We start from the raw sequence: 288,358 nt of genomic DNA, 5'->3' as shown, positions 1-288,358 counted from the left end.
AAATATATAAGAAGAGGGGCCAGCCAGGCCTGGGGTAGGGATGGAAGTGGGGTGTGTGTTTGGGGTGGGTGTCCCACACAGACACCCCTTCCACACAGACACCCCTTCCACACAGACACCCCTCCCACACAGACACCCCTCCCACACAGACACCTCTCATCCCCCCATCTCACCCCCATCTCCCCCCACACACACACAAACCTTACCCCATGAGCAGCCTCTCTGACTCCATGTCATTGTCTTGACCCGCTCCAGCCCGTCACGCTTGCCCGGAAAACTGAAGAAAAAAGGCGCCCCAAAGAAATCCAAACACAAAAGTCAAAAACAAAAACAATACGGAAGGGTAAGAGAGGAGGGAGGGAGGGAGGGAGGGAGGGAGGGGGAAGGGGGAGATGAGGGGAAGGGGGGAGGGGAGGGGGGGAGTGTCTGGTCTGCTGGTGGTGCTTCATCGAGTGAGTCTCCCTGAGCCCATTCCTCTTTTTTCTTCTTTTAAGGGTCTTTTTCACCTCGTCTGATTCAGGGCTGTTGGACTCTAAAGGCCCTCAGAGGCTTTGCGCTGTCTTGCGCCAAGGAATCGCCAGGCGAACCAAGAGAGATAGATAGACAGATAGATAGATAGATATCTAGATAGATAGATAGATAGATAGATAGGTATAGACTGGTCAATACATGCATACTATGCATACTCGTGCCATATATACATACATCTATACAAAGACAAAGAGAGAGAGAGAGAGGCATAGATAAGCAAACAAGAGAGGGCAGTAAAGAAAATCAAAGATATGGAGAGACTGAATCAATAACTGAATACATGAATTACTATCACCCGCTGACTAGACCACTGTCAGCAGTGGCCAGGTATCAGGAGACTCTCGTCAGCAGTGGCAAGGCGTCAGAAGGCCCCCGTCAGTGGTGGTCAAGTGTCAGCCACGAGGAAAACCTGTTCAGCTGACCTTTGACCTGCTATCTTGGGGCTCGGGCAGGATTGTGGCCCAGTCACGGGTAACAAAGGCAAGCGAGGGAGCTTACAGCAAGCTGGAGAAGACTGAAGACAACAGGAGAAGACTGAAGACAACAGGAGAAGACTGAAGACAACAGGAGAAGGCTGGAGACAACAGGAGAAGGTTGAAGACAACAGGAGAAGACTGAAGACAACAGGAGAAGACTGAAGACAACAGGAGAAGGCTGGAGACAACAGGAGAAGGTTGAAGACAACAGGAGAAGGTTGAAGACAACAGGAGAAGGTTGAAGACAACAGGAGAAGATTGAAGACAACAGGAGAAGGTTGGAGACAACAGGAGAAGGTTGAAGACAACAGGAGAAGGTAGAAGACAACAGGAAAAGGTTGAAGACAACAGGAGAAGGTTGAAGACAACAGGAGAAGGTAGAAGACAACAGGAGAAGGTAGAAGACAACAGGAGAAGGTTGAAGACAACAGGAGAAGATTGAAGACAACAGGAGAAGATTGAAGACAACAGGAGAAGGTAGAAGACAACAGGAGAAGGTTGAAGACAACAGGAGAAGGTTGAAGACAACAGGAGAAGGTAGAAGACAACAGGAGAAGGTAGAAGACAACAGGAGAAGGTTGAAGACAACAGGAGAAGGTAGAAGACAACAGGAGAAGGTTGAAGACAACAGGAGAAGATTGAAAACAACAGGAGAAGGTAGAAGACAACAGGAGAAGGTTGAAGACAACAGGAGAAGGTAGAAGACAACAGGAGAAGGTTGAAGACAACAGGAGAAGATTGAAGACAACAGGAGAAGGTTGAAGACAACGGGAGAGGACAAGACAACAGGAGAAGGTTGAAGACAACAGGAGAAGGTTGAAGACAACAGGAGAAGGTTGAAGACGCAGGAAGGGAAACGTTTGAGACAGTCAGTGGGGCAAGGCTACACACAAGAACAGAAGGCATTAAAACTAGGACGTCTCAAGACAACAGAGAAAGCTTCAAACACAACGCGGGTACAGCCTTCAAATTACCGAGGGTACAGCCTTCAAATTACCGAGGGTACAGCCTTCAAATTACCGAGGGTACAGCCTTCAAATTACCGAGGGTACAGCCTTCAAATTACCGAGGGTACAGCCTTCAAAGTACCGAGGGTATAACCCTCAAAATGACGAGGGTATAACCTTCAAAATAACGAGGGTATAACCTTCAAAATAACGAGGGTATAACCTTAACAGTAACAGGGTTATAACCTTCAAATTAACGAGGGTATAGCCGTCAAAACAACAAAGGTAGAGCCGCCAAAATAACGAGAGTAGAGCCGCCAAAATAATGAGGGTAGAGCCGCTAAGATAACGAGGGTAGAGACGCCAAAATAACGAGAGTAGAGCCGCCACAATAACAAGGGAAGAGCTGCCAAAATAACGAGAGTAGTGCCGCCAAAATAATGAGAGCAGAGCCGCTAAAATAACGAGAGCAGAGCCACTAAAATAACGAGAGTAGAGCCGCCAAAATAACGAGGATAGGGCCGCCAAAATAACGAGGGTAGAGCCGCCAAAATAACGAAGGTAGAGCCGCGAAAAAGACGTACACACAAAACCTAAAAGAGAAAAAGAAAAAACGAAATAAATGAAAACAGAAATAACAAAAGAACGAAAAAGATCAACGAAAGAGAAAATTGAACAAATTCGAAATCAAATAAAGTGAGATAGAATTGAAAATAAAGAATTGGAATTTACTAAAAATATTAAATTTTTACGAACACAAGTGTGTGTGTGTGTGTGTGTGTGTGTGTGTGTGTGTGTGTACCATGAAAATTTGGCGCCCCCCTTCCAACCTAGCTTATTGTTATTCTTGGCCAACATCAATATCATAGCGAGGCATGACGAAGCTCTTCAGCACACTCAAAACTCTCTACCTCGGAGCCTGGTCGACACACCCTCACCTGTCCAGTCAAATATTATCATACATTTTTAGGCTAATTACTTGTACCAGGTTGTGCAGTAGCATGCTTTTGTATGTGTGTTTGTCTATCTGTCTGTCTGTCTGTCTGTCTGTCTGTCTGTCAGTGGATCTATGCATATATATATATATATATATATATATATATATATATATATATATATATATATATATATATATATATATATATATATATATATATATATATATATATCAACTGACTGTTATATTTTTTCTTGCATCTCCCCTGATGATGTGATTAGCACACGAAATTGCACTTGGGAACTTATAGTTTTCATTTCCCAGTGGAAATCATATATATATATATATATATATATATATATATATATATATATATATATATATATATATATATATATATATATATATATATATATATATATATATACACTGGGTTCTAATTTACCGGAGCAGTAAGTTAAGTGAAACTATACAAAGGAAATGATTAGGATCTGAGTTCATTAGAGGAGTATGACGACATGCAGTGTTACCAGTTCATGGGAAGACTATGACGTCATCTAATGTAGAAGGTCACGGCAAGTCTGTGACGTCATCTAATGTACAAGGTCATGGCAAGGTTATGACGTCATCTGATACGAGTTCATGACCAGGACTATTAACACCATCTGAGATGGTTCATGGCAAGACTCTTTCACCATGTCATATTGATTTACCCTTTTTTTTTTATTCTTCCTCTAAAGAAAGATGATGAGGGGAAAACTCTCTCTCTCTCTCTCTCTCTCTCTCTCTCTCTCTCTCTCTCTCTCTCTCTCTCTCTCTCTCTCTCTCTCTCTCTTACTCTCTCTCTCACTCTCTCAGGTCAATGAAGAACTTAACCCCACCTGTGTGTGTGTCTCTCTCTCCCCTTCTCCAGCAGCTTCGACGGCACCAAGTCTACCAAGGGCGCGTCCAAGATGCGGCGGGACATGATCAACGCCGAGATCTGCCAGCTGAGGGACCTGCTGCCCCTGCCTCCCTCCACACGACAGAGGCTCTCCCAGCTCCAGCTGATGGCCCTCGTGTGTGTCTACGTCAGGAAGAGCAACTACTTCCAGCAGGGTGAGTGAGTGAGTCTCTCTCTCTCTCTCTCTCTCTCTCTCTCTCTCTCTCTCTCTCTCTCTCTCTCTCTCTCTCTCTCTCTCTCTCTCTCTCTGGTAGCTGCTGGTTAAGCAGCCAGGCAGCCACCGACCAGGGAGGTATTCCACCCACACTACCACCAGGCCTGGGGTATATATCGGGAGGGTGAGTGACGTCCGCTCCAGTGAGCCAAGCTCTACAGTGGCTGTCAAGTGTCACTCCTACCTCCGGCCCCAGGTTGCTGTCTTATCTCTCCGCCTCACCCACACATGAGCTGTTGGCTTTCAGTCCCCCAATCATACCATCTCTCCATCTCACACTTATGTCTCGTAACCCTAGATTTCCTGTGGTAAGCGCTACGCGCTAGCCTTGGCCCTGCCTTCTTGGCTTAACACTTTCATGCTCTTCCCTCGCCCAGACGTCATTAGAGTCGAGAACCTCACATCACACACACACTGGTCTTAAAATCTCCAATCAATAAAGACATCAAATCATAAACAGTTAAGCTTATATCCCCACACAAATGTAGTGGGCGATCGCCCACTTTGTTTGGTGAGTTCAGCACCATCTTACCCCCACTCGCCTCATATCTTCCCTGACATAATAAGTGTAATTAACTTGGTTAATCAAACGTGCAAGAGCTGCGTGACTGTGTGTGTGTGTGTGTGTGTGTGTGTGTGTGTGTGTGTGTGTGTGTGTGAAGAGTGTGGTGGAAGGGAGGGTGTGCCAAGTGCGTAAAGAATATTCTCAATTTCTCAAGGATTTCGTGCGTATGTGCGTATATGCGTGTATTCGTATGTAAACATTTGTATAAAGCATTGGTCTCCTAAATGTTAGGTTTGATAACGCTAGTGCACGGGGTAACCCCTTAATTACGACCAACCTCCCTTAAATTCGGTCGGCCCTATGAATACGACCAGCCCTGTAAACATGAACCTTCATGATGATAGGCAGTCCCTAACATTTTACTACCAAGGTCAAGCCAAAAGCTCTGTTTCCTTTTGCAACAGACTCTTGCCATTCCACACACACACATATATACATATATAGGTCAAAGCCTAAATACCGTCCCTTGGCGACATTTAAAGGGCGTCCCCTTAAAGTTAAGGGAACACAACTCTTATCTTGTTCCTTGATGTGGGAGCAAAGTTGAACCATGGTTTCCTTCGAGCGTTTGTGTGTTGAGATACTGTTTCTATTTCAAGCGTTCCAACACTGTTTCTTTGTGTTTCAAGTGTTCTAATACTGTTTCTTTGTGTTTTAAGTGTTCTAATACTGTTTCTTTGTGTTTCAATTGTTCTGATACAGTTTCTTTGTGTTTCAAGTGTTCCAATACTGTTTCTTTGTGTTTCAAGTGTTCTAATACTGTTTCTTTGTGTTTCAAATGTCCTAATATTTTTCTCTTGTGTTTCAAGTGTTCTAATACTGTTTCTTTGTGTTTCAAATGTTCTAATAGTTTCTTTGTGTTTCAAGTGTTCCAATATTGTTTCGTTAAGTGTTCTAACGATGTTCCCTTTGTTGTTGTGGTGTTCTCACTGTGTGTTGTTGTTTGTGTTCCAGTGTTCAAGCAGCAGGAGCAGACGCTCAGCCCGACGCCCAATATAGGCTTCTCAAAGGTGAGTTCCTCCCTCCACCGCTGTTCAACATCCTCACCTTACTTCTCACACGCTGTATCAACTCTCACTTGTATCAACTCTCACTTGTATCAACTCTCACTTGTATCAACTCTCACTTGCATCAACCCTCACTTGTATCAACTCTCACTTGCATCAACCCTCACTTGTATCAACTCTCACTTGCATCAACTCTCACTTGTATCAACTCTCACTTGTATCAACTCTCACTTGCATCAACTCTCACTTGGTGTCATGATCAACTTCCAACCGAGTGTAACTATTACCTCTAGACACCTGCTGTACATTATGTAACCTTAGAAACTACTTGGTATGGAAAACAGATTCATTTTAGCTCATTCTGGTCCATCTATACTGTGTGCAACCATATATTGAAAAATATTTTTCTATGTTTTCTCCCATAACAGTTTCCGCTGACTAATTCTAAATATGTTTCTGTACCTTTCACCGTTACAATTTCATAACACATTGACCCCCTTTCAGTATTGGATTTTCTGGTCTATCACGTAGACTATGGACTATAATATTGTATTTCATTCTGAAAGAATCCTTTTTTTTTTTTGAGATCAAAGAAAGAAAAAGTAAGAAGAGAGAAAGTATCTTATTAGAAAATAATAAAACATCTCACAAGTTAAGTGAGACGAACAATGAAGTTAAAGTGTTACGTTTTCTGGCAATTATGGCGGACTTTCAAGTCCTCAAGTATTCGATTTCATTCCTTTCACAGACTCCCTCCGCGAGCCTACAGACGTAGTGGTTCCCACGGTTTAATGACTGAATAACTCAGCCTCACAGGAATTCCTGGTACTAGTGGTTCCTTGCATAAATTTGTTGGGCGTTCTGCCTCTTCCCTGTTACGACCATGTTGGGCGACCGAGCTAGATCAGGCTTACGGAAGGGAGGTTGTTATCTCATTTATATCTTCCTTAATTAGGTTTTTATGTCCGCGTGATGTTGGTTATTGGATTAATTATGAATATCAAGAGTTATGGCTTATGGTCCATACCCTATTTAGTATTCAACATAAGACTATATATTTATACTTTATTTCTTATATAATAATTATCAAAGTTTATCGTAACTTCGACGGTAATTGTTCGTTTTGATGTTGATGCGGAAAGGCTTTCCTAGATCATGAGCAACATAGGGTGTCGATCTCGCCAGCAGAGCGAAAAACAAGGTAAATGGAAAAGACTTTTGCAGTTATAACAGACACCTACACGGCGAGAGGAGTAAATATTGGGTACGAGAAATGGAAAGTGGTCATTCCGTTACTCTGTCCGCGCTTCTTGCCTGAATATCCTTGGCAAACTTCATGTCTGACACTCTGTTGCACTTTTATATTTTCATCCTGTAAAAGGCAATGAATAACTTACTCGCCAGTTCTGTGCACACGTACAATAACATCGTTTGTGTCCATCGGAACATAAGAAGAAAAAAAAAATGTTCATACCGGCGCCCTGGCAGCTGCAGTTATGCAAATACACTAATTGGTTGACCATAACAAATGAGGGAATTAACACCGAGGAAACCATAAAAAAATATTGCCGAAGCACGACATGGCCGATGGGAGTAGCACGCATGCGCGGCCTCCAGTGCTCACAATAAAACTTATCGTTCTTAGATCGAGTCTGTCCATTCACAAGGCCTAATTTCTTTTATACCCCACCTGGCCATTGCACGCTGGCTATATCTAGAGAATCCTAGCTGGATACATACTGGACTAGACCACATCCCATGCTGGTTATATAGGCTAGACGATGATGTGTGTGGAGCCGGGTGGACCAGCCAGGCTCAGAGCCCTGCAACCTCGCCTCCTTGTGTCTCTTATCGGCGCCATGTGTCGGGTTGACCGTTCATTAGCGCGCGAACCATCGGGACTTGCCCAAGTTTATGGCCCTTGAGAACCACAACTCGTAATACAATGTTCTTGTATTTCTCTCTTTGTTGAATTTCTGCGCGTATTGTTATGGAATTCCATTCTGCAGCTTGTAATACATTTCAAGTCTTTGTATTTATACTACATTCATCATACGTATCTCAATTATTTCACTAGTCATTGATTTCCTTAGTCATAGATCTATATGTTCATCTGTCGTTTTTATAATGCAAACTTCTGACTCGACACTCCTGTTAGCTCGTTACAAGCCGCCGCCTTAACGTTACAACCCTACCTCACACTGTTATAAGACTTCCTAACGTCACAAACCTCCCTCGTAACGTTACAAACCTCCCTCGTAACGTTACAAACCGCCCTTGTAACGTTACAAACCTCCCTCGTAACGTTACAAACCTCCCTCGTAAAGTTACACACCTCCCTCGTAACGTCACAAGACCTTCCTCGCAGCGTTACAAGACCTTCATCATAACGTCAGTAAACGCATGACCTGACCCGAGGTCATGCATTGAAAATAAGTGTTTCCTGTTTACCAGAGAAACTGAATATTTTGTTACATAGAAAACTTGCATCCATGACATTATGATCCTAATTATTTTCTGGTAATAAGTTGTATATAATACTTTTATTTATTTGTTCATTTTTTTTTTTTTTTAACTTTCATGTCAGTACCATCGCGAGACGAAATCAGATGATGATATTTTTCTAAGAGAAGGAAATAAAAAAATTTCCCGTGACAGATATTTTTGTAAGAGATGGAAATGAAAAAATTTTCCCATGACAAATAGATATTTGAAAAGGATAATCTATCGCCCGACGAAGACTTCTTGATGGCCCGATGAACAGGCCAACTGCTCACAACCACGAGGTATCTTGAGACTTAATATATACGATAATGCAGGAAGCCATGACGGTTGGCAAGAAAAAAAGACGAGACCATTGCTAGAATGAAGACAAAGTCGGCCATGTTTTCCATGGAAAGAACAGGTCAGGTCAGCTGTCAATGAGAGCGAGAGTGAGGCAGGTCAGAGGTCACCAGGCACCTCACCAGCGGCTGGCTGCGGTACTGTAATTCAAAATTCACCTCCTCCTCCTCCTCCTCCTTCTCCCGACCTCGAATAACTCCTCCCGTGCTTCGCCATCCCTGGGAACTCCTGTGCTAGACCCTCCCATCTGTTGTGTTTGTTCAAGACAAACTTCTCCCATACACACCATGGGCTTCCGTGGTTCGAATCCTGGGCGTTGCAATGTGCCCAGACCCTCCCTAAGTGTTCATCCTGCCCCATGGGGGAAGGTCGATTAATGGGTATCTGGCTTAAACTGGGGTGTTTGTGTATACACACATTAGGAGTGGAGACACAGTACGTATATACAGGGTTAAAAGGTGGGGGGAGCATGAGTGTAAAACTATCCACCTTTCGCACACAAATGGCAGTCACAAACGCATAGGAGAATGCCCAACACGCAAGACATAAAGATCCCCGCCAGTGCCAGACTCCTTCCTTGCCTCCTGCCTCAAACGCCTCTTCACTGAAGAAGCCACTAGATCTTTTTTTTCCTTTATTTCACCCACCACATCGCCACCATCTGCCCCGGGACTCTCCCACCTTGACACCACGTGACCTTAGCCTATCCTTCCTGCACCAACATCCCCCGGAGTTCATAGTGGAATTTAAAAAGTCCCCCAGAGACTACCACACCACCTCAAGGTAAAGCGGTCTACTGTACCATTGACTTTACTGTGGAACTGTACGATCAGTTGTATCCTTGCGCTAGCCCACTGAACCTCCGCCCACCTGTCTTCCGTCATCGTTTCTCTTCGTCAGTCAAAACTGACCTGCCGGTGAGAAGACTTCGTATCTCACGTTGCTCCCAAAATATTTCATTTACAGCCCGGCATCATCTACCCTGAACCCCCAGCTACCAAGAAGAGGTTCGATAGATGATGGCAGGCGAAAACCCCAATAGATGATGGCAGGCGAAAACCCTGTGTCAGTCCTTTTTTTTTACACCACCTGTCTAGGGGGGTGGGCGCTCACCACGCACACTGGGTCCCCCTGACTCTCATTGGACAAATTTGGGGGAGGAAGCTCCCGCACCAGCCCCGCCACCGTCACTTCCTGCCTCCTCCTCGTCCCCAGGTTGCAGATGAGCACCAAAAACCCCATCGACCTCATCCTTGCCCGCACACACACACACACTCTTGCCACAAGAACACCTCAGACCCAACCGTTGTAAACATTGTAAAAGACGTTTTTACGATTGTGGAAAAGAGCTTCTGTTCGACACTCCTCTGTGAATGTTTACAGCTCTTATCTGCATAATCTCTAAAATGAACCGTAAGTATTAATGATCATAATGATGATATCATCATTATCATTACCCGCACACACACACACACACACACACACACACACACACACACACACACACACACAAACACACTCACGGGGATGAGCAAGACAACACTAGTCACAAGGAAAAACTGGTCCTCCTTCTAGCGTGTGTGTGTGTGTGTGCGCGGTGGTGGGGGCCGGGGGGGGGAGGGGGAGGGGGTGGCTTATACTAGGTTACACGGCCGATAGAGTAGTCACCACCCCCCCCCCACCCCCCTCCCCCTCCCCCAGGCTATACAGTCTGAGCATGCACGGTCCTCATTCACCATCTATGGGAGGGGACACGTACCACCCAGTCCACTATCTGGTGAGGGGAGGGGACACACACACACACACACACACACACACACACACACACACACACACCCTAGTCCACGATCTGGGGAACACACACTTCCTAGTCTACTACTATCTGGGGGGAACACGCAATCTCCAGTCTACTACCTGGGGGGGGAACACGCATCCCACAGTCCACTATCTGGGGGAACGCGCATTCCCCAGTCCACTATCTGGGGGTCGGGTTGGGGGGGGGGGTGGTCATGGCAGCTAATTTGCATCCGGCTGGCATTGAAGTATTGCTATAAATGGAAACCACATCAACTCTCGTTTTCCTATTTACGCAGGATTGGAGTTGGCAACATTGTCATACGTGTGTGTGTGTGTGTGTGTCTGTGTCTGTGTGTGTGTGTGTGTGTGTGTCTGTGTGTGTGTCTGTGTGTGTGTGTCTATGGAAAATATGCCTGACTGAGTAGGTAGGGGGAAGAAAAGATGTTCAGAGTTATCACTTGAGATGAAAGTCGTCTCTGAAAGCAGGGATGAAAGGCTAATCGTTCCTCTGCTAAGGCTAATTACGCGGCAGAAGCTTTCAACTTTTTTTTTCCCGAGCACCAGGAGGAGGTAGGGAGAAATACTGGACAAAGGAGATGTATTCCGTATTTAATGGCGTTTACGTGACGTGAAATTTGACTAAGATGACGTCAGTGGATTTTTACGTGCTGACCACTTTCGTACTGATTGAAATCCTTTTCGCAATTACTGTTGTTTAGTGTTGGTTTCCGTGACGTCATGACCGCTTCGTCACGTCATTACCGCTAATAGTGACATCATGGCTGTTTATAGCCCTACCTCACGGTCGCTCGCAGACCCGTGTTGACGTCAGACGGAAGGAACAGATACGGAATAGGAGTAAGGGAACAGCTCATCAACTGAAATGACTGGTGGAAAGGCAGAAAGGAGGAACAAAACAGGGAATGAAAGTGGAATCGCTAGACCAATGGACGGAGGTGGAACAGAAAACGAGGAAGAGACAAGAGATATTAATCTGAGGTAAACAGACAGACTTAAAAAAATGAGAGAGGTTTTTCTGTCAGACTGTCACCTCGACAGACAGACAGACAAGGGGCTGTCGGCCACACGCTGTCAGTGATCATAAGGCCATCTCACAACCAACCCCCTCCCCCACTACCACCACCCCCTACCCAAGCAACCTGTCTAACAACTTCACCTTTTAATAAATATCTTCGACCTTCACAGCTCTCCACTCTCACCTCTCCCTCCCTCTCCCCCAAGCCACCAACACACCACCTCCGCCTCTCTCACTACTCTCCAATAACTTCTCACCGCTAGCTCTCCCACACTCCACTCGCGCCTCTCTCTCACCCTGCGCCTCTCACCGCTGACTCTCCCTCGTCTGTACTCCCACACTCCACTAACCTCTCACCCTGCGCCTCTCACCGCTGACTCTCCCTCTTTTGTACTCCCACACTCCACTAACCTCTCACCCTGCGCCTCTCACCGCTGACTCTCCATTGTCTGCTCTCCCCCACACTCCACTCACCTCTCACCCTGCGCCTCTCACTGCTAACTCTCCCTTGTCTGCTCTCCCACAGGCCATGAACGGGTTCATCATGATGCTGACCCAGGGTGGCAAGCTGCTGTATATCTCGGACAACGCTGCTGAATACCTGGGACACTCCATGGTAAGTGTAGTTTCGAACGGGAAGCCTCGTGTTCCACCATCGTGTCCACGAACCACTGTGCCACCACCGGGGGTGGGAACCTCATTCATCTCCCTCCCCCCCCCACACACACACCATAAACAAAAACAAAAACAACAAAAATGCTTTAAAGCTCATATTGTACAAACTCTTTTCCTTTAATCGACTTTGTGGATCACGCACACACACACACACACACACACACACACACACACACACACACACACACACACACACACGCACACACACACGCACAATGGTGCCATAAATCATAGCTGATGGCAACAATGGCTGGGGGGATCTCGGGAGGTAACTTGGTTCACAGATTGAAAGACTCAGGAAGGTGGGGGAGAGAGACACAGAGAGAGAAGCGCTGTGCCCCGTCGTCGTCAGCGTCCGGAGTGAACCTTGTTGCACAGATTACCTCCTCTCGGTCTGTGCCACGACCTCACACGCCACACAACATTGTGCAACATTATGCAACGGGCGATGGATGCACAGCCCTCAGAGATGTATAAACCTTTGTTGTGAATAATAGGAGTGGGAGACGTGCAATTATATAGACTTTATCTGGGCTAAGATAATTTGACAGAACTTGCAGACATAGATACACATAAGCACAAGCATATATATATATATATATATATATATATATATATATATATATATATATATATATATATATATATATATATATATATATATATATATATATATATATATATATAAGCAAAACCTAAGCAAAATTCATTCAACACAGCTGATGACCTACCTTTCACTCCCGCTGACACATGTCGTGCATGTAAAACCTGGAGGAAGTTCCCTGCAGCAAGCCCAGACAGAGCATCATCAGACTTCCAAATAAGATACTTTGGCCTCACTTGCCATCCAAGCTTTTCCAGATGCCTTCAGTCACTCCTGGTAACAAAATAAGATCCCAGATGTGTGGAAACTTTCCCACACAATACCCGTCCTGAATTCCGGCAGTCCACCCAACTTCCATATCTCCTACTTCCCAATACCACTGTCGTGTTCAGTATCCAAATTCCTTGGGGAAAGAAATATCTACAGAACCGACACTGGAATATCCCACAGTCACGTACGCTACATGGTTTTAGAGACCCAGTCACTCCACCACCACACTACACACAAACTTCACACACACCCTTTGATGGCTTCCTCCGTTCACAGGCACCTTACTGCACAACAATAGAGGCGACAGATATTAACAAAACACTCGGCAACGTCGCCTGACATCCTCACACAAAACATTCTTAACACCACCCACGCAACAGTGACTGAAAATGATGGTTAGCTAACCACATGGTTGGTTGCCAAGAACAGTCGCTGACAAAAGCTTTAGCCCAATAATCGTCAAGCTCTACAGTGGAGTTCCCCAAGGAGCCATTCTTTCTCCTACCATCCTCACTCTTCTTCCGTGACCTTCCATCACCTTCTGCAGATTATGGTAAGAAGGTCTTAACATATGCAGATGACCGCACAGATTCCTCACGTCACCTTAACACTAATCAGTCAGTAACAAACATACAACACTGTACAACACATTAAGAACGCCGTCTTACTCAGAATAGAATGTATGCATAACTACAGAAGTCTTTTTGTTACCCTACCCCTTGACAGACATGTGAACAACCTGCACTCTCCTGTCAACCTGACTGCTCAACAAAATTCTCACCACACTGGCCATCACGATATGCACATGTCATTCACTCCCCACACCACAAACATCGATACAACGGCCATAAACATGTGCGTTTGCTTACATTGTGTCATCAGTGACACACACACCCATTAAACACACAAGATACCCCACGAGTATGTTGCATGTGTTGCAGGAAGACCTGTTGATCCAAAGGGACATTGTATGTGTTGCAGGAAGACCTGCTGATCCACGGGGATATTGTATGTGTTGCAGGAAGACCTGCTGATCCACGGGGACATTGTATGTGCTGCAGGAAGACCTGTTGATCCACGGGGACATTGTGTGTGTTGCAGGAAGACCTGTTGATCCACGGAGACATTTTATTTGTTGCAGGAAGACTTGTTGATCCACGGGGACAGCGTGTATGACATTATAGACAAGCAGGACCACGCAGCTGTGCAGGCCGAGCTGGTGAGAGGCGTCCAGACTCCCCAGCTGCCCGAGGAGGAACGCCTCTTCCTGTGTCGCATGAACGTCTCCAGGAACGCCAGAAGACAGATGAGGTTCGGCGATCAGAAGGTGAGACAGCATTCCCAAGTACGTTTTTTTATTGAATGTTGAGATAGGTGAATTCTGATATGTTTTTCTCTCTGCTTAGACATTGCCACATAAGGCGTTTCAACAACATAATTTCATAACCCTTCTTCCATCATAACCAGCCTATAAGGCAAGCAAGTTTAGTTCCTAGAGTGATGCGTCTCTTCAAAATCTTCATCCCCTTAGTCGTAACTTGATAGCTGGCTGTGGTACATGTGGCAATGAGGAACACAGCGTAATGGACCATGAAACTCTCCCTCCTGATCCTCACCGTCCCTTCGTGTTTACTCGGAATTTTTGCAGAGCTGCGGTCCACAGAATCGAGACCACTTTCACAAAGAGCTCTATTGACTTGACCTCTTCTCCAACTTAATCTTTCAGGTCCTTAACAAAAAGACATTTCCAATAGCTTCTGCAACTCGACTTCTTCTCTCAAGCACCATAGTTTACTCTGACTCTGCTTCGGATAATTTGTTCTCCACGCACTTCCTACTGAACTTATATACCTACCTACTCCTATGTCTTCCTCGGGTAAGGTCCTTCGAGTTCTCATCCCCCAGCATTATGTGAGCAGGGTGTAACGCCCGGATAGTTTAACATTTTTACGTCTTAAAGGAGTTTCTCCAGGCTATCTCCGATTCTTGCCCGCCTACTTCTGTCCAAAGGTTAACTTAGCTGTGAACATTACGTGCCGTCAGCGAGGACGTTGTGGAACAGCTGTTCTTGTCTGATGCAAACTCGGGAAGCAGTTGTATGTTACGCTTGTTTAACAACGTGGTGGCTATGTGTAAATCGTGTGTTAACCCCTTGTCTCCTACCACACAGGTGGTACTGGTCGCTGGCCACTACCTCTCGTATCTCCCGTTATGCTCGAGGAACGAGCCGGTCTTCCTGGCCCACTGTACACCCGTGGCCATGCCAGAGACCCGGGAGAGCGTCGTCCAAGGTGCCACCAACGTCTTCACCTCCGTCCACACCCTCGACATGAAGTTCCTCAACCTCGACAGAAAGTGAGTACCACCACCACCATCTCTCTCTCTCTCTCTCTCTCTCTCTCTCTCTCTCTCTCTCTCTCTCTCTCTCTCTCTCTCTCTCTCTCTCCGGACAGTACCACCTGACACCAGTAGAGCCACCTGACACTCTACAGAGTCGCTCGGCACATCGTAGCGCTACCTGACACCAAGCATAATTACATGGCCCCAAGCAAAGCCACCTTGCACCCAGCGGAACCATTTGTCACCCAGCAGAGCCACCTGACACCTATCAGAGTCGCCTGACACCCAGCAGATCTACCTGACACCCAGCTGAGCCACTTGGCACCCAGCTGAGCCACTTGGCACCCACCAGACGCTGGCGAAGTCCCTCTACGCGGGAAGCCAAACGTTATGATTTATGGTAACGAACGACCCAACTCGCGTTTTCCACTTCAATGTGGATATGGAGCTCTTATGCAAATGTGCGCTTTGTCCTGTAAATGACTCGCGACCTTTGACCCTGGGTGCGGGGGTGAGGCGGCCGTGGCTGGCTGGGTGGTGTTGGGGGGGGGGGGGGGGAATGAGTCCTAAAGGAGCGGGAGGCGGGTGAGAAAGGATAAGATAATTTTCTGAACGACACAGCAACGGTAGCAACATTACGTTCCCAGTCTCCACTTTGTTATTATTCTTAGTTTACTGCCTCTGTTCCTCTTGTCCTGCTTCATCCACTTTTACCACTACTTTTCCTCTTATTCCTCCTCCTCCTCCTCTGTCGTATCTTAAGGCCCTCAGTTTTTCAGTAACTTTCGGACTCGTCTTCCATACCACCCTTCACTCTCATGAGATAGCATCTTCTTCCACCCGCAGCATTAACATAAGAGTAGTAAATCCTTATATCCTCGGTTCTCACTATCATCTCGCTGTAATATGACCATATCTTGACCTCTAATGATATCCCTGATACCGCTGGGGCTACATGGCTGGCTTCCAGGGTCACATCAGCTGATTATGATAAACAAACATGGCTGACACGGCCACATCAGCTGATAAATGTAAACAAACATGGCTGACGCGGCCATATCAGCTGAATATGATAAACAAACATGGCCGCCAAGGGTATCTCAGCTGATCATGATAAACAAACATGGCTGACACGACCACATCAGCTGGAAATCGTAAATAAACATGGCTACCGAGTCTGTCTCATCTGATCCCATGCACACCAGCTGATGACCTTAAACAAACACTGTTCCACATCTCTGGCTGTAATCGTAGATAAAGCGTAATACTTTCTGTACCTTAGCTAACAACGTAAATTATTTAGTGGTGGTTACGTCAGCACCCCCCTGGAAAGGGGAACCGTATATGGCCGCTACATCTGTGGTAGTCATGTATATATGACCTCAGTGGTGCAACAACGTCTAACGCATGTCTACCACGTTTACGCTATGTAATCACCCCTTTCCCCCTAACTTCACCCTACGCTACTACAACTGAGTGATCCATCAACGCAGCAGCTAGTAACACGACAGATGTTCACACATCAGAGGGAATGTCTATATGATATACTCATGCATCACTTTATACCGAAGATAAAGGAATTCAAACCATCTCTTATCAGAATCCTCGTAAATATTCTTGCTTTTATGGTTCGGTTATTTAATTACTTAAACGCTCCTCTCCGGAAGCGATTATACAGTGGCGAAATTCAGGGAGTGAAGGTGGCAAACAGGAACAGGAGAGTGTATAAGAGATGGATATCCTGTAACATCTTTTGTTGCCTGCAGGGAGAGACGACTGATTTGTGACACAGAAACGTAGAAATACACGTATGGGGGACAAGAAGGCACAAGCAGAGCAAGATGCAACACATCCCCCGACTACAACCTGACCCCAGCCCCCCCAGCAGGAGCACCTCGCCCTACGGCCATAACTTCACGACAACAAAGTGCTTCATGCAAATTTGGCCGCGTTCTCCCAGCGTCTGTATGTTATTATCCTCCCCCCACAGTGTGGAGGCCAGACAGTCGAGGAGCCCAGTCTTAAACCTAACCACTCTCGCCTTTCATTATCGCCAGGAATCGTCCCTTAAAGTCTGGCCCGTATATCTCTCTCTAGTATTCGACCCTAAGAGACCAAGAGGAATCATACTTTCAGGGTCTGACCTCTATGTAGAACCAGATAATGTCGAGATATGTCTTACCTTATCAAACGTCCCAGGTCATCTACCCAGCAAACATCTCCCACGTATACATCCCCAGGAGCCTGACGCCTTAAATATCTCCATCGTTCGTCTACACAGGCCTAATAAATCCCATCGCTAGCTTTAGTCCCCCAGGGGCCCCTGACCCACGAGAAGGTCGTAACCCTTATATACACATATTACCAACATGTAATATTCACTCCCGGGGGATCTCTTGCAGATCTGGCCTTATAACGATCACCTGAACTCGAGCGGGTTTTAAAGTCATGTTGCTGGCTATATTTAATGGGCGACTCGTGAAATTTAGGAGCTCGCCATCCATGTCGATTTTTAGAATTTTTCTTCCACAAAGATCAGACACTCGTAGGTCGGCCATGGGAACTTCGTTATATTTTTCTTTTTTTCAAATGATATTAGACCAAGTGAACCATACATTTTGACACGCTTACTTGACACTTGTTATAACTCAAGGGATATGGGTGCATCCATCGCTCAGTGTGAGACAGATATGTTACGAATATGACAAACATACCTCAGTGTGACGTAAATAGCATAGATATCCACAGACTGACAGTGACAAACTATCCAGTAGGTAAAAACCTCTTCAGTATGACTTATACATACTCCCAGTATGACAGGATATATGCAGAGTAAACGAAGAAAAGTGATAAACATATTTACATACATTTGTCTTTCAGCACGAATGTAGCTACAGTATGACTTCTGTATTTATGAAAGACAGATATTCCCGGAACACGATACATAAATGTCCATGTACGACACATACATACTTGCAGCATGACATCACTGTTGCCCATATATATATATATATATATATATATATATATATATATATATATATATATATATATATATATATATATATATATATATATATGTATGTGTGTGTGTTTGTGTGTGTGTGTGTGTACGTGTGTATGTGTATGTGTGTGTGTGTGTGTGTGTGTGTGTGTGTGTGTGTGTGTGTGTGTGTGTTGTGTGTGTGTGTGTGTGTGTGTGTGTGTGTGTGTGTGTGTGTGTGTGTGTGTTTGTGTGTGTGTGTGTGTGTGTGTGTAGAACCATGATACCCTCTGGAAGAATCTGCAAGACTTGCAGTGATGACAGATGAGGCAGGGAGAAGAAACGGACCCCCTCACTCCACCAGACACATCCCATCAGAAGTGTGGAAGCGGTTACGTACACCAGATGGGATATCAGGAGGTCAAGGAACGAGAACTGACTAGAGGAGAGCCTCCTCTGGAGTCCGTTTTCTATAGACCACCTTGCCATACCCCTGTATCCACCTACATTAGATATAGATTAGATATGTAGATAGACAGAGCTTCAGCCATCCATGAAGTATCGAGTATAACACCTCTGCCCGCTGTGGCCACGTCTCCCCCGATCCTCTTCAGAAAGCTTCATCCCTTACCAGAACTTCAGAACACCCCGGGCCAACAAAAGATATCACTCATCAAGCTGTTTTCAGAAGTATAGAAGGTGCAATCATCCTCCTCGCTGACGTTCCAATACTTGGCAAATTGCTCTGGAGATTCACGACACAGCGCGGATCTTCGCGCCATTCATACACAAATGCTAGTATCAAGCGGTACAATGGCGTCCCCGAGGGCTCTCCCCAGCTCTGCTGGGTCCCGCACGGGTTGGGAATATGTAAATATAGGATGCGATAAGATCTCTTCTCCCAGATGGTATCGGCCCGCCGCAATGATCATCATTTGCTCCATCATAATTCATGGAGGAGTTAAGAGCTCTAGTAACTAAGAAACAATAACTATGCTAATTCTCCGGATAACTGAAGTAGGCAAATAGGTAAATAGATACTAGGTGAGAGAGAGAGAGAGAGAGAGAGAGAGAGAGAGAGAGAGAGAGAGAGAGAGAGAGAGAGAGAGAGAGAGAAGGGAGCCATTGTGTGCTGGCTCTCGCTGCCCCTCGGAGATTGCATCTTCGGATCGTTCCCTGGCCGAGTTCTCACGCTGTGTGGGTGGGTGTCTATATATATATATATATATATATATATATATATGCGTGTGTGTGTGTGTGTGCGTGCGTGTGCGTAATATCCATAAATGCATGTGAGTTCGTATGTGCGTATGTAGTTGTTAGGAGGTGATTTACGTGAGTATGTGTGTGCGTGCGTTATGTGTTTCAGTGTTTGCAGGTGTAGCTCTTGCGTTAGTGTATTTGTTGGATGAATATGTTTGTTGTATGTGCCCACATATGGACACATACATAAGGTGAGGTCCCTGTGACTTTGGGCTTTGAGCTGGGAATATCTTTCTTGACTGTGGAGGAGGAGGAGGAAGAAGAGGAGGAAGAGGGAAGGGATTTAGGAGGGGAAGAATTTCGTGGGGATATTGTTGGAGGGTCCGCTGGGAGTGTTGGGGAAGAGAAGGGGATGAACAGAGAAGAAGAGGAGGAGGAGGTTAAGACCTGGGCTCAACACAGGTGCTCCATTGTTGACGAAGTAATATATGCAAGTTGTATAGAGCGAGTACAGGTGGAGATGAAGAGAGGATAGCATAAGGGGGTAGCAAACATACGAGAGACGAATATATACATATATATATATATATATATATATATATATATATATATATATATATATATAGAGAGAGAGAGAGAGAGAGAGAGAGAGAGAGAGAGAGAGAGAGAGAGGGTTGTGTTCATCTATGCAGGCAGGTATTTGGTGTATATGGGGTGATACTGAAATGTTTTATCTATCTATCTATATATATATATATATATATATATATATATATATATATATATATATATATATATATATATATATATATATATATATATATATATATATATATATATATATATATATATATATATATATATATATATATATATATATATATATATGTATATTATTCTCATATGTGTAAAGTACGTAGATTCGTTAGTTCCATCCCTTATAAATAAAAGATAAATCCACATACGTGTAAGTGTATGTATATATATCCGTCCAGCTCCCCCAGCTGAGCCTTATATATACTGAGGCTAACATAATGAATCACCCTGGGTAATGCCAAGGCTGATGAACACCCCATAAAGAACGCTCGCCCCACCGTTGAACCCTGAACCCTCCGCACATAACTTTAAACGTATCGCCTGGTCTGGGAACTTCGTTGGGCCGGGCGTCGCGGCCTGCCCCGGGGATTAAGACAATAAGATGTTAGATAAATAAAGACATCTCCCCAACAGCCAATAACCCAAAAGCCGCTCTCCGGCCATTGTCTACGACTATCCTTCAATACTAAAAATTATGCATAATGGCCAGTAATCACCACCAGGGCCCATCTTTGCAATTTTCAGCCTCACGAGAGGAACGCATAGGGCTAGATATGCTCTTGCGTGTCCGACTGTCTTGCAGTGTTTGAGAGGAGGAAAACAGACCTTAAACCCATGCGACACAGGAGCAAAATTTGCTCAGGGAATATCCAGTGCATTGACACGCTGGCGGCACGGTACAATATGACCTATATGTCAGTGACATAAGGCCAAGTATAGCATTTCCATCTGGCATTTCTCCCATTTTAAAGGAATACATGATAAAGGTGTATGTAAGGCTACGATAAGGAGCACGAATGTATACGTGGACATCGAGTAATCGGAGCCAGATCAGCTAACACGAGGACGATGTTGTGAGGTGTGGGTGATGCAGGGGTGGAGCAGAGGCATGGGTGGACTCGCCCGCTTCTCCAGCCTCCCGACGATTATGATTTTTGACTCAGGCAGACAGTAGTGTTCACATGTTTATATTTGACGTCTCACCTTTGGCAGGAATTAGATCAGGCGAGATACATGCCTCCTGCACTTCAGTCTTACGACTTTTTCGTCTTCGGTCTCCACATTTCTTCCATATATGACCTTCGGGATCAGAAGGGCCGTTAATGTCTTATTTTCCACCATTCACTTCGGTAGCTACGTGCAGCGCCTAGACTAAGTAGTGTAGACCTAGAGTGTCCGGTTTCAATTTGCTCAATATGTACTCATGCCATCATGCGGTGAAGAGTGTGTGGAAGGCGAGAACGTTATCTCGGAAAGCAAAAATGGGTATGTTTGAAGGAATAGCGGTTCCAACAATGTTATATGGTTGCAAGGCGTGGGCTATAGATGGGGCTGTAATGAGGAGGGTGGATGTGTTGGAAATGAATGTGTGAAGCGGTTTGATCGAGTGTGTGGTGTGTGGTGATAAAAAGAGTGTGGTTGAGAGGGCAGAAGAAGGTGTGTTGAAATGGTTTGGTCACATGGAGAGAATGAGTGAGGAAAGGTTAACAAAGAAGATATATGTGTCAGAGGTGGAAGGAACAAGGAGAAGTGGGAGACCAAATTGGAGGTGGAAGAATGGACTGAAAAAGATTTTGAGTGATCGGGACCTGAACATGCAGGAGGGTGAAAGGCATGCAGGGAATAGAGGGAATTGAAACGACGTGGTATACCAGGATCGACGTGCTGTCAGTGGGTTGAACTAGGGCATGTGAAGCGTCCGGGGTAAACCATGGAAAGGTCTGTGGGGCCTGGATGTGGATAAAAAGCTATGGTTTCGGTGCAGTACACACGACAGTTAGAGAACGCGTGTGAGAGCGGATGTGGTCTTTTTCTCGTCTGTTTCCTGGCGCTACCTCGCTGACGCGGGGGGTGGCGATGCTGCTTCCTGTAGAGGGATGGCGCCGGGAATGGGTGAAGGTAAGCAAGTACGAATACGTTTATGCCTGTGTACGTGTATGTATATGTATGTATATGTGTGTATTAATCACTTGCGTTATCCGTTATGAGAGTTTTAAATTCATGTTGCCCCGCTTCATATCTGCTTACGTCCCATGTTTTTATTATGTTATACGTTTACACACACACATGTCCCATATATATATATATATATATATATATATATATATATATATATATATATATATATATATATATATATATATATATATATATATATATATATATATATAATTATTTTTCTTATCCTGCTTATATATGTGTGTACTTATGAGTATATGTGGGTCGTTTTTTTTTTATAATACTTTAACTTGTTTCGAATCTCGCTTATAATCATGGAAAGGTATACAAGTATTCAAAAGTGAATATGTGTATGTGAATGTATTTGAACAGTATAAAAAGCCAGTCCGTGTACCGAGAATATGACACCATCATTTTTAAAGTTTATCTCATCCCTAATTTCACCAGATGATGGAGTACTTCACACGACCCCAAAGCAAAAGGGGCATTATCTGCATCATCTTAACTGTAAAACTTGTCTCACTTTCTCTATCTCTACCTCCATGACATCAAGCTCAAATCCCCACTTTGTTAATAGTTCATATTTTTAAATTCTGACTCAACCTAAATGCAAGATACGTTCGTGAATTATTATTATTTTTTTTCCCCTTCCTTCTCCTGTCATTACGTAACACACGTATCACAGTTATTCTTAACAAGCAGGGACGGGTTTTTGTTAGATCCATCTTTAGCTTAGCGGACATGAGATGGTATCTTATATCAGTGTGTTCAGCCTCACTCCAGCAGCAGACACTTTCTCTTACTTCTCTTTGAAACGCACACATCAGAATGTAAGGTGAATGTATATATATATATATATATATATATATATATATATATATATATATATATATATATATATATATATATATATATATATATATATATATATATATATTGTGTGTGTGTGTGTGTACAAAAATTATCGATATCAATATAGATGATCTTTGAAGTAGAAAGGATATGCATCATAAAATAGATTTGATAAAATAAATGAGTGCTATTGTGCTGAAATAGACATTAGGGTTAAAGAAATAATCTTTTATTTCATTCAGATAGAAAAAAATATTAAAATAATCTTCATTAATCAAAAAGCCCCAAAAAAAATCAAAGAACTTTATATCATATTTTACATATCTTCACTTGATATGATTTCACATTATTTCCCCATTGTTGCCCTTTTTTCTACAGATATTTACGCATTTTCTTGCATATTGATGATCAGTTTTTAGGATTACATGTGTACTAAAATCAGTCTTTTTTGTTTACCAGCGGCGAATTTTACCTCGGGTACAATCGTTCGTCGCTGGCTGGCGTGTCTTGGTACCATCTCATCCACCCAGAGAACATGCGCGAGGCCCAGACCAAACACCGCCTTAGTGAGTAACCCACTGTCTTGTATCTGGCCTGGCCTGGTTTGGCCAAGCGCCTTAGTGAGTAACCCTCTGACCTGTATCTGGCCTGGCCTGGCTTGGCCCGTGTCTTCCTGACTTATACTTTCTTAATTCATGAATGCTTTCAGTCCCCGTACTTACAGTATGCACCTTCCGAGACCTCACTGTACATCCCTAAGCTGCATATTCTCGGTTTGTACATTCCTCACCTGCTTCTTCATGACCTGCATCCTCACGGCCTGTAGCTCCCTGTTCAGACACGCTCGATCTTCTTGATCTAGTGTTATTATATTCATCATACAGGTGAGATTACTGTGATTATTGTGAGTGTGTCTCATTCGCGCTGTTTCCCATTTGACGCTGTTGCCTGACTGTGAATGTTTGCCCCTCAACAGTCACCACCAGCGAGCAGGACCGCTCCTGTATATTACTGCTGAGACTACAGGCCGCTGGAGGCACCTGGCGCTGGGTCCACTGCGTCCTGCAGGTGAAGGACGCCGCAGATCCCAACCAGCAAGGGTCGCAGGGCAGCGGCAGCGGTACCAGCAGCAGCAGCACCAACAGTAGCAGCACCAGCAGCAGTAGCGGCACCAGCAGTAGCAGCAGTAACGGCAGTTCCCAGCAGCAGCAGCAGCAACAGCAGCAGCAGACGCAGCCGGTGATCGTGGCCACCAACCAGGTGTTGGCAGAGAAGGAAGCGTCGGTGTTGAGGGCCAACTCTTGGCTCTACCATTACTACACCATGCAGTCCAAACTGCAGTACGGCCTGGCGTACGACGCCCACGCCCAGCGGGTCCACGCCTACTACCCTCAGGTCATGACCTACCAGGTACGTTGACAGGTCGCCTTCCTCACCTACCATGTACATAGCCAAGTAGCCATCCTAAACTACCAGGTAGGTAGTAGGTAGGTCATCTCCCTTTCCTAACAGATGGGTTGCCAGGTCACCATCCGGAACTACCAGATTTCGTAGCCAGTTCACTTCCATCACCTTCCAATGATGCCGCTGTACTGGCATGTCTCCAGCATGTAGGACTGTAGATCTGCAGCGTGTGTCTCTCATATCATGCGTCAGTGTCGCTTATCTATTCACTGCCTCACCCTCATCTTATCACTGCCTCACCTTCATCTTAGCACTGCCTCACCTTGGTCAAGTCAAGGCTTAGTAGAGGGGGAGGGGGAGCTTTACACTCTGGAACCTAAGGGGTGGAAGGTCTATGTTCCCCCATCTAATGTTGTTCTCCAGAACTACGTCAGACTTTCGTATAGTACAGGTAAGCTTACTGACACGTGGCTGCAGTTGATCCTCCCTCTGCTTCTTAAGCAGCTTTAGAGCATCATTCTTGGGTCCAGTCCGTTTCTAGTATTGCATCAGATCTTTTCTTAGCCAGGAATATTCTCCCTCACGTTGTTGTGAAGTCCAGTTCTTTCTCAGCAAAAACTTGTTAACTCGCAGTACTGGTTTGGAATGGAAGGGTCCTGAAGCACAGAAGGCTCTCGTGAAGAAGAAATTTATCATCGTAGTGGAAGGTTGGGAAATTAAATATTTTTTAAGTCATTAGACTGCTGACATCATGCTGCTTCTCGTCCTCCACGTCCCTGTTATTTTCACTACTTTCCATTTTCACCTGGGGGCCTCCAGTATTTATTGAACATTTTGTTAAATCATTTAATTTTTCTTATTAAATGTAGGTCTGAAGATAAGTCAAATATCATTGTCGTTTTCAGAATTTAGCATAATGATTTAACGTAAACTGTTTTGTTATGTAAAATCTCTAGGTGCTTCGAGGGTGTTTTAAAGAGTTTGGGTCAAGTCGAAGTATTTTCTCTTTTGGTTTGTACCCTCCAACTCCTGCAGTTTTTTTTTTTTTTTTTTGTCTGAGTCCAACTCAAGCTGTCATGCACCCTCGCTACCTGTGAGGAGCACCCTAATGGTCTTACCACAGGGTATGTTTTGACACGTCCTAACTTGGTTTACTTGGATAGGGGTGACTTCAGGATTTTGTATTCACGTACAGTGAAGTGGATCCACTACTGTGATATGAATAAGGTTCCCTACTTCTAAATGTATGCGAAGGTTCCCTGTGGTTGGGTGGTTGTTTGGGCTTCGAGTCTGTCAACTGCCAGGGTCATTAAACCCTTCAGTATCAGGCTACATTCACGAGCCGAAGAATATTTGAGATCTTCAGGCAATAAGGATAACTCTAAGGCCACATACGAGATCTCTCGCAGTGTCTGTGGCTACCCTGGGTTTGTATAGAAGAGTTTATGGCCCAGTATGGAGAGGCGTTGACTGAAATTGAAAACTTAGATTCAGTGCTGAGGATATAGTACAGTTATGTCGGTTACATGTGTGCAACATGTGTGCAACAGTAAGTGAAGATAAGTTTGACCTGACTCTCACGGTTCGAATCAAACGCACCTTCACTAAAGGCCAGTTGTATCGAGAGTGTAGTGAAGATGAGGTTATGGTAAGATTGGTCTTTGACTTCACTCTTACGGATCAGGTCAAAGGCCAGGTGTTAGTGAGCATAGAGTTAACTTCGAGTGAAGGTAGTCATTGACGGATCAGGTGAACGGTCGGTCGGTGATATCGAGTGTATAGTGAAAACAGAAGTGGATTGAAGATGCCCTTGACCTGATCTCTCTGTCTGTAGGTGTGTAGTGAAAGTGAGGGTATAGTGAGGATGAGGGAGAAATGAAGATGGCCTTTGACCAGACCTGTAAGTATGTAGTGAAGATGACTTACCTAATGAGCCTTATGGGTCAGGTGTAATGTGGTGAATATTAGGAGTAGAATCAAGATAAAGATATAGGGAGGCACAGGTTAGCTTCTGCTGTTGTTCATTTAGTTGTAAACACTGGAAACTGGACGATTTGATGACACTCTTTGTTTCTCCCTTCTACAGGCGGACCCGGCAGCCTCTTATGTAGCCCCGGCAACACTCAGCGGCGGCCACGCCCCCACACACGCCCCCGCCGCCCACCACACCCCGTATTCCCTGGCGGCGCCCTCAGCCTACGCCCACCTGCAGCACTACCACCATCACTACTCTGTTCGTCTCCAACATGGTCTGGACTACTCCCGTGACCCAGCCTGGACCTACTATGACCCAACCACGACCTCTGCTGACACCCAGGTTCCACTACACCCCCACACCGCCACCCACACGCCCACCACACACTCCCACAGATCAAGTAAAAAGATCTCCTCTCCCAAGTCTTCCCCACGAAGGTCACCAATGACTCCCATGTCAAGCCACGGGGTGTCTGAGGGAGGCGGGGTAGCGGTAGCCACACCAGTAGCGGTACGAGCGGCTCCCGTAGCGGCGGCAGCGCACAAGGGCACGTCATCCCCGGAGCTGGAGCAGCATATGGACGCTCCCTGGAAGGCCTCACCCACGCAGGAGGTGCCCGACTACCCTGAGTACTCCTCCTACATCACGCCGCCGTACTCGGCTGGTACACCCACCAAGCTTAATCTCTTCACCTTCGACCCGCTGGAGGCACGGGAGGTGAGCTTGGCGCGGGACCAGCGGGTGCCCTCGGTGGAGGTGGGCGAACGCCACCTCTGGGCTGCTGACACCAAGGTGACGTCACCGTGGCTCCCTTCCCTGGACGATACCGCCACCGTGCCGCTTCGGCCGCTGCACCACGCCGCCCTGTGAACCCCAGCCTCCCCATCTCCCTCTCCCCGTTCTTGGCAGTTAGCGGGTGGGGGGCATGTTGCACCAGGTGGCGTGACACTGCCAGCCCTCCACCAGGCTGGCTCCCAAGCCCTCACCCCTGAAGGAACCTGACAAATCCATAGAGTCAGCCCGACGTTGTTGCGACGGCTGCAAAGGTTATTAGCCTCCCAGTTGTGTACGTGAATTCTGTACTGTAGCGGCCTGAGGAATATAGACTGTAGATGCTGAAACCTATATAGAACGCGTGCTATATATGGAGTTCCTCGTCTGGAGTGGCATAGCCGATAGTGTAAGCCTCAGGCTGGGAGACCGTCAGCACCACATACGAATCTCTTTTCATGAGACATTCACTGACGAGGAAACATAGCCTCACTCAGCCAAATTATGCTATAGGTTCCTGGCCCCTATATGGCCATACTTACTGGTGTGTCTTCGTACATCAGAGTTATTTTTGCAACGCTACCTGGTCCCCAGGTGTGGTTAGGGAATATTAAATGAAATACATTCCAAGGGCAAGATAGCCTATCCGTCCGTAGTATGTGTACGTTCTGTACTTCTACCGTCCAGTGTAATTCACTGCGTATACCCGTGGTTGCGTACGAGATGTATAAGTATAGTCTGTATATATGTCTGGAGGTTTGGTTGGTTTAGTATGCGTGTGTGAGCAGTGTATGTGTAAGGTTCACAAACGCGAGAGAAAATCCTCCTCATCAATGTCTCCAACTGAAGATAACCTCTTTTGAATTATTGTAAGCATCATCACTATGTCCATATGCGTTCAGCATTTGTTTAAAAACAATCTGATGTCTTGTCAGTTAAGGTAAACATACACCGAATATGTGTAAATGTTGCCTAACTGATTAACCTGTATTATAATCTGTATATATACGGAGGTTATCATAAGCACACCAGTAACAACACCGAATAGTATATCTATATGTCAGTTCATGTGTTGTGGACCTGGTGTTGTCAGGTAGGCAAGGATGGTCAAGCTGGTAGAGACTAAGCTATTCCTACAGTATTGCCAACTGTCTGTGTTACACATTTGCCTCGCTTCGCCTCTCATAATTCTCGCATATATTTGTAACTGAATATGAAGTTACGGTTTAGAAATAAATTTGAAGTAGAGTTATTTCATTTTATGATAAATAACGACCAAAAAATGTATGATGTACAATTGATTGTTGGCAGTATTTTAAGGACTATGGGAGGAAATTCTGCCTGTGATGCAGTACATGCCTTTGAGAAATGTCCTGGAAAAAAATATAAGTTCCTTTGTGGACTGTCCGGTGTACAGCAATGACGGACTGTATATATATAAATATGATCTTTATAGTTTGTTTAAATGAATTTATATATATAGATAGTCGTTATAGAAATTTATGGATATCAGGGCACTTAGTGTCAGTCGTGCAATCTAGTTATATAGTTAACAAATGTCGATTAATACAAATAAATATAGATTACGTATATCATGATTGTCTTTTATTTGAGAGGATATCCTTTTCTAGTCTTATGATGAAAGTACGGTGACGCAAACTCTAACTTTGGGACTTTATATATATATATATATATATATATATATATATATATATATATATATATATATATTTATTTTTTTTTTTTTATTATACTTTGTCGCTGTCTCCCGCGTTTGCGAGGTAGCGCAAGGAAACAGACGAAAGAAATGGCCCAACTTCCCCCCATACACATGTATATACATACGTCCACACACGCAAATATACATACCTACACAGCTTTCCATGGTTTACCCCAGACGCTTCACATGCCTTGATTCAATCCACTGACAGCACGTCAACCCCGGTATACCACATCGCTCCAATTCACTCTATTCCTTGCCCTCCTTTCACCCTCCTGCATGTTCAGGCCCCGATCACACAAAATCTTTTTCACTCCATCTTTCCACCTCCAATTTGGTCTCCCTCTTCTCCTCGTTCCCTCCACCTCCGACACATATATCCTCTTGGTCAATCTTTCCTCACTCATTCTCTCCATGTGCCCAAACCACTTCAAAACACCCTCTTCTGCTCTCTCAACCACGCTCTTTTTATTTCCACACATCTCTCTTACCCTTACGTTACTCACTCGATCAAACCACCTCACACCACACATTGTCCTCAAACATCTCATTTCCAGCACATCCATCCTCCTGCGCACAACTCTATCCATAGCCCACGCCTCGCAACCATACAACATTGTTAGAACCACTATTCCTTCAAACATACCCATTTTTGCTTTCCGAGATAATGTTCTCGACTTCCACACATTCTTCAAGGCCCCCAGAATTTTCGCCCCCTCCCCCACCCTATGATCCACTTCCGCTTCCATGGTTCCATCCGCTGCCAGATCCACTCCCAGATATCTAAAACACTTCACTTCCTCCAGTTTTTCTCCATTCAAACTCACCTCCCAATTGACTTGACCCTCAACCCTACTGTACCTAATATATATATATATATATATATATATATATATATATATATATATATATATATATATATATATATATATATATATATATATACATGTATAAGCTCAGAGACCCACTCTCTGAAGCTGAAATATAAACACCAACACTAAAGACTGGAAGAAAAATATGCAACAAGATTTAAATGACCGTCCTTACGGAGTGATTTGTATTCATTTTATATAGAATGTTCCAGCGTGACTATTATACTGGCAGTCAACAGCTGATTCTGAGGTAAACAAACCAGCACAACGCATCTATAGGTGGAACACATCGCTCGCATCAGCCCATCAGAAACTATTTTATCTGGATTGATAGAGCTGTAATAGAAGACAATATAGATGTGAAATTACTTTCAGTAGCCGAAGCAAGTGTACGAAATGCTACAGTTGGTGTTCCTACACTAGGTAGTGGAATAATCCAATATTCATGTCAGTGATCGCACGCGTGACAACATGGTCACCTCTAAACAGTATTCAGTGACTGCAAAATACCAGTAAAGTCCCGCTACAGAAATGGCATCGGAACACGTGATTTTCCTTTACAGTGGTAGTACAATGTGTAATGAATAGTATACGATTGGTGGAGCTTGGTGCATTATGTCCTATTTAGGTAAATTAACAAGTCAGTAGTGAGAAAGGGGTGTGAAGAATAGGGAATACCGGCTTTAACGTAAAACTAAGTGAGATACTTGCAGGAATCGATAGAACAAATATAAATCTTATCCAGCTTTCCCCAGCAACCACGATTTGCCATATTTTTCAATGCTATTTGTTTAATCGACCAATGTCAGTTGCGTTTGTTGCGTCCCTCCCCATGGTGAAGAAAGAGAATGTTCGCTGAAAATTGTTACCTACGAATGGACGAGGTAAACACACCGAACTAAAACTAGAAAACTTGAAAAACTGAGACTAGAAAAATTAAATGTTTCAAACCATTAAAAAGAACGTAAATCTTGCCTCAAAAAAAAGTTCGGTGAGGTCTTCATACAGTCTGGATTATTAAAAGTGTGTCATCTAGTTTAACTCCGCATTTTCCCAGACCTTCATAGTCCACCCTTCCAATGACTTATTCATTAATATGTTACGCAAAAAAAGTCCGTCAAATAACATCCATTTTTGTTATATTATTTATACTACCATTGTAAACTAAATCGCTCATAAACCAAAGCTACTTCTGTGGTACCTTACCATAATGACTTAATGACTACAGTTGTGCAGTAAGGCAGGGGAAACGAAGACGAAGACACGAATGTTTTCCTACTCACATCCTAACAGTAAGAGAGCCAGTTGAACAGCTGAGTCGCTCCCGTGGACGTGCGGCCGAACTCCTGAATCTCGTTACTTGGACATATCGCTGCTGTGATCGACAATAACAGGTAAGTGAACCTCTCCACGACCTAAGTATATCCCGAATTCTACAAACTGTGGGTGTTGTAGTAAGTTATTAGTTGTACAGTGTGTCGGAGGTTGTTAGTTGGTTATTTGGGCTATGTTAAGGCTGTCGACTACCAAGGTCATTAAGGCAACAGAACTCTGAGACCAAACACACATTCATACATGGCCCTGACACTGGGTTTCCTAATTTTTTAGGTTTTACTTGTCTAAGTTCTAAAGTTCCGTCACCTTACGTACCTCACGCGTGACAGATAAGTCCAAAATAAATTTCGCGAAGATCAGAGCAAAATGTCACTCTTGTGTTGATGCTAAGAATAATACCAAGATTAAGACAAGATCTTAAAGAATGCTAATTTCTTTCAACACTTGGCCTTTTAAATTTTTATGAGATGAAATTCTTATGGTTTATCCTTACACCAGAGATGGCCATTGGGTTATATTTTTCCCGTGCCGTGTTAGTTTCGATAAAACAGAACACACACACACACACAAAAAAGGAATCTTCGCATCTCATGTGTGATGCATGTAAACAAAGAAATCAGAATAACAATGAACGAACGCATCTATGAAATGAACTATTATCATGTAAGAATGGCTGAACTGTAGCTGTTAGATTTAAAGCAAGATGTCTCACTGTGATATGAAAGGCCTGCAAAATAATTAGGAATTGTACTTCTTTATCTTGTGATGTGTCTTGTGTTTATTAAGGGCATTCGCTTCATTGTAATCCAGGAGTATATTGTCATAGCATAAAAGATCAAGTCAGTGAGGAGCAGAGGTCAGTAGCTGGGGAGTGGGGGGTTGAAAGGTCAGCAGGTGAGAGGGAGAGGTTAGTGGGTGGTAGTGAGTATGAGTGATCGTGATCAGCAGGACGACTCGCTGCTGATGGGGAAGCCAGCAGGGAGGCCACATCTTCCCGGTGTTCCAAGACGCGGCCGTCCATCAAAGGACGGGAGTTCCCACGAAGCAAGCACCACGGATGAACCAGAATATAACCGACCGTACACTGTATATGGAAACAAATGAATCAAGATTTTTTTTTCTCTCTTTTGTTTTGTATGGCCCCATGTGATTTGTTGCCAGATTCGGTGAAACTTGTTCGGCGGAAATGTGTCAGTTGGTACACGTTGATGTTTTAAGACTTATTTCAAACGAATTTCATAGTAGGATGTAAAGGGAATTCAGACAGATTGGCCGTTAACAAGAAAGCCGCGTGTGTGTGTGTGTGTGTGTAGTACCCACACGAGTGGTTTTGACGGTTGGTTGGACACAAGTGGGTTACACGAGCAGCGATCGACTTTTTATTTTCCAGATCTCTTCTACCATCCATCTTGATCATTCTGGTATTGGATGTAAACCACTGGTCTGGCAGGTGCCTCGTTCGTGCAGTTGTTAAGGATTGATCTCGTGAGTCAAGGACTGTTCGTTTTAAAATCGAGATTATTTCCAAATGTATTTCTAAACTTTCACAAATTGCAAGATAGATTCAGGTCATGTTAGGTTAAGGTTAAGTTACGGCTCAACGCAAAGTCTGTTAATACACTCTGTGTGTGTGTGTGTGTGTGTGTGTGTGTGTGTGTGTGTGTATGTGTGTGTGTGTGTGTGTGTGTGTGTGTGTGTTGTGTGTATGTGTGTGTGTTTGTGTGTATGTGTGTGTGTGTGTGTGTGTGTGTGTGTGTGTGTGTGTGTGTGTGTGTTATATTCTGTTTCAGTAACGTCAAACGTCTCGTGACTTGAGCTAACCTCAGGTTACGTTATGAACTAGATGCCATAAACTGTTGCATGGATATTTAGAACCAGGAATCGTTTGACTAACTAAAAAGTTTCATTGTAGCTGACCAGGTATCCGCGGGGCGTACCCCAAGCAGGAGCTAGGAAATGATGGACTCCTTTAGGTCATGTTGACCATTGATGATACACTGCCGGAGGCGACTTCTTGTAGACGGAGTCTGGTAACATTGGTTCTGCCTTTGTCAATATATCTATATATCTGTCTGTCTATCTATCTATCCATATATATATATATATATATATATATATATATATATATATATATATATATATATATATATATATATATATTGGAAAGGATCACAATTTTGCGCGTGATCAAGTATATTCCTAAGAGTCCACGGGGAAAACGAAACACAAGTTCCCAGGTGCACTTTCGTGTAATAATCACATCATCAGGGGAGACACTAGAGAGAAATAAAACAGTCAGTTGATATACAGCGAAAAGACGTAGCTAGGACGCCATTTGGTACGTCTCTTCGTTGTATATCAACTGTTATATTCTCTCTTGTGTCTCCCCTGATGATGTGATTATTACGCAAAAGTGCACTTGGGAACTTATCGTGTTTCATTTTCCCCGTAGACTCTTAGGAATATACATATATATATATATATATATATATATATATATATATATATATATATATATATATATATATATATATATATATATGTGTGTGTGTGTGTGTGTGTCTGTGTGTGTGTCTGTGTGTGTGTGTGTGTGCGTGTGTGTGTGTGTGTGTGTGTGTGAAGTGGTAAATAATCATCTTCGTTTGTCGATATCAGTCTGTTTATTTTCTATAGATATATCTATCTTTTGATATCAAGGTCGATTAGGAGTGAGAGATATTGATATGTTGGGCATAGATGATACACCATGCACGATTTACCCTCTAGTCATTTAATTGCTATCAGAGATAGCCATGTTGCTCTCATGGTAAAGAAATGACCATCGGATCTTTTAAGCAGTGCCTACAGCAACGAGAGTAGCTACAGGTACCGATTCCAATTATATTTTGACCAGCGAGTCGTGACGTTGGTTTATTAGATTACCACACTTGACGGCTGAATGAAGACCGTTACTCGTTTGATACAGATTAAAAAAAAAACGAAAAACTGTGGCCTTACGTAAAGTGGGCCAACTGTCCTTCACATCTACCTTTAAAAACAGCACATTTCGTCGGGTTGCATGCGTTTCCCATTTGCCCCCATAGGCCTAGAGAGGCATTCAAGACTCATCACGCGAGCAGGCTCTGAGCATCACGCAAGTAGGACGACAAAGGAATGAATATATGTATGTGGGCCGGCGAGCACGGCGGGCGACGTAGCACCACGGCGGGCGTGAGTTGTGATCGGTTACACTCGGAGGGTCGCCACCCCTCCCACCGATCGTAAACGCTCTCAATACTTTACTGAAACAGCTTTATGGCCGACCTTCTCTTCCACCTCGCTTATCCGACTTCCATTACCCCACAACCTTGACTAATTGATCAGAAATATAGGCGTGTGTAATACTTTCGTGATTTAGTAATGAGCCGTTTTGGGGGCGGGCGGTTGAAGATGGAAGAGTTTTTGCGTTAAATGGGAGGGATTTATGGAAGGAGCGAAGGCTCAGCGGCGTTGTTTCAATTAGCCGACCAACGAGGTCCGAACAGCAGTTGGTAGGGCTTAACGTAATCTGCTCAGGGGGGTTTTTATTGAGGTAAAGCAAACCCGTTCAGGGCCATTCCCTCAATCGTAATGTGTAATCGCCGAGGGGATTACATGGCATGGGGGATTACATGGCATGTGGGAGATGCTTATGGCCTTTGGCCAGGACGTAAATGATAGTACAGCGAGGGGGCTGTGATACAGATGATGATAGTGATGATACAGATGATGATAGTGATGATAGGAAGATAAGAGGGAGTGCGAATATGTGCTTACTATATTGATCAAGATAGAGAGGGTTTTGATACTGAACATCTGTGATGCATATGATAGATTTAGGTAGTGATGATACAGAAGAAGGAGGGGAGAGGGGGATACAGACGAATAGGCTACAGATGATAAGACATGTTACAGAATGTAATGGCATGATGGTGGTACAGAGATCGGAACGATGAGAGAAAGAATGTTGATGATACTGAAGCCCGATAATGCAAGTGATGGGAGGCGAATGATAACCGTGCAAATGTTAATGATAGAGATTATGTAATGATAGTAATATTATAGATAGTGATGTAAGAGACTGTGGTCATGAAATCGGTGACAACAGCGAAGAGACGCTGATGGAGGAAATGATATAGATTAACATTTCCACGATGTATTGGATGATGATCTTACTTATAAAGACGCTAGTGATGATCACAGGTTTAACGTACCTCCGTAAGATTGTCCTCCAATGCTTTAAGAATTACAGGTTAGAAAAGTAAAATGCACTTCTCCTTATTTTTCATTTAACAGCTCCAGACTTATTTAAAGTATAAGTGACATGATATCAGTCACAGACGCTGAAATGATTTATCTTAGTAATGGATGCAGGAAAGACCAAACCTGAACTGCTTTGTGTGGCTCTGTTAGGCTCTGTGAGTTGTTTTATTACCTGATTTGTACTGTAAGTGGAGGGAGTCCTACACTCGAAGGCCGGCTTCATCGCTTGAACTTTATATATACATTCAAGTAGATTCTTAAACTTATAAATATTTTCTGCATTCACTGTCTTATAATTGATTTTAATCCATTCATCCACTACTCTCGTGCTTTAAAAGTACTTCTTTACATCCTTTCTATTGTCTTCCTTCATTTTATGTAATGGCTTCAGGTGGTTCCATCGTTGCATCTTCCGAAGAACTGTTTACTATGTCGTCATCAAGGTGGTTTAAAAGCTTAAAGGTCGTGATCAGTCATGTTGCACTCCTCTGTTTTTAATTGTGGGTAAATTTAAGGCCTTTAGCCTTCCCCTGCTACTCATTTCACTTGATTGAGGTACCTTCTCGATGGCTTTCCCCTGGACTTTCTCTATTAGTTCTTTTTCTTTTTTTAGTTCAAAGACACTTGGGAATCGTATGCTAACATTAGCCATATACAGGATATGACAGTTAGCTGAAAGTTTCCATATCCATGTATTTCTTTGGTCTTCTCATATTTGCCTAGAGACAGTTTGTTTCCCAAACTATTCTCCTACGATGACCCTGTGGTGTATAGAGGATAAGGACAATGTCAAATTCCACGTTCCCTCCCACAAACAGATTCCTGCAGCTTATGTTTTGTTAGATCATTTTCATATGTCGACCGTGTTTTACTGTGTCTTATTTACTCGGGTTGAATTTCATCACCTGTGTATGAAACCAACTTTGAAGTTGTTGCCAACCTCTTCGCTTTACTCTTATCTTCCCTCATAGCCTTGGCATCGCCCGCCAACATACTCAGGTAGGAGCCGAATCCCGACGGCAAGTCGTTCACGTAGATCGAGAAAAACCGGTATTCGAAGAACCTAACCCTGCGGCACGCCACAACCTCAATCCATTTAGAGAAAGCTTCGCTGACTACTACGATAATAATCTATCCTCACTGATGATACAGCGTCTCTTCCCAGCTTCCTCTCTGGGATGGTGTCAAATGCTTTCTAACAGTCCAGACGTAAACAGTCTCTCAGTGCTTCTCTTCCGTCTTAAAAGTTCGCTCGCTCGCTCTCTCGTAGATGTCTTGAGTTGGTCGATTCGCGTAGCCTTCCCCAGAAACCGTGGGGCGTCTCTCGCGCAGGTCGCTTCTCCTCTGCAGGAAGTCAACCCTCTGCTTTCTAGTCATCCTTTCCTGTACTTTACAGACGACGCTCCTCACGAAGACTGTTATGTAGTTCAGCGTCTCCTTCCAGCCTTCCTCATCATAGGTTTGCCATCTGCTTCCGCTCCCTTGGCACTTTACCTCTGTCCACTGGCATCCTGGACAACATTTCAAGAAGATTGTCGAGTATATTCGCTTACATCTCTCGTATATGGAGAGAGTTTATCAGGACTATGAGCCTTTGCATGGGTTAGGACAATGCACTATTCTTTGTGTCGTCTTAAGTTATTTCAATCACTTTCCAAGACATCCTCACTCAGTTTCATCTCAGTGTTATTTGGGTTATAGTTTGGACACGGTGAAAACATTTGTAAACTCGTCCTTCAGTTCTTTGCCTCACATCATCTTTTATAACTCTTCCCACTGAATCTCATAGCTCGATCAGCTGCTCTTTGACTAACATATGATGAAGTTTTTAGGTAAGTTTGGGTTTATCCCACCCACTGCCTAGGGTATAATTTTCGAAGTTTGCCAGTTCCTCCTTTCCAATCCAATATACTCCTATCTTGTTCTCTGATGCCTTACGATGGCTGAAGCATTGCAGGTTTCTTTGTCACCGAACATCACGAAGCTCCTTCGCTTTTCGACATTTCTCAATGAACCACTTCTCCCCTCCCCCCCTCCCCCTCTCTCTCTCTCTCTTTCTCCCCCTTCTCTCCATATTTGAGGCTAACACTATCCCAAAATTTCTTACTCCTTCTTCTCTGTCAATTTTGCAGAACCTTCCCTCCACAGTGCCCTGACTTCCTGGCCGTTGAACTCCATTACCCACTTTATCTCACCACAGAAATCGTTGTTCAGTTCTGTGTCGTATCCACGATCCTTTACCACAAAGAGTCTGTGTCTCCTCTTCTCTTCTTCTTCTCGCTCATCATTCAACATCCTTTCTTGTCCTCGTAGCCAAACATGAGCATTACAGGATCACATTTCAAGTTGGTGTATCGTACGTGATATTCTCACTTCCATGCTACTCTGTCTGAAGATAAGGTGAAGATAACGTATCAGTAATTCTTATTCTCGTGTGTTCATTGACCTGCTGGTATAAGAAATATTCCCGTACATACTCTATGGACTTGGTCATCATGGCTCCCTCTTACCATGAGAATCCACTGGTGTATGTATCTCATCACCTGTGTTTGTATCCCACCTCTGGTGTCTGTGTGTGTGCCCCATCACCTGTGTTTGTATCCCGCCACTAGTGTATGTATCCCATCACCTGTGTTTGTATCCCGCCACTGGTGTATGTATCCCACCGGTGGATTATACGTCCTACCACTAGTGTTTGTATCCCACTACTTGTGTACGTCTGCTACCACTAGTGTGTGTATCCTACCAGTGGTGCATGTATCCCAGCAGTAATGTGTGTACCCCACCACTGATGAATGTATCCCAACACTAGTGAATGTATCCCACCATTGGTGTTTGTATCCCACCACTGGTGAATGCATCCCAACAGTGGTGTATGTATTCCACCACTGGTGAATGTATCCCAGCAGTGATGTGTATCCCATCACTGGTGAATGTATCCCAGCAGTGATGTGTATCCCACCACTGATGAATGTATTCCAGCAGTGGTGTATGTACCCCATCACTGATGAATGTATCCCAGTAGTGGTGTATGTACCCCACCTTTGATGAATGTATCCCAGTAGTGGTGTATGTATCCCACCACTGATGAATGTGTCCCAGCAGTGGTGTGTGTGTCCCACCAGTGGTGTATGTTACCCACCACTGGTGAATGTATCTCAGCACTTGTGTATGCATCCCACCACTGACCCAGCAGTAGTGTGTGTATCCCACCACTGGTAAATGTGTCCCAGCAGTGGTGTATGTATCCCACCACTGGTGAATGTGTGCCCACGGGGAGGGAGTCAGTGTGAGGTAGGTTGACCTGTGCTACATCTACCTTACTCATCCTCATCACCTGATCCATCTACCTTACTCATCTTCATCCCCTGATCCATCTACCTCACCACTCATCTTCATCCCCTGATCCATCTACCTCACCACTCATCTTCATCGCCTGATCCATCTACTTCAGCACTCATCCTCATCACCTGATCCATCTACCTCACCACTCATCTTCATCGCCTGATCCATCTACTTCAGCACTCATCCTCATCACCTGATCCATCTACCTCACCACTCATCTTCATCACCTGATCCATCTACCTCACCACTCATCTTCATCACCTGATCCATCTACCTCACCACTCATCTTCATCACCTGATCCATCTACCTCAGCACTCATCTTCATCACCTGATCCATCTACCTCACCACTCATCTTCATCACCTGATCCATCTACCTCACCACTCATCTTCATCACCTGATCCATCTACCTCACCACTCATCTTCATCACCTGATCCATCTACCTCACCACTCATCTTCATCACCTGATCCATCTACCTCACCACTCATCCTCAGATTCATCTACCTTACTCATCACCTGATTCTACGCCACATTACCTCAATATCGACGTAAGATTATCTAAATCAAGTTACACGACTTAGAACTCTTATGTTTTATTCATTGCGTGACGTTAAATTAGTTGTTATCGTATTTATAGATAATCTTTTTAATGGTAATAATACTTTGTATGGGTTAAATGCCTGTCAATAGCGGTTGCTGGCAACTGCGGCAGGAGGTGACGTCATGCCGCCAGCCAGCCAGGCAGCCCGCCAGTGTTTCACAGGAGGTCAAGGTGGCCTGACCTCTCGTACCCCAGCCAGTCTCTCGCTTCTCCTCCACGGACGCTCTTCTCTCTCTCTCTCTCTCTCTCTCTCTCTCTCTCTCTCTCTCTCTCTCTCTCTCTCTCTCTCTCTCTCTCTCTCTCTCTCTCTTCGTTCCCTGTTCTGCCAGTCAGTACTTTAAAATGAGACCTGTTGTTTTCTCTCTATATATATCACCCTTGTCTGTTTACGGAGCACCTGATTCCCATCTGTTCACACAACACCAGATGCACGTCTGCTCGTGTTAAGATCTGACACGCGTCTGTTCAAATGAACAATCATATATAACATTTAATACACTGTATTGGGTGTTTGCAACATCACGAAACAGTGTTATCTTTAAAATTTATATATATATATATATATATATATATATATATATATATATATATATATATATATATATATAAATATATATATATATATATATATATATATATATATATATATATATATATATATATATATATATATATATATATATATATATATATATATATAAGTGTTTATAAGAATAGTTGATATAGTAATCAAGTGGTGCGAGTAAGATATAGGAATATAAGACTCATTTATATAGTGATATAGATTGATTATAATGCAGTTATAGTGATATAGGTTAACCATGATTTGGTTATAGTGATATGGGTTAGTTATGATTTAATTATAGTGATAATAGATTGATTACAATGCATTTATAGTGATATAGGTTGATTATTTAGTTATAGTGATGTGGGTTAGCTATGATATAGTTCATAGTGATATAGGTTAATTATAATTTAGTTAATAGTGATACAGGTTGATTACAATTTAAGTTATAGTGAAAGTGAAGGGATGTCTAGCTCACAAGCACATCTGGTCATACATAATAACATGCTGCTCTGAGTCCCGGTGTTTAGTATGTACACCAGGGATGTGTGGAAGTGTTAGATTCTCCTGTTGCTACACTCGGACACCACTTTTACTCTCGTACCACTAAGTGTGATCCAGTGTATTTCAATCGTTAGGTTCGCGTTGTGTGGCGAAACGCCTCTCTCTCCCCCACTGAATATTCAGAAAGGGGGGGTGAAATGTTTGTCTATTTGATCACCTGCCAAGAGAGGTCTATGATCAGAATATGGAGTGTTAAGAGGTAGATGGATAGTGGTCTTTGATTAAAGATTGCTTGCTTGTAGGCACTAATTACAGGCTTGGGAGCAACCACCCACCGAAGATGGTAGAGACGTTGATTTAGATGTGGCCACGCCAGCCTTGGATAGACCAGTCAGTGATAGATATATATATATATATATATATATATATATGATAACGACTGGTATCAGGACTTGGACTGTGGACGGTGAGCAGTGTGTCCTCAGCGTTTCTGCTGTTTTCTTTGATCAATAATGAGGGACTTTAATGTCTCCTTTTTAGTGACCCTGATGTGAAAGTTTGAGACAAAGGTCTCGGTGGGGGGGATAAAAATAAGGTCAAGGAGCTTTGTATGGAAAATTCATGCCAGATTTTGTTGTGAAATGTAAAGAGCGAGTTTATGAAGCGTGTGTGGGGGGGATGCACCACACAAGAACAGAGTGAGTTTGTTCGGTTGTGGACATGGGATGATGAATGGGGTGTTCAGAGCTACAGGGAGAATGTAAGACTTGTATCGTCGGCAGACACACACACACACACACACACACACACACACACACACACATACACACATACAGAGCGTCACTTTCTGATAGGAAATAAGGGTCCTATTTATCTCCATTGGAAATCGAGGGACCCCAGGTTAGGGGCCCCTGGGGCACGCCATTAGACGCTCCCTGTAACACCTCCACATCAGAAAGAGAAAATGTGATCTCTAGCGTGGCAGACAAACGACTTCAGTACAGACCTTTGGAGGGAAAATATGCGGTATCGAATGCTATTCCTTATACCAAGGACGAGAGTTTGGGATCCCTTCTGTCATACAGTCGGTGGTTGATGTTTACGAAGGATAATCCCAGTGGATCCCATTCTCCTGCACCCATATTGGCATTCTCACAAGGCAGTGACTGGTTTAAAGACGCTGTGCATCAGGTGGAAGTAGAACTGTTCACCCAAGAGGAACAAAGATGGACACAGGTCGATCCTTTCATCTCCAGCCAAAAAAAAAGGGGGAACTTTTCAACCTAGATCATACAGAGGTTATTTGGCCACTCTTCCTCCGCTCAAGAAATGGTACCATTGTCTTTACGAGAGAGACTGGAGATATCTCGCTCAGAGATCTAGGTTCATGGAGAGGTTAAGGAGAGAGAGAGAGAGAGAGAGAGAGAGAGAGAGAGAGAGAGAGAGAGAGAGAGAGAGAGAGAGAGAGAGACTATACATGGGAGAGACTTAGGTGGGTGGGAAGGCCGGATGTACGTGGGATGGAGACTGCTGGTGGCTTCTGAGGTTGACGCTACGTGGCGCAGGGAGGTCATAAGTTAAAGGAAGGAAGGAAGGAAGTCGATCGTACATGACGCCGAAAATGTCACGCTAGGAATAGAGTACCTGGCATCCCAGTGGGGAGGGGGGGGGGGGTAGAGGGGGGTGTTGTTGGCATGGAGGGGGAAGGGAAGGGGTAAGAGGTAACCTATGTAAACCTGGCAGCTAACACCACGACCCCATGAACGACTCGTATGGTCAGTTGGGGTCGTACCCACACACACCTACAACGACCCAGACACACACACACACACACACACACACACACACACACACACACACACACACACACACACACACTCACACACCTCCTTTCCCCTCCCCCCTTTACACCCCATCTTCCCCCTTGTGTTACGGTGGCCAGAATGATAGGCGATTGGTCCTGCGGTGGGCTGACCTCCTCGCCCGACCGCAGTTGACCTCTGATGACCTCTCACGGGCCTTATAGAACGTCTGGTGTACCGCATTGCCTCCCTTGTGCGGCCCAGCTGATGCGGGACTTTCTCTCTCCGGGGCTCTGCACGGCTCCGGTCCCGGTGCACGGCGTCCGGTCCCGGTGTACGGCGTCCGGTCCCGGTGTACGGCGTCCGGCGTGTCAAGATAGCGAGAGTAAAACGCGGGACACGGGGGACATGTGTCCAATATGGGACAACATCTGGTGCTGACATGGGACACAGGCGTGTGTCCACCCACGCACGAGAGGGCACCTCTACCAGTAGGGGTTCGAGCGAGTGTCCTCCAGTTTGCTTAGCGAAGGCGACTCCCGGCGCAACCGTTAACAGTGGATGACACCTTCCCCAAACCCCCAGAGTTTTGTACTATAGGACTCTCTCTCTCTCTCTCTCTCTCTCTCTCTCTCTCTCTCTCTCTCTCTCTCTCTCTCTCTCTCTCTCTCTCTCTCTCTCTCTCACTAGGATGATAGGACCGGAAGACTAAAATAAAAAAGATGTAAACACCGTATTGGCAGAACCAGTGAAAGAAAACGACGGGAATATGTAAATTATAGAACCATTTATAATATGATGGTAATCCATGGCAACTGCTTGTAATGGCACAAGGGACTGCGTTCCCGTCTACCACGCAAAAGGTCCTGGGTTCGAATCCTGGCTGTTGGAGGGTATCATGTGATTACATATATATATATATATATATATATATATATATATATATATATATATATATATATATATATATATATATATATATATATATATAAATATCTCTCTCTCTCTCTCTCTCTCTCTCTCTCTCTCTCTCTCTCTCTCTCTCTCTCTCTCTCTCTCTCTCTCTCTCTCTCTCTCTCTCTCTATATATATATATATATATATATATATATATATATATATATATATATATATATATATATATAATATATATATATATATATATATATATATATATATATATATATATATATATATATATATATATATATATATATATATATAATATATATATATATATATATATATATATATATATATATATATATATATATATATATATATATATATATATATATATATATATCGCACCGCCTGCAAGACCTCACACCGCGAGTGAAAAGCCACCTTTGGAGTCCAAGAACTATCCACTCTGAAAACGTCCACATTTCCCTACCCTTAGATGTAGCGCGCCCTTGGGCCGCAGGAGCCTTCAGAAAAAGCTTTCCCGGGTAACACCGGGAGTCTGGCATAGAAATTGGTCCTGGGTTCATTACAGATACATATCGTATTAAGCTGGGCAGCCGAACGCTGTTCTCATGGCAACTTTACCCTTCATGGCAACTTTACCCTTCATGGCAACTGTAACTCACCAGTGTTCGACCACTTGGGTAATAATGGTCAGCGTATCTTTGCGAAATGTAGAAGCCGCGGTGTGCAGGTGGAGGCGAATGAGCTCTTAAGGGAAAACAGGTAACCTCAGTAAACAGAAAAGCTTGAATTAGTGCGGTAGATGGATAGAGGATATGATCTATCCGTACCAGCAGATAGAGGAAGGTATGAAAGTAGACATTACTGGCTAATGAAGCGTTGCATCACGGGAGAGATAAATGAGATGTATACAAGGATTCCGTGGAGTGTAGCAGAAGAACAAGCAAACAGAAATGATGAGGAACGCTGAGAGAGAGAGAGAGAGAGAGAGAGAGAGAGAGAGAGAGAGAGAGAGAGAGAGAGAGAGAGAGAGATGGCCTACCTACCTCGGTGTACCCACAGAGAGAGAGAGAGAGAGAGAGAGAGAGAGAGATGGCCTACCTACCTCGGTGTACCCACACAGAGAGAGAGAGAGAGAGAGAGAGAGAGAGAGAGAGAGAGAGAGAGAGAGAGAGAGAGAGAGAGAGAGAGGAGTGTATTTTGCCCAACGAAGGAAAGGGAGATACAGTGGGTGGGAACTGACTTACACAAGGGAGAGAAGGCAGCCGAACGTGTGTGGTTTAAAATCTGTTCCAGATAAACCCAGGAGAGACTTGTGTGTGTGTGTGTGTGTGTGTGTGTGTGTGTGTGTGTGTGTGTGTGTGTGTGTGTGTGTGTGGCGTTATAAATACAGCCGGTATTCAATACATTCCTTACCCGAGCGTCATCGCCACCTGTTCAAGGAGAACAACAGGTGATGTCATGCGTTGGGCCACGCTTGTTTCCACGGAGCTGAGCCTCCCCTCAGGTACTACTGTTTATAGACGCTGGAGTCAGCCAGCACCCACACACACAGTGAGAGAGAGAGAGAGAGAGAGAGAGAGAGAGAGAGAGAGAGAGAGAGAGAGAGAGAGAGAGAGAGAGATTACCTACCTACTTCGGGTGTACCCAGAGAGAGAGAGAGAGAGAGAGAGAGAGAGAGAGAGAGAGAGAGAGAGAGATTGCCTACCTACCTCGAGAAGAATTGCCGTGAGGCAGGGGCCAGCTCGGGTCCTGCTTGTTGTTCGACAGCGCTGTTCCTCTCTGCTGCCACACACACACACACACACACACACACACACATGGCCGACATTCCCGCCAGTTTCGGATCTCCGTCGTTGTCGAAAAAAGGGGGGCGCGACGCGCCCTCAGAAAACGGCCGATGAGGTCGTGGTGGTTCACTAGGCGTGTCGTTTCTACAGGGAGAGCGAGACTATTCCCGTGAAGAGTCGTGTATGATTTCAGGGCATCATCTGGAAACCTCAGGCGTTTGCCGAGTATAGAAAACGGGGACTTCCGTCAGGAGGTGGGAGGGAGGGATACGACTGCAGATCTATATGACCTTACGACACACGGTACGACCTTATGGGGGGTCGTACGGCACACCACTGGTGGTGATGGTGGTGGTGAACCACCCTTAGGGGGGGCGCGATCCCCCCCTAATACCCCCCCTCCCCCCTGCAGAACACGCTTCTTACACAATCGTTTCTTTAACCCACTTGGCTGCTGGCAGAATGCTGTAACCCAGTTTTATATATTTCAAGTGTTTTTACGAACGAGATTCGTGGGTATATCATCCACTATACTGTGTGTGTGTGTGTGTGTGTGTGTGTGTGTGTGTATGTGTGTGTGTGTATGTATGTATGTATGTATGTATGTATGTATGTATGTATTTGTGTGTGTATGTATGTATGTATGTATGTATGTATGTATTTGTGTGTGTATGTATGTATGTATGTATGTATGTATGTATTTGTGTGTGTATGTATGTATGTGTGTGTGTGTGTGTGTGTGTGTGTGTGAGTGTGTATGTGTATGTGTGTGTGTGTGTGTGTGTGTGTGTGTGTGTCCTCACCTATGTGTAATTGTGGCTGGAGCAGGACACGGAAATAGGACCCCGGAGAGTCACCGTGTTTTCCCTGGAACCCATTTCGCTGGGCCGGGCGTGTGGCCGAGGATGACAGGGATACGAACCTTGGCAACCCAAACCTCACGTGGGGTAAGGCTCTGCCTGCAAACCAAGATTTCCCTTTGAAAATAACAACGAGAGAGAGAGAGAGAGAGAGAGAGAGAGAGAGAGAGAGAGAGAGAGAGAGAGAGAGAGAGAGAGAGAGAGAGAGAGAGAGAGACTCTTGGCCCCAGGAATTAACAATAGGTTATGATAGATATAGGTTGTTGTGTCAGTTGTGAAGGGGAGTTGTACGTGACAAAAATCCACAACCAGAGTAAATTAAAGAAGACAAGAGTGTTGTGGGATGGGATCCCTCGATAACGTAACCCGGATCTCCGTGGGGAAGAACATATAAAACAGGGTCCAGACATTACACTAGTGTATGTGTTTGTTTGTTGCTGTGTGTGTTTGTTGTGTGTGTGTGTGTGTGTGTGTGTGTGTGTGTGTGTGTGTGTGTGTGATTACTATTTGTGTGTTACGAGGAGAGAGTTTTACACTCGTGTTGCCCCGTTTTTTAACCTTGTATATATATATATATATATATATATATATATATATATATATATATATATATATATATATATATATATATGTGTGTGTGTGTGTGTGTGTGTGTGTGTGTGTGTGTGTGTGTACCATATCTCTACTCCTATATGTACACACACACACACACACACACACACACACACACACACACACACACACCATCAACCTAAACTGCGTGTGTGTTTATGGATAGGGTTTCTGAATCTATAAACTTTGAGATAGAGGTGTGGTTGCCGGGGTTGAATTGAGTAGTTGAATGTGGAGGGAGGAGGGGGGATTCCCCTAGCAAGAGGTGAGGGAGTGAGGGAGGTAGTAATAATAAGGTGTGGAGCGACGTAGACATAAAGAAACAACACCAAAAAATATTCAAGATACTGAAAACTACAACGGGTTTTTTAAGGTCGTGTTGCCATATGGCGCATTGTTGCCGTCTATGTGGTCATCTGAATTTTGACTTCAGACCTCTCACATTACAGACGGTATTGAGAATAGGAGTAAATACATAACACATGATGATGCACACAAAGGGTTTCCGATCCTTTAAACAAGAGATGGAAAGACGTATAAATGTGTAATATGAACAAGGGAAAGATATAATTGTGACTTGCGAAGGAAGGAAGGAAGGAAGGAAAAAAAATTATAATTCAAATTGTTCATTTATAACTGCACGAAAGAGGTAACTCATGTCGGGAAATTTTCAGAAATAATACAAATTACATTTCCTTGGTGTTGGGCGAGGTGTTGAAATGCCCTGGGTGACGGGGTGTTCACGAGAACCCAGGGTTCGAAGAAATGTTGAGGGAAAAGTTAAGGTGTGGCAGTCTTGGTCGAAGGCCCACCTCCGGTACATTGGTCTGGTCCAGCCTCACTCTGAGGTCCACCTCCGGTACAGGGGTCTGGTCCAGCCTCACTCTGAGGTCCACCTTCGGTACAGGGGTCTGGTCCAGCCTCACTCTGAGGCCCACCTTTGGTACAAGGGTCTGGTCCAGCCTCACTCTGAGGTCCACCTCTACAGTGGCCTGGTCCAGCCCCAGTCTGAGGTCCACCTCCGGTACAGTGGTCTGGTCCAGCCTCACTCTGAGGCCCCCCTCCGGTACAGGGGTCTGGTCCAGCCTCACTCTGAGGTCCACCTTTGGTATAGTGGTCTGGTCCAGCCTCACTCTGAGGTCCACCTCCGGTACAGTGGTCTGGTCCAGCCTCACTCTGAGGTCCACCTTTGATACAGTGGTCTGGTCCAGCCCCACTCTGAGGTCCACCTCACTCTGAGTTCCACCTTTGGTATAGGGGTCTGGTCCAGCCTCACTCTGAGGTCCACCTCTACAGTGGCCTGGTCCAGCCCCACTGTGAAGTCTACCTCTTCAGTGGCCTGGTCCAGCCCACTCAAGAAAAAAGATACTCAAGTATCTGAAGATACTTTATAGATATTAACCATGGCAGAGAGGCCACTATAAGGTATAGAGAGGTAGGAGTATCTGTGACCTCATGACCTTTATATACGACCTTTAAGACAAGTGGTAATTATGATGACCTCTGGATGTCCAGGGGTCAGGGTCACTGAGTGACCTTTGACGTAGTGACTCGGGGGGAAGGGGGGCTGTAGTGTGAGTCATTACCTCAGGGGAATTCTAGGGAAAAAATCTTGACTTTAGGGGAATTCTTGTGGGAAAATCCTGAATTTAGGGGAATTCTTGTGAGAAAATCCCGACTTTAGGGGAATTCTAGGGGAAAAATCCTGACACAGCTGACCATATCACGGGAATTCTTGGGAAAACTCCTGACACAGCTGACCACCTCAGGGTAATTCTGGGGAAGAATTCTGACGCGTCTGACCACTTCAGGGAAATTCTCAAAAAAAGAAAAAAAAGGAAAGATCCTGACACATTACCACCTCATCCCCCAACAGCCTTGTGATCACCAGTGACGTCATGGTTTAAACAGCCACCTTCATCGATATATTTAATTACCAGTGACGTCATGGCTTAGCCACCTTCATCGATATATTTAATTAAGTGACGTCATCGGTTAGTGCTAGTGGGTGTCAGGTACAAGTAACACTGAAGAAAAGGTGTTACTTATGTACCAGGCTTATAACACACTAGTAACACTAGTAGTACACACTAGTAATACTAGTAGTAAACACAAGTAACACCGTTGGCCATGTAAGTATGTAAGTACTGTATCACCACACACAAGTAACTCTAGCGTACTTACAAGTAACATTACACTACCATCAGCATACGTATCGACTTCCCGTTTTCTAATAACTGTTAAACTAACAGAAATGTCAAGACAAAATTATATGTCATATAGTTATATAAGTGATATGATTATATAATTGATATAGTTATATTTCTAGCTTCGTCTCTTCGATGTATATCAACTGACTGTTATATTTCTCTCTTGTGTCTCCCCTGATGATGTGATTATTACACGAAAGTGCACTTGGGAACTTACCGTGTTTCATTATCCCCGTGGACTCATAGGAATAGTTATATAAGTAATATAGTTACATGAGTGCTATAGTTATATAAGTAATATAATCTCTGATTATATTAGGTGGCAGAAAATGCCGTAATGACTTAATTAAATGGTTGGCTATTGACTGACGAGTCAGGTTTACCATCCACGCAGCATCCGTGTGGAAGTGACGTCAGATGGGCTCATGACGTCATGACACGTCAGTGTCACACGCACACACACACACACACACACACACACACACACACACACACACACACACACACACACTAGTGATGACGTAAGGTCATAACGTTACTGTTTACGTAACACCGACCGAAACGTCACGTTGCGACTGCCTCACGCAACACAGCACTGACGTCACGACGATGACGTCATGATACTGATGGCGTAACACTTCTGTAGACGCCACCTGGTAGTAATGACGTCACACATTAGTGATTGCGTAACTCCAGTCCAAAAGGCCACACGGTTGTGATGGCGTCATACACCACTTTTTCAACATCCTCTAAGGTAGCCTCAATTATTAACCCAAAATATATATATATATATATATATTTATATATATATATATATATATATATATATATATATATATATATATATATATAGAGAGAGAGAGAGAGAGAGAGAGAGAGAGAGAGAGTCGCCCTTGCCCTGTCGTCCTCCTTGTGGTCGCTCTCGCTCTCCTGCGCGTCCTTGTGCTTGTGGTCGTCCTCCTTGAGTGTCGTCCTGGGCCGGAGTCGTGTACAGTGAAGATGGAGAGGTTACGTCCCTCCCTCTACCATGAGAGATACTTCCTCCCTCACTGGAGGAGCGCTGCTGGTCGCTGCTTCACTGGCGGGGGTCGTGAGAGCTTCACTTCAGGATGGTCGAGACTTCCTTCCCCTGACTCGTTCAGTTAACTCGACTCACTTCGAAGCTGGAGGAGGATCGACTCAGTTCGAAGCTGGAGGAGGATCGACTCGATCATCGAATCCTCTTTGAGACTCGCGTCCATTGATATATACACACTTATATATACTTATATATACACTAGCATATAAGCTATAAACACTCTTGATCAATTTGCATTGGGGTTTATGGTCTAGTTTGATGCAGCTTTGGGGTTCAAAGGAATCGTAGGTTGGTTTCAAGAGACGGTGGCCATCATAGAACCGGACGGTTCGTTCGCTACCCCCAGCGTTCGAAGCGTGGGTTCGACACATCACCTGGGAAAGGGGGAGGGTGAGGGCTTCTGAACCATCACGGTGAAAGTGTTCATCTCTGGGATCCTCTTCCTCCACCTCCTCTTCCTCCACCTCCTCTTCCTCCACCTCCTCTTCCTCCTCCTCCTCCTCCTCCTCCTCTTCCTCCTCTTCTTCTTCGTCAGTCAGCCCAGAGCCGAGCATTCGAAACTCTCTCTCTCTCTCTCTCTCTCTCTCTCTCTCTCTCTCTCTCTCTCTCTCTCTCTCTCTCTCTCTCTCTCTCTCTCTCTCTCTCTCCACCATCACCAGCCAGGGAAGGAGATGGGGCCAAGTCTGATCAAAATATAACACGAGTTTTTTTTTTTGTTTCCTTTTTTTTTTCCTACCTTATAGAGCGAGTTTAGCACTCCCCCCCTCCCCCACCCCCCTCCATAGAACCTGCTGTTTCTTCAGGTTGTGTGTGTGATCCACGCGCCGCCACCCCCCTCCCCCCCGCCCCCCCAGAACCCCACGCGCCACCCCCTTCCCGAACCCCACGCGCCACCCCCTCCCGAACCCCACGCCGGCCTTTCCCATCCCCTTTACCTACGGCGATAATCCATCGTGATGTGGGAAAGTTCCGGTGGTGTGTGCGGCGGCGGGAGAGGGAAGAGAGAGAGAGAGAGAGAGAGAGAGAGAGAGAGAGAGAGAGAGAGAGAGAGAGAGAGAGAGAGAGACTCCGAATGCCTCTTTTTTTCTTCTTCTTCTTCTTCATCTTCTTCATCTTTAAAGTGATGATCACTTTGCCTTGATGGCCGGCCATGCGACCTCTCTCTTCCCTACTCTCTGGCACATTATTTCTTTACATCTCGTTGTTGTGGTTGTTGTTGTTGTTGTTGTTGTTGTGGTTGTTGTTGTTGATTATGGATAGTTTGTGGCACCTTCCTGTGCCCCCCCCCCCCCCATCATCACCCTCCACAGTTCGCCTATCGTACACGTAGTGTGGTTTTATGCATCACAATGTCTCCCTCGTTTCTTGGTGGTCGTCTCGTACAACCAGGCGTAGTGTATCAATTTCTCCATTTTCAGCCATGGGGTTGGTAACACTGCTTCACTTTCTTGAGCGATGATTATTTTCCCTATTTCTCCTCAAGGTTGGTAATTGGTCATTATCCTATTCACGTAGTATTATTTTTGTTGTTTTTTTTAAAGTTCCACCTTCAGTTCTCGTAACTTTTGAAGTCCCACTGCTGCCACTGTTGCTGGTCCTCATTGTCTTATGTCTGTAATGTCTTATCCGTGTCATGTATTGACCACCGACTTGTGTTAGTGGTGCTGGTGATGGTGGTAGTGGTGGTTGGTGATGGTGGTAGTGGTGGGTGGTGGCTGGTGATGGTGGTAGTGGTGGGTGGTGGCTGGTGATGGTGGTAGTGGTGGGTGGTGCCTGGTGATGGTGGTAGTGGTGGGTGGTGGTTGGTGATGGTGGTAGTGGTGGGTGGTGGTTGGTGATGGTGGTAGTGGTGGGTGGTGGCTGGTGATGGTGGTAGTGGTGGGTGGTGGCTGGTGATGGTGGTAGTGGTGGGTGGTGGCTGGTGATGGTGGTAGTGGTGGGTGGTGGTTGGTGATGGTGGTAGTGGTGGGTGGTGGCTGGTGATGGTGGTAGTGGTGGGTGGTGGCTGGTGATGGTGGTAGTGGTGGGTGGTGGCTGGTGATGGTGGTAGTGGTGGGTGGTGGCTGGTGATGGTGGTAGTGGTGGGTGGTGGCTGGTGATGGTGGTGGTAGTGGGTGGTGGCTGGTGATGGTGGTAGTGGTGGGTGGTGCCTGGTGATGGTGGTAGTGGTGGGTGGTGGCTGGTGATGGTGGTAGTGGTGGGGTGGTGGTGGTAGGTGGTGGTGTGTGATGTGGTAGTGGTGGGTGGTGCCTGGTGATGGTGGTAGTGGTGGGTGGTGCCTGGTGATGGTGGTAGTGGGTGGTGATAGTAGTGGGTGGTGGTAGTGGGTGGTGATTGGATGTGGTAGTGTAGGTGGTAGGTTGGTGAGGTGGTAGTGGATGGCAGTGGTGACGGTTGTGGTGGTAGTGGGGTGGTGGTGGTAGAAGTGGTGGTAGTAGGTGGGTGGGTGGTGAGTGTGGTGGTGGTGGATATGATGGTAGTAGGGTTGGTGATGACTGTAATGTGTAGTGGTGGATCATGGTAGTGATGGTGGAGTGGTAGGTGGAGGTGTCAGTGGGTAGTAGTAGTGGTAGTGGTGGAGGTGGAGTCACTGGGTATTGGTGGTGGTGGTGGAGTCACTGGGTAGTGATGGTGGTAGTGGTGGTGGTGGTGGAGGTGGTGTCAGTGGGTAGTGGTAGTGGTGGGAGGTGGTGGTGGTGTCAGTGGGTAGTAGTAGAGGTGGTGGTGTCAGTGGGTAGTGATGGTGGTAGTGGTGGTGAAGGTGTCAGTGGGTAGTAGTAGTAGTGGTGGTGGTGTCAGTGGGTAGTGGTAGTAGTGGTGGGAGGTGGTGGTGGTGTCAGTGGGTAGTAGTAGTGGTGGTGGTGTCAGTGGGTGGTGGTGGTGGGAGGTGGTGGTGGTGTCAGTGGGTAGTGGTGGGAGGTGGTGGTGGTGTCAGTGGGTAGTGGTAGTGGTGGGTGGTGGTGGTGGTGTCAGTGGGTGGGTGGGTGGGTGAGTCCTCCCTCGCTGGGTGGGAGCGAAAGGTCCGGGAATGCTGTCCCAACAGACAGCCACGGTGGGGCTGGGGGGCCAGGCAGCACACACCCGGGGGCCTCCTGCCAAGGTGTGCCGGTTTTTGCTGCTGCAGAAGGTGGTGGGTGGTGGGTGGTGGAGAAGGTGGTGGAGAAGGTGGTGGAGAAGGTGGTGGTGATGGTGATGCCGTTAGTGAAGGGTAGCCAGCAGCAGGACCGGACATCTGTCGACCTTATCTCCGGATATCTCATCCATGGTGGGGGAGGAGGGAGCATCATTATCATCACGCTGTGGTGGTTACTGTTGAGGTTACTGTTGATGTTCCTGTTGATGTTCCTGTTGATGCTGTGGTGGTTCCTGTTTTCGTTCCTGTTGATGTTACTGTTGATGTTACTGTGGTGGTTCCTGTTGATGTTACTGTTGATGTTACTGTGGTGGTTCCTGTTGATGTTACTGTTGATGTTGTGGTGGTTCCTGTTGATGTTACTGTTGATGTTACTGTGGTGGTTCCTGTTGATGTTACTGTTGATGTTACTGTGGTGGTTCCTGTTGATGTTACTGTTGATGTTACTGTGGTGGTTCCTGTTGATGTTACTGTTGATGTTGTGGTGGTTCCTGTTGATGTTACTGTTGATGTTACTGTTGATGTTACTGTGGTGGTTCCTGTTGACGTTACTGTTGATGTTACTGTGGTGGTTCCTGTTGATGTTACTGTTGATGTTACTGTGGTGGTTCCTGTTGATGTTACTGTTGATGTTACTGTGGTGGTTACTGTTGATGTTACTGTTGATGTTACTGTGGTGGTTCCTGTTGATGTTACTGTTGATGTTACTGTGGTGGTTACTGTTGTTGTTGTTGTTGTTGCTACTGATGCTTGATGGTGTTCCTGCTGTTGTTGATGTTTTTGCTACTGTTGCTGTTGCTCCTGCCGTTGTTTCTTTTGTTGCTTTTGTTACTGTTGCTGTTGCCGTTGTTCCTGTTCCTGTGCAGTCTTCATCTTTACTCTCAAATTTTAATTCCTGTGTTTGTTGTCTTCCTTCGTATGATTATATATTTTTCACTTGTTTTATGTTGTCCTTGTGTTCATGATGTGTAGGGACACGTCCAGTGTGTGTGTGTGTGTGTGTATGTGTGTGTGTGTATGTGTGTGTGTGTGTGTGTGTGTGTGTGTGTGTGTGTGTGTGTGTGTGTGTGTGTGTGTATGTGTGTGTGTTTATCTGTGTGTGTGTGTGTGTGTGTGAGTGTGCGTCTGTCTATTTGTGTCTGTGTGTGTGTGTGTGTGTATGTATGTGTGTGTGTGTGTGTGTGTGTGTGTGTGTGTGTGTGGTTTTATTCCCATGTTTATCTTCATTACTATGTGGGTCAAGGGGTTTATCATAATAGTACGTTTTCTATTGACGTTATCTTTCCCAGGTGGGTCCGGGGCAGGTCATGGTAACCTCCACAACATGACTAAGTATGTGTGTGTGTGTGTGTGTTTGCCTGATCTTCCTGGGATAAAAAAGAAGAAAAAACAAAAACACGTTCAGAATATTACAAGTTGTGTACTACGTCCTTGTTTGTCTGTGGCTCAGGCTGTGTGGGACGCATCATGCCCTTGTTTGTCTGTGCTTGAACCTCAGCAGGACGCATCATGACCTTGCTGCTGTCTGTATTTCTTTTTTTTTTTGTTATATTACCTGAGAGGGCACGGGCAGCTCAGGCCCTAAACAAGGCCATCCCATTAACGCTATATATATATATATATATATATATATATATATATATATATATATATATATATATATATATATATGTATATATATATATATATATATATATATATATATATATATATATATATATATATATATATATATATATATATACCCTAGCCTGAGCCAGGTACTCATATTTTATCGACCAAACCCCTCGGGGTGGATGAACAGCTGGGTTGACTGTGGACCGACTGCCGTGTCCCGGATTCGAACCTATGCGCTCGACCCTGGGCGGCCCGTGAATGCATCACGGTCAGGAACGCTAGTAAATGTCCTTAAAAATCCTCGATTGATCGTTATTTCTACTGACCTCGCTTGTACCCTGCTTGTGTGCTTGTGACGTCATGCTTGTACCCTGCTTTTTGCTTGTGACGTCATGCTTGTACCCTGCTTGTGTGCTTGTGACGTCATGCTTGTACCCTGCTTGTGTGCTTGTGAGGCATGACGCCACCAGAACACTCCGCTGCTTTTTCACACTCATTCGTTTTGCTTGTTCGCTCGCCTGATTTTACATTCTTTTTTGTTTTCTTTTTTTTTTGTCTACTTACGTTTTGCATGAATGCCCATAATGCGGTGCCTTCGTGTATTTATTGGTTTTGTAATCGTCTTTGCTTCATTACGAAACTCGTTCTAATAGATTATATATATATATACATATATATATATATATATATATATATATATATATATATATATATATATATATATATATATATATATATATAGTGAATATATATATAGTGAATGTAGGTTTGCGGCAGGGGTGTGTGATGTCTCCATGGTTGTTTAATTTGTTTATGGATGGGGTTGTTAGGGAGGTAAATGCAAGAGTCCTGGAAAGAGGGGCAAGTATGAAGTCTGTTGGGGATGAGAGAGCTTGGGAAGTGAGTCAGTTGTTGTTCGCTGATGATACAGCGCTGGTGGCTGATTCATGTGAGAAACTGCAGAAGCTGGTGACTGAGTTTGGTAAAGTGTGTGGAAGAAGAAAGTTAAGAGTAAATGTGAATAAGAGCAAGGTTATTAGGTACAGTAGGGTTGAGGGTCAAGTCAATTGGGAGGTGAGTTTGAATGGAGAAAAACTGGAGGAAGTGAAGTGTTTTAGATATCTGGGAGTGGATCTGTCAGCGGATGGAACCATGGAAGCGGAAGTGGATCATAGGGTGGGGGAGGGGGCGAAAATTTTGGGAGCCTTGAAAAATGTGTGGAAGTCGAGAACATTATCTCGGAAAGCAAAAATGGGTATGTTTGAAGGAATAGTGGTTCCAACAATGTTGTATGGTTGCGAGGCGTGGGCTATGGATAGAGTTGTGCGCAGGAGGATGGATGTGCTGGAAATGAGATGTTTGAGGACAATGTGTGGTGTGAGGTGGTTTGATCGAGTAAGTAACGTAAGGGTAAGAGAGATGTGTGGAAATAAAAAGAGCGTGGTTGAGAGAGCAGAAGAGGGTGTTTTGAAATGGTTTGGGCACATGGAGAGAATGAGTGAGGAAAGATTGACCAAGAGGATATATGTGTCGGAGGTGGAGGGAACGAGGAGAAGAGGGAGACCAAATTGGAGGTGGAAAGATGGAGTGAAAAAGATTTTGTGTGATCGGGGCCTGAACATGCAGGAGGGTGAAAGGAGGGCAAGGAATAGAGTGAATTGGAGCGATGTGGTATACAGGGTTTGACGTGCTGTCAGTGGATTGAATCAAGGCATGTGAAGCGTCTGGGGTAAACCATGGAAAGCTGTGTAGGTATGTATATTTGCGTGTGTGGACGTGTGTATGTACATGTGTATGGGGGGGGGGGGCCATTTCTTTCGTCTGTTTCCTTGCGCTACCTCGCAAACGCGGGAGACAGCGACAAAGTATAAAAAAAAAAAAAAAAAATATATATATATATATATATATATATATATATGTGTGTGTGTGTGTGTGTGTGTGTGTGTGTGTTTGTGTGTATGAGTGGATGGGCCATTCTTCGTCTGTTTCCTGGCGCTACCTCGTTGATGCGGGAGAAAGCGATTATGTATGATAAGATTCTATGTGTGTGTGTGTGTGTGTGTGTGTGTGTGTGTGTATGTGTGTGTATAATTACCAATCAGTATGTATGGTCGAGGGTGGGTAGGGGGGTAGGAGGGAGGAGCCTGGTGTAAGCTAAACCATCATTTTTATCAAACCAGTTTTTTTTTAGAGTTGTGGCCTTCACCCCCCCCCCCTCCCCACTACCCCTGGCGGGTTCCGCTTCTCTCTCTCCTGTCTTACAACACGGGGGGTTGAGTTGGGGGGGGGGTTGGGTTATCATCTCCCCTTAGCCAATTTTACAACACGGTTGGAGTGGGGGGGAGGAGAGGGGAGGGGGGATATATTTCTTCCTTGGTCTAATCTTAAATCGGGAGAGGAGGGAGGAAGGGGGGGGGGGTCATGCTTGATGAGGGGGGGGTGTGCCATGCTTGATGAGGGGGGGTGTCATGCTTGATGAGGGGGGGGTGTCATGCTTGATGAGGGGGGTGTCATGCTTGATGAGGGGGGGTGTCATGCTTGATGAGGGGGGGGGTGTCATGCTTGATGAGGGGGGGGTGTCATGCTTGATGAGGGGGGGTGGTGTCATGCTTGATGAGGGGGAGGGGGTGTTGTTGAGGTTGGTTGATGAGGGGGGACAGTGTTGGAGAGGTGGCTGATCTCCATAACTCCAGTCTTCGTGTGGTTGATGGTGAGTTCGTCAGCGATGATTAGTCCTGGCGGTTGTTGTTAAGGCCGCTCTGGAGGGTTGTTTGGTCAAGGGACAGCCGTTGTCAACGCTGACACCAACGGCCGTTAGTCAACGCTGACACCAACGGCTGTTGTCAGCGCTGACACCAACGGCAGAGACGTTGACGTAGTTCCATCGAGCAAGAAACACAAGGGTCTCAGGTTCATGTCCTGTGGGACGCCACAGGTGAGGGACTGGAAGGTGGAGATGGCCCCTCGGTAGTGTACACCCTGTGAGACGCCGCAGGTGAGGGACTGGAAGGTGGAGATGGCCCCTCGGAAGCGTACAGCTTATTAACAACGCCCAGCGAGGAAGTCTGCAAGTCGTAAGGTAAGAGTTATTTGCACCTCATTCGTAATATGTGTGTGTGTGTGTGTGTGTGTGTGTGTGTGTGGTTACTTGTTTGTACCATACTGGGAGAGAGTTCCATACTCCTGGAGTTCCTTCTTTTGAACTTTTACGACTAGTACACAACTCTCTCAACTTTCATGTGCTGTCAGCAATCACAGTTTCACCACTTGGCTTATTCCAGTCATCCACTACTCTCATACTATAAAAAGTATGTCTCTATATCTTTTCAAACGAGTTTCTTGTTATGGCCTCTGGTTTTCTCTGTTTTTGCATCTCTCGAAGAACTGTTCATTGTTGACATCATCAAACTGGTTTAGAAACTTGAATGCTGCGAATAGATAACCTTTTACTCTTCCCTATCACATGATAGGTAGACATTTAGACCCTTATGTCTCACTGAAATTCAGCTTTTGTGAATTCTGGTTAGTTCTGAAATTCAGCTATTATAAATTCTGGTACCATCTTTTGTAACCATTTCACTGCACCTCCTGTATTAGTTCTTTGTGCTTCTCTAAGTGCGGTGACCAAATATGAGACACGTATTTAAGTTTTGGCCTAAGATGTGAGGTGAATAGTTTTCTAAACATTTCCTTGTCCAGGTATAAATGCTGATCGAAAATTTACCAGCAGACAGGTCGTCTCCTTTGCAGGTCGTCTGAGATGGGTCTCTGGTGACAGTACAGAACCAGTTCGTAAGTTCTTCTCACTCTCAGATTCCTGTAACTTATTTCCTTCTAGAATACATTCATATCGAGGTATTCTTTCACTGTATCCTACTCAAATTACTTTACATTTACGCATGTTGAATTTCACCAACCTCGTATCTAGACCGACTTTGGAGATTGTCAAGGTCCCCTCGTAAACTGATGCATTCCTCATTATTCCTTCCTTCCATGATTACCTTAGCAACATCCATCAACATATTCATTTATGAGTTAAATCCTCTCCAAAGATCATTTACATAGATCCAGATGAGGAATGGTCCAGGCCTGCAAGATGTGTCTAGTAACCCCAAGCTTTTTCGAGAAAGCACCCGTGACATACAATCAGTCTATGGAAGGAGTCTGCCCCATACTCCTTGCTGAGGATCCATTTTCTTTACCAACAACCCTTTATGTGGTAGAGTGTCGGACGCTTACTGACGGACGCTTACTGACAGCCAAGGAACGCGTAGTCCACCCAGCCCTCTCTTTTTATCTCTAATGGAGCTCAGTCTTTCACATAAGTCTGAGAGATTTATTTTGGATGACCTGTTTAACCTAAGATAGTTTCTCTTTGCAAATATTCATTTATTGTTTTATGTGTATGTTGTCCAGTGTTTAATGATAGAAACCACACTTGTCAGACAGATTGTTCTATAGTTCCCTACAATTTCTATGTCTCCTTTCTAAAAGATTTGCACGACAGTTGCCCTCTTCCACTCCTTTGGCATTGAACCTCTCTCAAAGAGACACATAGTGGACACGATCTGAAGTGGCCCTGTCAGGCGTATATGTACACTTAAGCACCTGTGGGGAGACCTTATCAAGACTATGTGCCGTATATGGGTCAAGGCAGCTTAGTAGTGTGTTTATGTCTCATGTAGCGGTATCACTGCTTTCCAGGACCTCCTCCCCATCCCATATCACTAGTGTTGGGGCTGTAGTGCCCCTCCACAGTCAAAACACCTTTCAGATTGTTAATCAAGTCCTCACATATCCTTACATCATCCTCCATAATCCTCCCTCCGAATCCTTTAGCCTGATGAGCTGTTCATTAGTCGACAGTTTACTCTTGGTGTGAGTCTCCAGCCTTGTCCACAATGTTGTTTTCAAAGTTTCTGTGTTACTTTTTCCTTATCTTTTGTCCTCCTTTCTTGCTCTCTCATACGTTTAACACTGGCTGGCCATAGTACTGTATATCCCCCAAAGTACATTCCCGTAGTTCATTTGCTTTTTGACATCTTGAATTGATCATATCTCTTTCTAACCTTCCTTTCCATCTACAGTTAAAGGTTAACATAAAACATGTCCTTAATTGGAGATTTCGCTGAGCCTCCCATCATGGATATAGAACTCCAATTGCAAGTTTATGTTGTTGAGAAAAGTTTTTATTCTCTGTTTAGTTTCCATGATTATATCTCTTATGTGAGTCGTGTTTCATCTTTGATCTTTATATCATATGTTTTCTGTGTTCATGTTATCACTTGTAAAGGTAAGACCTCATATTGATGGTGGCTCAGTCCCTCTCATTCTGGTGTACTCACTAAAGTGCTGATACCTTTCCCTATAGACACTGAGAGAACTTGTGTTTCCTTGACTCCCTCCTTGAGAATCCAAATCCCCGTAGCCTGTTTCGTTGTAAGTGAATTTCTTTTGTTTATTTATGCTTCATTAGAATTATTTGCGTAATGATTACGCTTCCCATTACATGATGTTAGAATCGGCCATCCACCAGTATTTCGCAGAATGTAACGTTGCCCCTTATGGTGACCAGTCTCCGTCTTCCTCTGTCTTTTCTCTCCCTTCTTGTGATTATGTATCATCCCTCTGGACAAATTAGGTCAGAGCGCACCTACTTCGTCAGTTTTCTCTCCACTGCTCCGACAATATTAGGTTTGTTTTCCCTAATTTGGTTCTTAAAGCTGATAAACAGAATTATTTTCAACAGTATAGGCTATATTCACATGTTGCTGCAGTACAAAACTCGTCTTTTGTACATGATTAATGGTCGAAATTAGATCCACGAACTGATTATGTCTCATTTCGTAAATCTTAACTCAGATTTTTTGGGTTGAACGCGCTGCTCCCAGATGGACAACGACCCCTGGAAAAGTAAACATGACCGGTTGACACATGTCTGGCTGTCAGTGTTGTGAAGAAAATGCGTGAAAATCCACAGCAGGGCCTTCATACCTTTCTTTAAGATAAGACAAGGTAAGATAAGCTTTAAAAGATGCTACAGTATTATCTCTTGACACTCAATGGCCATTTATGCCTAACATAGAGGACATATATGTTGGGTCTCTTAAAAGTACTGTATGGTAAATTCCTTCACAAAAAGCATACGAGCCTTCTATAATATAAGTATATCAAGCTCACTTCGTACTCTGTTAGCTATAATGTAGTTATTATGTGCTCACCAAAGTTATATGGCAGAAGTTAGTTGCACAATAGAGACGGTGTTGAAATATTAGGAAATCACATGCAGCCGTATTGATTCTTTTTTTATATTCTTATACTTTCGTTCCCTCATTTCTTGAATTTGTATTCACCTTAAAGAAGAAAAAGTTATTCCTTTTGTCGAGGTAAGTTGATATTTGTTGACAGAATTCGTAGGATTTCCACATGAAAAAATAAGACGAGTGGAGCATTGTTTACATAGAGCTCATAGCAGTGCCTTTGTTGGTTCCGTAATGTGCATTGTCTTAGTTCGTACAAGGGAGAACATATTTATTGTTTTTGCTGAGTTTCTTGTTCTCTTATTTGACTTTGTTTTTTTTTCCTCTACATTTATTTCCAGCAGTTAGCGCTTTAACCCTGGCCTTTGGCCTTATCTTTACGAATAATATCAAAGGCCAGTGGTGTTAAGGGCGTATTGCATATATTTAAGTCGAGGATGAATTTCTAGGTTTATCTAGGTTTATCAACAAGGGTGTTCTGAAGATGCACTTTTAAATGATGAAGCTATGTCTGTCGAGGATGAAGTGAATATAGTGTAAGAAGGAGTGAAGACGTGCTTTCAGGAGTGAAGATGGGTTTGTTGAAGAGAGACACAGCATTTGCTCACTTGTTCATCTTTCTAGTTGAATACAGTATCTTGATTTGGTCAGATGTGCACCTAGATAAGGGTGTTGGCATTGTGTATGTGGATATAGGAGATCGACAACCCTCCCCCCCCCCCAAACCTCCCTTAAGATAAAAGGTTAGGTAACGTTCTCTAAGTTTGATTATATTGTTTGGAGAACTTGTTGGTCATCAGTTTTCTTTTGTTTTTGTATTTTTACTTTCCTAACGAGGCTTATGGCTCAGATTAACTCATTTACTGGTATTTTTTTGTACCTAGAAGCTCATAATGTAGTTATTTTCATGCTAAGGGAAAATAGATTGAGGCAAAATGTAATGGAAAAGGGATTTATTTTTTCTGTTTACGTTTCCAATATGTGGTTATGTTTGTGATCTTTGGTGAGGTGGGGGCATCAGTCACCCAGTTATTAGTGACAATAACAGTCAGATAAACTTTACTGGACAGCAGGGCAAATGTAATATGTACATATTAGGTTAACCACAGACCACCAAACTGGAATTTGAATTTATAATTATAAAAGTAATTATGACAAGTATGGAATGATGTATGTTAGACATAGAGATGAAAGCTTTTACTTTTAGTTTGCTCCAGTAATCCTGTGGCAGTGTTAGTTAGGTTTACTTTATAATGATCCCATTACCAGCAGTTCAGTTTAGCAATATTTTTCTTAAGTACTTACTTGCCAATCAGCATGATCAACATGCTTAATGAGAAGCAAAGTTTCAGTCTAGAATGCATGGTATAAAGTAATCACTACTTTTGACCACTTAAGTAATGAGTCAGAGAGATATAGATAGAATTGGTTTTAACACAATCTCTTTTGAATTGAATTATGGCTTTACTAACATGTTTTAATCTTGCAGAACACCATTGGATCTCAAGTATCCTGTCAGAAGGCAACGCCAGTGAGGCGAGATGTGAGAGATAGATCAAGGTTAGTTGCTTATTGTTGATAAATTGAGTGTTGGTTAGGTTGGAGATTCACTATTGGGGTATTTACTGTATGATTGAAGTGATCACCCCCATGTTCCATGCAGTTGGTCAAGGTTCATCAAACACACGGGGCCTGACAGGAATTATCTTCAAGATGCTGTTTGATCATAGATATTCTTTATGATGAAATAAGAGTGTGGGTAGGCTATAGATAAGTTTAAAGTGCAATCTGAAGCATGAAAATTAAATATACCAGATTATGCAAAACGTTTAGATAAACTCCATAGCAGTAATTACATTCATACTGTTGATTGTCTCGCATTTAAGGTCTCTCAAGTCAAATCTCTTACAGTTGGACAAATAATGCATCTCACATTATTTGTATGAGTCTTTGATATGTTAGCCACATCTGAAAAGGTAATGATCATTTAAACTATAGGTATTATTGGTAGTATAATGATAATAACCATCCATCCAATGGAACATTATCAGCTATGATATATATATATATATATATATATATATATATATATATATATATATATATATATATATATATATGTGTGTGTGTGTGTGTGTGTGTGTGTGTGTATCGAACTCCGCTTCTTCGAGGTTACACTACAAGTGAAAAGTCACGTTGGCGAGGCATTATCTTTGGCAGTACAGTCTCTTCAGAGAATTTCTCACTCCAAAGGAGTCTTGCATTTCCGTGCTACTGGAAATTGTGCAGCCTTGGCTTGCAGGCGCCTGTACAAAGGTCCTGGGTAACGCCAAGACTCTTTCATATAAGTTGGTCTTGGAATTATTATAAATAGAATATATTCATAACTTCCCCAGAACCAGTTTTTTTTTTTTTTTTGTGAGTCTTTGTGTTACCCAGGACCTTTATTAAGACTGCGCTGCTTCCAGTAGCAGGGAAATGTACATTCCTTTGGAGTGAGAGTTCCTTTGACAAGACTGTCTGTACTCCTAGTGATAAAAGCTTCGCCAAAGGCTGCTAACTTTTCACTCGTGGTGCAACTTCCCAAAGTTTGTACTCGTAAATTCCCGCTTCTTTTTTTTCATGATGTTGCATAAAGTAACTTGATCGTCTTATGTAAGTGATCTGGTCATAACAGCACTGTTAGTGATACTCGAACATGTAATGATCGTTCGAATTCCTTTAGAGGATTTCACATTCATGGTTTTGCTGGGGTCGATTTTGTCATACCTTACACATCGGTCAGGATGTTTTGGGTCGGGCAGCATTTGGCTGGGAGGTAAGGTGCCGAATATTTCACACACACACACACACACACACACACACACACACACACACACACACGTCACAGTAACGCCGAGGCGTTTAAAGTAAAAGTGCGAAACGTTTACCGAGAATTTTCTCCCCGGCGAGCGTGTGTTACCCCACGGTGCACGCTTACTGTATATTATATTGATGAAGAGAGGAAGGGAAAAAAAAAAAGACGTACGATTTATAAGATACGAGTTATGTAAAGGCCAGCACTCACGGCTATTCTGCACCTTTTTCTTTTAGGGGGGGTTATGGTGGTGGTGGGGGAGGAGGAGGAGGAGAGAAGATGACTGCCTGAGCCGTCATTAGCCCATTACCAGGGTTCTGGTCTTGTATCTTGGCGGAGTCGTGAGTTCGCATCTCACACAAGCCATAATGTCGTATATAATTTACAAAATACTACAAGAGTCTGCACATCCATTGCGAAAGGTCGACTCGCTCACGAAGTAGTTGAACTACGCGTGTATTAAGAATATATTCAAACTCTCGTATTTCGTTATACATCCTGACCTGACTTAGCTTGACCCTTTTTTTTCTTTTGTGGTCACGGAGCCATTTCCCATCCTGGAAAAGGTTTTGACCGCTAATGATCGCTACTTGTTAAAGAGCTCGACCGTTAATTATGGGGGCAATACTCGAGGGGGGGGGGGGTTGTTCCAAGCCGTAAATATCATCAGTACTTGGTAATTAAGAAGCCGGAGGTGGACGCCACATCACGCGTTCATCAGCAGTATACAGCGACCGCTGCTGCTGTAGCCTGGGCCAAGGGAGGAGCAGCCCTGGAAGCTGCTGCTGACGAAGGTGTTGGTTCTGTATGGTGTGCGCCAGATGTTACTGCCCGGGTGTGTACACACACACATCAGACACCCCCCCAAAAAAAACGACGATTGTTAATTATTATACACAGATAGAGGACAAGCCTCTCAGCGCTCTTTCCGAGCTGTATAGAATCCTGGTTCAGAAGCGTAGAAGAAAAAATAGAAGGAATGAGTGCTGGAGATGATGGCTACAGCCTCGGACCCAACAAGACTCGATCGCTCGCTTGGAGTTTACTACGGAGGGTTGGGTTTCCGGCCGATGTTTTGAGAAATATATCCATTGCGATACGAGAAAACGACCACCGCATCCGGGTTCGTCGTTTTTATTTCTTCCGTTTTTGTTTCTTTACGGATTCATTGCGTCATCATCATCTTACATTTTAACGTTATGGCGGGGGCTTCTGATAAGAGCTGTTGATGGCGCTTTTGGTCTGTCTTCGGTTATGATACCGCGCATTCACGACTTTGACGGCTGTGGTGGGCGGTGATTCTAAGACCAGCCACCTACCCAGGTAACGCTGACCGTATTTCTTTTTTTTTTCCAGTGTTTGTCTCTCTGAGTGTGGGTTGGCCCCCTCCATGTCCCTGACCTTCACTCACGGAATGCTTCTTGTTCCTGTCTCCTCTGACTCGAGGGGTCTCTCTCTCTCTCTCTCTCTCTCTCTCTCTCTCTCTCTCTCTCTCTCTCTCTCTCTCTCTCTCTCTCTCTCTCTCTCTCTCTCTCTCTCTCTCTCTCTCTCTCTCTCTCTCTCTCTCTCTCTCTCTCTCTCTCTCTCTCTCTCTCTCTGTTTAGAGGTAAGCATTACCCTCCTCTTGGTCAGCCTCTCGGTGTTCCTCTCGCACTATGGTCTGACCCGTGAGTGCTCAGCATCATCTTCCTCCACCCTTGGTCTCCACCGACCGTAGTGCCGTGCCTTTCTCTCCCTTATATGGCCTATCTCTTCGGTGAACCTGTCACTCATCCTTGGTCTCCCTGTGGTATTGTCGTTGTCTTACTTTCTTGACCCTCTTGGTCACTGTACGTGTCTCGCTCTTGTTGCATAACCCGATGCTCTTGTCTCTCATGTGAGGTCATATTTACCAGCGTCTCCCAAGAGCTCTGGCGGAAGGAGCAGTCCATAAGTAACCTGTCAGCAGGGTGTGAGGGGGCCCCTGGGGGACATCTTCAACCTGTCAGCAGGGTGTGAGGGGGCCCCTGGGGGACATCTTCAACCTGTCAGCAGGGTGTGAGGGGGCCCCTGGGGGACATCTTCAACCTGTCAGCAGGGTGTGAGGGGGCCCCTGGGGGACATCTTCAACCTGTCAGCAGGGTGTGAGGGGGCCCCTGGGGGACATCTTCAACCTGTCAGCAGGGTGTGAGGGGGCCCCTGGGGGACATCTTCAACCTGTCAGCAGGGTGTGAGGGGGCCCCTGGGGGACATCTTCAACCTGTCAGCAGGGTGTGAGGGGGCCCCTGGGGGACATCTTCAACCTGTCAGCAGGGTGTGAGGGGGCCCCTGGGGGACATCTTCAACCTGTCAGCAGGGTGTGAGGGGGCCCCTGGGGGACATCTTCAACCTGTCAGCAGGGTGTGAGGGGGCCCCTGGGGGACATCTTCAACCTGTCAGCAGGGTGTGAGGGGGCCCCTGGGGGACATCTTCAACCTGTCAGCAGGGTGTGAGGGGGCCCCTGGGGGACATCTTCAACCTGTCAGCAGGGTGTGAGGGGGCCCCTGGGGGACATCTTCAACCTGTCAGCAGGGTGTGAGGGGGCCCCTGGGGGACATCTTCAACCTGTCAGCAGGGTGTGAGGGGGCCCCTGGGGGACATCTTCAACCTGTCAGCAGGGTGTGAGGGGGCCCCTGGGGGACATCTTCAACCTGTCAGCAGGGTGTGAGGGGGCCCCTGGGGGACATCTTCAACCTGTCAGCAGGGTGTGAGGGGGCCCCTGGGGGACATCTTCAACCTGTCAGCAGGGTGTGAGGGGGCCCCTGGGGGACATCTTCAACCTGTCAGCAGGGTGTGAGGGGGCCCCTGGGGGACATCTTCAACCTGTCAGCAGGGTGTGAGGGGGCCCCTGGGGGACATCTTCAACCTGTCAGCAGGGTGTGAGGGGGCCCCTGGGGGACATCTTCAACCTGTCAGCAGGGTGTGAGGGGGCCCCTGGGGGACATCTTCAACCTGTCAGCAGGGTGTGAGGGGGCCCCTGGGGGACATCTTCAACCTGTCAGCAGGGTGTGAGGGGGCCCCTGGGGGACATCTTCAACCTGTCAGCAGGGTGTGAGGGGGCCCCTGGGGGACATCTTCAACCTGTCAGCAGGGTGTGAGGGGGCCCCTGGGGGACATCTTCAACCTGTCAGCAGGGTGTGAGGGGGCCCCTGGGGGACATCTTCAACCTGTCAGCAGGGTGTGAGGGGGCCCCTGGGGGACATCTTCAACCTGTCAGCAGGGTGTGAGGGGGCCCCTGGGGGACATCTTCAACCTGTCAGCAGGGTGTGAGGGGGCCCCTGGGGGACATCTTCAACCTGTCAGCAGGGTGTGAGGGGGCCCCTGGGGGACATCTTCAACCTGTCAGCAGGGTGTGAGGGGGCCCCTGGGGGACATCTTCAACCTGTCAGCAGGGTGTGAGGGGGCCCCTGGGGGACATCTTCAACCTGTCAGCAGGGTGTGAGGGGGCCCCTGGGGGACATCTTCAACCTGTCAGCAGGGTGTGAGGGGGCCCCTGGGGGACATCTTCAACCTGTCAGCAGGGTGTGAGGGGGCCCCTGGGGGACATCTTCAACCTGTCAGCAGGGTGTGAGGGGGCCCCTGGGGGACATCTTCAACCTGTCAGCAGGGTGTGAGGGGGCCCCTGGGGGACATCTTCAACCTGTCAGCAGGGTGTGAGGGGGCCCCTGGGGGACATCTTCAACCTGTCAGCAGGGTGTGAGGGGGCCCCTGGGGGACATCTTCAACCTGTCAGCAGGGTGTGAGGGGGCCCCTGGGGGACATCTTCAACCTGTCAGCAGGGTGTGAGGGGGCCCCTGGGGGACATCTTCAACCTGTCAGCAGGGTGTGAGGGGGCCCCTGGGGGACATCTTCAACCTGTCAGCAGGGTGTGAGGGGGCCCCTGGGGGACATCTTCAACCTGTCAGCAGGGTGTGAGGGGGCCCCTGGGGGACATCTTCAACCTGTCAGCAGGGTGTGAGGGGGCCCCTGGGGGACATCTTCAACCTGTCAGCAGGGTGTGAGGGGGCCCCTGGGGGACATCTTCAACCTGTCAGCAGGGTGTGAGGGGGCCCCTGGGGGACATCTTCAACCTGTCAGCAGGGTGTGAGGGGGCCCCTGGGGGACATCTTCAACCTGTCAGCAGGGTGTGAGGGGGCCCCTGGGGGACATCTTCAACCTGTCAGCAGGGTGTGAGGGGGCCCCTGGGGGACATCTTCAACCTGTCAGCAGGGTGTGAGGGGGCCCCTGGGGGACATCTTCAACCTGTCAGCAGGGTGTGAGGGGGCCCCTGGGGGACATCTTCAACCTGTCAGCAGGGTGTGAGGGGGCCCCTGGGGGACATCTTCAACCTGTCAGCAGGGTGTGAGGGGGCCCCTGGGGGACATCTTCAACCTGTCAGCAGGGTGTGAGGGGGCCCCTGGGGGACATCTTCAACCTGTCAGCAGGGTGTGAGGGGGCCCCTGGGGGACATCTTCAACCTGTCAGCAGGGTGTGAGGGGGCCCCTGGGGGACATCTTCAACCTGTCAGCAGGGTGTGAGGGGGCCCCTGGGGGACATCTTCAACCTGTCAGCAGGGTGTGAGGGGGCCCCTGGGGGACATCTTCAACCTGTCAGCAGGGTGTGAGGGGGCCCCTGGGGGACATCTTCAACCTGTCAGCAGGGTGTGAGGGGGCCCCTGGGGGACATCTTCAACCTGTCAGCAGGGTGTGAGGGGGCCCCTGGGGGACATCTTCAACCTGTCAGCAGGGTGTGAGGGGGCCCCTGGGGGACATCTTCAACCTGTCAGCAGGGTGTGAGGGGGCCCCTGGGGGACATCTTCAACCTGTCAGCAGGGTGTGAGGGGGCCCCTGGGGGACATCTTCAACCTGTCAGCAGGGTGTGAGGGGGCCCCTGGGGGACATCTTCAACCTGTCAGCAGGGTGTGAGGGGGCCCCTGGGGGACATCTTCAACCTGTCAGCAGGGTGTGAGGGGGCCCCTGGGGGACATCTTCAACCTGTCAGCAGGGTGTGAGGGGGCCCCTGGGGGACATCTTCAACCTGTCAGCAGGGTGTGAGGGGGCCCCTGGGGGACATCTTCAACCTGTCAGCAGGGTGTGAGGGGGCCCCTGGGGGACATCTTCAACCTGTCAGCAGGGTGTGAGGGGGCCCCTGGGGGACATCTTCAACCTGTCAGCAGGGTGTGAGGGGGCCCCTGGGGGACATCTTCAACCTGTCAGCAGGGTGTGAGGGGGCCCCTGGGGGACATCTTCAACCTGTCAGCAGGGTGTGAGGGGGCCCCTGGGGGACATCTTCAACCTGTCAGCAGGGTGTGAGGGGGCCCCTGGGGGACATCTTCAACCTGTCAGCAGGGTGTGAGGGGGCCCCTGGGGGACATCTTCAACCTGTCAGCAGGGTGTGAGGGGGCCCCTGGGGGACATCTTCAACCTGTCAGCAGGGTGTGAGGGGGCCCCTGGGGGACATCTTCAACCTGTCAGCAGGGTGTGAGGGGGCCCCTGGGGGACATCTTCAACCTGTCAGCAGGGTGTGAGGGGGCCCCTGGGGGACATCTTCAACCTGTCAGCAGGGTGTGAGGGGGCCCCTGGGGGACATCTTCAACCTGTCAGCAGGGTGTGAGGGGGCCCCTGGGGGACATCTTCAACCTGTCAGCAGGGTGTGAGGGGGCCCCTGGGGGACATCTTCAACCTGTCAGCAGGGTGTGAGGGGGCCCCTGGGGGACATCTTCAACCTGTCAGCAGGGTGTGAGGGGGCCCCTGGGGGACATCTTCAACCTGTCAGCAGGGTGTGAGGGGGCCCCTGGGGGACATCTTCAACCTGTCAGCAGGGTGTGAGGGGGCCCCTGGGGGACATCTTCAACCTGTCAGCAGGGTGTGAGGGGGCCCCTGGGGGACATCTTCAACCTGTCAGCAGGGTGTGAGGGGGCCCCTGGGGGACATCTTCAACCTGTCAGCAGGGTGTGAGGGGGCCCCTGGGGGACATCTTCAACCTGTCAGCAGGGTGTGAGGGGGCCCCTGGGGGACATCTTCAACCTGTCAGCAGGGTGTGAGGGGGCCCCTGGGGGACATCTTCAACCTGTCAGCAGGGTGTGAGGGGGCCCCTGGGGGACATCTTCAACCTGTCAGCAGGGTGTGAGGGGGCCCCTGGGGGACATCTTCAACCTGTCAGCAGGGTGTGAGGGGGCCCCTGGGGGACATCTTCAACCTGTCAGCAGGGTGTGGGGGCCCCTGGGGGACATCTTCAACCTGTCAGCAGGGTGTGAGGGGGCCCCTGGGGGACATCTTCAACCTGTCAGCAGGGTGTGAGGGGGCCCCTGGGGGACATCTTCAACCTGTCAGCAGGGTGTGAGGGGGCCCCTGGGGGACATCTTCAACCTGTCAGCAGGGTGTGAGGGGGCCCCTGGGGGACATCTTCAACCTGTCAGCAGGGTGTGAGGGGGCCCCTGGGGGACATCTTCAACCTGTCAGCAGGGTGTGAGGGGGCCCCTGGGGGACATCTTCAACCTGTCAGCAGGGTGTGAGGGGGCCCCTGGGGGACATCTTCAACCTGTCAGCAGGGTGTGAGGGGGCCCCTGGGGGACATCTTCAACCTGTCAGCAGGGTGTGAGGGGGCCCCTGGGGGACATCTTCAACCTGTCAGCAGGGTGTGAGGGGGCCCCTGGGGGACATCTTCAACCTGTCAGCAGGGTGTGAGGGGGCCCCTGGGGGACATCTTCAACCTGTCAGCAGGGTGTGAGGGGGCCCCTGGGGGACATCTTCAACCTGTCAGCAGGGTGTGAGGGGGCCCCTGGGGGACATCTTCAACCTGTCAGCAGGGTGTGAGGGGGCCCCTGGGGGACATCTTCAACCTGTCAGCAGGGTGTGAGGGGGCCCCTGGGGGACATCTTCAACCTGTCAGCAGGGTGTGAGGGGGCCCCTGGGGGACATCTTCAACCTGTCAGCAGGGTGTGAGGGGGCCCCTGGGGGACATCTTCAACCTGTCAGCAGGGTGTGAGGGGGCCCCTGGGGGACATCTTCAACCTGTCAGCAGGGTGTGAGGGGGCCCCTGGGGGACATCTTCAACCTGTCAGCAGGGTGTGAGGGGGCCCCTGGGGGACATCTTCAACCTGTCAGCAGGGTGTGAGGGGGCCCCTGGGGGACATCTTCAACCTGTCAGCAGGGTGTGAGGGGGCCCCTGGGGGACATCTTCAACCTGTCAGCAGGGTGTGAGGGGGCCCCTGGGGGACATCTTCAACCTGTCAGCAGGGTGTGAGGGGGCCCCTGGGGGACATCTTCAACCTGTCAGCAGGGTGTGAGGGGGCCCCTGGGGGACATCTTCAACCTGTCAGCAGGGTGTGAGGGGGCCCCTGGGGGACATCTTCAACCTGTCAGCAGGGTGTGAGGGGGCCCCTGGGGGACATCTTCAACCTGTCAGCAGGGTGTGAGGGGGCCCCTGGGGGACATCTTCAACCTGTCAGCAGGGTGTGAGGGGGCCCCTGGGGGACATCTTCAACCTGTCAGCAGGGTGTGAGGGGGCCCCTGGGGGACATCTTCAACCTGTCAGCAGGGTGTGAGGGGGCCCCTGGGGGACATCTTCAACCTGTCAGCAGGGTGTGAGGGGGCCCCTGGGGGACATCTTCAACCTGTCAGCAGGGTGTGAGGGGGCCCCTGGGGGACATCTTCAACCTGTCAGCAGGGTGTGAGGGGGCCCCTGGGGGACATCTTCAACCTGTCAGCAGGGTGTGAGGGGGCCCCTGGGGGACATCTTCAACCTGTCAGCAGGGTGTGAGGGGGCCCCTGGGGGACATCTTCAACCTGTCAGCAGGGTGTGAGGGGGCCCCTGGGGGACATCTTCAACCTGTCAGCAGGGTGTGAGGGGGCCCCTGGGGGACATCTTCAACCTGTCAGCAGGGTGTGAGGGGGCCCCTGGGGGACATCTTCAACCTGTCAGCAGGGTGTGAGGGGGCCCCTGGGGGACATCTTCAACCTGTCAGCAGGGTGTGAGGGGGCCCCTGGGGGACATCTTCAACCTGTCAGCAGGGTGTGAGGGGGCCCCTGGGGGACATCTTCAACCTGTCAGCAGGGTGTGAGGGGGCCCCTGGGGGACATCTTCAACCTGTCAGCAGGGTGTGAGGGGGCCCCTGGGGGACATCTTCAACCTGTCAGCAGGGTGTGAGGGGGCCCCTGGGGGACATCTTCAACCTGTCAGCAGGGTGTGAGGGGGCCCCTGGGGGACATCTTCAACCTGTCAGCAGGGTGTGAGGGGGCCCCTGGGGGACATCTTCAACCTGTCAGCAGGGTGTGAGGGGGCCCCTGGGGGACATCTTCAACCTGTCAGCAGGGTGTGAGGGGGCCCCTGGGGGACATCTTCAACCTGTCAGCAGGGTGTGAGGGGGCCCCTGGGGGACATCTTCAACCTGTCAGCAGGGTGTGAGGGGGCCCCTGGGGGACATCTTCAACCTGTCAGCAGGGTGTGAGGGGGCCCCTGGGGGACATCTTCAACCTGTCAGCAGGGTGTGAGGGGGCCCCTGGGGGACATCTTCAACCTGTCAGCAGGGTGTGAGGGGGCCCCTGGGGGACATCTTCAACCTGTCAGCAGGGTGTGAGGGGGCCCCTGGGGGACATCTTCAACCTGTCAGCAGGGTGTGAGGGGGCCCCTGGGGGACATCTTCAACCTGTCAGCAGGGTGTGAGGGGGCCCCTGGGGGACATCTTCAACCTGTCAGCAGGGTGTGAGGGGGCCCCTGGGGGACATCTTCAACCTGTCAGCAGGGTGTGAGGGGGCCCCTGGGGGACATCTTCAACCTGTCAGCAGGGTGTGAGGGGGCCCCTGGGGGACATCTTCAACCTGTCAGCAGGGTGTGAGGGGGCCCCTGGGGGACATCTTCAACCTGTCAGCAGGGTGTGAGGGGGCCCCTGGGGGACATCTTCAACCTGTCAGCAGGGTGTGAGGGGGCCCCTGGGGGACATCTTCAACCTGTCAGCAGGGTGTGAGGGGGCCCCTGGGGGACATCTTCAACCTGTCAGCAGGGTGTGAGGGGGCCCCTGGGGGACATCTTCAACCTGTCAGCAGGGTGTGAGGGGGCCCCTGGGGGACAACTTCAACCTGTCAGCAGGGTGTGAGGGGGCCCCTGGGGGACATCTTCAACCTGTCAGCAGGGTGTGAGGGGGCCCCTGGGGGACATCTTCAACCTGTCAGCAGGGTGTGAGGGGGGGCCCCTGGGAGACATCTTCAACCTGTCAGCAGGGTGTGAGGGGGCCCCTGGGGGACAACTTTAAGCTGTTAGCAGGGTGTGAGGGGGCCCCTGGGGGACATCTTCAACCTGTCAGCAGGGTGTGGGGGCCCCTTGGGGGGAGGCAACCACAGACTGTCAGCAGGGGGTGCGGAGGCCCCTGGGAGACAGCCCCACATTCAGCAAGGTGTGGGGGGACCACTGTGGGAGAACCTGCCTTGTCAGTAAGTCGTAAGGGCCCCTGTCAGGCAATCCCCACACTGTCAGTAAGGTGTGGGAGGCCCATGTGGGACAACACCGCATTGTCAGCAGCGTTTGAGGGCCCGTGTACTGGAGCAACCCCACACTGTCAGCTGGGTATGAGAAGCCCCAGTAGGACAGCCCTCACACTGTCAGCTAGGTTCTAGAAGCCCCAGTAGGACAGCTCCCCACACTGTGAGCAGTGTGTCAGCGCCACTGTGAAGGTACACATGCTGATGTCAGCAACACCACCCTCCTCCCACAAACACCTTTTGCCTGGATGAGCCCACTGTGCCACAGCCTCCTGACGTGAGGTAAAGGATATTTCGTCCTAATGACGTGTAAAAAGTTTCCTCTGGATTGCTTTAGGTCATCAGTATGCTGGGGGAGTGACGTCAGGGGTGTGTGTGTGTGTGTGTGATGAGGCCTTGGCCAGCACTGAGAGGTATACCAGGAAATTGTGTACCCTTACCAAGGGGATGAAAACGGACTGGATACCCGAGGTGTGTGTTGTTCTTGTTGTTGGAACCTCTTGTGAAGACTTCGGGGTCTACTTATGAGGTTGATGGTTGGCCCACTTCAGGTCATCAGTGGGCCCACTGTATCTTGATTGACGTCGAATTCACAAATAAACTCAAGTTTATTTGTGTGTGTGTCAATTGATGATCATCTTGATTGACGTCGAATTCAAAAATAAACTCAGTTTTATTTGTGTGTGTGTGTGTGTGTGTGTGTGTGTGTTTGTGTGTCTGTATTTGTGGTTGTATTTCTATTCATGTGTTTTTTTTTTTTCTGAGTTTTACACTGAGTTTGTATATGTGTTTCCCTGTACATATGTGTGTGAGAATGAATGCTATACTTGAGTGTGTCTTGATGTATGGTGTTTGTCTGTGTAATTGCCCATTTGGAAAGTATGGGGGTGACCTCTCACACTCGTTGGGGGGGGGGGGGCTCCATCTCTTGACCTTACCTATGACGAGATTCCGATATTAAGCAGGGCTAGCGCGTATCGCTCACCGCAGGACGGTTGAGATGTGTGAGTTACCTGTTGTCGAGTGATATGTGTGAAATAAAGAGAGAGAGAGAGAGAGTGTGTGTGTGTGTGTCTTTTTGGGGCCTGAATGCCAGCGATCCACCTGTATTGGCGCAGAATGAAAAGACGGCAACCTGGGCCCAGGGAGGGGAAATTGACAGCCACTATAGAGCTGGCTCGCAGCGCCGTTCATTACTAACTCTTATGGTCAGTGGCTGTCTGCCACACACTACCAGTGTGTGTGTGTGTGTGTGTGTGTGTGTGTGTGTGTGTGTGTTTAACATGCATACATACACACACTCCAGCTTACTCCACGTACTCATTTATCGACCAGTTCCATAAGGGAGGATGAACAGCTAGGGTGACTTTGAGCCAGGGTTCCTCTCTTGGATTCGCACCCACTCCAGCTTACTCCAGGTACTCGTTTATCGACCAGTTCCATAAGGGAGGATGAACAACTAGGGGTGACTTTGAGCCAGGATACCTCTCTTGGATTCGGACCCGGACTCGCTTGAATTACGGGATGGTTAATTACCTAATTACCTGTTACCCTTTTGTATCATGCGTGGAGGGAGCTGTACTCGCGTGGGTTGGCTGGTTGGGTATGCCCGTTCATACGACCTGCATGTTCTTAAGCCCTCTAAGCTTCCTGGGCCTTCCCTAGGCCTTAAGCTAAGCTGGGAGGAACACGTCAGTAGCCAGCCACCATCAGCTCCTCTAGCTGTCGGTGTCTGTGTATTCCCAGCAGACACGAGACACTTGGACTTCCCCCGCTGCAGCTTTGTTGACATCAACACAACTTTCATACTTAACACACACACCCGTGCCTCCCGCCTCGGCTGGGTCTTCCTCCCCCTCCACACTCACACACACACACACACACACAGGAGCAGTGAGGAAAGATGCCGAAGATGGGATGTAGGATCATTCTCAGTGTGCCTCCTGCCCCTATCCATCAAGAGGTGTTCAACACACTGGCCCTCCCGCACCATACCCGCCACCGGCACCTGCTGCCATCAGTGATCCCTCGTCCCACAGTTGCAGTTCAGGACCACCACCGCATCGAGCCCGTCCCAGCTCGTGCAGACCACTACAACAACAGGCCAACCACTGTGAACATCGTCAGTAAACTGTCCCCTTACCGTCTGTGGAACAACTGTCCCTTTAACCATCCCCAGTTTTTTTTTTTCAGCCGTTTATATTGCATATTTTCGTAGCTGTGTTTGTATGATGTAATTTCTCTATATACATTTTTCAGTCTTTGACTGCAGTTGATCAGTGAAGCGGCTGTTATTCTTTTGTTTCACTATTATGTGTATTTGTTAGAGTAAGTGTTCCTGCACATGTGAAATTTGTACGTGTGTTTATGCATGTGTCTGTGTATACAATTGTGTTTTGCGTATACATGTGCACGAGTGTGTGTGTGTGTGTGTGTGTGTGTGTGTGTGTGTGTGTGTGTGTGTGTGAGGAGTTGTACATATGTGTTTTGTTTTTCATGTGTGTGTGTAAATATGTATATTTACTTTTTGCATAAGGGGAGGGAGCTGGACTCTCGTGGGCCCCCCATCACTCGAGCTTTGTCTGTTGTTATGCAACTTTACAATCTTAGTGAATAATGTCTATAATCACCATTGGCAGTTCCACTACTTTAGCCTATCTTCTTCATCAACTACTCTGATGCTATAGAAATACATTATATCTTTTCTAGCAGGTTTCTTATTCTCGTCTCTTTTTGCCATATCTTTCTCATGTTGCCATATCTTTCTCATGTTGCCATATCTTTCTCATGTTGCCATATCTTTCTCATGTTGCCATATCTTTCTCATGTTGCCATATCTTTCTCATGTTGTCATATCTTTCTCAAGTTGCCATATCTTTCTCATGTTGTCATATCTTTCTCATGTTGCCATATCTTTCTCATGTTGTCATATCTTTCTCATGTTGCCATATCTTTCTCATGTTGCCATATCTTTACATTTCTCGACGAACTGATGTTCAGTGTCCACAGGAACGGTGAGAGTGTGATCAAGTCTCCCCTTATTCTTCCATTTTCTATGGTAGGCCAATTTATGGCCTTTAGCCTTCCCCTGTAATTCAGCTTTCTAATTTAAGGCACCATCACTCTTGCCCAGTGCACCGGAGCCCACCAGTTACGGAGAGGCTCTTTGGCTGTGCCCCCACCACCCACCACTCCATGAGGGAGTTCCCCTAAGGAGGCGAGTGTCGGAGTTACAGATCGATAGATAGATCTTTCTCGACTTTCTCTGGATCTTCTCTCTTAGCTCTTTGTCCCTCCTTTTTTTTTTTTTTTCTTTTTTTGTAAAGTGCGGTGACCGACACCAGAGAGAAGCATATTCTGGTTTAGGTCAAGTGTAAGGCTAACATTGACGGCTCGGTAAACATCACCTTACCAGCTTGTGTGGTTCCGGGAACTGAGCAGCAGACGGATTTGTTTCGAATCGGGTTTGTGTTATGGCGACGCTATGGTTACAGCTGTCGAGCCCTAGGTCTGCTGCCCCTCTCCCCTCTTCATTACCCGTTGTGGGAGCTGGTCCACTCCTCTTTCATGTTGCTGGAGAGGTCGTCAGTCCGTAGTGTTCTCAGGACCTTAATGTCACTCACAAAACATACCCATGTATGAGGCCAGTCCATCTGGCAGTTCATATATACACCGTAGATCGTGAGGAACGTCTGGGATATGCCTTCGGGCAGAGAGCGCCTCACGTCACAGCCCAAAACATATATCCATAAGGCCTCACGTAACATACGTCCTTCTGTTCTCTGCCATTGAGATGATTTCCTTATCCAGTGGATACCTGAAAGTCCGGCTTGTTTACCATGTCCTGTTGAGCCATGGTTCCCCTTGGTTATACTCGATGGGGAGGAGGAAGCAGCCTTGACAAGCGCTTCTGCCCCACTCCTTCAGCACTAACGGAGAGACTACACCAGGACCACAAGCCTCTCGTGTATCTAGACCCTTCAGTAGTGAACTTCTTTTTCTCTTCTTACACTTTCATTGCTTTTCCAAGTTGAAAGCTCCTCCGTACTTCAGAACTTGTTGTTCCGTTCCTCACCACCTCCCGTTTGCAACAGGTCATCCCAGAGACCCTCATCACCTGGTGAGTGTTTTTATTCAGTCGACAGTTGTTGTATTCCTGATGGACTTGTGGAGTCGTTGTGGATGTGTGGTGGTGTGGTTACCTATTGATGCTGTACGGGGAGGGAGGTCTAGAACACTCTTGGGGACCCCATGTCTCCAACCTCCTCCACTACCATACGACTGATGTCTGCTGTCTACATGTACTATCACCTCGTTGTTCACTCTCTACCGTCCATCCAACATGGTCACTTGATGTCCTTTGGTTCTTCTGTTGCTACATCTTTCGAAGGACTGTCCACAGTCTGCGTCATTAGTTTGGTTTTAAAACGTAAATGTGATCAGGTCACCCCTCGCTCTTTTCTCCTCCATGGTAGGAATATCTAAGGCCTCTGGCCCTTCCCTGTAACTCAGCTCTCTTAATTTTGCTACCATTTTTATGCATCTGTCTTCCATACTTTCTCTTTTAACTCTGTGTGATTCTTTAAAGGCGGTGATCAAACTTCAGACATATTCTAGTTTTGTCCCGGTATAAGATGTCGACAGTTTGCTCGAATATATCCTTATCCATACAAATGGTATTCTAATTGTCAACATGTCGTTTGTCTCCACTTATTCTCCTACGGTGGAACTCTGACAACGGGTTATAGGGACGATGTCAACTCGTAAGTTCCTCCCACACACCCATTCCTGCAGCTCACATCCTGCCAGATAATGCCTTCTTTTGTTGTGACTTATCCTCATAACATTACATTTGCTCGGTGTGTATGTGTGTGTGTGTGTGTGTGTGTGTGTGTGTGACTAGTCTACCTGCGTGTGCATCAATGGCGGTGGACGTACAGTGATGGGTCGTCATCTCTCGACCATTACACAGTCTGTTGATACTTCGTAATGTTCTTCACCTTCACGACTTACCATGTTCCGCTCGCTCGCTAGTCTTTCACTGCTGAAGTTTTTATCAACGGTTGTTCTCAGTCATTTCTTGGGATATATATATATATATATATATATATATATATATATATATATATATATATATATATATATATATATATGATATGACCGGACTCCTCTTGCATATGATTACACGACAAGTGAAAAGAGACCTCGACGAAGTTGTCCCAGCATCGTCAGGGTACAAAAAGGAGCCCTTGTCTCCTCCAGGAACTCCTCACCTCCACAGGAATCCATATTATTTCCCTGCCTCTGATGGGAGCGCAGCCTTGAAGCTGCAGGAGCCCCATGAAAAGGGTCCTAGGATTGTGTGATTGAAATTTGTTTGCATAAATGGATGGAGAGGAAGTGCTCAAGTCACGAGTACTTGCTATGAGATTTTATGGAGAGGCAGGCCCAGCAGATAGCGTTTACCGCGAAAAAAAAGAATGATAATGAGTAGTGTGGGTAATATATTGTTTGTGATTTGAACAGATTGCATATTTGTGGACGGAAACCCAGGAGCGCTCGTGTGAGCGAAGCAGAAAGAAAAGACTGCTACCAGGACCAGACGAGTGACACTAGACAGCCACTGAAGTGGACTGGCTCACTGCGCAGCCGTCGCTAACCCTCCCGATGCCCAGGTCGGGTTGTACCGATGATCTACCTCCCTGGTCGATGGCTGCCGACCAGTGAGAGAGAGAGAGAGAGAGAGAGGGAGAAGAGAGAAAAAAAAAAGGCGGGTATATGGACGGCACCTACAGGGAAAGAGTGCAAGTGAATGAGAGGATTGCAAGAGAAAGTGGCAGGAGATCAAGAGAAAAAGAGCACAGAAGCTGAAAAGGGAGTAAAAGACTAGGTGAGAGAGTATGAAGGAAGTTGGGAGAGGACAAGAAAATGTTTTGGAAGGTGAAGAAGAGTGCGACGTAAGGGAGAGCGGACGGGGAAGTGGTAACAGGCAAAGATGTAAGGAGGAGATGCATTTAGTATTTTGAAAGACCGTTGAATGTGTCATCAAATGAGAAGGAGGGGGACATGGTGTGTCTGGGACGGGGTGGCATGCGGTGAGAGTCAGCATGGCTATTGCTATGGGAACAAGAGGAGGTCGTGAAAGCCTTGCAGTAGATATAGTGTAGCCAGACGACAACGAGTGGTTAGGATTACAGTTTAGTTTCTCAAGAAAGATGGTGACGGTGCTGTTGATTGGTTAGTCAAGCTGTTCGACATTTGTGTGGCTTAAGGTGAGATGTCATAGGACTGGCAAAAAGGATACATTGTGCCCATGCATAAGGGAAAGGGGGCATTATGAATGTTTTGAGTATACCTGATACGTTGTGTGCCAGAGTGAGCATGTGAGTGTAGAGGAGCAGCATGTCCTCCGCTGCGGTACAGGGTATGTGAGAAATACATCGATAGGGGCGGAAAAAAAAAAGGATCGTATGTGGCAGTTATGGGTCTATAAGAAGTGTGTGATTGAGCTGTGATAAGTCCCTTGTGGAAGATCCAACGCTTTTATGGTGTGAGAGGAAAGCCTATTAAATGTGCTGAGGAGGTTTTATTAGGAGAGTGAGGACTGTGGGAGAACAGGAGTGGGAGGAGGGTGAGTTGATCAGGGTGGAGGTGGGTGGGTCTGCATCATGGGTGTGTGATGTCACCATGGCTGTTTAGTCTGTTCATGGACGGGGTCGTGAGGCAGGTAAAACGAAGGTCTGGGAGTAGGAGGCGGGTCCACAGCTGGCAGTGGAGGAGGCTTGAAAGGTGAAAGGTGAGGCAATTGCTGTTTGCAGATAACACGGCTCTGGTGGCAGACTCCAGAGAGGAAGCGGAGTGTTACAGATATCTGAGAGTGGACGTGACAGGGGACGGAGCCATATGGAAGTCGTAAGGAAGAAGGACCTTGCTGTGGTCCTGGATGCACCAGGGAAAGTGTCAGAGGAGAGGTCATTCCCTGGAGAGACACAGAAGGATACCAGTGAAGATATTGTGGTCCGCGTGGCGCTGCATGATTGTGGATACTAGGCCCTGAATGCAAAGGAGAGGAAGAAGGTGGATGTGTCGGAAATGGAATGGCTGTGGACATATGATGTGAGGTGGGCTGATCGTGTCAGGACTGACAGCCAGGGAGAGAGAGAGAGAGAGAGAGAGAGAGAGAGAGAGAGAGAGAGAGAGAGAGAGAGAGAGTTGTGGGAGTATGAGCCGTCTGGTTGAGATGATCAGCTAGGGTGTGTTGAAATGAGTTGGTCATGTGGAGAGGATGAGTGAAGGTAGACTCATAATAAGGATCTATTTGTCAAAAGTAGATGGAGCAAGGTTTAAGGGGGAGGCTGAGGATATAAATGGATGGAGGCTTGAGGGTTACCATGGGCCAACTATTCAGGAGAACGAGAGGCGTGCATTATGTAAAATGAATGAGAGTGTTGTGCTATATGGGGGAGGGGGCGAATGACGTGCAGTCTCCGGGCTGAACCAGGGCAGATAAGGTGGTGAAGATACACTATAGAGTGGTATATGAGGATAGGTTGTGGTTGATGGACTGGATTTGATACAGTTTGTGCTACAGCGTTCCTGACCGTAGCGCAATCACGGGCCGCCCAGGAACGCGCGCTTAGGTTTGAATCCTGGTTGCGGTAGTCGATCCACAGTCAACCCAGCTGTTCATCCTCGGCCAGTACCGTCTCAGCTAATGTAATAAATATATATATATATATATATATATATATATATATATATATATATATATATATATATGTGTGTGTGTGTGTGTGTGTGAGTACGTATTTTGTGTTCTGTAAAATTTCGTATTTTTTGTAATCTTAGAAAGATATTGATTACAGATGAACTGGCTGTGGTATTATGTATCAACACCTGTTATGTATTTAGTGTTCATGCGGTATAAGCACAAGTGCGCAAATCAAAACGAAAAGTAATGGAGCGACGGATGGAAGTTTGAAAAAAAAAAAAAAAAAAAAAAATATCCATTATTATGACTCCATTTCCCACTTGGCGAGATGCCCGCTTCTGTGATCTGATTGGTGGGGATATTATCCCTGCTGAGCTGGCCATTGGTCCGCCGTTGCCGAGTGTAGTCGTGACTCCGCCTCTAGCACGATGCCATTTTAATCTAATTTCTAAAATGCCTTGTTAGACGCGGATATAAGATGTGCATTTTGAATTAGTTAATGTGAAGTACATTGCATCATTAACTATAAGATCATCATTCTATTCTAGTGATCTGCATTTCATACGTTGGTGTATAAGACCTAGAAGATTAACACGATATTAAACACCGGTAGATGATGCCTATGTCAATACCATACACCTTTTTTTAAGAATTCTTTTTAAGTTAACTTTTATCCATTTACTTTTTCAAACGGATGTAAGTTGCGCTTTATCACGTTACGGTGGAGAGGTTGAGTTACGTATCACGTATAATGATTGCGGAGAAATATGGATAAAATGGCAAATATAAACTCTGGATGGCATTGCATACGTAATTTTTATATGATTATTATTATTATCGTGCACAGTATTGTGCCTGTAAACGTTTTATAAAGCCACCATGAAAGTAAAGGAAGATGCTTACAACGTTTGCGCACACGTTGGTCGACGAGGTCAGTGGGAGTGTGGATAGCGAAGACCAGGTGAGCTTATACACTAGCCAGCAACTCTACGAGGGTAGTAGACTGAAACTTCTGTACACCGAAGAAGTTGAAGGAAGTCAATTCTTCGTCAGGGGCACAGTGGACTATTAGTCGTTGAGGTTGTTAGTCTGGTCGTCTGTGTCCGTCAGGCAGTTTTTGCGTAAAATTTGTTTGTAAACCATTTGAGGACTTACATACGCAGCCATGATGAGGACGTGAACCTGCAAATTATTACGAGAATTATATATATATATATATATATATATATATATATATATATATATATATATATATATATATATATATATATATATTGAAAATTTCAAGAATCTTGGTTTATGAATAGCAGGTTCACATACTCCTAGGTACATGTTACCGGACTCCTCCTGCATGAGGTTACACCGCCAGTGAAAAGTCGCCTTTAGCGAGGTTGATTCTTAAAATTTTCAATATATATATATATATATATATATATATATATATATATATATATATATATATATATATATATATATATATATATATATATAAGCTGTTTTAAGAGACAAGATAACGCCCAGCACACACTTTTTCATTTCACACCATTGAAAATTACTGTCTAGCATCACCACATAGATTAAACCTACCGTGAATTTTATATATCATTTATTATTATTATTGACATTACAGATGAAGAATGGTGAAATCGTATGAAGTGTTCTAGTGTTGGCTGCGTTGGGAGTCTTCTGTCACCTTGGTCAGCCAGACACCAAGCTGTGTGTTGACTCCACGTATATTGAGAAGCACCTTGTATTATGGAGGTAAGTTGGTCTGTGGTCAGTCCTTCCTTCGTAATTGGAAGCCTCGTGGTATTATCGAGGGCGGTTCTTATTTACAGCGGACCGTTTTTATTCACGAGTGTATCCAACGCATATTTGTAAAACTACTCACAGGATTGTATTATAATATCTTCTGTCACTCGTCGACAACCGATTGCAAACCGGATCTTGACCGAGTCTTTCCCTTATTTTCCTCAGTGATTTACGTAGTTTATGGCCGTTGATGTGAGCATGTTATTCAAGTCCTCGTATTTCCTGTGTTCAGTTCCTTCATCTCTTTGTATATTCCCAAAGTATCGTCCCTCGCTTACTCGCAGGCCCGATAGTGGTAGCAGGCTGGAGCAAGCCGGACTTTCTTACGTGAGGCCTAGTTATTATCGCCATGCTGCCGTCCCCGGGTAAGGTAGGGGATGTGGGCTGAGGGCGGCGACCGTCGGAACTTTTGCGACAAGACTCGATCGTAGCAGCGTCTGTCAAACGCTTCAACAGAGTCGTCAGTATTGTTCTGGAAGTCTTTACTGTTCGTGAGGCGGAGAATTTCGTCACGTGAAATGTAGTTTCTGGTTCTGGATAACACCAAGGGTGAGGCAGGACCACATCAGTGTCTCACCGTTGGATCCAGGCAGATGTTTGCACTATCGGTGTGTGGGTGATGCGAGATGACTTAACGTAGTTCCAGAGCAGCATCCATCTAGAAACTTTTCTAATGTCGTGAATACAGGATAAATTAGGTTACCAGTTGTAAGGGTGTAGAAAGTACTCCAAAAATCATTCGTAATAGGTAGGGGCGTTACATTATAAGTTACGAGAGCACAGAACTCCCAGACAAAACATAATCAGAGCAGCATCCGCGTCTTATACACAGTAGCTGTAAAAAACATTTAATGTCTCTAGAATAAGCTTATATAAACGTAACACAGATTTAATAACTATAAATCGAAATATTACGTCGTTCACTGGGAATTTGTGAGTCGACCACATACCAAGAAAACCAAACATTACTTTATATGACTAACGAGATGAATCTTGAGCTTAAAGGTACTGTACTGTCTCTGCTGCCAATACAGACAGCTTAGTACGGCATCAAAATTCATTTTCCTCGCTAGAGGCGCCTCCCCCACGGGTTGTCCCACACTCGCCAGGCGATCTTGACATAGTTCAACTCGAGACATTTTTCCCTCTTACTCTTGCTGGTGTAGTGCATGAGCGTCCCATCTGTGTACCATGTTGGGTGGGGTGTAAATGATAATACACAAGAGGAATATATTCGGGAACGAGATGTCGGGTTTCGACCGTTAACATGAAGTTGTGATGAAGGTTTTCGTCTTAGTTAAGTGGATCTCCTTTAGGTGTCCTAGTTCACCCACAATACATCATTTAACACGTTAATACAGTACTCCTGACGAAGTACTCTTGCCTTTTAATGCATCTCTTAAACTTCACGTATATCCACAGGACTGCTTAGATGGGTTTTGGATGACGCGACATGAGCATGGAAAACTTGACACTTGAAACAATCTTCAGGGTATGGGATCTGTCACATCTTAGCTCGATGTCTCGTCTTGAAACCTTTTCCTCTCTTTACGCCTTTTCTCTGGTATCATCATTGATATTGCTGTACCAAGGTAGACAGAACATGATTAATCTCATCGAAAAGTACATCCCAACTCCTTAAATGCTTGAGGATCTCATTTAGTCTTTATATTTTCTCATCCTCAACATCCGGTGTTTGATATCTTGCTTGCCGAACTACTTTTTTCAAGTTCAGTGCCGTGAGGACCTTCCAGGTAAATAATTCGCTTACATCTCAATACGGTTTGGATCCAATCAAATATCTTCTGTCAGATTTAAATCCTTCACAATTTCAATAGTCATTTTTGTCCCAGGAAGATAAACTAAATATATCAATGAGGAAGTCAGGATGTAGGTTTCCACTTTACTGTAGAAGATAGGTTTAAACTCCCGTAGTGTGTGTGTGTGTGTGTGTCTTTTTGTTGGCTGTGTGGGTTGGCTGGGCCAGGTTGTGTTATCATATAGGATAAATGGTCACAGGATAGTCTGTATAGTGGGTTCTGAGAGGTATTTCTGTGCAGTGCTGGTGAGTAGGACGCGATGATGCCCGGCGAGATCAGTTTATGCAGGTGATGGGTTAGGAGTCTGTCAGGCATAGGTTGAGGATGATGGGAGGGTATAGTTGGTTGACGAGTAGTTCACCTCAGGGATCATGGATGTATTTCGAGTCATGCAGGATGATGAGCATTGTCTCCACATACTAGATAGGTGTTCAGTTGGTTTGTATCTGTATCTGGGTGGCAGTGTAGCAGGAGGTGGTATGTAGGTGTTGTTGTAGTAAGTGCTGTGTAGTGTTGTTTGTTATTGATTGTACAGTGAGTGGCGTGGGTGATGTGGTGAACAAATGTTATGAGTTCTTGTCCTTGTCTGTCTTGTGATCTGTACTGTATGGGGAAGTAGTTTTGCACTCATGTCGCCTCATCTCTTGAACATTTTGTATCTTACTTCTTACATTTTTAAAAGCTCCCTGCATTAACCACGTCTTAATTTATTCTATTCCATTCATCCACCACACTTATGTAACTGAATGAGCAATAGCCTTGAAAAAAGATGGGTTCTTCAGCTGTCAGAAAGCATCTTTGATACAGTAACCCACAGAAGACTGGCAAAAATGAAATAAATGAAAGCCATAAGAGGAAGGCTTTTATTTATTGAAAATTGCCTCAATTGGGAGGAACTTAAAAGATCTTAGCTACCTTTTACAAACAAGGTAAAAGAAATTAGTTGTGTCCTGTAGGGCTTGGTTTTAGGGCCTTTGTTATTCTTAAACTCTGTGTGCCAGCACTCCATTGGTTGTCAGGTTGCACTCTTTGGACCCAGGTAGGTGTCTTTTCTTTCAGCCTTACCCACATGGACTGTGGCATTCTTTCCACAAACATTATCTTGTTACACACATACTTGACAACACAATACACATCACTCTTTCTACATAACTCTAAATTTTCTTGCAGTGAGGGCTATCCACTAGCCTTGCCTTTTAGCAAAATGGTAGGAAAATACAGTATAAACATTAAGTAGTAATAGTAGGTGGGAACATTTGGCAGGAGCTTTAAGTAGAAGTAGTTGGTTGGAACATTAGGGTAGACATATTAGGTAATAGTTGGTAAGAGCATTAGATAGGAGTCTCTAGAAACAGTGCACTAAGAGTTCACCAGTTATGGAGATTCTTGTACTGTGGCCGCCCCCTTGAGGGAGTCTCCTAAGAGAATAGGCATCAGAGATATAGACATATGCAGGTAGAACTCTTTGTATGACCCTATGCTTATAAGTGTGGGAGAAGCTTTAACTTGCATCAACTGTATGACTGATTCATCCCAATATATGCAGTTATATAGGTGGAGCATTTCTTAATGTGGCTGGAATATGGTTTCTAACAAAGAAAAAGTAATGCAGAATCAGTTGAAAGGTACTTGGTTATTGATGTAGTACCCAGTGTATCACCATAGAACCATATCAGAATAGGTATATGCATCACCAGTTTCATCTTAAGACATGATAGAGTCAAATGATGAGACAAACTGAACCAGGAGAGAGGGAACTGACCTAGTGTTTGTTTGCCTTTTGTATTAGTTTGATTCCAGTATTAACAGTGGCATAGATCATAGATAATATAAGTTATTTGCAGAGTAAGAATAAAACAAACAATATCACATACTTGTATAAAGATATACTTTGTACCCCTTAAGCAAGCAGATTCTTTACCTTTAAATGACATAAAAGACACTTCTTGTAAAACAATATAATTTATTGGTGTTTGCATATGAACTACTAAAAAAATATGATTCATCACTGCAGTTCTTTAATAATTCTTTTATACAAATCATACCTCTTGTGACAGCATCCATACAACACTGGGGAAAGCTTTGTGCCTCGTCTCACTTTTGGACAAGATGGGGTGAATTAAAGCTGCAACAGCTCATATTTTTTTCAGGTATTACTATGTACTAAAAACTGTACAGGTACCACAAAACCATATGGCTTCCAAACCATTGCAATTTATCAGATAATATTAGTTAGCTCTTCATTAATTATGCAAAGTTTTTCTTGTCACCCTAGTACTAGATGAACAGCACTGCATCAAGCCAGTCTGCTCAAAAGTGATCAAAATATATTCATCTGGTATAAGCAAGTATATAAGGAAAGTAGGGGGATCCTATGAATATTGAAAGCCTCTTAAAAGACATTTCTAAACCTGACAGGTATGCTGAAGGTAAAATGACGAGTATGGCAATACCAGGTACATGTATCAGTCACATGCCTTCAGCGTAAACTCTGAGTCCATCAGCATTTAAACAGTACAGGTTGGTATACCTTCTGCTACTGGCCATCAGAGTGCACTGGAACTGACTGCATTCCCACATCTTTCACTTTTGCCAAAGATTAAATTGCTTGGTGAAAACTACATAACCAAAGGAATCAAGAATAGTACAGGAATTATGCCTGTGTTCTTGTGTAAAGAAAAAGATTTTAAAAGCATGTACTTGACATTTGTATGGTGAAGGAAATTATTTTTATTCCTGCTGGATAGGATGACCAGAAGTGGAGGGGCTGTCACCCAAAGATTGGCTACTGCAACAAGGAAAATCATTGTGCCACATGCACATTACAAGAATTATGGTGGTTTGGAGACCATTATCAAACTGGATTTACCCTTGCCAAATAATACAGCCTAAAGAATTTTCTGGGCAAGTATCAGAATTGCTGTTTTCGTACTTCATGTTAAACCCCCTGTAAAAAACGGAAATCCTGGCCACTATACAACAAAGTCTTGAAGAACTCCAATTCAAGCTGAATTTCATCTTTTTTTTTGGCAAACAATGATCAAGGTCCACTGTTTTCAATAAGGGACTGTTCAACATAATCCATCAGGGTCTGGAAAAAAGAAAAGACATAAGTAATGGTTACAGTAATCTATTTATATCTGCATTCACTTTTGATAATGATCACACATGAAGATGAATATGTATTTACATTTCCAACATTTTGACTCGAGACTATAGTTTATTCAAAATGAAATTTTACTCTTTCTAATTGTAGTTGCATATATGAGTTCTACTTATTTACACATGGATTTTTGTGTCCAAATATTTGACTGCATCTTACCATACTATCTTATCAAAGTAGGCCATGGTTTACATATGAAAATATAGAACTTTTTACTTTACTATATATATTTTTTTTTTTTCTTTATACTTTGTCGCTGTCTCCCGCGTTTGCGAGGTAGCGCAATATATATATATATATATATATATATATATATTGATATACTTAGTCACTGTCTCCCACGTTAGCGAGGTAGGGCAAGGAAACAGATGAAAGAATGGCCCAAACCCACCCACATACACATGTATATACATAAATGCCCACACATGCACATATACGTACCTATACATTTCAACGTATGCATACATATAAACAGACATATACATATATACACCTGTACACATCCACACTTGCTGCCTTTATCTATAGTGGTGAAGTGAGAAGTTGGAGTGAGTATTTTGAAGGTTTGTTGAATGTGTCTGATGATAGAGTGGTAGATACAGGGTCTTTTGGTCAAGGTGGTGTGCAAAGTGAGGGGGTCAGGGAGAATGGTCTGGTAAACAAAGAAGACGCAGTGAAAGCTTTGCGGAAGATAAAAGCCAGCAAGGCGACGGGTTTGGATGGTATTGCAGTGGAATTTATTAAAAAAAGGGGTGACTTTATTGTTGAATGGTTGGTGAGGATATTCAATGTAAGTATGGTTCATGGTGAAGTGCCTGAGGATTGGCAGAATGCATGCATAGTGCCATTGTACAAAGGCAAAGGGAATAAAGGTGAGTGTTCAAATTACAGAGGTAATGTTTGTTGAGTATTCCTAGGAAATTATATGGGAGGGTATTGATTGAGAGGGTAAAGGCATGTACAGAGCATCAGATTGGGGAAGAGCAGTGTGGTTTCAGAAAAGGCAGAGGGTGTGTGGATCAGGTGTTTGCTTTGAAGAATGTATGTGAGAAATACTTTGAAAAACCAGATGAATTTGTATGTAGAATTTATGGATCTGGAGAAGGCATATGATAAGAGTTGGTAGAGATGCTTTGTGGAAGGTATTAAGCATATATGGCATTGGAGGTAAGTTGCTAGAAGCAATGAAAAGTTTTCATCGAGAATGTAAGGCATGTGTAAGAGTAGGAAGAGAGGAAAGTGATTGGTTCCCAGTGAATGTCTGTTAGCGGCAGGGGTACATGATGTCTCCATGGTTGTTTAATTTGTTTGTGGATGGGGTTGTTAGGGAGGTGAATGCAAGAGTTTTGGAGAGAGGGGCAAGGTATGCAGTCTGTTGTGGATGAGAGGGCTTGGGAAGTGAGTCAGTTGTTGTTCCCTGATGACACTGCGCTGGTGGCTGATTTGGGTGAGAAACTGCAGAAGTTGGTGACTGAGTTTGGTAAAGTGTGTGAAAGATGAAAGCTGAGAGTAAATGTGAATAAAGGACAAGTTAACTGGGAGGCATGTTTGAATGGAGAAAAACTGGAGGTAGTGAAGTGTTTTAGATATCTGGGAGTGGATTTGCCAGTGGATGGAAACATGGAAGCAGAAGTGAGTCACAGGGTGGGGGAGGGGGCAAAATTTCTGGGAGCGTTACAGAATGTGTGGAAGGCAAGAACATTATCTCGGAAAGTAAACATGGGTATGTTTGAAGGAATAGTGGTTCCAACAATGTTATATGATTGCGATGCATGGGCTATAGATATGGTTGTATGGAGGGTGGATGTGTTGGAAATGAGATGTTTGAGGACAATATGTGGTATGAGGTGGTTTGATCAAGTAAGTAATGAAAGGGTGAGAGAGATGTGTGGTAATAAAAAGAGTGTGGTTGATAGAGCAGAAGAGGGTGTATTGAAATGGTTTGGTCACATGGATAGCATAATTGAGTAAAGATTGACAAAGAGGATATATGTGTCAGAGGTGGAGGGAACAAGAAGTGGGAGGCCAAATTGGAGGTGGAAGGATGGAGTGAAAAAGTTTTTGAGCGATCGGGGCCTAAACATACAAGAGGGTGAAAGGCGTGCAAGGAATAGAGTGAATTAGCATGATGTGGTATACTGGGGTCGACATGCTGTCAATGGATTGAACCAGGGTATGTGAAGCGTTTGGGGTAAACCATGGAAAGTTTTGTGGGACCTGGATGTGGAAAGGGAGCTGTGGTTTCGGTGCATTACACATGACAGCTAGAGACTAAGAACGAATGTGGCCTTTGTTTTCTTTTCCTAGTGCTACCTCGCGTGCACGCGGGGGAAGGGGGAAGCCATTTCATGTGTGGCGGGGTGGCGACAGGAATGGATGAAGGCAGCATGTATGAATATGTACATGTGTATGTATGTATATGTATGTATACGTTTAAATGTATAGGTATGTATATGTGCATGTGTGGGCATTTATGTATATACATGTGTATGTGGGTGGGTTGGGCCATTCTTTCGTCTGTTTCCTTGCGCTACCTCGCTGGCACAGGAGACAGCGACAAAGTATAATAAATAAAAATAAATATACATAAATATTTTACCACAATTGCTTACTTAAGTTTTCTTTTCTCAAATTCACAGGAACATCAAGCACTGTATAAAGAGAGATCACGTAAGAGAACGACCATATGCAGTGATATCACACTGTACAAAATACTGTATTCTACTTTTGTAAAGAGGCCTCCTCCCAGGAATGAAGAATAAGTGGATCATAATATGACTAACTGGCTTTGTACATATTTTTATATTAATACCAACCCATCAACCATATCTTGTCCCTGGATTACATATGAAGGTTTTGATGGCAGTGACTGGTCACTGTTAGACCTGCACAATTGTAACCCACTGCAATCAAAGCCTTGGTCATGACTTACCTCTGCTGGTCCTGCATATTTTCCTCTTATCTTGCCCCTTGCTCTCCTTCAGACTAAATCATTCTTTACTGAGGACCACATTTCAATGCTGCCTTAAGTCAAATTATCAAATACTACAGAATTAGTGCATATGTCTGTTAGTGGTGGAAAGCACATATGCAAGCACTTATGATACCTCATGTAAACTTAGGTTTTTGAGCTACAATTTGTGTATGCGTGTTTATGGACTATTCCTCCATATTGAGATTTGTGCATTCACCAGCTTGACTGTATGGTGTCTTGATTCATATTTAGTTTTCATCACTTTTTGCAGAAGTTATAAATATGCATTAACTACTCACATTTCATTGAATTTTTTTGTACTCGTAAAGATTACCAGACTCCACTTGCATGAGGCTACACCTTGCGTGAAAAGTCACCTTTGGTGAGTCGGTATCATCAGAATAAAGTCTCATCACGAACTCACTCCAAATGAGTCTATCATTTCCCTGATATTGTAAATTACAGCCTTAGAGCTACAACAGCCCCTGGAAAGGTGATCCAAGAGTAATTCAAGAAAGTGGTCCTTGGGCAATCATAAATAATTAAAGATAACATTAATACGACTGCTTACTAAAAGATCACAATTTCCTTAAAAAAAAAAAAAAAACTGTAGTTATTTCATTTACCTTTGTACATATTTGCAATTCATGTGGGGGTTACCTGACCACCTGTGGGTTAAGAGTCACTTTGGCAAGGCTACTGACAGCTAGAGTGCAATATCACTGAGAAACTTCTCACTCCAAAGATGTTTAACATTTTCCTGATACTGAAATAGTGCAGCCTTAAAGGTGCATGAATGAGCCACTTCAGAAAAAGGCGGTCCTGGATTATTATAATAATTCACAGGTATATGTTGCTCAGGTGTCACCTTTAAACTAATTTTACTTGAGGGGTTCTTGAAAAACAGTTTGTGTTAACTGCAATGCATCAAAAACAAAATGCCTTAGTTTAGCTATTCTGACAAGTGTTCAAGATCACCTTAGCAATGAAACAGCTGTTCATCTTAGATCTTATCAATTTAGTGACAGTGACTTAAATTATATACTTCAACAACAGAATCCATATGGTGACTGTGATTATGACAAAAAGATTTAAAACAGCAAGACTGGGATTTAGAAAAAAATTTAAACCAGGGAATGATGATATAAGAAAGACATATACTATGAAAAACTCATAAGGAAGGTAAATTAGATGAAACCCTCTTAGAATGTCATGGTCATGTAAGAGTTATGGCAAATAACAGCCTAGCTAATAACTATGACAGTAAAGTTAAAAATAATTAGACTATGAGAGCTAAGAATAAATGTAGAGAAAATTTTCTGGATTACAGGTATTTCATAAAATAATTTTTTCTGTCTCCAAGTGCAATGGGGGCTTTTTGTATAAAATGGATGTGTGAATGGGGATGTTAGTCTTATATGTGTAAAACTGTAAAGATAAGAGGAATTTATAAAAAAAAAAAGCTGAAACTTTCATGTTACCACACAGGACATACACTGAATATGTAAATGAAACAAGAGGCTTTGTAAGAACCTGATTTCCACCCAAATAAATGGGAAAAAAGGCTGAATGAAAAGATTTTGTGATAATAATAATATATATATAATCTTTACCTTTCTTGAGAGAGTGTATATCCTTTGGCATATTTCCACAGCTGCATCTAGTCCCTCACAAAGATTATCTGCTGAGATCTGACCACACTGAACTAAAAGGGCAACTTGCCCATTGGCATAAGAAGGCATCATACCAATAGTTAGTTGACCTCCTTCACTAACTGTGCTGTGAACCTCACTACCCTCATTTTCTTCCTCGTCGTGTGTCGGATCAGCATACAGAATACCATCGTGCCACAACTGAAAAAGTAATCAAGCATACGATATAACCAATTTTAGAGTAAAGTAGAGGGCACATATTGGATCCAAACAAACAAGGATTCCAAAAAATACTTCTAATAGTAGGGCCATATCTACATTACATATTCAGTTCATGTGTATACTCTATGATCTTTGACATCTCTTTTATCTAGTTTATAATCTGCTGGAATTTTACCAAAACTGGAATGCAAAGACATTAGTTTCCATGATATATAATCTTATTTACCAGTGATGCTCCAATTAAAATATCATAGACATCAATATTGGCATGGCAGATGGCTAAACCTGCAGCAGTGATGCATGCAGCAAGCAGCCCTCCATCATCCTCAATGACAGTGACATACACATCGATCTGGGACTTTGGGAATTTGTCCTGTGGAAAAGAATGAGGAGACAATTAACAAAATAGGTTTCTCACAGCAACTTGAGGATCCTGATCTAATTAAAAACTACAGGTATTAATCCCACAATGACTAGAATATAACACTCATTCACATTCAGCTTGTTAAATGCAATGTTAGATATTTGATGACTAAATATCTAATTTAATTCCTAAAGTACCGACTAGTATTTTCAGAAGAATTCTTGGGAGGTGTTTAATCACAAGAAAGATGCATATCAATAGCTAAGACTTTGTTACCCAATGAACACAAGGATGTATTTTTATGCAATAAAAACTACAAATACCGTACTCTCTTAAGTTAGCTGAGACGGCACAGGCAGCTGAGGCCCTAATCAAGGCCATCCCTATAACACTACCCTGCCCCAGAGGAAACAGCATCGCTACCCCCCCTGCTTCAGTGAGGTAGCACCAGGAAAACAGACAAAAAAGGCCACAATCGTTCACACAGTCTCTGGCTGTCATATGTAATGCACCGAAACCACAGCTCCCTATCCACATCCAGGTCCCACAGACCTTTCCATGGTTTACCCCAGACATTTTGCATGCCCTGGTTCAGTCCACTGACAGTACATCAAGCCCGGTATACTACATCGTTCCAATTAACTATATTCCTTGCAAGCCTCTCACCCTCCTGTTGTTCAGGTCCCGATCACTCCATCCTTCCATCTCCAATTTGGTATCCCACTTCTCCTTGTTCCCTCCAACTCTGACACATATATCCTCTTCGTCAATCTTTCCTCACTCATTCTCTCCACATGTCCACACCATTTCAACACACCCTTTCCTGTTGTCACAACCACACTCTTATTTCCACACATCTCTCTTACCCTTTCATCACTTACTCGACCAAACCACCTCACACCACTTACTGTACTCAAACATTTCATTTCCAATACACCCACCCTCCTCAATACAACCCTATCTATAGCCCATACCTTGCAACCATACAGTATTGTTGGAACTACTATTCCTCCAAACATACCCATTTTGCTCTCCAAGATAATGTTCTCTCCTTCCACAGATTATTCATCACTCCCGAAACCCTTGCCCCCTCCCCCACCCTGTGGCTCACTTCCACTTTCATGATTCCATTCAATGCAAAGTCCACTCCAAGGTACCTAAAACACCTCACTGCCTTAGAACATACAAACCTCCAACAGCCAAGCTCAAACCCGGGATCCCTGCATGGCAGGCAGGAGTGCTTCCGCCTGCCACGTAGGGGTCCCGGGAGATGGCGATCAGGTATAAGAAATACAAACATGAAATACAGACATGATCAACTAAAAGTCAGGTGATGAAGACAAAGACAGTTCTGTAACAAATAGTTATACTACTAAAATAAGTATTTCTACACTAATTCCCACCCAGAACATAATAAGCACTCCAAAAAATTTTATGGCATGTCTTGAGTAAATGAGTAGCAGAAACTCTGCTTATAAGTTGCTGAAATCCTTACCAAATTTTTCATTTAGGAAATATAATCATGGATATATGCACAACCTTTACAGTAAAAAAATTGCCAAGGCACTGTTGTGCAAAAAGCAATGAAACAGAATGTAAAATCTTTTTTTTCAAGTCTCTAGTGATAATCTTAATTTCTTGAATGTGTTTTTCTCCTGGTACAGTAGCTGAAGAGTCAGAACATATGATTGATGTTATTTTTTCCCTGCAATACAAAGTAACCTTTCTATCTTTCTACAATTACATTATTCTATTCATCATTAAGAGAAGGGGCAATTCCAAAGATGAGAAAAAGAGCAAATGTTCCTATATTTAAAAAAAGGTGATCAAGAAACTGCACTGAACTACAGACCAGTCTCACTAACAAGTGTGGTTTCCAAAACATTGGAAATGATTATCAGAAAGCAAAACACGGGGAGATAATGCTTAACCAATCTAGGCTTCCCTAATATATCAATGAGAGGGATGGGTGGACTGATAATCTTGCACTGTTAGAAAGCCTTTGACAATGGTCCTCATCAGATGTTGATAAAAAAAAAAATCAATCTACAGGCAGGAATAATGGGGTGGGGTGGGCTCCTTCAACGGATGGAAGATTACCTGATTGGAAGGGAGTAAAGAACACAGGTAAGAGATGTAACCTTAATGTGGGCTGTGTGCTCTGTTTTGGGTGGATTTTTAAAGTCTTTTTCTTGCCCAAATCTGGTACCAGTTAATAAGCAAAAGGAATTTAATTTCTTTGCTGCTACTGTGTTGCTGTTTGGGTGTGTGGAATGAATGTCAAGTGTGTCCTACGTGATGCCCATACCAGCTGGTATACTTTTGAGTGGGAGCAATTGGCAATGCAAGCTGATGAGAGGCTGCTAGTTGGACACATGGCAGTCTTGGATAAAAGATGATTTCTGGAAATATGCAGAAATTCTGCTCTGGGTTTGCCAATTTTTCAAAGGTGAATTGTTGTATGTTTGTTGCTGCTTCTGTGGTTTCAGGATGCTGTAATATGACTGTAAGGTTATATACAGGTGAAAGGCCCTTCATGTTGTAGGCTGCAGGAAGTAAAGGGAAGTCATATAAGAAGATATATGCGGTGGCCATGATTAGGGCATTCAGTTGCCCATGCCATCTTGGCTACTATGAAAGAGAAGTCTAATCCATCCTCAGCTACTGACATCCACATTACAGTTCACCTGATTCCACTTTCAGACTACTGGCTCCGTAGCTAGTTCTGCACATCAGGTACTCACACCAAAAACCGTATTGGATTAAGATATGCAGTCCCATAATTAATGCTAAAACTCTCCTGACTTAACAATATCAAAGCTGTAGATAAAGTATTAACTGCAACCAAATAATTCCTGATTTAACTGTGACAGTCATCTTACTTTGATGGTCACATTACTGCTTGTTTTGCATGAGTCTGCACTTCTTGAAATGCCTTATATTAAGGTTGTTCCTTGTTACACGTCAAACAATCTAGTCATTTCAAGTTGTGGGAACTGAATGTTTGTACTGTAGTAAGTATGCCCATTATAAAAGCCACAATACAACAAAAAGCAATTATCCTTCAACTTTCAACATCAAAGAACCTAATGAGTGGTATCATTAAGGCTTCACTCACAAGAATAATCACAGTTTCCAAAGCATCCTTCAGCTGTCTGCTCATCTCTCTTTGCTGTTTGTCAGGCTGTGGTGATCGTCGCACAGGGCAGGAAAATGGAGCCATCTTAACTTCACATACAACCTGTGGGTAAAAATACCAATCAAAACTTTTGTAAGCAAATACAGTTGTATATTCCAGACATAGGTGTACATGCAAATGGGAAAATGAGCCAACTTAACCTCACAAAATTATTTCAATTCCAGGATCCCTTCAATGGGGTTCTTGCAGCTTCGAGGCAGTATAAAAATCAGTAGCAAACAAAGGATAGACTCTTTCCAAGTGAAAAGTTCCTCAATGAGACTGTACTCCTTTTTGTCTGCTGATGAAGATAAAACCTCACCAAAGTTGACTTTTCACTTGCAGTGTAAAAGTAGTTGAAGTACAGTAACACCACCCTCAGTATTTCTTTAAGCAAAGAGTAAATGTTGAACAAAAGTATACGCTCAAACAGGATAAAAATGCCATTTTAACCCTACACAAAAACTGGCATTGTAAGAATATTTGGTATCTAAAACTTATGTGAAAAAATAACTAGGGGATATGAAGCAGCTTCCATGGGAAACCACAGAAAGGACTGCAAGGCCTAGTTAAGGATAGGGTGGCTGTGGTTTTTAGAGCATTAAACATGACAGAGAATGATGTGAGTAAATGAGGCCTTTTCTTCATCTGTCCCAGGAACTAATCTGGAAAACAACAAACAAGAATGAAAGAAAGAAAAAACAAAGGAAGATTCTTATGTAATATTACAGTGAATCAAGAGGTTGATTTTACTGCTACTGTGATGAGATCTTTATAAAACACATACATATGGAAATGCTTAGAAAACACAACACACACATTAAAAACAGGTGACAAATTATGTTACAAAGAGATGAAGTAAATCCAAGGACCTATAGCTAAACACCTGTAAATACCTGCCCCTCTCTCTTTACATTCCCTGTTATTCTTGTAAGACAGGAAATGTAAGTTTCATAATATATTTCATGTCACAAGTTAATAAATTGATGCATATTCCTCTACCCATGTTCAACATCCAATATCATGCCTAATATCAGTACATGAAAATGTACCCAAGTGCATTTTAATAAAAGAGGTATTGGGAGCATTCACTGTAAAAGTCTTCAAGTAATTTTATTCATTTGTGATTAGTCTCCATTTCGACATAAAAGGGACTATAAGTGTACAAGTCAAGATTAACTCTATCTATCTATATCTCTGATGCCTGTTCCTTCCAGGAACTCCATCAAGGAGGCAGCTACAGCAAAAGGGCTGCCACTCATCCCCTGTCCATACATGCCTCTCTCATATATGTATCATGTGTCTATTGGCACTGGTTCCCTTCCCATTATCATAATGTACAGTAATATGTCTTCATGTTTTGTTTTTTGTTTTTTGAGGGAGGGAAGGAGAAACTGCCTGACACAAGGGACATTATCCTATAGTTGCACTACAGACCATGATAAAAGAGAAATCTCAGGTACACCCACCCCTTGCTTTTTGAAGGGGTTATGTTCTGCAAAAACCTCACACAAAGAGGAATCACATAAAGCTAACCAGTAGGCTTTCAGGTAAAAAATGGGAAGTTTCAGCACACTCTCTACTGCAAACACTTGCAGATGAGTGAATTTTGCCTACATACAAAAACGAACTGGTTCCTCACAAAATACCATAATTGCATACAGTGACCCCACATAAAGCAAGGGATGGGTTTATATTCTATCCTTCTGATGACCATGACCGTGAGAGATTATGGTAGGTCAGATTTATTCTCTTTCAACATATACTCTCACATATCCTAAATATTTAAATCCAGACTGACTTTCAGCTAACTGGCTGATAATATTACCAGTACTACCCATCTGGGTATTGGGAGAGTTAGCATTGGCAGCTCAGTGAACTGGCACTTCAGGGTTGTAAAGTTACACTCCTATGACCTGGATAGCTACCTTTACTTTCTACCCCACCTACAATCAGACTGTTGGTGTTCTGTCCACATACATACAATCTCTCCTTGTCACAAATGACACTTGACACCACTTAATGCACACAACTCATTCTTTGGAACTCTAGATTTTCCTGCGATGAGCACTTTAGCATTAGCCCAGAGCATTAGGTAGTAGCAGTAGGTTGTAACATTAGGCAGGAATATTAGATAGACACAGTAGGTAGTAGTAGTTGGTAGGAACATTAGACAGGAGACTGAAAACACTGTGCTACAGTTGCCCTCTGCCCCTGGTCTGTTAAGGGAGAGGCACTAAAGGCAAAGTAGCAGTACTGGAATTCAACAGCTATGAAGACTCTTTTGATGTGGCCACCTCCTTCAGGAAGTTTCCAGAGGGAATGGGCATCAGAAACATAGACAGACTGATAGCTAGACTAAGCGATATGTCTTTGAGACTGTATATTAATAGAGACTGTTTATTAATTTCTTTGCTTCCTAAGCTCCCAGATTATCATTTCTCATTCATTTCAAGAACTGACTTCCTAAATATTTATGGTTACTGGCAATTCAGTTTGATATTTAACCCATGATTAAGTTTTCAACTTCTGTCATATAAGTGAAATTATTCTAGCTACATACCTATTTCGCTACAGTAAGAGCCCATGATGATCCACAAGGGATTGTTCTTTTGACACTCAATTTTGTAACTAATCCATGAAAAATTTACCACAGGAAGAGTCTCACACCATCTAAAATCCCAACCAAATGCAAGTGACATGTCTTCCAAGAACACCTGTGCTGACTTGATACATGATTTAATTGACCTAATAATTACAAAAATCTTAATTTTCAGACTGCACTTCATGAGGGCCAGTATATTCAGCTTCCAGTAAATATTCTTTAGCAACTTGTATTTGAAATGCTGAGAATAACCCCAATATCATGGAGCATTTCCTCCTCTGAGGGAGAGAAATATTCTTGTCATTATCTCCTAGTGGGAACCCCAGGTATTTGTGGTTTGTTTGTTTGTTTTTTTTATTTTTGGAGCACATGCTACACAAAACAAGAATCAAAAGAGATCATAAATGTTTGAGTCAAAGGAAACCCAACCTGACATGACATCTTGAAGTCAGAACCTCTCTGTACATCCATAGGTCCATATACGCCACAACAAACTTTGGTGTTCCCAACTTCTAGATAAGATGATCCTTTTGCTTGACTTATCACTCCCAGACTCATAACTGAAAATCAATTAGTCAATTACTAATATGTCAGTACAAAGTGATTAAAAAAATGGTAGATATAAAGGAAAGCCTACAAATTAAGAAAAAAGTTACAGATTTAGGATTTTGTGAATAAATAAAATTTGTCCTATTTTTTCATACTTGCTCCATTATGTGATGTGGTGCAATTTATTTGAGTGTCATCACACAAGAAATGCTTGTATAAAATGAGTAAATTCAATAATCCTTATAAACACTTTCAAAGCACATCATACAAATTACATCTAAACAATCTTACTTCTTTTAGCAACTTTAGAGTCAAAAATGTTGTCTCCAAGATGTACACACTCACAGAGTTTTCGAGGATCAACGGCTGTGCGACCATCTCTTCGCATACGATCCTCTCCCAGAAAAGACTTCCTCTCATATTTTTGCAACAAGGAATATGGCAAACTCTTATCCGGTCCTGGGATGCGACGTGAGTCACGAGTTCCCATTTTGTCATGCAGTTCTCTAAAAATTTACATAAATTAGTATCATTTTACACAATAAAAACAATAGCATTTCTGGTGTAAAGTCCTGAGAAAAAGCCAAAACAAAGTTTGAGGAAGCTAGAGTAATTGAAGAAAGCTTCATGATAAAGAAATTAAATACTTAAGTGGCTTTGACAACGAGAATAATCAAATGAACGATTCTGAGTAAGATAACTCATTTAAGTGCATTAAACAAAGAGAAGATCCAGTGAAAGATGAAGTGAATTTACAGAAAAAAAAAAATATGATGAAAAGGCAGAGGAAAATAAATGAAAAGGCATAATTCTCTGATGAAGGAAATGGGAAAATAAACAGTTACAATGTGAGGAGAGAATTCATCATGGGTAAGCCATACATAAGGTAAGTTTGAATGGAGAAAAACTGGAGGAAGTAAAGTGTTTTAGATATCTGGAAGTGGATCTGGCAGTGGATGGAACCATGGAAGCGGAAGTGAATCATAGGGTGGGGGAGGGGGCAAAAACCCTGGGAGCCTTGAAGAATGTGTGGAAGTCGAGAACATTATCTCGGAAAGCAAAAATGGGTATGTTTGAAGTAATAGTGGTTCCAACAATGTTGTATGGTTGCGAGGCATGGGCTATGGATAGAGTTGTGCGCAGGAGGGTGGATGTGCTGGAAATGAGATGTTTGAAGACAATATGTGGTGTGAGGTGGTTTGATCGAGTTAGTAATGTAAGGGTAAGAGAGATGTGTGGAAATAAAAAGAGCGTGGTTGAGAGAGCAGAAGAGGGTCTTTTGAAATGGTTTGGGCACATGGAGAGAATGAGTGAGGAAAGATTGACCAAGAGGATATATGTGTCGGAGGTGGAGGGAACGAGGAGAAGTGGGAGACCAAATTGGAGGTGGAAAGATGGAGTGAAAAAGATTTTGAGTGATCGGGGCCTGAACATGCAGGAGGGTGAAAGGCGGGCAAGGAATAGAGTGAATTGGATCGATGTGGTATACCGGGGTCGCGTCCTGTCAATGGATTGAATCTGGGCATGTGAAGAGTCTGGGGTAAACCATGGAGAGTTCTGTGGGGCCCGGATGAGGAAAGGGAGCTGTGGTTTTGGGCATTATTGCATGACAGCTAGAGACTGAGTGTGAACGAATGGGGCCTTTGTTGTCTTTTCCTAGCACTACCTCGCACACATGAGGGGGGAGGGGGTTGTTATTCCATGTGTGGCGAGGTGGTGATGGGAATGAATAAAAGCAGACAGTGTGAATTGCGTGCATGTGTATATATGTATGTGTCTACGTGTGTATATATATGTGTACAGTGAGATGTATGGGTATGTATATTTGCGTGTGTGGACGTGTATGCATATACATGTGTATGGGGGTGGGTTGGGCCATTTCTTTCGTCTGTTTCCTTGCGCTACCTCGCAAACGCGGGAGACAGCGACAAAGCAAAATAAATAAATAAATAATATATATATATATATATATATATATATATATATATATATATACATATATATATTTATTTATTTATTTATTATACTTTGTCGCTGTCTCCCGCGTTTGCGAGGTAGCGCAAGGAAACAGACGAAAGAAATGGCCCAACCCCCCCCCATACACATGTATATACATACGTCCACACACGCAAATATACATACCTACACAGCTTTCCATGGTTTACCCCAGACGCTTCACATGCCCCGATTCAATCCACTGACAGCACGTCAACCCCGGTATACCACACCGCTCCAATTCACTCTATTCCTTGCCCTCCTTTCACCCTCCTGCATGTTCAGGCCCCGATCACACAAAATCCTTTTCACTCCATCCTTCCACCTCCAATTTGGTCTCCCTCTTCTCCTTGTTCCCTCCACCTCCGACACATATATCTTCTTGGTCAATCTCTCCTCACTCATCCTCTCCATGTGCCCAAACCACTTCAAAACACCCTCTTCTGCTCTCTCAACCACGCTCTTTTTATTACCACACATCTCTCTTACCCTTACGTTACTCACTCGATCAAACCACCTCACACCACACATTGTCCTCAAACATCTCATTTCCAGCACATCCATCCTCCTGCGCACAACTCTATCCATAGCCCACGCCTCGCAACCATACAACATTGTTGGAACCACTATTCCTTCAAACATACCCATTTTTGCTTTCCGAGATAATGTTCTCGACTTCCACACATTCTTCAAGGCCCCCAGGATTTTCACCCCCTCCCCCACCCTATGATCCACTTCCGCTTCCATGGTTCCATCCGCTGCCAGATCCACTCCCAGATATCTAAAACACTTCACTTCCTCCAGTTTTTCTCCATTCAAACTCACCTCCCAATTGACTTGACCCTCAACCCTACTGTACCTAATAACCTTGCTCTTATTCACATTTACTCTTAACTTTCTTCTTCCACACACTTTTCCAAACTCAGTCACCAGCTTCTGCAGTTTCTCACATGAATCAGCCACCAGCGCTGTATCATCAGCGAACAACAACTGACTCACTTCCCAAGCTCTCTCATCCCCAACAGACTTCATACTTGCCCCTCTTTCCAAAAGAGAGAGAGAGAGAGAGAGAGAGAGAGAGAGAGAGAGAGAGAGAGAGAGAGAGAGAGAGAGAGAGAGAGAGAGAGAGAGAGAGAGGGCCTATACAACATCAACTCAATGATTACAACAAAAACATGTACATCACTTTTTTTTTTTTTTTTTTTTTTTTTTTTTTTTTTTTTTATACTTTGTCGCTGTCTCCCGCGTTTGCGAGGTAGCGCAAGGAAACAGACGAAAGAAATGGCCCAACCCCCCCCCCATACACATGTACATACACACGTCCACACACGCAAATATACATACCTACACAGCTTTCCATGTTTACCCCGGACGCTTCACATGCCTTGATTCAATCCACTGACAGCACGTCAACCCCTGTATACCACATCGCTCCAATTCACTCTATTTCTTGCCCTCCTTTCACCCTCCTGCATGTTCAGGCCCCGATCACACAAAATCCTTTTCACTCCATCTTTCCACCTCCAATTTGGTCTCCCTCTTCTCCTCGTTCCCTCCACCTCCGACACATATATCCTCTTGGTCAATCTTTCCTCACTCATTCTCTCCATGTGCCCAAACCACTTCAAAACACCCTCTTCTGCTCTCTCAACCATGCTCTTTTTATTTCCACACATCTCTCTTACCCTTACGTTACTTACTCGATCAAACCACCTCACACCACACATTGTCCTCAAACATCTCATTTCCAGCACATCCATCCTCCTGCGCACAACTCTATCCATAGCCCACGCCTCGCAACCATACAACATTGTTGGAACCACTATTCCTTCAAACATACCCATTTTTGCTTTCCGGGATAATGTTCTCGACTTCCACACATTTTTCAAGGCTCCCAAAATTTTCGCCCCCTCCCCCACCCTATGATCCACTTCCGCTTCCATGGTTCCATCCGCTGACAGATCCACTCCCAGATATCTAAAACACTTCACTTCCTCCAGTTTTTCTCCATTCAAACTCACCTCCCAATTGACTTGACCCTCAACCCTACTGTACCTAATAACCTTGCTCTTATTCACATTTACTCTTAACTTTCTTCTTCCACACACTTTACCAAACTCCATCACCAGCTTCTGCAGTTTCTCACATGAATCAGCCACCAGCGCTGTATCATCAGCGAACAACAACTGACTCACTTCCCAAGCTCTCTCATCCCCAACAGACTTCATACTTGCCCCTCTTTCCAAAACTCTTGCATTTACCTCCCTAACAACCCCATCCATAAACAAATTAAACAACCATGGAGACATCACACACCCCTGCCGCAAACCTACATTCACTGAGAACCAATCACTTTCCTCTCTTCCTACACGTACACATGCCTTACATCCTTGACATCAGCAAATATTACTATCAATTCTCAGTTCACTACATAAAACAGAGAAGTATGAAAAATTTATGAAGAGAAAGAATCAGTAGTACAATCATCTTTATGTAGTTAACAAACAATACACAATCACTTTGATGAGATTCATATCTAACCTGACTTCCATTTCTGAACCAACTGTGCCACGAGCGTCAGGGAGTTATTAATCAACTGGAGTTTTGGACAGAGTCTCGTTCTTGGCAAAATATAATCCTGCAGTCATGTGTTAGGTGTAATAAACCAATTCACCATCCATGTCACAATGATTCCAGTATAGCTCTCTTAGCAATATTGTATTGATCCCAGTTGGCATCAAAACCATTTAAAACCCACAGTGGTGTGAGTGTAAAATCTTATTAACATATTGGTTTGTATACCCCATCAAATTCAAGCATATTAATATGACTTTCATAACCACAGTATCATGGGTCCAATAAAGGTTAAGATTTGGGTTACTGGGTGACCACAGTAGATGAGAAATATAATTTTTGTGGCTTGTTACTGCTAGACAGAAAACAGGTTACTGACTGCGTAATTGTTATATAGTATTTTGATACTTAACATTGACAAAGGATAGCAAAGCTTCCAAATTTCGGAAAGCAGGGATATAACCATACTGAAACATAAACAACCAAGTGTAGGTTCATAAAATATATCTAGAGTCTGAGACTGAATCATATGCATGTTTGAAAGACAGGGTATAATGTAAACATTTTTGAAAGCATGCAGGCTTGCAATTGCTTTCAAAAATGAGTAAAGTATGAGAGAGAGGTGACTCATTCTTGGAAGTAATACTGTTTGTATATGAGTGAGCAACAATTACCTAAACCTTGTTAGTTAGAAGTTTAGCTTAGGATGATGTGTGTGAGCAAACAACAACCTAAAACTAGTCAGTTAGATGTTTAGCTCAGGATAACAAAATCATATTTACTTAATCTATTTCAAGACTGAGTTACACTGCTCTAGCTCCCAAACAATTTAGGTTAAAAACACAATGGCCTATGTTAGAGTAGAATGATAATTTTCATTTCTTTAATCCTACACTTTCCTACATTACCCCAATCCTGCACTCCTTACCGAGTTTAATTTCTACAAAAGAGCTATCAATTATATCAATCATTACAAGAAATTATTTCCATCATATCAAGAGCTTTAATACCCACAGACAATATAGTACAGAAAGTATTTAACCAAACCATTTATTAAGTGCTGTAATCTAAAAAGATTAAAAGTTAAATAAGAGCAAATTTGGAATTTAATCCTACCACCTTCTTAAGTGCAGAGTTCATTGGCATATTTATGTAACGGTAACATTCATGGTGGAGCATAAATCAAGCGCAATTGGGATTCTTATCTTAATCCTACAATAAATGTCAATAGTAGGAAGGGCTACGAATATCAGGGAAAATGTGGGGTTAAGTAAAGTGAAATTGAAAACACTTCTAGAAACCACAGCTACAATATCTCGCCTAACTTCCCCTGAGAGCCAAGATTTACCAAATTTTTCAGTACAAAATAAAAATAAATAAAACTGTTGTCTGCTGCATCCCATTAAAAGAACTAAGTATTGGAAGTAATTCATGCAATGATGAAGTCTGTGTGCAAATAAACACATACATTGCCCAAAAACTAAACACAAAACCATAGAAATCATATATCAAATTCATAACACAGAAAATATATCTCTTGGCTTTTAGGGTAAGTTGGTTAAAGGCATTCTTATGGTCTGTTGGTTCATGCATGTCTACATTACTCTACCCCACATCCCCCCTCTCTTCATCAAGACATGACAACATAAGCAATCATGTTCCGAAGGTCTTGTTTTACTTTCCATAATAAATCCTCCCATTCCATAGTAGTTTTTAATAGGTTCCACTGTTAAAAGGCGATAGCATTAAACTATAATCTTAACCAGACAAGACTCATGACTCATTAGATAAGGTTAAACTATTCCATGAATATATCTAACCCAATGTAACGTATTCGTTACACTGAGGTGTCACTATCCTTACCCTAAATAGTGATAACAATCATGGAAAATCTCGAAGTAAACACTTGCCCCCAATGGCAACAACAAATTACCTCATGTCCAAATAAAAAAATATCCTCCTCCTTTGAGGTATACATGACATGAGCAGTTGTATATGAATACAACTTTTCCATATAAGACAACTCATGATATACTAGTGTGTGTTGGAAACAGGTTGTGCCAATATCTTGAAGCATTCATTTCTCTCTTGCAACATATGTTTCCTTCATCTTCCAACTCTTGCCTTACTCTATCGAGAACTTAACTATGATATGCTAAGAATGAGAGAAAAATAAACCTGTCATTTCTACATAGAGAAACATGCCACAAAAATTTCCGTTCATTTCAGCATGACAACACCCAAACCTTTTACCAGTTCTTTCACAATATTGACATCAGCTGGGAGGACAAAATCTTTAGGAAAGCGGTCAAAGGTGTTTATGGAAAGAGGTCTAAAGTGACAGTGTCAAATGGCCCTAAATATGAAGTATGTAGACGTGGACGACTAAGAGATGCCTCTGGTCCTCCGGCACCCCAGGTCTCCACAACACACACCCACACCCTCGCCTCCAATCCTCCCCCAGAACCACAGATTCCTCCCAACCATATGCAGTAAATAAATAACTAACTTCTAACTCCCATGGGTTTAAAATTTCCCCAATTTCTCAACAGAATAATAGCCATGAACACCACAAACAGCATTTGCATGAATGATTGATTTTTCCAACCAATCGCTAATGTCGCCGACAAGTTCCAATACCATTAGCCACATCTTTTACATTACCCTCGCTTAGTATGAGGCTAAGAAATACAAGTTTGTATCACGATTATACCAAGTTGATAAGAGTTAGACAATAATCGGAAAAAAATAAAGAGGAAAGTAGGCATATAAAGTGTAAATTAGTGATCCCACTCATCTTACCGCGTGGGTTTGTTTATGTCCCTCCAGCCTGGTTCTTCACGTGGTCCCAAATTCAAATCTTCTCGTAAATGATCATTACCCCCAACATATTTTCTTCATAAATTTCACGGTAAATTAGGGTAAATTATAGTTCATGGCATTGTTGACGAGACAAACATTCTATTGCTATCGGGAATTCGGATTGTACAACTCTGGCGAGGAAGTTTCTCTTCCATGGCATAGGAAATTATCAGTGAATAAAACTAATTGAGAGTGAAATTATCATTAAATAAAACTAATTAAGAGTTTTGTTGAGACGTCATGAGGATTCTTAATGGACAACTCAAATCAGGGCATTCGCTCAAAAAGAATTCCAATTGACCTCATGTAAAGAAGATCCTGTAGTTATAAATTTTCGTATTGAATAGTACTGGGTCGAAATAATAAAGTAGCTTTGATGTTTTTTTTAATGGAGATACTAAAAGAATTTTGGGATGCATGTACCCCACCGATAATACAGAGCGATACAACAATACACAAAATCATCAGAATGATTTTTGACCTCATACGAAACTCTTAACTAATTTCAGAAAGTAAAAGTTAGTCGATAATTGTCCTCCAAATAGCTTTAGCACAGAAGACCTAACTTTTCCTGTAACGTAACATGTTACAATGTAACAACTCGACACCACAACCCCATCGGATCCTTGTAATGTAATAAATACTTGTAATTACCTACTTAAATGGTGTGGGGAGTCATACACTTGCTGAGTCTCATTTTTCAAACTTCCTTTACGTCTGACAGAATATTGCCATGAAACAACGACCTACGCGTAGCATACAAAGAATTCAATTTAGAAAGTACAGTAGTTGAGTTACACATTATTTTATGCACGTTGGAGAGTGTGTTTGCCGTCTGAATGCTACCAATCAATATGAGGAAGAAAAAGACAGTAACCTGGGCCAGGGAAGGTAACTTGACAGCCACTGTTGTGGTGGCTTGTTGTGCCGCCATGAGTAACCTTTCCAACGAGGACTGGGTTTTAATACCTCCCTGGTCGATGTTTGCCTTAAACTTTCTACATACCTGTGCAAAAGGGGGGAACTCGACAGCCAATGTAGTACTGACTCGGTCGCTGCCACTTAACTCACCCGATGCTCAGGCAGTAGTTCCTCCCTGGTCCGTGGTTGCTTGCCACAAATTACCTACTGCAGTAAAGTAGAACTTGACAGCTACTGGGGTGCTGATTCATTACAAAGCCGTCACTAACCCTATCGATACCCTAAGATAGTTAGCTCACTGATTAGTGGTTACCTGCCACCTACAACCTACCTGGGGAGGAACTAGACAGCCACCGTAGTAATGGCTCATTTTCCTGTCTTCAGTCTTCACTAATACAAGTACCTCCTTGGGGTGGTTGCCTGCCGTCTAGTGGCTGTTAACATGTTTTAACGGTATATGTTTTACTTTTTTATTTACTTTTGTTAATAATATATAATAGGGTAATGTTGTTTTGATGTAATATTAAAAAAAAAAGGTAAAAGTCAAAAATTCTTTTACAGTAATAAAGGATAAATTAGGCATTTAAAAAGATGGCAAAATATCCCCTACCTTTCATTTCATTCGGATGAAGGTGTATCCATAACCACTTATAGCTTTACTAACCAACATCAGGGCATTATATTTTGTTGAATGTGGGGATAAAATTGTCCCCTTCCTTCCAGTGCACCTGTTTTTCAGTTATGCCATTTTGCAAGCCAAATGAGGATAAAGGGGTATCCAGTGCCCTTACACCTGGGAAAGCTTTTATTAACCTACTTACTTTCACAATTATGCAGGCTACAGTACTACATACAGCAACGGATGCCAATCTACATCATCCAGACAATATTATGTCTCACATACACCATCTTTTCTTTCCATTTTATTCATGTTTTCCCATATGGTACTTTGAGATGCTAGTCTTGGGCATATATATATGATTCATCTTCAATGGTTTCCATCCTTGGTCTTCCAAAAGTGCCATTTTTGAAACAAGAGAAATACCCCCGGGAAGATGTGGGGAAAGATTCCCAGACAACTCTTCACATCTTTCTTACGAATTAAATCACAAGTCTAGCCTACAAACACTGTTACAGCTTCAAGGTCAGAAGAGAGATGTGTGGTAATGAAAAGTGTGGTTGAGAGAGCAGAAGAGGGTGTTGAAATGTTATGGACATGAAGGGAAAGAGTGAAGGAAGGTTGACAAAGAGGACATATGTGTCAGAAGAGGAGGGAACAAGGAGAGCAGACCACATTGGAGGTGGAAGAATGTAGTGAACAAGATTTTGAGTGATCAGAGCCTGAACAAGCAGGAAAGTGAAGGGCAACCATAGAACAGAGTCAATTGGAATGATGTGGTATACTGGGGTCAACGTGCCATCAATGGACTGAACCACACAGGGTATGTGAATGTAAACCATGGAAAGGTATGTGGGGCCTGGATGGGGACAGGGAGCTGTGGTTTCAAAAAGCTGGAAAGGCGTATAACTACCACTCTTCTTGTAAGCAGCTGTTTCATATCTACATCCATATCCATGTATTAAGGTGGTTCTTCATTTACCTCTCTTATTATTATCAGTGGACCCAAAAGCCCTGTTTCAAAATTTTCCCCATCATCTTCCTCCAACCATTCCTTTATATACACTGCAATGTTGCTGCCTTCTCTGTTTTAGTTATTTTTTCCAGCACTGCACTCATGAGCTGTCTGAACATGCCCCTGCCAACAAGACTAGTCATTCAAGGATTGACCATTGTGATACCTCATATATCTAAGTTGTGGAATTATCTTTCTCCATCTCTCCCTCATTCTCTAACTTTTCTACTTTTAAAAGGTCAATTAACATATGTAGAGCCCTGATTAATTTTCACATTCCTTATACCTTCTTTTTCTTCCTCTTTTTCCCTTTCACTTGAAATGGCATTGATTGGAGCATATTTTGCTTGTGCCATGTCAGTCTGTGTGTGTGTGTGTGTGCGTGAGAGAGAGAGAGAGAGAGAGAGAGAGAGAGAGAGAGAGAGAGAGAGAGAGGTCACTTAAGTTGTGGAATTCCTGCTTCTCTAAAGCTCACTTACATTGTATGACCGGATATTGATGAGATACAGTATTGCACTTTAAAAAGAAATAGCAGTACAGTATGACAGTCTTAAGAACCTTTCTTTTGATTTGTATCGTCAGTGTAAAATTTGGTTAATCTTATCAATTTCTTTGGATTTTTAAATTCTGGTGTCCTGCTTGAGGTCAGAGTTCAAATACTTGTTTGTGATTTTGTTTTTAGTGGATTACTGTCTTTGGAGAGATAATCTCAAAAAAATTCTAGTTTTTCATCCATACTTGTAATCAGATTTTTTTAGTTTATGGTTTATAATTCATATCAATTATATTTGGTGTAAAGTAAAACCCTGTGTATCTAAAACTAAAGATTTGGAGCTTCAACCACTTGGACAAGGCAGTGGCTTGTGATTTCCAAACAGCTGTATTCTGATTTTTCATATTCTCACTGACAGTCAGTCCATGACAACATGACAGGTGGCTCATCTGTGATGAGTAAGTGCATTTGGCCAATGTTACTATATTTAGCAATGTGCAACACATACAGTAAAGCAGTGTGTTCTAACGCCATGCACTAAAGAGGGTAAAATGAGAATATATACCAAGTATTGTAACTGTATTTTCATACAAAACTACCTACCATTACAATGGTGTGAGAAAAGTACCTTGTTATATATTCAAGACACAAATTTGAATCTTCCCTAGCATTACATCTCATATAAAAATCATATATTTACTATATATAAGGCAAATGTCTTCTAAAAAGCTTCAGTCTTGTGCTAGCACACTGTGTGTCAGGCAACTTTTAACAATAAAACATTGGCAATATGGATGGGACAGACATATACATAAGCTTCAGGAAGAATATCAAACACATTTGCATTGCACATCAGTAACTTAACTTCATATCAGATGGCCATTATTGTTTCAAGATCATACCAGTTACTAGTAATCTCATTCCTTACCAAAGAAATCTTTGTTGAAGTAGTCATGGACAACATCATTTAAACAAACCAGGTATCAATCAACTGTGCTTATAAGAAATATTTAAGATTCTAGGGAATTTCTGAAATGCCAAAAATATTCCCTGTAAAGTTGCAATAATACTTCATAAGATGTTGATCAGTTGCACCTGGGACTATTTTCTATGTTATTCACATGACCAAGATAGTCAAAGAATTAATTCGTTGCTTGGACTGTCCATAAGTGATTCTAGAAATTAAAACAATGTAAAGGATACACTCCTTAGCAATAAGATGAAACATATGTAATAAGATTCTGAAATGGGCTTTACTCCATAATTTGGCTTAAATCAAAAAGCAATATTGTACAAAACAAATGGTTAGGACTAATAAGAGCTAATCCATAACATTACTGTTTTTAGTGCTTTCCTATAAAAACATAAAATAAAATACAATATACATCTTAAAATTTTGCCAGCCTTTACTTGTGTCTGATGTATCATATGAATATAAAATCTTTGACAATCAAGATAATGATTTTCATATCAAAATCAATGTGCAGAGAAATCAGCCAATATACTGAATGAAAAAATAATGATAAATGTTAAATACTCAAATCTTTGTTACTATGACAGTAATCATATGATAATCATTTAAATGTCTGAAAACTTATTAAACAAAAGTCTATAATGACAAGTTAATAACATCTAATAGCCATAATATTAATGATCCAGTTAACCTTGTCTATGGTGACCAACAGACTGAAGAGAGAAAATCTTTGTTTCATTTGGCATAGGCATCACTGTGTTCTGCTTTAATAAATGACTTTGATCCATATTTACACACAATAATAATACAAGCTACTCATTCATATCTGGTATATGAAACATCTGGTTTAATACTTCCTTAAAGAATACATGCCATTATCAAGTAAAACATAAGACACAAACCCTTTTCTGAATGTCTTTTGTTAATGGAACCAGAAAAATGGCAAAATGAACTCAAATTACTTGGGTCACTTGTCAATGAACCAAAGTTAGTTCTACACAGTTGATTCTATAGAATGAAATTTTGAATTCTTATTTTCTGATCAAAATAAGAACTGTGATTGTATTAGTTTGGGGAAAACCTACTAATGATAAATCCAGACGCAAAGAAAGTAATTCAGTGATGTTCAACATATAAGCCAAGTACATGATAAACCCCTATTGAATAAAAGTGGGAAGGTTGAACACAGTCTAATGAAAAATGAAACATCTTATTATTGTGTTGCCTTCAGAAAAAAAATCCAGGGTTTTGAAACACATTTCTAAATCCTAATAATGATTTGATTAAAGCATTCTCAAAATATAAGTAGGTCAAGGGTCTTTCTTCAAGATCTTGAGTAATAATCTATGTCACCAAAAATTTTCATCAAAAATGGTTTTGAAGAGACTTGCTTGAAAACAGTAAATAACCTAACACATACACCTGATAAATGTCAAAGCATCATACTCCTCATGTTAATAATCTAATGGTTTATAATCTGTTTCTAGTTGCATACTTTTCTGTTTTTCAAATATTAAAAAAGATATTGCAGAAGCTGTATGCAGTTGATCCATCCCATTAAACTGGGATGGAGTAATGATTATAAATAAATAGATTGATAGAAGAAAAGCAAGTCATTTGCCCACTAGAACATGTGAGAAAGAAATTATAAATACATAAATAAATATATAAATAAAAATCAAACATTGTAGATTTTGCTTAAGTCTAAATTGTTAGTTGGCCATATCATTATTCACTGTCCTTAATTAAGATAACTTCAAATTTATACACTACTGATGTCCATCCTGTTACAGATCTTAGGCCTATGCTTAAAATATTTTTTGAGACAATCCTCCAAAGTGAGAGCTTGCATATTAAGGACTGCAAAGGAGACCAAAAAAACATGTGTTTCCTTCCTAGTAATAAATGAATTTCTTTGTCTGAAGTAACCAACTTCAGTTTTCTTTCCTTTGTAGAGCTGAATTCAAACATTTTCTTTGTGAGAGAGATGTCAACCCACTTGAGTCCAAGACAGCTGATTAACCAACTCACCTTACAACTTAATGTCAAGAATCATAATGTAAAATCAATTAGTACTTCACACATGACTTCTGAACATAAAAAACCACATGGGTTCAGTTGAATAAGAACAATGGTTTTCTACATCTGTATGACATCTGTACTAGATATATCTTGTTACAATGATGAGCTCTGTGAGAGCATCTTGTTAAAGCTGGATCTTATAGAATTTAATATATATGAAGTGCAATACCCTGAGCTCTGCCTCATACTAATATACCCCAAGCTGCTAAAAGTACCCACAACAAACCACAGTATCCCTTACAGTTCAAGAATACTCACTTAAAAACACTCGTCACAGCATTACTTAAAATGAAAGCAATGTGAAATTCCTCACCTTTTATAGATTCAGTCGCAATGATTACTGGTGAATGTATATCTATTAGGCAGTGATTCTTCCCCTTTTACAGTTCAAGAATACTCACTTAAAAACACTCGTCACAGCATTACTTAAAATGAAAGCAATGTGAAATTCCTCACCTTTTATAGATTCAGTCGCAATGATTACTGGTGAATGTATATCTATTAGGCAGTGATTCTTCCCCTTTTACAAAGGGGTGACATAATTATGTTAAGATGACAAAATAATACAGTATGTTGAAGAAGTCATGCAAGTAAGACAAATTTCAGTCAAGTTCAGTAGATATTGGTAAAATTAGTGTGATGGTTAGTTTTCTCAACTATGTTGCATGACAACTGCAAAATGCTCCAAAATTACACCAAACTTCAGAGTTGAGAACCCTGGAGAAAATCAAATTAACAGCCAATGCTTTTAGGATTCATTATCTTAAATAAGGTGCATGAACCCTAACAGTACGGCTTTCTAAGCAATTGATTTTCCCCAAAAAATTACATAAAAAAAAGACATTCAATAAATCACTCAACAACTATCATGCACTTTCTTGCAACCAAGCACAGTGGCCCATGCATTGCTCATATTTTATTAAGAGAAAAATTTGAATTATAACAATTTGACACTACAGCAATACAACTTCTTTATTTGTATGGCAACCGAACATGTTATTTCAAAAACTGTTTCCAAATCTGCAATATCTAATTAAGTAGATTTTTGGTGACAGTGTTAGGGCCAACTGTGCAGAAGTGAACTGTTTCACATGCTTGATAATTATGAGGTAAATGAAGCTATATTGTACAAAACATGACTGATTAATACCTGAATTTATTAAACTCCCTCCTAAATATATGCTAAAATGGCTTGTACATTTAGTTATAAGAACATCGTAGATGAGGTTCATTATTCATCCCTGGGAGTGCTAGAAAATAGAAAATGGAGATTCCCTAAAGCTTTTACTTACAATTCTTTCACCTGAGTAAATATAGCCTTCATTTCAGAACATGCCCTTGCTACCAAGATTCACTCCAAATCATGATAAGAATCACATCCACATGCTGTCAATTACTGATTATGCCCAATTGATTCCAGACAAGCTTTAATATATAGTGTAATTAATATAAATGCTTACCACCAAAGTAGCTACCGTTTAGTGGATTTTAGATTTAGATTTTGGAACTAGAATTGTGCAAGATGATGATTTGATTTGATAACGTATTCCCTTGTCCTTTGCAACCATAATGTAGAAGGTCTGGATCTTTGACTAAACCAACCACAGTGTTCATGTGTTCCCAATGACATATACTATTCACATATAATGTTTTGAGAATACTGGAAGTTTTCAAAATATAGTATTTATTGTGCCAAATCAGGTAAAGATATTTGAATATTACTGGGTAACCAAAGAGAACAAATTTGTTGAATTTTGGCTTCCTATATCAATAACTTAATCAGGTGGAAGAAGGAAGTTGAATATGAAAACTCTCTCCGGTAAGATCAAGATATAGGATAGTTGATTTGAAACTGAAAACAAAGTGAGAGAAAAAGTGGTTCCTGCCACCAATATGAATTTCTATGATACAGACCAAGGAGTATTTAGTTATCCTATTAGGAAGATAATGAATTAATTCCACAATTATCGAAAACAAAAAAGATAGGGTGTCCTTACCAAAGCTCTTACTATAGAAGTAAACACAGTACCTCTGGTAATACTAACACTGAAACCAGCAAAGCATCTGTTAGCAGTGTGCATAAATAGATTCTATCAAATCTACTGACATGAACTTTCATAATTAAGAAATGATAAATGTGAAAATATTTAACCTCAAAAAATTAACTTTATTGCTGCAGCCATGTTCCATACAGCTGACCTTACATATTGCTGTCATCACTAATATTAGCTTAATCACTTAATGAGCTCGACTTGCATGACATACTATACAAATTATCAGTATTTTTTACATGCACCTTTCGTGTTATTTTACTCAGTGGAAGAATACCAAAATATAAAAGGTGCATGCATATAAGTAGAGGAAAAATTTGAAGTATTACACTTCAGCAAAATCATCTAACACTACAATCCTTAGTTCCTGATACATTTCAATTCACTCTTTCCATAAAAATCTATCTAAAATCTAAAGTTTATGAAAGCACATACTGATAATTCAATTTCAATATTCTTTACATAATCCTTCCACCTCATCAAACATTCAATGCTGTTTACTGCAAAGATTTATAAGTAACAGTACATAATAAAGACCTAAGAAAAAAGCTTGTCTATTCCACAGACATATTGAGATCGTTGATGGTATTTGAACCAACACAGATATATCTTCTTGACAGGGTAGAGGCAAAATGAATGTAAACTTCTTGTTAAACAGAAAGATCCTTTGTTTGATGACATAGGACCCAAATGTTGCTAGCAGGCTATGTTGGAAATTAATAGGATGAGTCAGTTACAGAAACACATTTGTGGTCATATGAGAACCACTTTATGTTACGGACCCACAGATGAACTTTTATCATGAGTTCGTGTTCTAAACATAAGAGAAACATCAAGATGATATGGTCAGCAATGTTACAAAAGTTTTCTTATGTTACAGTTCAGATCAGACATCCTATATTATATCCTCTCCAAAAAAGAAAAAAAAATATTACTGAATGATCCTCAAATAAAACAACCACATATGAGCTTATGAAAGAGCTTACAAGCTCCTTTTATCAACACAACAACTGTAGAAAAGAATCACATCTGCTTTACTGCATATAAAGTACATTGAACAATTTTAAAGTACAATTCATTTGCCCACATACTGAAAAAAAAAAAAGGTATACTCACACACTGTATATCAGTATATGTATACATATTTTGGCGAGGTAGTATCATTGTCGGTGGACAGAAAGGAGTAGTCTCATTGATAAACTCTAGCCCTCTTCAGTCTCTTCCCATATGACCTTCCATAACCTCTTGAAGCCCACAGTGTTAAAGCCCTTTCAAATGAAGATGACTTTACAATTCCATCCCTACACCCTGACACTATGCATGCAATACAATATCACACAACTGAAACAATGGCTCACCCTTCCCTCTAGATAGTCCACTAAAACAGGCAATGAAATGAAACCACAGCACCCTATCCACAACCAGGCCACACAGCACTTTCCATGGTTTACCCCAGATGCTTCTTGTGCCTTGGATCAGTCCAATGACAGTACTACAGGCCCAGTATACCATATCGCTACAATTCACTTTATCCCATGCATGTCTTTCACCCTTCTGCATGCTCTGGCCCTGATCGCTTTATATCTTTTTCACTCCAACCTTCCATCTCCAATCAGGTCTCCTTGTTCCCCCCTCTTTGTCAACCTTTCTTCACTCATTCTCTCCATATATCCAGACCATTTCAGCATACCCTCATCAGTATTCTCAACCACACTCTTTTTACAAATCCAAGTTGGCCTTTGTTTATGTAGTTCTTGATCAGATGTTCTTTGTCTCCTTTATCATTCCTCAAAAAGTTGCCATATGAAGTCTAGCTAACTGGCCTGTAATGCCTGGGCATTAGTTTGGATCCTCCTTTGCACAGTGATGTTACATATGCCATTTTATCAATGTCTGAAACTTTACTTTCATTCAGACTTTACCTCAACAATAATGCCATTGGTTTTGCTATTCATGTTTTTGTCTTCTTCAGGAAGATGGCTTGGATTCCATCACGTTCAGGAACTAAATTTTCTAAGACCTGTATATTTGCTCTTTACATCATCCTCCAACTTTTCAATCTCTATGAATGCATTTTTATCATAATCAATTAGTTCACTATCTAATTTCTTGTTGCATTTTGAGCAGAAAACCGATTTGTATTGTTCGACTAACATCCTCCATATTTCCATGTGGTCATTTTCATACTTTTCTCCTTTGAAGGGGTCAAGAAGTAAAAAAAAAAAGATAATAGTATTCAGTTGAACCCAGTAGCTTAGTTTTCATGAAGCAGAAAGTACAACTGGGATTCCTAGAATGGAGTGCAAAAGATGATTCTAGGCATCAATTCTAGCCAGCAATTCAACCCTTCTCAGCCATGAGTGTTAACATTTTTCAAAAATGATACTTTCATTTTCAGCAAATACATATAGAAAGGGTTTAAAATATTAGTTACCAACCTGTAAACAAATTGCCTCCTAGAAATGTACACAATTCCACACAAATATGAGTATGTTAAGCTTAACTTGAAAAAAGTAACATCACAGGTACAATGAACAGCTTGGTGATACTCAAGAAACTTTTTGCTGACACTACTAAGACTCCTGAACATTACTTAACTTCTTAAAAAACTCTTTGTTTTGATTAACTTAATTTCACATGACCCTCAGAGCCAGTAAGAGCTGGAGAAAAACAAAGATCTTTCACTTAAAGGAAGAGCCCAGAAGCCTGCAATTTCTAATAACTGCAGTATAAAAGTAATCTCCCTGAGGTACACTTAACTTGCACATAAGGAGTGATACAACACTTCTGACACTTCCATTTTTTCTAGTACTACAACAAGGATGCCTAATCCACAGAACATTTATTCTAAGATAATAGTTAAGGTGTTTTGGCCCTGTCTTTTACTTTCAACCAGTGAAATATTGTTTGTCCTACAAAAAGGCCGTGATATGAACTATTCTAAATATCTTTTTGTGTCATTTCATTACCACACTTTTCCCTAGCAAGAACCCAGTATGCATGGTTTCACTAGTGCATATTTCAAATGACAATAGTTTAAGAAAACCAAGGATGGGTTTTATTCAATGTGGTAAATGCTGGAACAGGTAATATATACTTCCCTAGCCTGACCCAGGACACAACTTAGACCCTGGTCCTATTTGATTCCTGGATCCTTAATCATCCCCTCCCTTAAATCCCTATATCCAATCTTTTCTTCCTGTCAAGTTAGCTTAGTCAGTTGCTTTTTTCTTAATGCTTTGCATAATTTCTGCAATAGTACCAAGGTCTACAACAAATGTCAAAATACCTATGCTTAGGGTCTATATTCCTATCTTTACACTGTTGTGACTAAAGAAGTTGTTATTATTGTATAAGTGTATTCAGGCAAGAAAGAAAAACATATTCTCAGTGAATAATTCATGCTAAGGCAATACAGTGACTTGTGGGCAATTTATAAAGACTGTTTTATTTCAATTAATGTTATTCTAATCACTAGCTGTGGAATTAAAGAAACATGATTTGTAATGGAAAAATTCAGTTTCTGATATGAAAAGAACATAGATGGTACACAAAGCTCATAATAGAGCAAATCTAGATTTAATGCTATAAAGCTCATTGAACAATGTCATCAATATCATTTTCAGAGCATTATCATTTTTTTATTATATTCAATAGCTGTTTCCTGTGTCAGCGAGGTAGTGCCAGGAAACAGATGAAGAATGGCCCATCCACTCATATACACACATATACATATATATATTTTTTTTTCTTGCTTTGTCGCAGTCTCCCGCGTTTGCGAGGTAGCGCAAGGAAACAGACGAAAGAAATGGCCCAACCCACCCCAATACACATATATATACATACGTCCACACACGCAAATATACATACCTACACAGCTTTCCATGGTTTACCCCAGACGCTTCACATGCCCTGATTCAACCCACTGACAGCACGTCAACCCCAGTATACCAAATCGATCCAATTCACTCTATTCCTTGCCCTCCTTTCACCCTCCTGCATGTTCAGGCCCCAATCACACAAAATCTTTTTCACTCTATCTTTCCACCTCCAATTTGGTCTCCCACTTCTCCTCGTTCCCTCCACCTCCGACACATATATCCTCTTGGTCAATCTTTCCTCACTCATTCTCTCCATGTGCCCAAACCATTTCAAAACACCCTCTTCTGCTCTCTCAACCACGCTCTTTTTATTTCCACACATCTCTCTTACCCTTACGTTACTTACTCGATCAAACCACCTCACACCACACATTGTCCTCAAACATCTCATTTCCAGAACTTCCATCCTCCTGCGCACAACTCTATCCATAGCCCACGCCTCGCAACCATACAACATTGTTGGAACCACTATTCCTTCAAACATACCCATTTTTGCTTTCCGAGATAATGTTCTCGACTTCCACACATTCTTCAAGGCTCCCAGAATTTTCACCCCCTCCCCCACCCTATGATCCACTTCCACTTCCATGGTTCCATCCGCTGCCAGATCCACTCCCAGATATCTAAAACACTTTACTTCCTCCAGTTTTTCTCCATTCAAACTTACCTCCCAATTGACTTGACCTTCAACCCTACTGTACCTAATACCTTGCTCTTATTCACATTTACTCTTAACTTTCTTCTTTCACACACTTTACCAAACTCAGTCACCAGCTTCTGCAGTTTCTCACATGAATCAGCCACCAGCGCTGTATCATCAGCGAACAACACCTGACTCACTTCCCAAGCTCTCTCATCCCCAACAGACTTCATACTTGCCCCTCTTTCCAAAACTCTTGCATTCACCTCCCTAACAACCCCATCCTTAAACAAATTAAACAACCATGGAGACATCACACACCCCTGCCGCAAACCTACATTCACTGAGAACCAATCACTTTCCTCTCTTCCTACACGTACACATGCCTTACATCCTCGATAAAAACTTTTCACTGCTTCTAACAACTTGCCTCCCACACCATATATTCTTAATACCTTCCACAGAGCATCTCTATCAACTCTATCATATGCCTTCTCCAGATCCATAAATGCTACATACAAATCCATTTGCTTTTCTAAGTATTTCTCACATACATTCTTCAAAGCAAACACCTGATCCAAACATCCTCTACCACTTCTGAAACCACACTGCTCTTCCCCAATCTGATATATATATCTTTCTTTCAAACTATTCGCCATTTCCCGCATTAGCGAGGTAGCATTAAGAACAGAGGACTGGGCCTTTGAGGGAATACCCTCACCTGGCCCAATTCTCTGTTCCTTCTTTTGGAAAATTAAAAAAAAAAACGAGAGGGGAGGATTTCCAGCCCCCTGCTCCCTCCCCTTTTAGTCGCCTTCTACGACACACAGGGAGTACGTGGGAAGTATTCTTTCTCCCCTATCCCCAGGGAATGGGGGAGAAATGTATATATATATATATATATATATATATATATATATATATATATATATATATATATATATATATATATATATATATATATATTTTTTCTTTTTTTCAAACTATTCGCCATTTCACGCATTAGCGAGGTAGCGTTAAGAACAGAGGACTGGGCCTTTGAGGGAATACCCTCACCTGGCCCAATTCTCTGTTCCTTCTTTTGGAAAATTAAAAAAAAACGAGAGGGGAGGATTTCCAGCCCCCCGCTCCCTCCCCTTTTAGTCACCTTCTACGACACGCAGGGAATACGTGGGAAGTATTCTTAATCCCCTATCCCCATATATATATATATATCTATGTTTTTTTTTTTTTTTTTTTGCTTTGTCGCTGTCTCCCGTGTTTGCGAGGTAGCGCAAGGAAACAGACGAAAGAAATGGCCCAACCCACACCCATACACATGTATATACATACACGTCCACACACGCAAATATACATACCTATACATCTCAATGTACACATATATATACACACACAGACACATACATATATACCCATGCACACAATTCACACTGTCTGCCTTTATTCATTCCCTTCGCCACCTCGCCACACATGGAATACCATATAAATGCCCATATACATACATATACATATCAACATATACATACTTATATACACATACATATTCATACTTGCTTGCCTTTATCCCTTCCCAGCGCTACCCCGCCCCACAGGAAACAGCACTGCTACTCCCTGCTAATCTTCTGGTTGTTATCAGAGTGCTAACTTGAATTTGTAAAGCATGTGGAAAAGAGCATACACTGTTATTTTGTTTATATATTAAATATTGTAATTCCTATGTATGTCAACTGTCAAGAAATCAAATAAACGAAAAATAAACTCAAAGTGTGCAGTGTCTGTGCACAGAAGAGGTTCATGATGAAGATGAAACACCAAGCCCATCTGGGCCATCTACCCAGGTCTAAGAGTAGTGAATATTTTCCACATATACATACATACAAACATTCTAACAAAGACTCCTTTTCAGTCATAAAGAAAATTTTGTATGAAGTAGAAAACCATGAAAGAATTTATGAGTATGGAACTTTTATGTGGATTGAAATTGACCAAATGTTCTGAACTTTTAACTTCATTTTCACTTATTTTCTTTTTCTTCACTGTCAAAGACCAGCAAATCTGATACCTGCATATTAAGAAGTAACTGATACTTGAAGTTTACTGGAGAGAATCCTTTCAGAATTGTGATGTTATCACTGTGAAAAACAAAATTTTAGGTTGAAATTAATGCTGTAAATGTAAAAGAGAAATTTTTCCCCATGCCACTAACTTTGATGAGAGCTTTTCTTTCCATAATAATACGATCCTTGCCCTATTACTGATAGGATTTTGTTCGGTACATATAAAGTATCTCTTAGAATAATGGAGAAAGATTACTGCCCTCTTATCTGCTGCTTATCAAAGAAGGCAACTAAGAAGGGTGGAAGCAAAGGGCTGGAAATCCTCCTATCCTATATTACTCTTAATCAGGAGGAGCAGAGGAATAAAAACCAAGAGAAGAATTTTTCTTCTAAGGCTAATTCATGTGTTCTTGAGGTTACCTTGTGGGAAAGAGCAAACACATATTAAAGATATAAAAGATATGGAGTATCATTTAATGATCAGTATGTACGCACCAAATTTGCTGGTCTTTGATATGAAAGAAAAATACTAGTGCAAGTTGAACCATGAGGACAGTCAAAGCAGAAAAGTGCTGAGCATTTAGCAAATTTCAACCTGTCTAAAACTTAGAATTGCATAAAGTTCTTATTTTAGAACATTTAGTAGATACTACATCTTCATTTCTGAAAAAACTTTTTTCCTGCATTATGTTCTAGTATCATAACACATCCTCCAAGAAAAGACACTGAAAACAGAGTCTGAGGCCTCCTTCAACCTAACACATATAATTGATACACACACAAAAATAAACAAAATGCTTTGGCTCATTTACACTAAATAAATGCTAAGAATATGACAAAAGTGAGACATTCTTTCATTGGGGAAATGGAAAACAGGACTTGGGGGGAATATAAAAATAAAAGAAAATCATACTCAGTATGATCCATGCAAAGGCTACATATACAAATAAAGTCTACAAATTTTGAGTACATTTTCATTTCCCATGTTGGAAGTGATAAAAAAGTGGTACTTTGAGAGGTGTTGGAAATGCATCCCTATTTTTCTCATGTAATAATCAATTTAACAAGAGTGGATTCACTCTACACACATCCTTCCAAAAATGCATCCCCTGGGCTTTGTGGGAGAAAGAGGTATAAAATCTTTCATAAAGACTTTCAATATGCACTATTCTAAATCTGCAAGTAACCTGAAAGAATTCTATAGAAAATAAATGTTACTAAGTTATACTCTACATCACAACACAAATTTTTCAAGTCAAAAGAACAGTTCTACAAAAAATCAGTAACCTGCTACATAATTCAAAATAACTTGTTAAAGTAGCATCTAAGGTCTGTTAAATCTAATGAATTTTAAGCTGAAGACCAAGAGATAGTAGTGCAAATTCTCTATATATCAAAGCATGGTCTTAAGTTTACAAGAATCAAAATCACTATGGTTAAGGCTTATCAGTAATCTAACAAATTCATCTTTTTGGAGGCAATTTTTTAGCTTTAATGGCAACACAGTAATGTACACGACTGAAAGCTATCCAAAAACGGCATCTCATACAACTACATACACGGGTACTTATTAATCAGATTGAAGGGTTTGTGGTTAAGTTGCTGGCAAATCTAAACACAGAGAATGTTCATCACTATTACCCTGGCCTCCATAACAAGATTACATAATAATTTTTCTCACAGAAATAGCAAAATAGAACATAGAGTCTAGATTATACAATTCTTGACTGTAACTGACTGACTGACTGACAATGTGGGAACTAACCACATGAGACAAACTCCATTAGGATTCAATAGTAGTTTAAAGTAAGAAAACATGAAAAAAATGCCCTACAGTATTGAGCTGACTTTCTAGAAAATATATTAATAATACATAGATAGTACAATGACATGTGTGGTCCAAGCACAGACAATTGACACAGGGAAAATATTCACTGGTAATGACAAGAGTAACTACATATAATTGTATTACTGTAACTAAAAACTAGTTTGCCTTTGTACAAATATATGTGTATATATATATATATATATATATATATATATATATATATATATATATATATATATATATATATATAACGTGGAAAATTGTGAATAGTATGAAAAAAAATATATATATATTCATTTATTCTTTTTTTATTATACTTTGCCGGTCTCCCGCATTAGTGAGGTAGCGCAAGGAAACAGATGAAAGAATGGCCCAACCCACCCACATACACATGTATATACATACACATCCACACACGTAAATATACATACCTATACATTTCAATGTATACATATATATACATACACAGACATATACATATATACACATGTACATAATTCATACTTGCTGCCTTCATCCATTCCCGTCGCCACCCCGCCACACATGAAATGGCACCCACCTCCCCCCTCGCATGCACGAGGTAGCATTAAGAAAAGACAACAAAGGCCACATTCGTTCACACTCAGTCTCTAGCTGTTATGTGTAATGCACCGAAACCACAGCTCCCTTTCCACATCCAGGCCCCAAAAAACTTTCCATGGTTTACCCCAGACACTTCACATGCCCTGGTTCAATCCATTGACAGCACGTCCATCCCGGTATACCACATCATTCCAATTCACTCTATTCAGTGCAAGCCTTTCACCCTCCTGTATGTTCAGGCCCCGATTGCTCAAAAACTTTTTCACTCCATCCTTCCATCTCCAATTTGGTCTCCCACTTCTCGTTCCCTCCACCTCTGACACATATATCCTCTTTGTCAATCTTTCCATGTGACCAAACCATTTCAATACACCCCTCTTCTGCTCTCTCAACCACACTCTTTTTATTACCACACATCTCTCATACCCTTTCAATCACTTACTCGATCGAAACACCTCCCACCAGATGTTATCCTCAAACATTTCATTTCTGACACATCCACCCTCCTCTGCACAACCCTACCTATAGCCCATGCCTCACAACCATATAACATTGTTGGAACCACTATTCCTTCAAACATACCCATTTTTGCTCTCCAAGATAACATACTCGCCTACCACATATTCTTCAACGCTTCCAGAACCTTCGCCCCCTCCCCCAAATTGTGACTCACTTCCACTTGCATGGTTCCATCCGCTGCTAAATCCACTCCCAGATATCTAAAACATTTCACTTCCTCCAGTTTTTCTCCATTCAAACTTACCTCCCTATTGACTTGTCCCTCAACCCTACCGAACCTAATAACCTTGCTGGTATTCACATTTACTCTCAGCTCTCTTCTTTCACACACTTTACAAAACTCAGTCATCAACTTCTGCAATCTCTCACCCGAATCAGCCACCAGCGCTGTATCATCAACAAACAACAACTGACTCACTTCCCAAGCCCTCTCATCCACAACTGACTTCATACATGCCCCTCTTTCCAAAACTCTTGCATTCACCTCCCTAACAACCCCATCCATAAACAAATTAAACAACCATGGAGACATCATGCACCCCTGCCGCAAACTGACATTCACTGGGAACCAATCACTTTCCTCTCTTCCTACTCATATGCATGCCTCACATCGTTGATAAAAACTTTTCACTGCTTCTAGCAACTTACCTCCCACACCATATACTCTTAATACCTTCCACAGAGCATCTCTATCGACTCGATCATATGCCCTCTCCACATCCATAAATGCTACATATAAATCCATCTGTTTTTCTAAGTATGTCCCACATACATTCTTCAAAGCAAACACCTGATCCACACATCCTCTACCACTTCTGACACCACACTGCTCTTCCCCAATCTGATGCTCTGTACATGCCTTTAACCTCTCAATCAATACCCTACCACATAATTTCCCAGTAATACTCAATAAACTTATCTTTGTAATTTGAACACTCACCTTTATCCCCTTTGCCTTTGTACAATGGCACTATGCATGCATTCCACTAATCCTCAAGCACTTCACCATGAACCATACATACAATGAATATCCTTGCCAGCCAGTCAACAACACAGTCACCCCCTTTTTTGATAAATTCCACAGCAATACTATCCAATCCCGCTGCCTCACCAGCTTTCATCTTCCCCAAAGCTTTCACTACCTCTTCTTTGTTTACCAAACCATTCTCCCTGACCATCTCACTTCACACACCACCTCGACCAAAAGACCCTATATTTACCACTCTATCATCAAACACATTCAACAAACCTTCAAAATACTCATTCCATCTCCTCACTTCACCACTACTTGTTATTACCTCCCCATTAGCCCCTTCACTGATGTTCCCATTTGTTCTCTTGTCTTAAGCACTTTATTTACCTCCTTCCAAAACATCTTTTTATTCTCCCTAAAATTCAATGACACTCTCTCACCCCAACTCTCATTTGCCCTCTTTTTCACCTCTTGCACCTTTCTCTTGACCTCTTGCCTCTTTCTCTCTCTCCCAGTCATTCGCACTACTTCCCAGCAAAAATCGTCCAAACGCTTCTCTCTTCTCTTTCACTAACAATCCTACTTCTTCATACCACTACTCACTACCCTTTCTAATCTGCCCACCTCCCACCTTCCTCATGCCACAAGCATCTTTTGCGCAAGCCATCACTGCTTCCCTAAATACATCCCATTCCTCCCTCACTCCCCTTGTCATTTGCTCTCACCTTTTTCCATTCTGCACTTAATCTCTCCTGGTACTTTCTCACACAAGTCCCCTTTCCAAGCTCACTTACTCTCTTCACCCCAACATTCTCTCTTCTTTTCTGAAAACCTTTACAAATCTTCACCTTCGCCTCCACAAGATAATGATCAGACATCCCTCCAGTTGCCCCTCTCAACACATTAACATCCAAAAGTCTCTCTTTCATGCGCCTATCAATTAACACATAATCCAATAATGCTCTCTGACCGTCTCTCCTACTTACATACTACCTACCTACTTACATTCCCAATCACCAATCCCTTTTTCGCACACAAATCTACAAGCTCTTCACCATTTCCATTTACAACACTGAACACCCCATGTAGACCAATTATATCCTTAACTGCCACATTACTCACCTTTGCATTCAAATCACCCTCAATATAACCCGGTCATGTGCATCAAAGCTGCTAACACACTCACTCAGCTGCTCCCAAAACACTTGTCTCTCATGATCTTTCTTCTGATGACCAGGTGCATAGGCACCATTAATCACCCATCTCTCTCCATCCACTTTCAGTTTTACTCATATCAATCTAGAGTTTACTTTCTTACACTCTATCACATACTCCCACAACTCCTGCTTCAGGTGTAGTGCTACTCCTTCCTTTGCTCTTGTCCTCTCACCAACCCCTGACTTTACTCCCAAGACATTCCCAAACCACTCTTCCCCTTAACCCTTACATATAATATTTTTTTTTTTTTTTTTGCTTTGTCACTGTCTCCCATGTTTGCGAAGCTGGTGACTGAGTTTGGTAAAGTGTGTGAAAGAAGAAAGTTAAGAGTAAATGTGAATAAGAGCAAGGTTATTAGGTACAGTAGGGTTGAGGGTCAAGTCAATTGGGAGGTAAGTTTGAATGGAGAAAAACTGGAGGAAGTAAAGTGTTTTAGATATCTGGGAGTGGATCTGGCAGCAGATGGAACCATGGAAGCGATAGTGGATCATAGGGTGGGGGAGGGGGCGAAAATTCTGGGAGCCTTGAAGAATGTGTGGAAGTCGAGAACATTATCTCGGAAAGCAAAAATGGGTATGTTTGAAGGAATAGTGGTTCCAACAATGTTGTATGGTTGCGAGGCGTGGGCTATGGATAGAGTTGTGCGCAGGAGGATGGATGTGCTGGAAATGAGATGTTTGAGGACAATGTGTGGTGTGAGGTGGTTTGATCGAGTAAGTAACGTAAGAGTAAGAGAGATGTGTGGAAATAAAAAGAGCGTGGTTGAGAGAGCAGAAGAGTGTGTTTTGAAATGGTTTGGGCACATGGAGAGAATGAGTGAGGAAAGATTGACTAAGAGGATATATGTGTCGGAGGTGGAGGGAACGAGGAGAAGTGGGAGACCAAATTGGAGGTGGAAAGATGGAGTGAAAAAGATTTTGAGTGATCGGGGCCTAAACATGTAGGAGGGTGAAAGGCGTGCAAGGAATAGAGTGGATTGGAACGATGTGGTATAACGGGGTCGACGCGCTGTCAATGGATTGAATCAGGGCATGTGAAGCGTCTGGGGTAAACCATGGAAAGTTCTGTGGGGCCTGGATGTGGAAAGGGAGCTGTGGTTTCGGTGCATTATTACATGACAGCTAGAGACTGAGTGTGAATGAATGGGGCCTTTGTTGTCTTTTCCTAGCGCTACCTCGCACACATGAGGGGGGAGGGGGTTGTTATTCCATGTGTGGCGTGGTGGCGATGGGAATGAATAAAGGCAGACAGTATGAATTGTGTACATGTGTATATATGTATATGTCTGTGTGTGTATATATATGTGTACATTGAAATGTATAGGTATGTATATTTGCGTGTGTGGACGTGTATGTTTATACATGTGTATGTGGGTGGGTTGGGCCATTCTTTCGTCTGTTTCCTTGTGCTACCTCGCTAATGCGGGAGACAGCGACAAAGAAAAATAAATAAATATATATATATCCTAAGGACTCATGAATACACTTGAAGACTGCAGCATTTCCACAGCCTGCCGTGTCATACTCGACGATATCAGAAAATATTATATCAGATGAATTACAAAAACATACATAATTTTCTCTACATAATGGAAAGAACTAAAGATATGAATCTTTGATTACTAACACAAGATAAATCAAACACTAAGTCTGATGTTCATTGTGTTCAATACACAGTAGATGGTACTCAACAATATCTACTAAACACACAATCAACCCTTTCCTTAAAAGATTTACAGTTCACAGCTTAGCATCAAACTATCTTTATTTCACTGTGAAGTTTGGTTTACAAGGGGACAATTAACTGTAAGTGCCACTGCTGGGATACAAGTTTAGTTGCCATTTACACAATGGTGATTGTAGGGTATGCTATGTAGGGTTGTTACTTGTTAGTCCATAAAAGATAGGTCCTTTAGAGAGGTGCATACTATTTTAGAATGGTCTGGGTTTTATGTAATTAAGTCTAATGTAACAGGAAAGGATGATCTGGCATGTGTTTCTACATTCTATTAAGTGCACAAGAAACAGGGACACATGGAATTCTGTGGAGAATGAATAATAATGAAAAGATGTGACATGGTTATTATGGAAAGAATAGACATCAAGAAACTAACTGAATCAGGATACATGAATGGGGGGTTTGTAGTCAAATAGTAAAAAAATATTGAGGGTGCATGTAAATATGAGTGGATCCGGAGGGAGGAATCTTGATCTGCTGAGGAAGGAGGATATGGAAGAGGTTCAGCATAATCCATCACATATTTCCTTGTTTCACAAGACAAAGAGTTGAATACACTGCCTGAAAAACAACAAATATTATTCAACAATGAAATCCTAATATCCTAATTTTGACTTGTATTTCACAAATCCTTTTTCTCTTAAATATATTTCAAATACAGTACGAAGAGATGCTGATGAAATAACACACATACCCAAATATGAAAATTTGAATTTTATTACCAATGTCTTCACAATACTATAGTTAGATTTGATAAAAATCTTTCTTGATAAAAAAATAACAATAAGAAGGAAGTTTGCATCAAAGTTGGTTGGAGTGTTAACTCTCAGTCCAATCAAACCTTTATCATCTCAAAGAGTTCCCAGTACAAACAAATACAAAGGAATGCAAACAGCAACAGACCAATAGATCCTTTCACTAATAAATGATGCAACTGTCCGACTCTCACATGCTATAACTAAGCAGTGCATGCAACACTCTACTTATCAATATCCAAACAGTCATTTCCTATATTCAAGGCAGGATTGCAAAATGCTACTTGATATAAACATCAGTCACAATAATCCATCCTATTCAAGATTTTTGCATATTCATAAGGATGATACATTCTAATTTTTTCTTCATTGTTCACTTTACTAAGCTTTGTGAAAACCTTAATAATAGCAAAGACCTTTATTCTTATATTCTTGTTTGAACTTTTTTCTTTCACTTTTTTTATCATTTACTCCTTTTATAACCATTCTTAATTCAGTAACAAGAGTTTCCATTCATCCACAGCAAGTAAGAATAAAAAGTTATTGAAAGTCATCAACACGACTTGCAGGTTGTAAGATTCACTGGGCAAAGACAGGAAGCAAGCTTTCCCTTTACATTTTCAGCAATGGCCTTCTTTCAAGATAAGCACATCTTTTGTAAATCAATATTTTTCCAATTCCACTTCTATTTAGAAATCTTTGTATATTGTCCATTTTGTTACACTGCAATTATTTTGTTACTACCATTCACTGCAACCATCTTTCAATTATTTTGCTATTGATGTTCCATAATCAGTATTCCACTCATTTCATGTGGTCATTTTGAGCTGTGACATCTTTCCTCATATTGTACATTCATGTACGTATTTCCCATTTCAAAAGGCTTCTTTCCTATGATTACAGCAACACTATCATAAGTTACAAAGTAAAACACAAAGTTAATTCCACTGTAAAGTAAATATAAAGGCCAAAATCAAAATGATAATGCATAACTTGTGGAACAATACAAAAAAAGCCAAATAGTAAATAGTAACTTCTTGCCAAAGTCATGTCTTACATATAGTCTCTTTAAACATATGAACATATTTCTGGTACAGTTGAATGTCCAATTCATTCAAGAAAGAATGACGTGTTTCACTTACATCACTTCCTTGGATTGCTTAACCTCACAGTATCCATATATTTACATCTTATACAAGACATTCTTCAGAGCAGTTTTCCATGTATCCATCATCTGTTCATTACACAATACATTACATCTCACTTTATAAATATGATCACATAACTTATTCTTAACCCATTTTACCTAGCTTTAATAGTGCCAAAAAAAAATTTCCCACTTTTTTTTTTAAACAGAGCATCAGTAAATGGAACAACTCCAAGCTTCCACTAATCTGCACTGTACCATCATTTCTCACATTACCTGGAATCCCAGCCCTTGCCACATATCAGATATATTTTACATGCCCATGTAAAAATCCACATTGTTGGCTAGCTCCAACTTAATTATTTCATATGAATATGAGGAAATATATGCAAATTATTCTACAAAAACACTAAAACACACAAACCTGGAAACCAACAGGCACTATTTTCAACCATGATTTAGTATCAAAATCAAACCAGACTAATTATTAGTGAGCATGAACACTGTAGCCAGCTGAAAAAGACATCTGCACATCCTAATTTTCCCAATACTTTAAAATAAAACACATCCTTACCCTCTTTAACTTTAGTACTACTTAACTATGAGTAAAGCTTTTTTAACAATAGTGGCATAATTTGTTAATAAAAACTTAACTACTGAAACAAGCTCAAAATGATCAGTAAGATGTAATATTACCAAATCATGTAAATAATATATCAACTAGTAATTCACATCTTTCTATTTTACTAACGTATACACACTTCTCATTAAGGTAATGTCTTCATGTAAGTGGCAAATTACATTACAATACTTTCAGTCTGTCAAGTGGTAGTGCTGTTAAGAGTTTCTCTTGTTCTGTGTCACCAAGTATAAACTATGTAATACATCCCTAAGGCTGTTTATTACTTATATTGTCAACATGACAAAAATGACTATACAATCCACATTTCAGATTAATGAACAGAGGTCTGGACACACATCACTATGCATAACAGGGAAAAAAGGTACTCCTGTCAACTTAATGTCTGACTTCACTTTATAGGTTTCATCACACAATTCTCAACCCTGTGGACGAACAATGCTTTCCAAGATGGAAAGATACTATATTTACAGTGGTGGCTTGTAGAGCTGACACACAAACAATGGATGATGAAGTTGAAAAGGATGAACAAATGATTGGATTGAAACAGCCACACTTAACAACAGTGGATGAGCAGTTTGGCAACCTAAGGAGCCTACTGTGATTCATACTCTTAGAGTGATCCACATATACAGGCAAGAATTCTTATGAACAATGCCATTCTTCAAAGATGGAACAATTCATAAGGCAAAAATTAATTCCCTGTTTATGGAGGTGATCTCTGCCAAATGAAATATATCCTTACACTGATAGCAGAGTTCATTCAGAGAAAAATACCTCCCAAGTAACACAAGTCTTCCTCCTTGCTGATTACTCATTCTGTGGAAGACAGAGACTGGAAAATGAGAAGAACTTGAGTAAGTGCTGTAGTTAAGGAGAACGTCCTCTTGAAAGGAGTATATTTCTTCAGAGGACCTTTGTCCTTAAAAGGTGGACTGAAAAGCAAAGTATAAACTTCACTGAGGGACTTTTTGGTTCAAGGGAAAGAAGCAATCTCTCTTGATACAATTCTGTAAAACAGACTGTTACTTCCATCTGGCATAAAGGTCCCACTCACAGAGGAATGATTCACAGACAGAATTCGATCAACCCAGTTGTCTGTCACTCAGCTCATGACTATGGCGTTCAGGTCACATGATGTGAGTTGAGAAATGTTTTTGTATACTAGTGACCTTACACCAGCTGCCTGCACTAGCTTTGTGGCACTAACACCCAGATGGCGTCACTTGAACTTAGTAGCACCAGCAACTAAGAACACACCACAAGCGACGAGATAATAAGTTTTGTGGCACATGTGATTGTCTCTGCACTAAACAGCTGCACCATTGGTCAGGAACATATGGGATGATGGAGATTCAGACTCCCTCCCTGAGGATAAGAAATAAATCAATGAGTGGATTTCAAAAATATTATGCAAACATATTCATTTATAGTGCCCTCCATGATTCAACATCATTCCATCATGTACTCCCTGAACACTCTGGGTTGCTGTAAGAAATCATAACAAAAATTAGGGACCCATCTAAGTGATGGCATTGCATGTATGTAAATAATTACACTATGTAAGATATTACTATAGGAATTACTACAGCATACATGTAATGATACTGTAAGTTTGTAAGTTAAAAAACTGAATGGTGCTGGAATAGCTTAATCTTACCAAAATGAGTAATTCCAGTAAGCATGACTAGAGTCAAAAATGATTCAACAAAGTTTAATATCAGACTCTATAATGATAGATGAATGAATAAGCAATTCACTTCCTTCTTGCAATATATGACCAAGAAAGGAAAATAACTCTGACAAAGTTTGATCTTTAAAATGAAACAAAAACTAACAGAGCTAGTACACAGGTGCTAATATGCAGTATGAATGTAAATTTCAACTACCTTTTCATACTTGGGCTAATGTTTAACAAATTGAGCAGTCTCTGTAAGTTTAATAAAAATTCATTATAATTTAGTGCTGCTGATCATTAAAAAGTAGTTTAGGACCTGCTGGAACGTGCTTTTGCCATCCAGACATTAATGACCGTTTCTAATCTTATGCTCCACTCTTCAGCATCTTACCATTCCAAAAGATATTATATCTGATTTCCCATTTTTCATAAGCATTATCATTCTCTTTATCTACTCCTCAATATCAGGATACACTATACTGAAGCCACTTTCTTCTAATCCAGGCCAATTTTACTGCACCATTCAGCTGGCCATTTAATGAACACTGTCATTTTCACATTTATTACTTACATGGTTATAAGCTGAGTATGATGGTGTTGGATTTTTTTTTTAATACCATTCCCCATTTCCCGCATTAGCAAGATAGAACTAAGAACAGAGGACTGAGCCTTTGAGGGAATATCCTCACCTTGCCCCCTTCTCTGTTCCTTCTTTTGGAAAACTAAAAAAACAAGAGGGGAGGATTTCCAGTCCCCCGCTCCATGTGTTGGATATATAACATAAATTACAATGAAGCTCATCTACATGGTAAAGTAATATAAAGGGTTCCTTGCAATCTTATTGACTAATGCCAAGCTTGATATCTGTATGATTCACTCATGACAACTTTGAGCTAATATGTTACTAATCCCAGAGCATCAACCACCATCTTACAACTTCACTCCCACTGTACATGTACCACATGCCATGAAAAAGCCTACAAATGCCCTAACTTTTTCTGACATCTTATATCATGCTATGCCTCTTACTTATTGAATCCCCATTACATGTTCAACATCACAAGAAACTAATGAAGTATGCAAAAGGATTATAACATCCATGAGAAAGTTTAACCATGCATAAAAACTCATTTATACAGGGTGCAATTATACATATTGTACAATTTTCAAAATAAAACTTTAGGAACATATTATGCTGAAGTGTAACATGGACTGTATATCTAATAAGTACCCTTCAATGTATACGATAATTACATGTAGCAATATGTCTTCATTACGACCAGCACGTAGAAAGGAATATGTTAAAATAAATAATTATATTGCATTTGAACAATTAAGTCACAATGCAGAAAATTGAGGTTGTGAGCAGGGTAGCTAATAGCAAGAAACAAATATATCATACTTGACTGCATTTTCCAGCTTCATCGAGGTAGCACCAGGAAACAGACAAAGAATGGACCATCCACTCATATACACATATATATATATATATATACATAAACGCCCATACACGCACATACACATACATATACATACACATACATATACATATATACACATGTATAGACATATACATACATATACAAACATGTACATAGTCATACTTGCTTGCCTTCATCCATTCCTGGCACTACCCCATCCCACAGGAAACAGCATTGCTAACCCCTGCTTCAGCGACATAGCACCAGGAAAACAGACAAAAAAGGCCACATTCATTCAAACTCGATCCTTACCTGTCATGTGTAATGCACTGAAACCACACCTCCCTATCCATATCCAGGCCCCATAGATCTTTCCAAAGTTTAGCCCAGATGTTTCACATGCCCTAGTTCAGTCCATTGACAGCATGTGCTTATTTAAGATGAATCTTTCTCAAAGGTTACTACATAACCTCATCACTAATGTTATCTTAATATTATTTTTCTTTGCAAACATCTTCATTCTGCTGCTTCATGCTAAGATTATCAGAGGAAGGCTTAACCCATCATGCTAAGAATCTCACAGAATTGCAGTATCACTACCAGCAAGTGCAGTGTAAAGAATGTAAATAAGCGTGCTCTACACACAACGCCATCTGTGGCCGCCCAGTAAACTAGTCTGGTTGCCACAGTAATTTCAAGTTCCCTCACGTAATTTTGTCCGGACTAAAGGAGGCGCCGAACCATCAGTTGCTGGAAATTTGGTGGTGTACCTGTACTTGAAAGCTATTCTAATATCTAACAGCTTTGCCATTCTCCTATTGAGACACTCGTCACAGGTTATAGACAGTCAATTCCCAAGTCCCTCTCACAAAGATTCCTGCAGCTTATTTTCTGCTTGATAACAGTCATAGTGACCTTTTATTACTTACATTTGCTTGGGTTGAATTTCACTAAATATGTATCAAAACAACTTTGGAGTCTGTCTAGGTCCATTTATAAACTGATGCAATCCTACTCACTTTTTACTTTCCTCATGATATTTGCATGAACTACAAGCATATTCAGGCAGGAATCCATACCATCTGGCAAGTCATCATAAATCAAAAGAGTAATGATCCTGAAACAGAGCACTGTGGTACTTCACTGATCTCATATTTGGAGAAGGCTCCTCTGAAATGTGTCCTTTGTTCCTTTCCACTAAGATAATCTTTTATCCATCAAAGGAGTTGCTCCCTTATTTCTGCCTTGTCTATTTCTTTTGCTGCCAACTTCTTGGCAGTACTAAACATGTTCTTGATACTTCCCTCCATTCCTTTACTTCATTACTGGGTCACCTGTGTCGAATGACAGCCACTCAGAGATCACTTTCTTCTTTTTGCGTCGTTTTTTGTCCATCCATCCATTCATCTACTGTTGGGGGTCATAACTTCATCTTAACCATGGTCACAATGTGAAAACTCTAAACCTGATACATATCCCATGAAAATGTAAATGCTTTTTTTCCTAGCATCTAGAGAACTGAAAGGCATAAAAACCAATATTCAAGTCTGGACTGACTGAGTTATGCCACTTAAAATAGGTTTAACCAGTGACTGAATCCATAAAGAAAATTCAACCTTCAGCCATAAACTTATACAGTTAATTCCGAGTATCTACAGAATTGATTAAGAATATATGGTGTGGGAGGCAAGTTGTTAGAAGCAGTGAAAAGTTTTTATCGAGGATGTAAGGCATGTGTACGTGTAGGAAAAGAGGAAAGTGATTGGTTCTCAGTGAATGTAGGTTTGCGGCAGGGGTGTGTGATGTCTCCATGGTTGTTTAATTTGTTTATGGATGGGGTTGTTAGGGAGGTGAATGCAAGAGTTTTGGAAAGAGGGGCAAGTATGAAGTCTGTTGGGGATGAGAGAGCTTGGGAAGTGAGTCAGTTGTTGTTCGCTGATGATACAGCGCTGGTGGCTGATTCATGTGAGAAACTGCAGAAGCTGGTGACTGAGTTTGGTAAAGTGTGTGAAAGAAGAAAGTTAAGAGTAAATGTGAATAAGAGCAAGGTTATTAGGTACAGTAGGGTTGAGGGTCGAGTCAATTGGGAGGTGAGTTTGAATGGAGAAAAACTGGAGGAAGTGAAGTGTTTTAGATATCTGGGAGTGGATCTGGCAGCGGATGGAACCATGGAAGCGGAAGTGGATCATAGGGTGGGGGAGGGGGCGAAAATTCTGGGAGCCTTGAAGAATGTGTGGAAGTCGAGAACATTATCTCGGAAAGCAAAAATGGGTATGTTTGAAGAAATAGTGGTTCCAACAATGTTGTATGGTTGCGAGGCGTGGGCTATGGATAGAGTTGTGCGCAGGAGGATGGATGTGCTGGAAATGAGATGTTTGAGGACAATGTGTGGTGTGAGGTGGTTTGATCGAGTAAGTAACGTAAGGGCAAGAGAGATGTGTGGAAATAAAAAGAGCGTGGTTGAGAGAGCAGAAGAGGGTGTTTTGAAATGGTTTGGGCACATGGAGAGAATGAGTGAGGAAAGATTGGCCAAGAGGATATATGTGTCGGAGGTGGAGGGAACGAGGAGAAGAGGGAGACCAAATTGGAGGTGGAAAGATGGAGTGAAAAAGATTTTGTGTGATCGGGGCCTGAACATGCAGGAGGGTGAAAGGAGGGCAAGGAATAGAGTGAATTGGAGCGATGTGGTATACCGGGGTTGACGTGCTGTCAGTGGATTGAAGCAAGGCATGTGAAGCGTCTGGGGTAAACCATGGAAAGCTGTGTAGGTATGTATATTTGCGTGTGTGGACGTATGTATATACATGTGTATGGGATGGGTTGGGCCATTTCTTTCGTCTGTTTCCTTGCGCTACCTCGCAAACGCGGGAGACAGCGACAAAGCAAAAAAAAAAAAATAAATAAAAAAAAAATAAAATAAAAAAATGACCCAAAATTCCAGTTTGATCTTTCTGTCATTTATAAAAAGGTTTAACCTGAAATTTGACCTAGCTGATAACTTGAAAAAGTCCCATATTTAGCCGTGAAATGTCATTCAAATATTGCTGTTATCTTCCAACTAATATTTCCACCAATTCTCGTTTCACTACCAATGAATAAGCTGCGCTGTATGTGACACAAGTGTTCTATTCTACTCTTCATATTTCCTGTCATGGACAACACTGGAAGGAAAGCTGACCATAATCTAAGTCTACTTGACTCAGCTGATGTGAAGTGTATACATCTTTTTATGAGGACAAATTAATAATTTCCACTGTATAAATGATATATCTAATATAACAAAACAAACACTAAATATGCAATTACTGAGATGCCCAAAAACGATAGAAAGATAAAATCCTACTATGTGGTGTCCGCTTTTCTTGGACTTTTTATTGTGACAGACTGAAAAACACGGGATACCATAGCAAGAACATCTTATCTATACCTGGCTCCAGTAGGAAATCAATGGTGCTTGAACTAAAGAACCAGCTTGCATTTTCTAAAAGCAGCATGAGTCATAACATTTGGTATTCTCAAAAGATTTAAAACTGAATTTACATCTTACCATTGGAGCTGGCACTAGTGCCATTCTGTGTTGATGATGACCCCCGGTACTGTGGTGCTGGTCCCCATATCCGAACAGTGGAATCATCTGACACAGATGCAACCATGGCAGGGTATCGTGGATTCCATGTTACGCAATTAACTGTCCGGGTATGTCCGACAAGGGTAACAACAGGCAATTCTCTCCGATGATGCCATATGTACACCTTATTATCTAAAATATGAATAAAAAAAATCATGTAAAACAAAATACAGAATAATCACTAATTATACTACATTTTGACATTATCATTCACTGAGAAAAATAACTTCTCATTCATCAAAAAAATAATACATCAGTTCCGGACATGAAAGATTTGTGTCTGCAACTTTACAGATTCACGTCATATATGTTAAAGGCTCTTCTACCTTTCAGATTCACGAGTTAGATAACCATTAAAAATGGAAGCAAAGCAACAACGCACTATCAACCTACTGACTGACTCATGCTCATGACTCAATTTCCAAAACTTAAACTTAAACATCTACACAACCCTTGAAACTCTCCTAAGCTCCATAAGTTCAGTGGCCCTTAAGTTTTTTAATGTGCTTGAGGCCAAAAATACATATTAGGTGTGGACAGGATGGCAGTTCTATGTAGCATGCGACTACATGCAAGTTTCATAGATACAAAAATCAAATTTTGAAAACATTTTGCATATTCAAAACTCCTTCCAAGACTTTCCCACTAAAGTACATCAACTTTTCAACTATGGAAGAGAGCATGCCAACTACTAGATGGTATCCTTGTTTGCTCTGATCTAAGTGGCATATGTTATCCTCATCACTCCATAATGCTTGGAACCAAGTCATTTCCTGATCTAAGAATTTTCTGGATTATAAATGATTTCAGACTACATAACTAAAAGTTTACGTTAACTACAAAACACTACAGGTGTAAGTAAATAAACATGTATATTTCTAAATACTTGACTGCCACTTCCTTCATTAGCAATGTAGCCCCAGAAACAGAAGAAAGGCCATATTTGCTCACACCCATTCTCTAGTTAACATACACAATGCATCGAAACCACAGCTCCCTGTCGACAACCAGACCCCACAGACCTTTCAGTGGCTTACCCCAGCCACTTCACATACCCTAAATCAGTCTGCATTGTTCCAATTCACTCTATCCTGTGCATGCCTTTCACCCTCCTTCATGTTCATGCCCTGTTCATTCGAAATCTTTTTCAATCCATTCTTCCATCTCCACTTCTGACGCATAGTATATCCTCTTTGTTAATTTTTCTCTCATTCTCTCCATCCTCTTTGTAAATCTTTTCTCATTCATTCTCTCCATCTGTCCAAACTAGTTCTACACAGCCTCTTTAGCTCTCTCAAATATACACTTTTCATTACCACACCTCTCTCTTACCCTTTTGATACATATTTAATCAAACCACCTCAAATCAAGTACTCACCTCAAACATTTCATTTCCAACACATCCACCCTCTTCCATACATCCTCATCTAGAGCCCATGCCTCACATCCATAAAATATTGCTGGGATTACTATACCTTCAAACATATCTATTTTTGCCCTGCCTAGATAATGATCTCTCCACACATTATTCTGTGCTCCCACAACCTTTGCTCCCTCACCCACACTATCACTCACCTCCACTTCCATGGCTCCATTCACTACCATGTCCACTCCCAGATATCTAAAACACTTTAATTCCTACAATTTTCTCCATACAAACTAACATCCCAACTAACCTGTCCCTCAACCCTGCTAAACCTAATAATCTTGCATTTATTCACATCTATACTCAACTTCCTCCTTTCACACACTCTTCCAAACTCAGTCACTCAAATCTGCTACCAGTGCTGTATTATCACTAAAGAACAACTGACTCACTTCTTTTTAGTACTTTGGGAGCAGAAACATGGACAGTGTATGTGCGAGTAAACCAAGACTCACATTTATTTCCCTCACTATCCCATCCATACACCCAGCCGCAGACCAACCTTCACTTCGATCTTTTCACTCTCCTCTCTTCCTATTTGTACACACACCTTATACCTTTCATAAAAACTTCTCACTGCTTATAGCAGCTTTCATCATACACCAAACATTCTTAAGACCTTTCACAACAAGGTATCTCTATCAACCCCTCTTGTATACTTTCTCAAGATCTATAAATGCCACATACAAATCCATCTATGCTCTAGGTATTTCTCACACACATTTTTCAAAGTAAACACCTGATCCATGCATCCTCTATCACTTCTGAAATCACACTTTTCTTTCCCAGTCTAATGCTCTGTACATGCCTTCACCTCACCATAAAGTATACATTCACTAAGAATCCTAAGTAAACTATCAACAAGTCATCCCCTTTCTTAATAAATTCAACAGCAATACCAGCCATTCCAGCCACCTTACCACATTTCATTCTATGTAGGTTTTTTCCACCTTTTCTCTTCTCAGAATCTCTCTCCATCTGCTACCCTGCCATCAAACACATTCAACAGTCCTTCCAAATATTCACTTCATCACTACCTATATCACATCCCTTTTGTCCCCTTCATTGATGTTCCTATTTATCTTGTTTTTTGCTCATTATCTACCTCCTTCCAAAACATCTCCATATTCTCCCTGAAGTTTACTGATATTCAATCATTTGCTATCTTGTCTACCCCTGCACCTTCCTTTTGAACTCCAGCTGCTTTCTTATATAAATCCCCCAATCATTTGCACTCCTTCCCTGTAAGTAGCACCCATATGCCTCCTTTTTCTCTTTCACTGCCAACTTTACTTCATCCCAACACTCACTACCCTTTTTAATCTGCCCACATCCCACTTTTTACATGCCATATGCATCTTCTGCACATTCCAGTACTATTTATCTATTTTATTATACTTTGTTGCTGTCTCCCGCATTAGTGAGGTAGCGCAAGGAAACAGACAATATTGTTTCCTCTTTTCCTAAAACCTCCACAAAATAGTGATCAGACATCCACAAGTTCTCTTTTACACATCTATCAATCAATATGTAATCTGACATTCCCAGCAAACCATCTTTCCTAAACACAGATATTCCCAGGAACCAATCCTATTTCAATACACAACAACAAATGCTGTTCACCATTTCCATTAATAATACTGAATACCCCATGCCCCCAATTATATCCTTAACTGCCACATTACTCACATTTGCATTCAAACCACACATCATTAATATCCGGTCTCTTCCATCAAGACTGGTGACAAACTCACTCAGTTGCTCCCAAAACACTTACCTCTAATGATCTTCCTTCTCATGGCCAGGTGCATAAACAACAATAATCACCCATCTGCCATCTACTTTCATTTTTACCTATATCAGTCTACACTTCACTTCCTTACACTCTTTCACACTCTTCCACAACTCCATCATCAAGAGCAGTACTACACTTTCCTTAACTCAAGCCTTTTCATCAACCCCTAAAATTACTTGTAGAATATTTCCATACCTCAATGACTTCCTCCATATTTTTTGAAGAAGGGGTCTGTTCCAGAACAATAGCAAAGTAGGATGCTGATGGTTTCAATAAGAATTCTTAAAAAAGCTGAATGTGGCCTATGGAAACTCAATATAGCCTGTAACATGGTAACTAAGGGTTTTGTTTTATCAAAGGACCTGTTCATACAATAACAGAGAGAGCTAAGATGATGAGGGCATGCAAAAATTTGTGTGGTAGGAGTGCATTTATAAAGGAATAACCCAACACTAACATACAACTGAATAACGAAATAATGTAATAAAAGTACTGAAATAAATCTAGATTTGCAGATATATCACAGGCATGGAGTTTGATGCATTTTCTTTAATGTAAGTTCCTCCTATAAAGCCCATTGTAATGTACAGGATACTGATACAAAACTTAGACATATAAATATTTCTTTAAGATGAATAGTGCAAAAGTGTCTGTTAGACTTACCTTCACTTCCAGATGCAACGAAGTCCTGGTTATCACCACCAAAGCATGAGTGTATTGTATAGTGACCCTGGGTAAGGCCTCGAAACTTCCGGACTAAAGTTCGATTGCGTAGGTCCCATAAGTGAACTCCCTGATTAGCCACATTAAGTAAGGCATAGTTGCCTGTGTTGTCCAGGGTGAAGGACATGATGCTATGGTCCTCTTGAATGCTGTACAGAAGTACCAGTTCATGAGAAAACAAAGACACAAATCCTATAATCACAAACCACAATCTTCATGATGTGCTACTTGATTATGCATTACTCTGCACAGCAGGTAATCTTTGTTACTGCTAACAGCAACATGCATTTCATTCAACTGAAACTACTACTCAGTAAAGTACGTGTATAACAAAGTAAGTACATGTATATTCTGACATCATACATAATAATGAAGAATGAATCATCCCTATTTCAAATATGCTGGAAAATTACATGGAAATGCTTCAATACAATATGCAGTTATTAATGAACCATGATTGCAGCTTGAATACAATAAAGAAATTTTTCAATTAAAAACCAATACGGCACATTCTTCAAAAATGATAAACCATTATTATCAACACAAATCAATTAACAATCAAAATAAATCAATCCAACTACATTTGGCATACCTTTTCTGACATACAAAGCAGTATGTCTTGCATGCAAGGAAAGTCATTACACATTACCTTACATTTTTATACATGAACATCTCTTTAACATTCATTCCTTCACTAAGTCTCCTCTACACTAAGTCTCTTCCCCACAATTACATATCCTCTTTCTTTCTTCCTGTATCCATTCTATTCATATAGCCACACAAACTTTAAATTTCAATATCTATTAACCACTCTTTTCACAATCCTAATCTTCCTTCCATTTCTTTATTTCTCATTCCATCTACTTCATTTCTACATCTTTTTAAAAATGTTTTCATTTCTTTCTTTCTTTTTCTTTTAAACTATTAGCCATTTCCCGCGTTAGCGAGGTAGCGTTAAGAACAGAGGACTGGGCCTTTTTTGGAATATCCTCACCTGGCCCCCTCTGTTCCTTCTTTTGGGAAAAAAAAAAAACGAGAGGGGAGGATTTCCAGCCCCCCGCTCCCTCCCCTTTTAGTCGCCTTCTACGACACGCAGGGAATACGTGGGAAAGTTTTCATTTCTATGATTCAGATAACTTTCAAAGCAATAAGCTGAATTTTTCCTGTTTCAGGAAATGATGATGTTAAACATTAATTCTTATTTTTCTATATTCTTAATTAAACTTATCCGCTGTCTCCCGAATTTGTGAGGCAGCACACGGAAACAGACGGAAGAATGGCCCAACCCACTCACACACACGAGTATATGCATAAACGCCCACACACGTACATATACATACCTATACATTCAACATATAAATACATATACATACACAGACATAAACATATATGCACATGTACACACTCATACTTGCAGCCTCCATCAATTCCCATCGCCTCCCTGCCACACGAGACGGCACCCCCTCCCAACTTGCACGCGTGAGGTAGAGCTAGGAAAAGACAACAAAGGCCACATTTGTTCACACTCAGTCTACAGCTGCCATGTGTAATGCACCAAAACCACGGCTCCCTTTCCACGTCCAGGCCCCACAAAACTTTCCAATGTTTACCCCAGACGCTTCACATGCCCTGGTTCAATCCATTGACAGCATGTCGACCCCGGTATACCACATCGTTCCAATTCACTCTATTCCTTGCACACCTTTCACCCTCCTGTATCTTCAGGCCCCGATTGCTCAAAATCTTTTTCACTCCATCCTTCCACCTCCAATTTGGTCTCCCACTTCTCGTTCCCTTCACCTCTGACACATATATCCTCTTTGTCAATCTTTCCTCACTCATTCTCTCCATGAGGCCAAACCATTTCAACACACTCTCTTCCGCTTTCTCAACCACACTTTTCATTATCACACATCTCTCTTACCCTTTCATTACTTACTCGATCAAACCACCACACACCACAAACCTCAAACACCACCGCAAACATTTCATTTCCAATACATCCACCCTCCTCCACACAAACCTATCCACAGCCCATGCTCACAACCATATAACATTGTTGGAACCACTATTCCTTCAAACATATCCATTTTTGCTCTTCGAGATAACGTTCTCACCTTCCACACATTCTTCAACACTCCCAGTACCTTCACCCCCTACCCAACCTGTGACTCACTTCTGCTTCCATGGTTCCATCCACTGCTAAATCCACTCCCAGATATCTAAAACACTTCACTTCCTCCAGTTTTTCTCCATTCAAACTTACCTCCCAATGTACTTGTCCCTCAACCCTACTGAACCTAATAACCTTGCTCTTATTCACATTTACTCTCAGCTTTCTTCTTACACACACTTTACCAAAGTCTGTCATCAACTTCTGCAGTTTCTCACCTGAATCAGCAACTAGCGCTATATCATCAGCGAACAACAACTGACTCACTTCCCAAGCCCTCTCGTCCACAATAGACTGCATACTTGTCCCTCTCTCCAAAATTCTTGCATTCACCTCCCTAACAACTCCATCCATAAACAAATCAAATAACCATGGAGACATCACGCACCCCTGCATGATGTCACACTGGTTGTTTAATTCAATACTAAGTTACATTAACATTATCTACAGTATGACATTATCTACAGCATGACTACCATAAATATTTGGCATAAGTTGAATGTTTTCCCCTATAATCAGTTTAAAAGGAGACAATGTACCACCGTGATCAAATACAACTGATTAATTATTGACTGATTAATTACTGACTGATTAAATAATGACTGATTAATTATGTCTAAAAGTATGTATAAAATGTCAAGTAAACACAAAAGAGAAATTATTAAAATTACTTTTACTTACATATTATGGTCCTGTGGCTCATCAAAGACGTACCCTCTAATACGATGATGGGTATCTGACGCAAGGACAGTTTTCCCATCATTCTGTATTGCCAGGCACTGTACTCTTACCCCTTCCCAGGAGTCAAGAATGTGACCTTCTAAATCACACTGATAAAACTGCCCTCGCATTCCACCACAAACAAATTTCCGTGAGTCCTATGAAAAACATGAAATGTTTGGTGAAAATGTTAAAACGCTAAAAATGTGTGAAAATTACAAATATTTTATCACATTTCATTATGACTTTTACAACTATTCTAAATATCTGAGGTGTAAAGCCTTGAAAAGATTCATAAATACAGTTCAAACAAATGAAGCAACTTGAGATTGATTCTCAAGTTAAAGAAAACAACAGATGCAGCACCTTATGCCAAGCAGCACAAGTGAGGGAATCATCTGGAGAATTAGACACCTTGCATATCTGATCACCACGCTCAGTATCCCAAACCTGTAAAATGCAAAATAATGTTTCATGTTTACTTTTTTTTTGTAAAGGAATACAAAGGAATTCAAATAGCAACAGACCATTTGGCCCTTTTAAGGCTGTTTGTGATAGTGAAAGGTATCAAAAACTCACAAAGTGCAGAAAAAGCAAAAAGGCAAACAGATGTTTCACAGAGAAAAACCTGCAAACTTTTCACGTAACTAAGGATGAGCAAATAATGTCAGTCAAAGACTTGAAGCAAAATATTCATGAAGTCTATTCTTAAACATATCTATGGTACTGGTTTCAAATGATTTAACAGGTGAATCATTCCATATGTTCACAATTCTGTTGAAAAAAAATACTTCACCTCAATGAAGGTAAACATTTGCCAATGAGTTTCTATCCATTTATACAAATGGATTCAACTGAATCAACCCTCATGTAGCTTGTTACATTGAGATTATCAAAATGTATAATAATTTTAGATATCTGTATTAGATTAACTCTTAAGTTTTCCTTTCTTAGCTAAATAAACCTAAGTCACTTACTTTGCTTTTGCAGGATTTAATTCTCTTTCCAGGAGGAATCCTGGTAATTCTACACAGTATTCCTTCTGTTCAGTGTCATTTTTCAAGAAGTGTGACCAAAACTAAACACAATATTCAAGTTAGAGATGCACCAATGAATTGGAAAGAGTGAGGATGAATTCCCGAGACTTAAATTCAAAAGCCTTACCTATGAACCCAAAAATTTTGTTTGTCCTTTTTACTGCTTCTGTGTACTGCTTACTTGGCTTTAGGACACAAGAGATTACTAAATCCATGTCTTTTTCACCATTCAATGCTTTCTTTCCCGTATTTTCTACATATACGGGAAACTTTATACTTATCAATATCAAAATTCATTTACCACCTCCGAGCCCAGTCCATCAGTTAGTCTATGTCAGTTTGGGGAAAGCAACAGCCAGCATAACAATTTTCTCTGGGCATCCATCAGACACAGATTGTAATTGTATAGTCACTAAATTATCATTCTTATGCATATCCGTTATAATACCTATTTCTATCAAGAAAAAGCAGAAGTAGAGATCACAATGGATATCAAGAACTTTTCTGTAGCCATGGTTTTACCCAAAACCTTTTTGTTTTCTTCTTTTTCCTTTTCAACTCCCTGTACACACTCAGGCAGTTTAATGTGGCAAAGTCAATAGGAATTGTTCAGGCTCCATCACAGCAGGCTGTTTGTCTATAACAAAATTGCTGGGTTGGGACAGTGGTTCTCACTGCAGTGTGAACAGAATAGATGGGTGGGAGAAATCCATCCCACAGAAAACTGAGTATTTCATTGGTATCTATGTTTAATGTAAACGCACCTCTATGTGCGACAAGGATATTGTACATATGTGAACAGAATGCCAGAAGTCACGAGTGGTTGAAGTAGAAAGATAAGATGGCTACCTGGGTCAGCATGACAACCTCTGAATGTTCAGGCCCCAATACCTCAAAGCCTCTTCTACTTCCACCTCCTCCTCAGTTTCCCTCTTCACCTGGCTCCCTTCATTTCTGACAAAGATTCTCACTGTCAGTCCATCTTTTATCACCCTATCTACAAACTCAAATGATTCCAGCATGCCTGGGTTAGCAATGTAAACCAGACAGCTCTCAAAAACACACCTCTCTCCAAAACTGCTGTTTCTCAAATGATTAATCTGCTCTGTTGTATGTATCATCCTCAGACATTTAACATCCAACAAATCTACCAACCTGTCTCATTCTATGTGCCATCCTCAGGCATTTAATATCCAGCATATCTACCTACTTCTTTTTCTTAACCTTGAGACAGTACATCAAGAATACTATACCTTAACATTTGCCCTTATAAACAGTGGCCTTTCTTCCATGCACTCCTTGACACATCTAGGACCTTACAGCCCTATCCTTAACCATGTGACTCACTTCAGCCCTCAGTGCTCCATCTACTGGTATGTCTACTTCCAGGTATCTAAAGTACTCGACTCTCCCTAGGTACTTCCCATATTTCATCCCCCCCACTGCTGCCACACCTCATTATCTTACTTTTGTTCGCATTTACTTTCAACTTTCTCCAACTATAAAATTTTCTAAACTCCCTCACCAACTGTTAGAGTTTCTCTTGGATGTCTACCACAAGACTAGTGTAAGGAAGTGCCAATTCCCTACAAGAAAATCTATGGTACAATTGCATCGTACAGGATATCCATCATTGGCTGAGAATAAATAAAAGTAGCAATCTCATCAAGTAATATACATGCAACTTTGGTAAAGGAAAACTAATGAGAGGAAACTAATGTTTAGAGTACTGCTGTAGACAAAGGGTGAACATAACAAAACCCCTATTCATCAGGCAGAGATATAATAAAATACTAAAAGTGAACATTCTATATACCACATCCAACCACTGAGTTGTGGATTTTCCAATGAAAAATGACATGCTTATTTATGTAATAATTTACCAGACAACTAGCCTTTGAACATATTACCTGTTCAGTGAAAATTAAAAACTATTCAACAATGCCAGTCAACAAAAACAACCTGCTTTTATGTATTCTGTTACTCCCATTTTGTGCCAGCCTGACTTGTGATAAATTTGACAACTCACCACAAGTTCTGCAGCTTCTTCTTGTAAACACACAATAAGCTTGGAGCTATCTGGACTCCAGGCAAGATAAACAACACCATATGAGTGACCATCTAAGGTGAAGCGTCTGGTAACTGTTAAAGACTCCTGTGAAAAAAAATAATTAATCGAAGATATGCTACAAATATATGAAACCCTCTGTATGCATAACACTCAATTATTTCTATAACTACATTTTTTAAGCCTAAACATACAACCTTCTTGCACAGAGACTAGGCTCTGACCTCATGCAAGCTGCAATTGCTGATGTCAGACATATTCCTGAAATCATACAAATGGTGACTAAAAGAGAGGTTGGAAATTAGGGACCTATTTCAATAAAATATTACCCACAATGAAGCTGCATATGGCCTTAGACATTAGTGATGTAAAGACCCTCAGTGAATATTTGAATTTAAGATTTGTAGCTTTCAATAAGTAAACATCATATCAGAGTTAATAAAGATGGTAAATTATATTCTGCACCTAGCATGCTCAACTGAAGAAACATGTTGACTAATCTGTCATTTCAAACGTGGACCCAACTAACTTCATGAATTAAGCTGCCTAAAGAGAATGATCATACCATACTTAAGTGATTTTTCTAAACAGCCAGAATACATGACTGACAAAAGCACCTCCTGATGGCCTCACAATAAGCATGTGAGGCAGCTGCTTGCTAAGTACTGCATGGTCTAGCTAGTGGTGTGGGAACACAAGAAGCTAGCTCTTGGGAACAAAAACCAAAGTAATACTTATAGAAAAGGGAAAGTGAAGCAACACTCTGGAGTAAGGCAAGGGGGTCAAGGCTGGAAGGTAGCTTTAGACAGTTCATAAGTCAGACTACTTTCAACTCAACTCTGTCAAGTAAGGATGCAGAGCTAGAACCACCCCAAATGTGATAGCAGTACTCCATACAATGACAAATCAATCCCTTTTATAAATGGAGCAACTGCTCAGAAGAAAAGAATTTTCGACATCTAAACAAGACACCCAGTTTCCAAAAGGCAGACTTAGCTATCCCATAATGTGAGGTTTCCAAGAAAGAGTGGATGTTACAGTAATGCTAAGTATGTTCATAGAATCAAGAGGTGGAATTACAGAAACATCAAAAGGCAGAAGTGGGTTGTGAGGAGTTTTCAATAAAGATGGGTAGAAATTGGGTCTTGGAGGCATTAAACTTAAGAAGATTTGTACCCCACTCAGATATCCTGTCCAAATCTGAGTTTTTTTGAGAAAGCTGTGTCAAGACGAGATGTAGATCGAGTGAGAGAAGAGGGAGCAGAATTGAGGATGTGGATGAATGCAGTGTTGAGTCATCAGTGCATGAGTGCATTGGTACATTTGTGGAGAGGAAATCATTGAAAAAAGGAGAAAAAGTGTAGGGGATTGGACAAAACCTTGAGGGACACCGCTATTGATGGAGAAAAGAGGGGAGGCTGATCCATCAACAACCATAGAGATAGATTGGCCAGAAATGAAGCGTGGATATTTCTGCATGCCAGTTACAGATGCAAATGAAGTATGGCATCAGTTAATGCTTTTAATCAGTATGGGAAACAATCATTCCTTTACATATGGGTTGAAATATTCAAACTTACTGCATATATGGTTAAGACTCTACCAAGTAATCGTATACCATGTGCTTAGGAATAACTGGGTTAAACAAGAAAGTGTTCAATATGATTAAAGCAGTTACAGCAATTTTTTTCTTGTTATGATGTGTATCTTTTTATTCTAATGTTATTAAATGCATTAATCATTTCTTAATAATGAGCTAATACAAGATACAAAAATTCATCTACAGTCCCATTTGTTTAAAAAAAATATCTAATGGAAAAAATAACTGATAACATGTAGTGGCTAGGACTTGGACTTGACTTTATGTTTGGTGTATAAGGTATAGGAATAAGTCTGTATTATGATACTTTTCAATGTCACCCATGAATGAAAGGTAGCCATTAAATTTATGAAGTGAATTAATGGTAATGAAATGAAAAAATAAGGCCATGCCTTTAAACATATGATCCATTCCCAAACACTTATCCCTCTACTGCATATTCTTTTTGAAGTATTAAAGAAAGCACAACTGTAAATGGATAAGGATATGAATCTTCGAGTTTTGCCCTGATCTATATATTTCATTTCTTTAATCTAGCAAGGCAATAAGTGTGTCCTTTGAACTGGGCAGGGTTGAAAACTTCAATCTTGCATGTTTAATTCTCTAAGGGATGCATGCATTCATTTGAACCATGGTCTATAAATGGGAAAGGAGATGAAGAAATCTAATGAGAGTAAGTATAATTCTATCTATGTATTCCCATTATTTGGTAATTTCACGTGGCTCTTTACTGTTATTTCTCTTTTTACATTTCATATAATGGATTGTTATGAGGCTGCTACAACTCGATATGACTGCACCACTTCGGACAAAATGTGATGCACTAGGTATAATTCCAATGATACTGATGTCAAGATAGTTTAGGAGTATGCTGTTTATCACTATCAAAAGGCACATAATAAAAAAATGAGGTTTAAGTATTCATTTGAATACCAACTTGGACATTTCTTGGAAATTAGCAAGGAACAGTGCACATAAAACAATGATGCAGAGTCACTCTAAACATGTATCAGCAATTTGAATGAATTTTGTTTTAAATTTCTTCAACTTTACTGCTTGCTTTGCTACAAGTTGGAAGTATCTTAAACTTTATTTGAACTGGCACCAATTTTCAGAGGTTTGTACTTCTCTGCAATTTTCATTTCATTACTAGAAATGTACAAGAAAGGTTTCACTATAGTACTACAACAGCAATATGTTATTGAGAGTAATATAAAGATGGTAAAACTTTAATCACAGCATTTTCGTAATCAACAGCATGATACCAATATTTCAAGAAAAAGCAGCCAAAATACACTTACAGGATCAACATCCCAGATTATAACAGTGGAGTCCTTAGATCCTGTAGCTAATTTACTTCCATCAGGACTGAAACGAGCTATCCAGACCTCATCACAATGGTCTGAAAGGATCTGGACGGTAGTTCCTGGGAAGGCATTGCGCGAGCAGGAGTGATCCATTAGTAATGACCCTCCTGAGCCGAGAACCTGTTTAAAATTTATATACCTTTGAAGTATGTTTTTCAAATAAACTGAAGAGTCTACTCTTAACTTACACAAAATCTTATTATTAGAATAACTGAAAAATTCTACTCAATAAGTACAGTGTTTCAAAGATTCTGTTATACCTCTCAACTACCAGCATACTTGGAGACCAAGGCTTTAAGCACCTGATCCACCTCATTAAGTACATGAGAACACAATTAGCCACATTACATGCATGCATCAAATGCAGCAACATACAAGAATTCATCAGCTAATACTTTATAATCTATCCACATACAGTCTTTAACTCATAACCATTAATATAATGTCCACTCCCAGGTATGGGAAGCATTCCACTTTCTCTAGGTTTTCTTCAATCATAATCATACTTCAACCATTTACATTAGTTCAACTTTCTTTTTTCAAACACTCTTCTTAACTCAGACACTAGCTTCTGCAGTTTCTCACTCAAGTGTGACACCACACCACAGCAGTGTCAACAGCAAACAGCAACTGACACTTCCAATGCCATGCATGCGTGTGCACACACACACACACACACACACACACACACACACACACACACACACACACACACACACACACACAAAAAAAAAAAAAAAAAACTTCAAAACCCTAGCCTTCACCTCCCTCATCACTCTAAACATAGATATATTAAATAGCTATAGTGACATCAAATACCTTTGCTGCACATTCAACTTCATCTGGACCATTTAACCTCCTCTCCTCTGACTTGCACACATGCCTTATTTTTGAGAAAAACTCTTCACTGCCTCTAATAGCTTTCCCTCCATATCATATATTTGTAACATCTTCTATAAAGCATCTCCATCAACCCTATCATATGCTTTCTCCAGATCATAAATATACAAATCCTCATACAATGATAATAATAACAGTAATAATGATAATGATATTCCCTCAAAGGCCCAGTCCTCTGTTCTTAACGCTACCTTGCTAACGTGGGAAATGGGGAATAGTATGAAAGAAAAGAAAGAATAATGATAATGATGATAATAATGAGTGACATTAAAACAGCTGAAAAACAAGAGTATTGGATTAGTTCTGTGCTGTGTAAAAAAAATATATTGTAAATTGCAGTATGTAATAGTTTCCATATCAATGAGAAAGAAACAGTTCTCAAACTAAATAATTCAAAGATGGGTAAAAAGAGAGATCAAAACTGTTATTTCAAGCAATGAGGCATCAGTATAAATCAAAATAATTTTCCAAACTATTCTTTATTTACACCACCCACATTAACACAATTTTTTTTTTTTTTTTTTTTTTTTTTTTTTGCTGTCTCCTGCGTTTGCGAGGTAGCGCAAGGAAACAGACGAAAGAAATGGCCCAAACCACCCCCATACACATGTATATACATACATCCCCACACGCAAATATACATACCTACACAGCTTTCCATGGTTTACCCCAGACGCTTCACATGCCTTGATTCAATCCACTGACAGCACGTCAACCCCGGTATACCACATCGCTCCAATTCACTCTATTCCTTGCCCACCTTTCACCCTCCTGCATGTTCAGGCCCCGATCACACAAAATCTTTTTCACTCCATCTTTCCACCTCCAATTTGGTCTCCCTCTTCTCCTCGTTCCCTCTACCTCCGACACATATATCCTCTTGGTCAATCTTTCCTCACTCATTCTCTCCATGTGCCCAAACCATTTCAAAACACCCTCTTCTGCTCTCTCAACCACGCTCTTTTTATTTCCACACATCTCTCTTACCCTTACGTTACTTACTCGATCAAACCACCTCACACCACACATTGTCCTCAAACATCTCATTTCCAGCACATCCATCCTCTTGCGCACAACTCTATCCATAGCCCATGCCTCGCAACCATACAACATTGTTGGAACCACTATTCCTTCAAACATACCCATCTTCGCTTTCTGAGATAATGTTCTCGACTTCCACACATTCTTCAAGGCTCCCAGAATTTTCGCCCCCTCCCCCACCCTATGATCCACTTCCGCTTCCATGGTTCCATCCGCTGACAGATCCACTCCCAGATATCTAAAACACTTCACTTCCTCCAGTTTTCCTCCATTCAAACTCACCTCCCAATTAACTTGACCCTCAACCCTACTGTACCTAATAACCTTGCTCTTATTCACATTTACTCTTAACTTTCTTCTTTCACACACTTTACCAAACTCAGTCACCAGCTTCTGCAGTTTCTCACATGAATCAGCCACCAGCGCTGTATCATCAGCGAACAACAACTGACTCACTTCCCAAGCTCTCTCATCCCCAACAGACTTCATACTTGCCCCTCTTTCCAAAACTCTTGCATTCACCTCCCTAACAACCCCATCCATAAACAAATTAAACAACCATGGAGACATCACACACCCCTGCCGCAAACCTACATTCACTGAGAACCAATCACTTTCCTCTCTTCCTACACGTACACATGCCTTACATCCTCGATAAAAACTTTTCACTGCTTCTAACAACTTGCCTCCCACACCATATATTCTTAATACCTTCCACAGAGCATCTCTATCAACTCTATCATATGCCTTCTCCAGATCCATAAATGCTACATACAAATCCATTTGCTTTTCTAAGTATTTCTCACATACATTCTTCAAAGCAAACACCTGATCCACACATCCTCTACCACTTCTGAAACCACACTGCTCTTCCCCAATCTGATGCTCTGTACATGCCTTCATCCTCTCAATCAATATCCTCCCAAATGTCATTACTTTTTTGTGGATACCAAAGAACAGTTGATTTCAAAAATGCATAAAATGAGTTTTCTACATCTTGCTCCTACCATCAAGTTTGAAAAAATGCAGACTCTCAAACACATCATTCTTTAACACATATGCTGCACATTCAGATTCATTCAGATGAATTTTTTCCCTAGTCTGTGATATCCTTTGTGACAATAAGGGTTACCCAGATATTTCTTATGGTGTGACCCACCTCTCTCACACAAATCTTATGTTACTTTCCTTTACTCTGAAATTCTCCATGAATACACATAGATATTGGCAGCTTAGTGTAATGGAAACTGATTACTGGAAGCATCTTTTTTTCAAAAAATTAGTCACATATCCCATGAGTGTAATAAAACGTGACTAGGTGTGGGAGTAGAGGGTTGGAAATTCTCCCCTCCTGTATTTCTTTCCAAAAGGAGGAACTGATGAAAGGGTCAAATGAGAATCTTTATTCCTCTAAGGCTTAGTAATTTGTTTTGGATGCTACCTCAACCATAAAGGAAATAGAGAACGAGTATGAAAAAAAAGGTCGTTAATTTGAAAAGTTAACGGAAAAACGATATAAGGACTTTAATATTCCATCGGGTAATCAGTCACTTTGAAGCATGCCCTGAAATCTACCAGCATTGTTAAAAGGTTTATGTTGAATCTTATCCCGTAAAATTAACTTGGTACACACTGCCTTTTCTTTCAAATCTAGAAGGCTGACCAAATCTCATAAATTCATTAAAAAAGAGCAGTATATACAGTTAGCTCTCCATAAAGTGCACCCTGCATGCAGTGTACAGCAAATCATGCTGCCACCAGCATATAACATGGATGAGAAAGCAACTATTTTGACTGATCAAAGTAACATAATACTAAAACAGGATCTGATTCATCATTCTTTGGTCCTCTTATTCTCCAAGTTTCATGCAGAAAAATCTTACAGTCAGCTGAACTTTTTCACTTCACCATGCATCCTTGCATACCAAATACAATGGTCTTCGTAGTTCAAAGAAATATGTTAACTGAAATTGGGAGAAATCATAATCACTAAGTAGGATAAAGAGGAACGTGTTATGGTGCATAACCATAAGATATTATATGGAATGAAAGATTTTCAATATATAGATGGTTAAGCTATGGAATGTACAGAAGCAAACTGAAGTTTGAAGGGGAAATAAAAGCCAGAAAAGACAAGAAATATGCATCTAACAATGCAAGTGACAGGCAATAAGCAAATCAATGAAAGAAGAAACTTCACAAGTCAACCTGCTTTATTCAAAGAAATGGCTTATAGTTTCAACATGATGAATTAAACTGGATGTTACTGTAAAAGAGCAATTGCACATTATTTTCACCCAGCACTGTTCCTGTTCCTGATATGTATACATCTACATCTAATATCCAATATCTCACCATCCTATAATGTGACTCAAGCTGTCTTCTGCAAGCACCCTAATTCATACACAACTAAACACATTCTCCTTTTGCTTACACTCCCTGCAGCCATACATATCAAGTGTCTGGAGTCATTCCAGTAAATTTACAGGGAAGAGAGATGAGAGAGGATATGTGTGCAATAATGGAGAATGCATGAGAGTGCAATAATAGGAGTTTAGATTATATATCACCATTATTTCTTCTTGTTACCATGCAAAATCTAATCAAATGTGCTGCAGTGCCCATAATTCCATATCTGTCTAATTTCAATGAATATTCTCTATAAGATATAATAAGTATGTAAATTCATTTCTGAATTTTGATGTGGATGACATTAATATTCCTTTCTAATGAAAATGTAGTGTAATTTGTTTTCAAATTTTTGTGCCCATATTTCATTCATCTTACATTTATTGTCCTGGATCATTTTGTTGTCCCACTTAACAATGAAATTAGCCGAAACCTTGCAGAGCACAATATGGGACACACACACACACACACATACACACACACACACACACACACACTGTATATGGAGAATGCACTACTCACAATAATCATAACAACTGCCATATTCTTTAAATAAAGACTTACCTGTCTGCCTTTCAAACTTATCTGTTAAGAAAAGCTATCCATGTTTGTGTCCATTATCACTGAACCTACTCCCATTTCCATGTGGTGAATTAAATATAAACAAACATGCACCTTTTGTAGGAATTAATTCAACAGTACTGGGGTCCACATCTCACAAGCTAGCAAATTGTTGGGATACCCAGTTTCCTACAGTAAGCTTTTTTTTTTTAATGATTCCAATACCAACTAAGTAACAGTAATTACTCTCAGGACATGGCAAGTTAACAAACAGAACCAAAATTCTGGTAAACACATAAAAACAGAAAAGTGATGAATGATTTTACTCATTTCTAACCAGTTTATGTGATTTAACAAAGTTGTTAGAGAAAACTAAACTTTATGACATATAACAACAAATGAACATATGCAAGACTGAACTCCACATTCAAACATGCACCAGTCTTTACCCTAGAGACCATCCATGCAAAATATCTAACTGATACAACTAACATTTACACAGAAAATAACAAAATATCTAAGGTAGAAATGTTCACATGGTGAGAAGTCTGGATGAGGGAGTTGGCTTCAATCTGAACTCTATATCAGTGAAGTGCACTACAGTATATCATGTTTTGATCATTAACACAATTCAGTAAAGTTAATTTACAGAAATTCAAGTTTGGGATGCAAGAGCAACCTGACATACATATTAATGACTCAGTTCCATTTTGTCCTTACTGAAGAAAACTGAAATGGATAACCTCAGTGAGAATATCAAACATCTAATATGGACAACTGAGTGATTAGAAATTTGCAACCAGGCAAGTTTTCAAACCTGTATACAAAAGTTACATAGAAAATTATAGTGCTAAAGTTTGAGGAGTTCACATCCAAGCCATAAGGCTAAGAAATTTGGCTCCATCTCTGACCTTAAGGTTGTAACCAGTGATATCCAAAATCTCATCAAATATATCTAAATCCATCACAAGGGAGCACTGCTGCTAACAGGAAACTAATTTGGGACATACATGTGGATTAAATCCTATGCATAATTTGGCTCCATTTCCTATGTTAGGGACTGAAAAGTTTATCACTCACACCAAGTCCGGACAAAATACTTAACTGATCAAAAGACTATAGTCTGCAATATGTATAAAAACCTATATATGAATACAATTGGGCACCATCTCCATAAATACAGCAACTAGCCTAAAGATAACTTACACAGAATTTCAGACCTTCATAACTAAAAATGAAGTTTAGCAGCCATGTACTGAATATGCAGCCACATAGATGCACAAATCAGCCTTTTACAAACACTCATTCTTATCCTTGGGATCATTCATGCAAAAGTTCAGAGTAGTATCCAATACTTATAAAGAAAACATGCAACATAAAATCTCTATAAACATGTAGTAAACACAAAGACTCATTTGTGGAAACAAATGACTATATTCCATAAAAAATATGCAATACATAGTTATACGCCTAAATTACTAATTTCATCAAACTGCCCCATAAAAAAATCTTCATTCTAAAGAAACAAGTGCAGTATCTAAAAGGGGGTTTGATTTTGAAATATTAATTAGTTGGTAAAACTAATTATTCAAACCAACTCATTTAACTGTAATCTAAGATATGGGCTTCTACATCAGTATCCTATCGTGTTTTCTACATGACTCAGCTCATTACAAAATCTGCTTTGTTCTAGGATGGAGTTGTACAACCTAAAGACAAAAATGCAGGAAATTCTGCTCTGTTTTATATAATTTTAGGTTGAATGAAAAGCCATTTTCTCTTTAACTATCATTTCTGTGGTTCCAGTTTCACTTAGGTTCACAGAAACAAATCACAAGTGACTACACCAAACCCTCAATTCACCAGTGGGTTTCATTCCTGAAAAACCATTCTTAAATTTAAATTTTGTGCCTCAATACCTGTTTCTCTAATGACTTCCAACACAAACAAGGAGAGAATCTTCACCAATATGTACGAATATCAAGGAAACCCATTTAAAAATTAATTTTACATAAAGGGAAACAAAAATACTGTCCATTGTAAATGTTAATAAATGAACATATATAATGTTCATCAATGTACAAAATTACAATGTAAAGCACTTCATCCACTATCATACTACATTAACACATTCAGTTTCATGTCAAAAATTACAGTATTTCTTTGGTTTTTCTTATCACTGACACAACTACTAGATGGAGGATGCTTCTTACTCATCTTAGGAGGACTATGATAGTTCTGACCAAGAAAATCTTTAAAAATCTATCAGCTGTTTTGGCAAATTGTCCCAGCGGATTGTTTCTCTCTATTCACATCTGGGGAATTTTGTTAAAGACAGCCTTTGTTAATCAAGATGCATGCACATATAACTGATCACATCCATGTGAAATTTCTATAAGGTTTACTGGATATGAAAATTTGTACAAAAGAGTAAACGTAAAAGATCAGTCAAATAAGGCCATGTGGAGAAATGATGCAGGATACTGATATTAAAGAGATACAAAAGAAAAATCCTAAAATAAAATCTATATTAACCTAAATCTTGGAAAATTTTTCTAGTATCATTTCTTGGAAGTTTCAAGAAGCTTTTCAAAGAAAATTAAATGCCAGGCACAAACTAACACACCTGATAAGCATCTCAAGACCCCATATTAGTTAGTCTATCTTACTATGAAAAATGTCAAATAAAAATAAGTGAAACTAACTGCTACCCTGTCATTATTAAAAAAATACAAAGCTTAACCATTTTTAAGGAATGGTGTCGCAAACAGATGTTAGAAAGCCAGTGAGCTTCTTCTACTGACCTTGGCATAACGTTGAGTGTTGTCGGCATCACCTCGTCTACTCACCTGACTATCACTGCGAGTGTTGTGGTAGGCACACTGGGTACGCTGCTGCTCCACTGCTTGAAGAATTAAGGTTTCAAGTCTGCAATGATTTTTGCACTTAAAAATATTCTCATGGAGAAAAAATATCCAATCTAAACCAACAGCAACTTTTTACAAGCTTAGGCAATAAATAACCTCATAAATTTGAAAATCTGTAAAATACTGTAGAAAATAAAAGTATTTACAAAATTCTGATTGCTGGATTTTTTCATCTTACTTGCCATTTCCCACTTCAGTAATGCCCCATACAGACAAAACAAATGGCCTCACCTAATCATAAGAATGTAGTAGCATACTGACAGAACAACTGGCCTCACTCCCTCATGTCTAATTTGTAGCTACCATGCATAATGCACCACACCCAAAGCCCATCATCAACAGCCAAACCTCTCTGACCAGTTCTGTGATCTTTCCTTACCATTTAATATTCCCTAGTCAGCCCATTGAAATATCATTGAAATATCACACTGTTCCAATTTCTTCTAACCTATATACACTTATCATTCTGAAATTTCAGGCTCTGATACCTCTAAGCATCTTTCACTCCATCTTTCCATATCCTCCTAGATCTTACTCCCTCCAATTCTTCCATGAACGTCCTCTTTGTCAAACTTTTCACTTATCTTCTTTATCTGTCCAAACCATTTCAATACCTTATGGTCAGCTCTCTCAATCACACTTTACTTACTAACACGCACTGAACTAACACTGCCATTCCTTACACGATCAAAACTTCTCATGTAATATTATGTCCCTAGATATTTCATTTTCAACACACTGTTCTGTATTCAGGGCCCAAAACACATTCATACAGCATTATCATGATTACTGGATCTTCAAAAATATTCATCAATGCATCCACGACATCTGCCCCATCTCTAACCCTACAATTTACTTCAGCTCCCATTGTGCTATCCACTGCTGCGTCTACCCCCAGGTACCTAAAGCACTCCACTTATTCCTGGCTCTCCCTATTCACACTCACACTCAATCCATCCTGACTCATCCTCCCACAGCATGTCACTATCTTACTTTCATTCAGAAATTTTTCAACTTCCTCTTTCATATACTCTTCCAAATTTGGACACAACCTTTCTGGGTTTCTTCGCCAAGTATGCTACTAGAACCATGCTATCTGCAAAGAGCAAATGACTCAACTCAAAGGTACCCCTACTCCAAGCATATAATAGATCTGCCCAACACTCAAAGACTTCTGCGTTAATCTTCCTCGCCATCCCATTCATGAACAGATTAAACAACCATGGTGACAAACATTCTTGATGCAGCTCCACCTTCACTTGAAACAATTTGAATGTAATGGAAAAGAGGAAAACTGACTGAAACCAATACAGTAAACCCTCGATTTTACAGACCCGATTTAATGGATTTTAGATTTAATGGACCAGGCAAATAATAATACATTAATCAATAATTTGAAAAATAAAAATATAAGAAATCTCATATGCCGCACCATGCACATTTCATATCGCACTTGTTTTTGATTCTGTTGGATATACTTGTTAAAGGAAAGGAAAGGAGTTAAAGGAAAAGGAGTTAAAAGGAAAGGAGTTAAAGGAAAGTGTGAGAACTGTACAGTGTATTACTATATATTGTATAAAAAATGGCCCATACGTTACATTCTCGATTTAATGGACTTTTGTCATTAACACCACTCTCCCAAATTAGTCCATTAAATCGTGGGTATACTGTATGCTGTACGTGCAGATGTGATTTACTTTTTCTACTGTCTGTAACAAAGAGGGAGTTCTATACCCATGGCAAAATTTCTCTTAAATTGCTTGTGCTAGCATGATTTTTTAAGATTTTCATATTCTCTGCTTTCACTATTTCTTCATGGATTTATTCTAGTCATCCACTACTATATCACTACTGATGTATTTGTCACATCTTTTCAAACTCATTTTTTGCTTTAGCTCCTGCGAAAGCAATCACTTTGATTGTTGTCCATTCATTTAATCAAAACTCTTTATATTCTAGTACATGGAAGTCTCAGTGAATGCCCTCCACAATATTTGTGCTAGTGATACTAAATACATTATGAGTCCAAATCATTAAAAATTCACTAAAGATCTATCTTTCAGTCTACAGTATCTAATTTTGGGTCTATGGGTGTATGTTATTGTTTGAAACATACACCAATCTTTCTCGCACATTATCTAGCATCTTGAATTCAGCTAGAACCCACAATGCACTCTAACAACAACTATCGGTAACTGTTTTGTATCGGTCATGTAGTAAAATATTCACTATTTGGAGTATATCATGTTACAAAGTAATCATTTAACCCCTAAATATCTCCTGAAGATATTCATGCATCAAGTTCTGCACCTTAATTTCAAGGCCACAAGCCAATTCTGGGTGGTAACTGAGGTGGCAATTCAAGATGATGTCTCCACACAGTTAGCCATCCCAGCGAGAGGATACTGTCAAAATATTTATAGGAAGGAAACTGGGCAGCTTTTAGCTAAATTTAGAGAACCAAATAGGTGATCCTCAATTATTTGACAATGATTTGTCTTTGGATTCTCAGAGAGAATGATCTAATGGACAAAGACTATTTCAGCAATGGGAGTTAACCAAAATGAGGCAGGAAGTTTCTTTATAAGAGTGGAGACAGCACTGCCAGTACCAGCCTCACCTTAACAAAATTGCATTTGTCATATTTACTCTTAAGAAAAAATTATCAGTGAATCACAGTGATGATAGAAAAGAAAGAGTTAATATACAGGATGAAGCATAATGATTACCAGTAATTAGTTTTTCAGTGTACATAAAATAAACAATAAAACATGGGCATTGGCAACTCCCTTGACACTCAGGCCTCAATCCTGCACTTTTTTGCGCACTGAAGTGAAACATCTACAAAATTCTACACATTATCAATGTAAAAGTACTGAAGGAAACAAACTCCTGATTTTTTTCATTGTTATATAAATATCTCTGAAATTGTAAAGTTCAATCAAATCTATTTTTAAAAATTTGAAAAGTTGGAAAAGAAAATTCAGTTTCAAGGGTTAAGAATAAATCATGTATAAAAAAATGTATGACAGACAAAGCATCACAAATCAATAACTGCCATAAACATTTATATGCCAGTGAGAGTACACATCTCAACAAAATCTTTTCACAATAGTATAACATGTATGTAAACATTTATGAACAAATGCATGGTGAAAAAAAAGTAAAACCATAAAGAGCATCGCAAATTTATGACCACCATAAACATTTACATGCAGCTGATGGATATGCCTTGTTCACCAAATAGGTACAGGGAGGGTTCACCTTCTGCTGTGCAAATGTGTTAATATCAACATTGTTAAACAGATTCAGAAACACTAAGTTGTAAACTGGTCTTCCCTCCTCCTTCTCTCTTACAGTATCAATAATTCTTAGGATGTAATCCTTTCCCTGTAGCACATTACATTCAGGTACAATCTTTGTCACATTACACTGATTCTTTTCTTCTTTTTTTTTTTTCTTTTATTGCCGCTGTCTCCCGCATTTGCAAGGTAGCGCAAGGAAACAGACGAAAGAAATGGCCCAACCCACCCCCATACACATGTATATACATACACGTCCACACACGCAAATATACATACCTACACAGCTTTCCATGGTTTACCCCAGACGCTTCACATGCCCTGATTCAATCCACTGACAGCACGTCAACCCCGGTATACCACATCGATCCAATTCACTCTATATTCCTTGCCCTTCTTTCACCCTCCTGCATGTTCAGGCCCCGATTACACAAAATCTTTTTCATGAGTTTTGGAAAGAGGGGGAAGTATGAAGTCTGTTGTGGATGAGAGAGCCTGGGAAGTGAGTCAGTTGTTGTTCGCTGATGATACAGCGCTGGTGGCTGATTCATGTGAGAAACTGCAGAAGCTGGTGACTGAGTTTGGTAAAGTGTGTGAAAGAAGAAAGTTAAGAGTAAATGTGAATAAGAGCAAGGTTATTAGGTACAGTAGGGTTGAGGGTCAAGTCAATTGGGAGGTAAGTTTGAATGGAGAAAAACTGGAGGAAGTAAAGTGTTTTAGATATCTGGAAGTGGATCTGGCAGCGGATGGAACCATGGAAGCGGAAGTGGATCATAGGGTGGGGGAGGGGGCGAAAATCCTGGGAGCCTTGAAGAATGTGTGGAAGTCGAGAACATTATCTCGGAAAGCAAAAATGGGTTTGTTTGAAGGAATAGTGGTTCCAACAATGTTGTATGGTTGCGAGGCGTGGGCTATGGATAGAGTTGTGCGCAGGAGGATGGCTGTGCTGGAAATGAGATGTTTGAGGACAATGTGTGGTGTGAGGTGGTTTGATCGAGTAAGTAACATAAGGGTAAGAGAGATGTGTGGAAATAAAAAGAATGTGGTTGAGAGAGCAGAAGAGGGTGTTTTGAAATGGTTTGGGCACATGGAGAGAATGAGTGAGGAATGATTGACCAAGAGGATATATGTGTCGGAGGTGGAGGGAACGAGGAGAAGTGGGAGACCAAATTGGAGGTGGAAAGATGATTCTTTTCTATTCACACAATATCTATAATGTTTCATGTTAGTCTATTGAAAGTAATGGTATAAAAAGATACTTTTTGTGGCCCAGTTAAGGTACTACTGTTTAACTGGCAGTCTGCTGTGAGTGATTAACCTAAGATAACCACCTAAGGCAAATCTAGTCCACCAGAGCGTCCTTGTCAAGAGGAAGGCCCTACTTAGCTGATGCACGAGACATTTTATGTCAGGTCTTTAAGCTTAGTCTTGTAACAACTAAGTCACCTTTCATCAGAGTAATGAAGCTCATGCATTAATTTCCTTTTCATTCATTTGCTGCATCCTATACTCTAGACAAAATAAAGGCTTGCCTTAAGTTCACTAATCTTTGAAAAATCACATCCTCTAGTCAGAGGGTAATAAATCCTTGAATTTAATTTCCTTGATTGTAACTGGCTGTATCTTGTACTCTGACAAAAATAATACAAAATTTTGTAATGATCAGTTATGTTGTTCTTTTTTTCAAATCTTTTTGCCACTTTCTGCATTAATGAAGCCATGTCACGAACATATGCAAATATGGCCTATTTCACTCACATCCACTATCAAGCTGTTATGCATAATATACCAATCCCCCCCACCCTCGCCATTCACAACTAGGTGCTACAAACCTAGCTGTGGTTCCTCTTGACTGCTTCATAAGCTCTGGTTCAATTCACTGAGAGCAAGTCATCCCCTGTATACCATAATACTCCAATTCCCACTATCTTGTGCTTGCACAACATCCTCCTGCCTGTTCAGGCTGCTAGCACCCAAAACCTTTTCCTCTCCATCTTTTCATTTCCAATTTGGTCTTCCCCCTTCTCCTTGTCCCCTCCACTTCTGACATATACATGCTCTTTGTCAACCTCTCCTCATTCATCCTCTCCATATGTCTAAACCACTTCAGTACATCCTCTTAAGCTCTCTCAACCATACTCTTCTTTTTACCACGCCTCTCACTTACTTTATCATTTCTTACCCAATCAACCTATTCTATATATTTATTTATCTATATCGCTGATGCCTGTTCCCTTCAGGAACTCCCTCAAGAGGGTAGCCACTGCAATAGAATCTCCATAACTAGTGAACTCCAGTACCACTTCTCAGCCTTAGTGCCTTAACAGGCCACTGGCAGAGGGCCAGTCTAGCACAGTGTTTGGAGATGCTCCTACCTAATGTTCCTACTAACTACTACTACCTAATTTTCCTACTAACTACTACTACCTAATTTTCCTACTTACTACTTTTGCATAACGTTTCTACCTAAAAGTCCTAATTAAATGTTCCTAGCTACTACTTCTATCTACTGCTCCAACCAATTTGTCGAAAGGCAGGGCTAGCACATACCACTCACCACAAGAAATCTAGACTCGTGAAGAATGAGCTGTGTGAGTTAAGTGCTGTCAAGTGATGTGTGTATGTTTGTATGTTTATATGTTTGTGGACAGGATGCCAGCAGTCCACATGTAAGTGAGGCAGAAAGAAAAGACACCTAACTAGGTCAGAAAAGTGCAACTTGACAACCAATGAAGTGCTGGCTCACTATTCACACCACATATTGTCTTCAAACATTCCATATTCACCCTCTTCCTTACTCCTCATCTCGAGCCCACGCCTTGTAAGCATACAACACCATCAGAAATAACAAACCGTCAAACATGCCCATCTTTGCCCTCACAGATAGGGAATATTTTTTTTTGCCACTCATACACAAGTGCACCAAAAATCTTTGCCAACCTCACCCAAGCTATGATTCACTTCTGTTTCCAAAGTTCCAATCACTGCCATGTCCTCTCCCAGTTCTCAAAAACACTTCACTTCCTCTAAGTTCTCTCCAATCAAACCTACAAACCAACTAACCAGTCTTTTTCACCACTAAACCTAATAATCTTGCTTTTATTCATATTTCCTCTTAACTTGCTCCTTTTCCACACTCTCCCAAACTCAGAAATCAACTTCAGCAGTTTAACACTTAAATCTGTTACCAGCACGACGTCATCAGCAAACATTAACTGACTCAACCCCCATAATTACCCTACCTTTGAAAGAGAGCAGACCTTCCCCTCCCCTCAAAACCCTCTCATTCACTACTCTACCCACAAAGTTAAATAGACATGGTGGCATCATACAAATCTGCTGCAGGGCTACCTTCACCTGAAACCACTCACCATCCTCTCTTCTTACTCTCACACACACACCTTACTTGCATGATAAATACTCCTCACTGCTTCAAGAGCTTTCATCCCATACCATATACCATATACTCACAGCAACTTCCATAAAGTATTGCTAACAAGCCCATCATATGATTCCTCCACATCCCAAAATGCCACATACAAGCCCTTCTGTCTATTTAATTACTGCTTACATAAATCCTTCAAAGCAAACAACTAATCCAAACATCCTCTACCACCTCTAAAACTAAATAATTTCTTCCCTGTCTGTTGCTCCATGAATGGTACCACCTTCTCAATCATTACTCTCCTATACAATCATCTGCATACACTCAACACGTTTACATGTCTATAATTAAATAATTTACTTTTGTCCTCCTTACATTTATAAAATAGTACTAAACAGAAGTTCTGCCTACCCTCAGGCAACAAACTATAATTCATACATACGTTGAAAATTCCAACTAACCAGTCAACAACAGAGTTGCCCCTTTCTTTGGAAATTCAACTAAAGTACCAATCTACTTTAGTAGCTTTGCTACACTTCATCTTATGTAAGGCTTTCACCACTTTTCTTTTCATCTAACCATCTGCCATGAATCTCCTGTCTCACACATAAATACATTCAAAATGCCCCATATCTAACTCAACATTTATTAGTCCTTCAGAACACTCACCACATCTCTTCATCTCATCTCTGCCTGTTACCAATTCTCCATTTGCCTCATCATTGATACTTCTATTTTTTTCTCTTGTATTCCACACGCTATTAACCTCAACTTCCAAAACATTTTTTCATTCTCCCTGAAATTTGCTAATACTCTCTCAACCCAACTCTGATTTGCCCTTATTTAGCCCTCACAGCTTCCTCTTGAACTCCTGCTACTTACTCTTACATATCCTCCAATAACTTCTCTCCTTTCCTCCACATAATGCTCATAAAGCTCTATTTCCCTGTTCATTAGCAACTTTACTTTGTCACTACCCTTTTTCACATGAGTGAAGGTAATATGTGAAAGATGGGATATGGGCATGTTTCCTTATTATTAGCATAATAAAGCACAATATGTTAATATCGCTCATACTGCCCCTTCCTTATCCCTGAGAGAACACATAAGTGTGTTTTATCCCTGAGAGAACACATAAGTGTGTTTTAGTGTTGCAGTACTGTATGGCAACAGTGTGTGGAATGAGTGTCTACCAAGAAAGCTAAACTCTGTCTGGAAAATATGCAACAGATCAGTACTAAACAGGTTACTCATGTTACGAGTCTTTTATATCTATCAGGTTTTAATGAATTTCAAAATTCTACTTAATACACAAACACTAACTCAACAGAACTAAGTCTGAATCAATCTAGCTTATTGACAGTCTCAAGCTGATCTTAAAACTCAGTCCACTTTCCCTATACTAAGTTGTTGGCTCTCCTCATTTTCACGATATTTTGCCTGTTGATCTTTATGCCATATACCTTAAGCACCATATATATATTTTTTCTATCTAATTGTAATCTTCAATTCAATTCCCAAATAAATAAGATTTATCAAGGATATAGAAGCACATTTTGTAGGAACAAATTTTCCAAAACTGAGTTCAAAACCCCAATAGCTGGCAAAGGGACTGGAATGTCTAACTCCTTGGGGTATACTTGCTACACTACAATCTATTTTCATGGGGTGGATCAAATCCATACAAGAAACTCTGGCAACTGTTGTTCAAAAAGGACAGGAGTGCCAAATTTCCTGAGAAAGAATGATTACCTTACTGTTCATATCTAACAGTTATACCTAATCAAAGTAATGGCTTGTACTACTGATGTCACTCATTATATTTACATCCTTAATAAGCAATCACATCTGACTTTTCCTAGAGTCTGGCCCATATGCTACCCTCACTCCCTACACTTCATTGTATTTCTTAGCCTTCACAAACTAATTTCAATTTCCTCAAACCCTTCTATGAACCTCACTTTTAGTCACTCAATATATTTGGTTGTCTGCTATGAGCTCCCCCATCCATTTTCTATATATCTAAACCTTTCAGTCCTTAGCTTGGTCAATTTTTGCATGCCCTCCAGCCTATAGTTTTTTGCAAAACTGAAAATTTCAAAAGAAAGCACTTATAAAATTAATTCAACATAATATCAAGACATAAAATGTAAAAAAGAAAAAACAAAACTTATTTACAGCTGTAATTCATTTAAGTTTCCCTAGAAATATGATAGTTTGTAAGCCTGATTGTCAGCCTGTTTCTGCCACTTACATGTCATCATGACACCCAAATAAAATACCATGGTAATCATCATCAATATATTGCTCTAAATCACTACTTTTCATGAAAAATGCATTAAATTTCTTCCCATGGTGATATATGTTTATGTTTGAGGCTGCTAGATGCATGGGTATCATTTGCAGCTGTCAAGTGCACAATTTGACAGGATCCTTCCATCGCGGTGTTTGTAAGGCAACTGAAAGCTATGAAATTTCTGAGGGTGAATAACTACTGTTGGTGACATATGACATCTACAGCAACTCAAGGCTGCTCCAGACTTAAATGGGGTGGGGGACATCAGCACATATCTCGTACATGTGTAGGACTCAGGTCCTAGGTGTACAGGGTACGTGCACAGGACTAAAAGGACTAATCCCTGAAGTTAGGTGCATAGGAATGAAAGGACTAATCCCTAAAGACAAGATAATACAACCCTTGAGTAGAATGATAAGACTCTTTGGTGTGTCTTTTCCCCAATCTCCCCCTCCTTCTTACTGTGTCCCTTACTCAACCTCCCAGTACAAGTCAGCATTTGGCACAAAAAGAATGAATGTATTTGAAGAAATATTCAATCACTGTCATGAGCATGCCCTTACTGATATTCAAATAATAAAAAGGGACATAACTGAAGCAACCATTCAACTTCAAAAGAGAACTCAACACCAGGACCTGATGAGATCCTATCTCTTCCTAATAAAGACAAAGATGATAATAGCTATAAGTCTGATGATGTTCTTAAGACAAAGCACGGATTAATTCATTACAGAAACTACGTACAAAATGGCATTCTGTATAAACCATCAATCCACAAAAGATGATCTAAACTAATACCAAAATAGCATAAACCAGTTAATTTGACAATACATATGGTCAAATCAATTGAGAGACAAACAATATTCTTGACTATTTTTTCCCTTTTTTCACATTGGAGGACAAAAGTCCATATCAAGGCTGAGACTTGACTGAAATAAGGGTAGGTTAATTAAAGGGAAAAAGAAAGAGACAATGAAAAGTATTTATAAATTTTGAGGAAGTGAAAAACCTGTCTTAAAAGTGCCAGGTCATAGTTATTGGGAAAGACATGCAAGGGTAGAGAGTTCCTAAGCTTTGAGGCACAGGGACAGAAAGTTATCAAAATGGCTCCCCCCTTGAGTTGCCAATGGCCACACAGTAATCATGTGATGCAGCAGCTTTCCGAGTATTGAGTGGTCTAACTAGTGGTGGGGGCACACAAGCAGCCAGTTCTTGGGAGCAAAAACCAAAGTAATAACTATAGAAAAGGGAAGTGAAATGACAATGCGAGAGCAGTACTCCAAACAAGGAAGGGTTATTCCTTTGTGTAAATGGAACAGTTTGGAAGAAAAGAAATTTTGATACCTAAACAAGATTTCCAGTTTCTTAGAGGCAGACTTAGCTATTTCCATAATGTGGGATTTCCAAGATAGAGTGGATGTTACAGTAATACCAAGTATGTTCAATGAGTTAAGAATTGGAATTACAGAACTGTTGAAGGAGAGAGGAAAGTTGTAGGGAACATTTGAGAGAGTGATGTACAAAAACCAGGCATTGGAGGCATTTAACCTAACCACATTTCATCTACCTCACTGAGGTATCCTCTCTAAGTCTGAGTTTACTCACTTCCTCAAAGTCTTCTTCAATCAAACTCATTCCCTAAATGACCAGTCTCTTTGCACTACTAAAACTAATTACGATACCTTATTCACATTTCAATTTTCACCTTTCACACACACTCCTAAACTCAGCAAACCACAACTGACTCACTTCCATGGCCCCCACATCCCTAGCAGACTGCATACCTGCCCCTCTTTCCAAGATCCTTGCACTTACCTCCCTCACAACCTCATCCATAAAAAGTCAAACAGTCATGGTAATTCCACACACCCTTGCCACAGACTCATCATCTGGAACTGCTCATCCTCATCACTAACTACTCATACATATGCCTTACTCTCTTGATAAAAACTTCTCACAGCTTCTAATAGCTTTCCCCCACAACATATGTTAGTAATATCTGCAAATAATATCTATCAAGCCTATCATATGCTTTCTCCAGATCTATAGATGCCAAATACAAAGCCTTCAGTTTTTGAAGAATTTCTCACCCACATTCTTCAAAGTAAACACCTGATCCACTAATCCTCCACTACTCCTGAAACCATACTGTTCCTCCCCAGTCTGATGCTCTGTGCATGACACCATCCTCTCAATCACCACTTTTCCATACAACATAGCAAGTACACTCAACAGACATGTACCTTTATAATTTAAACTCTCAATTTTCTTCCCCTTGCCTTTATCCAATGGCACTGTTCATGCATCCTGCCACTCCTCATACACCTCACTATGATCCATACATACAATGAAAATCCTAACTAACCAATTAACAATACAGTCACCCCTTTTCTTAAGAAATTCAACTACAATACCATCCACTCCAGCTGCCTTGCCACACTTCATCATACGCAAGGCTTCAAAAACCTCCTCTCTTTCTATCTAATCACTTGCCATGACTCCCTCATTTTTCATACCTCCTCAGCTCAAGCATCCTATATCTGCTGTGTTTGATACACAATCAACAATTCTTCAAAGTACTCACTCCATCTCTCCACCTCATCACTGCCTGTTATCACTTCCTCATTTGCCACCTTCATTGATGTTCCCATCTGTTCTCTTGTCTTTCTTACACCATTAGCCTCCTTCCAAAACATTTTCCTGCTTTCCCTGGAGTTTGCTGATACTCATTCATCCCAAATTTCATCTATCTTTTTCAGCCCTTGCACCTTCCTCTTAATCTGTTCCTGCATTTTCCGTGAATAACTCACACTACTACTGCCAATATGCCTCTCTTTTCTCTTTCACTAGCCACTTAACCTTGACACCCCACCACTCACGACCCTTTCTTCCCCGCCTACCTCCCATATGCCACACACCTTTCACAAGCCAGCACTGCTTCCCTAAACACCTCCCATTCTTCACTCACTCTCCTTGCATTGCTTACTTTTATCTATCCCCATTATACATTATATCTCTCAGTTCTTTTTTAAGCATACTTACATTCACGACTCCCTTCTCATCCAAATAATTTCCTCTTTTTTGCAAGCCTCAACAAATCTTCACTTTTGGGGAATAATCAGAAATCCCCAAAAATGTCCCAGTCAGCACATACACATCCAAGATCCTCTCTTTTATATGCCTATCAATTAGCACACAATATAATCATGCCCACTTCCCATCTTTTTTTACTCCATGCATACTTATGCATGTCCCTTTTCAAATCATGTATTGATAATCACAGGCCTTTTTCAGGGCATAACTCCACTGGCTGTTCACCATTTTTATTCATCTTCCTGAATACCCTGTCCCTGAACTGTATACTCAACTGCCTCATTACTCTTTCACATTCAAATCTCCCATCACTAATACCAAATCTCTTGCATCAAACCTGCTGACACATTCACTCAGCCATTCCCAACACACTTGTCTCTGTCATTCTTCCTGTGGCTAAAATGCATGGGTACTCACAATCACCAACCACTTTCAATCTATCTTCATTTTTCCAACATAACTCTGATGTTCATGTCCTTACAATCTTTCACACATTCCCACAACTATTCCTTCAGCAGAAGTGCTACCCCCTTCCTCAGTTCTCCCCCTCATCTCATGTTATCCCCTGACTTTACCCCTACAACACTCAAACCATTCTTCCCCCTTAACCATGACTTTTATCTCACACAGAAATAGCACATCCAGGTTCCTTTCCTCAAACATACCACCTATCTCTACCTTCTCATCTTGCTTACAACCAAACACATTCACACACCCCAGGTCTTTGAGGAGAAAGAGCACTCCTTGTTTGGCTCCTACTTCTGTTCCAACTTTTAGAAACTCAAATACATTCCTACCCTTATCAGTTGCCTTCTACAACAGACAGGGAATATATGGGAATTATTCTTTCTCCTCTATTCATGGGATATATGAGTTAACAAATAAATCTATCTGAGAAAATTGATTTTAAGGAACCCATCAATAAGAGTGCTATCAAGCCAAATAAAGGGAGCCATGGTAATGAGAACTTTCATGAGAGGAGACAGAAAATGGTTACTAAAAAGCTTAATATACCCACAAGAAGCAAAACTGAATATTGCTGCACTGTATCATCCTAAATCATAATGGAAATATTTTTTTTTTTTTTTTTTTTTTGCCTGGTCTCCCGTGTTTGCGAGGTAGCGCAAGGAAACAGACGAAAGAAATGGCCCAACCCGCCTCCATACACATGTATATACATACGTCCACACACGCAAATATACATACCTATGTTACAGATAATTTAGAAACATTTCACAAGAAAAAATGATGGTCTATAACATGAATTATCACAAGAGCTTGAAAGAACTCAAACATTACAGCCTAAAAACAAGAAAGTGAAACATAAATGATTGCCTGTACATAAAGGAAAACAGAAGGCATCAACTATAGTGCTATACTCTGAAAGAGCATATCAATAAAGATGAATATTAATCAAGTCTGGGAATATACTAGAAAGACTTCAGATGCAGATACACAAGAGTCCAGCAAAAAGTTGGAAATATTCAATAAAATACCAAGAGTAATAGGAAACACACACACAGCTACTACAGAAATCATTAAAAAAAAAACTGGATATATGGTTGGGTCAATTCCTGGTGAACCATAGAGTGACAACTATGTATGGTGTGTAGCGACAGAGAGAAAAACTATCATTCATCATGCAAGTCATGCAGTAAGCACTATGTATGTACTAGCCCTGCCATTCTAGCAAAATTTTGCCAAAGCTACCTCTAAACAGTTTAAGTAGGTACTCTTACTCACACTTCCCTTCACTCACAATTTCCCTCACTTACCTTCTACATTTCTCTAACAATTCATTCATCCATAACCTTTTTTCTCTCTCCATTTTTATAAAGACTGATGCTCTCTCTTTGTCTGGGTAATTTCGTGTTGAATCCCTTTCTCTCCTCTCAAACTATCAAGCCCAACTTGTAGGCAGATTAGGTGGTTAGGCAGGGACCCCTACACTTCCCTTCACTCACATTTCCCCCCACTAAGCTTCCGAGTCTCTCTCTCTCTCTCTCTCTCTCTCTCTCTCTCTCTCTCTCTCTCTCTCTCTCTCTCTCTCTCTCTCTCTCTCTCTATTTTCTCATGGATGATGCTCTCTCCTTGTCTGTATGCTTTTATGTTGAATCTCTTCCTCTCCCCTCAAATCATCAGGTCCTTAATCCCTCAAACCTTGCATCATCACTTCCATCCTAATTTACTACCTTCATCCCACCCACATGCCACACTCCCTCCACCATATATAACCATCATCCTTCACATTATCCCTTTACATTCCATACTCCCCTCATCCCACACAACCCTTCACAACATTACCATGTTATATCACACAATATCCTCACCCCACACATTTTGAGTTTTTATCAACCTCAGACAGCTCACAATCATATCCCTTACACTTATTCACCATCAGAGAACCCATAAAACACAGCTGGAGACACTTACTTCACTACTTGAATCTATCAGGTAACCATATTTTTCATCTATATGCCTGCATTCCACTGATGTATGGCAGTGGTTGTAACAAAAATTTAATTACTGTTTACTATGCTGATACTATCATTACTATGGTAAGAATACTAAAAGTATTGTCCTATCATTGTCATTCTAATTATCATTCCTCCAGTTAATATAAATATCATCAATCCTGTTGCTTACTACATAAATAACTATTAAAAAAACACATACAAAGAAATCCTCCCAACTGTCATAGATTATCAGATACGTACTTAACCATCTTTTGAGATTTTCACTAAATGATATATAAAACAAAATGGAAGTCTAGCCAGACATTTGAGCTCTGCTCACCAGCACGCTAAGAAAATTAATGTAGGCACTACTTCCATGTGAAGAAAAGGCATATAACAACAAAGCTTTATTATCTGGCAATCAGCTTAAAGGAAATTTGCAATATCTCCAAAAACTAATAAAGTAATTGGAATCCACACAATTTCATCCAGCATGTTTCAGCCTACTCTCACTGATTACTGGAATTGCTGCAAAATAAAAGTCAAAGTAAGCCATTGCTAAGACAAAACTCCAGTGAACTTATCTAAAACTGCTAGAATGAATGGTCTAAAAAAAAATGCACCAATACTAATTGATTTATAGTTTCTGTTTTTAACAATTTACTACTGTCTAAAACTGACAAACAGTCAAGGAAATACAGCACTTTAGATCATGAATATGACGTCTTAGTAACCTAAACTGCTTAGGTTTGAAAAATGCCAGGTAACAAAGCTTTTCCTGTATACTATAATAATATCTTTATGGTTGCCAACAAAATTTATGTGTCTCTTTACAAGTTTCTATATAATTCTACTTTTCAATAATCAGAGTAAAATCTAAAATTTTGCTGCTCAACATTCTTTTTTATCGACACTGATAGCCATTTCCTGCATTAGCAAGGAAGTGGCAGGAACAGACAAGAAAGGCTGCATCTGCTCATATCCATTCACTGTCTTTCATATGTAATACATCAAAACTAAAACTCCCTATTCACAACCAGGCCCCACAGACCTTTCCCTGGTATACCCTTGACATTTAACATGCCCTGGTTCTGTTCATCTCTTGCACTTGGTTTTTCCCATTTTCATGCGATGGATAAAGTGCAAAAATGAAAGCACCTTGGAAAGGAATAAATTTTGCTAAGCTGGGGTCCACAGCCCTGTAGGACAGGGGCACCCAATTCCTTTGGGTACATGTCCTGCCCTGCAATTAACATGTAACAGTTAATGGTTTTCAGTACAAGTAAATGAGGTGCACTTTTTTTGAAGTGGATGTGGAGTTAACATGGTTCATGACAAGATAAAGAAGGATGGTACTACAGTTGATTTTATTAAAAATAAGGGTGACTGTGTTGTTGATTGGCTAGTTAGGATTTTCAATGCATGTATGGATCATGGTGAGGTGCCTGAGGATTGGTAGAATGCATGTATAGTGCCAATTTACAAAGATAAGTGTTCAAATTACAGAGGTATAAGTTTGCTGAGAGTACCTGGTAAGCTGTATGGGAGGGGAGTGACTGAGTAAGTGACGGCATGCACAGAAAATCAAACAGAGGGAACAGTGCGGTTTCTGAAGTGGTAGAGGATGTGTGGATCAGCAGCTTGCAATGAAGAATGTGTGTGAGAAATCCTCAAGAGAAACGGATGGATATGTACATAATTTATGGATCTGGTGAAAGCATATGATAGGGTTGATAGAGATGCCTTGTGAAAGGTCTTTAGAATACATGGTATGAGAGGACAGCTGCTACAAGCAGAGAAGTTTCTTCATCAAGGGTGTAAGGCATGTGTAGAAGTAGGAAAAGAGGAGAGTGAATGGATCTAATTGAAGGCTGGTCTACAGCTGGGGTGTGATGTCACCTTGTTCAATTTGTTCATGGATGGGGTCATGAAAGAGATAAATGCGAATCTTGGAAAGAGGGGTGGGTATGTTGTCTGTAAGGGATGAGATGGTCTGGGAAGTGATTCAGCTGTCGTTTACTGATGATACAGCACTGTTGGTGGATTCAATTGAAAAAATTCATATGTTGGAGACTGAGTTTGGAAAGGTGTAAATGGAAGAAGTTGAGAGTAAACGTGAATAAAAGCAAGGTTATTAGGTTTAGCAGAGTTGAGGGACAATTCAGTGTGTGTGTGTGTGTGTGTGTGTGTGTGTGTGTGTGTGTGTGTGTGTGTGTGGGGGGGGGGGGGGGGGGGGATAAATGGAGAAAACTTGAAGAAGGTGATGTGCTTTAGATTTCTGGGGGAGGATATGGCAGCAAATGGAACCATGGAAGTGGGAGTGAGTCACAGAGTGGGTGAGGGGGGCCAAGGTTCTGGAAAAGCTGAAGAATGTGTGGAAAGACAGATCATTATCTCGGAGGGCAAAAATGTGTATGTTTGAGGGGACAGTAGTCCCAACATTATTTTACCGATGCGAGGAATGGGATGTAGATATGGTTGTGTGGGGGACAGTGGGTGTGTTGAAAATGAAATGTCTGAGGAAAATATGTGGTAAGAAGTGGTTTGACTGAGTAAGTAATGAAAGGGTAAGAAATAGGTAAGGTAATAAAAGAGTGCAGTTGAGAGGGTGAAGACAGTGTGCTGAAACAGTTCTGACATATAGAAAGAATGAAAGAGGAACGGTTAACAAAGAGGATATATGTGTCAGAAGTGGAGGAAACAAATAAAATGGGGAGGCCAAATTGGAGATGGATGAATGAGTGGAAACAAATTTTGAGTGATTGAGGCCTGAACATGTAGAGGGGTAAAAGGTGCACAGAGGATAGAATTAATTAAAACAATGTGGTATATATGGGTTGATGTGCTGTCAGTGCACTAAACTAGCACATGTAATGCATTCAGGTTAAACCATGGAAAGGTCTGTGGGGCATGGTTGAGGATAGGGAACTGTGGTTTTGGTGCAATACACAAGACAGATAGACAAAAGATGTGAGCAGATGTGGCCTTTCTTCATCTGTTCCTGGCACTACCTTGCTAATGCAGGAAATGGCAATTAAGTATGAAAGAAGAGTTAAAAGATTGTACCAGGATATTACACCTAAGAAAATGGCTGATAAAATCTAATCCAGGAATTCTAACATAGCATGGATATGGGAAAAATTACTACATGATTACAAGCAAATATGAAGGCCAAAATATGGTATGAGCACATAGCAGGGTTGGCAAACTTCTTTTTCTTAAGAATCCAGAACATTGAGCTCTTCCCCAAAGCCATGAATTAACAGAAATAGAACTGGAATCTGGTGGATTTTGCATTAGGACAGTACCTACCTTTCTATCTTATCTTTTTTTTTTTTTTTTTTTATACTTTGTCGCTGTCTCCCGCGTTTGCGAGGTAGCGCAAGGAAACAGACGAAAGAAAGAGCCCAACCCCCCCCCATACACATGTATATACATACGTCCACACACGCAAATATACATACCTACACAGCTTTCCATGGTTTACCCCAGACGCTTCACATGCCTTGATTCAATCCACTGACAGCACGTCAACCCCGGTATACCACATCGCTCCAATTCACTCTATTCCTTGCCCTCCTTTCACCCTCCTGCATGTTCAGGCCCCGATCACACAAAATCTTTTTCACTCCATCTTTCCACCTCCAATTTGGTCTCCCTCTTCTCCTTGCTCCCTCCACCTCCAACACATATATCCTCTTGGTCAATCTTTCCTCACTCATCCTCTCCATGTGCCCAAACCACTTCAAAACACCCTCTTCTGCTCTCTCAACCACGCTCTTTTTATTTCCACACATCTCTCTTACCCTTACGTTACTCACTCGATCAAACCACCTCACACCACACATTGTCCTCAAACATCTCATTTCCAGCACATCCATCCTCCTGCGCACAACTCTATCCATAGCCCACGCCTCGCAACCATACAACATTGTTGGAACCACTATTCCTTCAAACATACCCATTTTTGCTTTCCGAGATAATGTTCTCTACTTCCACATATTCTTCAAGGCCCCCAGAATTTTCGCCCCCTCCCCCACCCTATGATCCACTTCCGCTTCCATGGTTCCATCCGCTGCCAGATCCACTCCCAGATATCTAAAACACTTCACTTCCTCCAGTTTTTCTCCATTCAAACTCACCTCCCAATTAACTTGACCCTCAACCCTACTGTACCTAATAACCTTGCTCTTATTCACATTTACTCTTAACTTTCTTCTTCCACACACTTTACCAAACTCAGTCACCAGCTTCTGCAGTTTCTCACATGAATCAGCCACCAGCGCTGTATCATCAGCGAACAACAACTGACTCACTTCCCAAGCTCTCTCATCCCCAACAGACTTCATACTTGCCCCTCTTTCCAAAACTCTTGCATTTACCTCCCTAACAACCCCATCCATAAACAAATTAAACAACCATGGAGACATCACACACCCCTGCCGCAAACCTACATTCACTGAGAACCAATCACTTTCCTCTCTTCCTACACGTACACATGCCTTACATCCTCGATAAAAACTTTTCACTGCTTCTAACAACTTGCCTCCCACACCATATATTCTTAATACCTTCCACAGAGCATCTCTATCAACTCTATCATATGCCTTCTCCAGATCCATAAATGCTACATACAAATCCATTTGCTTTTCTAAGTATTTCTCACATACATTCTTCAAAGCAAACACCTGATCCACACATCCTCTACCACTTCTGAAACCACACTGCTCTTCCCCAATCTGATGCTCTGTACATGCCTTCACCCTCTCAATCAATACCCTCCCATATAATTTACCAGGAATACTCAACAAACTTATACCTCTGTAATTTGAGCACTCACTCTTATCCCCTTTGCCTTTGTACAATGGCACTATGCACGCATTCCGCCAATCCTCAGGCACCTCACCATGAGTCATACATACATTGAATAACCTTACCAACCAGTCAACAATACAGTCACCCCCTTTTTTAATAAATTCCACTGCAATACCATCCAAACCTGCTGCCTTGCCGGCTTTCATCTTCTGCAAAGCTTTCACTACCTCTTCTCTGTTTACCAAATCATTTTCCCTAACCCTCTCACTTTGCACACCACCTCGACCAAAACACCCTATATCTGCCACTCTATCATCAAACACATTCAACAAACCTTCAAAATACTCACTCCATCTCCTTCTCACATCACCACTACTTGTTATCACCTCCCCATTTGCGCCCTTCACTGAAGTTCCCATTTGCTCCCTTGTCTTACGCACTTATCTTATCTATTACCATTAATTCTGTTCCCAAATTTCATGGGACAGATCAGGTAAGGTACAAAACAAAATATGACAAAAAATCATCATATTTGGGTAATCTCATTTCTGTATTAAATTAGTTTCACCCCATTTCTACAGACCAAAAAGGCAGAATGAATATTTATAAGATAAATCACAAGAATATCGACGTAAGAATGCTCTAACGTTCGAAAAGTTTTTGTAATTTGTACTATACCATAATTCAAAACAATAAAGACATACTGCTGATAATTTCCTATATATCTTATATGATTAATAATCCATCCAGATCTGTTAACCCTCTTATCATAAGTAAAATAATCAAACCAACTGCACATCAATTAATTTTCCAAAAGATTGCTTTTCATGTTAACAGTAACTGCTTTACATACAGTCCTGCACTTCCAACAGAAATTTTCAGGAAGCCTTCAAAACACTGAAACATTTCAATTCTAATCAAACTTTCTCTATCAATCAATGTATAAAAAATCTAAATACATCTTTTATCAGAAAAGTATTGCTTTTGTCCCTAAATTGTTCTTAACATTTGTAGAGTGTAATATATTATGTTTTTCACCAAAGTTTTCAATGAATTATGACAAACATCTTGAAAAATCTAAAAAACAAAAAACCCGGGTTTTTATCTAAAAAACCCAACCCACCTGGGTTTTTTGGGTTTTTGCCAACCCTGGGACATAGTGGGGGAGTACATGTGTGAGAGGAGTGTCCTGATGGAAGAATGTCCAGAAATGTACAGAGATCATGGGGTGTGGAGGAGGTTTTGCATGAGCCACCCTGCTGTAAAGAAGAAGGCATAAAGGAAATAGATTCATGAGACTGATGCAGTATATCCTCTAATAAACAAAGTCTATAAGGGGCCAGGGTGCTCATTAATCACAAAATCTAGTTAATCATGAAGATTTAAGACCTTTGCAGTTCTGTTCTTTCTATGGTAAAAAAAATTTAGAACTTGCATAATTTGAGACTAATCCAGATGACTTCTTGATTATGTACTAATATAAATTACTTGATTTTAAAGTAAAAACATTTTCATTAAATTCTCATCTTATGACATTGTGGAAACTAATAGTGGGGCTGGTCAGCCTTAGAAAATGTTGCAAAATTACACACCTCAGTCAAACAGTGTATACTACAAGGGGTCACATAATCCAACTGATGCCTGTTTATTTGCATATGTAGCTACAGGAGGAAAGGATTACATTGCAACAGTAAACTTGCAAATTTTAACCAGAAAATTCACATCAGGGAAAATCTTAGTCTATGACCGCCAAGACTTTTTAGTGACTTTTGAGTAATGATAGAGACCTTGAAATGAAGGTTTCTGTAGTGTAAATGTATCAACGAGTGTGTCAAAACTTTACACTAATGGCAGTAAGTTTCAGGAAATGGTAAGGACTTTGTAGTAATAAGTGACTGTACTTGCAACAATTAACTCTTAAATTCAGCTGACATTCTTGCAGCATCTGTTTCCTCATCCTGGATAATCCATTAAGAGGTCTGGTAAGTGGCAATGGTGTCATGTAATTTACAAAATGAAACAATTAAAAGATCGCATCTACAAGCAGCCGTGAACCGGTCACTTACGGTGACTAGTTCCTTATTTTATCTATTCATTATACTTTGTTGCTGTCTCCCGCATTAGCGAGGCAGCACAAGGAAACAGGCAAAAGAATGGCCCAACCCACCCACATGTACATGTATATACATAAATGCCCAAACACGCCCATATGCATACCTATACATTTCAACGTATACATGCATATACATACACAGACATAAACATATATACACATGTACATATTCACACTTTCTGCCTTCATCCATTCCTGTCATCACTACGCCACACACGAAATGGTGCCCCCTCCCCTTGTGCACGTGGGAAGTAGTGCGAGGAAAAGATAACAAAGGCCACATTCGTTCACACTCAGTCTCTAGCTGTCATGTGTAATGCACCAAAACCAAAGCTCCCTTTCCACATCCAGGCCCTACAAAACTTTCCATGGTTTACCCCAGACACTTCAAATGCCCTGGTTCAATCCACTGACAGCATGTCGACCCCGGTATACCACATCGTTCCAATTCACTCTATTCCTTGCAAGCCTTTCACCCTTCTGTATGTTCGGGCCCCGATCGTTTAAAATCTTTTTCACTCCATCCTTCCACCTCCAATTTGGTCTCCCACTTCTCCTCGTTCCCTACACCTCTGACACATATATCATCTTTGTCAATTTTTCCTCCCTCATTCTCTCCATGTGATCAAACCATTTCAACACACCCTCTTCTGCTCTCTCAACCACACACTTTTTATTACCACACATCTCTCTTACCCTTTCATTACTTACTCGATCAAACCACCTCACACCACATACTGTCCAAAAACATCTCACTTCCAACACATCCACACTCCTCCACACAACCCTATCTATAGCCAATGCCTCACAACCATATAACATTGTCAGAACCACTATTCCTTCAAACATACCCATTTTTGCTCTTCGAGATAACATTCTCACCTTCCACACATTCTTTAACACTCCCAGAACTTTCACCCCCTCCCCCACCCAGTGACTCACTTCCGCTTCCATGGTTCCATCCGCTGCCAAATCCACTCCCAGATATCTAAAACAGTTCACTTCCTCCAGTTTTTCTCCATTCAAACTTACCTCCCAATTAACTTGTCCCTCAACCCTACTGAACCTAATAACCTTGCTCTTATTCACACTTACTCTCAACTTTCTTCTTTCACACACTTTACCAAACTCAGTCACCAACTTCTGCAATTTCTCACCCAAATCAGCCACCAGCACTGTATCATCAGCGAACAGCAACTGACTCACTTCTCAAGCCCTCTCATCCACAACAGACTGCATACTCGCCCCCTCTCCAAAACTCTTGCATTCACCTCTCTAACAACCCCATCCATAAAGAAATCAAACAACCATGGAGGCATCACGCACCCCTACCGCAAGTCGACATTCACTGGGAACCGATCACTTTCCTCTCTTCCTACTCATCCACATGCCTTACTTCCTGCTGTAGCTATAATAAAAGAGGTTTATCAAAAAAACCTTTACTCTCAGATACTTAATACACCAGGAATTTGATGTTTACAACTTTCATTTTGACACTAAATGACTCTTGAATCCAATTGTAGATTCTGTTTTATTCATTAAATAACTCAACTGTAAGTTATCAAAATTAAGAGACCTTATTAAACTACGAAAGAAGACTACCACTGAAATTAAACACCTACAGTTGCAAACTGAGAGACAAAATTATACTGACTCAAAGGTAGCAAACTACTACAGATGAATGAGGAAAAAGACCTAAGTGTAATACCTTAAAAAGACCTAATGCCAAGTAAGCAATGTGAAGAAGCAACAAGAAAAGGCAAAAAAGCTTCAATGGTAGGATACTTCAATTGAAATCTGAGAAACTAATCTCCACTATACATTTCACTAGTGTCCCAACTGTGGATCCAGAGTTACGTTTAGGTGAAAAAAAGACAGAATGGAAAGAGTATATATGCAAGTTACCAAGATGATACCTGGACTGAGAAACAAATCTTATAACAACTGGCTAAACAACTTAAACTTATGTAGCTTAAAAAAGAACAAGTTAAAAGACTATTTGACAAAGTGAATGTATTGAAAATGATCAAAAAGCCCTAAAAATCTTGATCTAAGAAGTTTCAAGGCAAGATTTGTCTAGTTTTACTCACAGTTATAAAAACAAACTCATGGGCAAACATTTTACCTTCAACAAGTGCTTACATAAAAAAAAAGTGCTTATTCTTCATAGGACTGTTATCATATGGAATGATTAACCAAAAGTAATGGTTGAACTCAACACAACATATACTCTTGACCTGTCATGTTACTGCAACAAGACAGCCAAGCCCTAATAACAACTTCCTATGCCCTGGATCAGTCAGCCAAGTGACTTCAAATCGCCCCTTGTATACCAATTCTCTCCAGTTCTCTATGTTCCATGTCTGTCTCTTACCTTTCTGATGTTCAGACCTCGAAAAGTCAAAGCATCATTCACTCGATCCTTCCATCTCCTCAGTCGAACCCTTCCCTTTGCCCCCTCCATTTATGATATATGATCCTCTTAATCATTCCATCATTCTCTCTTTGCTAATCATTTCCATGTGTTCAAACCATTTCACCACACCCTAGTCAGCTCTGTCACTCATACTCTGCTTACCATCACACATCTCTCTTGCACAGTCATCCTTTACACAATAAACCCTTCTCATACCACATACTATCTACATGCACTTCTTTTCCAACATGTCTACCCTCTTCCATTTTTCTGTATTCAGAGCATGACAAAAGCACCCATACAACACTGTTAGGACCACTATATAAGCAACCATACTCATCTTTGTACTCACGGACTGACACCTCTCATTTTGTACACCCCTTAATGCACCCAGAACCTTTGCCCACTCCTCCACCCTATGATTCACTATAGCCCTAAATATAGTACAGTTAAATCATAAGCATTTAATTCCCCAAATTTAGAACAGATGAATCATAAATATTCTATTAACTTTTATTCATCTTTCTCGTTCCCTGTTTCCTGCCTTTGCTAGTTATCACCAGGAACAGATGAACAAAGGCCTTACTTGCTCCAATTCACTTTCTAACTGTCATGTAAAATGCAATGAACAAACGTAAGGAAAGTCAGGCTGCTAATTGCACATATCCAACTAATCATGGAAAAGACGGGCTCTACTAGCTCCCATTAACTCTACCACACACATAACCTTAGCAGTGCCTGCACTAGGACTGCATTACAATGCAACCTTCCTCCCTTGCATAAGTTTCCCTTTACAGTATTTGGTTTTCTCTTTTCAAATTAGCTATTTCAAGTGGGATTACTGTCTTCATGCAGACTGTTCACTGTGTCATTTGTTACTAATCATTCTACGATGTTAAAGGATTAAATCAACTACTTTTTGGTAACCCCTTTCGCCCTATTTTCTCAACCCTTTAACAAGTGGTGCATCCCAATGTGTGGAGAAAATCTTTTCTCCTAGCAGAGTATGTCTATTTCATACTTTATCAAAGACTATAAAAAAAGTATACTTTCCTCTTTGGTGATGTGGGAGAGAGTTGAATGGATGAGGTAGGGCCTATGCTGGCAGCATGGAAGCTTTTTAGCTATGTAAATATACTATAATTATGGGTTTCTTCAGGCAAGATTTCATTTTTATATTCAATGACATTATACAATTATCTCAAGGCATGATTTCACACTACATGTACGGATTTTGTACACATTTATATCCATGTCATACAAGTTTTTAAATGTTAAGATGTTGTTTAAAGAGACAAGAATTTATTTACATGAAGAAAAAACATACTGCAACTGTTTTTATAAAACACCAAATTATCAACACTCATGCCCCAGAAATTTTTTATTCTAAAATTAACTATAATAGTGAATGCTGACATCTGGCACCCCACCCAGATGAGTGTATGCACTCTGATGTCCTGTGGGTGACTGGGATGCACAAAATTTTTTCCAACTATGGCAATTGGTAGACTTGTGACATCTATGGATAAGTGATGCAAGCAAACATCAGCTGGCACTTGAGAAAGACATGTAAAGCTTTAAATCATCATGTAATGATGGAAGCAGGTCTATTAGTATCATCACAGGATCATGAGAGCAGTTTACTGGTTAATTAACAGTAGCTTCACAAATTTTCAGTTTTGCACTTTCGCATAAGACATAACCTAAAACTACAAGGGTTTACTGCACATGATGGTTACACACTGTCAGTATCTTGAGTAAAAGCATAATACTTTAACTAAAATAGTTTGAAAACTAATACTCATTTACCTATGTGGAGGCAACATAATAGAAGGTGGGAGAAAATGCTGAAGGCGGTCCATGAGGTCTTTTCTTGACTCTCTGCCCATGCCTGTCCAACGTGCTGCAGCTCTCAGCTCCTCTGGGTTCGACATAAACATCAAACTGAAATAAATTCAGGGTTTTGAAGAATGAAAAACCTTTCCTTTCCATGGCAATGTTCTGCACACAAGAGACATTTCTCAAGAAATATCAGTTTACAATCCTTTTGTACCCCTACTAATCAGTGTGGAAGCTCTGCTTTGCTACCCTTTTGGTCAATTCTCAAGTCATCAAAGCCTATGATCAACTACCATGGATCATTCACAGATAAATAATCAGTGACCACTACCAGACGCATATCATCTTTTAACCAGCTCCCACAAATCCATTGTGTCACATTCATGGTCAATGGTACAAATCCAAGGTGGCAGCCAAGAGACACAGGAAAGAGATCTTTTGAATAAAGGAGATTGCTGGCATGGCAAGAAAAACATGAAAAACTGCTCATGAGACAATGCCTCTAAGAGAAAAGGTTTCTAATTCTTCAAAAACCAAATTTCTCTCCTCTCAATACATCCTGTAAACATGAAAACATACCAACATGAAAGAAGCTGGTCAAAGAAAAAGCTTTCCCATCAGCATACCTTGAAGGAAATGACAAAAACATAAGAGAAAAAAGAAAGGTCTGTGGGGCCTGGGTATGGATAGGAAGCTATGGTTTCAGTGCACCACACATGATAGCTAGGGAATGTGTGAGCAGATGTGGCATTTTTTGTCTGTTTCCTGGTGCTACCTTGCTGACGTGGGGGTTGGTGATGCTAATCCCTGTGGGACAGAGTGGCGCCAGGGATGGATGAAGAAGAGCAAGTATGGATATGTATATGTGTACATGTGTATGTGTATATATAAATATATGCTATGTATACGTATGTGTACATGCATGTGCATGTATATATACATGTATACGAGTGGACGGGTCTTTCTTCGTCTCTTTCCTGGCACTGCCTCACTAATGCCTTCATTCATTCCCAGTGCCACTCCACTACACAGACAAAACAGCATTGTCATCCCCTACATCAGTGAGGTAGTGCCAGGAAAGATGAAAAAAAAGGCCACATCCACTCACATTCAGTCTCTAGCTGTCATATGTAATGCACCAAAACCACTGCTCCCTATCCACATCCAGGCACCACAGACTTTTCCATGGTTTAACCTGGATGTTTTACATGCCCTGGTTCAGCCAATTAACAGCACATTGACCAAAGTATACCACAGAATTCAAATTCACTCTATTCCATGCTCACCTGTCACTTTCCAGCATTTTCAGGCACCAATTGCTCAAAATTTTTTTCACACCATCCTTCCACCTCCAATTTGGTCTCCCGTTTCTCCTTCCCTTCATCTCTGCCACATATATCCTCTTTGTCAACCTTTCCTTACTCATTCTCTCCACATGTTCAAACCATTTCAACACTCCCTCTTCTGCTCTCTCAACCACACTCTTTCTGTCACCACACGTCTCTTACCCTTTCATTACATAATCAAACAACTTCACACCACATACTGTCCTCAAACATTTCATTTCCAACACCTCCACCCTCCTCTGTGCTAACCTATCTTTAGCCTGTTCCTTGCAACCATATAATATTAATGGAACTGCTATTCCTTCAAACATACCCATTTTTGCTCTCCGAGATAACACTCTCTCTTTCCACACATTCTTCATCACTCCCAGAACCTTTGCCCCTTCCCCCACCCTGTGACGCACCTCTGCTTCCATGGTACCATTCAAGGCCAAGTTGTAATTAAGCTTTCTTGATACTGTGCCTCATTTTTTTGTAAAGTACACATGAGACTACATCATGGGAAACAGAAATCTTAAAAGGAGAGGTTTTAGAAAGTAAAACATATCAATGAGCAGAGCTTCACAAGAACACAGTGAATTAAATTATCATTCACAGGGGATAAAGTGTATACTCAAAATACTATGAATATTACACCTAACCTGCGAAGGGAAGCAAAAACTTTCAGGGTTATTTTCCAGGGAATGGCTAAATAATAATTAAATTTTAACCCCAAGGGCATCCCACAATCTCCTATCATTCACAAGTCCATTCTCAATTGCATGGGGTTGATGAAGTTTAAATAAGCATGCACCTTTCTCAAGAATCAATCATGCAGAACTTAGGTCCCAGAATCCTGTGAATACTAGCTAAAGTGAGGGTATACACTGTTCCCTAGGGTGGACTTGCTGCTGTGTTACCCACTAATGCATCAAAGATATCCAGATAATATATGGGACTATATATTTGGAAGTCTGTGCCAAAATGGGATGGAAAACTGACTTTTACAGCAATTACTAAACCTAATTCTGAAAAAATGCAAAGCTCAAATCTCTTGTAGAAAGGCAGTAGGTTACCTATAAAGCCTAACAGAATGCAAACCTTGAGAGCTGATGGACACGTTCCATATTGTGTTGAAGTGGTGTGAGTTGTGACCGGAGGCAAGTCAAAGCATCCATTGCTTGTCCACTCTCCAGCAACTCCAGGTACTTTTGTTCTAGTAGTAAGAAACGCATCTCCTGGGAAAATAAAAGAGAGAAAAATATTCCAGAAAAAGAGAAACAGCTGGAATCTTCTTCAGTTGTAATACATTAGTTTGACACTACTCTTTGCTGACAAATACCTCATCTGAATCTAATATAAAAATAATCTAATTATCTGCTATTTTCACATAACACATGAACAGGTGCTGATTTTTGACACTTGAATCTTTAATATACAGCTGATCAGGTAATCATTAACCTATAGGATTGAGAAGGCTTATCTATGAACAAGCTATTGCCCATACCATAATGCAAGGACTCGTGCATATCACCGTGAACTCTTAATACTGTGTACATTTTCCCAGATGGCTGAATCTCCTTACAGTCTAAAAACCCATGTGCCTTTCCTAAGTAAATCTGCCTGGGAGCAGTTATTCTTGGTTTCTTCACTGAGATAACTTTCTTATGAGAAAAATGTCTCTCCCACTATTTCCATTTGCTTCAAATGCAATCTTTTAGTTCTATCATGATTTCCATATAACATAAATTTTTCATCTTTTTTACTCTATCCATCAATCATTTCAATATGTTCTATCCTTCCCTAAATTAAGTATAGATCACAGTATGAATCATGTACACGTGTATATAAGTATATGTCTGTGTGTGTATATATATGAATACATTGAGATGTATAGGTATGTATATTTGCGTGTGTGGACAAGTATGTATATACATGTGTATGTGGGTGGGTTGGGCCATTCTTTCGTCTGTTTCCTTGCACTGCCTTGCTAACGCAGGAGACAGCAACAAAGCAAAATGATAAAAAAAAAATAATAATCCTTTTAGTTCCATCAATTCTTTTCCTTTCTTTTCATTACCTAAAATCTCCTGTCATTCTACTACTCTTATCTAATATTTCATTAAAAATTCTAGGTTTCTGTAATCTCACCATCTTCTTTTCAGACGACTATATGTCACTCTCCATTTACCCTTTACTTAAAAAAGCCACACGTGCTCTAAACTGCACACTCAAAATCTACTACACCAGATTGCAACAGTTCGCTGATTCATCATTATCCCTGTATCATCTACACACAGCTTTGTCTCTGACTTGCAAACCCATTTAATGCTTTAAATTTGGACTAATATTGTCTTGTTAACAATAACCCATATCAGAGCCCCAGTGATGTTCCTATTCAAGAACTTAAGGCAACACAAAATTAACTTTGACTTTAATGCTTATTACTCAAACAACTATCAGTCGTGATATAAAGTATTCTCCACTGTTTTCATATATGTGTATTATATTGATTTCATATGGTCTCTCAGATCAGTCAGAAACTAAACCTACTTACTGAGGACCTGGTCTACTAAACAAACTGATGCAACAGCTCTCAGTTCATTCCATCCTGTGCAACCTGACTAGTATGGTATGCCTTGGAGGAAACTGTGTTGTTGTTTTTTGAAGTCTAAGGGTATTCTTATGATGCTTCATATGTTAGCCAGCAACACACTAGTCCATCTATAATGCTTTCCATAATATCTTCTACTACATCTGTTCTTCAGTTCATTTAATTAGCAAATTCTTTTCAGCAAGTCGTTTCAGTTATGAACCACCCTTATGGGTAGGATGACGAGAAAGCCTTTCACTTGTATATCATGATATATCACTTACATTTGCTAGTTTGTTTGTTTGTTTGTTTGTTTTTTGGCGCTGTCTCCCGCGTTTGCGAGGTAGCGCAAGGAAACAGACGAAAGAAATGGCCCAACCCACCCCCATACACATGTATATACATACGTCCACACACGCAAATATACATACCTACACAGCTTTCCATGGTTTACCCCAGACGCTTCACATGCCTTGATTCAATCCACTGACAGCACGTCAACCCCGGTATAAAACATCGCTCCAATTCACTCTATTCCTTGCCCTCCTTTCACCCTCCTGCATGTTCAGGCCCCGATCACTCAAAATCTTTTTCACTCCATCTTTCCACCTCCAAGTTGGTCTCCCTCTTCTCCTCGTTCCCTCCACCTCCGACACATATATCCTCTTGGTCAATCTTTCCTCACTCATTCTCTCCATGTGACCAAACCATTTCAAAACACCCTCTTCTGCTCTCTCAACCAATCAACCACGCTCTTTTTATTTCCACACATCTCTCTTACCCTTACGTTACTTACTCGATCAAACCACCTCACACCACACATTGTCCTCAAACATCTCATTTCCAGCACATCCATCCTCCTGTGCACAACTCTATCCATAGTCCACGCCTCGCAACCATACAACATTGTTGGAACCACTATTCCTTCAAACATACCCATTTTTGCTTTCCGAGACAATGTTCTCGACTTCCACACATTCTTCAAGGCTCCCAGAATTTTCGCCCCCTCCCCCACCCTATGATCCACTTCCGCTTCCATGTTTCCATCCACTGCCAGATCCACTCCCAGATATCTAAAACACTTCACTTCCTCCAGTTTTTCTCCATTCAAACTCACCTCCCAATTGACTTGACCCTCAACCCTACTGTACCTAATAACCTTGCTCTTATTCACATTTACTCTTAACTTTCTTCTTTCACACACTTTACCAAACTCAGTCACCAGCTTCTGCAGTTTCTCACATGAATCAGCCACCAGCGCTGTATCATCAGCGAACAACAACTGACTCACTTCCCAAGCTCTCTCATCCCCAACAGACTTCATCCTTGCCCCTCTTTCCAAAACTCTTGCATTCACCTCCCTAACAACCCCATCCATAAACAAATTAAACAACCATGGAGACATCACACACCCCTGCCGCAAACCTACATTCACTGAGAACCAATCACTTTCCTCTCTTCCTACATGTACACATGCCTTACATCCTCGATAAAAACTTTTCACTGCTTCTAACAACTTGCCTCCCACATCATATATTCTTAATACCTTCCACAGAGCATCTCTATCAACTCTATCATATGCCTTCTCCAGATCCATAAATGCTACATACAAATCCATTTGCTTTTCTAAGTATTTCTCACATACATTCTTCAAAGCAAACACCTGATCTACACATCCTCTACCACTTCTGAAACCACACTGCTCTTCCCCAATCTGATGCTCTGTACATGCCTTCACCCTCTCAATCAATACCCTCCCATACAATTTGCCAGGAATACTCAACAAACTTATACCTCTGTAATTTGAGCACTCACTCTTATCCCCTTTGCCTTTGTACAATGGCACTATGCACGCATTCCGCCAATCCTCAGGCACCTCACCATGAGTCATACATACATTAAATAACCTTACCAACCAGTCAACAATACAGTCACCCCCTTTTTTTATAAATTCCACTGCAATACATTTGCTAGTATATGTAAAAATATGCTTTTTATGTGAAAAGCATATTAACTTTCTCACCTTAAGGCTAGAAGGATCATCCAGCATGGTGCGCAGCTCATTGAGAGCTGCTTCAGCTTTTGCCCATTCTCCATCCATAACACAGTGACGGAATCTTGCTGCAGCTGGGTGATCTAGACGGCACCCAGATTCAGACATAAGGAGTTCGGCACTCTTCCTGAAATGCATATCATTTGTAATGAAAATTATGAAAGATTAAAACTGTTTCTTATTCTAAAATCACTAATCATAATCTATTTCTTTCTAAGAAAAACTAATCTATAATTACAGAAAAATCTCCCATCTACATACCTAAGTATCAGGTTGGATACAACTGAATGCTACAAATGTGGTGGAAGAGGGACGAGTTCCAGCATTCAAAATTAGCCAAAATATACAACAATAGCCCAGTGTTCTGGGGTTGATGTGCTGTCAGTGGACTAAACCAGGGTATGTGAAGCATCCGGGGTAAACCAAAGAAAGGACTGTGAGGCCTGGTTGCAGATAGGATTCAATGGTCTTTGTGCATTACACATGTCAGCTAGAGAATGAATGTGAGCGGATGCAGCCTTTATCTGTCTGTTCCAACGCTGCATCACCAATGTGGAAAACGGTCAAGTATGAAAAAAGTATACCTTCCAAACTCCCAAAGTTGTGTTCATATGTTGGTAAATCAATGTTAGATACAAATAAGCAATTCATTTAGAATAAAATATAACCATTTTGCCCTAGAACTCTCATCAGATCGGTCTCAGCCATACATCAAAATGAATCACAAATACAAAAACAGTAATACAAAAGTAGTAATTCTCTTATGAAATAAAAAATAAGGCAAGAACATAATATAAGGGTAACAAAAAAATGTGATATAATCTTAAAGCTACCAAGGGAGAAATTAAACCCTGTGTTGGGAGTGAGTGTTGTAATAATTATCTTACCTTTTGCTACCACCATAAGTCTTTTATTTCTCCCTGGGAAAGCTGAGTAATACATCATTCTGTTTTTTGACTGTTTCATCATTCTTATATGATGAGTTTTCGTTTTATAAAAAAAACATAGATTTCCTAGTTTACTCTACTGTATTTCAGATGTATTTCAATGTTTTAGACATATTTTGCTGTTTGGGAGATCGATCTAATGAAAGCCCTTGTGTGAAATAACTAAATTCTTTCTTTGACTGTTCCAGAATCTTTTATGTTTAACAATATTCTTTCAGCTCATGTGAACACCTCCTATGCAACCGGGATGGTACACAAATGTTACTCTTGAATATTTCAGCTAATTCTACATGTTGATATACAGTCTTCTTTCATCACATCTTTAATATACCTTACCAATTCAGTCCCCCACAAGTTTTCTCTATTCATTGCTAGGTAATTTGAGACCTACACACTTATTTCATGATTGTTTTATTACTCTTATATGATGTTCTTTTCTTTCTCAAGGAAGAGTTTCCTATTTCATAATATCACTATCCAAGGTGCATTTCAGTTTGGGAGATCTGGTAAGAACACTGAGGCTAATCAATTTTCCTCACTGACTGGCTACAAATTTTACCATCAAATGCTGTTCTACCAGCTCATTTGAACACATCTTAGGCAAGTCATATGGTATACATAGTTCTCTTCAGATATATTTCAGCTACTTTAAAGTGGTGATGTCCAACCTTTTTTACCACATTCATAAGGCATCTTAAAATATGCTCCCACTGCTTTTCTTTGACTGGCTACAAATCTTTCCCTATTTCATAATTTCTTATCAAAAATTGCTCTAACAGCTCATCTGAACACAGATTTAGGAATTTTGATAGCATACAGTGTGCTATTTTAGTATATCTTGGCATATTTCTTGGTTTTGTCTACTGCATTTATCATGAAATAACATATAAGAGAACTTTATCTCAGAGCAAAAATGGGTATGTTTGAAGGAAAAATGGTTGCAACAATGTTATATGATTGCGAGGCATGGGCTACAGATGGTTGTGCGAAGGAGGGTGGATGTGTTGGAAATGAGATGTTTGAGGATAATATGCGGTGTGAGGTGGTTTGATCGACCAAGTAATGAAAGGGTAAGAGAGATGTGTGGTAATATAAAGAGTGTGGTTGAGAGATCAGAAGATGGGGTGTTGAAATGCTTTGGTCACAAGGAGAGAACGAGTGAGGAAAGATTGACAAATAGGATATATGTGTCAGAGGTAGAGGGAAGAAGGAGAAGCGTGAGACCAAATTGGAGGTGAAAGGATGGAGTGAAAAAGATTTTGAGCGATCGGGGCCTGAACATGCAGGAGGGTGAAAGATGTGCAAGGAAAAGAGTAAATTGAAAGGATGTGGTATACCAAGGTCGACGTGCTGTCAATGGAATGAACCAGGGCACGTGAAGCATCTGGGGTAAACCATGGAAAGGGAGCTGTGGTTTCAGTGCATTACACATGACAGCTAGAGACTGAGTGCAATGGGATTGGATGAAGGCAGCAAGTACGAATATGTACATGTATATATGTATATGTCTGTGTATGTATAAGTATGTATATGTTGAAATATAAATGTATGTATATGTGCATGTGTGGGCATTTATGTATATACATGTGTATGTGGGTGGGTTGGACCATCCCTCGTTTGTTTCCTTGCGCTACCTCGCTAATGCAGGAGACGGCAATTAAGTATAATAAATAAATATTTTTTTTTTATTTTTGCTTTGTCGCTGTCTCCCGCCCCCATACACATGTATATACATACGTCCACACACGCAAATATACATACCTACACAGCTTTCCATGGTTTACCCCAGACGCTTCACATGCCTTGATTCAATCCACTGACAGCACGTCAACCCTGGTATACCACATCGCTCCAATTCACTCTATTCCTTGCCCTCCTTTCACCCTCCTGCATGTTCAGACCCCGATCACACAAAATCTTTTTCACTCCATCTTTCCACCTCCAATTTGGTCTCCCTCTTCTCCTCGTTCCCTCCACCTCCGACACATATATCCTCTTGGTCAATCTTTCCCCACTCATTCTCTCCATGTGACCAAACCATTTCAAAACACCCTCTTCTGCTCTCTCAACCACGCTCTTTTTATTTCCACACATCTCTCTCACCCTTACGTTACTTACTCGATCAAACCACCTCACACCACACATTGTCTTCAAACATCTCATTTCCAGCACATCCATCCTCCTGCGCACAACTCTATCCATAGTCCACGCCTCGCAACCATACAACATTGTTGGAACCACTATTCCTTCAAACATACCCATTTTTGCTTTCCGAGACAATGTTCTCGACTTCCACACATTCTTCAAGGCTCCCAGAATTTTCGCCCCCTCCCCCACCCTATGATCCACTTCCGCTTCCATGTTTCCATCCGCTGCCAGATCCACTCCCAGATATCTAAAACACTTCACTTCCTCCAGTTTTTCTCCATTCAAACTCACCTCCCAATTGACTTGACCCTCAACCCTACTGTACCTAATAACCTTGCTCTTATTCACATTTACTCTTAACTTTCTTCTTTCACACACTTTACCAAACTCAGTCACCAGCTTCTGCAGTTTCTCACATGAATCAGCCACCAGCGCTGTATCATCAGCGAACAACAACTGACTCACTTCCCAAGCTCTCTCATCCCCAACAGACTTCATACTTGCCCCTCTTTCCAAAACTCTTGCATTCACCTCCCTAACAACCCCATCCATAAACAAATTAAACAACCATGGAGACATCACACACCCCTGCCGCAAACCTACATTCACTGAGAACCAATCACTTTCCTCTCTTCCTACACGTACACATGCCTTACATCCTCGATAAAAACTTTTCACTGCTTCTAACAACTTTCCTCCCACACCATATATTCTTAATACCTTCCACAGAGCATCTCTATCAACTCTATCATATGCCGCACAGATCCATAAATGCTACATACAAATCCATTTGCTTTTCTAAGTATTTCTCACATACATTCTTCAAAGCAAACACCTGATACACACATCCTCTACCACTTCTGAAACCACACTGCTCTTCCCCAATCTGATGCTCTGTACATGCCTTCACCCTCTCAATCAATACCCTCCCATACAATTTGCCAGGAATACTCAACAAACTTATACCTCTGTAATTTGAGCACTCACTCTTATCCCCTTTGCTTTGTACAATGGCACTATGCACGCATTCGCCAATCCTCAGGCACCTCACCATGAGTCATACATACATTAAATAACCTTACCAACCAGTCAACAATACAGTCACCCCCTTTTTTAATAAATTCCACTGCAATACATTTGCTAGTATATGTAAAAATATGCTTTTTATGTGAAAAGCATATTAACTTTCTCACCTTAAGGCTAGAAGGATCATCCAGCATGGTGCGCAGCTCATTGAGAGCTGCTTCAGCTTTTGCCCATTCTCCATCCATAACACAGTGACGGAATCTTGCTGCAGCTGGGTGATCTAGACGGCACCCAGATTCAGACATAAGGAGTTCGGCACTCTTCCTGAAATGCATATCATTTGTAAGACAATTATGAAAGATTAAAACTGTTTCTTATTCTAAAATCACTAATCATAATCTATTTCTTTCTAAGAAAAACTAATCTATAATTACAGAAAAATCTCCCATCTACATACCTAAGTATCAGGTTGGATACAACTGAATGCTACAAATGTGTGGAAGAGGGACGAGTTCCAGCATTCAAAATTAGCCAAAATATACAACAATAGCCAGTGTTCTGGGGTTGATGTGCTGTCAGTGACTAAACCAGGGTATGTGAAGCATCCGGGGTAAACCAAAGAAAGGACTGTGAGGCCTGGTTGCAGATAGGATTCAATGGTCTTTGTGCATTACACATGTCAGCTAGAGAATGAATGTGAGCGGATGCAGCCTTTATCTGTCTGTTCCAACGCTGCATCACCAATGTGGAAAACGGTCAAGTATGAAAAAAGTATACTTCCAAACTCCCCAAAGTTGTGTTCATATGTTGGTAAATCAATGTTAGATACAAATAAGCAATTCATTTAGAATAAAATATAACCATTTTGCCCTAGAACTCTCATCAGATCGGTCTCAGCCATACATCAAAATGAATCACAAATACAAAAACAGTAATACAAAAGTAGTAATTCTCTTATGAAATAAAAAATAAGGCAAGAACATAATATAAGGGTAACAAAAAAATGTGATATAATCTTAAAGCTACCAAGGGAGAAATTAAACCCTGTGTTGGGAGGAAGTGTTGTAATAATTATCTTACCTTTTGCTACCACCATAAGTCTTTTATTTCTCCCTGGGAAAGCTGAGTAATACATCATTCTGTTTTTTGACTGTTTCATCATTCTTATATGATGAGTTTTCGTTTTATAAAAAAAACATAGATTTCCTAGTTTACTCTACTGTATTTCAGATGTATTTCAATGTTTTAGACATATTTTGCTGTTTGGGAGATCGATCTAATGAAAGCCCTTGTGTGAAATAACTAAATTCTTTCTTTGACTGTTCCAGAATCTTTTATGTTTAACAATATTCTTTCAGCTCATGTGAACACCTCCTATGCAACCAGGATGGTACACAAATGTTACTCTTGAATATTTCAGCTAATTCTACATGTTGATATACAGTCTTCTTTCATCACATTTTTAATATACCTTACCAATTCAGTCCCCCACAAGTTTTCTCTATTCATTGCTAGGTAATTTGAGACCTACACACTTATTTCATGATTGTTTTATTACTCTTATATGATGTTCTTTTCTTTCTCAAGGAAGAGTTTCCTATTTCATAATATCACTATCCAAGGTGTATTTCAGTTTGGGAGATCTGGTAAGAACACTGAGGCTAATCAATTTTCCTCACTGACTGGCTACAAATTTTACCATCAAATGTTTTTAAATATGTTTCCAGCTTCATTTGAACACATCTTAGGCAAGTCATATGGTATACATAGTTCTCTTCAGATATATTTCAGCTACTTTAAAGTGGTGATGTCCAACCTTTTTTACCACATTCATAAGGCATCTTAAAATATGCTCCCACTGCTTTTCTTTGACTGGCTACAAATCTTTTCCTATTTCATAATTTCTTATCAAAAATTGCTCTAACAGCTCATCTGAACACAGATTTAGGAATTTTGATAGCATACAGTGTGCTATTTTAGTATATCTTGGCATATTTCTTGGTTTTGTCTACTGCATTTATCATGAAATAACATATAAGAGAACTTTATCTCAGAGCAAAAATGGGTATGTTTGAAGGAAAAATGGTTGCAACAATGTTATTATGATTGCGAGGCATGGGCTACAGATGGTTGTGCGAAGGAGGGTGGATGTGTTGGAAATGAGATGTTTGAGGATAATATGCGGTGTGAGGTGGTTTGATCGACCAAGTAATGAAAGGGTAAGAGAGATGTGTGGTAATAAAAAGAGTGTGGTTGAGAGATCAGAAGATGGGGTGTTGAAATGCTTTGGTCACAAGGAGAGAACGAGTGAGGAAAGTTTTTGTTTGTTTGTTTTTTGGCGCTGTCTCCCGCGTTTGCGAGGTAGCGCAAGGAAACAGACGAAAGAAATGGCCCAACCCACCCCCATACACATGTATATACATACGTCCACACACGCAAATATACATACCTACACAGCTTTCCATGGTTTACCCCAGACGCTTCACATGCCTTGATTCAATCCACTGACAGCACGTCAACCCCGGTATAAAACATCGCTCCAATTCACTCTATTCCTTGCCCTCCTTTCACCCTCCTGCATGTTCAGGCCCCGATCACTCAAAATCTTTTTCACTCCATCTTTCCACCTCCAAGTTGGTCTCCCTCTTCTCCTCGTTCCCTCCACCTCCGACACATATATCCTCTTGGTCAATCTTTCCTCACTCATTCTCTCCATGTGACCAAACCATTTCAAAACACCCTCTTCTGCTCTCTCAACCAATCAACCACGCTCTTTTTATTTCCACACATCTCTCTTACCCTTACGTTACTTACTCGATCAAACCACCTCACACCACACATTGTCCTCAAACATCTCATTTCCAGCACATCCATCCTCCTGTGCACAACTCTATCCATAGTCCACGCCTCGCAACCATACAACATTGTTGGAACCACTATTCCTTCAAACATACCCATTTTTGCTTTCCGAGACAATGTTCTCGACTTCCACACATTCTTCAAGGCTCCCAGAATTTTCGCCCCCTCCCCCACCCTATGATCCACTTCCGCTTCCATGTTTCCATCCACTGCCAGATCCACTCCCAGATATCTAAAACACTTCACTTCCTCCAGTTTTTCTCCATTCAAACTCACCTCCCAATTGACTTGACCCTCAACCCTACTGTACCTAATAACCTTGCTCTTATTCACATTTACTCTTAACTTTCTTCTTTCACACACTTTACCAAACTCAGTCACCAGCTTCTGCAGTTTCTCACATGAATCAGCCACCAGCGCTGTATCATCAGCGAACAACAACTGACTCACTTCCCAAGCTCTCTCATCCCCAACAGACTTCATCCTTGCCCCTCTTTCCAAAACTCTTGCATTCACCTCCCTAACAACCCCATCCATAAACAAATTAAACAACCATGGAGACATCACACACCCCTGCCGCAAACCTACATTCACTGAGAACCAATCACTTTCCTCTCTTCCTACATGTACACATGCCTTACATCCTCGATAAAAACTTTTCACTGCTTCTAACAACTTGCCTCCCACATCATATATTCTTAATACCTTCCACAGAGCATCTCTATCAACTCTATCATATGCCTTCTCCAGATCCATAAATGCTACATACAAATCCATTTGCTTTTCTAAGTATTTCTCACATACATTCTTCAAAGCAAACACCTGATCTACACATCCTCTACCACTTCTGAAACCACACTGCTCTTCCCCAATCTGATGCTCTGTACATGCCTTCACCCTCTCAATCAATACCCTCCCATACAATTTGCCAGGAATACTCAACAAACTTATACCTCTGTAATTTGAGCACTCACTCTTATCCCCTTTGCCTTTGTACAATGGCACTATGCACGCATTCCGCCAATCCTCAGGCACCTCACCATGAGTCATACATACATTAAATAACCTTACCAACCAGTCAACAATACAGTCACCCCCTTTTTTTATAAATTCCACTGCAATACATTTGCTAGTATATGTAAAAATATGCTTTTTATGTGAAAAGCATATTAACTTTCTCACCTTAAGGCTAGAAGGATCATCCAGCATGGTGCGCAGCTCATTGAGAGCTGCTTCAGCTTTTGCCCATTCTCCATCCATAACACAGTGACGGAATCTTGCTGCAGCTGGGTGATCTAGACGGCACCCAGATTCAGACATAAGGAGTTCGGCACTCTTCCTGAAATGCATATCATTTGTAATGAAAATTATGAAAGATTAAAACTGTTTCTTATTCTAAAATCACTAATCATAATCTATTTCTTTCTAAGAAAAACTAATCTATAATTACAGAAAAATCTCCCATCTACATACCTAAGTATCAGGTTGGATACAACTGAATGCTACAAATGTGGTGGAAGAGGGACGAGTTCCAGCATTCAAAATTAGCCAAAATATACAACAATAGCCCAGTGTTCTGGGGTTGATGTGCTGTCAGTGGACTAAACCAGGGTATGTGAAGCATCCGGGGTAAACCAAAGAAAGGACTGTGAGGCCTGGTTGCAGATAGGATTCAATGGTCTTTGTGCATTACACATGTCAGCTAGAGAATGAATGTGAGCGGATGCAGCCTTTATCTGTCTGTTCCAACGCTGCATCACCAATGTGGAAAACGGTCAAGTATGAAAAAAGTATACCTTCCAAACTCCCAAAGTTGTGTTCATATGTTGGTAAATCAATGTTAGATACAAATAAGCAATTCATTTAGAATAAAATATAACCATTTTGCCCTAGAACTCTCATCAGATCGGTCTCAGCCATACATCAAAATGAATCACAAATACAAAAACAGTAATACAAAAGTAGTAATTCTCTTATGAAATAAAAAATAAGGCAAGAACATAATATAAGGGTAACAAAAAAATGTGATATAATCTTAAAGCTACCAAGGGAGAAATTAAACCCTGTGTTGGGAGTGAGTGTTGTAATAATTATCTTACCTTTTGCTACCACCATAAGTCTTTTATTTCTCCCTGGGAAAGCTGAGTAATACATCATTCTGTTTTTTGACTGTTTCATCATTCTTATATGATGAGTTTTCGTTTTATAAAAAAAACATAGATTTCCTAGTTTACTCTACTGTATTTCAGATGTATTTCAATGTTTTAGACATATTTTGCTGTTTGGGAGATCGATCTAATGAAAGCCCTTGTGTGAAATAACTAAATTCTTTCTTTGACTGTTCCAGAATCTTTTATGTTTAACAATATTCTTTCAGCTCATGTGAACACCTCCTATGCAACCGGGATGGTACACAAATGTTACTCTTGAATATTTCAGCTAATTCTACATGTTGATATACAGTCTTCTTTCATCACATCTTTAATATACCTTACCAATTCAGTCCCCCACAAGTTTTCTCTATTCATTGCTAGGTAATTTGAGACCTACACACTTATTTCATGATTGTTTTATTACTCTTATATGATGTTCTTTTCTTTCTCAAGGAAGAGTTTCCTATTTCATAATATCACTATCCAAGGTGCATTTCAGTTTGGGAGATCTGGTAAGAACACTGAGGCTAATCAATTTTCCTCACTGACTGGCTACAAATTTTACCATCAAATGCTGTTCTACCAGCTCATTTGAACACATCTTAGGCAAGTCATATGGTATACATAGTTCTCTTCAGATATATTTCAGCTACTTTAAAGTGGTGATGTCCAACCTTTTTTACCACATTCATAAGGCATCTTAAAATATGCTCCCACTGCTTTTCTTTGACTGGCTACAAATCTTTCCCTATTTCATAATTTCTTATCAAAAATTGCTCTAACAGCTCATCTGAACACAGATTTAGGAATTTTGATAGCATACAGTGTGCTATTTTAGTATATCTTGGCATATTTCTTGGTTTTGTCTACTGCATTTATCATGAAATAACATATAAGAGAACTTTATCTCAGAGCAAAAATGGGTATGTTTGAAGGAAAAATGGTTGCAACAATGTTATATGATTGCGAGGCATGGGCTACAGATGGTTGTGCGAAGGAGGGTGGATGTGTTGGAAATGAGATGTTTGAGGATAATATGCGGTGTGAGGTGGTTTGATCGACCAAGTAATGAAAGGGTAAGAGAGATGTGTGGTAATATAAAGAGTGTGGTTGAGAGATCAGAAGATGGGGTGTTGAAATGCTTTGGTCACAAGGAGAGAACGAGTGAGGAAAGATTGACAAATAGGATATATGTGTCAGAGGTAGAGGGAAGAAGGAGAAGCGTGAGACCAAATTGGAGGTGAAAGGATGGAGTGAAAAAGATTTTGAGCGATCGGGGCCTGAACATGCAGGAGGGTGAAAGATGTGCAAGGAAAAGAGTAAATTGAAAGGATGTGGTATACCGAGGTCGACGTGCTGTCAATGGAATGAACCAGGGCACGTGAAGCATCTGGGGTAAACCATGGAAAGGGAGCTGTGGTTTCAGTGCATTGCACATGACAGCTAGAGACTGAGTGCAATGGGATTGGATGAAGGCAGCAAGTACGAATATGTACATGTATATATGTATATGTCTGTGTATGTATAAGTATGTATATGTTGAAATATAAATGTATGTATATGTGCATGTGTGGGCATTTATGTATATACATGTGTATGTGGGTGGGTTGGACCATCCCTCGTTTGTTTCCTTGCGCTACCTCGCTAATGCAGGAGACGGCAATTAAGTATAATAAATAAATATTTTTTTTTTATTTTTGCTTTGTCGCTGTCTCCCGCCCCCATACACATGTATATACATACGTCCACACACGCAAATATACATACCTACACAGCTTTCCATGGTTTACCCCAGACGCTTCACATGCCTTGATTCAATCCACTGACAGCACGTCAACCCTGGTATACCACATCGCTCCAATTCACTCTATTCCTTGCCCTCCTTTCACCCTCCTGCATGTTCAGACCCCGATCACACAAAATCTTTTTCACTCCATCTTTCCACCTCCAATTTGGTCTCCCTCTTCTCCTCGTTCCCTCCACCTCCGACACATATATCCTCTTGGTCAATCTTTCCCCACTCATTCTCTCCATGTGACCAAACCATTTCAAAACACCCTCTTCTGCTCTCTCAACCACGCTCTTTTTATTTCCACACATCTCTCTCACCCTTACGTTACTTACTCGATCAAACCACCTCACACCACACATTGTCTTCAAACATCTCATTTCCAGCACATCCATCCTCCTGCGCACAACTCTATCCATAGTCCACGCCTCGCAACCATACAACATTGTTGGAACCACTATTCCTTCAAACATACCCATTTTTGCTTTCCGAGACAATGTTCTCGACTTCCACACATTCTTCAAGGCTCCCAGAATTTTCGCCCCCTCCCCCACCCTATGATCCACTTCCGCTTCCATGTTTCCATCCGCTGCCAGATCCACTCCCAGATATCTAAAACACTTCACTTCCTCCAGTTTTTCTCCATTCAAACTCACCTCCCAATTGACTTGACCCTCAACCCTACTGTACCTAATAACCTTGCTCTTATTCACATTTACTCTTAACTTTCTTCTTTCACACACTTTACCAAACTCAGTCACCAGCTTCTGCAGTTTCTCACATGAATCAGCCACCAGCGCTGTATCATCAGCGAACAACAACTGACTCACTTCCCAAGCTCTCTCATCCCCAACAGACTTCATACTTGCCCCTCTTTCCAAAACTCTTGCATTCACCTCCCTAACAACCCCATCCATAAACAAATTAAACAACCATGGAGACATCACACACCCCTGCCGCAAACCTACATTCACTGAGAACCAATCACTTTCCTCTCTTCCTACACGTACACATGCCTTACATCCTCGATAAAAACTTTTCACTGCTTCTAACAACTTTCCTCCCACACCATATATTCTTAATACCTTCCACAGAGCATCTCTATCAACTCTATCATATATAAAATATATAAAATATGAATATGGTATAAAGTATTTCCTGTAGGATACAGAGAGGTGTCTGGGAGGGTTTACAGCCTGAACTTATGATTAAAAAAATGGCTGCCTGGCCACAGGAATAACACTAGTGTAACTGCCTAGCCATCTTTAACTACTTAAATTAAAAAGATTTTTGTTTAATGCATTACTTTTTTGAGACACGTCTATGGCATTACAAGATGAATCTATGTAACACAGCTAGAGTGCACACGACAATGCTTGGAGGCTGCATTTATCACAATCAAACATCACTGAGAGCATCTTCACACCAACACTGATGAATCCTGCCAGGCTTGGCTAAATGAAGACCAAAACTAATACTCTACATTGGAAAATATACTGCGGATACTTAAACCTCTTTACTGTGGCTGGTAAAATGGTATCCATTTACCTAAAGAGTGCATATTCAACACTACCAATGAAAATACCATGATAGTCAAGGGCCCCCTGTATATAAACACCATCACAATAAAATGATTATGAAACAAAAGATATACTGATCTATAACCAGCCACCTGAATGCAGACGATGAAATAACTAAATGCCATACAATTCTGAGGAATTGTGAAGCTCTGGATGTCTAGGAGCTTCAAGACTGGTGACAACAGCCTAGTTGTGGTTGCTGATTGACCGACAGCAAGCACTGTTAGACAAGCTAAGGCTTCTGTGATGTGAGGATTGACTAAAAAGGGTGAGCAAGAGTGCTTCCTCACCATTTTATGCATCTCATGCTTGCAGGACACCACAGAGAAAAAAATTACTGAAAACTCTCATATTCTATATTGGGAATCAAAGATGGAGGTATATCATTATGTATGCACGAAAGATCTTTGAACGCACGGCCCCAAATCAAAACTCACAGGCTCTTCCCATAAGCAAGACATACACTGGAGACCAGAGGAAAGAACATAACCAAAACTAAAGTTGCCCATACCACAATGAGAGAAAATAGTACACTGCAATCATCCAGATTCCAAAAATATCCCCTATATAACCTGCAAGTACAACAAACACTGCAGATAAAAAATATACGACATTCAAGATCACACTAGACATGTATCAAGAGGTGAATCTGATCAGCCAGACTGTCAATGATATACTAGGCATACAAATTCAAACAGCCTGAATAATCAGAGTTACGACACTACAACCTGATCCAATCCAAACTGTGAGGTAGTGACTAACATACAAAAGTAATAAGATAAACATACAGTAAACTAAACCGGGAAGCCCAAGTTGTTTCTAATATTTGCAGGTAAAGGTTTAAAAAATTCAGCCCCCAAACTTTTACATTATTTTCCTTTATTCAGACTTTCCATGAAAACTGCAGCTAAAACTCAAACAGGACAACTCTTATGAAAGGTGGTACTTTGTTCACAGTGTATGATTCAATTCTCTCCATTTTGGTAAACATGAAAGATATCACACATCTTTCTCAGGAAGTGGGGGAAGAGTTTTCAATAAGGTTTCCTATTAATATATCTGGTTCTGCTTAACATGATGGGTGATCATACTGTATTTAGCACTATAATAAATTTTCAGTTCACTAATATCAGAATGGTGTCTTTCTATCATTTCCATGTGTCTAGTTCACTGTCTATTCAGTCTTGTTTCTGCTTTTATGTTCCATCGCAAATCATCATTCAACACACTGTCCCATACATATGGTTAACTGACCAATACAAGTTGAAGCACATCTATTTTTCCATTTTGAAAGTCCTTACCATTTAAACTGGGAAAATCATGTGTATACAGCCTCTTGCCTGAAACAGAAATCTCAGTGTTCAGAGTGCTACAGTAAAGTTATCAGCACAATTCATTACCATTAGTGTTGACTTGCAGATTTCTAGGTGGCAAAACCAACACTGTCCTTGATGGAGTATTTGCCTTTCTCACACAATATGTGATATTTCCTTAAGTTCTGAGATCTAAAATGTTACCAGTTCACTCTACAGGCATGCTGATCTTATGTATTCTTGGTGCACAACATATACTTTATATTTAAGATGCTTTACTATCTCCTTTCCTTTACTGAACCACCTGCCATATCACTTTGTTGGTCCCTGTTTCTCTGTCTACTCTTTGGTTGAGTGACCATCATGCCATTTTATCTAATACCACCACAGACACATTTTATCCCTTTCACCATCTGCTCAACTGTCTGCCCTTTGATTCTCAATCTCACTCTGTGTTATGGGAGTTTGGCTTGCAGAAGCCTTCAATTGATTCTAATCATCACATAAAGAATGTAAATGTTTTGATAAAATATTTTCTGTTGAGTTTAAGGAATAATGGACAATTCTTACAAGACTCTGCAGCTGAAATGTCTGTTTAGTCAATTTAATCATCCATATCTTACTGTTATATCTATATAAATGTAATTCTACCTATCTTAATATCTACATAAATGTAATTCTACCTATCTTAATATGCGAGGGATCCAATGCCTACAGGTTGTAACATTTTCACTCGTGACATTATTTTCTCCAAATATGTTCTTCCATAATTCACCTCAAATACTTAGTAATTCATAATCATTATTTAAACTTTACTCTTCTTTTTTACTTTCCCAATATGTGCTAGGTCACAAAAATATTGTTTGTGATCTCTTATTCTTTTGAGAGTGTATCTTATAACTCTTACTTTCTCAATCTGTTTGGAGCATATCTATGTGATTTGTAACTCTATTTCTTTCAGGGTGGTTGTGTTTAATAAAATATTATCTGCTTTTTTGGATCATGTCTGCAAATGGCAACAACTTGAGCAAAAAGCCACCTTCAACAAGGCTTTATTATAATTACTGGACAGAAAGAACAGTAGCATCATTGCAGTTCTTTTTACCTCAAAAGAGCTACATTAACTGCTCCCATATGGAGTGCAGTTCTGAAACTCCCAAGGACCTGCAACTTTATAAGAAAAACAGCAATAACAGTTGTGATATCTATAATAATAATTTTTTCATACTTGTTAGCGGTTTCCTATTATCAAAAAGGTAGCACCAGGAATAGACAAAGAAATGGTCTGATTCACTCATAACCGTTCTCTAACTGTCATGTGTAAAAGCACGTAAAAACAACCTTCTATTTACAACCAGGCCCTAAAGACCTTTCTATGGGTCCCCTACTACTTCATACACTTCAACATAATGTAATAATAATAATAATAATAATAATAATAATAATAATAATAATAATAATAATACGTTAAGTAGGGTTGAGGGACAAGTTAATTGGGATGTAAGTCTGAATGGGGAAAAATTGGAGGAATTGAAGTGTTTTAGATATCTGGAAGTGGACTTAGCAGCAAATGAAACCATGGAAGTGGAAGTGAGTCATAGGGTGGGGGAGGGGGCGAAAGTTCTGGGAGCATTGAAGAAGTGTGGAAGTCGAGAACGTTGTCTTAGAAAGCAAAAATGGGTATGTTTGAAGGAATAGTGGTTCCAACAATGTTATATGGTTGTGAGGCATGTGCTATGGAGAGAGGGGTGTGGAGGAGGATGGATTTGCTGGAAATGATATGTATGAGGACAATATGTGGTGTGAGATGGTTTGATCGAGTAAGTAATAATAGGGTAAGAGAGATGTGTGGTAATAAAAAGAGTGTGGTTGAGAGAGCAGAAGAGGGTGTTTTGAAATGGTTTGGTCACGTGGAGAGAATGAAAGACGAAAGATTGACCAAGAGGATATATGTGTCAGAGGTGGAGGGAATGAGAAGTGGGAGACCAAATTGGAGGTGGAAAGATGGAGTGAAAAAGATTTTGAGTGATTGGGACCTGAACATGCAGGAGGGTGAAAGGCGTTCAAGGAACAGAGTGAATTGGAATGATGTGGTATACCGGGGTCGACGTGCTGTCAATGGATTGAATTAGGGCATGTGAAGCATCTAGGGTAAACCATGGAAAGTTCTGTGGGGCCTGGATGTGGAAAGGGAGCTGTGGTTTCGGTGCATTATTACATGACAGCTAGAGACTGAATGTGAACAAATGTGGCCTTTGTTGTCCTTTCCTAGCGCTACCTTGTGCACATGAGGGGGGAGGGGGTTGTTATTTCACGTGTGGTGGGGTGGCGATGGGAATGAATAAAGGCAGCCAGTATGAATTATGTACATGTGTATATATGTATGTGTCTGTGTGTATATATATATGTATACATTAATAATAATAATAATAATAATAATAATAATAATAATAATAATAATAATAAGGTAGTTCCAACAATGTTGTAGGAATGTGAGGCATGTGCCATAGATGAGATGTACAGATGAGGGTGGTGTCAGAAATAAACTGCTTAAAGACAATATGCGGTGTGGGGAGGGTTGATCGAGTAAGTTATGATAGATTACGAAAGAGGTGTGGTAATAAGATGAGTAACAGTTGAAAGACCTGAAGGAAGGTATCCTGAAATAGTCTGGAACATGTTTAAAGTGGGTGAAGAGAGACTGACAATGAGGGTATATATATATATGTCAGGAGTGTAAGAGACAGGAAGGGGAAGACTAAAATGGAGATGAAAGGATAGTGGAAAAAATTTGAGTGCTTGGGGTCTTAACAAGCAGGAGGATGAAAGGTGACAAAGTGAATTGGGGTGATGTGGTAAAGAGAGGTCAATGGAATGAACGAAGGCATATGATGCAGCCAGAGGGCACAATGCAGAGCTCTATGGGGACTGATTACGGAGAGAGGGCTGTGGGTTCTGTGCATCACACATGATGGCTAGAGAATGGACACGAGTGAATGAGGCCTCGCTAATGCAAGAAATGGTGAACAAGTATGAATAAAAATTTCATAAAAGATAATGGTAATGATATTAAGGATTAATCTGGCAATGAAATTACCTCATACCTATTTCCTACTCTCACAAAACACCCAAGCATTTTTGCAAAGTTTGATTTTAGACACTGCAACACTGATTTTGTCACATTTAATTTTTCAGTGAGTTAATTTACTGGTGATGGGTAATTTGAATGTGAGAGTGGGTGATACACCAGTTGAGGGTATAATCTATGGTGCAATGTCAGTGAATTAAGTCGTTTTTCGTAATTCAAGTCCTTTCCAGTATCAATGCAAACCTGTGGAAAATTTCTGCATGATGTCTAACTCAGCAAATTTTGCCTTTCATGAAAGGTGAAGCTCACAAAAAAGCAGTATTCTATCATGGAAACTACAGTATTCGTATCTTAGGAGGAAAAACCACAGCTAAAGTTATAAAAACTATAAACACAAAAATTCAGCAATGGTATTGACAAAAACAAGTATTTGGTCCAACATATGTTTATTACAAATGACATATGCTAACATGTAAATACATAAAAGCATAATTTAGTAAAAGACACTGTGCTGTCAAACCCCTTGACTATGTCTATACTAGCATCTTGGTAACAGGGTTAAGGTAGTGGATAGTTTGAAACTGTTTATACACCATGTGTGAAAACCTGCACTTTCACCAAAATATGTACAATCAATGAAAACAAAACTACAGGCAGTCCATCAAAAGCACCACTGCCAACAGCTTCTCTACCACCTGCAATCCCTTCCTAAAAACTACCAATAGTAACAACTCCCTGCCACCAACATATTCTTCACTAAAACTACCACCACATCTCAATCATAAGCTGAGTATGTTTGCTGCAAGAATATGCTCACATCTCTGAAAGGTTCAATAAGATTTCTATATCTAGAATATGTCTTTCCTGATGATGCAGTAAATATAGGACATTTATCTCAATCAATGAAGAAATCAGACAATGCCTAAATTACAGATATTGAGGAGAACTGCAAAAACAGGAGACATGGAAGATGGTGTGCTGTTTCAAGTGGAACTTCTGTTACAATTTATAGTGTTGCCTGATGAGACTAGAATTACCTTACCTAAACCTTACAGTTGTTGTAGTTAAAAAAAAAAAAAGTATACTCAATGCTAACCACATACTACTGAGATTTCCTTACAAAAAATGTGCACACAGTTATTGCATGAATGATTATGATTTTCAAGATATTCAAGTGAAAAGTACCTGGAATTATGATGATCACTGAAAAAGTATATGCACATGCATATGTGTTTTTCCTTTCTAGTCTTAAAGGCTTGTAAAATCCAACCTACCATCTTTCTGGAAGAGGAAAGAATTGCTCTATTGTGTTTGCTGAAAAAAGGTCATCAGACATTATTATCCCGTCTTTAACCATGTTCACTCAGGATGTGATGGTGTTTGTATCTGCCCAATACTATTTACTGTCTTTTACTCCTTTACTCCCTCCATACTATGATATTTTCACCAATGAAAATCAAAGTGTTTTTGGTGGCCCAGTGGAAGCCTTTCTGATGTTTGTCTTTAGTTTTACAATGGTTTCTGTTGATATGATTCTCATATTTTAGTATCACCTGCAAAGAGTGGCAAAAAAAATACCATTTGTATATGCATCAATAACAGATATGAGAATTAAGAACAGTGGAGATATGAGTAGTCTTCCTTAAATATGGCACCATCATTTACATGTTGAGATTAGTTTGCTAAAAAAAAAGTTGTATGTCCACCTTTCTCTGTCTGGTTCTTCCCATCTAACTCATTTTGTGTGTTAGGACACCAAATTCACACCCATCAATGCACTTTGCAAAATTTGTGTGTTTTATGTTAGCATTTCATTCTCCAGTGTCTCTGCTTATATCTTGGTCATAAAGGGAGAGGCACAATGACCGGGCATGTCCTCAATGACCCTCTCAAAATTTATTGTGTGAAACAAGGGGAAATGTTTAGGATAAAGTCAATAGAATCAAACTTTAAGGTTACTCTTGGCTCAACGAACATTCATCCTTTTTGCTTTTTTAGTGTGTTAATCACTTACCAGACATCATCTACATATGTGCCCTCTTCTGCTCTTGGGAGGCCATTGGATCTCATGGTTCTTGTTTTGCATTAGTATACAAACATTTTGGCTACTCTCCTTTCTCAGTGATGGCTCTTTCTTCTTCTTCTTCTTCTTCTTCTTCTTCTTCTTCTTCTTCCTAAGTTTCACATGATTCCTTAAGTTAATATGATTGGATTGTACCTCTCTGCTGAGTGAGCTTTGGATCTTTCTGAAAGTACACAACTCATTTCTGCCACTTACAGAAGAAATGTCCTGTTCATTCTAGTCTGGACCTCTTGAACAGTACTCTGCACTTTTTCCTAAAAGGCATGTTTGTTGCATGTTTGAAATGCTACTACAGTTACACATGTCACATTAGCCTCTGGTGCTCTGTCCCTCAGAAGAGATTTCCACTGTGTTGCAGACAACTCACCGTTTATTTCCCATTTTATCAGTTTACTTTCAAAACTGATATTGATAAATGTACCTCCTTGGTGGCAGGTATACTGCCCTTAAAGATTAGCAAACCTACTTGTCTCTACATCAATTAGATTGCAATCCAAGTATAATGTATAAGAGATTGTATGGTCATATATCATATCTGCATGAAGTTTGTGAATACATAGTATATTTTTCTCTGGCTGGTTTTTCTCTCTACTGAATCAGATATAGGTTACTGGATTAATAATTATTTCCACTTAACACTTCTGCAACAGCCACTTAATTCTATTCATCCATATTCAAAGTTCAACAATTAAGATTCTTGTAAACTGATTTTAACCCCTCAATAATGTTCCTTTTCCCTGAGATGTTGGGACCCTGCAATTTGCTCACTTTCACCTTCACTACTGGTGGTTAAAAAGACTTCAATACTAACAAAATGCTATACTTGGAAAAAAAAACCCTATTGGAGTTAATCAATGGACAAGTGGAGGGATGCCCAATGGCAAATTCTAATGTAAGAAACTCAATTCAAATGCAGTTAAATCCATCTGCATGATGAATACCGTATACCACCTCATAATTGGCAACAATGGCAACATGGGAACTAGATGCCAATTCAGTAATAACATGAACCATAGATATGACAAAATGGTTTCTCATGTGCCTGAAGGATTTCTCAAATACTGAGGGTTTCAACCACAATTTAAAGGACAAAAAGGATACCCAAAGAAAGATGACAGCCTGAAGCAAAGGATGGAACTGGCTTAAGAAGCTAGACCACCGTCCACAATAGGTAAAGGCAAGGTGACATGAGATAGTGAAATTCTCTATAGTGATTCAGAAGCATGATCCTTTATACAAACACCTATTTTACGGTACATACACATCATTTTCTGAGGTCTACCCACACACTAAGCCTGAGACCTGGCTCGCCATGCTGTTGCCCACAGACCTACATAACTACCACATACTGGTGGGTAGTGCTGCTGGACACCACCTGCATAAGGTTGTACTGCAAGTGAGAAGCCACTTCTGGTGAGGTTGTGTTGTCATTGCCTGAGGACCTGAAGACAGGTGGAGACTCATCGAGCTTTTCACTCCACAGGAGTCCAACACTTCCCAGCTCCTGACTAAAGCAAAGTCTTCAAGCTGCACAAGCCACATAAAAAGTGCCCTGGGGTTATCTGATTAATCAACCCTGGCTAGTTTGGTACACATCTTACCAACTTAACCACTGAATTTCTTATGATTGTGGTTATTGTGGTTATTTTGTCAAGCAATATTAGGCCCGAAATGCTTAAAATATATAGTCTGATGGTTGCAAGCAAAATGTGAAACAATATTAGCTCTAGGTGTTGATGGCGTTTTCACAAAGTTGCTTATTACACTTTCTGATTTTAATGATAATATTCCACTTCTCTTTTGAGTTCACATTGGAGACCACACTCTACTTGATCTTCCAAAGACAAATTATGCTATACTTCCTTTGTCTGCACTCCAAAAAAAGCACAACCTCTGTGTTTCCAGTTGTTCTCAGTAGTTCATATCTCAGCAGTTCACAATGTGTTTGATCTTTTTACACTTTCTAACTCTGCAAATTCACCTGCTCTGACAGGTGATATTTACAAAGAGTGATATTCTATTCGGTAAAGCATTAGTGCCTTGAACAGTCCTGCCTTAAAAATCTTACAGAGAACAAAGATGATCAGATAAGAAGAGCCAGTAAGAGCATTTTGAGCATAAATGGGAACTAAAAAAACTTTGCTGATTTTAGCATGATCTTCCAAGACCATTAATGGCAGATGCGGTAAAGGAAAATGTCAGTCATATGACATCTATTACAAAATGGATCATTAAGGAAGGTGCTTTTACAAAAGAGGGCACTAATAGAAGCCTCTTCCAAAAGGAGGGCAACCACTATTCCAAAACCAAAAGATCCAAGAAAGAAGAGATTGTATGAAGATAATAACAGATATTTTTTACTTAGTGGACTACACAACATATCACTCAGAAATGAAATATGAAAGAGCAGCTGAGACCTTTAAAATGTTTCATGAGCTAGTGTAAAAGAAAAACTAATTCAGAAGAAGGATCTCAGTTTATGCTGTAGACAATAAAGAGGGGAGAAGACTGCTGTCCAACTAGCACCTCATTAAGAAAATGTATGCACTGGTAAAAGTGTGGGATTGGTATGTGTCATTTGTTGAACAGTTTAAAATAAAGTTCCCTACGTAAGCACAGGATTTTCTATCTTCATAATACTGCATGGAAGAACAGTCTATGGACACCTGAATATTCTGGGGAAACTATGGGACAAATGAAACAGGAATAAAGTTCATACTACCCACTAGTAAGTGTATGAGTTCAGAAAGAAATAAGTAGAAATGTGCAAACTGGCCTGGAGAAAGTTTAAGAAAGTGTAGGGCAAGTATGAATATTATCAAAACAAACAGTCAACGAACAGAAAATTGAGTGAAATTTCACGTTGTTTTTTTGTTGTCATCCAATACTGTATTCATAACAAATTCACATCAAAATAGAAATGTCCTTACCCAGTGATGAAAAAGAAGGGACAGATGGATTATGTCATCAAGGTTAACGGTCAACATCTGATATTCCATGCCAACATGCTCTAGTGGTATATGTCCCAGCAGGAAACATCATCTGTCTGTGTCGAGGAAGTAAGTTCTGCTGCAGTAACTGAGGATAGTGAGGAGGATCCGGAGTCACAACATATAGTACTGCCCAGCATAGACCGTAAGGAAACCTGGAGGCAAGTAAACAGCAATGAAAACCTTTCTAAGGCACAGGAGGAAGAAGGCAGGGAACTGTTACAACACGACTAGGTATACCTTACTTTACATATAGCTCATGCTGATTAAGGAGGCTTTTCTCTGCCCCTACAGCTCAGTTTGGGACCTAGATGTAAGTTGTTCCTCTAACTAGTCAAGCTATAGGAGGATGCAGCATAGAGCCAATGCATCATATACAACCTGGTTGACCAGATACAGAGTTTATGATTTCTTGAATGTCTACACTAAGTAGTCCATGTTTATAATTTCTAAAGGTAGAGAGTTGAAAAATTTAGTACCCGGGTATTTAAACTATGAATACTCAGGTTATCTATGGCATCTTTTTTTTGTTTTAATGATGATACCTTATCATATTTTTCATATCTTTCATCCCAAAATGAAATACCTTTATGTATACTGGGTACCATAATCTACGATTTTCTAATTGTAACTCCTGATATATCACTCCCACTTGCACTCCACAGAACAGAGTCTGCATATTTCACTAATTCTCAATGTAGAATCTATATGAAACTTGCACTTTACAAAGCTTGATAATTTTGCTCAATGCAAGGTGAGCTCAATGTGATGGAAGCACACATTGGTATTTTAGTTTGGAGAGTTCTAGTGCTTTGAAGAGTGTTATGATTAATAATGCCACACTCATTATCAGGGTTCACAAAATTTCACCAACCAATTGCTCTACTGTGCTAAAGAAAAGAAAAGGTCATCTGATATAAGTACTTCTAGGCCTTTTACATTTCTCTTCTTTGATATCATAGTAAAAGCATTCAGTATGAGTTTTCATTTCTTCATTTTCCTACTTTGCAGCATTTATATGTGTCTACTAAAATATTTTCATTCTCAGTGGCCCATCAGAAGACTTGATGGACATCTAACTGCAGACTCAATGCCTTTTAACAAATGAAATTTTCATCTCTATTGTGGTACCATCCACAAATAATGATACACAGATGTGTTTTGTCTTTGCAACTATGTCATATATGAAAAGAAATAACTGAAGATCAAGTACAATTCCTTTAAGAATGGAGATTTTCACCTCCTCCACCTCAGCAAGTTAGCATCAGGAACAGAAGATTCAGCCTTCAAGAAAATTTTTGCTTGGCTCCTGTTCCTATTTCTTCAAACTAACAATAAAGAAAGGGAGATACATGAGCAGTATTCTTTTTCCCTGTTCCCTAGATACAAATTCTATAGGAACCAGAAACACTCTGATTCTCAATAATAAGTTGTACTTTGTTTACAATATTGTTGATTTTATCTTTTCGATATATTGGTTATTCCCATCCTACTCATCTTTCGTACTTTATCCCTACAGTCACATTTGCTAAAGGCTTTGACAGAGTCTGTATAATGAATCAACATCTTGTGTTCACTAGTTCTACAACAATTTTTTGAACCGATCAAAAAGCAGAAAAAGGTATGACCCTTGTGCAGTGAAAAGGTACTACACTAGATTGAGTACGTACTCTAGATCACCTGGCAGGAAAATTCAACACACTGAATAAATGCCTACAAAGTGTTCCTAATCAGCTTAGCTGAAATGGATGCATACTACTGCAAGCTAAAATGACTGACAAGAACAGCAATAATGCAGCTTATTTCCTGAATGAGATGTGAATATAGTGACTGAGCCTCCAAAATCAGCATAAAGTAGAGAAATTTGGACTCATAAGCCATATCTACAAAGCATAAATGACCAACCAAACTGTGAAGGATATATAAGCCCAGAGGCAACAGCCTTACTTAAACCTCACTAATCAGAGGATCAGTGGTGTAATTTGGTCCTAAACAAAGCTAATGAGGTGCACAAACTTCTAAAATCAGCATAAGTTATATGCAAGGTTGTGTGTGTGTGTGTGTGTGTGTGATCTGTCATGCTACAATATGTACATAGGCCTGTGAGCCACATCAACAAATAATCTAAAAATCCAAGGAATAAGGAATAAATCTGAAATCTAGCCTCCAGAATTAATATGAGGAATATGTATGGTAGAGAAAAGGCAAGAGCAAATATAATCATCCACTTCTCCGTGTGGGGGTCCCATGCAGGTTTCCAAATGTGTATACTATTGATATGCAAATTCCAAAAAAGGAATCTGTGAAATGCCTTCTGAAACTTTTTTAATCATAATCAGCTTTCACTTATCTGCTTACAAAGATGCTTCTTTTCAATCACCTCAGACTCGGATCTAAATGAAACTATATATGATGAGTATAGGTTTAGATACAGAAAATACCAGGTCTTTTAATACTTCTGGATGTATCTTATCTGGTTCTGATGATTTGCCTACCTAAAACTTCATCATTTTGGTAAGAAATTTCTTTCAAATGGTGTTTAAATCATTTTTCATAGAAATTCATTTCTCCAAGTAATATCTTCACGTTCATTTCTAAGGCTTTCATGCTCCCCTTTATCGGATAATCTACCAAACCTTGGTCTTTAAATAGCTTTTGTGTAACACTCAAATCAGATGTCAACAAACACTGATCACTTTTTCCAACTCTGGAGTAATCTAAGCTGGTTATCAGGTTTTCCTAATTTGTCAAAATTAAGTCAAATACAACTGGAATGTCTAGACCTTTCCACCTGAACAGCAGTGATATGAAAAAAAAAGTAATTACAGTATCTTGCAAAGTTTCAGTACATTTCTATCTCAAAATTTTAGTTATCTCCTTTTGAATTAAATCAATTCTAGTCTATATCCAGATACTTAAAGTCCCCTAGTGATAAGAACTGAAAAGCCTGTTGCACACCTCAGTAATAGGCTCACACTGTGCTGTGATTCGTTCATTAATGCTGATCTATAAACAATTTCAAATGAGTGTTCATCCTGTTGCTTTTAACATAATATATATATCTGTATGAGGAATCACACCCATTCATATATTATTTTCAGAGCTGTACATAAACATCTGGTAATTGCTTCCTACAATGCCTAATGATAGATCTGCCGACTTTCACCATAACATAACATAATTCTTTGATTCATAATTGTTTTGAAGTTCCTCTGTATCTTTCTAGAGTTCGCATGCTAGTTCTCATTCTACACTAAGTCATTATTCACATTAATGTCTTTATGCAGGGTAGGACACTTTTATTTGACACATTTATGTTTGTAATAACTTAGGACTTAACAAAGTAATACAGGTTTTTATAATCACAAAGTAAAATACAAGCACAGGAAACTGACACACTGTCACTTTTGCAATCTAAAAATCAGATTCTTTCAATGCATTTCAAAACTCTTCAGTTCCCTGAATCATACCACTACACTGCTCATTACTGTCATCAGTGTCCACGGCTTCATTAATCCTGATTTTAAGGTCATCTTTACTTATGGGATGTTTTATGTATCCTTTGTTCTTTTAAGATCCCCACACATAAAAATTTGGCATGGACTAGTCTGAGGACTGGGGTGTCCATAAAACAGTGCTGAACTGGTAAGCTATCTTAAACCTAAACTGTGGCATTAAAATTTCTAAGGCACATTCAAATGTCCCTCATGCAAATTTCCAAGACACTATGAAAAAATAAAATCATATTTACAGCCGTTTGTTAAAGATTTTGTGTCAATATGTGGGTACCAGTCAGGACTGTCACAATGTATTCAAATAAACCTTGGGTAACAAAAAAACTAAAATGTGATTTATATGAGAAGAAAGTAGCATTGTCATCTGGGAATAGGAATATAATAAAGCACAAGAAACTTGATGTTAAGATCAAACATACTAAATTACTATATAAAAGTTAAGGTTGAGAATTTATTTTGCACTAACAATTCTAAAAATGCTTGGATTGGGCTAAAACAGTTGTGTGGCTAACAAAAGAAAAGTTCTATACCTGACCCAGAGGACATAGCTGAGTATATGAAGGGGCTTAATCTTTTTTATGCCAGGTCCCATGATAAGGATTTTTGAAAGGAATGTTCTGATGTCCTATTTATTACAAATAGTGTAAATGACCTACCAATTGTAATTTCTCAAGAGGATGTACTGTTATCTTTAAAAAAGGTTAAAATTGGTAAGACAAACGGTCCTGATAATTTGGGTGCCAAAATATCAAAATCTTGTTGCACACAATTGTATGAGCCATTACATGTCCTATTTCAAGCTTCTCTTAACCAATGCAAAGTTCCTAATTTATGGAAAACATAAGAAATTATGCCTGTACCTTATGATTCCATTACCTATTGTTAAGAATGACCCAAGACCTGTGGCTCTCAATCAGTTATGATGAAATGCTTTGAAGTCATTGTTAAAAAGTGTGTATGTAAATATGTAGATTCTATCAGAGATACTATGAAGTTTGCATACTGTAATGGGAGAGGTGTTGAAGATGCAACCATAATGTGATTACATCAAATTACACATCTTGACATGCCTAACACTTATGCAAGAATTTACTTATTGACTTCTGTAGTGCAGTCAATACTATACCTCGTATCATGTTAAAGAAATTACATTATTTGAAGGTAAATAGCAACCTCATTTTTCAGATATATAGTTACCTAACTAATAGACCAAACTTGTAAAATTTAGAAATATTAAATCTCGTACCACATCTACAAATAATGGTGCTCCACAGGGCTGTTTTACTGCCTTTATCATTTACTTTATATACAAACGATTCCACTGGTAACTACAGAACAAGTTCTGTTTCAAATGTGATGATGGTGCAGTGATCATTGGAAAAATAAGGGACGAATTTGAACGTGAATATCAGACTCAAACTAATGACTTTGTTAAATGGTGTAATAAAAATTACCCCTGGGGATAGGGGAGAAAGAATACTTCCCACGTATTCCCTGCGTGTCGTAGAAGGCGACTAAAAGGGGAGGGAGCGGGGGGCTGGAAATCCTCCCCTCTCGTTTTTTTTTTTTTTTCCAAAAGAAGGAACAGAGAATTGGGCCAGGTGAGGGTATTCCCTCAAAGGCCCAGTCCTCTGTTCTTAACGCTACCTCGCTAATGCGGGAAATGGCGAATAGTTTGAAAGAAAAAAGAAAGAAAAAAATTACGTGAATCTAAATATCAAAAAGACCAAAGAAATGGTGACTGACTTTTGTAAGAAGGAAAATTGCACTGAACAACTAATCATCAAAGGAAAGCAGGTAGATACTGTGCACAATTATAAATACTTGGGTTTGATTATTACTGATGGTAGTCTAAATAGTGATGTTAACACTTAAAAGGTTTATGGAAACTGTATGCAAAGAATTCATTTCTTAAGAAATTTCAAAAACCTGAAAATTGATAGGACTATTCTTTCTATGTTTTATAAGTCAGTTGTTGAGTCAACACTTTGTTTTTGTATAGCACCATACTATGGAAGTTTGAGTGTAAAAAATAAGAATAAACTTAGGAAAACTGTAAAAATAGCTAGTAAATTGAGTGCTAATGTAACTGCACTTGATGCATTATAATCAAAATATGTTTTAAATTTAACTGATAGAATCATGAGTGATTCTCACCATCAGGCAAAAAATTGAGTTTACCATTGCAAAAAACATGCAGACATAAGAAATCATTTGTACCAGTAAATATTAAACTCTACAGTCATGTTAACTCAAGATAATCGTTCACTATTTGTGACCGTATTGATGCTGGTGTGTGTGGTAATGACACTGAACCAAAGATGTTGTCTTTTAATGTATCTGTATACTTTTAGCTGCTGCACTTTTACATTATCATTTTCTTTTACCTTGTGCATGAGACTGAATGCATATTATAACATGGCTCTGGATCCACAAAGTTTCAATTTGTATAATATATTACAAATTGACTAAATAAAGTATTAATTATCATTATTACTATAATTATTATTATTATTATTATTATTATTATTATCATTAATGTTTCAGAACAGCAACAGCTTAATATCACAATTATCTATGAGTTGTTAATAAAGGTCAATTTGATTATTCATCAAACCTTATGTCTCCTGGTCATTTTAATATTTTTATCCTCAATTTCCACCTTGTGTTTAGAATAGCTCTTGCATTAACTTAGTTTCATGGTCATGTCTGTCATTTTCCCTCCCCTGGATTCACTGTTATCAACTGTCCAAGCTCTTACCATCACTGATATCTGCTGATCAAATAACAGTAGTAAAAATACAGCTTATCTTGATGAAAATTAACTTAATATAAATGAGAATGATAATATGGCAACAAGATTTTCCCACTTGTTTATAAACTAGCTTTCCATAGTACTGATATTAACTTTAGTTAGTGCCTTTAATCTAGATCTTATAAATGCAAAGTCACATGCAGTATTTCAATGTATTGTCCAAACACCATAAACTGAACTTCCCTAAAAAAAAACTGCTTTTGTTGTTGCAGCAACAGTTCATGAAGTGACTAGACTGAAGCATACTATCATCAAAATGAGAAACCCATAAAAAAGAAAAGTTTTCAGAAGAGAGCTTACCTAATTTTGAAAACGAAATCATCTTTGAAAGTGACAAATAGAAATGTAATCCCAAGTCATCCATAAACATATTACTGTAGATATTTTGGCTAACAAATATTACATGATCTATGTGAAAAATATTCTCATGGAACAAATCTTTACCACAGAACATATTACAATACATCTATTTTTCATCACAAGCACCTTTATGTTTTACTTGAACCAAAGCAAACCACACCTGACCATAAAATGAACTTTTCTAGCAACTCAACACCCAAATTAGTGTCAGCTACTTTTCTGCCAATGAAAATGAAAGATTAAGCACACTCAGTCTCTAGCTGTCATGTGTAATGCGCAGAAACCACAACTCCCTATCCACATTCAGGCCCTACAGACCTTTCCATGGTTTACCCGAGACATTTCACACCCCTTGGTTCAGCACATTCTTAACCATACATTTCTCCATGTCTTTAATGTATTTCCATCACTTCTCAAATTCTTTAGGTACTAAAAATTCTTCTATCATTAATTCACACTACACTGGAATACAGTACTTCTTCATGAATTATCCAAGAAGTAAATTATATACTTTGTACAGTATTTTTTTCTGAAACAACACACCAGTAATAAATACAGAACTTATGATGCGTTTGGAAGAAGTTGAGAAGGTGAGTGAGCTTGAAAAAGATAAGAGGCCTGTGTGCAAAGATACCAAGTAAGACTGAATGGAGAGTAATATAGGATGACAATATACGAAACATATTAAGTGGAAAAGGAGTGGAAGGCATTCATGCCCAGGTAATGTATATGGAGTGTGGAATACAGATTAGCATACAAGAAAGGGTAATGAGCTGAAATGAGAGAGTTAAACTGCTAGTGAATGAAGAATGAGATTTGTATGGATGGTATTGTGATTGCAGCAAAGAAGTACAAGAGATTAGGTGTACAAGGGGAAGCTAAGCAGCAGGAGGTTAAGAAACAGGTTTTGGAAGGAGGTGAACATTATAAGTAGTATGAGAAAAAAAACAGGAATTTCAGAGAGAGGAGCATATGGGACAGTGGTAACAAGGAAAGGTGAAAAAGATATGGAATATGTATTTTTGAAGCACTACTGAATGTGCTGGATAGGGGTGGTGAATGTTGAGTGTTTCGGACATAGCATGGCTTCTGGAATGAGGGAATCTTGGCAAATGGCTTGGTGAAATGGAAGGCAGCAATTAAAGCCTTGTGTATAAATCTAAAAGTGAATAAGGAACACAAGTGGATGGGATTATGGGTGAGTTTCTTCAGAAAAAGAGTAAGTGTTGATGATTGATTAGTCAGTCCATTCAACATTCATAAGGCCCAATGGGAAGCAACTAAGGACTGGCAAAGTACAAATATAGTTCCCTTATGCAAAGGCACAGGGAAAAAGTGAATGCTTGAATTACAGAGGTATAAGTTTGGCAGGTATGGCTGGTAACATACATGGGAGACTGGTGACATGCATGGGTCTTATGACAAGGAGCAAGCCTAGGATACTCTGTAGGATGGAGTGGGGGCATGAGAGGTGAATCAGTTGCTGTTTGCAGATGATACAGCTCTGATGCAAGACTCCAAAGAGAAACTCCAGAAGCTGGTGAGGGTTTTGGTGGAAGACTCCACGGAGAAACTCCAGAGCTGGTGAGAGTTTGGGAGTGTGTGTGAAAGGAGAGTGTTGAGAGAAAATGTAAATAAAAGTAGTTACAATATAATATACAATAAGATGATGAGAGAGAGCGGTCCTCGATTGAATGGGCAAGACCTGAAGGAAGTAGAGATTCTATAGGTACATGAAAGTGAACTTGCCAAAGGATCAAACCATAGGGGCTGAAGTCAGTCATAGGATGCATGAGGGGGCTAAGGTCCTGTTTGCACTAAGTGTGTGGAAGGGCAAATAAAGGTACATTTTGAAGATAAAGCAGCCCTAACAGTGGTGTATGGATGTGAATCTTGGGCTCTGAATGTAACAGAAAGGAAGAGGGTGGTTGTAATGAGGAAAATATATGGTGTGAAGCTGGTTACTGTGCATCAGAAATTTCACACAAAAATTCATAATACTTTTCCTCATTATGATAGAGAAGACATATTTCTAGAAGAGGCATACAAATCCATAAAAACCTCAACTACCCTAATCTAGAATTTATCTTTCTTGTATTTACATTTAATAGAATCTCTTAATTCGACCCAATGGTTTGGCAAAGCTTTATGAGTTTTTATGCATCCTCAAGAAATCTCTCTCTCCCTCTCAAATATGAAGAGATGTACTATAAAACTACAAAATTTCAAACAAAAAACTCCATATGGTGGTGATCCTTTCTATTTTCTGAAATAACATCAAGATGTAATAATACTTATCTCACATAAGTAAACAACATGCAAGCATATGCACACTCATGAGACATTTACTTAAACACCATAACTGACTGAAAATATACATCAATTAAGTCTTGTAACTGGCCTGTGATCAAATCACAACTGCTGCTTCTTCAAGGAAGATGGAAAGGTGGATTCTACAAACCTTTAACATGAAAGGTACAAAACTAATAACAATACTTTTCAAAGCACATATTCTCTATGCTTTAATACTGATAAATATTAGTACCAAAACCACCTTTTAGATAATACTGCTAATAAATATGATATAAAGGATTTTCATAGCCTACAGTGAATATCAACAATCAAAACTACTACAAACAAGTGTAAAGAATGAAGACTTAAATAGCTTGAGTGCATATTGGGAAGCTATATAAGTGTTCTCGTGAAAGAATAGGAGAAAAATAAAAGTATATAAAAGTAATCCCTGGGGACAGGGGAGAAAGAATACTTCCCACGTATTCCCTGCGTGTCATAGAAGGTGACTAAAAGGGGAGGGAGCGGGGGGCTGGAAATCCTCCCTCGTTTTTTTTTTTTTTTATTTTCCAAAAGAAGGAACAGGGGGCCAGGTGAGGATATTCCCTCAGAGGCCCAGTCCTCTGTTCTTAACGCTACCTTGCTAATGTGGGAAATGGCGAATAGTTTGAAAGAAAGAAAAGAAAAAGTAATCAAAATAAATGTCCTTCGTCTGCGATCAACAATTCTCCCCTTATGGAATGAGACATGGTTGAATGAAAAGTACCAACAGTGAAAAGTAAAGGCAACATGCTTACAACCAGAGAAGAAAGCAAACATCTGTGGCCAAAAATTTTTCAAAACTATACAGAAAAATTTATATTTTCTGCATTATTGGCCATCAAAGGGAAAATAAGTTAAAGTTCAGGTTAGCTCTACATCGCTATTAGCTTTGGATAACGAGTGATTTTATTTTGCAATGATAGTTCAATGTTTAGAATATACAATAAGAATAACAGACCATGATTTACAGCATTAAATTATTCTACATTACCAAATAAGGTTAGTGTAGTTTTTATAATGAACAACATGGCACAGGCAAAACAAGCCCACCTCAGATAATAAGAAAACAGGGTAGGAAAAAAATGATGAAAATAAGCAGAGCTCCTCAACTGTTTGTAAACCTTCTCTTACAGGTAAAATGCCTATAAGAAGAGGAAAAGACAAAAGAAGGAAGTAGATTCCACAACTTTACAGGTCATGGAGACAAGAGATCAATCCTCATGGGAAACCATGGAAAACAACTGCTAAAAACATTCCACAGGTCCATGCCATGGCGGCAAGGACACATGCATACAACTCAGGAAAGCAGCAGTCAAAATAAACCTTCTACAAGAGGAAGATAAAAAAAAATCAAGGCAGACAGAAAGGGATGGTTGGAGAGAAGTTATACAATGAAATAAGGCATTTAATTCCATTCTGGTTGATAAAGGGTTATCAAAGATACTTATGCAGGAAGTATTCCATATTAGGGTGAATTTTTTTTTTTAAAAAGTGTGATAATGGCTGATCACAAGAAAAATAATTATGGCTCCTACACCCTCATCTTCTGGGAAACAGATTTTGTGAAGTGGATTACGATGGGTTTCCAACATAGGGTGGAGTATGTGGTTATACACATGTCTATGATATTGCAAGGATAAACTGTAGAGTTCAGACATTAAACATAAGGAAATAAGTAATTCAGACAGACGTACTGGTAGAAATGGCATCTCAGTACTGCTGAATTTAACTAGGTTGTTGGTTCTCCATTCAGAGACACTGAACAATTCTGAATCAAGAGAAGAAAGATGTAAGGTGATGATTATGTGTGTGAAAAAGGAGGGAAAGTCAGCTGAAGTATGCAAAAGGGAATCATAAGCATCAGAGCAAAATAGGGTCAGAACAATGAGGGATGCTACTGGTGATAGGATAAGAGAGCAATGTCACTCAATCAGTGATAACTACAATGGATTGACAAGAGAGGAAGCTATGCATTGAAGAGTGTATAGTAAGAAAGGTCACCATCTGTCAGGGCAAAGATGGGCATGTTTGGTGGTATAGTAGTTCTGACGGCTCTGTATGGATGCAAGACACTAGATGACAAAGTACAGAGGACGGTTGTGTTAGGAAGGAAATATTTTATGAAGGTTTTGATGTATGGCGTGGGGAGGGTTGATCGAATATGAAATGATAGGAGAGGGAGAGCTGTGCTAGTAAGAGGAGCATGTTTGATAAAGTAGGATGTGCTGAATAGGTTTAGATGTATGGAAAGGATGAGTAAAGAAAGGGTGATTAAGAGGGTAAAACTTTAAAATGGCAAGAATAAGGAGAAGGAGAAAACTGAAGAAGAGGTGAAAGAATGGAGAGTAAGAAGTTCTGAGTACTTATGGGCTGAATATGCAGGAGGGTGTAAGGCAAAAATGGGATAGACACAATTGGAGCTGAGTAGTATACTGAAGGTGACATGTCGTCAGTAGTCTGAACCAAGGCATTTGAAGTGGTCATGGGAAACTATGTAGAGGTTTATGAGGCTTTATTGTGAATAGGGGTTCTGGTTTCAGTGCATTATGTATTATAGCTAGAGAGTGCATACGAATGAGTGAGCATTTCTTCCATTATTCCTGGTGCTACCTAATTAAAATGGGAAACAACAAACATATATGGAAGAAAAAATCAGTGAGGGAACAATCAGAATGGTATATGAAGTGGTAAATACACACTTCTCTGAGATGATAAAATACTGATAACATGGTACCGCTGAGATAGACTGGAGAAATATAAAATCTGTTGGTGGGGGAACCATGGAGAGAAGTTTTTCGAGTGCATGCCAGAAAATTTTGTATACCAACATTTCATTGAACAAGGATGAGAGGGAATGATACACCATCATTACTGAACCTTATCTTCACACATACTAACATGAATATTGCGAACATCATATATTATATACCAGTTGGAAAATGTGATCAAGTAATTCTCAAGTTTGACTGTGGTAAATGAGGAAGTTAAAAGAGCAAAGGTGAGGCAAGACCTAAAGGAGATATGGACATGGAAACTACACAGACCTCAACAATTTCTGGGGAAACATAGATTTGGCACTGGAGTTCATTAACCAAGAACCAGGACATTGTTTTGAGAGATTCTGTGAAATTTATTATGAAGGAATATAAACGGGTATTTCTAACCTCATGTATAGAGAAATCCTTTGAAAAGATGAATAATATATGATGCCAAAAATCAAAGGAGCTTTGAGACGTGCATGCAGTGGCAAAGATATAGGTGAATCTCTTGCCAGCCAGGTTTTGCTAGATATAAGAGAGCAAGGAATGACGATAACAAGTCAAGAAAGGAGGAAAAAAGACACTTTGAAAAGGTTACTGTGGACAAGACAGGAGAAAATCTGTTTAAGAAGCAGCTAAGGTATTCACAGGGAAGAATTGTAGATGATGTAAGGATAGGGAAGAATTGAAGATGATGTAAAAATATGTAAATACAGGTACACCATCGATTTTCCGGCAACTGATGGTTTGGCACCTCCTTTAGTCTGGACAAAATTATGTGGGGAACTTGAAATTACCACAGCCACCAGACTAGTTTACTGGGCAGCAACAGATGGCGTTGTGTACTGGGCGCTTATTTACATTCTTTACACTGCACTTGTTGGTGGTAATACTGCAATTCTATGAGATTCTTAGCTTATTTTGCTTAAATCTAACCCTAGCTAAGGTTTCGAAGATATATGAGAGTGTCAGTCACGGTGTCAAATGTAAACACCAGTCCATATCGATCCAAGATAAAGTAGAACTGTTGAAAAAAAATGGACCATGGTGTTTAAGTGCGTAAGCTGTGTGACATCTACAGTATTGGTTCATCAACTGTTTATGATATAAAGAAGCAATGGGAGAAAAATACTGAAATTCTATGCAGACAGCAATTCCAAGAAGCAAATGATGATAAGATAAACTATGAAACTCATGGCAAGAGTACTGAGCATGGTCGAGTGATGATGGAATGGTTTCAACAGCGTTGGAGTGATGTAGTGGACTTGTCAGGTAGCATGATAATGGACTAGGCTAAGTTCTTCCATAAAGAACTTAAATTACAACATAAGCATGACTATAATGAAGGATGGATTCAAAGATTCCAGAAGCGACATGGAATTTCCAGGAATAAAGTGTGTGGAGAAAGGCGGTCTGCAAACCACGAAGGAGCTACCAAGTACATGGATGAATTTGTGAAACTCAGAGCTGACGAGCATCTCAGTCCTGAGCACGTGTGTAATGTATTTCATTCATTCATTTAATTTGCATTTAATATTTGTTCAATTTAAATTTCTAGCAGTCCATGGTATACTTTTGACACGTGAAAGATGTATAATTAGTGGGTTAGAGGTGTGTTGATGAATTATTATTATGTGACCACGGTTGGTCTGGCAAAATGGTTAATTCGGTAAGGCTTTGGAACCAAGAGTGCCGGAAAATCGGTGGTGTACCTGTAACTGAATAACAAGTTTAAGTGTTTTCACAGCAGAAGGCACTTCAGTCCCATCACCAGAGATGGAATGGAATGGTTTAAAAAACAATGAGATATCTGTCTTGGCCCATACATGAATCAAGGTCCTGATAAAATTCCACCATAAATGCTGAAGGTGTGTGCAGGTGTACTGGAATAACCTCTTGAAATAATGTTCAAGACGTTGCTAGAGAGAGGCAAAGTGCATAGAGAGGGGAAAAAGGGCAGACATCATATCTGTCTACAAGAAATGAGACTGAGAACAGGCATTGTACTATGGATCAGTCTCACTGACAAATTTGGTCTGTATAGTTCTAAATAGATAATTAGAGGGCAAATCAATGACTTTCCACAAAAGATGAATCACCTAAGAGAAAGATGTTAGATCATATACAACAAGCTTTTAGATTTCTACTAGAAAGTGAGTTCTCTTATAGAGAACAGAAAAAAACTGGATGGATTGTATCTGGACTTCCAGAAAGCACTTGACAACATACTGGATAGATGTTGATTAAGAAGCTGGATCACCAGGCAGGAGTAAGAGGGAAACTCCTTTGTTGGACAGATGATACAAATGGAAGGTATCATGGATACATGTTACAGCAGCTTTCTCAAAATGGGTTGATGTTATCAACAGTGCCACAGGGTTCTGTTCTGGGACTAAAACTCTTCATAATCCATGTTAATGACTTGTCTAACGGTCTCCTACCTGAATATGTTTGGAGATGATGCAAAAGACATCAGACAAGTGAAAAACTTGGAGGACTGCATCACCTTATGATGGTACTTTGACAAACTTCAAAGTTAGTTGGATACTTAGCTGATGAAGTGCGACCCAAGTACACCAAATTGTAAGGTAATGAGGAAGGGTTATAATGAAAGAATGCCTCGGTATGATTATCATCTAACAGGAGACAAGATGGAAGACCTCCAAGGTGTAGTGGTTAGCACTGCAGACTGTGATGCATTCATGGGCCACCTGGGGTCAAGCCCATTGGTTCAAATCCTAGTTACATTAGTTGTTCCACAGTCGACCCAGCTGTTCCTCATCCCCTATTGGTCATTCAATAAATCAGGTAGCTGGCTTATATCTACAGCGTGTGTTAATGATACTGCCTTGATTAGGGCATTCAGATGCCCATGCCATCAAAGCACTTTACTAGTTTACTCCTTCGATTTTCCATGTTCAATGCATATCATTTAAGTCATTATTTGATACCATCTCACTGTAAGTTCTTATTTGAGCATGGTAAAAAGTAAACTTTTCAACAGGCCTAATCCTATATGGGACCTGCTGTGGGCAATCCCATGTGCTCTATGAGTTTAATCTAATCTCTATAATTAGAGGGTAGTGGGAATGGCAGGGAGAGGAAAAAGAGAGAACATACAGGAGAAGGGGGGAATAGGGGAAAATGAGGGAACATCCGCCAGTTCTCTTACCACTAACCCTAGTGTCAGCTACAGACTCCAAGGCTAGCATGCCAGCCATAGAGAAACTTCATAGAAATTACTGATTTGTCCACCCATGTGCAATAAAAATTATCCTAATGACACAGGTAAGAATTACATCTGTCTTTTCCTCTAATTTTCACAACTGCAGTAATTACGGGAGCACAGCCAACTAATGATTTAATCTATTAGTATACAGCGTATTGTAATGACTTTAAGTTAAATAAATAACCAACAAAGTTTTCAATCATCATATCAATAAATGACAGTCATATCAATAACAAGAGTAGGCTGAGATCACTGGGTCAACATTTGGCTTCATTTCACTTGTCATAAAATATATTCGACATGAATTTTTCTATTTACCGTACATAATGGAAAGACAGTTCTGCACTCATTTTGTGCCACCTCTTAACCTTGTATATCATTCATGTTCTGCACTCATGTTGTGCCATCTCTTAACCTTGTATACCATTCATGTACATCTTTACTCCTATGCATAGACATACAAGAGCCTCTAGAGTGTAGTGGTTAGTGTTACTGGCTGTTAGTCAGCATAGGCCTGCCAAAAGCCAAGCCTGCATGGATTCAAATCCTGGGTGCAGCAGTCAACCCACAGCTAATCCCAGCTGTTCATTCTCCCCTCTGGTTTGGTTGATAAATGGGTACTTGGCTTTAGCTGGGGTGCATGTTTGTCCATACACATGTAAGAGTAAAGATATGGTACATGCAAAGTTATGAGATGGGGCAAAATGAGTGTAAAACTCTCTCTCCATCACACAAATACTAAATAAACACAAGCCAAAGCCAGGTACCCATTCATCGACCTGCCAAGGAGGTAGGATGAACACCTACATTGGGTGTGGGATGACTGCTACACACAGAATTCAAACCTATGCAGGTCCAACCTCAGGTGGGCCTATGCTGACTCATGGTCAATAAGAGTAAGCGCTACACAACAGAGACCAGTGGTAAGAGTCTAATTGCCATCATGTACTAAAGATGATTAAAAATTCAAATAAGCTATCACTCACTGTCTCATCATTACACAATCATAACAATATTAAATATAAGGATGGGCCAAAATCAGTAATGATAAATTTGTAAATATATATAAGAATACCATCAATGTCAAAATTAAATTACATAAACATCTTCAGAAGCAATGAAAATATGTGGAGCAAGAAGAGTTTGAGGTAATATAAAAAGAAACTAAAGCAACAAACTATATATGAGGTGACAACATTACCAGGGGAGACAAGTCAATAATAAGCTATGCAGCACTTACTAGTATCTTAAGAATAACCTTTCCTACAAGTCTATTTCTCGCTGGGTAAGTTGAAGCTTTTTTCATTTGTTTAATAACTGGCTTATCATTCTTCCATAAACTTTAATTTCACACAAAACAGTTTTTCACTTTACAATCTATGTATTCAAGCTGTAAAACAGATTTTAAGTAGACTAATTCAGAGGAAAAACTAAGGCAAAATAATCATGCTTTCTTTTGATGGTTAAATTTCTTTTTATAACAATCTTTTTTTATGCCTGCTGATCTGAAGAAAAAATCAGAAATCAGATGGCACACTGTGTTATTCTATCATATTTCGGTATATTTCAGCATAACTGAAGGTTTTGTCATAGCAAAATAGTATCCTTCTTAGTTAAAGGGTTAAGAAATGTCTCCCCTTTTATGTCCTGAAAAAGAGCAGTATGAACATCTAGGTGAACTTTTACTACAATATATTTTCTGGATGAAAGTGTAAACAGGGAGGAAATCATTTGTGCATGAATATAAGTTTATAATGCCCATATTGCATAACAATGCATGACTGAAAGATGATACAAAGGATTAGTACTAACATCTGTGATATCATATGCATTACTATACCTGATCCATTACTAAGCGCGATCAATACAAAATACTGTTTAACTTACTTTAGCCCAAGCTCGACGAGGTGCTGTCCTATGAGGCGTACCATTTCTTGTTGAACCACACTCAACTTAGGGGAGGTTTCTTCCTCTCCCACACCATTCTGGGTCTGAACATTGTTTCCCTCACACCCATCAGTTTGTCCCATACCATTCTGTTGCACTTCACTTGACCCATTAGATGCCTGGTGCTGCTGCTGCAGCTGGTGTTGGTTCTGCTGCTGCATACTGTCTGTTGTTGGAGTGGTGTCCTCGGAAGATTGCTTACGTTTCTTCCGTGGAGGCGGAGAGACTCCACCGTATTGTGGGTCCTGCCAGGAGGCCAGTGTGTCTACGTGAACGCCGTGGTGAAGCCACACCACTTCTGCTTCACACTCGCGAAAAATATCACCGAAATTACGGTGGTGCGCAACATACACACCAAGAAACCTCGATCGACTGCCTTCTCAGCTGTGAGCTCGAACTTCGACTGTACCATAAAGCTTTTTTTAAAACGCGAAAAAGAAATTTGCAAACTTCTATATGACTTTTTTCTAATAATACTTAATTACATAATAATTATAATTATCATGGTAACTATAGTTCTACATTATATTACACCGAATCTACTGTAATTTAAGAGATAACAACAATTATTCATATTACTGGAACAAACCTATGTTTTTCTAATATTTTGAACGTGATAACAAACACTATAAAATATAGTCAAAGTCAAATTCTTTGTTTACTTACTCCTCAGAATGAAGTAGAAGTTTTATGCCACCTTAAGTATTATTTTAGAAATTCTTTTATAATTCAATATTAGAACCATATGTAATAGATTTCGACTATAAATCAGGTTAAACATTATTGGAACATGGTTGTTGTTTTGGTACAGCAGATTGGCTCATGTCTTCCTTTGTCGATACAAGAATGCCAACTGTATGAACGACTGTAACTGCGGAAATCGCACGAAAATCTATTTATTGTTGAGATTCTTGGCCAACATGATACAAAATGACGCACATATTCGATTTAACAGTATTTAAGCTGTTGTATTTAGATTTACCTTTATGAATAGGAAGTTCGTGAAGGGCCTCATTATGACCTTTAAAGAGAAGTTGCACAGCCTGACCTCAATCATCAGTGGACTGATCAGCTGATTCCTAGTTCGACTGCATTTTAAAGGATTGTGCCTCCTGAAGATACTATATATAACTCGAATCAAAAGCTACACTTATGGGGTGCTATAAATGCCATTTTAAACGTTATAAGATATTTTCTAGGTAAGCAGCACTCATACTGTAGTATTTATTATTGAGAACAAATATTTTTTTCTTTAATGTGTTTATTGTACATTGGTGAAGTTATGCATATTTCAGACACAATGCAAACTTAAGATGTGAAGCATATACTGCTATGTGCAGAGGAAAGATGATGTTTGGGTCACCTTATGGCAAAAAAACAAGAGTGCAGCACTATGATGATGGTAGATATATGACCAATTTAACAAAACATCAAAAATGTTTTTGTATATCAAGTAGCTTTGTTTTACAGTGTTATTGTCAAGGGAATAAAAGTCATTCACCCTTTATTATCTATCAATTTTATTTAGCTGTGAGATTACCTTACTACATAAGGATATTTGAATTTTGGTTGGAGCCTTTGTTTACCTGTGGCACAATTTCTTCTTCCGAATATTCATTATTTTCATTTTAGTTTTGGTTATAACATTAGCCTTTTATTTGTAGATACTCCAAAGGTTGAAAGCACCATTGATAGAATATCTCTATTATTTATATATATATATATATATATATATATATATATATATATATATATATATATATATTTTTTTTTTTTTTTTTTTTTTTTTTTTTTTTTTTTATACTTTGTCGCTGTCTCCCGCGTTTGCGAGGTAGCGCAAGGAAACAGACGAAAGAAATGGCCCAACCCCCCCCCCCCATACACATGTACATACACACGTTCACACACGCAAATATACATACCTACACAGCTTTCCATGGTTTACCCCAGACGCTTCACATGCCTTGATTCAATCCACCGACAGCACGTCAACCCCTGTATACCACATCGCTCCAATTCACTCTATTCCTTGCCCTCCTTTCACCCTCCTGCATGTTCAGGCCCCGATCACACAAAATCTTTTTCACTCCATCTTTCCACCTCCAATTTGGTCTCCCTCTTCTCCTCGTTCCCTCCACCTCCGACACATATATCCTCTTGGTCAATCTTTCCTCACTCATTCTCTCCATGTGCCCAAACCATTTCAAAACACCCTCTTCTGCTCTCTCAACCACGCTCTTTTTATTTCCACACATCTCTCTTACCCTTACGTTACTTACTCGATCAAACCACCTCACACCACACATTATCCTCAAACATCTCATTTCCAGCACATCCATCCTCCTGCGCACAACTCTATCCATAGCCCACGCCTCGCAACCATACAACATTGTTGGAACCACCATTCCCTCAAACATACCCATTTTTGCTTTCCGAGATAATGTTCTCGACTTCCACACATTTTTCAAGGCTCCCAAAATTTTCGCCCCCTCCCCCACCCTATGATCCACTTCCGCTTCCATGGTTCCATCCGCTGCCAGATCCACTCCCAGATATCTAAAACACTTCACTTCCTCCAGTTTTTCTCCATTCAAACTCACCTCCCAATTGACTTGACCCTCAACCCTACTGTACCTAATAACCTTGCTCTTATTCACATTTACTCTTAACTTTCTTCTTCCACACACTTTACCAAACTCAGTCACCAGCTTCTGCAGTTTCTCACATGATATATATATATATATATATATATATATATAATCTGTGGATCAGGTGTTTGCTTTGAAGAATGTATGTGAGAAATACTTGGAAAAGCAAATGGATTTAATGTAGCATTTATGGATCTGGAGAAGGCATATAATAGAGTTAACAGACATGCTCTGTGGAAGGTATTACGAGTATATGGTGTGGGAGGTAAGTTGCTAGAAACAGTGAAAAGTTTTATCGAGGATGTAAGGCATATGTACGAGTAGAAAGAGAGGAAAGTGATTGTTTCCCAGTGAATGTCGGTTTGCGGCAGGGGTGCGTGATTTCTCCATGGTTGCTTAATTTGTTTATGGATGGGGTTGTTAGGGAGGTGAATGCAAGAGTTTTGGAGAGAGGGGCAAGTATGCAGTCTGTTGTGGATGAGAGGGCTTGGGAAGCAAGTCATTTGTTGTTTGCTGATGATACATTGCTGGTGGCTGATTTGGCTAAGAAACTGCAGAAGCTGGTGACTGAGTTTGGTAAAGTGTGTGAACGAAGAAAGTTGAGACTAAATGTGAATAAGAACAAGGTTATTAGGTACAGTAGGGTGGAGGGACAAGTCAATTAGGAGGTAAGTTTGAATGGAGAAAAACTGGAGGAAGTGAAGTGTTTTAGATATTTGGGAGTGGAATTAGCAGTGGATGGAACCATGGAAGCGGAAGTGAGGCACAGGGTAGGGGAGGGGTGAAGGTTCTGGAAGCGATGAGGAATGTGTGGAACATGAGAACATTATCTTGGAGAGCAAAAATGGGTATGTTTGAAGGAATAGTTGTTCCAACAATGTGATATGGTTGTGAGGCATGGGCTATAGATAGGTTTGTGCAGAGGAGGGTGAATGTGTTGGAAATGAGATTAGCTGAGGGTAATATGTGGTGTGAGGTGGTTTGATTGAGTAAATAATGAAAGGGTAAGAGAGATGTGTGGTAATAAAAAGAGTGTGGTTGAGAGAGCAGAAGAGGATGTATTGAAATGGTTTGGTCACATGGAGAGAATGAGTGAGGAAAGATTGACAAAGGGGATATATGTGTCAGGTGGAGGGAACGAGGAGATGCGGGAGACCAAATTGGAGGTGGAAGGATGAAGTGAAAAAGATTTTGAGCGATCGGGACCTAAACATACAGGAGGGTGAAAGGCGTGCAAGGAATAGAGTGAATTGGAATGATGTGGTATACTGGAGTCGACGTGCTGTCATTAGATTGAACCAGGCATGTGAAGCGTCTAGGGTAAACCATGGAAAGTTTTGTGGGGCCTGGATGTGGAAAGGGAGCTGTGGTTTCGGTGCATCGCACATGACAGCTAGAGACTGAATGTGAATGAATGTGGCCTTTGTTGTCTTTTCTCAGTGCAACCTCACATGCGTGTGTATGTATATGTATGTATACATTGAAATGTATAGGTATGTATATGTCTGTGTATGTATATGTATTATCCCTGGGGATAGAGGAGAAAGAATACTTCCCACATTTTCCCTGCGTTTCGTAGAAGGCGACTAAAAGGGAAGGGAGCGGGGGACTGGAAATCCTTCCCTCTCGCTTTTTTTTAATTTTCCAAAAGGGGAGCAGAGAAGGGGGCCAAGGGAGAATATTCCCTCAAAGGCTCAGTCCTCTGTTCTTAGCGCTACCTCGCTAATGCAGGAAATGGCAAATAGTGTGAAAAAAGAATGTTTATGTATGTATACATTGAAATGTATAGGTATGTATATGTGTGTTTGTGGACATTTATGTATATACATATGTATGTGGGTGGGTTGGGCCATTTGTTCGTCTGTTTCCTTGCGCTACCTCTCTAACGAGGGAGACATCGACTAAGTATAATGAATAAAAAAGATAGATGTATTACTACACTTTGTCCCCCAAACTCGGGATTTTCATGGTGTGAATAATCTTTTTTTTAATATTCATATTACTGGCTGTTATCCAGTCCACCACAAGGCCTTTGAAACATGGAAAAACTTCTGTAGCACATGTTATTGTATGATGTAGACACCTGCTAATCTGCAGATGGAATAGGAGGTCCAGTTACATACAGTGCCAACTTGAAGATTTATTTTCCTGAAAGTAAATTTCTGCACCTTAAATTCCCATCAAGTACTGCTCAGTATTTTTGTTCTTTTTAAACTATGCTGTTACTTTATCTTTTGGAATCTTATGAGATTATTTTTTTCTGTCATTTTCAGATTTTTTATGGTATTTTTCTGTGCACCATATATGAAATTCATATTGTGCTTACAAAGAATGATATAGAAAGAGCCTTATCCTTTTGAAAGTGAGGCATTATACGGTATTGTAGTAATTAATTAAAGTGAGATATTGCCATATTCATTCTTGTTATCTAAATGAGGAGAGGGAATTGCAAAATGCTCCCTTTTTTTCTCTTATTTTTGATAGTTTCAGCTAGATCTAAGCATCTTGTGGTCATACTCAAGATGTGGGATGGTTAAGTCACTTTAATTATGTGGTGTGTGTTGCTTCTTCAGGATAGCTCTGTTCGACAGTTACAGAATTGATTGAATAGTAATTGACTAAGGATTTAGCATCAATGACTCCTAGATATGAGCATTTACTTGACTGATAGCAAAATAAAGTTAGCAGCATTAGGAAAATATTTATTTATTTCATAGGACATGTGCTGAGTAAGACATAAGGATGGTATAAGTAGTTAGAACAGTCTTTATTAGTCTGCAACATCACAGTCTGTATCATTTAACAGATTCTTTTCATTTTCCTCACTAATTGATACATTGCTAATGGTCTGTTATCATATCTATATAAGGTGTCTATTTTTTGTCTTAAAGAGCCATTGTCTGACCTGCAACAATGGGAGAACGTCATCATCCATCACAAATGCAAAGTCATATCTATGAGGAAACCAGCAATAGTAAGTTGCAAATTTTACCAAATGATTGTAGTTGCACTTTTTTTTTTCAATCCTGTCTGTGTATTATTTAAGTGTAATGCTTGTAGCCCAATTCTTTATTACCAATTTTGAGGAGTTTTTGGTAGAATTAATGTTATTCAGTATTTAATCACCTAACTCCAACTGAGCCTGAATTCAGAGTAGGTATATGTCCAAGTATACACAGTCAGTAAACACATTTGTATGATAGTTGCAAATGTTCAAGAGATGGCACCCCATGAGTGGAAAACTCCCCCCTGTATAGTACAATTAGTAAAAATACAAGCTCTGATTTGATGTTAATATGCTCAAATCCACATATTGAAAGTACTGTATCTCAGTCCCTCAGAAGAAACTAATGTTCTTCATCTCATTTTCCAGGATTAGATTCTCCAGAGTATACAGCTGATTGGTTTGTTTGTGGACTATGTGGACTCAAAACTTCTGATATTGAGAGTTATGTGAAACACATGGTGCTAAAGGAACAATGTGTTCTTCATCTTTGCCCTTCATCCTCCATTAGGGATCTTCTTTTACCAAGGTATCCAATGTCATATATGTGATATATGACTAAAAAGTAGTTGACTACATTTTGAATATGTAAAGGGATCATTAATTGAAACTTACCATAGTCAGCCAGCAACACGAATATGTGGAAGAGTTACTGTACCGTGCTTTGAAAGTCAATTTTACACAAAATTTTGAGGCCTTTCTTTGTCCGTTCCTGGCGCTACCTCACTGATGTGCAAAACGGCAAACAAGTATGAAAGAAAGAAAAGAAGCAAGTTCGAGTGATGTAGTTTGGTTGTGGTTGCAAATAAAAATGAAATGATAGTGAGTCCTTATGTGACATTAGAATTAGAGGGGTAAGGAAATTTGTTCAAAGATCTGCCATTTATTCATATCTCTGATGTTGTGTTCACCTGGCAAATCCCACCTTGGGGATGGCCCATGCAAAAAGGTTTCCAAGAAACTCCATCCAGGCACATTTCCTTAGCAAACTTATTTTTTACTATGTCTTCTTAGGATCCTTTTTCCAATATATTGTGCTGTGGATATGGGGGAAAAATTGACTGGAAGTGAGGGAACTTAAGTATCTTAGAGCTGTCTTGGGTAAGTGTGGTGACGTGGGAGGAGAGATAAGGAAGAGAGCAGTACAGGGTAGAGAGTCATTGGGTCCCTTAATAGAATGATAAGGGGTAGAGGTGTAAGTATGAAAGTGAAGAGAGGATTAAGGGACAGCATAATCCCCCCAACCCTGACCTATGCAGCCAAAACATGGACATGGAATGAGGCACAGAGGTCAAGAATCCAAGCCGTGGAAATGAGCTATTTGAGAAGAGCATGTGGTGTGACTAGAAAGAATGAAGAAAGAAATGAAAGGGTGTATGAGAGATGTGGTATGACAAGTAATGCAAAAGGGAGTGAATTGTGGAGTGGTAGAATGGAGGAAACATAATACTTTAAGGTGGTTTGGGCATGTGGAAAGAATGCAAGACTGGGAGTTTATAAGGAGTGTATGATAGTACAATTAAAGGGGTTGATGTGAGTGGGAGACCACCTGTGACATGGGCATATAGTGTGGATTGGAGGGAGAGAAACAGAGGAAGAATGCATGGAACGGTGTATGTGAGAGAAGCATGTAAGAACAGGGATAAATTGAGACTCTCTTTCCTTAGCCACCCCTTGATGGGAGTTCCCAGAGGGAATGGGCATCAGAGATATATTTAGATATTTCCCTCCTAGAATACTAGTTATCTTTTTCCACTCTTTCCTTCTGCCTCAGTCCTGTATGTATCCTTGGAGTTGGAGTATGCTCAGAAACATTAATAGAATTATGATACATGGCTAAAAACAGTTCCAGAGGAACTCAGGACTGACAGTTTACATGAGTTTACATAAGAAAGACAGACAACAGGAGGCCTGAGTGGCCCATGACTTGGTTGTCTGAAAAAAAACTTGACAAAAAGTGTAATTCCACTCAGTACTTTTTTAAGCTACCACCGACTCCCCACTGTGGCACATTAGCCTTTTAGTGTCCCTGGTATCACTGTTGTTTATACGTTTATTTCTGGCATTTTTCTCAGAGTATACCTGAACTTATCAAATACTTGGCTAAACAACTTTTGAAGGTATGTATAGTTTTAGTATTCACTACATCTGATGGTGATTTGTTCCAGTGCTCAACACACCTTTAGGAAAAGAAGCTTTTTCCCATGTCTGTACTATATCTTTTAGCTTTGAGTTTTATATCATTTGTCCTAGTAACTATATTTTCTTGTATTTCGAAAAGATGCTCATGGTTTATTCTATTAAACTTGTTCAGAATTTTGAACGCTTGGATTAAGTCGCTGCAAAGTCTGTGTTTTTAAGGGTGAAGATTCAATCATTTTAGTCTCTCATCATATGTCAGATTTCTAAAGGATGGGATCAATTTTGTCTTGCGTCTTTTTTACTTGCTCTAATTTTTCCTTGTCTTTCTTATAGTTTGGGGACCAAAACTGGGCTGGATATTCAAGGTGTGGTCTTACTAGAGAATTATAAAGTGTGAGAATTGTTTCTGGTGTCTTATAATGTATGTTCCGGGCTATAAAACCTGACCTTTGGTTACCTTTTTTACTTGTGGCTTGCCTCTGCTGAGTGTATTTCAATTTGTTGCTAACAACAACTCGAAGGTCCTTTTCCTCCTTAACTTTAGTTTGAGAGTTTCTGAATAGTTTGTAGTCATAATGTATATCCTTGTTTCCAAAGTGCATAACTTTACACTTGTCTACATTAACTTAATTTGCCATCTGTCTGACCGCTCTGCTAGTAAGCTGAGATCTCTTTGAATCATTTCATAGTCCCACTTGTTTACAGCTCTATCTCCTAGTTTTGTGTCGTCACTAAATTTGGAGATCTTAGATATGAGACCGAGTTCTAGGTCATTAATGTATATTATGAAAAGAATGGGGCCTACGACCAACCCCTTATACAATGTGCTTGTGGCACAGCAAAAGATAATGTTAATCAAGCAAATATACTGTTCAGCTGTAATATCAGAGGTGAGATAGTCATTTAGGGAAAGTATGTGTGTATAGCAGAAGATGGGAGTTACCCCTTGGGTAGAAAGTTTGAAGGTGATGTAATGTTAGTGGCTGAACTTTTGTAATTGCATGTAAGTAAATGACTTTTTTTGACATCACTCTTCATTGCAGGTTTTCAAAGAAGAAAAGAGTGGAAAAAGAGGAGTTGGACATCAAACATGTCAAGGATCTGGTCCCAGCCATTCATACGGTAAGGCTAACAAGTTCTTAGAAATATTTTAGAAAACTGGGTGCATGTTACATACAGATGAAGAAAAAAGTTTGAGAGAGGTAATACTGTACTAGATTTTATTAAGAGAACAGAAGTTGCCTCATTTATTGTAATGATTGCTTGGAGTTAGAATTGTTGTGAGATACTGTTGTCATATATTAGTTTGCTGTTATTTCTTTAGTTGGTTAAACCTAGACTTAAAGATCACAAATAATGTAACTGAGAGACTAAGAAATCAGTTTTACTTGAAGTAGTTGTTTTCTGCACCCCAACAAAAAAGCTTGCAGCACACTTATTGGCTAGATAATCAGATTGATAATTTCAATTCTTGGTGGATTATTGACACTTTTGAGTGCAGTCCCTAAAAACAGGTTACACAGCAAAACTGTGCAGGCTTTTTTGGTTTTAACTTACAAAGGACAAAACCATCAGACATTTTCTCTCTATAAAATTGTATGAGTAAGTTTGTTTCCTAGAGAAAAGTAACTGGGGATGCTTATTAACACTTGGTTACCTTAGGGTTTTTTCCTGCTGTGGATTGTCTCCTATCTCTTTAATTGCTATGGAATATCTTCATGGATGAAGGGCAAGTGAAGGTTTTACTGAAAAAAGAAATACCCTAGAACCTAAGAAAGGCATGTACCCCTTGTATGTCCACTCCAAGTTGATAATATGCAAAAAAAAGACAAGAGAACAAGTAGGACCATCAGTAATGGGGGCAAAGGGGGAAGTGGTAATAGTAGTGACGAAGTGAGGAGCAGATGGAGTGAATATTTTGGAGAACTATTGAATGTATTTGATGATAGGATGGCAGATGTTAGGTGTTTGGGTTGGAGTGGTACAGGTTGAGTATCCCTTATCCAAAATACCTGGACCAGAAGTGTTTCGGATTTCAAATTTTTTTTGGATTTTGGAATGTTTGCATATACATAATGAGATATCTCAGGGATGGGACCCAAGTCTAAAATCAAAATACATTTCTGTTTCATATACACCTTATACACATAGACTGAAAGTAATTCATACAATATTTTTAATAATTTTGCACATGAATCAAAGTTTGTCTAACACTGAACCATCAGAAAGCTAAGATGTTACAACCTTACCCGCCCATGTGGACAATCTGTGGTTGTTTGGCATCACCTTCATTCCTGACTCTGAATTTATATGGTACTTATAAGTAATCATTTTCTTACACTTATTCACACTTAAGACCTTAACTAAAAAATTATGAAATACCATTAATACAATAAAAAACTTCGGGTTTTGGAGCATTTCAGACTTCAGATTTTTGTATTAGGGATGCTCAACCTGTATATAAAATGAGAGAGTCATGGAGAGTGGTTTGGTGAAGAGAGAAGAGGTGATGAAAGCCTTTTGTGAAATGAAGTTTCACAAGGGGAGTGGCTGATGTTGCAAATGAAATTCTTAAGGTTGACTGTTATTGATTGCTTAGTTAGGATTTTCATTGTATGTATGGATCATGATATGGTGCCTAAGGATTGGCAGAATCCATGCATGGTACTGTTTTATAAAGGAGAGTAGTGACCGAGAGGGTGAAATCATATACAGCATCACATTGGTGAGAAAGTATATTTCCAGAAGTGATAGAGGATGTGTGGATCAGGTGTAAGCTTTAAAGAATGTGTAAGAAATGGAGAAACAGATGGATTTGTATGTGGCATTTAAGGATCTGGAGAAAGCATATGATAGGGTTGATAGATTCTTTGTGGAAGGTCTTGAGAATGTAAGGCATGGGAGGTAAGCTGCTAAAATCAGTGTGAAGATTTAATGAAGGATGTAAGGCATGTTAATGAGTAGGAAGAGAGGAGAGTGAATGGCTCCAAGTGAAAGGTGGCCTGTGGCGGGTGTTTAATGTCACCATGGCTGTTTAATTTGTTTATGGTGAGGGAGGTAAATGCAAAAGTCTTGGAGAGAGGGGTGTGTAGTCAGTCTGTAGGGTCTGGAAGGTTCTTGGAAGTGAGTCAGTTGTTGTTTGCTGATGATAAAGCACTGGTGGCAGATGCAAATAAGAAAATGCAGAAGTTGACAATTGAGTTTGGAAGAGTATGTGACAGGAGAAAGTTAAGAGTAAATGTGAATAAGAGCAAGTTTATTAGGTTTAGCGGATTTGAGGGACAGGTTAATTGAGGTGTGAATTTGAATGGAGAAAAATTGGAAACATGAGAGCAGAAGCGAGTCTTAGGGTGGGGGAAGGGGCATAGGTTCTGGGAGCACTGTGGAACATGTGGAAAGAGAGATTGTTGTGAGAAGGCAAACATTGGTATGTTTGGAGATGTAGTAGTATCAACAATATTATATGGATATGAGGCATGGGTTATAGATGAAGTTGTGCATAGGAGGGTGAATGTGTTGGAAATGAAACATTTGAGTATGATATGTGATGTGAGGTAGTTTAATCAATTAAGTAATAAAAGGTCAAGAGACAGGTGTGGTAATAAAAAGAATGTGGTTGACAGAGCTGAAGAGTGTGACCTGAAATAGTTTGAACATATTGAGAGAATGAATGAAGAAAGGTTGACAAAGAGGATACATACATCAGAGATAGAGGGAACAAGGAGAATGGGGAGACCAAATTGGAGATGGAAGATTGATTGAAAAAGATTTTGAAGAGGGTGAAGTGCATGCAAAGGGGAAGAGTGAATTGGAATGATATGGTATACAGGGGTAGATGTGCTGTCAATGCACTGAACCAGGGCATATGAAGTGGCTGAGATAAACTATGGAAAGGTCTGTGGTATGTGATTGTAGATAGGGAGTTGTGGTTTTGGTGCATCATACATGACAGCTAGAGAAAGGATGTGATCAAATGTGGCCTTTCTTTGTCTGTTACTAATGCTACCTCACTAACAAGGGAAACAGCAATCTGGTAAGAAAAAAAGATTTTTGCATGCCTTAAGTGTGACTGTGGCATTTTTTGTCATTTGCTTACTGATCTCATTGATGTAAGCCACATGACTGTGATGACTTTTTACAAGTATAAAGGTGGATGATGAGTGAGGACTTAGATGAAATCATGCTTTTCATAAGATCAGAGCCTATTTTTTTTTAGCCCTACAGTCATCATTTGTCTTAAATATCCCATAGGCTTATTTTTCTCATGCTCTCCCCAGTGCACGATTTATGTATTGTTGAATAAGTGTACTTACAGGAAGCACAAAATACTTTAAAGTGCATATGAAGTAATTTATTGAAAATTAGGCTATGATTGGAGCAGTTATGAACAGAATCAATTGAAAGTAGAGTATCTTTATCTTAAGGTCATTTTTCTCATAGAAGTTTATTTGAAACCCATTCCCAGAACAGGCAAGATTGCATCGCAGAAAATAACCATATCATTTGTTGACTGAGACAATAAAGTATTTGCTCTCTTTTAGGCCTTAATTTCATGCTTTGATTGCTTTCAGTATTTACAGGAAGGTAATGAGATGAATGAAGAAGATATCAAGATGGTTATACAAGCATCTGAAATAGAAACTGGTCACAAAAGAAGGTGGAAATGCCAAGTTTGCAGTCTTACATTCTCAAGACGGGCAGCTGTCCTCAACCATTTCAAGCTACAGGTGTCTAGCTTTTGTTAGTTCCTGAACGTGTTATTTTTTTTCATTACATGAAATTTACTGAAAGAATTTTAGAGTAACTAGATATAGCATAGAAATTTTAAGCAGTGCAAAATAGAATTGTATCTGTCATTAAGATGTAGTAGATGTGTTTCTCATTGCATATTTGTACATTGTGTTAGCATGAGTATATTGAGGAAGTGTATGCATGTAAATGAATGCCTTTATTTTTTCTCTTTTACTTGTTGATCAGTACTTTTTATGTCAGCTTTTTACACTGAATAACTGTACCTCTTGAATTAGTGCCCAGATTAGAGTCAACTCATGTTCACACTTATTTGCATAGATATTTACACTTATTCTCACCAAGGCAACACTTTGCAGCCATACATATGTGAACATATTGATAAAGAATTTAAACACAGCCCACAAACATTAGTACTCATTCAATGACTCCCAACATTTAAGGGTTAAGACAGCATATGGACATTGCATTTATTCATTTCACAACAGTAAAGTGTTAGCCTTTTTGTATGTTCAGAATTTTCATATTTGGCCTATACATGAAAGACAGACTTGCTATTCTTCCACTTTTGATTTAGTCTAAGAACCACTTAATGTGTATTGGTGTTCATGTGTGTTCTCATGATTGCATTTAATGTTTGCAAATCTTTTTTCTTTCACACATATTCTCCTTTTCCCGCATTAGCAAGGAAGCATCAAAAACAAGTGAACTGATCCTTTGTGTGAAAATCCTCATGTCCCCCCCCCCCCACCCTTTTCCTTCTTTTATAATCTACAATGTCATATTTGTACTGTGACTGGAGATAAACTAGTAGAGGAAGTATATTGCAGAACATTGGTTGGTAGGCAGCCAATGACTAAGGGGGTATATTGCCAGTACTACCCTGTAGAGTTAATGATGGCTGCGTAGTAAGCCAGCACTTCATTGGTTATCAAGTTGCATCCCTGTGAACCAGGTAGCTGTCTTTTCTTTCTGCCTCACCCACATATGGACTACTGGCATTCTGTCCACAAATATACAATCTCTCCATGTCACACATAACACTTGACAACACTTAACTTACACGGTTCATTCTTTGTAACCAGATTTTCCTGTAGTAAGTGCTGTGTGCTAGCTCTGCCTTTTGTCAAAATGGTAGGAACAATAAATAGAAGCAAGAGGTAGGAGCATTAGGCAGAACCTTTAGAAAGAAGTGGTAGGTAGGAACATTAGGCAGGGGCATTAGGTAGAAGTAGCCATTAGAAACATTAAGTGGGAGCATCTGCAAACACTGCACTAGACTTCCCCTCTACCAGTGGCCTGTTAAAGTTGAAGCACTAAAGGCTGAGAAGTGGCACTGCAGTTCACTAGTTATAGAGACTCTATTGCCATGTCTGCCTCCTTCAGGGAGTTCCAAAAGGGAACAGGTGTTAGAGATATAGCTAGACATATAGATACTTTTTAACTTTTATATCCTATTGCACTTCTCTGTGCTTTACTAAATGCCTTGGCCTCTATCGTTCAGCATACAGTTCCTGGGATGGTGAGCCAGGAGTCATCTCTAAGTGGGCTAGATGCACAGGATCTTTGTGTTAAGAAGGAAATAGAAGTGGACTGTAAGGCACCTGTCAAGCACATAGTAGCTGTTGAGTCAAATGTTCATCTTAAACACCTCAGCAGTGCCCTTGCATACTCAGACAAAACATGGAATAAGCCTGCCTGCCATTTATGTGGTCAGACATTTAAAACAGTAAGTTGATTTCCATTTTGATATTTTTACTTATACTCGTGTGAAGAGGAAGAGTGGAAAGTGATTGGTTCTCAGTGAATATTGGTTTGTGGCAGGGGTGTGTGATGTCCCTATGGTTGTTTAATTTGTTTATGGATGGGGTGGTTAGGAAGGTGAATGTAAGAGTTTTGGAGAGAGGGGCAAGTATGCAGTCTGTTTGGATGAGAGGGCTTGGGAAGCGAGTCAGTTGTTGTTTGCTGATGATACATTGCTGGTGGCTGATTTGGGTAAGAAACTGCAGAAGCTGGTGACTGAGTTTGGTGAAGTGTGTGAAAGAAGAAATCTGATACTAAATGTGAATAAGAGCAAGGTTATTAGGTTCAGTAGGGTTGAGGGACAAGTTAATTGGGGGGTAAGTTTGAGTGGAGAAAAACTGGAGGAAGTGAAGTGTTTTAGATATCTGGGAGTGGATTTAGCAGTGGATGGAACTATGGAAGCGGAACTGAGTCACAGGGTGGGGGAGGGGGTGAGGGTTCTGGGAGGTTGAAGAATGTGTGGAAGGTGAGAACATTACCTCAGAGAGCAAAAAAATGTGTATGTTTGAAGGAATAGTGGTTCCAACAGTGTTATATGGTTGTGGCGTGGGCTATAGAGAGGGTTGTGCGGAGGAGGGTGGATGTGTTGGAAATCAAATGTTTGAGGACAGTATGTCATGAGAGGTAGTTTGATCCAAGTAAGAAATGAAAGGTAAGAGAGATGTGTGGTAATAAAAAGAGTGTGGTTGAGAGCAGAAGAGGGTGTTTTGAAATGGTTTGGTCACATGGAGAGAATGAGTGAGGAAAGATTGACAAAGAGGATATATGTGTCAGGGGGAGAGGGAACGAGGAGAAGTGGAAGACCAAATTAGAGGTGGAAGGATGGAGTGAAAAAAATTTTGAGTGATAGGGGCTTGAACATACAGGAGGGTGAAAGGTGTGCAAGCAATAGAGTGAATTAGAACGTTTCACCGTATACACACACAGACATATACATATATACACATGCACATATTCAAACTTGCTACCTTCGTCCATTTCCATTGCTACCCTGCCACACATGCAATAGCACTCACCTTCCCCCCTGTGCACACAAGGTAGTGCTAGGGAAGGACAACAAAGGCCACATTTGTTATACACAGTCTCTAGCTGTCATGTGTAGTGCACAGGAACCACAGCTCCCTTTCTGCATCCAGGCCCCATAAAACTTTCCATGGTTTACCCCAGATGCTTCACATGCCCTGGTTCAGTTCACATATATGTTATTTCTCCTTTTCCACATCCAGGCCCCACTAAACTTTACATGATTTACCCCAGATATATATATATATATATATATATTGCTCACATGACAGCAAGAGACAGAGTGTGAACAAATGTGGCCTTTTTTGTCTATTTTCCTGGTGCTGCCTCACTGAAAGGAGGGGGATAGCGATACTATGTTTTGTGTGGTGTGGTAGCAACAGGAATGGATGAAATCAAGCAAGTATGAATATGTACATGTGTATATATGTATATGTCTGTGCATGTGTATGTTTTTTTTTTTTTTTTTTTTTTTTTTATACTTTGTCGCTGTCTCCCGCGTTTGCGAGGTAGCGCAAGGAAACAGACGAAAGAAATGGCCCAACCCCCCCCCCCATACACATGTACATACACACGTCCAGACACGCAAATATACATACCTACACAGCTTTCCATGGTTTACCCCAGACGCTTCACATGCCTTGCTTCAATCCACTGACAGCACGTCAACCCCTGTATACCACATGACTCCAATTCACTCTATTTCTTGCCCTCCTTTCACCCTCCTGCATGTTCAGGCCCCGATCACACAAAATCTTTTTCACTCCATCTTTCCACCTCCAATTTGGTCTCCCTCTTCTCCTCGTTCCCTCCACCTCCGACACATATATCCTCTTGGTCAATCTCTCCTCACTCATTCTCTCCATGTGCCCAAACCATTTCAAAACACCCTCTTCTGCTCTCTCGACCACGCTCTTTTTATTTCCACACATCTCTCTTACCCTTACGTTACTTACTCGATCAAACCACCTCACACCACACATTGTCCTCAAACATCTCATTTCCAGCACATCCATCCTCCTGCGCACATCTCTATCCATAGCCCACGCCTCGCAACCATACAGCATTGTTGGAACCACTATTCCCTCAAACATACCCATTTTTGCTTTCCGAGATAATGTTCTCGACTTCCACACATTTTTCAAGGCTCCCAAAATTTTCGCCCCCTCCCCCACCCTATGATCCACTTCCGCTTCCATGGTTCCATCCGCTGACTATGTATGTATATGTGTGTTTATGGGCATATATGTATATATATGTGAATATGAGTGGATGGGCCATTCTTTGTCTGTTTCCTGGCGCTTCCTCGCTGACACAGGGAACAGTGATTAAGTATAATGAAATATGTATCTTACCTCACCTCACCTTCCTGCCCCAAGAGTTCCTTCTGTCCTTATGTGGCTCCTGCAGCACTCAGGAACCTGGCTGTGTACACTGGTGGGGACCACAGGTCATGAAGTGTTGTGATGTTGTTGTGCATCTATGTATAGAAAGTGTATGGCTGTTGAGTAGTAAGTGCTTGGTGTCTTCATGGTAGCTTCATCATGGGTATGAAGGGTCCTGGGATGTAAAAAAATGGTCATTATTTGTAGTGTTGTTGTGATGGGTGATGTCCAAAGCACAAATGGGAGAGTGCGACTCATGTTTTTGATAACTTTCTCTTGTTGACTTGTAAGACTGATTCAAAACAGAAAGTGTGAAGCAGTACCGTTACAAGAGCAAAATCCTTATTCCTGTATTTACATCAGTTGCCAAAGAACTATGCATCTCATAAGACATCATGATTTGCAAGGTTGCTAATTTCAGCATCCTTTTTATTTTGAACAGACAAGAATGCAAATACAAGCTTTAATCAATCACTAGAGTCACAGTAAAGAATAAAACACGAACCTGCAGAGCAACTCATAATAAATAGTCTTCTGCTTCTCCACAAGGCTTAGCAGTCATTCATGTAACACACAAAGCAGTTTTATTGGCAGAAAATAATCTTTCCATCCAAACCATTACCCTCATACATAAGATATCTCCATTTTTTATGATTAAAAGTTGTTCCCCAAACACTATCATTGGAGATATCCCTTGAAGTCATCATTTCACTTGCTGAACTGGTCTTTAGTTGATTTGTCATTAACTGTTTTTCTGATTGTTCTTTGTTATTGGATAATAAGAAGCCTTTTTGAGGAGCACTTTTGCATATTTCACCCTCCTCTAAATGTTCTTTAGACAATATGCCGAGGGAAAGAGGGGTAATTGAGAACCAAAGGATGATTTAGCAGGCATTGCCCCATAAAAAATGTTTTTGTGTTATTCCAGGGAAAAATATTGCGAACACATATTGCAGTTGTACATAGCCAAGGACGACCTTTCCATTGCAGCTATGATGGATGCTCCCAGTCTTTTAAAACAAAGGGGTCATTAACAAGGCATGAGAGGAGACACACAGGTAAGCCAGTTAAAAGATTAAGCTTCAGTTCTTTATCATACTTAAGGGATGCCTGCATACTTTCCTCATCTCATTAATGATCTCTCCAAACATATTCAGATCTTCTCTTCTATCCATTCAGTATCTCTCTTTCTGTGTATCAATCTGTCCACCAAGCCATCCATATATCTGTTATCGTCATTCCCATTTATATATGATGGATCAGGTGCATGCAATTTCTTGCTTCACTCATATCTTCAATCCATGTTTTGTGTGTTAAAGTCCTATATTTCTGCCTTACTAAAATCTCTTTTTACATATCCATAATCTTTGTTTTTGTGCCTATTTCCTGGAGGTGGATAAGATACATATCTCCTCCTTGCCACCTTTGTGACCAACCAGGCAACCATGAAACAGTGGCATGAAACTTGATGCGTGAATATCCATCTAGAGTAGTTGCATGGCTTCTATTAATAATATTAGTAGCACCCTTTGACTTCATAACATGACTGGAATCAACACTAGCCTAACTAAAGATATTTCTTCAGCAAATTTGTTTATTTTTATCTTCCTAGTATTCTGTTCCTTCATTTTCCACATTTCATTACTATTTTCAGGATCAGTTTAATATTTAGGTATAGCCAGCTATACCTAGCCAGTTTGAATCTTAATGTTAAACTCACTACTCTACTTATCATTAGCATAGCTTAAAGTTTATACAGATGTGATTCTCTTTTTTCCTCATAGCCCACAAAAGTAGGGCTCCCTCAGTGAGGTATGCTTAACTAGTTTGAATTGTAATGTTAAAATCAATACTCTTCTTATCATTATGTACCTGGAAGCTCATATAGACATGATTTTCTTGTTTTCTCATAACTCATGAAATTAGGGCTCCCTCCCTGTTGTATATATTCATTCTTTTACCATGCAATCTACAAAACAAAGGAAATACAGCAGTTTTTTTTTCACTCATTTCCTTTTAAACTTTGCTTCTTTGCAGAATTTGCTGTTGGTGCTTCATTGAATATGTAACTGCTACAATATTTATCATTCTTTTTTTGCTAGTAGTAAAAAAAAAGCCATCTTTTTTTATGATTGTATCCCTTTTCCTTAGGTGAAAGACCGTTTGCATGTCATGAATGTGGCCGATGTTTCCGAGAGTCTGGTTCTTTAGCACGTCACCAACAGTCTCGAGTATCTTGTGTGAACAAGAAAGACTCTCAGATCCCCATGTATGGCAAAACCTGTCCTCTTGATTCCTCTCAGACTGAGAAAAAGGTAAGGAATTTATTCTTTTTCGTTTTTTCTATATCTGTTGTTTATTTACTAAGAATTTTACCCCTTTCCTTGCACATTCATCTTTTATGTTGCTTTTAAAGTCATACCTTTGTCTGTGTTACTTAACTTTTTCCATCTCTCTCTTTACATATTTTTACAGACCTTTCACATACCTGTCACTTTCCCTGTCACCCTATAAATCTTTGTTATTATCCAGGCTTACACCTTTGTTATTTGCTAAATTCAAGTCTTTACATTAACCCTTCCCATGTGCATTAAAGTGCAGTCCCTCAGAGCTTCCATATGCATTTGACCATAAACCAAAATAAATGTAGGCATAAAAAATAAGGTCTAATGTTTTATGTGTAAGTTGATAAAAAAATGGAATGTAAAAGCTGCACTTACCATAAGTTGACAGGAAGAAATAGGAAAAATATGCATGTTATGGTGGTGATAGGCAGGTTGACTGACCTTTTTGTGGATGTGGATAGGGAGCTGTGGTTTTGGTGCATTACACATGACAACTAGAGACTGAGCATGAACAAATGTGGCCTATTTTGTGTTTTCCTGGCGCTACCTTGCTGAAGCAGGGAGTAGCGATTGCTGATTTCTGTGGGACAGGGTAGTGCCAGGAATGGATGAAGGCAAGCAAGTATGAATATGTATATGTGTATATATGTATATGTCTGTGTATGTGTATGTATATGTATATATATATTTTTTTTTTTTTTTTTTTTTATACTTTGTCGCTGTCTCCCGCGTTTGCGAGGTAGCGCAAGGAAACAGACGAAAGAAATGGCCCAACCCCCCCCCATACACATGTACATACGTCCACACACGCAAATATACATACCTACACAGCTTTCCATGGTTTACCCCAGACGCTTCACATGCCTTGATTCAATCCACTGACAGCACGTCAACCCCTGTATACCACATCGCTCCAATTCACTCTATTCCTTGCCCTCCTTTCACCCTCCTGCATGTTCAGGCCCCGATCACACAAAATCTTTTTCACTCCATCTTTCCACCTCCAATTTGGTCTCCCTCTTCTCCTCGTTCCCTCCACCTCCGACACATATATCCTCTTGGTCAATCTTTCCTCACTCATTCTCTCCATGTGCCCAAACCATTTCAAAACACCCTCTTCTGCTCTCTCAACCACGCTCTTTTTATTTCCACACATCTCTCTTACCCTTACGTTACTCACTCGCTCAAACCACCTCACACCACACATTGTCCTCAAACATCTCATTTCCAGCACATCCATCCTCCTGCGCACATCTCTATCCATATATATGTGTGCATATGTTGGGGTGAGACAGTATCATTAAGTTTTAGGGAGAATAAAAAGATGTTTTGGAAGGAGGTAAATAAATTGCATAAGACAAGGGAACAAATGGGAACATCAGTGAAGGGTGCTAATGGGGAGGTGATAATTAGTAGTGGTGATGTGAGAAGGAGATGGAATGAGTATTTTGAAGGTTCGTTGAATGTGTTTGATGATAGAGTGGCAGATATATGGTGCTTTGGTCGAGGTGGTGTGCAAAGTGTGAGGGTTAGGGAGAATGATTTGGCGAACAGAGAAGAGGTAGTAAAAACTTTGCAGAGACAAGGGAACAAATGGGAACATCAGTGAAGGGGGCTAATGGGAAGGTGATAATAAGTAGTGGTGATGTGAGAAGGAGATGGAATGAGTATTTTGAGGGTTCGTTGAATGTGTTTGATGATAGAGTGGCAGATATAGGGTGCTTTGGTCGAGGTGGTGTGCAAAGTGAGAGGGTTAGGGAGAATGATTTGGTGAACAGAGAAGAGGTAGTAAAAACTTTGCGGAAGATGAAAGCCGGCAAGGTAGCAGGTTTGGATGGTATTGCAGTGGAATTTATTAAAAAAGGGGGTGATTGTATTGTAGACTGGTTGGTAAGGTTATTTGATGTATGTATGACTCATGGTGAGGTGCCTGAGGATTGGTGGAATGCTTGCATAGTGCCATTGTACAAAGGCAAAGGGGATAAAAGTGAGTGCTCAAACTACAAAGTATAAGTTTGTTGAGTATTCCTGGGAAATTATATGGGAGGGTATTGATTGAGAGGGTGAAAGCATGTACAGAGCATCAGATTAGGGAAGAGCAGTGTGGTTTCAGAAGTGGTAGAGGATGTTTGGATCAGGTGTTTGCTTTGAAGAATGTATGTGAGAAATACGTAGAAAAGCAAATGGATTTGTATGTAGCATTTATGGATCTGGAGAAGGCATATGATGAAGTTTATAGAGATACTCTGTGGAAGGTATTAAGAATATATGGTGTGGGAGGCAAGTTGTTAGAAGCAGTGAAAAGTTTTTACCGAGGATGTAAGGCATGTGTACGAGTAGGAAAAGAGGAAAGTGATTGGTTCTCAATGAATGTTGGTTTGCGGCAGGGGTGCGTGATGTCTCCATGGTTGTTCAATTTGTTTATGGATGGGGTTGTTAGGGAGGTGAATGCAAGAGTTTTGGAAAGAGGGGCAAGTATGCAGTCTGTTGTGGATGAGAGAGCTTGGGAAGTGAGTCAGTTGTTGTTCGCTGATGATACAGCACTGGTGAATGATTCAGGTGAGAAACTGCATAAGCTGGTGACTGAATTTGGTAAAGTGTGTGAAAGAAGAAAGTTAAGAGTAAATGTGAATAAGAGCAAGATTATTAGGTACAATAGGGTTGAAGGACAAGTTAATTAGGAGGTAAGTTTGAATGAAGAAAAACTGGAGGAAGTGAAGTGTTTTAGATGAAAAACTGGAGGAAGTGAAGTGTTTTAGATATCTGGGAGTGGATTTGGCAGCGGATGGAACCATGGAAGCGGAAGTGAGTCACAGGGTGGGGGAGGGGGCAAAGGATCTGGGAGCATTGAAATATGTGTGGAAGGCGAGAATGATATCTCGGGGAGCAAAAATTGGTATGTTTGAAGGAATAGTGGTTCCAACAATATTATATGGTTGTGAGGCATGGGTGATAGATAGGGCTGTGCAGAGTAGGGTGGATGTTTTGAAAATGAGATGTTTGAGGACAATATATGGTGTGAGGTGGTTTGATCCAAGTTAGTAATGAAAGGGTAAGATAGATGTGTGGTAATAAAAATAGTGTGGTTGAGAGAGCAGAAGAGGGTGTGTTGAGATGGTTTGATCACATGGAGAGAATGAGTGAGGAAAGATTGACGAAGAGGATATATATGTTAGAGGTTTAGGGAATGAGGAGGAGTGGGAGACCAAATTGAAGGTGGAAGGATGGAGTGAAAAAGATTTTGAACGATCGGGGCTTGAACATACAGGAGGGTGCAAGGAATAGAGTGAATTGGAACGATGTGGTATACCGGGGTCGACATGCTGTCAATAGATTGAACCAGGGCAAACCATGGAAAGTTTTGTGGGGCCTGGATATGGAAGGGGAGCTGTGGTTTTGGTGCATTACACATGACAGCTAGAGACTGAGTGTGAATGAATGAGGCCTTTGTTGTCGTTTCCTGGCGCTACCTTGCATGCACGCGGGGGAGGGAGGTGTCATATGTGGCGGAGTGGTGGCAGGCAGGAATGGATGAAGGCAGCATGTATGAATAGGTATATTTGTATATATGTATATGTCTGTGTATGTATATGTTGAAATGTATAGGTATGTATATGTGCGTGTGTGGGCATTTATGTATATGTATGTGTATGTGGATAGGTTGATCCATTCTTTCGTCTGTTTCCTTGCGCTACCTCGCTGATGCAGGAGACAGCATCAAAGTATAATAAAAGAATTATTATTATTTTTATTATTATTATTATTATTATTATTATTATTATCATTATTATTATTATTATCATTATTATTATTATTATTATTATTATTATTATTATTATTATTGTTATTATCATTATTATTATTACTCGGTGATATCTAATACTCTTGTTATATTTTTCATTCAGGTATTGGTGTTTTCAGAGTTTGTACTCACTTATTGATGGTTTTTGATATTTGCATTCCACTGCTGGAAAGTCAGAGGAGTACAGCTTTCTAGGTAGTTATTTCTTGTAAAGTATTATCTTTTTCTTATATGACTTACATTTACTGCCATTTACATGTTTGAATGTGTTGAGGGAACAGCTAGTGTTATAGGCAGAAGCCATTGTCCCATAAAATCTTTATACAATGGTGAGAAACACCATGCCACAATCATGACACCGACCATTAAAAGGGATGGTCACAATGCATTCATATTTTAAACTCTGTTACAGATTTTTTCTTTCGATCAACCAGTCTGGCCTTCTTTTCATAAGATTCTTAATGTTACTTGCATGCCTTGATGATCTAGTCAATACTGGAAGCCAGATCTTAGATCTAAATATTCTTCCCTTAATGAACTGTTTCCTTCCTTTTCAGCCTTTTTTGCAGGATATGAAGTTAAACAACATCTTGAAGCAAGAAGTATGTGGTCAGCTTTCTGATGATGAACTACAAAAAGATATGACCCCATGGAATGGTGAGGAGACAAAGCATAGATATAGATTTATTTATTTTATACTTATCATACTTGATTACCATTTCCCACATCATCAAGGTAGCGCCAGGAAACAAACGAAGAATGGCCCTTCCACTCATATTCGTATTTTTTTTTCTATATTTTCATTACACTTAGTCGCTCTCTCCAGCGTTAGCAAGGTAGTGCAAGGAAACAGACAAAAGAATGGTCCAACCCACCCACAAACACACGTATATACATAAATGCCCACACACGCACATATACATACCTATACATTTCAACATATACATACATATACATACGTATATTTTTTTTAGAAAGTTAAAAAGTACAAGGAGGGGAGGATTTCTGGCCCCCTGCTCCCATCCCCTCTAGTCGCCTTCTACGACACGTGAGGAATGCATGGGAAGTATTCTTTCACCCCTATCCCCAGGGATAGGCCACATCATTCACATTCAGTCTCTGTCTGTCATGTGTAATGCACCTAAACCACAGCTCCCTTTCCACATCCAGGCCCCACAAAACTTTTCATGGTTTACCCCAGACACTTCACACGCCCTGGTTCACTCCAATGACAGCAAGTCGACCCCAGTATACCACATCGTTCCAATTCACTCTATTCCTTGCACGCCTTTCACCCTCCTGTATGTTCAGGCCCCGATCGCTCAAAATCTTTTTCACTCCATCCTTTCTTATCCAATTTGGTCTCCCACTTCTCCCCGTTCCCTCCACCTCCAACACATATATCCTCTTTGTCAATCTTTCCTCACTCATTCTCTCCATGTGACCAAACCATATCAATACACCCTCTTCTGCTGTCTCAACCACACTCTTTTTATTCCCACACATCTCTCTTACCCTTTCATTACTTACTCGATCAAACCACCTCACACCGCATATTGTCCTCAAATATCTCATTTCCAACACATCCACCCTCCTACGCACAACTCTATCTATAGCCCATGCCCTGCAACCATATGACATTGTTGAAACCACCATTCTTCAGACATACCCATTTTTGCTCCGAGATAACGTTCTCACCTTCCACACATTCTTAATGCTCCCTGGGGATAGGGGAGAAAGAAAACTTCCCACGTATTCCCCGCATGTTGTAGAAGGCAACCATTTGGGGCGGGAGCAGGCAGTTAGAAACCCTCCCCTCCTTGTATTTGACTTTCTTATAGGGGAAACGGATGAAGGAGTCATGTGGGGAGTGCTCATCCTCCTCAAAGGCTCAGATTGGGGTGTCTAAACATGTATGGATGTAACCAAGATGAGAAAAAAGGAGAGATAGATGGTATGTTTGAGGAAAGGAATCAGGATGTTTTGGCTCTGAGTGAAATGAAGCTCAAGGGTAAAAGGGAAGAGTGGTTTGGGAATGTCTTGGGAGTAAAGTCAGGGGTTGGTGAGAGGACAAGAGCAAAGGAAGGAGTAGCACTACTCCTGAAGCAGGATTTGTAGGAGTATGTGATAGAGTGTAAGAAAGTAAACTCTAGATTGATATGGGTAAAACTGAAAGTGGGTGGAGAGAAACAGGTGATTATTGGTTCCTAAGCACCTGTTTATGAGAAGAAAGATCGTGAGAGGCAAATGTTTTGGAAGCAGCTGAGTAAGTGTGTTAGCAGCTTTGATGCACGAGACCAGGTTATGGTGATGGGTAATTTGAATGTAAAGGTGAGTAATGTGGCAGTTGAGGGTGTAATTGGTGTACATGGGGTGTTCAGTGTTGTAAATGGAAATTGTGAAGAACTTGGAGATTTTATGTGCTGAAAAAGGACTGGTGATTGGGAATACCTGGTTTAAAAAGAGAGATATACATAAGTTTACCTATGTAAGTAGGAGAGATGGCCAGAGAGCGTTATTGGATTACATTTGAAATGAGAGACTTTTGGATGTTAATGTGCTGAGAGGAGCAGAGCAACTGGAGGAATGTCTGATCATTGTCTTATGGAGGCGAAGGTAAAGATTTGTAGAGGTTTTCAGAAAAGAAGAGAGAACGTTGGGGTGAAGAGAGTAGTGAGAGTAAGTGAGCTTGGAAAGGAGACTTATGTGAGGAAATACCAGGAGAGATTGAGTGCAGAATGGTAAAAGGTGAGAGCAAATGACGTAAGGGGAGTGGGGGAGGAATGGGATGTAATTAGGGAAGCAGTGATGGCTTGCACAAAAGATGCTTATGGCATGAGAAAGGTGGGAGGGGGCAGATTAGAAAGGGTAGTGAGTGGTTAGATGAAGAAGCAAGATTGTTAGTGAAAGAGAAGAGAGAGGTGTTTGGAGGAGTTTTACAGGGAAGTAGTGCAAATGACTGGGAGATGTATAAAAGAAAGAGACAGGAGGTCAAGAGGTATGTATATGTGTGTGTGTGGACGTGTATGTATATACGTGTGTATGTGAGTGGGTTGGGCCATTCTTTCGTCTGTTTCCTTGCGCTATCTCGCTAACGCGGGAGACAGCGACAAAGTATAAGAAATGAATAAAATAACATATACATGCATATATGTACACACACATAGACATATACATATATACACATACGAATAAAGTGTATATGAACGCGCACCTTCATAGAACATACAAAGCTTGCTTGCTTGCCTTCATCCTTTTCTGGCCCCATCCCACCCCACAGTAAATAGCATCGCTACCCCCATGCTTCAGTGAGGTTGCATCAGGAAAACAGACAAAAAAGGCCACATTCATTCACACTCAGTCTCTAACTGTCATGTGTAATGCACCGAAACCACATCTTTCTATCCACATTCAGACCCCATAGACCTTTCTATGTTTACCCACCGTTTCACCTGCCCTGGTTCAGTTCATTGACAGCACGTTGACCCCTACATACTACATTGTTCCAATTCACTCTATTCCTTGCATGCCCCTCAACCCCATGTATGTTCAGGCCCTGATCGCTCAGAATCTTTCCATCCTTCCTCCTCCAATTTCGTCTCCTGCTTCTTGTTCCCCCCACCTCTGACACATATATCCTCTTTGTCAACCTTTCCTCACTCATTCTCTCGATATGTCCAAACCATTTCAACACACCCTCTTCTGCTTTCTCAACCACTTTCTTTTTATTCCCACACATCTCTCTTCCCCACTCATTACTTACTTGATCAAACTGTCTCACACCACTTATTGTCCTCAGACATTTCATTTCCAGCACAACCACCCTCCTCTGTACCACCCTATCTATAGCCCATGCCTTGCAACCATATAACACTTTTGGGACTACTATTACTTCAAACATACCCATTTTAGCTCTTCGAGAGTGGCAAGCCTGTTTGTGATGATATGGTGTTGTTTGCTGAGAGTGAAGAGGAGTTGCAAAACATTGTAAGTGTGTTTTATGATGAGTTTAAGCATTGGCAATTGAAGGTAAATGCAAGTAAAAGTAAAGTCATGGTGTTTAAAAGGAAACAGAGCAAAAGTATAGATTATATAAAACCATATAGAGTGAAAGACGAAAGTATACTAGATTGTACTGTGGATATGTGAGGAAAAAAAGTAGATGAAGTGAGAGAATTTAAGTATCTGGGAGCTGTCTTAAGTAAGTGTGGTGATATGGAAGGAGAGATAAGAGATAGAGCAGTACTGGGTAGATGAGTCATTGGGTCCCTTAATAGAGTAATGAAGGGTAGAGGTTTAAGTATGAAAGTAGAGAGAGGATTAAGGGACAGCATAGGCTTCCCAACCCTGACCTATGCAGCCAAAACATAGACATGGAACGATTCTCAGAGCTCAATAATCCAGGCTTTGGGAATGAGCTATTTGAGAAGAGCATGTGATGCATCAAGATGGAATGAAGAAGGAAATGAAAGGGTGTATGAGAGATGTGGTATGGCAAGAAATGCAGTGGGAGTGAAATGTGAAGTGGCAGAATGGGTGAAATGTAATACTTTGAGGTGGTTTGGGCATGTGGAAAGAACGCAAGATTGGAAGTTTACAGGGATTGTGAGTGGAAGACCACCTATGGCTTGAGAAATTAAGATGGAGGAATACTAGAGGGAGAGAAATAGTAGAAGAATGTTTGGAATGGTGTATGCAAGAGGGGCATGTAAGGACAGGGATAAGTGGAGACTCTTTTGCCATGGCCACTCCTTCATGGGAATGGGCATCAGAGGTATAGATAAATAGATAGATAGCTTGAATGAGTAAAGAGAAAACATCTTCCTCAGGATAGCCTGAGACACACTGAGCAAGGTAGCTGATGTTCACACCATCAAAATCACTAGTGTCAGTGATGAAATGTACAATGATTCCATTCTGAGAGCATTATATGCTTGTACCTACAATAAACTTCAGCTGTGTATTGCCTTTGAAAATATGTGGGGGCAGACAATGTGCTTTTTGCAGACACTTTAAATGAGATTTATCACATAAATGCTATGATTTTGTTTGGCATTTTATTTTTCCATCACGTTATATCAGCATGACAGAAATATTTTTACTAGTTCATGGTCAGAAAATGGCAGACTTGATATTCAGCATACAGTAAAAAATTACAGTCTTAGCATTAAAAAGAATAGTCCAGCAATTACCATTTAGATTAAGGCTTTCATGCATAAGGTTTTGTTTGCAAAAGCAGTCCTAGTACTCACTTATGGTGGGAATATGGTATGTCTAGCAACATGTTAAAGTCTTAAAAGTAAGATGACATGATTTGTTGCTTCATTTACCATGTGGTGCTGTGAGTGGAGGGTTGTAGCTTTTGTTCACTGTCCTTTTGTTTGATCATATTTTCAGTATTCTGTTTGGATGACATTTTTCTACCTAGATATCTATATATGTGATGCCTGCTCTAATTGGAACTCCCTCTACCAGTAACAAACCATGAGTCCCAAAACGTTTTTCCAGTAAGAAAAGACTCATTTTCATGCTTAGTAACAAGAAAATGTATCAACAAAAGAGATTTCAAAACATGTTGGCAGGGCCTGGTTCGCTATCATGATACTTTTTTCCTCTTGCTGTCATTCCCTCCGAAAGTGCTGTGACTGTGCAAGTTAGGAAGGTGAGTAAGACAATTGATAACCTGATAGGGATTTGATTTTTCAACACCTCATACTTCATCAGGTTATCAGTCATCTTTTTGGTCTTTGTAGGTCAACCAGTCTGTGGCTTTCTGGGAGGATGACTTTAGGAAGAAGAAAAAATCAAAGTGGATGGTGAACTTGCCTCTGTTGGTACATCTTGACATCTCACTCATAGACACATTTTCTTGTTTCAGAGGATCAATACAGGCTTGGGACAACTTCATGATCCATGATTACATACTGGCCAGTGAAAATTTCACCAAGAACAGAATAACATTAAACTCAAGGATAGCAAACAAAAGTTGCATCCCTCCATTTTCATTTCCATGGGGTAACTAAGGTGGCAAATAATTTCATCTGACTTCTAAGACTGTACCATGCCACCAGACATATGATAACCCCTCCATAAGCAAATAATAGGGTTTGTTCTACATGTAGAACCTGACCACATGAAAGTCTTATCTTTAACAGAAATTGTCAAATTTTCTCGCAGAGACTTTACTTGGAGGTCATGTATATCACAGGCACTCAGGCAGTGAAGCAAGAGGATGGCACCTCCCAAAGTCTACAACACAGTACCTTGCCTGAGAATACTTCTCCGCTTGTTCCATGTAAGATTGAGATGCCACTTATCTCCGGCTGTCTTGCAGATGAAGATGACCTTGAAGATGGTCTTATGGGACCACAGAGCAAAGGTAAGAGGCAATGTTTTTACATTCAGTGTTAGATTGGCCGCACTTTAAGAAAAGTATTTAGGAGCATTCCAAGGGATGCAGGGCTGAGCCAGCTTAAGGTTTTTTATCTTTTAACTTCTAAAATCCATATAGTAATACTATCAATTTATTTCACAGATTAAACCTAAAGTAGGTATCTTTAGCTGATTTCAGTAGAAGTTTTTTAAAGATATAATTTTGAAAACTAACATTAAGGTGTGTAAGTGTATTAAGGAGGAGGAAAAGTCTGCTTGCTGCTACACCTCAGGGGATTAAGAATACTTCCCACGTATTCCCTGCATGTCGTAGAAGGCGACTAAAAGGGGAGGGAGCGGGGGGCTGGAAATCCTCCCCTCTCGTTTTTTTTTTTTTTTTTTTTTTTTTTTTAATTTTCCAAAAGATGGAACAGAGGGGACCAGGTGAGGGTATTCCAAAAAAGGCCCAGTCCTCTGTTCTAAATGCTACCTCGCTAACGCGGGAAATGGCGAATAGTTAAAAAAAAAAAAAAAAAGTGTATTAAGACTTTAACATTGAGCTGTACAAACCAAGAACCAACGTCCACCTCTTGTATATGTATGTATACGTGCATATATGAGCGTTTGTGTATATATATGTTTCCTGGCACTACCTCACTGACATGGGAAACAGTGATTTTGTATAATGAATGAATATATATATTTCTTTCTTTTTCTTTCATACTATTCGCCATTTCCCGCGTTAGCAAGGTAGCGTTAAGAACAGAGGACTGGGCCTCTGAGGGAATATCCTCACCTGGCCTCGTTCTCTGTTCCTTCTTTTGGAAAATTAAAAAAAAACGAGAGGGGAGGATTTCCAGCCCCCCACTCCCTCCCCTTTTAGTCGCCTTCTACGACACGCAGGGAATATGTGGGAAGTATATATATATATATATATATATATATATATATATATATATATATATAGAAGTGGTAGAGGATGTGTGGATCAGGTGTTTGCTTTGAAGAATGTATGTGAGAAATACTTAGAAAAGCAAATGGATTTGTATGTAGCATTTATGGATCTGGAGAAGGCATATGATAGAGTTGATAGAGATGCTCTGTGGAAGGTATTAAGAATATATGGTGTGGGAGGAAAGTTGTTAGAAGCAGTGAAAAGTTTTTATCGAGGATGTAAGGCATGTGTACGTGTAGGAAGAGAGGAAAGTGATTGGTTCTCAGTGAATGAAGGTTTGCGGCAGGGGTGTGTGATGTCTCCATGGTTGTTTAATTTGTTTATGGATGGGGTTGTTAGGGAGGTAAATGCAAGAGTTTTGGAAAGAGGGGCAAGTATGAAGTCTGTTGGGGATGAGAGAGCTTGGGAAGTGAGTCAGTTGTTGTTTGCTGATGATACAGCGCTGGTGGCTGATTCATGTGAGAAACTGCAGAAGCTGGTGACTGAGTTTGGAAAAGTGTGTGGAAGAAGAAAGTTAAGAGTAAATGTGAATAAGAGCAAGGTTATTAGGTACAGTAGGGTTGAGGGTCAAGTCAATTGGGAGGTGAGTTTGAATGGAGAAAAACTGGAGGAAGTGAAGTGTTTTAGATATCTGGGAGTGGATCTGGCAGCGGATGGAACCATGGAAGCGGAAGTGGATCATAGGGTGGGGGAGGGGGCGAAAATCCTGGGGGCCTTGAAGAATGTGTGGAAGTCAAGAACATTATCTCGGAAAGCAAAAATGGGTATGTTTGAAGGAATAGTGGTTCCAACAATGTTGTATGGTTGCGAGGCGTGGGCTATGGATAGAGTTGTGCGCAGGAGGATGGATGTGCTGGAAATGAGATGTTTGAGGACAATGTGTGGTGTGAGGTGGTTTGATCGAGTGAGTAACGTAAGGGTAAGAGAGATGTGTGGAAATAAAAAGAGCGTGGTTGAGAGAGCAGAAGAGGGTGTTTTGAAGTGGTTTGGGCACATGGAGAGGATGAGTGAGGAAAGATTGACCAAGAGGATATATGTGTCGGAGGTGGAGGGAACAAGGAGAAGAGGGAGACCAAATTGGAGGTGGAAAGATGGAGTGAAAAAGATTTTGTGTGATCGGGGCCAGAACATGCAGGAGGGTGAAAGGAGGGCAAGAAATAGAGTGAATTGGAGCGATGTGGTATACAGGGGTTGACGTGCTGTCAGTGGATTGAAGCAAGGCATGTGAAGCGTCTGGGGTAAACCATGGAAAGCTGTGTAGGTATGTATATTTGCGTGTGTGGACGTGTGTATGTACATGTGTATGGGGGGGGGGGTTGGGCCATTTCTTTCGTCTGTTTCCTTGCGCTACCTCGCAAACGCGGGAGACAGCGACAAAGTATAAAAAAAAAAAAAAAAAAATATATATATATATATATATATATATATATATATATATATATATATATATATATATTATTTTTTTATTATTTATTTGCTTTGTCACTGTCTCCCGCGTTTGCGAGGTAGCACAAGGAAACAGACGAAAGAAATGGCCCAACCCACCCCCATACAAAATGTATACACACACACGTCCACACACGCAAATATACATACTTATACATCTAAATGTACACATATATATACATACACAGACACATACATATATACCCATGCACACAATTCACACTGTCTGCCCCCATTCACTCCCATCGCCACCTCGCCACACATGGAATACCTTCCCCCTCCCCCCTCATGTGTGCGATGTAGCACTAGGAAAAGACAACAAAGGCCCCATTCGTTCACACTCAGTCTCTAGCTGTCATGCAATAATGCCCGAAACCACAGCTCCCTTTCCACATCCAGGCCCCACACAACTTTCCATGGTTTACCCCAGACGCTTCACATGCCCTGATTCAATCCACTGACAGCACGTCAACCCCGGTATACCACATCGATCCAATTCACTCTATTCCTTGCCCTTCTTTCACCCTCCTGCATGTTCAGGCCCCGATCACTCAAAATCTTTTTCACTCCATCTTTCCACCTCCAATTTTGTCTCCCACTTCTCCTCGTTCCCTCCACCTCCGACACATATATCCTCTAGGTCAATCTTTCCTCACTCATTCTCTCCATGTGCCCAAACCATTTCAAAACACCCTCTTCTGCTCTCTCAACCACGCTCTTTTTATTTCCACTAATCTCTCTTACCCTTACATTACTTACTCGATCAAACCACCTCACACCACACATTGTCCTCAAACATCTCATTTCCAGCACATCCACCCTCCTACACAGAACTCTATCCATAGCCCACACCTCGCAACCATACAACATTGTTGGAACCACTATTCCTTCAAACATACCCATTTTTGCTTTCCAAGATAATGTTCTCGACTTCCACACATTCTTCAAGGCTCCCAGGATTTTCGCCCCCTCCCCCACCGTATGATTCACTTCCGCTTCCATGGTTCCATCCGCTGCCAGATCCACTCCCAGATATCTAAAACACTTTACTTCCTTCAGTTTTTCTCCATTCAAACTTACCTCCCAATTGACTTGACCCTCAACCCTACTGTACCTAATAATCTTGCTCTTATTCACATTTACTCTTAACTTTCTTCTTTCATATATATATATATATATATATATATATATATATATATATAAAAACCCCTGGGGATTGGGGAGAAAGAGTACTTCCCACGCATTCCTCATATGTCATAGAAGGCGACTAAAGGGGATGGGAGTGGGGTGGCTAGAAACCCTCTCCTCCTTGTATTTTAACTTTCTAAAAGGGAAACAGAAGAAGGATTCACTCGGGGAGTGCTCTTCCTCCTCGAAGGCTCAGATTGGGGTGTCTAAATGTGTGTGGATATAACCAAGATGAGAAAAAAGGAGAGACAGGTAGTATATTTGAGGAAAGGAACCTGGATGTTTTGGCTCTGAGTGAATTGAAGCTCAAGGGTAAAGGGGAAGAGTGGTTTGGGAATGTCTTGGTAGTAAAGTCAGGGGTTAGTGAGAGGACAAGAGCAAGGGAAGGAGTAGCACTACTCCTGAAACAGGAGTGGTGGGAGTATGTGATAGAGTGTAAGAATGTAAACTCTGGATTGATATGGGTAAAACTGAAAGTGGATGGAGAGAAATGGGTGATTATTGGTGCATATGCACCTGGGCATGAGAAGAAAGATCATGAGAGGCAAGTGTTTTGGGAGCAGCTGAATGAGTGTGTTAGTAGTTTTGATGCATGAGACCAGGTTATATTGAGGGTGATTTGAATGCAAAGGTGAGTAATGTGGCAGTTGAGGGAATAATTGGTGTACATGGGGTGCCAGTGTTTTAAATGGAAATGGTGAAGAGCTTGTAGATTTATGTGCTGAAAAAGGACTGGTGATTGGGAATTGAGATTCTACAGTTTATCTTCAATGGGAGTCTGCTACTTTTATGATCAAATATGAATTATTTCCTTGAAGAAGAGGCTTACAGGAGAGATTTAGTGTTCTGTAGCTTTAACTTCTGCTTTTCTAACTTTTTCATTTTTTGCTGTCTTTTCGTCTTTATCTCTTTTTTTTTTAATTTGCATTCCTGTAAACATAGTATTATTCAAATGCATACAGCCTCACAGATGATTTAAACATATCAGTTTTTGCATTCCTGTAAACATAGTATTATTCAAATGCATACAGCCTCACAGAGGATTTAGACATATCAATTCATGTTCTGGGCAAAAAGTTAAATAGAGTCATCTGCACTATTAGAGCTTGTCATGGTTATTCACTTTGCTCATTCTGTTGAATGTAGTTAAAACTTATCTCCATTTACCCTGGAAATTATCTCTGCTTTTCCTTTTAACCTTCATACATATGGCATATCTTCACATTGAATTTCGTAAATCCATCCCTAGTTCTCTAGATATGTATTGCAATATTCTTTGTGCAGTTATACATGCCATGGAATATATTTTGATTATGTTTAAACTGATGATTATTTCATCATAACCCCCCCCGACTGGCTTTTTTCAGATATAAACAGTAAGGATCTAGATGATGTCAAGCCACCTCAATTGATGCCTGATATTATGAGAAAGTCTTTCACATGCCCTGTTTGCTGCCAAAAGTTTTCTAGGAGGTCTGCCCTTGCACTGCATATGAAGACACATCTTGGTAAGACTGTAATATCTTGTGCCTGTTATGGTCATGGCTTCTCCCTTCACTTTTATCTGTAGTAACGCATCTCTTATCATCATGCTCTTTCAACTTATTTGAGGTTGACAGTGAGCTGAGGATACATCATTGAATTGAATCTGTCATCCACATTTTGATTTGGACAACATTTAATATATATGTTGAGAATGGTGTTTTTGTTTCTGTGTTTTGGGCTGTCTGCTTGTGTAAAAAGTGGAGATAAGGATGTAGTGAAGATAAGGGTTGCAGTGATAGTAAAGCTTACCTTGAAGATGAGGGTGTAGTGAAAACAAGGATGGAGTGAAAGTGAACTTTGACGTGACCCTTAAGGATGATGCAGTGAAGATGAGGGATGACTGAAGATAAAAGCACTGGGAAAAGAAGTATGTAATGAAAGTATGGGTTTAGTGAAGATGATGGTTCATTTTAAGATCAGAATATAATGAAAATTGGTGTGATGACGGTGTATTGATGTTTTATTTTAAGATCAGAGCGTAATGAAAATGAGATTGGTGTGATGACAGTTGTGTAGTGAAGATGAAGGTGTATTAGATATGGCCTTAAACTTCATGCTGAAAATGATCCATGCCAGGTTCAAGGCTGGCCAAAGATGGAAAAGTTGCAAGATCAGACGGTCTTGATCACCTTGTGTTAAATGATGCTTAAAATCACCTTAAAGTCCTTCATGTCAGGAGTACTGTTCTTACACTCTGTCTCTTTAAGGCTGATCCACAAGACTAGACATTATCTTTTCCTTACATGCAACATATATTTTTCTACCTATAATCTTCATACATGTTTTCTTACCCTCCTTTGTAGTGCAGGTTTTAGACCATAATTATTCTTTTTCTCCCCTTTGCCCTTCCTTTTTATTCAAGGCCTGGCCTTGATTATGATATATTCTATGACTGAATTCCTAATCATGTAAATGATAAATATAAATGACTCCACCATCACCACAAAAAATTAAGATTGGTAAATTACAATACTGGTACATTGTTTCATGTCCAGTATGCTCAGCAAGAAACAGCCCTCCTGTAGTCTTAGTGTTACATTCTCAGAAAGCTTGTTTATGGAGGCACTTTAAAGGTATTACCTATCCTTGCAGGACAAAACTTCAGCAGTATTGAGAAAATTTGGTTATCTCAAAGGTTGTTTTATCTTTAAATGTTTCCCAATTTTGTATAGCCCTGTGATATTCCAGATGATTAGATATGCTCAGGCAAAATCTGTTCCCATGTCTTGTTTACACATGTGCCACACACATTGCCTAAAGGTTAGGATTTTTATGGAATTTACTCATTTTAGTGATTTTTTATAGTGGTAACTTGATCTTTATTCATGGCACTGTAGCTCTCTTTTTGTTGGACTTAGTCTTGTGAGCCTTTGTAATTGTTTTCTTAACCTGAATCTTTATATATCTCTTGATAGATTGCTTGTCAGCAAACCATAAAGTTAGTTTTTAGGACAATTGATAAAGGGTTGTTTTGTGTTCCATGTTTTCTGGCATCCCATCAGGTAATGAGAATTTGTGATGGTCATATATTACGTTGAAATGTACTTTTAGTGATGAAAAATTGTTTTCTGTCTCATATGTGACATAATTACTCCCTCCCTTTCTCCCCTCTTCTTTTGTGTTTATTAGTCAGTTGCACAAATTGTAGTTGGACTGAATTGTTGAATTGCACAGACTAGAGTTGTATTTTATTTTTAGCACCTTTTACGGGCATGTAGTTGGCATTTGCACAGTTTGGTATATTCAGAAGTAGGGGCTGGGTAATTGTTCATATAACAGATTACATTTGAGAACCATTTTACCATACTTGTTTTCATTACAGGTCCTCATCATAGGCACAAATGAACGCTAATTTATACTCATATATCACTTAAGAAAAGCAGTGCTAATGTTTCCAAGTAGGTTTTTATGCTAAACAAGATTTTCTTTTTCTTAGGATATGGTGTATCTGTATCCTATGGCATTATTTTTTATTTTTTTTTGAACAGATGAACTTGGAGGAAAATGCAACGAGTGTGGAAAGTCATTTGCCAACAAACAAGCACTGTCTCGACATTTGTCTTCCCACTCCTCTGTGCGCCAGTTTGTGTGTCAGCTTTGCAAAAAAGATTTTAAGCTTCTAAATCATGCAAGGGCCCATCTTCAGACACACACCACAATGAAGACTATACCTTGCAGACATTGTGGTAATTTATTTAAGACTAAAGTAAGTACAGTGAGGATACAGAGAAATTACTTGAAAGGTGCATTAGTTTAACTTAGGAAAAGACAATCAACATCTTCTTTCTTTTTCACTTCTTGTTTTATTTGCCTCATATATTGGAAGGAAGAATAGAAATAGTATTAGGTGTCAGGGATTAGATTGTCCTTGCCCTTTTGCCAGCCTGTGGCATCATCTATCTTCTGGATACCTTCCACCACACTTTCCATGATCATCACTTTAGTTCCCCAGTCTCAGCCCTCACAGCATGTTTAGTTACAGTACATTTAGCAACCAAAATGTTGATTCTTTTAATGTTTTTTCTTCTGACATCAGTGTGTCTGCTTCATCTTCACAGTAGATTTCTGTAGCTTCTCTTTGGCTTCCGATTACTTCATTTTGACAAAATCTGTTCCTTTTTGTTCATCACTAATTACAGCAGTTACTCCTCAGACTGATTCTATAATCATCAACAGGGAAGTTTTTCACTCAGCCAGTAATTAGATTTCTTTGTGTAGGTGTATGACTTGAAGTAACCACTATCATCCAATAGAATTATATTTGACTTCAAGAGGGGAGGCATATTGGTTTTGATCAATAGACTATTTCCGTAAAGTTCCACTCTAAGTGGAAAGCCACCTTCGAAAAGGTTATATCATCATCTTTGGACAAAAAGGACCACATTCCTGTCAAGAAACTTCTTACTTTAGATTAGTAAGAAGCCTTGAAGCTGCAGGAGCCCTGTAAGAGAGATTCTGTGCCTGTATAACTAAATTATATATATTTTTTCTTTCATTCTTGTTTGCTATTTCTTGCACAGTGAGGTAATGCCAGGAACAAGTAAAGAAAAGGCCATATTTGAATATAGTCATTCTCCAGCTGTCATATGTAATGCAGAGAAACCACAGCCCCCTATCCACAATCAGGCCCCACAGACCTCTTTGTGGTTTCTCGCAGCTACTTCCTATGTCCTGGTTCACGTCACTCAGACTCACTCTATCTAATGCATGCTTTTCACTTTCTTGCATTTTCAGGCCCTAAGCACCCAAAACTTTTTTCACTCCAACCTTTCATCATCTGTTTGGTCGCCCCCTTCATCTCACCTCCTGCACTTCTGAAACTTATATTCTCTTTGTCATCCTCTCTTCACTCCTTCTGTCCATACGTCCAAATCACGCACCCCTCTTCAGCTCTCTCAATCATACTCTTATTACCATACTTCTTTCCTACCCTATCATTACTTACTTGATCATCCATCTTCACACCAATTTTGTCCTCAAACATTTCATTTCCAACGCTTCCACCCTTTTCCATACATTCTCATTTATAGCCCATGCCTAGCATCCAAACAGTATTGTTAGGACTACTGTACAATCAAACATACCCATTTTTGCCCTTCCAGTTAACGTCCTTCCTTTCCATGTATTGTCTGTCATTGCTTCCAGAACCTTTCCCCTCACCCACCCTTGGGCTTACCTCTGTTCCATTGTTCCATTCGCTACCCTGTCCAGTCCTAGGGATCTAAAACACTTCACTTCCTCCTATTTTTCCCCATTCAAACTTGCATTCCAACCTACTTGTCTCTCAGGTCTGCTAAACCTAGTATCCTTTCTTTCATTTACATATACTCTCAAGTTTCTCCTTTCTCGCTCTCCTTAACTAAGAAACCAACTGGTGCAGTTTCTCTCTCGTGTCATCAGCAACAGCTGACTCATTACTTAGGCCTCCTTGCCCCTTACAGAAGCATACCTGCCCTTCTTTCCAAGACCATTGCATTCACCTCCCTTACTATTCCACCCATAAACAAATGAAACTTTCATGGTGACATTACACACTCCTGCTGCAGGCTCACCTTTATCTGGAACCACTAATCCTCCTCTCACCTACTTGCACACATGCCTTACTCTCTTGATACAAACTTATCACTGCTTCTCATAGCTTTCCTCATACACCATATATTTATTACACTTTTTACAAAGTGTCTCTGTCAACCTTATCATATGCTTTCTGCAGATCCATAAATGCTAAATACAAATCCTTCTGTTTCTCCAAGTATTACTCATATTTTTCCAAACAAACACATGATCCTTGTATCCTTTTCCTCTCCTGGGTCCAAATTGTTCTTCTGCAATCTTATGCTCTGTGTTTGCCACCACCTGAATCATCACTCTTTTATATAACCTACCAGGAGTGCTCAACAAACTTTGTTTTTCATACATGTTCACCATTGCTTGTGCCAGCAAGGTAGTGCCAGAAACAGTTGAAAAAATGGCTTCATTTATTTATATCCACTCTCAGGCTTTCATATATGCTGTACTGAAACCAGAGGCTCCTGTCCATAATCAGGCTTCCAGACCTTTCTATGGTTCCCATGGTCGCTTCAAATGCCCCGGTTGACACACTCCGCATATGTACCTCTAATGTGAACACTCACCTTTGTCCACCTTGCTTTTATACAGCGGTACTGTGCATGCATTCTACCAATCCAGGCACCACTCAGTGATCCATATATACATTGAAAGCCCAAACTAACCAATTGATCCATATATACGTATGAAAGTACTATCTAACCAGTCAACAACATAGTCACCCCTTTTTTAAAAAATTCAGCTGCATTACCACCTGTTCCAACTGCCTTACAACATTTCATCTCATGCAAGGCTTTCACCACCTCTTCTGTCTTTACCAGACCACTTACCATAACTCTCTCACTTGATATACCTTCCTGAATCAAACACCTGATATGTGCCTACCTGTCATCAAACTTAAACATTTCTTCAAAATACTCACTCCATATCCTTTTCATGTCATCATTTCTTGTTCCCACTTCCCCATTTGTCTCCTTCTTCTATGTTCCCTTATGTTCTCTTGTTTTTCTCACATACAAATTTGTTGATACTCACTCATCCTAACTCATTTGCTCTCTTTTTCATCCTCTGCACCTTCCTCTTGACCTGCTGCTTTCTCTTGTGCAGCTGAGTGGAATACAGTTCAAGGGTGAGGTGGGGAAGAATGGTTTAGGAATGTAAAGTCACTGATTAGTGTGAAGCTGAGAGCCAAGGAAGGGATAGTATAGCACTACTGCTGATGCATGAGATTTGGGAATATATGAAACAGTGTAAGGAAGTGAGCTTCAGATTGAAATGGGGAAAAATGAAAGAGATGGTTGACTGTTAGAATTTATGCATCTGGCCACAAGAAGGAAGATAAAGAGAGGTGGATGTTTTGGGAACAGCTGAGTGAGTGTTTTGGCGCTTTTGATGCAAGAGACTGAGTACTGGCGATAGAAGATTTAAATGTGAAAGTATGTAGTGTAGCAGTTGAGTATAAACCTGGGGGCATGGGGCATTCATTTTGTGGAGTTTTGTGATGTGATTAGGAATACCTGGTTTAAGAAGAGGGACTTACATTATTATATGTGGATAAGTAGGAAAGATGGTATGCAAGCATGACTTTGATGGATTCTGTCATGGTGATACTTATCAGTGTTTGAGTGGACTGGGATTGACAAAGTACTTATGCAAAAAAAAGTAATAGTAATAAGCAAGATTCAAGTAGGTGTATGGTGCTTATAAGATGGTAGGCCTAGCCTAGTGGTCCTGTTTTGATGAGACAAAGTAGGCAAGCTTAAGAGCAGTGGTGACAGTGTTCTTGGCATCATGTGCTGTCCATTGTTCTCCTTACTGCCTCTGAAACCCCTCTCTGAGTTACTTATTTCTTTACCTTTCACATAATATTCTTCTTCAGTCCTCGCCAGCTAATACATCTGATAATGAGTATTCCTACACACCACTTAGACATCCATCAATTTTTGTCCAGCATTCATTGGGTTAGTGTGTACAGGACTCGAGGGGTCAGCAGACATGCATATTTAGTGGTGACTGTAGGGGTACTGAGGAGAGCAAAATTTTCCTGTCTCTGTCAGGTTACAGAAGTAGCTATATATTACTATGTTAACACAATTCAGTTTGAAGCTTAACAGAGGTATGAAAAATGATAACAGCATTTGATGTTGACTGCTTCCCCCCTGATAGAATATCATTTGATCTTGTTTCCTATTTAAGGATTAATATTGTAGAACAATCATGCATACTATTTCTGTATTGTATCGCAGTCTTTGATTTTGCTTTTTAGTCTACTAATTAGCACCTTAGTTCACTGTACATGCACAGTATCTGATGATGTCATATGTTATTCTTGAAACTTTTTGTAACAAAAATTTTTTTCTTTATGTTATTATAGTCTCTTGCATAATACCAGTATTATGCTTGTGTTATATTTTTCCACAGAGTGCTAGAAACATGCATGAGCGTACTCATGATAATGTCCGAGCCTTTGTGTGCATAGAATGTCGCAAAGCATTTGTTACCAAAGCTTCCCTTATACGTCACCTAAGAATTCACTCTGGTGAAGCACCATTCCATTGTCGATTTTGTGGCCATGGTTTCAAAGAACATGGCACTTTAAGCAGACATCTAAAACACAAAAGTAAGTAACAAGAATTATCTCTATTGTTTATTTATATAAGTGTCTTCTTATGTTGAACCTACTTCTGTAAGTAAATGTGCTGAGAGGAGCAGCTGGAGGGATGTCTGATCACTATCTTGTGGAGGTGAAGGTGAAGATGAAGAAGAGAGAATGTTTGGGAGAAGAGAGAGGTGAAAGCAAGTGAGTTTGGAAAGGAGACATGTGTGAGGAAGTACCAGGAGAGATTGAGTGTAAAATGGCAAAAGGTAAAAGGAAATGATGTGAGAAGAGTGGATGAGGAATGGGATGTATTCAGGGAAGCAGTGATGGCTTGCATAAAAGATGCATGTGGCATGAGAAAGGTGGGAGGTTGTTAGGGAAAGAGAAAAGAGAGGTGTTTGGACGATACTTGCAAGGAAGTTCAAATGGCTGGAGATGTATAAAAGAAAGCAGCAGGAGGTCAAGAGAAAGGTGCAAAGGTTGAAAAAGAGGGCAAATGAGAGTTGGGGTGAGAGTATCATTAAATTTTAGGGAGGATAAAAAGATGTTTTGGAAGGAGGTAAATAACATGCATAAGACAAGAGAACAAATGGGAACATTGGTGAAGGGGGCAAGTGGGGAGGCATTAACAGGTAGTGATGAAGTGAGAAGATGGAGTGAGTATTTTGAAGGTTTGTTGAATGTGTTTGATGATAGAGTGACAGATGTAGGGTGTTTTGGCTGGGGTGGTGTACAGGGAGACTGGTTTGGTAAAGATATTAGGTAGTGAAATCTTTGTGGAAGGTGAAATCTGACCAGGCAGCAGGTTTGGATGGTATTGCAGTGGAATTTATTAAAAAGGGAGGGTGACTGTGTTGTTGATTGGTTGGTAAAGATATTCAGCGTATGTGTGGATCATGGTGAAGTGCCTGAGGACTGGCAGAATGCGTGCATAGTGCCGTTGTTCAAAGGCAGAGGGGATAAAGGTGAGTGTTCAGACTACAGAGGCATAAGTTTAATGAGTATTCCTGGGAAATTGGATGGGAAGGTATTGATTGAGAGGGTGAAGGCATGTACACAGCATCAGATTGGGGAAGAGCAGTGTGGTTTCAAAAGTGGTAGAGGATGTGTGGATCTGGTGTTTGCTTTGAAGAGTGTGTGTGAGAAATACCTAGAAAACAAATGGATTTTCATTTAGCATTTAAGGATCTGGAGAAGGCATATGATAGGGTTGATAGTGATGCTTTTTGGAAGGTCTTAAGAGTATATGATGTGGGAGGTAAGTTGCTAAAAGTAGTGAAAAGTTTTTACCAAGGATGTAAGGCATGTGTACAAGTAGGAAGAGAGGAGAGTGATTGGTTCCCAGTGAAGGTCAGTCTGCTGCAGGAGTGTGTGATGTCCCCATGGTTGTTTAATTTGTTTATGGATGGGGTGGTTAGGGAGGTAAATGCAAAAGTTTTGGAGACTGGGGCAAATATGCAGTCCGTTGGGGATGAGAGGGCCTGGGAAGCAAGTCAGTTGTTCGCCGATGATACAGCTCTAGTGGCTGATTAGGGTGAGAAACTGCAAAGGTTGGTGACTGAGTTTGGAAAAGTGTGTGAAAGGAGAAAGTTGAGAGTAAATGTGAATAAGAGCTTTAGGTACTGTAGGGTTGAGGGACAAGTTGATTGGGATGTAAGTTTGAATGGAGAAAAAATGGAGGAAGTGAAGTGTTTAAGATATCTGGGAGTGGACTTAGCAGCGGATGGAACCATGGAAGTGGAAATGAGTCACAGGATGGGGGAGGGGGTGAAGGCTTTTAGCAGCGATGGAACCGTGGAAGCGGAAATGAGTCAGGGTGAGGGAGGGGGTGAAGGTTTAGGGAGTAATGAAGAATGTGTGGAAGGAGAGGAGATTATCTCGAAGAGCAAAAATGAGTACGTTTGAAGGAATAGTGGTTCCAAGAGTGTTATATGGTCGCAAGGCATGGGTTATAGATAGGGTTGTACGGAGGAGAGTGGTTGTGTCAGAAATGAAATGTTTGAGGACAATATGTGGTATGAGGTAGTTTGATTGAGTAAGTAATCAAAGGGTAAGAGAGATGTGTGGGAATGAAAAGAGTGTGGCTGAGAGAGCATAAGAGGGTGTGTTGTAATGGTTTGATCATATATATATATAGAGAGAGAGAGAGTGAGGAAAGATTGACAAGAGGATATATGTGTCAGAGGTGGAGGGAACGAGGAGAAGTGGGAGACCAAATTAGAGGTGGAAGGATGGAGTGAAAAAGATTTTGAACGATTGAGGCCTGAAAATACAGGAGGGTAAAAGGCGTGCAAGGAATAGAGTGAATTGGAACAATGTGTTTATACCGGGGTCGACATGCTGTCAGTGGATTGAACCAGGCCATGTGAAGCATCTAGAGTAAACCATGGAAATGTCTGTGGGGCCTGGATTTGGAAAGGGTGCTGTGGTTTTGGTGCATTACACATGACAGCTAGAGACTGAGTGTGAACGAATGTGGCCTTTTTTGTCTTTTCCTGGCACTCCCTCACTGGTGGGGGAAGGTTGGGATGCTATTTCACGTGTGGCTGGGTGGCGAAGGGAATGGATGAAGGCTGCAAGTATGAATATGTATATGTGCGTGTAGGGGCCTTTATGTATATGCATGTGTACATGAGTGGGTTGGGCCATTCTTTCATCTGTTTCCTTGTGCTACCTCACCAAGGTGGGAGACTGCAACCAAGTATAATGATAAAAAAGAATATTTGTGTGTGTGTGTGTGTGTGTGTGACTTCCTGTTTTTACATTATGGGAAGGGACTTTACACTCATAGTGTCTGTCTCGTATTCTTTGTACCATCAAAAAGACAAATCTTTTTGAATTGCTAGTATTAACCTCCTAGCTTAGACCTTATCAGCCATCCACAAAACCAGAATTCTGTGAAACCCTCTTGACCAGCCTTTTTCTTAGCTTCTGATCATTGCCTTTGGTAACTCTGGCACTGTTCCACATGAAGAACTGTGTACTGTCAATATCGTCCTGTTGATTTAGGAATTTAAAGGCTGTTTTCAAATCACCCCTTTCTCTTCTCTCATCCATTGTAGACAGCTATGTAGCTCTCAACCTTTCATATATAGTTCACCTTTCTTAACACAAGTACCACCTTGGTTGCTCTGTTGTGGACCCTCTTAGTCTTTTTTTTTTTTTTTTTGTCGCTGTCTCCCGCGTTTGCGAGGTAGCGCAAGGAAACAGACGAAAGAAATGGCCCAACCCACCCCCATACACAATGTATATACATACACGTCCACACACGCAAATATACATACCTATACATCTCAATGTACACATATAGATACATACACAGACACATACATATATACCCGTGCACACAATTCACACTGTCTGCCTTTATTCATTCAAATCGCCACCTCGCCACACATGGAATACCATCCCCCTCCCCCCTCATGTGTGCGAGGTAGCACTAGGAAAAGACAACAAAGGCCCCTCTCATTCACACTCAGTCTCTAGCTGTCATGCAATAATGCCCGAAACCACAGCTCCCTTTCCACATCCAGGCCCCACACAACTTTCCATGGTTTACCCCAGACGCTTCACATGCCCTGATTTAATCCACTGACAGCACGTCAACCCCGATATACCACATCTATCCAATTCACTCTATTCCTTGCCCACCTTTCACCCTCCTGCATGTTCAGGCCCCGATCACACAAAATCTTTTTCACTCCATCTTTCCACCTCCAATTTGGTCTCCCACTTCTCCTCGTTCCCTCCACCTCCGACACATATATCCTCTTGGTCAATCTTTCCTCACTCATTCTCTCCATGTGCCCAAACCATTTCAAAACACCCTCTTCTGCTCTCTCAACCACGCTCTTTTTATTTCCACACATCTCTCCTACCCTTACAATACTTACTCGATCAAACCACCTCACACCACACATTGTCCTCAAACATCTCATTTCCAGCACATCCACCCTCCTGCGCACAACTCTATCCATAGCCCACGCCTCGCAACCATACAACATTGTTGGAACCACTATTCCTTCAAACATACCCATTTTTGCTTTCCGAGATAATGTTCTCGACTTCCACACATTCTTCAAGGCTCCCAGGATTTTCGCCCCCTCCCCCACCCTATGATTCACTTCCGCTTCCATGGTTCCATCCGCTGCCAGATCCACTCCCAGATATCTAAAACACTTTACTTCCTCCAGTTTTTCTCCATTCAAACTTACCTCCCAATTGACTTGACCCTCAACCCTACTGTACCTAATAACCTTGCTCTTATTCACATTTACTCTTAACTTTCTTCTTTCACACTCTTAGTCTTATCTTTGTAATTTCTTATTTGTGCTATATGGGGAGGGAGCTTTACATTTGTGGGGCCCAATCTGTTGAATGTTCTCTTCTCTCATACAGCCTCTTAAATTTATGTATGCTGCACCCGTTACCATATCCTCAGTCATCTTGTTCCATTCATCCACCTTTCTTATACTGTAAAAGTACTTTACATCTTTTTTAACAAGCCTCTTGCTTATTTTCATGTTACGTCCTCATGTTGCTCAATCTCGTCATCTTTCAGTCTCTTTAAAAACTTGAAGGTTGTGGTCAGGTCACCCAACATTCTTCTCTCTTCCAGGGTGGGCAAAGTTAAGGTCCTGTGGACCTTTTCTTCTAGCTCTTTGTGCTTCTGTAGGTGCAGTGACCAAACTTAAGACACACTCTAGTTCAGTGAGATATTAAAAAGATAAGGACAAAATGAAGGGAAAGGTAAATGCAAAGATCTTGAAAAAAAGATGCAAGTCAGAATTATGCTTGCATTGAGAGGGCATGAGAGGTAAATTTACTTATGTCTGCAGATGACATGGTTTTGGCCATATGGAAAGTTCTACAGGTTTTTGGGAAGTGAAAAAAGTTACAAATGGAGTGAAGGGCTTTTATTAAGAAAGTAAGCCATGTATGCATGAATAATGAGGGAAGACAGAGTGGTTCCCAGGGAAGGTGGAAGTACATCAAGGACATGTGATGTTACCATGACTCTTAAATGTATTTACGGGGAGGGTGGTGAGGGAGGTAATGCATGAGTCATGGAGCAAGGGGCCGAAACTATATTATATTTGGGATAGTAGGGCTTAGGAGGTAAGTCATTCACTATTTGCAGATGAATTTGTTTCAGTGGCAGTCTCTATAGGAGAATTCCAGAAGTTGATGGCAGAGTTTGGAAGGGTGTATCATAACAGAAAGTTGAAAGTAAATCTAACAAAATCATGTTAATGAGGTTCAGCAGGGAGGTAAGACAGGATGGTTGAAATTTGAGTTTAAAAAGAGAGTGCTTGAGGTAGCTATGAGTGGACATGGCAGCATGGCACCTTGGGGGGCTGAAGTGAGTCACAGGCAGGTAAAGGGAGTTAAGACCCTGGGCATCTTAAGGGATATGAAAAGTTCATCATCTCTTAGTGCAAAGATTGGTTTGTATGAAGGTGTAGTAGTCCCAGCAGTTTTTCGGGAAGTGAGTCATAGATCTTTCATTGCAAAGGAAAGGGAGAGGGTGGATGAGCCCCACAGACTCCATATACCCTGGTTCCCTGTAAACCATAACACTCCGGTTTGCCCTCTTCCTAGCATGCCTCATACCTTCCCTGCATGTTCAGACCACGAGCCTTCAAAACATCATATATTTTATCCTACCTCCTCCTTGGTTTCCCCATTTTTCTTTTCCCCTCATCTTATGACATGTCGACCCTCTTAAGTCATCCTTTCCATATTCATCCTCTCCATATGTCCAAACACTATCAGCACACTCTGCCTCTCTCATACATTTTCCTCTCTACCACACCTCTTTCAAACCCTATCATACCTTATTCAATCAACCCTCCTAATACCATATATTGCCCTAAAGCATTTCATTTCCAACACATTCATGCAATCCTTTACATTTTTATCTCATATCCATATAGTGCTGACATGACTGCTAAACCATTATACACAACTATCTTCCCTGTAAAGAATCTTTTGCCCTTAAGGAGAGTCACTTATCTTTCCACACATTTCTTAATGCACACAAAACCTTTTTCCCCTTCACCCACCCTATGGCTCACTTCATCTCCCGTGGTTTCAATCACTGCCACATCCATCCGGGGTATTTAAAACACTCCACTTTCTCCAAGTTCTCTCCATTCAAACTCACCCTCCAAGTAACCTCCCTCTTTTCACTAATAAACTTAATAACCTTAATTTTTTTCACATTTACTCTCAGCTTCCTTCTGTGACACATCCTCCCAGACTCAGAAACTAGCTTCTGCAGTTCTCACTCAAAGCTGCCTCCAATGCCCTATCATCAGTAAACAATTGATTCAAATCCCTCACAACCCCACCCATGAATAGATTAAACAGCCATGGTGACATCAAACACCCCCACCGGAAACCCACCTTCACCTGGAACCAGTCACCCTCATCTCTACCCACTCTCACACATGCCTTAATGTTTAGATAAAACTCCTCTGATTCTAATGGATTTCTTTCCATGCCATAGATTTGTAACACCTTCCACAAAGCATCCACATCAAACCTATCATATGCTTTCTCCAGATTCATAAATGCCATACACAGATCCTTCTGTATCTTTAAGTATTTTTCATGCTCATTCTTCAAAGCAAACACCACATTCCCACATCCTCTACCACTCCTTAAACCACATTGTTCCTCCTCAATTTGATGTTCTATGCTATCTGTTTATCAATTCTTTTTTTTATGTGATCTAAAAAATCTGTTATTTTTCCTCAGTGCCATGTGCCCAGCAAGCCATTTTGGAACTAGAAACTGGTGATTTGGGCATTCGTCTTCTTCAGGGCACTAATCAGAAGATGGTTAAGGATGAGACCTGTGACAGAAGTCAAAATTGTATCCAGCAAACTGATGAAGAGCCAAAGAGTAATGAGGTGACTTACTGTTTAAGCCTTTTACTTATTTCTGTAAACTGTATGTTTGCACACGTATATATTAGTTTCATACTTCACTGGAGGAAGTGAAGTGTTTTAGATATCTGGGAGTGGATCTGTCAGCGGATGGAACCATGGAAGCGGAAGTGGATCATAGGGTGGGGGAGGGGGCGAAAATTTTGGGAGCCTTGAAAAATGTGTGGAAGTCGAGAACATTATCTCGGAAAGCAAAAATGGGTATGTTTGAAGGAATAGTGGTTCCAACAATGTTGTATGGTTGCGAGGCGTGGGCTATGGATAGAGTTGTGCGCAGGAGGATGGATGTGCTGGAAATGAGATGTTTGAGGACAATGTGTGGTGTGAGGTGGTTTGATCGAGTAAGTAACGTAAGGGTAAGAGAGATGTGTGGAAATAAAAAGAGCGTGGTTGAGAGAGCAGAAGAGGGTGTTTTGAAATGGTTTGGGCACATGGAGAGAATGAGTGAGGAAAGATTGACCTAGAGGATATATGTGTCGGAGGTGGAGGGAACGAGGAGAAGAGGGAGACCAAATTGGAGGTGGAAAGATGGAGTGAAAAAGATTTTGTGTGATCGGGGCCTGAACATGCAGGAGGGTGAAAGGAGGGCAAGGAATAGAGTGAATTGGAGCGATGTGGTATACAGGGTTTGACGTGCTGTCAGTGGATTGAATCAAGGCATGTGAAGCGTCTGGGGTAAACCATGGAAAGCTGTGTAGGTATGTATATTTGCGTGTGTGGACGTGTGTATGTACATGTGTATGGGGGGGGGGGGGCCATTTCTTTCGTCTGTTTCCTTGCGCTACCTCGCAAACGCGGGAGACAGCGACAAAGTATAAAAAAAAAAAAAAAAAAAACTTCACTGTTTCCTGTGTTAATGAGATAGCATTATGAGTAGGTGAAGAAAGGCCACAGCTTACATTCATTCTCCAACTGTCCTGTGCAGTGCACCAAAACCACAGTCCCCTGTCCACAACCAGGCCCCACAAAAGACCTTTCCATGGTTCCCTTCGGCCATTTCACATGCCTTGGTTCAGTCCATTGACAACATGTCACCCCCTGTAAACCACTTCATTCCAATTCACTCTGTTCTGTGTTTGCCTTTCACCCTTCTGCATGTCCAGGCCCTGATCTAAATCTTTTTCACTTCATCCTTCCTCCTCAGTTTGTTGTCCACCTTCTCTTTGTCTCCTCCACTTCTGACACTTATATACTCTTTGTCACCCTGTCCTCACTAATCCTCTCCACATATCCAAACCATTTCAACACACCCTCTTCAGCTCTCTCAACCACACTCCTTTTATTACTGCACCTCTCTCTTATACTTTGAGATGTACTTGATCAAACCACCTCACACCATATATTGTCCTCAAACATTTCATTTCCACATATCCACCCACCTTTGCATATCCGTATCTATGGCCCATTCCTCACATTCATACATCATTGTTGGGACTACTGTGCCCTCAAATATACCCATTTTCATCCTCCAAAATGACCTTTCTTTCCACACATTCCTTATTGCTCCCAGAAGTTTTGCCCCCTCACCCACCCTGTGTCTCACTTTTCTTCCCTTCATTGCTCCCAGAACGTTTGCTCCCTCACCCACCCTGTGACTCACTTCTGCTTCCATGGCTCCATTTGCGGCCATGTCCAGTCCCAGGTATGTAAAACACTTCACTTCCAAATTTTCTCTGTTCAAACTTACACCCTACCCATCTTGTTTCTCTGCCACGCTAAACCTAATGACCTTGCTTGTATTTACATTTACTCTCAACTTCCTTCTCTCACACATACTTCCATACTCAGTCACCTACCTCTGTAGTTTCTCACTCGAAATCTGCCACCAGTGCTGTGTCATCAGTAAACAATGGACTTACTTTGTTATCCTCTTCCTTAAGCCTCTCTGCCTTGCCTTGATGCATCCCAAGAACCTTACTTTATTTGTTATTTGCCTTTACTTTCCTAGTGAACAAAGCATAATGCTTTTCCTTCACTTACATCATTTGTCTCACTTGCTTCTGCTTACATAGTTTATTTCTATTAACTGATGAAAAAATATATAATGATATATTTCATTCCAACAGATTTCACATAAATCAACACCTGATACCTCGATGAGTGATCCCTTCAAAGAACATCACATGGAGGATATGAAGTCATTTAGTACATCGTTACTTGATGGAAAGATTGACCAGAGAAGCATGACTGAACACCTCTTGCTGCTAGGAGAAGATCACACATCCAGTAGTCTTCAGCTTGAAATAGATCAACCTGGTATTGCTGAGACAGCTCATCAGAAACATATATCATTTGCAGAATTGTCATACCTTAATGCTTTCATGAAGAAATAATTTGATCAGTAAAAGAACTACATTATGCTAAAAAAAAAATTTCAGTATGTGTGATTATGGATCATTCACACTGTCAGATGCATATGTAACATAACTGCAAACCATACAAAACAAGGCCCTCAGAACAATCGTAGTTTTGCTTACAACAATAAGTACTTAGTACAATATCTCCAGAATATGCTCAGCACCTTATTCTTTTCAACAGCTCCTAGATCCCTCCCACACATCCACACCATAATCAGTCACCAGCCTACATGTATATACAAAAAACTTACCCCTGTTTTTCACTGTAGCAAATATTCTCACAGATCTCCCTATGCCCCATCAACTGTGAAACTGTCTTTGCACACGAACATTTTAATGACTCGACAAGCCCTAAACAAACAACTTGTCAGCCACCAAGTCTTAAAATGTAACCCAACAGATATACACCCATCTGAAACTACAGGCTCAGTGATACTCTTATTTACATTTGGATACTGCCCATCTCTACTGCCCTACAAACACAGTTCAGTGTATCACAAGACCACTCATGCCCAAGATGTATCTTCCATGCCAAAAGCTCAGAACATTTACTCCTTAAGTGTCCTGCACACATCTCACACAGACACATACAAAATATCACCAATCTTCTCGACCTGTGGTCCTCCCCCAGTGGATGTGACCAGCTTCCTGTATGCTGTAGGAGCTCCCAAGAAGGGTTCCTGGAGAAAGAAAGTAAAGTAAGTAATTGTGATTGAGGGAGATATGATATTTTTATGTCCATGTGTTTTAGATTTGTTCGCTTATAGTCTCCCTTAGAAAAATTGTGGTTATTGCCATTTGAAATAAGGCTTTCATATGTAAGGTTTTATTTGGAGAAAAAATCCTCTTACTCATTTATGGTAGGGATATCTTCTGTCTGGCATCACAAAAAAGTCTTTAAAGACAGCTGATGTGATATGTCACCTCAGTTACCCCATGTTATAAAGGACTGATGCAGTTTTTGCTCACTGTCCCTATATTTAATATGATGTTTACTGTTGCTATTTCAGTTGATATTTTTCGTGTACCACTAACTAACCATGGTTTCAAAGAAGTTGTTCCAGGAAGAATAGGCCCATATTCTTGCATGGAAACTAGAAAATATGTTTGCTACTGAGATTTCAAGAAGTACAGGCAGGAATGAGTCCACCATCTGGACACTTATTTGGTCTTCTAATGTTACCCCTCCCTGAAATGCTAGGTTAGAAAGACCATTAAGGTGATATAACCTGATAGTGACAGGATTTTCAACACCTTGTGCTTCATTAGGTTGTCACATTACTGATCTTCCTAGGGCGACCAGATCCAGTTTTTCGGGAAGGATGACATTAGAAAGGAGTCCAAACAAGCGTACAAATATTGAACTTGACCCTGCCAGTTCATCTTGAAATCTCATTTGTAAACACATTCTCTTGCTTTCAAGCAAAGATATGGGCTTTTCCTTCATCAACAGCTTCTTATGAGGGAAAATGTCACATGGAACTGAAATAGCAAAAATATCACAAAACATAAAGACATTGAGCAAAAGTTGCATCCTCCACTCAGAATAACACAGAGAAAGTTAGGTGGTACATCCTATTCAGCTGACTTTGAAGACTGTACCATGTTGCCAGACATATGAAAACCCCACCATAAGTGAAAAGTAGGATTTGTTCTGCAAATAAAACCTGACACATGAACCTTATTTTAAAAAGTAATTGCCAGATTTTTGCAGAGATTATATGTGTGATCGACTGAATTAGGTTGTTGTGGTATGTGAGAGGCATGTGCTGTCATGAGGCTGAATCAGGGCAAATGAAGCAGTAATAAACAGCCATGAAGTGGTCTCTGGGGCTTGACTGTGGATGAAGAAATCTGGTTTTAGTGCATTGTAATTGACAGCTTAATACTTGATGTGTGCTAGTGAGGCCATGATCGATTTGTTCCTGTTGCTACCTCTTAAAGTGGAAAAAGCAGTTATTTAAACAAGAAAGCATGTATGTATACATGTGTATGTGTTTGCATGTGCATATGGGTGAAAGTGTATGAGTGGTTATTTATGAATATGGAGTGTTTGTTTGTAGGACCCACCTTGTAGGTTCTGTTTTCTGTCATATAGTCTTTTGAGTATTTATGTTATGTGATTACTGTTTGTGTAGTATGGGGAGTTACATATTCATGTTGCTCTGTTTCTTTACTTTGTGTGTATACTATGTCTTCTATGTATGCACACACACACACACACACACAAGCTTAATGCTAGATACCTGTTCATCAACCACTCCCAGTAGGTATGATGAACAGCTGGGTACCTGGTTTGGCTGTGAGATGGCTGCTCTGTCTGAGATGTAAACCTAAGCCCATTAGATACAGTGAGTAACAACTCCAACAATTTCACTACAGATGCTTATATTGCATAGTGTGAATTTTTGTGCCTGTATGTGTTTTGTGTGTGTGTGTGGTATTATATTTGGGCATGTGTATGAGTAGTTGTACGATACTGCCTGCATGTTTTTTATTCAGTCTACTAAATTGATACATACACCTAAATTTACCCTTCTGCATATGCTTATCCATATATTGATGACACAACATTACTTTTTGCATGATCTTGTCCTCAAACTCTTTCTTGCCTTTCAGATGATCAAAGAGGAAGTAATCCTGAAGAGACTCCCTATATCACTATTATTAATCATGATCAGGGCAACCTAGATAGTTTTGAGACCTTAGCTTTCATTCCTGATCTGTAAAGCTGATGATATTGTGAATTTCAAGTGTCGTCTCAATAAACAGTGCATTGAAATGAATATTTAAAGACCTATGATGGGTTAATTTTTTCTCACCATAATGAACTCACTACCTTCTCTGTAAGTTATACAATCTATCTTGCATTATGAATGTGGGACTAAGTCTGATGGTAAGTTTTCAACATATTTGTGGCAGGTGCCATCCTTCAAGGAGTGCACAGAGTACATTAGATGTTTCTTCCTAAATCAAAATTTCCTCTTTTGCTTCAAGGTTACTCTATGTAAGATAACATAGTATTTTCTCTATATATTACTCTGTTTTTTTGCTTATTCTGTTTTCCCTCATTTACAGGATGATTACAGTAATAGAGTTAAAAACAAAACACCTTGCTTATCATACATTACCACATCTAGTTTGACAGACCTGTGAAGTTATTTAAAACAAGTTGAGGTATCCATCCTTTGTCTGGATTACCCCCTGCCACTGTATTTTAAACAAGTTAAGGTGCCCATCCTTTGTCTGGGTTACCCTCACCTACACCTGGAAGATGGAAGATGTTAATAAACACACCCCTTGTTCCAGTCTATCATCTTACAAGATTTGGTTGAAATTGGCCCAGTGACCGAGACATAAGATATTGGACAGACAGATACACAGATTTTTTTGCTTTATACTGTGTACATGCTAGTAGATTACAGACTGTTGGGCCTGTTTTCAAACTTAAGACTGTTATTGAAAGAATTTTCCAGGTTTGCCCAAGGTCCTTAACAGTTTTCAATAAGCCTTACCCGTGTCTGCCCTAAGTCTTCCCAAGGTCCTCTTCAGGTCTTTCCCAAATCTTACCAAGGTCCTCCCAGGTCTTCCAGAAGCATGTTTTAAATCCTGTATTTGGTACTGTGTTGTTGATTGATTGAAGTGCCTGAGGATTGGCGGAATGCATGCATCGTGCCTTTGTACAAAGGCAAAGGGGATAAAAGTGAGTGTTCAAACTACAGAGGCATAAGTTTGTTGAGTATTCCTGTAACATTATATGGGAAGGTATTGATTGAGGGCATGAAGGCATGTACAGAGCACCAGATTGGGGAAGACCAGTGTGGTTTCAGAAGTGGTAGAGGATGTGTGGATCAGGTGTTTGCTTTTAAGAATGTGTGTGAGAAATACTTAGAATAACAGATGAATTTGTATGTTGCATTTGTTGATCTGGAGAAGTCATATGATGCTTTGTGGAAGGTCTTAAGAGTATATGGCGTGGGAGGTAAGCTGCCAGAAGCAGTGAAAAGTTTTTACTAGGGAATGTAAGGCATGTTTTGGAGAGGGGCAAGTATGCAGTGTGTTGGGGATGAAAGGGCCTATAAAGTAAGTCAGTTGTTGTTTGCTGATGATACAGATCTGGTGGCTGATTCGAGTGAGAAACTACAGAAGTTGGTGACTGAATTTGGAAAAATGTGCAAAAGGAGACGGTTGAGAGTAAATGTGAATAAGAGCAAGGTTATTAGATTCAGCAGGGTTGAGGGACAAGGTAGTTAGGATGTGAGTTTCAGTGGAGAAAAATTGGAGGAAGTGAAGTGTTTTAGATATCTGGGAGTGGACTTGTCCAGATTCTTCAATTTGAAATTGCATCTTGGCCATGAGGAGTCATGTGTTATGTTGAATCAGTGTTTGCAATGTTGGAGAGGGTAGAGTCCACAATGCAGCAAGAAAGTATGATTTATATGTACCTGGGGAGTAGAATACATGGGTTTCAAAGGGTCCAACCCTCATGTTTGTCTTTCATACGTAGTACAACACCAAACCATTTTTTTCTTCCTGTGTACTTTTCAAAACATTTTAGGATATCTTGTTTCATTGCATAAACAGTAGACATTTTAGTAGGCCCTACTCTCCTGTTCTTATGTATGCCACATAATACTAATGTGGGGCCTAACCTTCTTGATAAAACCTAATGATATAGTTAAAACACCTTAGTGGGCCTTAACTTATTCATCCGATTTATACAGTATGATGTCACAGTGACCCCTGTGCTCAGTCCTTCCCATGTATACAGGTGGTTGTTACAATGAACTCTTCCCTTCTGTTCATCATATGCAAACAGGTAAAGTTTCACAGTGGTCACTAACCTCCACTTCTCCCTTTGTAAACAATAGAATACTTAATGGATTGAACTCTGTCCTCCTTTTCTTCTTGTATATACAGAAGTGGGACTGAGTGGGACCTGATTCTTTTTATATATTCAGTGGAAGGGAATGACTGTGTGGGTCCACAGTGCAAAGACACTGCCGTTATATGTATCCTGTATACTGTGGATACTTCCCTTATATGTATACTGTAAAATGAAATGAAACTATTGCCTTTGTCCACTTGTGTACATAACAGAATGATTCACTGAGCCTTGTTATCACTGGTTTTTACTGTAAAATGGAATGAAACTGTTGCCTTTTTCCACTTGTGTACACAACAGAATGATTCACTGAGCCTTGTTATCCTATCAGTGGTGTACCATGAAAGGACCAAAGCCTACAGCCTGATTGCCTAGAAGAGGAGAGCTCTGAAAGGAGATCTGATTTTCCTTACATAATCCCAGGGACTGATAGCTTGGGGCCCCTGAAAATAAATTACTATTGTTAATGTGATTGTCAATTCTGTCTCTTTAATTGCCAACTAGTCATTTAGTCATGGTAAACTTACAAATTCTTGAGAGTCTGATATACCATAGTCTATGTCTTTTTTCCCATGCTGTTTACAAAAACAAAGGATATAGAAAACAATTGCAGTTCAACTTTATAAATAGCAGACCATTGGTGCCAGATACATGGATCACACTGTTCTTTAAGCATGTGTTTTATCGGTCTTGAACATACGTCATTTACCTTGAAATTAATAAAAAGTGTGGAAGTGTGTAAAGCTTCAATCATTTTATCAGAAAAATATACAGTAAGCACACTAAATATGGTTTCATTAAGTGTTTCCAAGATCTGCCAAGGGGGTGCAAGCTCCAGGGCCCCCAAATTTGTAATATGCCACTGCCTTCAATGTACAACAGAATCGAATGGTTCCCTATACTCACCTTTCATTACTGCCATTACAACTACCATCACTCATACTCGTCATTTCACTCCCACATGTCCACAGAAACACACTCACATGTCATTCCCTATTCGTTCTATCCAGAGGGAGTTTTACACTCATGGGGGATGACTTCTCTTGAACACTCTTTACTATCATTCAACATTTTAATGTACTCTATGTTGTTTATATTCTCTATCTCATAACTCAGTATATTCCATTCATCCATTACTTCCACTTCTATATTGTAAAAATACTTCTTTGCATCCTTTTTAACAAGTCTCTTGTTTGATGTCTTGTTTCAGCCTTTTGGTATTCTCTTCTTCCCTCTTTTGAAGAACTGTTTATTGTCTACATCAGCCTGGTTTAAAACATTAAATGTTGTGATGTCACCCCTAACTTCTCTCTTCCATGATGGACAAACTTAAGGCCTTAACTATACCCTGTAACTCAACTCTTCTAGTTCTGGTACCAAACAATCTTTGTTACCCTTTTCTAGATATTCTCCACCAGTTCTTTGTGCTTCTTTAAGTGCGGTGACTAGTTTTGGCCATACACGTAGGATGTGAACAGTTTGCTGAATTTTTTCGTGATGAAGTTCACTGTAACCCACCTTTCACGTCCACCATTACACCCACACCTCGTATCATTACCATACCCAGACCAGTCATGTATGCCACTATATGTACACATCTTCCTGTCATCTCTATTACACCTCTTCCTTTAATGTTCATAAATACACCTACACATGTTACATCTACCAGGATACTTCCACTTGTTCTGTCTGTTACAGTCGTATCTGTCACCATATCAAACCTGCCCTGTCTGTCACTACTCGCCCACCTGTCATGTTCTTTATGACATCCCACCTATCACATCCGTCCCTACACCCTACTTGCCATATCCATAACCTATACACTTTTCATCTTTCATGTTCACAACACCTCCGCCTATCATATTCATCACTACACCTCCATCTGTCATGTCCGTCACTACAATGTCCTCACCACTAATGTTCATTATAACTCCCACCATTCATGCCTGTCAGAATGGGGCATCTATCCGGCAGTACACTCCCCCACCAATTATATATGTCACTACACCTCCACCTAACACGTCTGTCATTACATCCCGGTGTCATGTCCTTCACTACACACTCACCCATCTTGTCTATCACTACATCCCCATCTTTTATGTCCCATACTACACCCCACCTATCATGTCCGTCACATACAACCCCACCTTTTATGTCCATCGCTACAACCTCACCTATTACATCTTTCGCTACACTCCATCTATCATGTCTGCCCTTACACCCCACCAATCTTGTGTGTTCCTACACCCCTACCTCTCATGTCCAACTACATAACCACAAATATTGTGTCCGTCACAAAAAAAAAAAAAAACTTAGTCCGCTACTACAACCCCAGCTAACGTTATGTCCATCACTGTACCTCCATCTCTTTTATGTCCATCACTGCACCCTTACCTGTCGTGTCCGTTACTACACCCCTTCCTTTCAAGTCCATCATTACACTTCCAGCATTTAAGTCCGTTAATACAACTCTAGCTATCGTGTACCATCACCGCAACCCCAACTCTCATGTCCATCACTACACTCCCACCTATTATAACCGTCAAGAAACCTCCACTTGACATGTTCGTCACTACATCCCCACCTATCATTTTCACCAGTACAACTCTACCTATTATGTCTGTCATTCCACTCCCCATCTATCATGTCCATCACTGCACCCCACCTGTTGTGTCCTGTCCTTTACTGCACTTTTACCTATATCTCCGTCTCTACAAACTTACAATGTCCACCACGGTAACCCCTGTCATGTCTTTCACCACTCCCACACTTCATGACCGTCACTGCCCATCATGTCCCTCACTCATGACCATCACGCATGACCGTCACTGCTCATCATGTCCCTCACTCACGACCATCACTCATGACCGTCACTGCCCATCATGTCCCTCACTCATGACCGTCACTGCCCATCATGTCCCTCACTCATGACCGTCACTGCCCATCATGTCCCTCACTCATGACCGTCACTGCCCATCATGTCCCTCACTCATGACCGTCACTGCCCATCATGTCCCTCACTCATGACCATCACTCATGACCGTCATGCCCATCATGTCCCTCACTCATGACCGTCACTGCCCATCATGTCCCTCACTCATGACCGTCACTGCCCATCATGTCCCTCACTCATGACCGTCACTGCCCATCATGTCCCTCACTCATGACCGTCACTGCCCATCATGTCCCTCACTCATGACCGTCACTGCCCATCATGTCCCTCACTCATGACCGTCACTGCCCATCATGTCCCTCACTCATGACCGTCACTGCCCATCATGTCCCTCACTCATGACCGTCACTGCCCATCATGTCCCTCACTCATGACCAGAACGTCATCTTCAACATGATCGTATTAAGTTAAAGCAGAACGTTTCTCCACTCCATTGCAACTGCAGTGACTAATAACTAGCACATCAACATACGTATTTACTATAGGGGAAAAGTGGTTTCTTTTTTTTTCGCAACAATTTTGGCATCTCATTAATTGATGATTTACACCGGTATCGAAGGATGCCATGATATCCGAAAATCCTGGACTGACAGACAATGGTTATGGTAACCTCCTCAGTATGGCAGACAACATGATTTACCATGGGCTTCCCTGATCGATTAACCGTAATACGAGCCACAAAGACAAGGGTTCAGTTCTGAAGATTAGCAAGCAGGGTACGGAGGCGTTGAGCTTTAGTAACTATAGTATTGTGCAACTGGAAAAAAAAATAATGTAAAACACTTGTACAGTGACATGTGTGCTGGAGTAATACCCGTGTGAAGAGAGAGAATGGGGAAGATTAGGAAATCAGTTATATTTTTTCTATTTTATTTCCTGGGCGTGCCAGTGTGATGGAAAAACTGGTGAGATTTACATAGGTAGGAGATGGCGCCAGTGTGGCAGCTCGAGTGGTCGTGCTCTCTGGCGGATCGTGACGGACATGTACGTGACGTGAATCATTCTTAGGAACGTCGACTTTTCCACTGATGTGGCGTAATATGCATAAATACCAGAGAGTGGGTGAGGCTAACTATAAATTACCATCATTATAGTGCCGTCCCTCATGTGACTGTTGCCGACCTACACCCTTTACGTACGGTTGTACAATGCTTCTTCGATAGTCAAAAGAGAATGTATATGAATTTAAAGGTCAAGTCCACTGACTCATGGGCAAGCCATTGCACTGCACTGGTTAAATGATTATTTTGATGAGATGATAATAATAATTACTATTATCATTTTTATTAGTACATGCCATCGTTTGCTAAAATACAGAAACAGTGAAATGAGACTATATATTTGACAGTCAAGAAAAGGAAATGAAAAAGACAGAGACTGGCAGATCAAGAACAGCTATGTACATGTGTAGTAGTTTGAGCAGCGATAGTTAG

At 40.8% G+C, this 288,358-nt stretch overlaps 4 protein-coding genes and 1 long non-coding RNA gene across 10 annotated transcripts in view; 3 read left to right on the top strand and 2 right to left on the bottom strand.

Annotated features, from left to right (window-relative positions):
- Positions 1-28,738, top strand: part of LOC139746622 (uncharacterized) — a 69,507-nt gene extending 40,769 nt beyond the window's left edge. The window contains exons 2-9 of the mRNA XM_071658037.1: positions 3,805-3,989; positions 5,568-5,623; positions 11,824-11,913; positions 13,988-14,173; positions 15,017-15,201; positions 23,459-23,565; positions 23,976-24,409; positions 26,490-28,738. Coding sequence (XP_071514138.1) covers positions 3,805-3,989; positions 5,568-5,623; positions 11,824-11,913; positions 13,988-14,173; positions 15,017-15,201; positions 23,459-23,565; positions 23,976-24,409; positions 26,490-27,248 — 2,002 coding nt within the window. The 3' untranslated portion in view covers positions 27,249-28,738. The remainder of the gene's footprint in view (positions 1-3,804; positions 3,990-5,567; positions 5,624-11,823; positions 11,914-13,987; positions 14,174-15,016; positions 15,202-23,458; positions 23,566-23,975; positions 24,410-26,489) is intronic.
- Positions 28,739-60,271: 31,533 nt separating this feature from the next.
- Positions 60,272-92,062, top strand: LOC139746624 (uncharacterized). The gene is made up of 4 exons (XR_011712184.1): positions 60,272-60,421; positions 62,156-62,226; positions 82,338-82,468; positions 90,142-92,062. It is a non-coding gene; the product is annotated as an uncharacterized lncRNA (long non-coding RNA).
- LOC139746623 (exosome complex component RRP41-like) lies at positions 86,283-107,541 on the bottom strand. Of its 3 annotated transcripts, none has more exons than XM_071658040.1 (7): positions 107,484-107,541; positions 99,392-99,552; positions 98,927-99,057; positions 95,833-95,955; positions 92,577-92,723; positions 92,090-92,329; positions 86,283-87,430 (listed from the first exon to the last, which is right to left on the bottom strand). In XM_071658040.1, the coding sequence occupies exons 2-7, from the start codon at positions 99,534-99,536 to the stop codon at positions 87,380-87,382; spliced, it is 837 nt and encodes a 278-aa protein (XP_071514141.1). In that variant the 5' UTR covers positions 99,537-99,552; positions 107,484-107,541; the 3' UTR covers positions 86,283-87,379. The 3 variants fall into 3 exon arrangements, with proteins under 3 accessions (XP_071514141.1, XP_071514140.1, XP_071514139.1); XM_071658039.1 differs by lacking the exon at positions 107,484-107,541 and adding an exon at positions 106,418-106,654; XM_071658038.1 differs by lacking the exon at positions 107,484-107,541 and adding an exon at positions 103,583-105,491.
- A 21,222-nt stretch (positions 107,542-128,763) lies between these two features.
- LOC139746507 (WD repeat-containing protein 26) lies at positions 128,764-229,007 on the bottom strand. Of its 3 annotated transcripts, XM_071657816.1 has the most exons (12): positions 228,644-229,007; positions 197,931-198,087; positions 186,224-186,360; positions 183,768-183,902; positions 157,960-158,083; positions 150,179-150,364; positions 147,239-147,364; positions 144,539-144,622; positions 144,134-144,330; positions 141,220-141,428; positions 137,255-137,467; positions 129,510-131,976 (listed from the first exon to the last, which is right to left on the bottom strand). In XM_071657816.1, the coding sequence occupies exons 1-12, from the start codon at positions 228,862-228,864 to the stop codon at positions 131,918-131,920; spliced, it is 1,848 nt and encodes a 615-aa protein (XP_071513917.1). In that variant the 5' UTR covers positions 228,865-229,007; the 3' UTR covers positions 129,510-131,917. The 3 variants fall into 3 exon arrangements, with proteins under 3 accessions (XP_071513914.1, XP_071513915.1, XP_071513917.1); XM_071657813.1 differs by lacking the exons at positions 197,931-198,087; positions 228,644-229,007 and adding an exon at positions 189,739-189,906 and having other exon boundaries at positions 128,764-131,976; XM_071657814.1 differs by lacking the exons at positions 197,931-198,087; positions 228,644-229,007 and adding an exon at positions 189,739-189,906 and having other exon boundaries at positions 129,194-131,976; positions 158,005-158,083.
- A 755-nt stretch (positions 229,008-229,762) lies between these two features.
- On the top strand, positions 229,763-281,869 carry LOC139746609 (uncharacterized). Of its 2 annotated transcripts, XR_011712178.1 has the most exons (16): positions 229,763-229,902; positions 234,243-234,325; positions 234,725-234,884; positions 237,541-237,619; positions 241,078-241,224; positions 242,751-242,975; positions 246,386-246,515; positions 247,609-247,772; positions 252,162-252,261; positions 257,813-257,983; positions 262,933-263,073; positions 265,099-265,316; positions 269,600-269,798; positions 276,540-276,694; positions 278,797-279,785; positions 281,707-281,869. XR_011712178.1 is itself a non-coding variant. In XM_071658017.1 (15 exons), the coding sequence occupies exons 2-15, from the start codon at positions 234,265-234,267 to the stop codon at positions 279,061-279,063; spliced, it is 2,226 nt and encodes a 741-aa protein (XP_071514118.1). In that variant the 5' UTR covers positions 229,763-229,902; positions 234,243-234,264; the 3' UTR covers positions 279,064-279,215. The 2 variants fall into 2 exon arrangements, 1 of the variants encoding a protein (XP_071514118.1); XM_071658017.1 differs by lacking the exon at positions 281,707-281,869 and having other exon boundaries at positions 241,069-241,224; positions 278,797-279,215.
- The last annotated feature ends 6,489 nt before the right edge of the window (positions 281,870-288,358 follow it).

This window comes from Panulirus ornatus, chromosome 65 (genome assembly GCF_036320965.1).
Source record: "Panulirus ornatus isolate Po-2019 chromosome 65, ASM3632096v1, whole genome shotgun sequence".
Taxonomy (NCBI): domain Eukaryota; kingdom Metazoa; phylum Arthropoda; class Malacostraca; order Decapoda; family Palinuridae; genus Panulirus; species Panulirus ornatus.
This window is presented reverse-complemented; position numbering and strand designations above follow the sequence as displayed.

What these genes read in the sequence shown, in the direction of transcription:
- LOC139746623 (XM_071658038.1), bottom strand. An exon ending in CGTTGATCCTCGAAAACTCT is followed by an intron (nt 99,058 to 99,391) that starts GTGAGTGTGTAC and finishes ATTGATTTTCAG; the next exon opens with TTATGAGTCTGGGAGTGATA. An exon ending in TTTTAATTGGAGCATCACTG is followed by an intron (nt 92,330 to 92,576) that starts GTAAATAAGATT and finishes TTACTTTTTCAG; the next exon opens with TTGTGGCACGATGGTATTCT.
- LOC139746507 (XM_071657816.1), bottom strand. Translation starts at nt 228,864, where the DNA reads ATGCAGCAGCAGAACCAACACCAGCTGCAGCAGCAGCACCAGGCATCT. An exon ending in CGTGTCCATCAGCTCTCAAG is followed by an intron (nt 183,903 to 186,223) that starts GTTTGCATTCTG and finishes AATTTATTTCAG; the next exon opens with TTTGATGTTTATGTCGAACC. An exon ending in CGTTGCATCTGGAAGTGAAG is followed by an intron (nt 137,468 to 141,219) that starts GTAAGTCTAACA and finishes TTCATATTTTAG; the next exon opens with ATAATAAGGTGTACATATGG.
- LOC139746609 (XM_071658017.1), top strand. Translation starts at nt 234,265, where the DNA reads ATGGGAGAACGTCATCATCCATCACAAATGCAAAGTCATATCTATGAG. An exon ending in GTGGTCAGACATTTAAAACA is followed by an intron (nt 242,976 to 246,385) that starts GTAAGTTGATTT and finishes GTGTTATTCCAG; the next exon opens with GGAAAAATATTGCGAACACA. An exon ending in GCATATGAAGACACATCTTG is followed by an intron (nt 263,074 to 265,098) that starts GTAAGACTGTAA and finishes TTTTTTGAACAG; the next exon opens with ATGAACTTGGAGGAAAATGC.